The 288,358-nt window shown below is 36.4% G+C and overlaps 2 protein-coding genes and 1 long non-coding RNA gene across 4 annotated transcripts; 2 read left to right on the top strand and 1 right to left on the bottom strand.

Moving 5' to 3' along the window:
• The first annotated feature begins 99,413 nt into the window (after positions 1-99,413).
• On the top strand, positions 99,414-138,975 carry LOC137398049 (general transcription factor II-I repeat domain-containing protein 2A-like). Its single transcript, XM_068084149.1, has 10 exons — positions 99,414-99,510; positions 108,440-108,536; positions 121,059-121,134; positions 125,622-125,793; positions 127,855-128,738; positions 128,851-128,969; positions 131,053-131,233; positions 134,624-134,764; positions 138,151-138,291; positions 138,966-138,975. The coding sequence occupies exons 2-10, from the start codon at positions 108,470-108,472 to the stop codon at positions 138,973-138,975; spliced, it is 1,791 nt and encodes a 596-aa protein (XP_067940250.1). The 5' UTR covers positions 99,414-99,510; positions 108,440-108,469.
• A 2,749-nt stretch (positions 138,976-141,724) lies between these two features.
• LOC137398582 (putative adenylate cyclase regulatory protein) lies at positions 141,725-274,174 on the top strand. 2 transcript variants are annotated; one of them, XM_068084744.1, is made up of 14 exons: positions 141,725-141,826; positions 145,213-145,353; positions 153,085-153,225; positions 156,614-156,754; positions 160,143-160,283; positions 163,673-163,813; positions 167,567-167,707; positions 173,754-173,894; positions 179,164-179,304; positions 183,868-184,008; positions 187,220-187,360; positions 239,714-239,854; positions 257,687-257,829; positions 273,802-274,172. In XM_068084744.1, exons 1-14 carry the CDS (start codon positions 141,735-141,737, stop codon positions 273,810-273,812), a joined length of 1,797 nt encoding a protein of 598 aa, XP_067940845.1. In that variant the 5' UTR covers positions 141,725-141,734; the 3' UTR covers positions 273,813-274,172. The 2 variants fall into 2 exon arrangements, with proteins under 2 accessions (XP_067940845.1, XP_067940846.1); XM_068084745.1 differs by lacking the exon at positions 160,143-160,283 and having other exon boundaries at positions 273,802-274,174.
• Positions 195,668-212,916, bottom strand: LOC137398583 (uncharacterized). The gene is made up of 6 exons (XR_010978970.1): positions 212,777-212,916; positions 211,308-211,364; positions 209,497-209,553; positions 207,331-207,463; positions 201,394-201,507; positions 195,668-195,802 (listed from the first exon to the last, which is right to left on the bottom strand). It is a non-coding gene; the product is annotated as an uncharacterized lncRNA (long non-coding RNA).
• Positions 274,175-288,358: the final 14,184 nt, after the last annotated feature.

Raw genomic sequence — 288,358 nt, 5'->3', positions numbered from 1 at the left:
TAGTAATAGCTGATGCACTAGTGCCATGCTAGTAATAGCTGATGCACTAGTGCCATGCTAGTAATAGCTCATGCACTAGTACCATGATAGTAATAGCTGATGCACTAGTGCCAAGATAGTAATAGCTGATGCACTAGTACCATGCTAGTAATAGATGATGCACTAGTGCCATGCTAGTAATAGCTGATGCACTAGTGCCATGCTAGTAATAGCTGATGCACTAGTGTCATGCTAGTAATAGCTGATGCATTAGTGTCATGCTAGTAATAGCTGATGCACCAGTGCCATGCTAGTAATAGCTGATGCACTAGTGCCATGCTAGTAATAGCTGATGCACTAGCACCATGATAGTAATAGCTGATGCACTAGTGCCATGCTAGTAATAGCTGATGCACTAGTGCCATCCTAGTAATAGCTGATGCACTAGTACCATGATATTAATAGCTGATGCACTAGTACCATGCTAGTAATAGCTGATGCACTAGTGCCATGCTAGTAATAGCTGATGCACTAGTGTCATGCTAGTAATAGCTGATGCATTAGTGTCATGCTAGTAATAGCTGATGCACTAGTGCCATGCTAGTAATAGCTGATGCACTAGTGCCATGCTAGTAATAGCTGATGCACTAGCACCATGATAGTAATAGCTGATGCACTAGTGCCATGCTAGTAATAGCTGATGCACTAGTGCCATGCTAGTAATAGCTGATGCACTAGTGCCATGATAGTAATAGCTGATGCACTAGTACCATGCTAGTAATAGTTGATGTACTAGTGCCATGCAAGTAATAGCTGATGCACTAGCACCATGATAGTAATAGCTGATGCACTAGTGCCATGCTAGTAATAGCTCATGCACTAGTACCATGATAGTAATAGCTGATGCACTAGTGCCAAGATAGTAATAGCTGATGCACTAGTACCATGCTAGTAATAGATGATGCACTAGTGCCATGCTAGTAATAGCTGATGCACTAGTGCCATGCTAGTAATAGCTGATGCACTAGCACCATGATAGTAATAGCTGATGCACTAGTGCCATGCTAGTAATAGCTCATGCACTAGTACCATGATAGTAATAGCTGATGCACTAGTGCCAAGATAGTAATAGCTGATGCACTAGTACCATGCTAGTAATAGCTGATGCACTAGTGCCATGCTAGTAATAGCTGATGCACTAGTACCATGCTAGTGATAGCTGATGCACTAGTGCCATGATAATAACAGCTGATGCACTAGTACCATGCTTGTAATAGTTGATGTACTAGTGCCATGCTAGTAATAGTTGATGCACTAGTACCATGCTAGTAATAGCTGATGCACTAGTGTCATGCTAGTAATAGCTGATGCACTAGTGCCATGCTAGTAACAGCTGATGCACTAGTACCATGCTAGTAATAGCTGATGCACTAGTGCCATGCTAGTAATAGCTGATGCACTAGTGCCATGCTAGTAATAGCTGATGCACTAGTACCATGCTAGTAATAGCTGATCCACTAATGCCATGCTAGTAATAGCTGATGCACTAGTGCCATGCTAGTAATAGCTGATGCACTAGTGCCATGCTAGTAATAGCTGATGCACTAGTGCCATGCTAGTAATAGCTGATGCACTAGTACCATGCTAGTAATAGCTGATGCACTAGTGCCGAGCTAGTAATAGCTGATGTACTAGTGCCGAGCTAGTAATAGCTGATGCACAAGTGCCATGCTAGTAATAGCTGATGCACTAGTGCCATGCTAGTAATAGCTGATGCACTAGTGCCATGATAGTAATAGTTGATGAACTAGTGCCATGTTAGTAATAGCTGATGCACTAGTACCATGATAGTAATAGCTGATGCACTAATGCCATGCTAGTAATAGCTGATGCACTAGCGCCATGGTATTAATAGCTTATGCACTAGTTCCATGCTAGTAATAGCTGATGCATTAGTGCCATGTTAGTAATAGCTGATGCACTAGTGCCATGCTAGTAATAGCTGATACACTAGTGCCATGCTAGTAATAGCTGATTCACTAGTGCCATGCTAGTAATGGCTGATGCACTAGTGCCATGTTAGTAATAGCTGATGCACTAGTGCCATGTTAGTAATAGCTGATGCACTAGTGCCATGTTAGTAATAGCTGATGCACTAGTGCCATGTTAGTAATAGCTGATGCACTAGTACCATGCTAGTAATAGTTGATGCACTAGTGTCATGCTAGTAATAGCTGATGCACTAGTGTCATGCTAGTAATAGCTGATGCATTAGTGTCATGCTAGTAATAGCTGATGCACTAGTGCCATGCTAGTAATAGCTGATGCACTAGTGCCATGCTAGTAATAGCTGATGCACTAGCACCATGATAGTAATAGCTGATGCACTAGTGCCATGCTAGTAATAGCTGATGCACTAGTGCCAGGCTAGTAATAGCTGATGCACTAGTGCCATGATAGTAATAGCTGATGCACTAGTACCATGCTAGTAATAGATGAGGCACTAGTGCCATGCTAGTAATAGCTGATGCACTAGTGCCAAGATAGTAATAGCTGATGCACTAGTACCATGCTAGTAATAGATGATTCACTAGTGCCATGCTAGTAATAGCTGATGCACTAGTGCCATGCTAGTAATAGCTGATGCACTAGTACCATGCTAGTATTAGCTGATGCACTAGTGCCATGTTAGTAATAGCTGATGCACTAGTACCATGCTAGTAATAGTTGATGCACTAGTGTCATGCTAGTAATAGCTGATGCACTAGTGTCATGCTAGTAATAGCTGATGCATTAGTGTCATGCTAGTAATAGCTGATGCACTAGTGCCATGCTAGTAATAGCTGATGCACTAGTGCCATGCTAGTAATAGCTGATGCACTAGCACCATGATAGTAATAGCTGATGCACTAGTGCCATGTTAGTAATAGCTGATGCACTAGTACCATGATAGTAATAGCTGATGCACTAGTACCATGCTAGTAATAGCTGATGCACTAGTACCATGCTAGTAATAGCTGATGCACTAGTGCCATGCTAGTAACAGCTGATGCACTAGTACCATGCTAGTAATAGTTGATGTACTAGTGCCAAGCTAGTAATAGTTGATGCACTAGTACCATGCTAGTAATAGCTGATGCACTAGTGCCATGCTAGTAATAGCTGATGCACTAGTGCCATGTTAGTAATAGCTGATGCACTAGTACCATGATATTAATGGCTGATGCACTAGTACCATGCTAGTAATAGCTGATGCACTAGTACCATGCTAGTAATAGCTGATGCACTAGTGCCATGCTAGTAATAGCTGATGCACTAGTGCCATGTTAGTAATAGCTGATGCACTAGTACCATGATAGCAATAGCTGATGCACTAGTACCATGCTAGTAATAGCTGATGCACTAGTACCATGCTAGTAATAGCTGATGCACTAGTGCCATGCTAGTAATAGCTGATGCACTAGTACCATGCTAGTAATAGTTGATGTACTAGTGCCAAGCTAGTAATAGTTGATGCACTAGTACCATGCTAGTAATAGCTGATGCACTAGTGCCATGCTAGTAATAGCTGATGCACTAGTGCCATGTTAGTAATAGCTGATGCACTAGTACCATGATAGTAATAGCTGATGCACTAGTACCATGCTAGTAATAGCTGATGCACTAGTACCATGCTAGTAATAGCTGATGCACTAAGGCCATGCTAGTAATAGCTGATGCACTAGTGCCATGCTAGTAATAGCTGATGCACTAGTGCCATGATAGTAATCGCTGATGCACTAGTGCCATGTTAGTAATAGCTGATGCACTAGTACCATGCTAGTAACAGCTGATGCACTAGTACCATGCTAGTAATAGCTGATGCACTAGTGCCATGCTAGTAATAGCTGATGCACTAGTGCCATGCTAGTAATAGCTGATGCACTAGTGCCATGATAGTAATAGTTGATGAACTAGTGCCATGTTAGTAATAGCTGATGCACTAGTACCATGCTAGTAATAGCTGATGCACTAGTGCCATGCTAGTAATAGCTGATGCACTAGTGCCATGCTAGTAATAGCTGATGCACTAGTGCCATGATAGTAACAGTTGATGAACTAGTGCCATGTTAGTAATAGCTGATGCACTAGTACCATGATAGTAATAGCTGATGCACTAATGCCATGCTAATAATAGCTGATGCACTAGTACCATGCTAGTAATAGCTGATGCACTAGTGCCATGATAATAACAGCTGATGCACTAGTACCATGCTTGTAACAGTTGATGTACTAGTGCCATGCTAGTAATAGTTGATGCACTAGTGTCATGCTAGTAATAGCTGATGCACTAGTGTCATGCTAGTAATAGCTGATGCATTAGTGTCATGCTAGTAATAGCTGATGCACTAGTGCCATGCTAGTAATAGCTGATGCACTAGTGCCATGCTAGTAATAGCTGATGCACTAGCACCATGATATTAATCGCTGATGCACTAGTGCCATGTTAGTAATAGTTGATGCACTAGTGTCATGCTAGTAATAGCTGATGCACTAGTGTCATGCTAGTAATAGCTGATGCATTAGTGTCATGCTAGTAATAGCTGATGCACTAGTGCCATGCTAGTAATAGCTGATGCACTAGTGCCATGCTAGTAATAGCTCATGCACTAGTACCATGATAGTAATAGCTGATGCACTAGTGCCAAGATAGTAATCGCTGATGCACTAGTACCATGCTAGTAATAGATGATGCACTAGTGCCATGCTAGTAATAGCTGATGCACTAGTGCCATGCTAGTAATAGCTGATGCACTAGTGTCATGCTAGTAATAGCTGATGCATTAGTGTCATGCTAGTAATAGCTGATGCACTAGTGCCATGCTAGTAATAGCTGATGCACTAGTGCCATGCTAGTAATAGCTGATGCACTAGCACCATGATAGTAATAGCTGATGCACTAGTGCCATGCTAGTAATAGCTGATGCACTAGTGCCATCCTAGTAATAGCTGATGCACTAGTACCATGATATTAATAGCTGATGCACTAGTACCATGCTAGTAATAGCTGATGCACTAGTGCCATGCTAGTAATAGCTGATGCACTAGTGTCATGCTAGTAATAGCTGATGCATTAGTGTCATGCTAGTAATAGCTGATGCACTAGTGCCATGCTAGTAATAGCTGATGCACTAGTGCCATGCTAGTAATAGCTGATGCACTAGCACCATGATAGTAATAGCTGATGCACTAGTGCCATGCTAGTAATAGCTGATGCACTAGTGCCATGCTAGTAATAGCTGATGCACTAGTGCCATGATAGTAATAGCTGATGCACTAGTACCATGCTAGTAATAGTTGATGTACTAGTGCCATGCAAGTAATAGCTGATGCACTAGCACCATGATAGTAATAGCTGATGCACTAGTGCCATGCTAGTAATAGCTCATGCACTAGTACCATGATAGTAATAGCTGATGCACTAGTGCCAAGATAGTAATAGCTGATGCACTAGTACCATGCTAGTAATAGATGATGCACTAGTGCCATGCTAGTAATAGCTGATGCACTAGTGCCATGCTAGTAATAGCTGATGCACTAGCACCATGATAGTAATAGCTGATGCACTAGTGCCATGCTAGTAATAGCTCATGCACTAGTACCATGATAGTAACAGCTGATGCACTAGTGCCAAGATAGTAATAGCTGATGCACTAGTACCATGCTAGTAATAGATGATGCACTAGTGCCATGCTAGTAATAGCTGATGCACTAGTGCCATGCTAGTAATAGCTGATGCACTAGTGTCATGCTAGTAATAGCTGATGCATTAGTGTCATGCTAGTAATAGCTGATGCACTAGTGCCATGCTAGTAATAGCTGATGCACTAGTGCCATGCTAGTAATAGCTGATGCACTAGCACCATGATAGTAACAGCTGATGCACTAGTGCCATGCTAGTAATAGCTGATGCACTAGTGCCATGCTAGTAATAGCTGATGCACTAGTGCCATGATAGTAATAGCTGATGCACTAGTACCATGCTAGTAATAGATGATGCACTAGTACCATGCTAGTAATAGCTGATGCACTAGTGCCATGCTAGTAATAGCTGATGCACTAGTGCCATGCTAGTAATAGCTGATGCACTAGTACCATGCTAGTAATAGCTGATGCACTAGTGCCATGCTAGTAATAGCTGATGCACTAGTACCATGCTAGTAATAGATGATGCACTAGTACCATGCTAGTAATCGCTGATGCACTAGTACCATGTTAGTAATCGCTGATGCACTAGTACCATGATAGTAATAGCTGTTGCACTAGTACCATGCTAGTAATAGCTGATGCACTAGTGCCATGATAATAACAGCTGATGCACTAGTACCATGCTTGTAATAGTTGATGTACTAGTGCCATGCAAGTAATAGCTGATGCACTAGTACCATGCTAGTAATAGCTGATGCACTAGTGCCAAGATAGTAATAGCTGATGCGCTAGTACCATGCTAGTAATAGATGATGCACTAGTGCCATGCTAGTAATAGCTGATGCACTAGTGCCATGCTAGTAATAGCTGATGCACTAGTACCATGCTAGTAATAGCTGATGCACTAGTACCATGCTAGTAATAGCTGATGCACTAGTGCCATGTTAGTAATAGCTGATGCACTAGTACCATGCTAGTAACAGCTGATGCACTAGTGCCATGCTAGTGATAGCTGATGCACTAGTGTCATGCTAGTAATAGCTGATGCACTAGCGCCATGCTAGTAATAGCTGATTAACTAGTACCATGCTAGTAATAGCTGATGCACTAGTACCATGCTAGTAATAGCTGATGCACTAGTACCATGCTAGTAATAGCTGATGCACTAGTGCCATGCTAGTAATAGCTGATGCACTAGTGCCGTGATAGTAATAGCTGAAGCACTGGTACCATGTTAGTAATAGCTGATTCACTAGTGCCATGCTAGTAATAGCTGAGGCACTAATACCATGCTAGTAATAGTTGATGTACTAGTGCCAAGCTAGTAATAGTTGATGCACTAGTACCATGCTGGTAATAGCTGACGCACTAGTGCCATGCTAGTAATAGCTGATGCACTAGTGCCATGTTAGTAATAGCTGATGCACTAGTACCATGATAGTAATAGCTGATGCACTAGTACCATGCTAGTAATAGCTGATGCACTAGTACCATGCTAGTAATAGCTGATGCACTAGTGCCATGCTAGTAACAGCTGATGCACTAGTACCATGCTAGTAATAGTTGATGTACTAGTGCCAAGCTAGTAATAGTTGATGCACTAGTACCATGCTAGTAATAGCTGATGCACTAGTGCCATGCTAGTAATAGCTGATGCACTAGTGCCATGTTAGTAATAGCTGATGCACTAGTTGCATGATATTAATAGCTGATGCACTAGTACCATGCTAGTAATAGCTGATGCACTAGTACCATGCTAGTAATAGCTGATGCACTAGTGCCATGCTAGTAATAGCTGATGCACTAGTGCCATGTTAGTAATAGCTGATGCACTAGTACCATGATAGCAATAGCTGATGCACTAGTACCATGCTAGTAATAGCTGATGCACTAGTACCATGCTAGTAATAGCTGATGCACTAGTGCCATGCTAGTAATAGCTGATGCACTAGTACCATGCTAGTAATAGTTGATGTACTAGTGCCAAGCTAGTAATAGTTGATGCACTAGTACCATGCTAGTAATAGCTGATGCACTAGTGCCATGCTAGTAATAGCTGATGCACTAGTGCCATGTTAGTAATAGCTGATGCACTAGTACCATGATAGTAATAGCTGATGCACTAGTACCATGCTAGTAATAGCTGATGCACTAGTACCATGCTAGTAATAGCTGATGCACTAAGGCCATGCTAGTAATAGCTGATGCACTAGTGCCATGCTAGTAATAGCTGATGCACCAGTGCCATGATAGTAATCGCTGATGCACTAGTGCCATGTTAGTAATAGCTGATGCACTAGTACCATGCTAGTAACAGCTGATGCACTAGTACCATGCTAGTAATAGCTGATGCACTAGTGCCATGCTAGTAATAGCTGATGCACTAGTGCCATGCTAGTAATAGCTGATGCACTAGTGCCATGATAGTAATAGTTGATGAACTAGTGCCATGTTAGTAATAGCTGATGCACTAGTACCATGCTAGTAATAGCTGATGCACTAGTGCCATGCTAGTAATAGCTGATGCACTAGTGCCATGCTAGTAATAGCTGATGCACTAGTGCCATGATAGTAATTGTTGATGAACTAGTGCCATGTTAGTAATAGCTGATGCACTAGTACCATGATAGTAATAGCTGATGCACTAATGCCATGCTACTAATAGCTGATGCACTAGTACCATGCTAGTAATAGCTGATGCACTAGTGCCATGATAATAACAGCTGATGCACTAGTACCATGCTTGTAACAGTTGATGTACTAGTGCCATGCTAGTAATAGTTGATGCACTAGTGTCATGCTAGTAATAGCTGATGCACTAGTGTCATGCTAGTAATAGCTGATGCATTAGTGTCATGCTAGTAATAGCTGATGCACTAGTGCCATGCTAGTAATAGCTGATGCACTAGTGCCATGCTAGTAATAGCTGATGCACTAGCACCATGATAGTAATCGCTGATGCACTAGTGCCATGTTAGTAATAGTTGATGCACTAGTGTCATGCTAGTAATAGCTGATGCACTAGTGTCATGCTAGTAATAGCTGATGCATTAGTGTCATGCTAGTAATAGCTGATGCACTAGTGCCATGCTAGTAATAGCTGATGCACTAGTGCCATGCTAGTAATAGCTGATGCACTAGCACCATGATAGTAATAGCTGATGCACTAGTGCCATGCTAGTAATAGCTGATGCACTAGTGCCATGCTAGTAATAGCTGATGCACTAGTGCCATGATAGTAATAGCTGATGCACTAGTACCATGCTAGTAATAGATGATGCACTAGTACCATGCTAGTAATAGCTGATGCACTAGTGCCATGCTAGTAATAGCTGATGCACTAGTGCCATGCTAGTAATAGCTGATGCACTAGTACCATGCTAGTAATAGCTGATGCACTAGTGCCATGCTAGTAATAGCTGATGCACTAGTGCCATGATAGTAATAGCTGATGCACTAGTACCATGCTAGTGATAGCTGATGCACTAGTGCCATGATAATAACAGCTGATGCACTAGTACCATGCTTGTAATAGTTGATGTACTAGTGCCATGCTAGTAATAGTTGATGCACTAGTACCATGCTAGTAATAGCTGATGCACTAGTGTCATGCTAGTAATAGCTGATGCACTAGTGCCATGCTAGTAACAGCTGATGCACTAGTACCATGCTAGTAATAGCTGATGCACTAGTGCCATGCTAGTAATAGCTGATGCACTAGTGCCATGCTAGTAATAGCTGATGCACTAGTACCATGCTAGTAATAGCTGATCCACTAATGCCATGCTAGTAATAGCTGATGCACTAGTGCCATGCTAGTAATAGCTGATGCACTAGTGCCATGCTAGTAATAGCTGATGCACTAGTACCATGCTAGTAATAGCTGATGCACTAGTGCCGAGCTAGTAATAGCTGATGTACTAGTGCCGAGCTAGTAATAGCTGATGCACTAGTGCCATGCTAGTAATAGCTGATGCACTAGTGCCATGCTAGTAATAGCTGATGCACTAGTGCCATGATAGTAATAGTTGATGAACTAGTGCCATGTTAGTAATAGCTGATGCACTAGTACCATGATAGTAATAGCTGATGCACTAATGCCATGCTAGTAATAGCTGATGCACTAGCGCCATGGTATTAATAGCTTATGCACTAGTTCCATGCTAGTAATAGCTGATGCATTAGTGCCATGTTAGTAATAGCTGATGCACTAGTGCCATGCTAGTAATAGCTGATACACTAGTGCCATGCTAGTAATAGCTGATTCACTAGTGCCATGCTAGTAATGGCTGATGCACTAGTGCCATGTTAGTAATAGCTGATGCACTAGTGCCATGTTAGTAATAGCTGATGCACTAGTGCCATGTTAGTAATAGCTGATGCACTAGTGCCATGTTAGTAATAGCTGATGCACTAGTACCATGCTAGTAATAGTTGATGCACTAGTGTCATGCTAGTAATAGCTGATGCACTAGTGTCATGCTAGTAATAGCTGATGCATTAGTGTCATGCTAGTAATAGCTGATGCACTAGTGCCATGCTAGTAATAGCTGATGCACTAGTGCCATGCTAGTAATAGCTGATGCACTAGCACCATGATAGTAATAGCTGATGCACTAGTGCCATGCTAGTAATAGCTGATGCACTAGTGCCAGGCTAGTAATAGCTGATGCACTAGTGCCATGATAGTAATAGCTGATGCACTAGTACCATGCTAGTAATAGATGAGGCACTAGTGCCATGCTAGTAATAGCTGATGCACTAGTGCCAAGATAGTAATAGCTGATGCACTAGTACCATGCTAGTAATAGATGATTCACTAGTGCCATGCTAGTAATAGCTGATGCACTAGTGCCATGCTAGTAATAGCTGATGCACTAGTACCATGCTAGTAATAGCTGATGCACTAGTGCCATGTTAGTAATAGCTGATGCACTAGTACCATGCTAGTAATAGTTGATGCACTAGTGTCATGCTAGTAATAGCTGATGCACTAGTGTCATGCTAGTAATAGCTGATGCATTAGTGTCATGCTAGTAATAGCTGATGCACTAGTGCCATGCTAGTAATAGCTGATGCACTAGTGCCATGCTAGTAATAGCTGATGCACTAGCACCATGATAGTAATAGCTGATGCACTAGTGCCATGTTAGTAATAGCTGATGCACTAGTACCATGATAGTAATAGCTGATGCACTAGTACCATGCTAGTAATAGCTGATGCACTAGTACCATGCTAGTAATAGCTGATGCACTAGTGCCATGCTAGTAACAGCTGATGCACTAGTACCATGCTAGTAATAGTTGATGTACTAGTGCCAAGCTAGTAATAGTTGATACACTAGTACCATGCTAGTAATAGCTGATGCACTAGTGCCATGCTAGTAATAGCTGATGCACTAGTGCCATGTTAGTAATAGCTGATGCACTAGTACCATGATATTAATGGCTGATGCACTAGTACCATGCTAGTAATAGCTGATGCACTAGTACCATGCTAGTAATAGCTGATGCACTAGTGCCATGCTAGTAATAGCTGATGCACTAGTGCCATGTTAGTAATAGCTGATGCACTAGTACCATGATAGCAATAGCTGATGCACTAGTACCATGCTAGTAATAGCTGATGCACTAGTACCATGCTAGTAATAGCTGATGCACTAGTGCCATGCTAGTAATAGCTGATGCACTAGTACCATGCTAGTAATAGTTGATGTACTAGTGCCAAGCTAGTAATAGTTGATGCACTAGTACCATGCTAGTAATAGCTGATGCACTAGTGCCATGCTAGTAATAGCTGATGCACTAGTGCCATGTTAGTAATAGCTGATGCACTAGTACCATGATAGTAATAGCTGATGCACTAGTACCATGCTAGTAATAGCTGATGCACTAGTACCATGCTAGTAATAGCTGATGCACTAAGGCCATGCTAGTAATAGCTGATGCACTAGTGCCATGCTAGTAATAGCTGATGCACTAGTGCCATGATAGTAATCGCTGATGCACTAGTGCCATGTTAGTAATAGCTGATGCACTAGTACCATGCTAGTAACAGCTGATGCACTAGTACCATGCTAGTAATAGCTGATGCACTAGTGCCATGCTAGTAATAGCTGATGCACTAGTGCCATGCTAGTAATAGCTGATGCACTAGTGCCATGATAGTAATAGTTGATGAACTAGTGCCATGTTAGTAATAGCTGATGCACTAGTACCATGCTAGTAATAGCTGATGCACTAGTGCCATGCTAGTAATAGCTGATGCACTAGTGCCATGCTAGTAATAGCTGATGCACTAGTGCCATGATAGTAACAGTTGATGAACTAGTGCCATGTTAGTAATAGCTGATGCACTAGTACCATGATAGTAATAGCTGATGCACTAATGCCATGCTAATAATAGCTGATGCACTAGTACCATGCTAGTAATAGCTGATGCACTAGTGCCATGATAATAACAGCTGATGCACTAGTACCATGCTTGTAACAGTTGATGTACTAGTGCCATGCTAGTAATAGTTGATGCACTAGTGTCATGCTAGTAATAGCTGATGCACTAGTGTCATGCTAGTAATAGCTGATGCATTAGTGTCATGCTAGTAATAGCTGATGCACTAGTGCCATGCTAGTAATAGCTGATGCACTAGTGCCATGCTAGTAATAGCTGATGCACTAGCACCATGATATTAATCGCTGATGCACTAGTGCCATGTTAGTAATAGTTGATGCACTAGTGTCATGCTAGTAATAGCTGATGCACTAGTGTCATGCTAGTAATAGCTGATGCATTAGTGTCATGCTAGTAATAGCTGATGCACTAGTGCCATGCTAGTAATAGCTGATGCACTAGTACCATGGTAGTAATAGCTGATGCACTAGTGCCATGATAGTAATAGCTGATGCACTAGTACCATGCTAGTAATAGATGATGCACTAGTACCATGCTAGTAATAGCTGATGCACTAGTGCCATGATATTAATCGCTGATGCACTAGTGCCATGTTAGTAATAGTTGATGCACTAGTGTCATGCTAGTAATAGCTGATGCACTAGTGTCATGCTAGTAATAGCTGATGCATTAGTGTCATGCTAGTAATAGCTGATGCACTAGTGCCATGCTAGTAATAGCTGATGCACTAGTACCATGGTAGTAATAGCTGATGCACTAGTACCATGTTATTAATAGCTGATGCACTAGTGCCATGCTAGTAATAGCTGATGCACTAGCACCATGATAGTAATAGCTGATGCACTAGTGCCATGCTAGTAATAGCTGATGCACTAGTGCCATGCTAGTAATAGCTGATGCACTAGTACCATGCTAGTAATTGCTGATGCACTAGTACCATGCTAGTAATAGCTGATGCACTACTGCCATGCTAGTAATTGCTGATGCACTAGTGCCATGCTAGTAATAGCTGATGCACTAGTACCATGCTAGTAATAGCTGATGCACTAGTGCCATGCTAGTAATAGCTGATGCACTAGTGCCATGCTAGTAATAGCTGATGCACTAGTGTCATGCTAGTAATAGCTGATGCATTAGTGTCATGCTAGTAATAGCTGATGCACTAGTGCCATGCTAGTAATAGCTGATGCACTAGTGCCATGCTAGTAATAGCTGATGCACTAGCACCATGATAGTAATAGCTGATGCACTAGTGCCATGCTAGTAATAGCTGATGCACTAGTGCCATGCTAGTAATAGCTGATGCACTAGTGCCATGATAGTAATAGCTGATGCACTAGTACCATGCTAGTAATAGATGATGCACTAGTACCATGCTAGTAATAGCTGATGCACTATTGCCATGCTAGTAATAGCTGATGCACTAGTGCCGTGCTAGTAATAGCTGATGCACTAGTACCATGCTAGTAATAGCTGATGCACTAGTGCCATGCTAGTAATAGCTGATGCACTAGTGCCATGATAGTAATAGCTGATGCACTAGTACCATGCTGGTAATAGCTGATGCACTAGTGCCATGCTAGTAATAGCTGATGAACTAGTGCCATGATAGTAATAGCTGATGCACTAGTACCATGCTGGTAATAGCTGATGCACTAGTGCCATGCTAGTAATAGCTGATGCACTAGTGCCATGATAGTAATAGTTGATGAACTAGTGCCATGTTAGTAATAGCTGATGCACTAGTACCATGATAGTAATAGCTGATGCACTAATGCCATGCTAGTAATAGCTGATGCACTAGCGCCATGGTATTAATAGCTTATGCACTAGTTCCATGCTAGTAATAGCTGATGCATTAGTGCCATGCTGGCAATAGCTGATGCATTAGTGCCATGCTAGTAATAGCTGATGCACTAGTGCCGAGCTAGTAATAGCTGATGCACTAGTGCCGAGCTAGTAATAGCTGATGCACTAGTTCCATGCTAGTAATAGCTGATGCACTAGTACCATGCTAGTAATAGCTGATGCATTAGTGCCATGCTAGTAATAGCTGATGCATTAGTACCATGCCAGTAATAGCTGATGCATTAGTACCATGCCAGTAATAGCTGATGCACTAGTGCTATGCTAGTAATAGCTGATGCACTAGTGCCATGATAGTACTAGTTGATGAACTAGTGCCATGTTAGTAATAGCTGATGCACTAGTACCATGCTAGTAATAGCTGATGCACTAGTGCCATGTTAGTAATAGCTGATGCACTAGTACCATGCTAGTAATAGCTGATGCACTAGTGCCATGTTAGTAATAGCTGATGCACTAGTACCATGCTAGTAATAGCTGATGCACTAGTGCCATGATAGTAATAGCTGATCCACTAGTGCCGTGATAGTAATAGCTGATGCACTGGTGTCATGTTAGTAATAGCTGATGCACTAGTGTCATGTTAGTAATAGCTGATGCACTAGTACCATGCTAGTGATAGCTGATGCACTAGTGCCATGATATTAATAGCTGATGCACTAGTGTCATGCTAGTAATAGCTGATACACTAGTGCCATGCTAGTAATAGCTGATGCACTAGTGCCATGTTAGTAATAGCTGATGCACTAGTACCATGCTAGTAATAGCTGATGCACTAGTGCCATGCTAGTAATAGCTGATGCACTAGTACCATGCAAGTAACAGCTGATGCACTAGTGTCATGCTAGTAATAGCTGATGCACTAGTGCCATGCTAGTAATAGTTGATGCACTAGTGCCGTGATAGTAATAGCTGATGCACTTGTACCGTGTTAGTAATAGCTGATGCACTAGTGCCATGTTAGTAATAGCTGATGCACTAGTGCCATGTTAGTAATAGCTGATGCACTAGTGCCATGCTAGTAATAGCTGATGCACTAGTGCCATGCTAGTGATAGCTGATGAACTAGTGCCATGTTAGTAATAGCTTATGAACTAGTGCCATGCTAGTAATAGCTGATGCACTAGTGCCGTGATATTAATAGCTGATGCACTAGTGTCATGCTAGTAATAGCTGATGCACTAATGTCATGCTAGTAATAGCTGATGCACTAGTGTCATGCTAGTAATAGCTGATGCACTAGTGCCGTGATAGTAATAGCTGATGCACTAGTACCATGTTAGTAATAGCTGATGCACTAGTGCCATGTTAGTAATAGCTGATGCACTAGTGCCATGCTAATAATAGCTGATGCACTAGTACCATGATAGTCATAGCTGATTCACTAGTACCATGTTAGTAATAGCTGATGCAATAGAGCTACGCTAGTAATAGCTTATGCACTAGTGCCATGCTAGTAATAGCTGATGCTTTAGTGCCATGCTAGTAATAGCTGATGAACTAGTACCATGCTAGTAATAGCTGATGCACTAGTACCATGCTAGTAATAGCTGATGCACTAGTGCCATGCTAGTAATAGCTGATGCACTAGTGCCGAGCTAGTAATAGCTGATGCACTAGTACCATGCTAGTAATAGCTGATGCACTAGTCCCATGATATTAATAGCTGATGCACTAGTGTCATGCTAGTAATAGATGATGCACTAGTACCATGATAGTAATAGCTGATGCAATAGAGCTACGCTAGTAATAGCTTATGCACTAGTGCCATGCTAGTAATAGCTGATGCTTTAGTGCCATGCTAGTAATAGCTGATGAACTAGTACCATGCTAGTAATAGCTGATGCTTTAGTGCCATGCTAGTAATAGCTGATGAACTAGTACCATGCTAGTAATAGCTGATGCACTAGTACCATGCTAGTAATAGCTGATGCACTAGTGCCATGCTAGTAATAGCTGATGCACTAGTGTCATGCTAGTAATAGCTGATGCACTAGTGTCATGCTAGTAATAGCTGATGCATTAGTGTCATGCTAGTAATAGCTGATGCACTAGTGCCATGCTAGTAATAGCTGATGCACTAGTGCCATGCTAGTAATAGCTGATGCACTAGCACCATGCTAGTAATAGCTGATGCACTAGTACCATGCTAGTAATAGCTGATGCACTAGTACCATGCTAGTAATAGCTGATGCACTAGTGCCGTGATAGTAATAGCTGATGCACTGGTACCATGTTAGTAATAGCTGATGCACTAGTGCCATGCTAGTAATAGCTGAGGCACTAGTGCTATGCTGGTAATAGCTGATGCACTAGTACCATGCTAGTAATAGCTGATGCACTAGTACCATGCTAGTTATAGCTGATGCACTAGTACCATGCTAGTAATAGCTGATGCACTAGTACCATGCTAGTTATAGCTGATGCACTAATACCATGCTAGTAATAGTTGATGTACTAGTGCCAAGCTAGTAATAGTTGATGCACTAGTACCATGCTGGTAATAGCTGACGCACTAGTGCCATGCTAGTAATAGCTGATGCACTAGTGCCATGTTAGTAATAGCTGATGCACTAGTACCATGATAGTAATAGCTGATGCACTAGTACCATGCTAGTAATAGCTGATGCACTAGTACCATGCTAGTAATAGCTGATGCACTAGTGCCATGCTAGTAACAGCTGATGCACTAGTACCATGCTAGTAATAGTTGATGTACTAGTGCCAAGCTAGTAATAGTTGATGCACTAGTACCATGCTAGTAATAGCTGATGCACTAGTGCCATGCTAGTAATAGCTGATGCACTAGTGCCATGTTAGTAATAGCTGATGCACTAGTTGCATGATATTAATAGCTGATGCACTAGTACCATGCTAGTAATAGCTGATGCACTAGTACCATGCTAGTAATAGCTGATGCACTAGTGCCATGCTAGTAATAGCTGATGCACTAGTGCCATGTTAGTAATAGCTGATGCACTAGTACCATGATAGCAATAGCTGATGCACTAGTACCATGCTAGTAATAGCTGATGCACTAGTACCATGCTAGTAATAGCTGATGCACTAGTGCCATGCTAGTAATAGCTGATGCACTAGTACCATGCTAGTAATAGTTGATGTACTAGTGCCAAGCTAGTAATAGTTGATGCACTAGTACCATGCTAGTAATAGCTGATGCACTAGTGCCATGCTAGTAATAGCTGATGCACTAGTGCCATGTTAGTAATAGCTGATGCACTAGTACCATGATAGTAATAGCTGATGCACTAGTACCATGCTAGTAATAGCTGATGCACTAGTACCATGCTAGTAATAGCTGATGCACTAAGGCCATGCTAGTAATAGCTGATGCACTAGTGCCATGCTAGTAATAGCTGATGCACTAGTGCCATGATAGTAATCGCTGATGCACTAGTGCCATGTTAGTAATAGCTGATGCACTAGTACCATGCTAGTAACAGCTGATGCACTAGTACCATGCTAGTAATAGCTGATGCACTAGTGCCATGCTAGTAATAGCTGATGCACTAGTGCCATGCTAGTAATAGCTGATGCACTAGTGCCATGATAGTAATAGTTGATGAACTAGTGCCATGTTAGTAATAGCTGATGCACTAGTACCATGCTAGTAATAGCTGATGCACTAGTGCCATGCTAGTAATAGCTGATGCACTAGTGCCATGCTAGTAATAGCTGATGCACTAGTGCCATGATAGTAATTGTTGATGAACTAGTGCCATGTTAGTAATAGCTGATGCACTAGTACCATGATAGTAATAGCTGATGCACTAATGCCATGCTACTAATAGCTGATGCACTAGTACCATGCTAGTAATAGCTGATGCACTAGTGCCATGATAATAACAGCTGATGCACTAGTACCATGCTTGTAACAGTTGATGTACTAGTGCCATGCTAGTAATAGTTGATGCACTAGTGTCATGCTAGTAATAGCTGATGCACTAGTGTCATGCTAGTAATAGCTGATGCATTAGTGTCATGCTAGTAATAGCTGATGCACTAGTGCCATGCTAGTAATAGCTGATGCACTAGTGCCATGCTAGTAATAGCTGATGCACTAGCACCATGATAGTAATCGCTGATGCACTAGTGCCATGTTAGTAATAGTTGATGCACTAGTGTCATGCTAGTAATAGCTGATGCACTAGTGTCATGCTAGTAATAGCTGATGCATTAGTGTCATGCTAGTAATAGCTGATGCACTAGTGCCATGCTAGTAATAGCTGATGCACTAGTGCCATGCTAGTAATAGCTGATGCACTAGCACCATGATAGTAATAGCTGATGCACTAGTGCCATGCTAGTAATAGCTGATGCACTAGTGCCATGCTAGTAATAGCTGATGCACTAGTGCCATGATAGTAATAGCTGATGCACTAGTACCATGCTAGTAATAGATGATGCACTAGTACCATGCTAGTAATAGCTGATGCACTAGTGCCATGCTAGTAATAGCTGATGCACTAGTGCCATGCTAGTAATAGCTGATGCACTAGTACCATGCTAGTAATAGCTGATGCACTAGTGCCATGCTAGTAATAGCTGATGCACTAGTGCCATGATAGTAATAGCTGATGCACTAGTACCATGCTAGTGATAGCTGATGCACTAGTGCCATGATAATAACAGCTGATGCACTAGTACCATGCTTGTAATAGTTGATGTACTAGTGCCATGCTAGTAATAGTTGATGCACTAGTACCATGCTAGTAATAGCTGATGCACTAGTGTCATGCTAGTAATAGCTGATGCACTAGTGCCATGCTAGTAACAGCTGATGCACTAGTACCATGCTAGTAATAGCTGATGCACTAGTGCCATGCTAGTAATAGCTGATGCACTAGTGCCATGCTAGTAATAGCTGATGCACTAGTACCATGCTAGTAATAGCTGATCCACTAATGCCATGCTAGTAATAGCTGATGCACTAGTGCCATGCTAGTAATAGCTGATGCACTAGTGCCATGCTAGTAATAGCTGATGCACTAGTGCCATGCTAGTAATAGCTGATGCACTAGTACCATGCTAGTAATAGCTGATGCACTAGTGCCGAGCTAGTAATAGCTGATGTACTAGTGCCGAGCTAGTAATAGCTGATGCACTAGTGCCATGCTAGTAATAGCTGATGCACTAGTGCCATGCTAGTAATAGCTGATGCACTAGTGCCATGATAGTAATAGTTGATGAACTAGTGCCATGTTAGTAATAGCTGATGCACTAGTACCATGATAGTAATAGCTGATGCACTAATGCCATGCTAGTAATAGCTGATGCACTAGCGCCATGGTATTAATAGCTTATGCACTAGTTCCATGCTAGTAATAGCTGATGCATTAGTGCCATGTTAGTAATAGCTGATGCACTAGTGCCATGCTAGTAATAGCTGATACACTAGTGCCATGCTAGTAATAGCTGATTCACTAGTGCCATGCTAGTAATGGCTGATGCACTAGTGCCATGTTAGTAATAGCTGATGCACTAGTGCCATGTTAGTAATAGCTGATGCACTAGTGCCATGTTAGTAATAGCTGATGCACTAGTGCCATGTTAGTAATAGCTGATGCACTAGTACCATGCTAGTAATAGTTGATGCACTAGTGTCATGCTAGTAATAGCTGATGCACTAGTGTCATGCTAGTAATAGCTGATGCATTAGTGTCATGCTAGTAATAGCTGATGCACTAGTGCCATGCTAGTAATAGCTGATGCACTAGTGCCATGCTAGTAATAGCTGATGCACAAGCACCATGATAGTAATAGCTGATGCACTAGTGCCATGCTAGTAATAGCTGATGCACTAGTGCCAGGCTAGTAATAGCTGATGCACTAGTGCCATGATAGTAATAGCTGATGCACTAGTACCATGCTAGTAATAGATGAGGCACTAGTGCCATGCTAGTAATAGCTGATGCACTAGTGCCAAGATAGTAATAGCTGATGCACTAGTACCATGCTAGTAATAGATGATTCACTAGTGCCATGCTAGTAATAGCTGATGCACTAGTGCCATGCTAGTAATAGCTGATGCACTAGTACCATGCTAGTAATAGCTGATGCACTAGTGCCATGTTAGTAATAGCTGATGCACTAGTACCATGCTAGTAATAGTTGATGCACTAGTGTCATGCTAGTAATAGCTGATGCACTAGTGTCATGCTAGTAATAGCTGATGCATTAGTGTCATGCTAGTAATAGCTGATGCACTAGTGCCATGCTAGTAATAGCTGATGCACTAGTGCCATGCTAGTAATAGCTGATGCACTAGCACCATGATAGTAATAGCTGATGCACTAGTGCCATGTTAGTAATAGCTGATGCACTAGTACCATGATAGTAATAGCTGATGCACTAGTACCATGCTAGTAATAGCTGATGCACTAGTACCATGCTAGTAATAGCTGATGCACTAGTGCCATGCTAGTAACAGCTGATGCACTAGTACCATGCTAGTAATAGTTGATGTACTAGTGCCAAGCTAGTAATAGTTGATGCACTAGTACCATGCTAGTAATAGCTGATGCACTAGTGCCATGCTAGTAATAGCTGATGCACTAGTGCCATGTTAGTAACAGCTGATGCACTAGTACCATGCTAGTAATAGCTGATGCACTAGTGCCATGCTAGTAATAGCTGATGCACTAGTGCCATGCTAGTAATAGCTGATGCACTAGTACCATGCTAGTAATAGCTGATCCACTAATGCCATGCTAGTAATAGCTGATGCACTAGTGCCATGCTAGTAATAGCTGATGCACTAGTGCCATGCTAGTAATAGCTGATGCACTAGTGCCATGCTAGTAATAGCTGATGCACTAGTACCATGCTAGTAATAGCTGATGCACTAGTGCCGAGCTAGTAATAGCTGATGTACTAGTGCCGAGCTAGTAATAGCTGATGCACTAGTGCCATGCTAGTAATAGCTGATGCACTAGTGCCATGCTAGTAATAGCTGATGCTTTAGTGCCATGCTAGTAATAGCTGATGAACTAGTACCATGCTAGTAATAGCTGATGCACTAGTACCATGCTAGTAATAGCTGATGCACTAGTGCCATGCTAGTAATAGCTGATGCACTAGTGCCGAGCTAGTAATAGCTGATGCACTAGTACCATGCTAGTAATAGCTGATGCACTAGTCCCATGATATTAATAGCTGATGCACTAGTGTCATGCTAGTAATAGATGATGCACTAGTACCATGATAGTAATAGCTGATGCAATAGAGCTACGCTAGTAATAGCTTATGCACTAGTGCCATGCTAGTAATAGCTGATGCTTTAGTGCCATGCTAGTAATAGCTGATGAACTAGTACCATGCTAGTAATAGCTGATGCTTTAGTGCCATGCTAGTAATAGCTGATGAACTAGTACCATGCTAGTAATAGCTGATGCACTAGTACCATGCTAGTAATAGCTGATGCACTAGTGCCATGCTAGTAATAGCTGATGCACTAGTGTCATGCTAGTAATAGCTGATGCACTAGTGTCATGCTAGTAATAGCTGATGCATTAGTGTCATGCTAGTAATAGCTGATGCACTAGTGCCATGCTAGTAATAGCTGATGCACTAGTGCCATGCTAGTAATAGCTGATGCACTAGCACCATGCTAGTAATAGCTGATGCACTAGTACCATGCTAGTAATAGCTGATGCACTAGTACCATGCTAGTAATAGCTGATGCACTAGTGCCGTGATAGTAATAGCTGATGCACTGGTACCATGTTAGTAATAGCTGATGCACTAGTGCCATGCTAGTAATAGCTGAGGCACTAGTGCTATGCTGGTAATAGCTGATGCACTAGTACCATGCTAGTAATAGCTGATGCACTAGTACCATGCTAGTTATAGCTGATGCACTAGTACCATGCTAGTAATAGCTGATGCACTAGTACCATGCTAGTTATAGCTGATGCACTAATACCATGCTAGTAATAGTTGATGTACTAGTGCCAAGCTAGTAATAGTTGATGCACTAGTACCATGCTGGTAATAGCTGACGCACTAGTGCCATGCTAGTAATAGCTGATGCACTAGTGCCATGTTAGTAATAGCTGATGCACTAGTACCATGATAGTAATAGCTGATGCACTAGTACCATGCTAGTAATAGCTGATGCACTAGTACCATGCTAGTAATAGCTGATGCACTAGTGCCATGCTAGTAACAGCTGATGCACTAGTACCATGCTAGTAATAGTTGATGTACTAGTGCCAAGCTAGTAATAGTTGATGCACTAGTACCATGCTAGTAATAGCTGATGCACTAGTGCCATGCTAGTAATAGCTGATGCACTAGTGCCATGTTAGTAATAGCTGATGCACTAGTTGCATGATATTAATAGCTGATGCACTAGTACCATGCTAGTAATAGCTGATGCACTAGTACCATGCTAGTAATAGCTGATGCACTAGTGCCATGCTAGTAATAGCTGATGCACTAGTGCCATGTTAGTAATAGCTGATGCACTAGTACCATGATAGCAATAGCTGATGCACTAGTACCATGCTAGTAATAGCTGATGCACTAGTACCATGCTAGTAATAGCTGATGCACTAGTGCCATGCTAGTAATAGCTGATGCACTAGTACCATGCTAGTAATAGTTGATGTACTAGTGCCAAGCTAGTAATAGTTGATGCACTAGTACCATGCTAGTAATAGCTGATGCACTAGTGCCATGCTAGTAATAGCTGATGCACTAGTGCCATGTTAGTAATAGCTGATGCACTAGTACCATGATAGTAATAGCTGATGCACTAGTACCATGCTAGTAATAGCTGATGCACTAGTACCATGCTAGTAATAGCTGATGCACTAAGGCCATGCTAGTAATAGCTGATGCACTAGTGCCATGCTAGTAATAGCTGATGCACTAGTGCCATGATAGTAATCGCTGATGCACTAGTGCCATGTTAGTAATAGCTGATGCACTAGTACCATGCTAGTAACAGCTGATGCACTAGTACCATGCTAGTAATAGCTGATGCACTAGTGCCATGCTAGTAATAGCTGATGCACTAGTGCCATGCTAGTAATAGCTGATGCACTAGTGCCATGATAGTAATAGTTGATGAACTAGTGCCATGTTAGTAATAGCTGATGCACTAGTACCATGCTAGTAATAGCTGATGCACTAGTGCCATGCTAGTAATAGCTGATGCACTAGTGCCATGCTAGTAATAGCTGATGCACTAGTGCCATGATAGTAATTGTTGATGAACTAGTGCCATGTTAGTAATAGCTGATGCACTAGTACCATGATAGTAATAGCTGATGCACTAATGCCATGCTACTAATAGCTGATGCACTAGTACCATGCTAGTAATAGCTGATGCACTAGTGCCATGATAATAACAGCTGATGCACTAGTACCATGCTTGTAACAGTTGATGTACTAGTGCCATGCTAGTAATAGTTGATGCACTAGTGTCATGCTAGTAATAGCTGATGCACTAGTGTCATGCTAGTAATAGCTGATGCATTAGTGTCATGCTAGTAATAGCTGATGCACTAGTGCCATGCTAGTAATAGCTGATGCACTAGTGCCATGCTAGTAATAGCTGATGCACTAGCACCATGATAGTAATCGCTGATGCACTAGTGCCATGTTAGTAATAGTTGATGCACTAGTGTCATGCTAGTAATAGCTGATGCACTAGTGTCATGCTAGTAATAGCTGATGCATTAGTGTCATGCTAGTAATAGCTGATGCACTAGTGCCATGCTAGTAATAGCTGATGCACTAGTGCCATGCTAGTAATAGCTGATGCACTAGCACCATGATAGTAATAGCTGATGCACTAGTGCCATGCTAGTAATAGCTGATGCACTAGTGCCATGCTAGTAATAGCTGATGCACTAGTGCCATGATAGTAATAGCTGATGCACTAGTACCATGCTAGTAATAGATGATGCACTAGTACCATGCTAGTAATAGCTGATGCACTAGTGCCATGCTAGTAATAGCTGATGCACTAGTGCCATGCTAGTAATAGCTGATGCACTAGTACCATGCTAGTAATAGCTGATGCACTAGTGCCATGCTAGTAATAGCTGATGCACTAGTGCCATGATAGTAATAGCTGATGCACTAGTACCATGCTAGTGATAGCTGATGCACTAGTGCCATGATAATAACAGCTGATGCACTAGTACCATGCTTGTAATAGTTGATGTACTAGTGCCATGCTAGTAATAGTTGATGCACTAGTACCATGCTAGTAATAGCTGATGCACTAGTGTCATGCTAGTAATAGCTGATGCACTAGTGCCATGCTAGTAACAGCTGATGCACTAGTACCATGCTAGTAATAGCTGATGCACTAGTGCCATGCTAGTAATAGCTGATGCACTAGTGCCATGCTAGTAATAGCTGATGCACTAGTACCATGCTAGTAATAGCTGATCCACTAATGCCATGCTAGTAATAGCTGATGCACTAGTGCCATGCTAGTAATAGCTGATGCACTAGTGCCATGCTAGTAATAGCTGATGCACTAGTGCCATGCTAGTAATAGCTGATGCACTAGTACCATGCTAGTAATAGCTGATGCACTAGTGCCGAGCTAGTAATAGCTGATGTACTAGTGCCGAGCTAGTAATAGCTGATGCACTAGTGCCATGCTAGTAATAGCTGATGCACTAGTGCCATGCTAGTAATAGCTGATGCACTAGTGCCATGATAGTAATAGTTGATGAACTAGTGCCATGTTAGTAATAGCTGATGCACTAGTACCATGATAGTAATAGCTGATGCACTAATGCCATGCTAGTAATAGCTGATGCACTAGCGCCATGGTATTAATAGCTTATGCACTAGTTCCATGCTAGTAATAGCTGATGCATTAGTGCCATGTTAGTAATAGCTGATGCACTAGTGCCATGCTAGTAATAGCTGATACACTAGTGCCATGCTAGTAATAGCTGATTCACTAGTGCCATGCTAGTAATGGCTGATGCACTAGTGCCATGTTAGTAATAGCTGATGCACTAGTGCCATGTTAGTAATAGCTGATGCACTAGTGCCATGTTAGTAATAGCTGATGCACTAGTGCCATGTTAGTAATAGCTGATGCACTAGTACCATGCTAGTAATAGTTGATGCACTAGTGTCATGCTAGTAATAGCTGATGCACTAGTGTCATGCTAGTAATAGCTGATGCATTAGTGTCATGCTAGTAATAGCTGATGCACTAGTGCCATGCTAGTAATAGCTGATGCACTAGTGCCATGCTAGTAATAGCTGATGCACTATCACCATGATAGTAATAGCTGATGCACTAGTGCCATGCTAGTAATAGCTGATGCACTAGTGCCAGGCTAGTAATAGCTGATGCACTAGTGCCATGATAGTAATAGCTGATGCACTAGTACCATGCTAGTAATAGATGAGGCACTAGTGCCATGCTAGTAATAGCTGATGCACTAGTGCCAAGATAGTAATAGCTGATGCACTAGTACCATGCTAGTAATAGATGATTCACTAGTGCCATGCTAGTAATAGCTGATGCACTAGTGCCATGCTAGTAATAGCTGATGCACTAGTACCATGCTAGTAATAGCTGATGCACTAGTGCCATGTTAGTAATAGCTGATGCACTAGTACCATGCTAGTAATAGTTGATGCACTAGTGTCATGCTAGTAATAGCTGATGCACTAGTGTCATGCTAGTAATAGCTGATGCATTAGTGTCATGCTAGTAATAGCTGATGCACTAGTGCCATGCTAGTAATAGCTGATGCACTAGTGCCATGCTAGTAATAGCTGATGCACTAGCACCATGATAGTAATAGCTGATGCACTAGTGCCATGTTAGTAATAGCTGATGCACTAGTACCATGATAGTAATAGCTGATGCACTAGTACCATGCTAGTAATAGCTGATGCACTAGTACCATGCTAGTAATAGCTGATGCACTAGTGCCATGCTAGTAACAGCTGATGCACTAGTACCATGCTAGTAATAGTTGATGTACTAGTGCCAAGCTAGTAATAGTTGATGCACTAGTACCATGCTAGTAATAGCTGATGCACTAGTGCCATGCTAGTAATAGCTGATGCACTAGTGCCATGTTAGTAACAGCTGATGCACTAGTACCATGCTAGTAATATTCTGATGCACTAGTGCCATGCTAGTAATAGCTGATGCACTAGTGCCATGCTAGTAATAGCTGATGCACTAGTACCATGCTAGTAATAGCTGATCCACTAATGCCATGCTAGTAATAGCTGATGCACTAGTGCCATGCTAGTAATAGCTGATGCACTAGTGCCATGCTAGTAATAGCTGATGCACTAGTGCCATGCTAGTAATAGCTGATGCACTAGTACCATGCTAGTAATAGCTGATGCACTAGTGCCGAGCTAGTAATAGCTGATGTACTAGTGCCGAGCTAGTAATAGCTGATGCACTAGTGCCATGCTAGTAATAGCTGATGCACTAGTGCCATGCTAGTAATAGCTGATGCACTAGTGCCATGATAGTAATAGTTGATGAACTAGTGCCATGTTAGTAATAGCTGATGCACTAGTACCATGATAGTAATAGCTGATGCACTAATGCCATGCTAGTAATAGCTGATGCACTAGCGCCATGGTATTAATAGCTTATGCACTAGTTCCATGCTAGTAATAGCTGATGCATTAGTGCCATGTTAGTAATAGCTGATGCACTAGTGCCATGCTAGTAATAGCTGATACACTAGTGCCATGCTAGTAATAGCTGATTCACTAGTGCCATGCTAGTAATGGCTGATGCACTAGTGCCATGTTAGTAATAGCTGATGCACTAGTGCCATGTTAGTAATAGCTGATGCACTAGTGCCATGTTAGTAATAGCTGATGCACTAGTGCCATGTTAGTAATAGCTGATGCACTAGTACCATGCTAGTAATAGTTGATGCACTAGTGTCATGCTAGTAATAGCTGATGCACTAGTGTCATGCTAGTAATAGCTGATGCATTAGTGTCATGCTAGTAATAGCTGATGCACTAGTGCCATGCTAGTAATAGCTGATGCACTAGTGCCATGCTAGTAATAGCTGATGCACTAGCACCATGATAGTAATAGCTGATGCACTAGTGCCATGCTAGTAATAGCTGATGCACTAGTGCCATGCTAGTAATAGCTGATGCACTAGTGCCATGATAGTAATAGCTGATGCACTAGTACCATGCTAGTAATAGATGAGGCACTAGTGCCATGCTAGTAATAGCTGATGCACTAGTGCCAAGATAGTAATAGCTGATGCACTAGTACCATGCTAGTAATAGATGATTCACTAGTGCCATGCTAGTAATAGCTGATGCACTAGTGCCATGCTAGTAATAGCTGATGCACTAGTACCATGCTAGTAATAGCTGATGCACTAGTGCCATGTTAGTAATAGCTGATGCACTAGTACCATGCTAGTAATAGTTGATGCACTAGTGTCATGCTAGTAATAGCTGATGCACTAGTGTCATGCTAGTAATAGCTGATGCATTAGTGTCATGCTAGTAATAGCTGATGCACTAGTGCCATGCTAGTAATAGCTGATGCACTAGTGCCATGCTAGTAATAGCTGATGCACTAGCACCATGATAGTAATAGCTGATGCACTAGTGCCATGTTAGTAATAGCTGATGCACTAGTACCATGATAGTAATAGCTGATGCACTAGTACCATGCTAGTAATAGCTGATGCACTAGTACCATGCTAGTAATAGCTGATGCACTAGTGCCATGCTAGTAACAGCTGATGCACTAGTACCATGCTAGTAATAGTTGATGTACTAGTGCCAAGCTAGTAATAGTTGATGCACTAGTACCATGCTAGTAATAGCTGATGCACTAGTGCCATGCTAGTAATAGCTGATGCACTAGTGCCATGTTAGTAATAGCTGATGCACTAGTACCATGATATTAATGGCTGATGCACTAGTACCATGCTAGTAATAGCTGATGCACTAGTACCATGCTAGTAATAGCTGATGCACTAGTGCCATGCTAGTAATAGCTGATGCACTAGTGCCATGTTAGTAATAGCTGATGCACTAGTACCATGATAGCAATAGCTGATGCACTAGTACCATGCTAGTAATAGCTGATGCACTAGTACCATGCTAGTAATAGCTGATGCACTAGTGCCATGCTAGTAATAGCTGATGCACTAGTACCATGCTAGTAATAGTTGATGTACTAGTGCCAAGCTAGTAATAGTTGATGCACTAGTACCATGCTAGTAATAGCTGATGCACTAGTGCCATGCTAGTAATAGCTGATGCACTAGTGCCATGTTAGTAATAGCTGATGCACTAGTACCATGATAGTAATAGCTGATGCACTAGTACCATGCTAGTAATAGCTGATGCACTAGTACCATGCTAGTAATAGCTGATGCACTAAGGCCATGCTAGTAATAGCTGATGCACTAGTGCCATGCTAGTAATAGCTGATGCACTAGTGACATGATAGTAATCGCTGATGCACTAGTGCCATGTTAGTAATAGCTGATGCACTAGTACCATGCTAGTAACAGCTGATGCACTAGTACCATGCTAGTAATAGCTGATGCACTAGTGCCATGCTAGTAATAGCTGATGCACTAGTGCCATGCTAGTAATAGCTGATGCACTAGTGCCATGATAGTAATAGTTGATGAACTAGTGCCATGTTAGTAATAGCTGATGCACTAGTACCATGCTAGTAATAGCTGATGCACTAGTGCCATGCTAGTAATAGCTGATGCACTAGTGCCATGCTAGTAATAGCTGATGCACTAGTGCCATGATAGTAACAGTTGATGAACTAGTGCCATGTTAGTAATAGCTGATGCACTAGTACCATGATAGTAATAGCTGATGCACTAATGCCATGCTAATAATAGCTGATGCACTAGTACCATGCTAGTAATAGCTGATGCACTAGTGCCATGATAATAACAGCTGATGCACTAGTACCATGCTTGTAACAGTTGATGTACTAGTGCCATGCTAGTAATAGTTGATGCACTAGTGTCATGCTAGTAATAGCTGATGCACTAGTGTCATGCTAGTAATAGCTGATGCATTAGTGTCATGCTAGTAATAGCTGATGCACTAGTGCCATGCTAGTAATAGCTGATGCACTAGTGCCATGCTAGTAATAGCTGATGCACTAGCACCATGATATTAATCGCTGATGCACTAGTGCCATGTTAGTAATAGTTGATGCACTAGTGTCATGCTAGTAATAGCTGATGCACTAGTGTCATGCTAGTAATAGCTGATGCATTAGTGTCATGCTAGTAATAGCTGATGCACTAGTGCCATGCTAGTAATAGCTGATGCACTAGTGCCATGCTAGTAATAGCTGATGCACTAGCACCATGATAGTAATAGCTGATGCACTAGTGCCATGCTAGTAATAGCTGATGCACTAGTGCCATGCTAGTAATAGCTGATGCACTAGTACCATGCTAGTAATAGCTGATGCACTAGTACCATGCTAGTAATAGCTGATGCACTACTGCCATGCTAGTAATAGCTGATGCACTAGTGCCATGCTAGTAATAGCTGATGCACTAGTACCATGCTAGTAATAGCTGATGCACTAGTGCCATGCTAGTAATAGCTGATGCACTAGTGCCATGCTAGTAATAGCTGATGCACTAGTGTCATGCTAGTAATAGCTGATGCATTAGTGTCATGCTAGTAATAGCTGATGCACTAGTGCCATGCTAGTAATAGCTGATGCACTAGTGCCATGCTAGTAATAGCTGATGCACTAGCACCATGATAGTAATAGCTGATGCACTAGTGCCATGCTAGTAATAGCTGATGCACTAGTGCCATGCTAGTAATAGCTGATGCACTAGTGCCATGATAGTAATAGCTGATGCACTAGTACCATGCTAGTAATAGATGATGCACTAGTACCATGCTAGTAATAGCTGATGCACTAGTGCCATGCTAGTAATAGCTGATGCACTAGTGCCGTGCTAGTAATAGCTGATGCACTAGTACCATGCTAGTAATAGCTGATGCACTAGCGCCATGCTAGTAATAGCTGATGCACTAGTGCCATGATAGTAATAGCTGATGCACTAGTACCATGCTAGTAATAGCTGATGCACTAGTGCCATGATAGTAATAGTTGATGAACTAGTGCCATGTTAGTAATAGCTGATGCACTAGTACCATGATAGTAATAGCTGATGCACTAATGCCATGCTAGTAATAGCTGATGCACTAGCGCCATGGTATTAATAGCTTATGCACTAGTTCCATGCTAGTAATAGCTGATGCATTAGTGCTATGCTAGCAATAGCTGATGCATTAGTGCCATGCTAGTAATAGCTGATGCACTAGTGCCGAGCTAGTAATAGCTGATGCACTAGTGCCGAGCTAGTAATAGCTGATGCACTAGTTCCATGCTAGTAATAGCTGATGCACTAGTACCATGCTAGTAATAGCTGATGCATTAGTGCCATGCTAGTAATAGCTGATGCATTAGTACCATGCCAGTAATAGCTGATGCATTAGTACCATGCCAGTAATAGCTGATGCACTAGTGCTATGCTAGTAATAGCTGATGCACTAGTGCCATGATAGTAATAGTTGATGAACTAGTGCCATGTTAGTAATAGCTGATGCACTAGTACCATGCTAGTAATAGCTGATGCACTAGTGCCATGTTAGTAATAGCTGATGCACTAGTACCATGCTAGTAATAGCTGATGCACTAGTGCCATGTTAGTAATAGCTGATGCACTAATACCATGCTAGTAATAGCTGATGCACTAGTGCCATGATAGTAATAGCTGATCCACTAGTGCCGTGATAGTAATAGCTGATGCACTGGTGTCATGTTAGTAATAGCTGATGCACTAGTGTCATGTTAGTAATAGCTGATGCACTAGTACCATGCTAGTGATAGCTGATGCACTAGTGCCATGATATTAATAGCTGATGCACTAGTGTCATGCTAGTAATAGCTGATACACTAGTGCCATGCTAGTAATAGCTGATGCACTAGTGCCATGTTAGTAATAGCTGATGCACTAGTACCATGCTAGTAATAGCTGATGCACTAGTGCCATGCTAGTAATAGCTGATGCACTAGTACCATGCAAGTAACAGCTGATGCACTAGTGTCATGCTAGTAATAGCTGATGCACTAGTGCCATGCTAGTAATAGTTGATGCACTAGTGCCGTGATAGTAATAGCTGATGCACTTGTACCGTGTTAGTAATAGCTGATGCACTAGTGCCATGTTAGTAATAGCTGATGCACTAGTGCCATGTTAGTAATAGCTGATGCACTAGTGCCATGCTAGTAATAGCTGATGCACTAGTGCCATGCTAGTGATAGCTGATGAACTAGTGCCATGTTAGTAATAGCTTATGAACTAGTGCCATGCTAGTAATAGCTGATGCACTAGTGCCGTGATATTAATAGCTGATGCACTAGTGTCATGCTAGTAATAGCTGATGCACTAATGTCATGCTAGTAATAGCTGATGCACTAGTGTCATGCTAGTAATAGCTGATGCACTAGTGCCGTGATAGTAATAGCTGATGCACTAGTACCATGTTAGTAATAGCTGATGCACTAGTGCCATGTTAGTAATAGCTGATGCACTAGTGCCATGCTAATAATAGCTGATGCACTAGTACCATGATAGTCATAGCTGATTCACTAGTACCATGTTAGTAATAGCTGATGCAATAGAGCTACGCTAGTAATAGCTTATGCACTAGTGCCATGCTAGTAATAGCTGATGCTTTAGTGCCATGCTAGTAATAGCTGATGAACTAGTACCATGCTAGTAATAGCTGATGCACTAGTACCATGCTAGTAATAGCTGATGCACTAGTGCCATGCTAGTAATAGCTGATGCACTAGTGCCGAGCTAGTAATAGCTGATGCACTAGTACCATGCTAGTAATAGCTGATGCACTAGTCCCATGATATTAATAGCTGATGCACTAGTGTCATGCTAGTAATAGATTATGCACTAGTACCATGATAGTAATAGCTGATGCACTAGTACCATGTTAGTAATAGCTGATGCACTAGTACCATGCTAGTAATAGCTGATCCACTAGTACCATGCTAGTAATAGCTGATGCACTAGTACCATGCTAGTAATAGCTGATGCACTAGTGCCGTGATAGTAATAGCTAATGCACTGGTACCATGTTAGTAATAGCTGATGCACTAGTGCCATGTTAGTAATAGCTGATGCACTAGTGCCATGTTAGTAATAGCTGATGCACTAGTGCCATGCTAGTAATAGCTGATGAACTAGTGCCATGTTAGTAATAGCTGATGCACTAGTGCCATGCTAGTAATAGCTGATGCACTAGTGCCATGATATTAATAGTTGATGCACTAGTGCCATGCTAGTAAAAGCTGATGCACTAGTACCATGCTAGTAATAGCTGATGCACTGGTACAATGCTAGTAATAGCTGATGCACTAGTGCCGAGCTAGTAATAGCTGATGCACTAGTACCATGCCAGTAATAGTTGATGCACTAGTACCATGTTAGTAATAGCTGATGCACTAGTGCCATGCTATTAATAGCTGATGCACTAGTACCATGCTAGTAATAGCTGATGCACTAGTACCATGCTAGTAATAGCTGCCACACTAGTGCCATGTTAGTAATAGCTGATTCACTAGTGCCATGCTAGTAATAGCTGATGCACTAGTGCCATGCTAGTAAAAGCTGATGCACTAGTACCAAGCTAGTAATAGTTGATGCACTAGTACCATGCTAGTAATAGCTGATGCACTAGTGCCATGCTAGTAATAGCTGATGCACTAGTGCCATGCTAGTAATAGCTGATGCACTAGTACCATGCTAGTAATAGTTGATGCACTAGTACCATGTTAGTAATAGCTGATACACCAGTGCCATGTTAGTAATAGCTGATGCACTAGTGCCATGTTAGTAATAGCTGATGCACTAGTACCATGCTAGTAATAGCTGATGCACTAGTGCCATGATATTAATAGCTGATGCACTAGTGCCATGCTCGTAATAGCTGATGCACTAGTGCCATGCTAGTAATAGCTGATGCACTAGTACCATGCTAGTAATAGTTGATGCACTAGTACCATGTTAGTAATAGCTGATACACTAGTGCCATGCTAGTAATAGCTGATTCACTAGTGCCATGCTAGTAATAGCTGATGCACTAGTGCCATGTTAGTAATAGCTGATGCACTAGTGCCATGTTAGTAATAGCTGATGCACTAGTGCCATGTTAGTAATAGCAGATGCACTAGTGCCATGTTAGTAATAGCTGATGCACTAGTACCATGCTAGTAATAGTTGATGCACTAGTGTCATGCTAGTAATAGCTGATGCACTAGTGTCATGCTAGTAAGAGCTGATGCATTAGTGTCATGCTAGTAATAGCTGATGCACTAGTGCCATGCTAGTAATAGCTGATGCACTAGTGCCATGCTAGTAATAGCTGATGCACTAGCACCATGATAGTAATAGCTGATGCACTAGTGCCATGCTAGTAATAGCTGATGCACTAGTGCCATGCTAGTAATAGCTGATGCACTAGTGCCATGATAGTAATAGCTGATGCACTAGTACCATGCTAGTAATAGATGATGCACTAGTGCCATGCTAGTAATAGCTGATGCACTAGTGCCAAGATAGTAATAGCTGATGCACTAGTACCATGCTAGTAATAGATGATTCACTAGTGCCATGCTAGTAATAGCTGATGCACTAGTGCCATGCTAGTAATAGCTGATGCACTAGTACCATGCTAGTAATAGCTGATGCACTAGTGCCATGTTAGTAATAGCTGATGCACTGGTACCATGCTAGTAATAGTTTATGCACTAGTGTCATGCTAGTAATAGCTGATGCACTAGTGTCATGCTAGTAATAGCTGATGCATTAGTGTCATGCTAGTAATAGCTGATGCACTAGTGCTATGCTAGTAATAGCTGATGCACTAGTGCCATGCTAGTAATAGCTGATGCACTAGCACCATGATAGTAATAGCTGATGCACTAGTGCCATGTTAGTAATAGCTGATGCACTAGTACCATGATAGTAATAGCTGATGCACTAGTACCATGCTAGTAATAGCTGATGCACTAGTACCATGCTAGTAATAGCTGATGCACTAGTGCCATGCTAGTAACAGCTGATGCACTAGTACCATGCTAGTAATAGTTGATGTACTAGTGCCAAGCTAGTAATAGTTGATGCACTAGTACCATGCTAGTAATAGCTGATGCACTAGTGCCATGCTAGTAATAGCTGATGCACTAGTGCCATGTTAGTAATAGCTGATGCACTAGTACCATGATATTAATAGCTGATGCACTAGTACCATGCTAGTAATAGCTGATGCACTAGTACCATGCTAGTAATAGCTGATGCACTAGTGCCATGCTAGTAATAGCTGATGCACTAGTGCCATGTTAGTAATAGCTGATGCACTAGTACCATGATAGCAATAGCTGATGCACTAGTACCATGCTAGTAATAGCTGATGCACTAGTACCATGCTAGTAATAGCTGATGCACTAGTGCCATGCTAGTAATAGCTGATGCACTAGTACCATGCTAGTAATAGTTGATGTACTAGTGCCAAGCTAGTAATAGTTGATGCACTAGTACCATGCTAGTAATAGCTGATGCACTAGTGCCATGCTAGTAATAGCTGATGCACTAGTGCCATGCTAGTAATAGCTGATGTACTAGCGCCATGATAGTAATAGTTGATGAACTAGTGCCATGTTAGTAATAGCTGATGCACTAGTACCATGATAGTAATAGCTGATGCACTAATGCCATGCTAGTAATAGCTGATGCACTAGCGCCATGGTATTAATAGCTTATGCACTAGTTCCATGCTAGTAATAGCTGATGCATTAGTGCCATGTTAGTAATAGCTGATGCACTAGTGCCATGCTAGTAATAGCTGATACACTAGTGCCATGCTAGTAATAGCTGATTCACTAGTGCCATGCTAGTAATGGCTGATGCACTAGTGCCATGTTAGTAATAGCTGATGCACTAGTGCCATGTTAGTAATAGCTGATGCACTAGTGCCATGTTAGTAATAGCTGATGCACTAGTGCCATGTTAGTAATAGCTGATGCACTAGTACCATGCTAGTAATAGTTGATGCACTAGTGTCATGCTAGTAATAGCTGATGCACTAGTGTCATGCTAGTAATAGCTGATGCATTAGTGTCATGCTAGTAATAGCTGATGCACTAGTGCCATGCTAGTAATAGCTGATGCACTAGTGCCATGCTAGTAATAGCTGATGCACTAGCACCATGATAGTAATAGCTGATGCACTAGTGCCATGCTAGTAATAGCTGATGCACTAGTGCCAGGCTAGTAATAGCTGATGCACTAGTGCCATGATAGTAATAGCTGATGCACTAGTACCATGCTAGTAATAGATGAGGCACTAGTGCCATGCTAGTAATAGCTGATGCACTAGTGCCAAGATAGTAATAGCTGATGCACTAGTACCATGCTAGTAATAGATGATTCACTAGTGCCATGCTAGTAATAGCTGATGCACTAGTGCCATGCTAGTAATAGCTGATGCACTAGTACCATGCTAGTAATAGCTGATGCACTAGTGCCATGTTAGTAATAGCTGATGCACTAGTACCATGCTAGTAATAGTTGATGCACTAGTGTCATGCTAGTAATAGCTGATGCACTAGTGTCATGCTAGTAATAGCTGATGCATTAGTGTCATGCTAGTAATAGCTGATGCACTAGTGCCATGCTAGTAATAGCTGATGCACTAGTGCCATGCTAGTAATAGCTGATGCACTAGCACCATGATAGTAATAGCTGATGCACTAGTGCCATGTTAGTAATAGCTGATGCACTAGTACCATGATAGTAATAGCTGATGCACTAGTACCATGCTAGTAATAGCTGATGCACTAGTACCATGCTAGTAATAGCTGATGCACTAGTGCCATGCTAGTAACAGCTGATGCACTAGTACCATGCTAGTAATAGTTGATGTACTAGTGCCAAGCTAGTAATAGTTGATGCACTAGTACCATGCTAGTAATAGCTGATGCACTAGTGCCATGCTAGTAATAGCTGATGCACTAGTGCCATGTTAGTAATAGCTGATGCACTAGTACCATGATATTAATAGCTGATGCACTAGTACCATGCTAGTAATAGCTGATGCACTAGTACCATGCTAGTAATAGCTGATGCACTAGTGCCATGCTAGTAATAGCTGATGCACTAGTGCCATGTTAGTAATAGCTGATGCACTAGTACCATGATAGCAATAGCTGATGCACTAGTACCATGCTAGTAATAGCTGATGCACTAGTACCATGCTAGTAATAGCTGATGCACTAGTGCCATGCTAGTAATAGCTGATGCACTAGTACCATGCTAGTAATAGTTGATGTACTAGTGCCAAGCTAGTAATAGTTGATGCACTAGTACCATGCTAGTAATAGCTGATGCACTAGTGCCATGCTAGTAATAGCTGATGCACTAGTGCCATGTTAGTAATAGCTGATGCACTAGTACCATGATAGTAATAGCTGATGCACTAGTACCATGCTAGTAATAGCTGATGCACTAGTACCATGCTAGTAATAGCTGATGCACTAAGGCCATGCTAGTAATAGCTGATGCACTAGTGCCATGCTAGTAATAGCTGATGCACTAGTGCCATGATAGTAATCGCTGATGCACTAGTGCCATGTTAGTAATAGCTGATGCACTAGTACCATGCTAGTAACAGCTGATGCACTAGTACCATGCTAGTAATAGCTGATGCACTAGTGCCATGCTAGTAATAGCTGATGCACTAGTGCCATGCTAGTAATAGCTGATGCACTAGTGCCATGATAGTAATAGTTGATGAACTAGTGCCATGTTAGTAATAGCTGATGCACTAGTACCATGCTAGTAATAGCTGATGCACTAGTGCCATGCTAGTAATAGCTGATGCACTAGTGCCATGCTAGTAATAGCTGATGCACTAGTGCCATGATAGTAACAGTTGATGAACTAGTGCCATGTTAGTAATAGCTGATGCACTAGTACCATGATAGTAATAGCTGATGCACTAATGCCATGCTAATAATAGCTGATGCACTAGTACCATGCTAGTAATAGCTGATGCACTAGTGCCATGATAATAACAGCTGATGCACTAGTACCATGCTTGTAACAGTTGATGTACTAGTGCCATGCTAGTAATAGTTGATGCACTAGTGTCATGCTAGTAATAGCTGATGCACTAGTGTCATGCTAGTAATAGCTGATGCATTAGTGTCATGCTAGTAATAGCTGATGCACTAGTGCCATGCTAGTAATAGCTGATGCACTAGTGCCATGCTAGTAATAGCTGATGCACTAGCACCATGATATTAATCGCTGATGCACTAGTGCCATGTTAGTAATAGTTGATGCACTAGTGTCATGCTAGTAATAGCTGATGCACTAGTGTCATGCTAGTAATAGCTGATGCATTAGTGTCATGCTAGTAATAGCTGATGCACTAGTGCCATGCTAGTAATAGCTGATGCACTAGTGCCATGCTAGTAATAGCTGATGCACTAGCACCATGATAGTAATAGCTGATGCACTAGTGCCATGCTAGTAATAGCTGATGCACTAGTGCCATGCTAGTAATAGCTGATGCACTAGTACCATGCTAGTAATAGCTGATGCACTAGTACCATGCTAGTAATAGCTGATGCACTAGTGCCATGCTAGTAATAGCTGATGCACTAGTGCCATGCTAGTAATAGCTGATGCACTAGTACCATGCTAGTAATAGCTGATGCACTAGTGCCATGCTAGTAATAGCTGATGCACTAGTGCCATGCTAGTAATAGCTGATGCACTAGTGTCATGCTAGTAATAGCTGATGCATTAGTGTCATGCTAGTAATAGCTGATGCACTAGTGCCATGCTAGTAATAGCTGATGCACTAGTGCCATGCTAGTAATAGCTGATGCACTAGCACCATGATAGTAATAGCTGATGCACTAGTGCCATGCTAGTAATAGCTGATGCACTAGTGCCATGCTAGTAATAGCTGATGCACTAGTGCCATGATAGTAATAGCTGATGCACTAGTACCATGCTAGTAATAGATGATGCACTAGTACCATGCTAGTAATAGCTGATGCACTAGTGCCATGCTAGTAATAGCTGATGCACTAGTGCCGTGCTAGTAATAGCTGATGCACTAGTACCATGCTAGTAATAGCTGATGCACTAGTGCCATGCTAGTAATAGCTGATGCACTAGTGCCATGATAGTAATAGCTGATGCACTAGTACCATGCTAGTAATAGCTGATGCACTAGTGCCATGATAGTAATAGTTGATGAACTAGTGCCATGTTAGTAATAGCTGATGCACTAGTACCATGATAGTAATAGCTGATGCACTAATGCCATGCTAGTAATAGCTGATGCACTAGCGCCATGGTATTAATAGCTTATGCACTAGTTCCATGCTAGTAATAGCTGATGCATTAGTGCCATGCTAGTAATAGCTGATGCATTAGTGCCATGCTAGTAATAGCTGATGCACTAGTGCCGAGCTAGTAATAGCTGATGCACTAGTGCCGAGCTAGTAATAGCTGATGCACTAGTTCCATGCTAGTAATAGCTGATGCACTAGTACCATGCTAGTAATAGCTGATGCATTAGTGCCATGCTAGTAATAGCTGATGCATTAGTACCATGCCAGTAATAGCTGATGCATTAGTACCATGCCAGTAATAGCTGATGCACTAGTGCTATGCTAGTAATAGCTGATGCACTAGTGCCATGATAGTAATAGTTGATGAACTAGTGCCATGTTAGTAATAGCTGATGCACTAGTACCATGCTAGTAATAGCTGATGCACTAGTGCCATGTTAGTAATAGCTGATGCACTAGTACCATGCTAGTAATAGCTGATGCACTAGTGCCATGTTAGTAATAGCTGATGCACTAGTACCATGCTAGTAATAGCTGATGCACTAGTGCCATGATAGTAATAGCTGATCCACTAGTGCCGTGATAGTAATAGCTGATGCACTGGTGTCATGTTAGTAATAGCTGATGCACTAGTGTCATGTTAGTAATAGCTGATGCACTAGTGTCATGCTAGTAATAGCTGATACACTAGTGCCATGCTAGTAATAGCTGATGCACTAGTGCCATGTTAGTAATAGCTGATGCACTAGTACCATGATATTAATAGCTGATGCACTAGTGTCATGCTAGTAATAGCTGATACACTAGTGCCATGCTAGTAATAGCTGATGCACTAGTGCCATGTTAGTAATAGCTGATGCACTAGTACCATGCTAGTAATAGCTGATGCACTAGTGCCATGCTAGTAATAGCTGATGCACTAGAACCATGCAAGTAACAGCTGATGCACTAGTGTCATGCTAGTAATAGCTGATGCACTAGTGCCATGCTAGTAATAGTTGATGCACTAGTGCCGTGATAGTAATAGCTGATGCACTAGTACCGTGTTAGTAATAGCTGATGCACTAGTGCCATGTTAGTAATAGCTGATGCACTAGTGCCATGTTAGTAATAGCTGATGCACTAGTGCCATGCTAGTAATAGCTGATGCACTAGTGCCATGCTAGTGATAGCTGATGAACTAGTGCCATGTTAGTAATAGCTTATGAACTAGTGCCATGCTAGTAATAGCTGATGCACTAGTGCCGTGATATTAATAGCTGATGCACTAGTGTCATGCTAGTAATAGCTGATGCACTAGTGTCATGCTAGTAATAGCTGATACACTAGTGCCATGCTAGTAATAGCTGATGCACTAGTGCCATGTTAGTAATAGCTGATGCACTAGTACCATGCTAGTAATAGCTGATGCACTAGTGCCATGCTAGTAATAGCTGATGCACTAGAACCATGCAAGTAACAGCTGATGCACTAGTGTCATGCTAGTAATAGCTGATGCACTAGTGCCATGCTAGTAATAGTTGATGCACTAGTGCCGTGATAGTAATAGCTGATGCACTAGTACCGTGTTAGTAATAGCTGATGCACTAGTGCCATGTTAGTAATAGCTGATGCACTAGTGCCATGTTAGTAATAGCTGATGCACTAGTGCCATGCTAGTAATAGCTGATGCACTAGTGCCATGCTAGTGATAGCTGATGAACTAGTGCCATGTTAGTAATAGCTTATGAACTAGTGCCATGCTAGTAATAGCTGATGCACTAGTGCCGTGATATTAATAGCTGATGCACTAGTGTCATGCTAGTAATAGCTGATGCACTAATGTCATGCTAGTAATAGCTGATGCACTAGTGTCATGCTAGTAATAGCTGATGCACTAGTGCCGTGATAGTAATAGCTGATGCACTAGTACCATGTTAGTAATAGCTGATGCACTAGTGCCATGTTAGTAATAGCTGATGCACTAGTGCCATGCTAATAATAGCTGATGCACTAGTACCATGATAGTCATAGCTGATTCACTAGTACCATGTTAGTAATAGCTGATGCAATAGAGCTACGCTAGTAATAGCTGATGCACTAGTGCCATGCTAGTAATAGCTGATGCTTTAGTGCCATGCTAGTAATAGCTGATGCACTAGTGCCATGCTAGTAATAGCTGATGCACTAGTGCCGAGCTAGTAATAGCTGATGCACTAGTACCATGCTAGTAATAGCTGATGCACTAGTCCCATGATATTAATAGCTGATGCACTAGTGTCATGCTAGTAATAGATGATGCACTAGTACCATGATAGTAATAGCTGATGCACTAGTACCATGTTAGTAATAGCTGATGCACTAGTACCATGCTAGTAATAGCTGATCCACTAGTACCATGCTAGTAATAGCTGATGCACTAGTACCATGCTAGTAATAGCTGATGCACTAGTGCCGTGATAGTAATAGCTAATGCACTGGTACCATGTTAGTAATAGCTGATGCACTAGTGCCATGTTAGTAATAGCTGATGCACTAGTGCCATGTTAGTAATAGCTGATGCACTAGTGCCATGCTAGTAATAGCTGATGAACTAGTGCCATGTTAGTAATAGCTGATGCACTAGTGCCATGCTAGTAATAGCTGATGCACTAGTACCATGTTAATAGTAGCTGATGCACTAGTGCCATGCTAGTAATAGCTGATGCACTAGTGCCATGATATTAATAGTTGATGCACTAGTGCCATGCTAGTAAAAGCTGATGCACTAGTACCATGCTAGTAATAGCTGATGCACTGGTACAATGCTAGTAATAGCTGATGCACTAGTGCCGAGCTAGTAATAGCTGATGCACTAGTACCATGCCAGTAATAGTTGATGCACTAGTACCATGTTAGTAATAGCTGATGCACTAGTGCCATGCTATTAATAGCTGATGCACTAGTACCATGCTAGTAATAGCTGATGCACTAGTACCATGCTAGTAATAGCTGATACACTAGTGCCATGTTAGTAATAGCTGATTCACTAGTGCCATGCTAGTAATAGCTGATGCACTAGTGCCATGCTAGTAAAAGCTGATGCACTAGTACCAAGCTAGTAATAGTTGATGCACTAGTACCATGCTAGTAATAGCTGATGCACTAGTGCCATGCTAGTAATAGCTGATGCACTAGTGCCATGCTAGTAATAGCTGATGCACTAGTACCATGCTAGTAATAGTTGATGCACTAGTACCATGTTAGTAATAGCTGATACACCAGTGCCATGTTAGTAATAGCTGATGCACTAGTGCCATGTTAGTAATAGCTGATGCACTAGTACCATGCTAGTAATAGCTGATGCACTAGTGCCATGATATTAATAGCTAATGCACTAGTGCCATGCTCGTAGTAGCTGATGCACTAGTGCCATGCTAGTAATAGCTGATGCACTAGTACCATGCTAGTAATAGTTGATGCACTAGTACCATGTTAGTAATAGCTGATACACTAGTGCCATGCTAGTAATAGCTGATTCACTAGTGCCATGCTAGTAATAGCTGATGCACTAGTGCCATGTTAGTAATAGCTGATGCACTAGTGCCATGTTAGTAATAGCTGATGCACTAGTGCCATGTTAGTAATAGCTGATGCACTAGTGCCATGTTAGTAATAGCTGATGCACTAGTACCATGCTAGTAATAGTTGATGCACTAGTGTCATGCTAGTAATAGCTGATGCACTAGTGTCATGCTAGTAATAGCTGATGCATTAGTGTCATGCTAGTAATAGCTGATGCACTAGTGCCATGCTAGTAATAGCTGATGCACTAGTGCCATGCTAGTAATAGCTGATGCACTAGCACCATGATAGTAATAGCTGATGCACTAGTGCCATGCTAGTAATAGCTGATGCACTAGTGCCATGCTAGTAATAGCTGATGCACTAGTGCCATGATAGTAATAGCTGATGCACTAGTACCATGCTAGTAATAGATGATGCACTAGTGCCATGCTAGTAATAGCTGATGCACTAGTGCCAAGATAGTAATAGCTGATGCACTAGTACCATGCTAGTAATAGATGAATCACTAGTGCCATGCTAGTAATAGCTGATGCACTAGTGCCATGCTAGTAATAGCTGATGCACTAGTACCATGCTAGTAATAGCTGATGCACTAGTGCCATGTTAGTAATAGCTGATGCACTGGTACCATGCTAGTAATAGTTTATGCACTAGTGTCATGCTAGTAATAGCTGATGCACTAGTGTCATGCTAGTAATAGCTGATGCATTAGTGTCATGCTAGTAATAGCTGATGCACTAGTGCCATGCTAGTAATAGCTGATGCACTAGTGCCATGCTAGTAATAGCTGATGCACTAGCACCATGATAGTAATAGCTGATGCACTAGTGCCATGTTAGTAATAGCTGATGCACTAGTACCATGATAGTAATAGCTGATGCACTAGTACCATGCTAGTAATAGCTGATGCACTAGTACCATGCTAGTAATAGCTGATGCACTAGTGCCATGCTAGTAACAGCTGATGCACTAGTACCATGCTAGTAATAGTTGATGTACTAGTGCCAAGCTAGTAATAGTTGATGCACTAGTACCATGCTAGTAATAGCTGATGCACTAGTGCCATGCTAGTAATAGCTGATGCACTAGTGCCATGTTAGTAATAGCTGATGCACTAGTACCATGCTAGTAATAGCTGATGCACTAGTGTCATGTTAGTAATAGCTGATGCACTAGTACCATGCTAGTGATAGCTGATGCACTAGTGCCATGATATTAATAGCTGATGCACTAGTGTCATGCTAGTAATAGCTGATACACTAGTGCCATGCTAGTAATAGCTGATGCACTAGTGCCATGTTAGTAATAGCTGATGCACTAGTACCATGCTAGTAATAGCTGATGCACTAGTGCCATGCTAGTAATAGCTGATGCACTAGTACCATGCAAGTAACAGCTGATGCACTAGTGTCATGCTAGTAATAGCTGATGCACTAGTGCCATGCTAGTAATAGTTGATGCACTAGTGCCGTGATAGTAATAGCTGATGCACTAGTACCGTGTTAGTAATAGCTGATGCACTAGTGCCATGTTAGTAATAGCTGATGCACTAGTGCCATGTTAGTAATAGCTGATGCACTAGTGCCATGCTAGTAATAGCTGATGCACTAGTGCCATGCTAGTGATGGCTGATGAACTAGTGCCATGTTAGTAATAGCTTATGAACTAGTGCCATGCTAGTAATAGCTGATGCACTAGTGCCGTGATATTAATAGCTGATGCACTAGTGTCATGCTAGTAATAGCTGATGCACTAATGTCATGCTAGTAATAGCTGATGCACTAGTGTCATGCTAGTAATAGCTGATGCACTAGTGCCGTGATAGTAATAGCTGATGCACTAGTACCATGTTAGTAATAGCTGATGCACTAGTGCCATGTTAGTAATAGCTGATGCACTAGTGCCATGCTAATAATAGCTGATGCACTAGTACCATGATAGTCATAGCTGATTCACTAGTACCATGTTAGTAATAGCTGATGCAATAGAGCTACGCTAGTAATAGCTGATGCACTAGTGCCATGCTAGTAATAGCTGATGCTTTAGTGCCATGCTAGTAATAGCTGATGAACTAGTACCATGCTAGTAATAGCTGATGCACTAGTACCATGCTAGTAATAGCTGATGCACTAGTGCCATGCTAGTAATAGCTGATGCACTAGTGCCGAGCTAGTAATAGCTGATGCACTAGTACCATGCTAGTAATAGCTGATGCACTAGTCCCATGATATTAATAGCTGATGCACTAGTGTCATGTTAGTAATAGCTGATGCACTAGTGCCATGCTAGTAATAGCTGATGCACTAGTACCATGCTAGTAATAGATGATGCACTAGTACCATGATAGTAATAGCTGATGCACTAGTGCCGAGCTAGTAATAGCTGATGAACTAGTACCATGCTAGTAATAGCTGATGCACTAGTACCATGCTAGTAATAGCTGATGCACTAGTGCCATGCTAGTAATAGCTGATGCACTAGTGCCGAGCTAGTAATAGCTGATGCACTAGTACCATGCTAGTAATAGCTGATGCACTAGTCCCATGATATTAATAGCTGATGCACTAGTGTCATGTTAGTAATAGCTGATGCACTAGTGCCATGCTAGTAATAGCTGATGCACTAGTGCCATGCTAGTAATAGCTGATGCACTAGTACCATGCTAGTAATAGCTGATGCACTAGTACCATGCTAGTAATAGCTGATGCACTAGTGCCATGCTAGTAATAGCTGATGCACTAGTGCCATGCTAGTAATAGCTGATGCACTAGTACCATGCTAGTAATAGCTGATGCACTAGTGCCATGCTAGTAATAGCTGATGCACTAGTGCCATGCTAGTAATAGCTGATGCACTAGTGTCATGCTAGTAATAGCTGATGCATTAGTGTCATGCTAGTAATAGCTGATGCACTAGTGCCATGCTAGTAATAGCTGATGCACTAGTGCCATGCTAGTAATAGCTGATGCACTAGCACCATGATAGTAATAGCTGATGCACTAGTGCCATGCTAGTAATAGCTGATGCACTAGTGCCATGCTAGTAATAGCTGATGCACTAGTGCCATGATAGTAATAGCTGATGCACTAGTACCATGCTAGTAATAGATGATGCACTAGTACCATGCTAGTAATAGCTGATGCACTAGTGCCATGCTAGTAATAGCTGATGCACTAGTGCCGTGCTAGTAATAGCTGATGCACTAGTACCATGCTAGTAATAGCTGATGCACTAGTGCCATGCTAGTAATAGCTGATGCACTAGTGCCATGATAGTAATAGCTGATGCACTAGTACCATGCTAGTAATAGCTGATGCACTAGTGCCATGATAGTAATAGTTGATGAACTAGTGCCATGTTAGTAATAGCTGATGCACTAGTACCATGATAGTAATAGCTGATGCACTAATGCCATGCTAGTAATAGCTGATGCACTAGCGCCATGGTATTAATAGCTTATGCACTAGTTCCATGCTAGTAATAGCTGATGCATTAGTGCCATGCTAGTAATAGCTGATGCATTAGTGCCATGCTAGTAATAGCTGATGCACTAGTGCCGAGCTAGTAATAGCTGATGCACTAGTGCCGAGCTAGTAATAGCTGATGCACTAGTTCCATGCTAGTAATAGCTGATGCACTAGTACCATGCTAGTAATAGCTGATGCATTAGTGCCATGCTAGTAATAGCTGATGCATTAGTACCATGCCAGTAATAGCTGATGCATTAGTACCATGCCAGTAATAGCTGATGCACTAGTGCTATGCTAGTAATAGCTGATGCACTAGTGCCATGATAGTAATAGTTGATGAACTAGTGCCATGTTAGTAATAGCTGATGCACTAGTACCATGCTAGTAATAGCTGATGCACTAGTGCCATGTTAGTAATAGCTGATGCACTAGTACCATGCTAGTAATAGCTGATGCACTAGTGCCATGTTAGTAATAGCTGATGCACTAGTACCATGCTAGTAATAGCTGATGCACTAGTGCCATGATAGTAATAGCTGATCCACTAGTGCCGTGATAGTAATAGCTGATGCACTGGTGTCATGTTAGTAATAGCTGATGCACTAGTGTCATGTTAGTAATAGCTGATGCACTAGTACCATGCTAGTGATAGCTGATGCACTTGTGCCATGATATTAATAGCTGATGCACTAGTGTCATGCTAGTAATAGCTGATACACTAGTGCCATGCTAGTAATAGCTGATGCACTAGTGCCATGTTAGTAATAGCTGATGCACTAGTACCATGCTAGTAATAGCTGATGCACTAGTGCCATGCTAGTAATAGCTGATGCACTAGAACCATGCAAGTAACAGCTGATGCACTAGTGTCATGCTAGTAATAGCTGATGCACTAGTGCCATGCTAGTAATAGTTGATGCACTAGTGCCGTGATAGTAATAGCTGATGCACTAGTACCGTGTTAGTAATAGCTGATGCACTAGTGCCATGTTAGTAATAGCTGATGCACTAGTGCCATGTTAGTAATAGCTGATGCACTAGTGCCATGCTAGTAATAGCTGATGCACTAGTGCCATGCTAGTGATAGCTGATGAACTAGTGCCATGTTAGTAATAGCTTATGAACTAGTGCCATGCTAGTAATAGCTGATGCACTAGTGCCGTGATATTAATAGCTGATGCACTAGTGTCATGCTAGTAATAGCTGATGCACTAATGTCATGCTAGTAATAGCTGATGCACTAGTGTCATGCTAGTAATAGCTGATGCACTAGTGCCGTGATAGTAATAGCTGATGCACTAGTACCATGTTAGTAATAGCTGATGCACTAGTGCCATGTTAGTAATAGCTGATGCACTAGTGCCATGCTAATATCAGCTGATGCACTAGTACCATGATAGTCATAGCTGATTCACTAGTACCATGTTAGTAATAGCTGATGCAATAGAGCTACGCTAGTAATAGCTGATGCACTAGTGCCATGCTAGTAATAGCTGATGCTTTAGTGCCATGCTAGTAATAGCTGATGCACTAGTGCCATGCTAGTAATAGCTGATGCACTAGTGCCGAGCTAGTAATAGCTGATGCACTAGTACCATGCTAGTAATAGCTGATGCACTAGTCCCATGATATTAATAGCTGATGCACTAGTGTCATGCTAGTAATAGATGATGCACTAGTACCATGATAGTAATAGCTGATGCACTAGTACCATGTTAGTAATAGCTGATGCACTAGTACCATGCTAGTAATAGCTGATCCACTAGTACCATGCTAGTAATAGCTGATGCACTAGTACCATGCTAGTAATAGCTGATGCACTAGTGCCGTGATAGTAATAGCTAATGCACTGGTACCATGTTAGTAATAGCTGATGCACTAGTGCCATGTTAGTAATAGCTGATGCACTAGTGCCATGTTAGTAATAGCTGATGCACTAGTGCCATGCTAGTAATAGCTGATGAACTAGTGCCATGTTAGTAATAGCTGATGCACTAGTGCCATGCTAGTAATAGCTGATGCACTAGTACCATGTTAATAGTAGCTGATGCACTAGTGCCATGCTAGTAATAGCTGATGCACTAGTGCCATGATATTAATAGTTGATGCACTAGTGCCATGCTAGTAAAAGCTGATGCACTAGTACCATGCTAGTAATAGCTGATGCACTGGTACAATGCTAGTAATAGCTGATGCACTAGTGCCGAGCTAGTAATAGCTGATGCACTAGTACCATGCCAGTAATAGTTGATGCACTAGTACCATGTTAGTAATAGCTGATGCACTAGTGCCATGCTATTAATAGCTGATGCACTAGTACCATGCTAGTAATAGCTGATGCACTAGTACCATGCTAGTAATAGCTGATACACTAGTGCCATGTTAGTAATAGCTGATTCACTAGTGCCATGCTAGTAATAGCTGATGCACTAGTGCCATGCTAGTAAAAGCTGATGCACTAGTACCAAGCTAGTAATAGTTGATGCACTAGTACCATGCTAGTAATAGCTGATGCACTAGTGCCATGCTAGTAATAGCTGATGCACTAGTGCCATGCTAGTAATAGCTGATGCACTAGTACCATGCTAGTAATAGTTGATGCACTAGTACCATGTTAGTAATAGCTGATACACCAGTGCCATGTTAGTAATAGCTGATGCACTAGTGCCATGTTAGTAATAGCTGATGCACTAGTACCATGCTAGTAATAGCTGATGCACTAGTGCCATGATATTAATAGCTGATGCACTAGTGCCATGCTCGTAATAGCTGATGCACTAGTGCCATGCTAGTAATAGCTGATGCACTAGTACCATGCTAGTAATAGTTGATGCACTAGTACCATGTTAGTAATAGCTGATACACTAGTGCCATGCTAGTAATAGCTGATTCACTAGTGCCATGCTAGTAATAGCTGATGCACTAGTGCCATGTTAGTAATAGCTGATGCACTAGTGCCATGTTAGTAATAGCTGATGCACTAGTGCCATGTTAGTAATAGCTGATGCACTAGTGCCATGTTAGTAATAGCTGATGCACTAGTACCATGCTAGTAATAGTTGATGCACTAGTGTCATGCTAGTAATAGCTGATGCACTAGTGTCATGCTAGTAATAGCTGATGCATTAGTGTCATGCTAGTAATAGCTGATGCACTAGTGCCATGCTAGTAATAGCTGATGCACTAGTGCCATGCTAGTAATAGCTGATGCACTAGCACCATGATAGTAATAGCTGATGCACTAGTGCCATGCTAGTAATAGCTGATGCACTAGTGCCATGCTAGTAATAGCTGATGCACTAGTGCCATGATAGTAATAGCTGATGCACTAGTACCATGCTAGTAATAGATGATGCACTAGTGCCATGCTAGTAATAGCTGATGCACTAGTGCCAAGATAGTAATAGCTGATGCACTAGTACCATGCTAGTAATAGATGATTCACTAGTGCCATGCTAGTAATAGCTGATGCACTAGTGCCATGCTAGTAATAGCTGATGCACTAGTACCATGCTAGTAATAGCTGATGCACTAGTGCCATGTTAGTAATAGCTGATGCACTGGTACCATGCTAGTAATAGTTTATGCACTAGTGTCATGCTAGTAATAGCTGATGCACTAGTGTCATGCTAGTAATAGCTGATGCATTAGTGTCATGCTAGTAATAGCTGATGCACTAGTGCCATGCTAGTAATAGCTGATGCACTAGTGCCATGCTAGTAATAGCTGATGCACTAGCACCATGATAGTAATAGCTGATGCACTAGTGCCATGTTAGTAATAGCTGATGCACTAGTACCATGATAGTAATAGCTGATGCACTAGTACCATGCTAGTAATAGCTGATGCACTAGTACCATGCTAGTAATAGCTGATGCACTAGTGCCATGCTAGTAACAGCTGATGCACTAGTACCATGCTAGTAATAGTTGATGTACTAGTGCCAAGCTAGTAATAGTTGATGCACTAGTACCATGCTAGTAATAGCTGATGCACTAGTGCCATGCTAGTAATAGCTGATGCACTAGTGCCATGTTAGTAATAGCTGATGCACTAGTACCATGCTAGTAATAGCTGATGCACTAGTGTCATGTTAGTAATAGCTGATGCACTAGTACCATGCTAGTGATAGTTGATGCACTAGTGCCATGATATTAATAGCTGATGCACTAGTGTCATGCTAGTAATAGCTGATACACTAGTGCCATGCTAGTAATAGCTGATGCACTAGTGCCATGTTAGTAATAGCTGATGCACTAGTACCATGCTAGTAATAGCTGATGCACTAGTGCCATGCTAGTAATAGCTGATGCACTAGTACCATGCAAGTAACAGCTGATGCACTAGTGTCATGCTAGTAATAGCTGATGCACTAGTGCCATGCTAGTAATAGTTGATGCACTAGTGCCGTGATAGTAATAGCTGATGCACTAGTACCGTGTTAGTAATAGCTGATGCACTAGTGCCATGTTAGTAATAGCTGATGCACTAGTGCCATGTTAGTAATAGCTGATGCACTAGTGCCATGCTAGTAATAGCTGATGCACTAGTGCCATGCTAGTGATAGCTGATGAACTAGTGCCATGTTAGTAATAGTTTATGAACTAGTGCCATGCTAGTAATAGCTGATGCACTAGTGCCGTGATATTAATAGCTGATGCACTAGTGTCATGCTAGTAATAGCTGATGCACTAATGTCATGCTAGTAATAGCTGATGCACTAGTGTCATGCTAGTAATAGCTGATGCACTAGTGCCGTGATAGTAATAGCTGATGCACTAGTACCATGTTAGTAATAGCTGATGCACTAGTGCCATGTTAGTAATAGCTGATGCACTAGTGCCATGCTAATAATAGCTGATGCACTAGTACCATGATAGTAATAGCTGATTCACTAGTACCATGTTAGTAATAGCTGATGCAATAGAGCTACGCTAGTAATAGCTGATGCACTAGTGCCATGCTAGTAATAGCTGATGCTTTAGTGCCATGCTAGTAATAGCTGATGAACTAGTACCATGCTAGTAATAGCTGATGCACTAGTACCATGCTAGTAATAGCTGATGCACTAGTGCCATGCTAGTAATAGCTGATGCACTAGTGCCGAGCTAGTAATAGCTGATGCACTAGTACCATGCTAGTAATAGCTGATGCACTAGTCCCATGATATTAATAGCTGATGCACTAGTGTCATGTTAGTAATAGCTGATGCACTAGTGCCATGCTAGTAATAGCTGATGCACTAGTACCATGCTAGTAATAGATGATGCACTAGTACCATGATAGTAATAGCTGATGCACTAGTGCCGAGCTAGTAATAGCTGATGCACTAGTACCATGCTAGTAATAGCTGATGCACTAGTCCCATGTTAGTAATAGCTGATGCACTAGTGCCATGTTAGTAATAGCTGATGCACTAGTGCCATGCTAGTAATAGCTGATGCACTAGTACCATGCTAGTAATAGATGATGCACTAGTACCATGATAGTAATAGCTGATGCACTAGTACCATGTTAGTAATAGCTGATGCACTAGTACCATGCTAGTAATAGCTGATCCACTAGTACCATGCTAGTAATAGCTGATGCACTAGTACCATGCTAGTAATAGCTGATGTACTAGTGCCGTGATAGTAATAGCTAATGCACTGGTACCATGTTAGTAATAGCTGATGCACTAGTGCCATGTTAGTAATAGCTGATGCACTAGTGCCATGTTAGTAATAGCTGATGCACTAGTGCCATGCTAGTAATAGCTGATGAACTAGTGCCATGTTAGTAATAGCTGATGCACTAGTGCCATGCTAGTAATAGCTGATGCACTAGTACCATGTTAATAGTAGCTGATGCACTAGTGCCATGCTAGTAATAGCTGATGCACTAGTGCCATGATATTAATAGTTGATGCACTAGTGCCATGCTAGTAAAAGCTGATGCACTAGTACCATGCTAGTAATAGCTGATGCACTGGTACAATGCTAGTAATAGCTGATGCACTAGTGCCGAGCTAGTAATAGCTGATGCACTAGTACCATGCCAGTAATAGTTGATGCACTAGTACCATGTTAGTAATAGCTGATGCACTAGTGCCATGCTATTAATAGCTGATGCACTAGTACCATGCTAGTAATAGCTGATGCACTAGTACCATGCTAGTAATAGCTGATACACTAGTGCCATGTTAGTAATAGCTGATTCACTAGTGCCATGCTAGTAATAGCTGATGCACTAGTGCCATGCTAGTAAAAGCTGATGCACTAGTACCAAGCTAGTAATAGTTGATGCACTAGTACCATGCTAGTAATAGCTGATGCACTAGTGCCATGCTAGTAATAGCTGATGCACTAGTGCCATGCTAGTAATAGCTGATGCACTAGTACCATGCTAGTAATAGTTGATGCACTAGTACCATGTTAGTAATAGCTGATACACCAGTGCCATGTTAGTAATAGCTGATGCACTAGTGCCATGTTAGTAATAGCTGATGCACTAGTACCATGCTAGTAATAGCTGATGCACTAGTGCCATGATATTAATAGCTGATGCACTAGTGCCATGCTCGTAATAGCTGATGCACTAGTGCCATGCTAGTAATAGCTGATGCACTAGTACCATGCTAGTAATAGTTGATGCACTAGTACCATGTTAGTAATAGCTGATACACTAGTGCCATGCTAGTAATAGCTGATTCACTAGTGCCATGCTAGTAATAGCTGATGCACTAGTGCCATGTTAGTAATAGCTGATGCACTAGTGCCATGTTAGTAATAGCTGATGCACTAGTGCCATGTTAGTAATAGCTGATGCACTAGTGCCATGTTAGTAATAGCTGATGCACTAGTACCATGCTAGTAATAGTTGATGCACTAGTGTCATGCTAGTAATAGCTGATGCACTAGTGTCATGCTAGTAATAGCTGATGCATTAGTGTCATGCTAGTAATAGCTGATGCACTAGTGCCATGCTAGTAATAGCTGATGCACTAGTGCCATGCTAGTAATAGCTGATGCACTAGCACCATGATAGTAATAGCTGATGCACTAGTGCCATGCTAGTAATAGCTGATGCACTAGTGCCATGCTAGTAATAGCTGATGCACTAGTGCCATGATAGTAATAGCTGATGCACTAGTACCATGCTAGTAATAGATGATGCACTAGTGCCATGCTAGTAATAGCTGATGCACTAGTGCCAAGATAGCAATAGCTGATGCACTAGTACCATGCTAGTAATAGATGATTCACTAGTGCCATGCTAGTAATAGCTGATGCACTAGTGCCATGCTAGTAATAGCTGATGCACCAGTACCATGCTAGTAATAGCTGATGCACTAGTGCCATGTTAGTAATAGCTGATGCACTGGTACCATGCTAGTAATAGTTTATGCACTAGTGTCATGCTAGTAATAGCTGATGCACTAGTGTCATGCTAGTAATAGCTGATGCATTAGTGTCATGCTAGTAATAGCTGATGCACTAGTGCCATGCTAGTAATAGCTGATGCACTAGTGCCATGCTAGTAATAGCTGATGCACTAGCACCATGATAGTAATAGCTGATGCACTAGTGCCATGTTAGTAATAGCTGATGCACTAGTACCATGATAGTAATAGCTGATGCACTAGTACCATGCTAGTAATAGCTGATGCACTAGTACCATGCTAGTAATAGCTGATGCACTAGTGCCATGCTAGTAACAGCTGATGCACTAGTACCATGCTAGTAATAGTTGATGTACTAGTGCCAAGCTAGTAATAGTTGATGCACTAGTACCATGCTAGTAATAGCTGATGCACTAGTGCCATGCTAGTAATAGCTGATGCACTAGTGCCATGTTAGTAATAGCTGATGCACTAGTACCATGATATTAATAGCTGATGCACTAGTACCATGCTAGTAATAGCTGATGCACTAGTACCATGCTAGTAATAGCTGATGCACTAGTGCCATGCTAGTAATAGCTGATGCACTAGTGCCATGTTAGTAATAGCTGATGCACTAGTACCATGATAGCAATAGCTGATGCACTAGTACCATGCTAGTAATAGCTGATGCACTAGTACCATGCTAGTAATAGCTGATGCACTAGTGCCATGCTAGTAATAGCTGATGCACTAGTACCATGCTAGTAATAGTTGATGTTCTAGTGCCAAGCTAGTAATAGTTGATGCACTAGTACCATGCTAGTAATAGCTGATGCACTAGTGCCATGCTAGTAATAGCTGATGCACTAGTGCCATGTTAGTAATAGCTGATGCACTAGTACCATGATAGTAATAGATGATGCACTAGTACCATGCTAGTAATAGCTGATGCACTAGTACCATGCTAGTAATAGCTGATGCACTAAGGCCATGCTAGTAATAGCTGATGCACTAGTGCCATGCTAGTAATAGCTGATGCACTAGTGCCATGATAGTAATCGCTGATGCACTAGTGCCATGTTAGTAATAGCTGATGCACTAGTACCATGCTAGTAACAGCTGATGCACTAGTACCATGCTAGTAATAGCTGATGCACTAGTGCCATGCTAGTAATAGCTGATGCACTAGTGCCATGCTAGTAATAGCTGATGCACTAGTGCCATGATAGTAATAGTTGATGAACTAGTGCCATGTTAGTAATAGCTGATGCACTAGTACCATGCTAGTAATAGCTGATGCACTAGTGCCATGCTAGTAATAGCTGATGCACTAGTACCATGCTAGTAATAGCTGATGCACTAGTGCCATGCTAGTAATAGCTGATGCACTAGTGCCATGCTAGTAATAGCTGATGCACTAGTGCCATGATAGTAATAGTTGATGAACTAGTGCCATGTTAGTAATAGCTGATGCACTAGTACCATGCTAGTAATAGCTGATGCACTAGTGCCATGCTAGTAATAGCTGATGCACTAGTGCCATGCTAGTAATAGCTGATGCACTAGTGCCATGATAGTAATAGTTGATGAACGAGTGCCATGTTAGTAATAGCTGATGCACTAGTACCATGATAGTAATAGCTGATGCACTAATGCCATGCTACTAATAGCTGATGCACTAGTACCATGCTAGTAATAGCTGATGCACTAGTGCCATGATAATAACAGCTGATGCACTAGTACCATGCTTGTAACAGTTGATGTACTAGTGCCATGCTAGTAATAGTTGATGCACTAGTGTCATGCTAGTAATAGCTGATGCACTAGTGTCATGCTAGTAATAGCTGATGCATTAGTGTCATGCTAGTAATAGCTGATGCACTAGTGCCATGCTAGTAATAGCTGATGCACTAGTGCCATGCTAGTAATAGCTGATGCACTAGCACCATGATAGTAATCGCTGATGCACTAGTGCCATGTTAGTAATAGTTGATGCACTAGTGTCATGCTAGTAATAGCTGATGCACTAGTGTCATGCTAGTAATAGCTGATGCATTAGTGTCATGCTAGTAATAGCTGATGCACTAGTGCGATGCTAGTAATAGCTGATGCACTAGTGCCATGCTAGTAATAGCTGATGCACTAGTACCATGATAGTAATAGCTGATGCACTAGTGCCATGCTAGTAATAGCTGATGCACTAGTGCCATGCTAGTAATTGCTGATGCACTAGTGCCATGATAGTAATAGCTGATGCACTAGTACCATGCTAGTAATAGATGATGCACTAGTACCATGCTAGTAATAGCTGATGCACTAGTGCCATGCTAGTAATAGCTGATGCACTAGTGCCGAGCTAGTAATAGCTGATGCACTAGTACCATGCTAGTAATAGTTGATGCACTAGTACCATGTTAGTAATAGCTGATGCGCTAATGCCATGCTAGTAATAGCTGATGCATTAGTGCCATGCTAGTAATAGCTGATGCATTAGTGCCATGCTAGTAATAGCTGATGCACTAGTGCCGAGCTAGTAATAGCTGATGCACTAGTGCCGAGCTAGTAATAGCTGATGCACTAGTTCCATGCTAGTAATAGCTGATGCACTAGAACCATGCTAGTAATAGCTGATGCATTAGTGCCATGCTAGTAATAGCTGATGCATTAGTACCATGCCAGTAATAGCTGATGCATTAGTACCATGCCAGTAATAGCTGATGCACTAGTGCTATGCTAGTAATAGCTGATGCACTAGTGCCATGATAGTAATAGTTGATGAACTAGTGCCATGTTAGTAATAGCTGATGCACTAGTACCATGCTAGTAATAGCTGATGCACTAGTGCCATGATATTAATAGCTGATGCACTAGTGTCATGCTAGTAATAGATGATGCACTAGTACCATGATAGTAATAGCTGATGCACTAGTACCATGTTAGTAATAGCTGATGCACTAGTACCATGCTAGTAATAGCTGATCCACTAGTACCATGCTAGTAATAGCTGGTGCACTAGTACCATGCTAGTAATAGCTGATGCACTAGTGCCATGCGAGTAATAGCTGATGCACTGGTACCATGTTAGTAATAGCTGATGCACTAGTGCCATGTTAGTAATAGCTGATGCACTAGTGCCATGTTAGTAATAGCTGATGCACTAGTGCCATGCTAGTAATAGCTGATGAACTAGTGCCATGTTAGTAATAGCTGATGCACTAGTGCCATGCTAGTAATAGCTGATGCACTAGTACCATGTTAATAGTAGCTGATGCACTAGTGCCATGCTAGTAATAGCTGATGCACTAGTGCCATGATATTAATAGTTGATGCACTAGTGCCATGCTAGTAAAAGCTGATGCACTAGTACCATGCTAGTAATAGCTGATGCACTGGTACAATGCTAGTAATAGCTGATGCACTAGTGCTGAGCTAGTAATAGCTGATGCACTAGTACCATGCCAGTAATAGTTGATGCACTAGTACCATGTTAGTAATAGCTGATGCACTAGTGCCATGCTATTAATAGCTGATGCACTAGTACCATGCTAGTAATAGCTGATGCACTAGTACCATGCTAGTAATAGCTGATACACTAGTGCCATGTTAGTAATAGCTGATTCACTAGTGTCATGCTAGTAATAGCTGATGCACTAGTGCCATGCTAGTAAAAGCTGATGCACTAGTACCAAGCTAGTAATAATTGAGGCACTAGTACCATGCTAGTAATAGCTGATGCACTAGTGCCATGCTAGTAATAGCTGATGCACTAGTGCCATGCTAGTAATAGCTGATGCACTAGTACCATGCTAGTAATAGTTGATGCACTAGTACCATGTTAGTAATAGCAGATACACCAGTGCCATGTTAGTAATAGCTGATGCACTAGTGCCATGTTAGTAATAGCTGATGCACTAGTACCATGCTAGTAATAGCTGATGCACTAGTGCCATGATATTAATAGCTGATGCACTAGTGCCATGCTCGTAATAGCTGATGCACTAGTACCATGCTAGTAATAGCTGATGCACTAGTACCATGCTAGTAATAGTTGATGCACTAGTACCATGTTAGTAATAGCTGATACACTAGTGCCATGCTAGTAATAGCTGATTCACTAGTGCCATGCTAGTAATAGCTGATGCACTAGTGCCATGTTAGTAATAGCTGATGCACCAGTGCCATGTTAGTAATAGCTGATGCACTAGTGCCATGTTAGTAATAGCTGATGCACTAGTGCCATGTTAGTAATAGCTGATGCACTAGTACCATGCTAGTAATAGTTGATGCACTAGTGTCATGCTAGTAATAGCTGATGCACTAGTGTCATGCTAGTAATAGCTGATGCATTAGTGTCATGCTAGTAATAGCTGATGCACTAGTGCCATGCTAGTAATAGCTGATGCACTAGTGCCATGCTAGTAATAGCTGATGCACTAGCACCATGATAGTAATAGCTGATGCACTAGTGCCATGCTAGTAATAGCTGATGCACTAGTGCCATGCTAGTAATAGCTGATGCACTAGTGCCATGATAGTAATAGCTGATGCACTAGTACCATGCTAGTAATAGATGATGCACTAGTGCCATGCTAGTAATAGCTGATGCACTAGTGCCAAGATAGTAATAGCTGATGCACTAGTACCACGCTAGTAATAGATGATTCACTAGTGCCATGCTAGTAATAGCTGATGCACTAGTGCCATGCTAGTAATAGCTGATGCACTAGTACCATGCTAGTAATAGCTGATGCACTAGTACCATGCTAGTAATAGCTGATGCACTAGTGCCATGTTAGTAATAGCTGATGCACTAGTACCATGCTAGTAACAGCAGATGCACTAGTGCCATGCTAGTGATAGCTGATGCACTAGTGTCATGCTAGTAATAGCTGATGCACTAGCGCCATGCTAGTAATAGCTGATGAACTAGTACCATGCTAGTAATAGCTGATGCACTAGTACCATGCTAGTAATAGCTGATGCACTAGTACCATGCTAGTAATAGCTGATGCACTAGTACCATGCTAGTAATAGCTGATGCACTAGTGCCGTGATAGTAATAGCTGATGCACTGGTACCATGTTAGTAATAGCTGATGCACTAGTGCCATGATAGTAATAGCTGATGCACTAGCGCCATGCTAGTAATAGCTGATGAACTAGTACCATGCTAGTAATAGCTGATGCACTAGTGCCATGATAGTAATAACTGATGCACTAGTACCATGCTAGTAATAGCTGATGCACTAGTGCCATGCTAGTAAAAGCTGATGCACTAGTGCCATGCTAGTAATAGCTGAGGCACTAGTGCTATGCTGGTAATAGCTGATGCACTAGTACCATGCTAGTAATAGCTGATGCACTAGTACCATGCTAGTTATAGCTGATGCACTAGTACCATGCTAGTAATAGCTGATGCACTAGTACCATGCTAGTTATAGCTGATGCACTAGTACCATGCTAGTAATAGTTGATGTACTAGTGCCAAGCTAGTAATAGTTGATGCACTAGTACCATGCTAGTAATAGCTGATGCACTAGTGCCATGCTAGTATTAGCTGATGCACTAGTGCCATGTTAGTAATAGCTGATGCACTAGTACCATGATAGTAATAGCTGATGCACTAGTACCATGCTAGTAATAGCTGATGCACTAGTACCATGCTAGTAATAGCTGATGCACTAGTGCCATGCTAGTAACAGCTGATGCACTAGTACCATGCTAGTAATAGTTGATGTACTAGTGCCAAGCTAGTAATAGTTGATTCACTAGTACCATGCTAGTAATAGCTGATGCACTAGTGCCATGCTAGTAATAGCTGATGCACTAGTGCCATGTTAGTAATAGCTGATGCACTAGTACCATGATAGTAATAGCTGATGCACTAGTACCATGGTAGTAATAGCTGATGCACTAGTACCATGCTAGTAATAGCTGATGCACTAGTGCCATGCTAGTAATAGCTGATGCACTAGTGCCATGTTAGTAATAGCTGATGCACTAGTACTATGATAGCAATAGCTGATGCACTAGTACCATGCTAGTAATAGCTGATGCACTAGTACCATGCTAGTAATAGCTGATGCACTAGTGCCATGCTAGTAATAGCTGATGCACTAGTACCATGCTAGTAATAGTTGATGTACTAGTGCCAAGCTAGTAATAGTTGATGCACTAGTACCATGCTAGTAATAGCTGATGCACTAGTGCCATGCTAGTAATAGCTGATGCACTAGTGCCATGTTAGTAATAGCTGATGCACTAGTACCATGCTAGTAATAGCTGATGCACTAGTACCATGCTAGTTATAGCTGATGCACTAGTACCATGCTAGTAATAGCTGATGCACTAGTGCCATGCTAGTAATAGCTGATGAACTAGTACCATGCTAGTAATAGCTGATGCACTAGTGCCATGATAGTAATAACTGATGCACTAGTACCATGCTAGTAATAGCTGATGCACTAGTGCCATGCTAGTAAAAGCTGATGCACTAGTGCCATGCTAGTAATAGCTGAGGCACTAGTGCTATGCTGGTAATAGCTGATGCACTAGTACCATGCTAGTAATAGCTGATGCACTAGTACCATGCTAGTTATAGCTGATGCACTAGTACCATGCTAGTAATAGCTGATGCACTAGTACCATGCTAGTTATAGCTGATGCACTAGTACCATGCTAGTAATAGCTGATGCACTAGTACCATGCTAGTAATAGCTGATGCACTAGTGCCATGTTAGTAATAGCTGATGCACTAGTGCCATGCTAGTAATAGCTGATGCACTAGCACCATGATAGTAATAGCTGATGCACTAGTGCCATGCTAGTAATAGCTCATGCACTAGTGCCATGCTAGTAATAGCTGATGCACTAGTGCCATGATAGTAATAGCTGATGCACTAGTACCATGCTAGTAACAGATGATGCACTAGTACCATGCTAGTAATAGCTGATGCACTAGTGCCATGCTAGTAATAGCTGATGCACTAGTGCCATGCTAGTAATAGCTGATGCACTAGTACCATGCTAGTAATAGCTGATGCACTAGTGCCATGCTAGTAATAGCTGATGCACTAGTGCCATGATAGTAATAGCTGATGCACTAGTACCATGCTAGTAATAGCTGATGCACTAGTGCCATTATAATAACAGCTGATGCACTAGTACCATGCTTGTAATAGTTGATGTACTAGTGCCATGCTAGTAATAGTTGATGCACTAGTACCATGCTAGTAATAGCTGATGCACTAGTGCCATGCTAGTAATAGCTGATGCACTAGTGCCATGCTAGTAACAGCTGATGCACTAGTACCATGCTAGTAATAGCTGATGCACTAGTGCCATGCTAGTAATAGCTGATGCACTAGTGCCATGCTAGTAATAGCTGATGCACTAGTACCATGCTAGTAATAGCTGATCCACTAATGCCATGCTAGTAATAGCTGATGCACTAGTGTCATGCTAGTAATAGCTGATGCACTAGTGCCATGCTAGTAATAGCTGATGCACTAGAGCCATGCTAGTAATAGCTGATGCACTAGTACCATGCTAGTAATAGCTGATGCACTAGTGCCGAACTAGTAATAGCTGATGCACTAGTGCCGAGCTAGTAATAGCTGATGCACTAGTGCCATGCTAGTAATAGCTGATGCACTAGTGCCATGCTAGTAATAGCTGATGCACTAGTGCCATGATAGTAATAGTTGATGAACTAGTGCCATGTTAGTAATAGCTGATGCACTAGTACCATGATAGTAATAGCTGATGCACCAATGCCATGCTAGTAATAGCTGATGCACTAGCGCCATGGTATTAATAGCTTATGCACTAGTTCCATGCTAGTAATAGCTGATGCATTAGTGCCATGCTAGTAATAGCTGATGCATTAGTGCCATGCTACTAATAGCTGATGCACTAGTGTCGAGCTAGTAATAGCTGATGCACTAGTGCCGAGCTAGTAATAGCTGATGCACTAGTTCCATGCTAGTAATAGCTGATGCACTAGTACCATGCTAGTAATAGCTGATGCATTAGTGCCATGCTAGTAATAGCTGATGCATTAGTACCATGCCAATAATAGCTGATGCATTAGTACCATGCCAGTAATAGCTGATGCACTAGTGCTATGCTAGTAATAGCTGATGCACTAGTGCCATGATAGTAATAGTTGATGAACTAGTGCCATGTTAGTAATAGCTGATGCACTAGTACCATGCTAGTAATAGCTGATGCACTAGTGCCATGTTAGTAATAGCGGATGCACTAGTACCATGCTAGTAATAGCTGATGCACTAGTGCCATGTTAGTAATAGCTGATGCACTAGTACCATGCTAGTAATAGCTGATGCACTAGTGCCATGATAGTACTAGCTGATCCACTAGTGCCGTGATAGTAATAGCTGATGCACTGGTGTCATGTTAGTAATAGCTGATGCACTAGTGTCATGTTAGTAATAGCTGATGCACTAGTACCATGCTAGTGATAGCTGATGCACTAGTGCCATGATATTAATAGCTGATGCACTAGTGTCATGCTAGTAATAGCTGATACACTAGTGCCATGCTAGCAATAGCTGATGCACTAGTGCCATGTTAGTAATAGCTGATGCACTAGTACCATGCTAGTAATAGCTGATGCACTAGTGCCATGCTAGTAATAGCTGATGCACTAGTACCATGCTAGTAACAGCTGATGCACTAGTGTCATTCTAGTAATAGCTGATGCACTAGTGTCATGCTAGTAATAGCTGATGCATTAGTGTCATGCCAGTAATAGCTGATGCACTAGTGCCATGCTAGTAATAGCTGATGCACTAGTGCCATGCTAGTAATAGCTGATGCACTAGCACCATGATAGTAATAGCTGATGCACTAGTGCCATGTTAGTAATAGCTGATGCACTAGTACCATGATAGTAATAGCTGATGCACTAGTACCATGCTAGTAATAGCTGATGCACTAGTACCATGCTAGTAATAGCTGATGCACTAGTGCCATGCTAGTAACAGCTGATGCACTAGTACCATGCTAGTAATAGTTGATGTACTAGTGCCAAGCTAGTAATAGTTGATGCACTAGTACCATGCTAGTAATAGCTGATGCACTAGTGCCATGCTAGTAATAGCTGATGCACTAGTGCCATGTTAGTAATAGCTGATGCACTAGTACCATGATATTATTAGCTGATGCACTAGTACCATGCTAGTAATAGCTGATGCACTAGTACCATGCTAGTAATAGCTGATGCACTAGTGCCATGCTAGTAATAGCTGATGCACTAGTGCCATGTTAGTAATAGCTGATGCACTAGTACCATGATAGCAATAGCTGATGCACTAGTACCATGCTAGTAATAGCTGATGCACTAGTACCATGCTAGTAATAGCTGATGCACTAGTGCCATGCTAGTAATAGCTGATGCACTAGTACCATGCTAGTAATAGTTGATGTACTAGTGCCAAGCTAGTAATAGTTGATGCACTAGTACCATGCTAGTAATAGCTGATGCACTAGTGCCATGCTAGTAATAGCTGATGCACTAGTGCCATGTTAGTAATAGCTGATGCACTAGTACCATGATAGTAATAGATGATGCACTAGTACCATGCTAGTAATAGCTGATGCACTAGTACCATGCTAGTAATAGCTGATGCACTAAGGCCATGCTAGTAATAGCTGATGCACTAGTGCCATGCTAGTAATAGCTGATGCACTAGTGCCATGATAGTAATCGCTGATGCACTAGTGCCATGTTAGTAATAGCTGATGCACTAGTACCATGCTAGTAACAGCTGATGCACTAGTACCATGCTAGTAATAGCTGATGCACTAGTGCCATGCTAGTAATAGCTGATGCACTAGTGCCATGCTAGTAATAGCTGATGCACTAGTGCCATGATAGTAATAGTTGATGAACTAGTGCCATGTTAGTAATAGCTGATGCACTAGTACCATGCTAGTAATAGCTGATGCACTAGTGCCATGCTAGTAATAGCTGATGCACTAGTGCCATGCTAGTAATAGCTGATGCACTAGTGCCATGATAGTAATAGTTGATGAACTAGTGCCATGTTAGTAATAGCTGATGCACTAGTACCATGATAGTAATAGCTGATGCACTAATGCCATGCTACTAATAGCTGATGCACTAGTACCATGCTAGTAATAGCTGATGCACTAGTGCCATGATAATAACAGCTGATGCACTAGTACCATGCTTGTAACAGTTGATGTACTAGTGCCATGCTAGTAATAGTTGATGCACTAGTGTCATGCTAGTAATAGCTGATGCACTAGTGTCATGCTAGTAATAGCTGATGCATTAGTGTCATGCTAGTAATAGCTGATGCACTAGTGCCATGCTAGTAATAGCTGATGCACTAGTGCCATGCTAGTAATAGCTGATGCACTAGCACCATGATAGTAATCGCTGATGCACTAGTGCCATGTTAGTAATAGTTGATGCACTAGTGTCATGCTAGTAATAGCTGATGCACTAGTGTCATGCTAGTAATAGCTGATGCATTAGTGTCATGCTAGTAATAGCTGATGCACTAGTGCGATGCTAGTAATAGCTGATGCACTAGTGCCATGCTAGTAATAGCTGATGCACTAGCACCATGATAGTAATAGCTGATGCACTAGTGCCATGCTAGTAATAGCTGATGCACTAGTGCCATGCTAGTAATAGCTGATGCACTAGTGCCATGATAGTAATAGCTGATGCACTAGTACCATGCTAGTAATAGATGATGCACTAGTACCATGCTAGTAATAGCTGATGCACTAGTGACATGCTAGTAGTAGCTGATGCACTAGTGCCGAGCTAGTAATAGCTGATGCACTAGTACCATGCTAGTAATAGTTGATGCACTAGTACCATGTTAGTAATAGCTGATGCGCTAATGCCATGCTAGTAATAGCTGATGCATTAGTGCCATGCTAGTAATAGCTGATGCATTAGTGCCATGCTAGTAATAGCTGATGCACTAGTGCCATGCTAGTAATAGCTGATGCACTAGTGCCATGCTAGTAATAGCTGATGCACTAGTGCCATGATAGTAATAGTTGATGAACTAGTGCCATGTTAGTAATAGCTGATGCACTAGTACCATGATAGTAATAGCTGATGCACTAATGCCATGCTACTAATAGCTGATGCACTAGTACCATGCTAGTAATAGCTGATGCACTAAGGCCATGCTAGTAATAGCTGATGCACTAGTGCCATGCTAGTAATAGCTGATGCACTAGTGCCATGATAGTAATCGCTGATGCACTAGTGCCATGTTAGTAATAGCTGATGCACTAGTACCATGCTAGTAACAGCTGATGCACTAGTACCATGCTAGTAATAGCTGATGCACTAGTGCCATGCTAGTAATAGCTGATGCACTAGTGCCATGCTAGTAATAGCTGATGCACTAGTGCCATGATAGTAATAGTTGATGAACTAGTGCCATGTTAGTAATAGCTGATGCACTAGTACCATGCTAGTAATAGCTGATGCACTAGTGCCATGCTAGTAATAGCTGATGCACTAGTGCCATGCTAGTAATAGCTGATGCACTAGTGCCATGATAGTAATAGTTGATGAACTAGTGCCATGTTAGTAATAGCTGATGCACTAGTACCATGATAGTAATAGCTGATGCACTAATGCCATGCTACTAATAGCTGATGCACTAGTACCATGCTAGTAATAGCTGATGCACTAGTGCCATGATAATAACAGCTGATGCACTAGTACCATGCTTGTAACAGTTGATGTACTAGTGCCATGCTAGTAATAGTTGATGCACTAGTGTCATGCTAGTAATAGCTGATGCACTAGTGTCATGCTAGTAATAGCTGATGCATTAGTGTCATGCTAGTAATAGCTGATGCACTAGTGCCATGCTAGTAATAGCTGATGCACTAGTGCCATGCTAGTAATAGCTGATGCACTAGCACCATGATAGTAATCGCTGATGCACTAGTGCCATGTTAGTAATAGTTGATGCACTAGTGTCATGCTAGTAATAGCTGATGCACTAGTGTCATGCTAGTAATAGCTGATGCATTAGTGTCATGCTAGTAATAGCTGATGCACTAGTGCGATGCTAGTAATAGCTGATGCACTAGTGCCATGCTAGTAATAGCTGATGCACTAGCACCATGATAGTAATAGCTGATGCACTAGTGCCATGCTAGTAATAGCTGATGCACTAGTGCCATGCTAGTAATAGCTGATGCACTAGTGCCATGATAGTAATAGCTGATGCACTAGTACCATGCTAGTAATAGATGATGCACTAGTACCATGCTAGTAATAGCTGATGCACTAGTGCCATGCTAGTAGTAGCTGATGCACTAGTGCCGAGCTAGTAATAGCTGATGCACTAGTACCATGCTAGTAATAGTTGATGCACTAGTACCATGTTAGTAATAGCTGATGCGCTAATGCCATGCTAGTAATAGCTGATGCATTAGTGCCATGCTAGTAATAGCTGATGCATTAGTGCCATGCTAGTAATAGCTGATGCACTAGTGCCGAGCTAGTAATAGCTGATGCACTAGTGCCGAGCTAGTAATGGCTGATGCACTAGTTCCATGCTAGTAATAGCTGATGCACTAGTACCATGCTAGTAATAGCTGATGCATTAGTGCCATGCTAGTAATAGCTGATGCATTAGTACCATGCCAGTAATAGCTGATGCATTAGTACCATGCCAGTAATAGCTGATGCACTAGTGCTATGCTAGTAATAGCTGATGCACTAGTGCCATGATAGTAATAGTTGATGAACTAGTGCCATGTTAGTAATAGCTGATGCACTAGTACCATGCTAGTAATAGCTGATGCACTAGTGCCATGATATTAATAGCTGATGCACTAGTGTCATGCTAGTAATAGATGATGCACTAGTACCATGATAGTAATAGCTGATGCACTAGTACCATGTTAGTAATAGCTGATGCACTAGTACCATGCTAGTAATAGCTGATCCACTAGTACCATGCTAGTAATAGCTGGTGCACTAGTACCATGCTAGTAATAGCTGATGCACTAGTGCCATGCGAGTAATAGCTGATGCACTGGTACCATGTTAGTAATAGCTGATGCACTAGTGCCATGTTAGTAATAGCTGATGCACTAGTGCCATTTTAGTAATAGCTGATGCACTAGTGCCATGCTAGTAATAGCTGATGAACTAGTGCCATGTTAGTAATAGCTGATGCACTAGTGCCATGCTAGTAATAGCTGATGCACTAGTACCATGTTAATAGTAGCTGATGCACTAGTGCCATGCTAGTAATAGCTGATGCACTAGTGCCATGATATTAATAGTTGATGCACTAGTGCCATGCTAGTAAAAGCTGATGCACTAGTACCATGCTAGTAATAGCTGATGCACTGGTACAATGCTAGTAATAGCTGATGCACTAGTGCCGAGCTAGTAATAGCTGATGCACTAGTACCATGCCAGTAATAGTTGATGCACTAGTACCATGTTAGTAATAGCTGATGCACTAGTGCCATGCTATTAATAGCTGATGCACTAGTACCATGCTAGTAATAGCTGATGCACTAGTACCATGCTAGTAATAGCTGATACACTAGTGCCATGTTAGTAATAGCTGATTCACTAGTGTCATGCTAGTAATAGCTGATGCACTAGTGCCATGCTAGTAAAAGCTGATGCACTAGTACCAAGCTAGTAATAATTGAGGCACTAGTACCATGCTAGTAATAGCTGATGCACTAGTGCCATGCTAGTAATAGCTGATGCACTAGTGCCATGCTAGTAATAGCTGATGCACTAGTACCATGCTAGTAATAGTTGATGCACTAGTACCATGTTAGTAATAGCAGATACACCAGTGCCATGTTAGTAATAGCTGATGCACTAGTGCCATGTTAGTAATAGCTGATGCACTAGTACCATGCTAGTAATAGCTGATGCACTAGTGCCATGATATTAATAGCTGATGCACTAGTGCCATGCTCGTAATAGCTGATGCACTAGTGCCATGCTAGTAATAGCTGATGCACCAGTACCATGCTAGTAATAGTTGATGCACTAGTACCATGTTAGTAATAGCTGATACACTAGTGCCATGCTAGTAATAGCTGATTCACTAGTGCCATGCTAGTAATAGCTAATGCACTAGTGCCATGTTAGTAATAGCTGATGCACTAGTGCCATGTTAGTAATAGCTGATGCACTAGTGCCATGTTAGTAATAGCTGATGCACTAGTGCCATGTTAGTAATAGCTGATGCACTAGTACCATGCTAGTAATAGTTGATGCACTAGTGTCATGCTAGTAATAGCTGATGCACTAGTGTCATGCTAGTAATAGCTGATGCATTAGTGTCATGCTAGTAATAGCTGATGCACTAGTGCCATGCTAGTAATAGCTGATGCACTAGTGCCATGCTAGTAATAGCTGATGCACTAGCACCATGATAGTAATAGCTGATGCACTAGTGCCATGCTAGTAATAGCTGATGCACTAGTGCCATGCTAGTAATAGCTGATGCACTAGTGCCATGATAGTAATAGCTGATGCACTAGTACCATGCTAGTAATAGATGATGCACTAGTGCCATGCTAGTAATAGCTGATGCACTAGTGCCAAGATAGTAATAGCTGATGCACTAGTACCATGCTAGTAATAGATGATTCACTAGTGCCATGCTAGTAATAGCTGATGCACTAGTGCCATGCTAGTAATAGCTGATGCACTAGTACCATGCTAGTAATAGCTGATGCACTAGTACCATGCTAGTAATAGCTGATGCACTAGTGCCATGTTAGTAATAGCTGATGCACTAGTACCATGCTAGTAACAGCTGATGCACTAGTGCCATGCTAGTGATAGCTGATGCACTAGTGTCATGCTAGTAATAGCTGATGCAATAGCGCCATGCTAGTAATAGCTGATGAACTAGTACCATGCTAGTAATAGCTGATGCACTAGTACCATGCTAGTAATAGCTGATGCACTAGTGCCAAGATAGTAATAGCTGATGCACTAGTACCATGCTAGTAATAGATGATTCACTAGTGCCATGCTAGTAATAGCTGATGCACTAGTGCCATGCTAGTAATAGCTGATGCACTAGTACCATGCTAGTAATAGCTGATGCACTAGTACCATGCTAGTAATAGCTGATGCACTAGTGCCATGTTAGTAATAGCTGATGCACTAGTACCATGCTAGTAACAGCTGATGCACTAGTGCCATGCTAGTGATAGCTGATGCACTAGTGTCATGCTAGTAATAGCTGATGCAATAGCGCCATGCTAGTAATAGCTGATGAACTAGTACCATGCTAGTAATAGCTGATGCACTAGTACCATGCTAGTAATAGCTGATGCACTAGTACCATGCTAGTAATAGCTGATGCACTAGTACCATGCTAGTAATAGCTGATGCACTAGTGCCGTGATAGTAATAGCTGATGCACTGGTACCATGTTAGTAATAGCTGATGCACTAGTGCCATGATAGTAATAGCTGATGCACTAGCGCCATGCTAGTAATAGCTGATGAACTAGTACCATGCTAGTAATAGCTGATGCACTAGTGCCATGATAGTAATAACTGATGCACTAGTACCATGCTAGTAATAGCTGATGCACTAGTGCCATGCTAGTAAAAGCTGATGCACTAGTGCCATGCTAGTAATAGCTGAGGCACTAGTGCTATGCTGGTAATAGCTGATGCACTAGTACCATGCTAGTAATAGCTGATGCACTAGTACCATGCTAGTTATAGCTGATGCACTAGTACCATGCTAGTAATAGCTGATGCACTAGTACCATGCTAGTTATAGCTGATGCACTAGTACCATGCTAGTAATAGTTGATGTACTAGTGCCAAGCTAGTAATAGTTGATGCACTAGTACCATGCTAGTAATAGCTGATGCACTAGTGCCATGCTAGTATTAGCTGATGCACTAGTGCCATGTTAGTAATAGCTGATGCACTAGTACCATGATAGTAATAGCTGATGCACTAGTACCATGCTAGTAATAGCTGATGCACTAGTACCATGCTAGTAATAGCTGATGCACTAGTGCCATGCTAGTAACAGCTGATGCACTAGTACCATGCTAGTAATAGTTGATGTACTAGTGCCAAGCTAGTAATAGTTGATGCACTAGTACCATGCTAGTAATAGCTGATGCACTAGTGCCATGCTAGTAATAGCTGATGCACTAGTGCCATGTTAGTAATAGCTGATGCACTAGTACCATGATAGTAATAGCTGATGCACTAGTACCATGGTAGTAATAGCTGATGCACTAGTACCATGCTAGTAATAGCTGATGCACTAGTGCCATGCTAGTAATAGCTGATGCACTAGTGCCATGTTAGTAATAGCTGATGCACTAGTACTATGATAGCAATAGCTGATGCACTAGTACCATGCTAGTAATAGCTGATGCACTAGTACCATGCTAGTAATAGCTGATGCACTAGTGCCATGCTAGTAATAGCTGATGCACTAGTACCATGCTAGTAATAGTTGATGTACTAGTGCCAAGCTAGTAATAGTTGATGCACTAGTACCATGCTAGTAATAGCTGATGCACTAGTGCCATGCTAGTAATAGCTGATGCACTAGTGCCATGTTAGTAATAGCTGATGCACTAGTACCATGCTAGTAATAGCTGATGCACTAGTACCATGCTAGTAATAGCTGATGCACTAGTGCCATGTTAGTAATAGCTGATGCACTAGTGCCATGCTAGTAATAGCTGATGCACTAGCACCATGATAGTAATAGCTGATGCACTAGTGCCATGCTAGTAATAGCTGATGCACTAGTGCCATGCTAGTAATAGCTGATGCATTAGTGCCATGATAGTAATAGCTGATGCACTAGTACCATGCTAGTAACAGATGATGCACTAGTACCATGCTAGTAATAGCTGATGCACTAGTGCCATGCTAGTAATAGCTGATGCACTAGTGCCATGCTAGTAATAGCTGATGCACTAGTACCATGCTAGTAATAGCTGATGCACTAGTGCCATGCTAGTAATAGCTGATGCACTAGTGCCATGATAGTAATAGCTGATGCACTAGTACCATGCTAGTAATAGCTGATGCACTAGTGCCATGATAATAACAGCTGATGCACTAGTACCATGCTTGTAATAGTTGATGTACTAGTGCCATGCTAGCAATAGTTGATGCACTAGTACCATGCTAGTAATAGCTGATGCACTAGTGCCATGCTAGTAATAGCTGATGCACTAGTGCCATGCTAGTAACAGCTGATGCACTAGTACCATGCTAGTAATAGCTGATGCACTAGTGCCATGCTAGTAATAGCTGATGCACTAGTGCCATGCTAGTAATAGCTGATGCGCTAGTACCATGCTAGTAATAGCTGATCCACTAATGCCATGCTAGTAATAGCTGATGCACTAGTGTCATGCTAGTAATAGCTGATGCACTAGTGCCATGCTAGTAATAGCTGATGCACTAGAGCCATGCTAGTATTAGCTGATGCACTATTACCATGCTAGTAATAGCTGATGTACTAGTGCCGAACTAGTAATAGCTGATGCACTTGTGCCGAGCTAGTAATAGCTGATGCACTAGTGCCATGCTAGTAATAGCTGATGCACTAGTGCCATGCTAGTAATAGCTGATGCACTAGTGCCATGATAGTAATAGTTGATGAACTAGTGCCATGTTAGTAATAGCTGATGCACTAGTACCATGATAGTAATAGCTGATGCACTAATGCCATGCTAGTAATAGCTGATGCACTAGCGCCATGGTATTAATAGCTTATGCACTAGTTCCATGCTAGTAATAGCTGATGCATTAGTGCCATGCTAGTAATAGCTGATGCATTAGTGCCATGCTACTAATAGCTGATGCACTAGTGCCGAGCTAGTAATAGCTGATGCACTAGTGCCGAGCTAGTAATAGCTGATGCACTAGTTCCATGCTAGTAATAGCTGATGCACTAGTACCATGCTAGTAATAGCTGATGCATTAGTGCCATGCTAGTAATAGCTGATGCATTAGTACCATGCCAATAATAGCTGATGCATTAGTACCATGCCAGTAATAGCTGATGCACTAGTGCTATGCTAGTAATAGCTGATGCACTAGTGCCATGATAGTAATAGTTGATGAACTAGTGCCATGTTAGTAATAGCTGATGCACTAGTACCATGCTAGTAATAGCTGATGCACTAGTGCCATGTTAGTAATAGCGGATGCACTAGTACCATGCTAGTAATAGCTGATGCACTAGTGCCATGTTAGTAATAGCTGATGCACTAGTACCATGCTAGTAATAGCTGATGCACTAGTGCCATGATAGTACTAGCTGACCCACTAGTGCCGTGATAGTAATAGCTGATGCACTGGTGTCATGTTAGTAATAGCTGATGCACTAGTGTCATGTTAGTAATAGCTGATGCACTAGTACCATGCTAGTGATAGCTGATGCACTAGTGCCATGATATTAATAGCAGATGCACTAGTGTCATGCTAGTAATAGCTGATACACTAGTGCCATGCTAGTAATAGCTGATGCACTAGTGCCATGTTAGTAATAGCTGATGCACTAGTACCATGCTAGTAATAGCTGATGCACTAGTGCCATGCTAGTAATAGCTGATGCACTAGTACCATGCTAGTAACAGCTGATGCACTAGTGTCATTCTAGTATTAGCTGATGCACTAGTGCCATGCTAGTAATAGTTGATGCACTAGTGCCGTGATAGTAATAGCTGATGCACTAGTACCGTGTTAGTAATAGCTGATGCACTAGTGCCATGTTAGTAATAGCTGATGCACTAGTGCCATGTTAGTAATAGCTGATGCACTAGTGCCATGCTAGTAATAGCTGATGCACTAGTGCCATGCTAGTGATAGCTGATGAACTAGTGCCATGTTAGTAATAGCATATGAACTAGTGCCATGCTAGTAATAGCTGATGCACTAGTGCCGTGATATTAATAGCTGATGCACTAGTGTCATGCTAGTAATAGCTGATGCACTAATGTCATGCTAGTAATAGCTGATGCACTAGTGTCATGCTAGTAATAGCTGATGCACTAGTGCCGTGATAGTAATAGCTGATGCACTAGTACCATGTTAGTAATAGCTGATGCACTAGTGCCATGTTAGTAATAGCTGATGCACTAGTGCCATGCTAATAATAGCTGATGCACTAGTACCATGATAGTCATAGCTGATTCACTAGTACCATGTTAGTAATAGCTGATGCAATAGAGCTACGCTAAGAATAGCTGATGCACTAGTACCATGCTAGTAATAGCTGATGCACTAGTGCCATGCTAGTAATAGCTGATGAACTAGTACCATGCTAGTAATAGCTGATGCACTAGTACCATGCTAGTAATAGCTGATGCACTAGTGCCATGCTAGTAATAGCTGATGCACTAGTACCATGCTAGTAATAGCTGATGCATTAGTGCCATGCTAGTAATAGCTGATGCACTAGTGCCGAGCTAGTAATAGCTGATGCACTAGTACCATGCTAGTAATAGCTGATGCACTAGTGCCATGATATTAATAGCTGATGCACTAGTGTCATGCTAGTAATAGATGATGCACTAGTACCATGATAGTAATAGCTGATGCACTAGTACCATGTTAGTAATAGCTGATGCACTAGTACCATGCTAGTAATAGCTGATCCACTAGTACCATGCTAGTAATAGCTGATGCACTAGTACCATGCTAGTAATAGCTGATGCACTAGTGCCGTGATAGTAATAGCTGATGCACTGGTACCATGTTAGTAATAGCTGATGCACTAGTACCATGTTAATAGTAGCTGATGCACTAGTGCCATGCTAGTAGTAGCTGATGCACTAGTGCCATGATATTAATAGTTGATGCACTAGTGCCATGCTAGTAAAATCTGATGCACTAGTACCATGCTAGTAATAGCTGATGCACTGGTACAATGCTAGTAATAGCTGATGCACTAGTGCCGAGCTAGTAATAGCTGATGCACTAGTACCATGCCAGTAATAGTTGATGCACTAGTACCATGTTAGTAATAGCTGATGCACTAGTGCCATGCTATTAATAGCTGATGCACTAGTACCATGCTAGTAATAGCTGATGCACTAGTACCATGCTAGTAATAGCTGATACACTAGTGCCATGTTAGTAATAGCTGATTCACTAGTGCCATGCTAGTAATAGCTGATGCACTAGTGCCATGCTAGTAAAAGCTGATGCACAAGTACCAAGCTAGTAATAGTTGATGCACTAGTACCATGCTAGTAATAGCTGATGCACTAGTGCCATGCTAGTAATAGCTGATGCACTAGTGCCATGCTAGTAATAGCTGATGCACTAGTACCATGCTAGTAATAGTTGATGCACTAGTACCATGTTAGTAATAGCTGATACACCAGTGCCATGTTAGTAATAGCTGATGCACTAGTGCCATGTTAGTAATAGCTGATGCACTAGTACCATGCTAGTAATAGCTGATGCACTAGAGCCATGATATTAATAGCTGATGCACTAGTGCCATGCTCGTAATAGCTGATGCACTAGTGCCATGCTAGTAATAGCTGATGCACTAGTACCATGCTAGTAATAGTTGATGCACTAGTACCATCTTAGTAATAGCTGATACACTAGTGCCATGCTAGTAATAGCTGATTCACTAGTGCCATGCTAGTAATAGCTGATGCACTAGTGTCATGTTAGTAATAGCTGATGCACTAGTGCCATGTTAGTAATAGCTGATGCACTAGTGCCATGTTAGTAATAGCTGATGCACTAGTGCCATGTTAGTAATAGCTGATGCACTAGTACCATGCTAGTAATAGTTGATGCACTAGTGTCATGCTAGTAATAGCTGATGCACTAGTGTCATGCTAGTAATAGCTGATGCATTAGTGTCATGCTAGTAATAGCTGATGCACTAGTGCCATGCTAGTAATAGCTGATGCACTAGTGCCATACTAGTAATAGCTGATGCACTAGCACCATGATAGTAATAGCTGATGCACTAGTGCCATGCTAGTAATAGCTGATGCACTAGTGCCATGATAGTAATAGCTGATGCACTAGTACCATGCTAGTAATAGATGATGCACTAGTGCCATGCTAGTAATAGCTGATGCACTAGTGCCATGATAGTAATAGCTGATGCACTAGTACCATGCTAGTAATAGATGATGCACTAGTGCCATGCTAGTAATAGCCGATGCACTAGTGCCATGCTAGTAATAGCTGATGCACTAGTACCATGCTAGTAATAGCTGATGCACTAGTACCATGCTAGTAATAGCTGATGCACTAGTGCCATGTTAGTAATAGCTGATGCACTAGTACCATGCTAGTAATAGCTGATGCACTAGTGCCATGCTAGTAATAGCTGATGCACTAGTGCCATGCTAGTAACAGCTGATGCACTAGTACCATGCTAGTAATAGCTGATGCACTAGTGCCACGCTAGTAATAGCTGATGCACTAGTGCCATGCTAGTAATAGCTGATGCACTAGTACCATGCTAGTAATAGCTGATCCACTAATGCCATGCTAGTAATAGCTGATGCCCTAGTGCCATGCTAGTAATAGCTGATGCACTAGTGCCATGCTAGTAATAGCTGATGCACTAGTGCCATGCTAGTAATAGCTGATGCACTAGTACCATGCTAGTAATAGCTGATGCACTAGTGCCGAGCTAGTATTAGCTGATGCACTAGTGCCGAGCTAGTAATAGCTGATGCACTAGTGCCATGCTAGTAATAGCTGATGCACTAGTGCCATGCTAGTAATAGCTGATGCACTAGTGCAATGATAGTAATAGTTGATGAACTAGTGCCATGTTAGTAATAGTTGATGCACTAGCGCCATGGTATTAATAGCTTATGCACTAGTTCCATGCTAGTAATAGCTGATGCATTAGTGCCATGCTAGTAATAGCTGATGCACTAGTGCCGAGCTAGTAATAGCTGATGCACTAGTGCCGAGCTAGTAATAGCTGATGCACTAGTTCCATGCTAGTAATAGCTGCTGCACTAGTACCATGCTAGTAATAGCTGATGCATTAGTGCCATGCTAGTAATAGCTGATGCATTAGTGCCATGCTAGTAATAGCTGATGCACTAGTGCCGAGCTAGTAATAGCTGATGCACTAGTGCCGAGCTAGTAATAGCTGATGCACTAGTTCCATGCTAGTAATAGCTGATGCACTAGTACCATGCTAGTAATAGCTGATGCATTAGTGCCATGCTAGTAATAGCTGATGCATTAGTACCATGCCAGTAATAGCTGATGCATTAGTACCATGCCAGTAATAGCTGATGCACTAGTGCTATGCTAGTAATAGCTGATGCACTAGTGCCATGATAGTAATAGTTGATGAACTAGTGCCATGTTAGTAATAGCTGATGCACTAGTACCATGCTAGTAATAGCTGATGCACTAGTGCCATGTTAGTAATAGCTGATGCACTAGTACCATGCTAGTAATAGCTGATGCACTAGTGCCATGTTAGTAATAGCTGATGCACTAGTACCATGCTAGTAATAGCTGATGCACTAGTGCCATGATAGTAATAGCTGATCCACTAGTGCCGTGATAGTAATAGCTGATGCACTGGTGTCATGTTAGTAATAGCTGATGCACTAGTGTCATGTTAGTAATAGCTGATGCACTAGTACCATGCTAGTGATAGCTGATGCACTAGTGCCATGATATTAATAGCTGATGCACTAGTGTCATGCTAGTAATAGCTGATACACTAGTGCCATGCTAGTAATAGCTGATGCACTAGTGCCATGTTAGTACTAGCTGATGCACTAGTACCATGCTAGTAATAGCTGATGCACTAGTGCCATGCTAGTAATAGCTGATGCACTAGTACCATGCTAGTAACAGCTGATGCACTAGTGTCATGCTAGTAATAGCTGATGCACTAGTGCCATGCTAGTAATAGTTGATGCACTAGTGCCGTGATAGTAATAGCTGATGCACTAGTACCGTGTTAGTAATAGCTGATGCACTAGTGCCATGTTAGTAATAGCTGATGCACTAGTGCCATGTTAGTAATAGCTGATGCACTAGTGCCATGCTAGTAATAGCTGATGCACTAGTGCCATGCTAGTGATAGCTGATGCACTAGTACCATGCTAGTAATAGCTGATGCACTAGTGCCATGATATTAATAGCTGATGCACTAGTGTCATGCTAGTAATAGATGATGCACTAGTACCATGATAGTAATAGCTGATGCACTAGTACCATGTTAGTAATAGCTGATGCACTAGTACCATGCTAGTAATAGCTGATCCACTAGTACCATGCTAGTAATAGCTGATGCACTAGTACCATGCTAGTAATAGCTGATGCACTAGTGCCGTGATAGTAATAGCTGATGCACTGGTACCATGTTAGTAATAGCTGATGCACTAGTGCCATGTTAGTAATAGCTGATGCACTAGTGCCATGTTAGTAATAGCTGATGCACTAGTGCCATGCTAGTAATAGCTGATGAACTAGTGCCATGTTAGTAATAGCTGATGCACTAGTGCCATGCTAGTAATAGCTGATGCACTAGTACCATGTTAATAGTAGCCGATGCACTAGTGCCATGCTAGTAGTAGCTGATGCACTAGTGCCATGATATTAATAGTTGATGCACTAGTGCCATGCTAGTAAAAGCTGATGCACTAGTACCATGCTAGTAATAGCTGATGCACTGGTACAATGCTAGTAATAGCTGATGCACTAGTGCCGAGCTAGTAATAGCTGATGCACCAGTACCATGCCAGTAATAGTTGATGCACTAGTACCATGTTAGTAATAGCTGATGCACTAGTGCCATGCTATTAATAGCTGATGCACTAGTACCATGCTAGTAATAGCTGATGCACTAGTATCATGCTAGTAATAGCTGATACACTAGTGCCATGTTAGTAATAGCTGATTCACTAGTGCCATGCTAGTAATAGCTGATGCACTAGTGCCATGCTAGTAAAAGCTGATGCACTAGTACCAAGCTAGTAATAGTTGATGCACTAGTACCATGCTAGTAATAGCTGATGCACTAGTGCCATGTTAGTAATAGCTGATGCACTAGTGCCATGCTAGTAATAGCTGATGCACTAGTACCATGCTAGTAATAGTTGATGCACTAGTACCATGTTAGTAATAACTGATACACCAGTGCCATGTTAGTAATAGCTGATGCACTAGTGCCATGTTAGTAATAGCTGATGCACTAGTACCATGCTAGTAATAGCTGATGCACTAGTACCATGCTAGTAATAGTTGATGCACTAGTACCATGTTAGTAATAGCTGATACACTAGTGCCATGCTAGTAATAGCTGATTCACTAGTGCCATGCTAGTAATAGCTGATGCACTAGTGCCATGCTCGTAATAGCTGATGCACTAGTGCCATGCTAGTAATAGCTGATGCACTAGTACCATGCTAGTAATAGTTGATGCACTAGTACCATGTTAGTAATAGCTGATACACTAGTGCCATGCTAGTAATAGCTGATTCACTAGTGCCATGCTAGTAATAGCTGATGCACTAGTGCCATGTTAGTAATAGCTGATGCACTAGTGCCATGTTAGTAATAGCTGATGCACTAGTGCCATGTTAGTAATAGCTGATGCACTAGTGCCATGTTAGTAATAGCTGATGCACTAGTACCATGCTAGTAATAGTTGATGCACTAGTACCATGCTAGTAATAGCTGATGCACTAGTGCCATGCTAGTAATAGCTGATGCATTAGTGTCATGCTAGTAATAGCTGATGCACTAGTGTCATGCTAGTAATAGCTGATGCATTAGTGTCATGCTAGTAATAGCTGATGCACTAGTGCCATGCTAGTAATAGCTGATGCACTAGTGCCATGCTAGTAATAGCTGATGCACTAGCACCATGATAGTAATAGCTGATGCACTAGTGCCATGCTAGTAATAGCTGATGCACTAGTGCCATGCTAGTAATAGCTGATGCACTAGTGCCATGATAGTAATAGCTGATGCACTAGTACCATGCTAGTAATAGATGATGCACTAGTGCCATGCTAGTAATAGCTGATGCACTAGTGCCAAGATAGTAATAGCTGATGCACTAGTACCATGCTAGTAATAGATGATGCACTAGTGCCATGCTAGTAATAGCTGATGCACTAGTGCCAAGATAGTAATAGCTGATGCACTAGTGCCAAGATAGTAATAGCTGATGCATTAGTGTCATGCTAGTAATAGCTGATGCACTAGAGCCATGCTAGTAATAGCTGATGCACTAGTGCCATGCTAGTAATAGCTGATGCACTAGCACCATGATAGTAATAGCTGATGCACTAGTGCCATGCTAGTAATAGCTGATGCACTAGTGCCATGCTAGTAATAGCTGATGCACTAGTACCATGCTAGTAATAGCTGATGCACTAGTGCCATGTTAGTAATAGCTGATGCACTAGTACCATGCTAGTAACAGCTGATGCACTTGTGCCATGCTAGTGATAGCTGATGCACTAGTGTCATGCTAGTAATAGCTGATGCACTAGCGCCATGCTAGTAATAGCTGATGAACTAGTACCATGCTAGTAATAGCTGATGCACTAGTACCATGCTAGTAATAGCTGATGCACTAGTACCATGCTAGTAATAGCTGATGCACTAGTACCATGCTAGTAATAGCTGATGCACTAGTGCCGTGATAGTAATAGCTGATGCCCTGGTACCATGTTAGTAATAGCTGATGCACTAGTGCCATGATAGTAATAGCTGATGCACTAGCGCCATGCTAGTAATAGCTGATGAACTAGTACCATGCTAGTAATAGCTGATGCACTAGTGCCATGATAGTAATAACTGATGCACTAGTACCATGCTAGTAATAGCTGATGCACTAGTGCCATGCTAGTAAAAGCTGATGCACTAGTGCCATGCTAGTAATAGCTGAGGCACTAGTGCTATGCTGGTAATAGCTGTTGCACTAGGACCATGCTAGTAATAGCTGATGCACTAGTACCATGCTAGTTATAGCTGATGCACTAGTACCATGCTAGTAATAGCTGATGCACTAGTGCCATGCTAGTAATAGCTGATGCACTAGTGCCATGTTAGTAATAGCTGATGCACTAGTACCATGATAGTAATAGCTGATGCACTAGAACCATGCTAGTAATAGCTGATGCACTAGTACCATGCTAGTAATAGCTGATGCACTAGTGCCATGCTAGTAACAGCTGATGCACTAGTACCATGCTAGTAATAGTTGACGTACTAGTGCCAAGCTAGTAATAGTTGATGCACTAGTACCATGCTAGTAATAGCTGATGCACTAGTGCCATGCTAGTAATAAGTGATGCACTAGTGCCATGTTAGTAATAGCTGATGCACTAGTGCCGTGCTAGTAATAGCTGATGCACTAGTGCCATGTTAGTAATAGCTGATGCACTAGTACCATGATAGCAATAGCTGATGCACTAGTACCATGCTAGTAATAGCTGATGCACTAGTACCATGCTAGTAATAGCTGATGCACTAGTGCCATGTTAGTAATAGCTGATGCACTAGTACCATGATAGCAATAGCTGATGCACTAGTACCATGCTAGTAATAGCTGATGCACTAGTGCCATGCTAGTAATAGCTGATGCACTAGTGCCATGTTAGTAATAGCTGATGCACCAGTACCATGATAGTAATAGCTGATGCACTAGTACCATGCTAGTAATAGCTGATGCAATAGTACCATGCTAGTAATAGCTGATGCACTAGTGCCATGCTAGTAATAGCTGATGCACTAGTGCCATGCTAGTAATAGCTGATGCACTAGTGCCATGATAGTAATCGCTGATGCACTAGTGCCATGTTAGTAATAGCTGATGCACTAGTACCATGCTAGTAACAGCTGATGCACTAGTACCATGCTAGTAATAGCTGATTCACTAGTGCCATGCTAGTAATAGCTGATGCACTAGTGCCATGCTAGTAATAGCTGATGCACTAGTGCCTTGATAGTAATAGTTGATGAACTAGTGCCATGTTAGTAATAGCTGATGCACTAGTACCATGCTAGTAATAGCTGATGCACTAGTGCCATGCTAGTAATAGCTGATGCACTAGTGCCATGCTAGTAATAGCTGATGCACTAGTGCCATGATAGTAATAGTTGATGAACTAGTGCCATGTTAGTAATAGCTGATGCACTAGTACCATGATAGTAATAGCTGATGCACTAATGCCATGCTACTAATAGCTGATGCACTAGTACCATGCAAGTAATAGCTGATGCACTAGTGCCATGATAATAACAGCTGATGCACTAGTACCATGCTTGTAACAGTTGATGTACTAGTGCCATGCTAGTAATAGTTGATGCACTAGTGTCATGCTAGTAATAGCTGATGCACTAGTGTCATGCTAGTAATAGCTGATGCATTAGTGTCATGCTAGTAATAGCTGATGAACTAGTGCCATGCTAGTAATAGCTGATGCACTAGTGCCATGCTAGTAATAGCTGATGCACTACCACCATGATAGTAATCGCTGATGCACTAGTTCCATGTTAGTAATAGTTGATGCACTAGTGTCATGCTAGTAATAGCTGATGCACTAGTGTCATGCTAGTAATAGCTGATGCATTAGTGTCATGCTAGTAATAGCTGATGCACTAGTGCCATGCTAGTAATAGCTGATGCACTAGCACCATGATAGTAATAGCTGATGCACTAGTGCCATGCTAGTAATAGCTGATGCACTAGTGCCATGCTAGTAATAGCTGATGCACTAGTGCCATGATAGTAATAGCTGATGCACTAGTACCATGCTAGTAATAGATGATGCACTAGTACCATGCTAGTAATAGCTGATGCACTAGTGCCATGCTAGTAATAGCTGATGCACTAGTACCATGCTAGTAATAGCTGATGCACTAGTACCATGCTAGTAATAGCTGATGCACTAGTGCCATGCTAGTAATAGCTGATGCACTAGTGCCATGATAGTAATAGCTGATGCACTAGTACCATGCTAGTAATAGCTGATGCACTAGTGCCATGATAATTACAGCTGATGCACTAGTACCATGCTTGTAATAGTTGATGTACTAGTGCCATGCTAGTAATAGTTGATGCACTAGTACCATGCTAGTAATAGCTGATGCGCTAGTGCCATGCTAGTAATAGCTGATGCACTAGTGCCATGCTAGTAACAGCTGATGCACTAGTACCATGCTAGTAATAGCTGATGCACTAGTGCCATGCTAGTAATAGCTGATGCACTAGTGCCATGCTAGTAATAGCTGATGCACTAGTACCATGCTAGTAATAGCTGATCCACTAATGCCATGCTAGTAATAGCTGATGCACTAGTGCCATGCTAGTAATAGCTGATGCACTAGTGCCATGCTAGTAATAGCTGATGCACTAGTGCCATGCTAGTAATAGCTGATGCACTAGTACCATGCTAGTAATAGCTGATGCACTAGTGCCGAGCTAGTATTAGCTGATGCACTAGTGCCGAGCTAGTAATAGCTGATGCACTAGTGCCATGCTAGTAATAGCTGATGCACTAGTGCCATGATAGTAATAGTTGATGAACTAGTGCCATGTTAGTAATAGTTGATGCACTAGCGCCATGGTATTAATAGCTTATGCACTAGTTCCATGCTAGTAATAGCTGATGCATTAGTGCCATGCTAGTAATAGCTGATGCATTAGTGCCATGCTAGTAATAGCTGATGCACTAGTGCCGAGCTAGTAATAGCTGATGCACTAGTGCCGAGCTAGTAATAGCTGATGCACTAGTTCCATGCTAGTAATAGCTGATGCACTAGTACCATGCTAGTAATAGCTGATGCACTAGTGCCATGTTAGTAATAGGTGATGCACTAGTACCATGCTAGTAATAGCTGATGCACTAGTGCCATGTTAGTAATAGCTGATGCACTAGTAACATGCTAGTAATAGCTGATGCACTAGTGCCATGATAGTAATAGCTGATCCACTAGTGCCGTGATAGTAATAGCTGATGCACTGGTGTCATGTTAGTAATAGCTGATGCACTAGTGTCATGTTAGTAATAGCTGATGCACTAGTACCATGCTAGTGATAGCTGATGCACTAGTGCCATGATATTAATAGCTGATGCACTAGTGTCATGCTAGTAATAGCTGATACACTAGTGCCATGCTAGTAATAGCTGATCCACTAGTGCCATGTTAGTAATAGCTGATGCATTAGTGCCATGCTAGTAATAGCTGATGCATTAGTACCATGCCAATAATAGCTGATGCATTAGTACCATGCCAGTAATAGCTGATGCACTAGTGCCGTGATAGTAATAGCTGATGCACTGGTACCATGTTAGTAATAGCTGATGCACTAGTACCATGTTAATAGTAGCTGATGCACTAGCGCCATGCTAGTAGTAGCTGATGCACTAGTGCCATGATATTAATAGTTGATGCACTAGTGCCATGCTAGTAAAATCTGATGCACTAGTACCATGCTAGTAATAGCTGATGCACTGGTACAATGCTAGTAATAGCTGATGCACTAGTGCCGAGCTAGTAATAGCTGATGCACTAGTACCATGCCAGTAATAGTTGATGCACTAGTACCATGTTAGTAATAGCTGATGCACTAGTGCCATGCTATTAATAGCTGATGCACTAGTACCATGCTAGTAATAGCTGATGCACTAGTACCATGCTAGTAATAGCTGATACACTAGTGCCATGTTAGTAATAGCTGATTCACTAGTGCCATGCTAGTAATAGCTGATGCACCAGTGCCATGCTAGTAAAAGCTGATGCACAAGTACCAAGCTAGTAATAGTTGATGCACTAGTACCATGCTAGTAATAGCTGATGCACTAGTGCCATGCTAGTAATAGCTGATGCACTAGTGCCATGCTAGTAATAGCTGATGCACTAGTACCATGCTAGTAATAGTTGATGCACTAGTACCATGTTAGTAATAGCTGATACACCAGTGCCATGTTAGTAATAGCTGATGCACTAGTGCCATGTTAGTAATAGCTGATGCACTAGTACCATGCTAGTAATAGCTGATGCACTAGAGCCATGATATTAATAGCTGATGCACTAGTGCCATGCTCGTAATAGCTGATGCACTAGTGCCATGCTAGTAATAGCTGATGCACTAGTACCATGCTAGTAATAGTTGATGCACTAGTACCATGTTAGTAATAGCTGATACACTAGTGCCATGCTAGTAATGGCTGATTCACTAGTGCCATGCTAGTAATAGCTGATGCACTAGTGCCATGTTAGTAATAGCTGATGCACTAGTGCCATGTTAGTAATAGCTGATGCACTAGTGCCATGTTAGTAATAGCTGATGCACTAGTGCCATGTTAGTAATAGCTGATGCACTAGTACCATGCTAGTAATAGTTGATACACTAGTGTCATGCTAGTAATAGCTGATGCACTAGTGTCATGCTAGTAATAGCTGATGCATTAGTGTCATGCTAGTAATAGCTGATGCACTAGTGCCATGCTAGTAATAGCTGATGCACTAGTGCCATACTAGTAATAGCTGATGCACTAGCACCATGATAGTAATAGCTGATGCACTAGTGCCATGCTAGTAATAGCTGATGCACTAGTTCCATGCTAGTAATAGCTGATGCACTAGTGCCATGATAGTAATAGCTGATGCACTAGTACCATGCTAGTAATAGATGATGCACTAGTGCCATGCTAGTAATAGCTGATGCACTAGTGCCAAGATAGTAATAGCTGATGCACTAGTACCATGCTAGTAATAGATGATGCACTAGTGCCATGCTAGTAATAGCTGATGCACTAGTGCCATGCTAGTAATAGCTGATGCACTAGTACCATGCTAGTAATAGCTGATGCACTAGTACCATGCTAGTAATAGCTGATGCACTAGTGCCAAGTTAGTAATAGCTGATGCACTAGTACCATGCTAGTAATAGCTGATGCACTAGTGTCATGCTAGTAAGAGCTGATGCACTAGTGCCATGCTAGTAACAGCTGATGCACTAGTACCATGCTAGTAATAGCTGATGCACTAGTGCCATGCTAGTAATAGCTGATGCACTAGTGCCATGCTAGTAATAGCTGATGCACTAGTACCATGCTAGTAATAGCTGATCCACTAATGCCATGCTAGTAATAGCTGATGCCCTAGTGCCATGCTAGTAATAGCTGATGCACTAGTGCCATGCTAGTAATAGCTGATGCACTAGTGCCATGCTAGTAATAGCTGATGCACTAGTACCATGCTAGTAATAGCTGATGCACTAGTGCCGAGCTAGTATTAGCTGATGCACTAGTGCCGAGCTAGTAATAGCTGATGCACTAGTGCCATGCTAGTAATAGCTGATGCACTAGTGCCATGCTAGTAATAGCTGATGCACTAGTGCAATGATAGTAATAGTTGATGAACTAGTGCCATGTTAGTAAAAGTTGATGCACTAGCGCCATGGTATTAATAGCTTATGCACTAGTTCCATGCTAGTAATAGCTGATGCATTAGTGCCATGCTATTAATAGCTGATGCACTAGTGCCGAGCTAGTAATAGCTGATGCACTAGTGCCGAGCTAGTAATAGCTGATGCACTAGTTCCATGCTAGTAATAGCTGATGCACTAGTACCATGCTTTTAATAGCTGATGCATTAGTGCCATGCTAGTAATAGCTGATGCATTAGTGCCATGCTAGTAATAGCTGATGCACTAGTGCCGAGCTAGTAATAGCTGATGCACTAGTGCCGAGCTAGTAATAGCTGATGCACTAGTTCCATGCTAGTAATAGCTGATGCACTAGTACCATGCTAGTAATAGCTGATGCATTAGTGCCATGCTAGTAATAGCTGATGCATTAGTACCATGCCAGTAATAGCTGATGCATTAGTACCATGCCAGTAATAGCTGATGCACTAGTGCTATGCTAGTAATAGCTGATGCACTAGTGCCATGATAGTAATAGTTGATGAACTAGTGCCATGTTAGTAATAGCTGATGCACTAGTACCATGCTAGTAATAGCTGATGCACTAGTGCCATGTTAGTAATAGCTGATGCACTAGTACCATGCTAGTAATAGCTGATGCACTAGTGCCATGTTAGTAATAGCTGATGCACTAGTACCATGCTAGTAATAGCTGATGCACTAGTGCCATGATAGTAATAGCTGATCCACTAGTGCCGTGATAGTAATAGCTGATGCACTGGTGTCATGTTAGTAATAGCTGATGCACTAGTGTCATGTTAGTAATAGCTGATGCACTAGTACCATGCTAGTGATAGCTGATGCACTAGTGCCATGATATTAATAGCTGATGCACTAGTGTCATGCTAGTAATAGCTGATACACTAGTGCCATGCTAGTAATAGCTGATGCACTAGTGCCATGTTAGTAATAGCTGATGCACTAGTACCATGCTAGTAATAGCTGATGCACTAGTACCATGCTAGTAATAGCTGATGCACTAGTACCATGCTAGTAACAGCTGATGCACTAGTGTCATGCTAGTAATAGCTGATGCACTAGTGCCATGCTAGTAATAGTTGATGCACTAGTGCCGTGATAGTAATAGCTGATGCACTAGTACCGTGTTAGTAATAGCTGATGCACTAGTGCCATGTTAGTAATAGCTGATGCACTAGTGCCATGTTAGTAATAGCTGATGCACTAGTGCCATGCTAGTAATAGCTGATGCACTAGTGCCATGCTAGTGATAGCTGATGCACTAGTACCATGCTAGTAATAGCTGATGCACTAGTGCCATGATATTAATAGCTGATGCACTAGTGTCATGCTAGTAATAGATGATGCACTAGTACCATGATAGTAATAGCTGATGCACTAGTACCATGTTAGTAATAGCTGATGCACTAGTACCATGCTAGTAATAGCTGATCCACTAGTACCATGCTAGTAATAGCTGATGCACTAGTACCATGCTAGTAATAGCTGATGCACTAGTGCCGTGATAGTAATAGCTGATGCACTGGTACCATGTTAGTAATAGCTGATGCACTAGTGCCATGTTAGTAATAGCTGATGCACTAGTGCCATGTTAGTAATAGCTGATGCACTAGTGCCATGCTAGTAATAGCTGATGAACTAGTGCCATGTTAGTAATAGCTGATGCACTAGTGCCATGCTAGTAATAGCTGATGCACTAGTACCATGTTAATAGTAGCTGATGCACTAGTGCCATGCTAGTAGTAGCTGATGCACTAGTGCCATGATATTAATAGTTGATGCACTAGTGCCATGCTAGTAAAAGCTGATGCACTAGTACCATGCTAGTAATAGCTGATGCACTGGTACAATGCTAGTAATAGCTGATGCACTAGTGCCGAGCTAGTAATAGCTGATGCACTAGTACCATGCCAGTAATAGTTGATGCACTAGTACCATGTTAGTAATAGCTGATGCACTAGTGCCATGCTATTAATAGCTGATGCACTAGTACCATGCTAGTAATAGCTGATGCACTAGTATCATGCTAGTAATAGCTGATACACTAGTGCCATGTTAGTAATAGCTGATTCACTAGTGCCATGCTAGTAATAGCTGATGCACTAGTACCATGCTAGTAAAAGCTGATGCACTAGTACCAAGCTAGTAATAGTTGATGCACTAGTACCATGCTAGTAATAGCTGATGCACTAGTGCCATGCTAGTAATAGCTGATGCACTAGTGCCATGCTAGTAATAGCTGATGCACTAGTACCATGCTAGTAATAGTTGATGCACTAGTACCATATTAGTAATAACTGATACACCAGTGCCATGTTAGTAATAGCTGATGCACTAGTGCCATGTTAGTAATAGCTGATGCACTAGTACCATGCTAGTAATAGCTGATGCACTAGTACCATGCTAGTAATAGTTGATGCACTAGTACCATGTTAGTAATAGCTGATACACTAGTGCCATGCTAGTAATAGCTGATTCACTAGTGCCATGCTAGTAATAGCTGATGCACTAGTGCCATGCTCGTAATAGCTGATGCACTAGTGCCATGCTAGTAATAGCTGATGCACTAGTACCATGCTAGTAATAGTTGATGCACTAGTACCATGTTAGTAATAGCTGATACACTAGTGCCATGCTAGTAATAGCTGATTCACTAGTGCCATGCTAGTAATAGCTGATGCACTAGTGCCATGTTAGTAATAGCTGATGCACTAGTGCCATGTTAGTAATAGCTGATGCACTAGTGCCATGTTAGTAATAGCTGATGCACTAGTGCCATGTTAGTAATAGCTGATGCACTAGTACCATGCTAGTAATAGTTGATGCACTAGTGTCATGCTAGTAATAGCTGATGCACTAGTGTCATGCTAGTAATAGCTGATGCATTAGTGTCATGCTAGTAATAGCTGATGCACTAGTGCCATGCTAGTAATAGCTGATGCACTAGTACCATGCTAGTAATAGCTGATGCACTAGCACCATGATAGTAATAGCTGATGCACTAGTGCCATGCTAGTAATAGCTGATGCACTAGTGCCATGCTAGTAATAGCTGATGCACTAGTGCCATGATAGTAATAGCTGATGCACTAGTACCATGCTAGTAATAGATGATGCACTAGTGCCATGCTAGTAATAGCTGATGCACTAGTGCCAAGATAGTAATAGCTGATGCACTAGTACCATGCTAGTAATAGATGATGCACTAGTGCCATGCTAGTAATAGCTGATGCACTAGTGCCAAGATAGTAATAGCTGATGCACTAGTGCCAAGATAGTAATAGCTGATGCATTAGTGTCATGCTAGTAATAGCTGATGCACTAGTGCCATGCTAGTAATAGCTGATGCACTAGTGCCATGCTAGTAATAGCTGATGCACTAGCACCATGATAGTAATAGCTGATGCACTAGTGCCATGCTAGTAATAGCTGATGCACTAGTGCCATGCTAGTAATAGCTGATGCACTAGTACCATGCTAGTAATAGCTGATGCACTAGTGCCATGTTAGTAATAGCTGATGCACTAGTACCATGCTAGTAACAGCTGATGCACTAGTGCCATGCTAGTGATAGCTGATGCACTAGTGTCATGCTAGTAATAGCTGATGCACTAGCGCCATGCTAGTAATAGCTGATGAACTAGTACCATGCTAGTAATAGCTGATGCACTAGTACCATGCTAGTAATAGCTGATGCACTAGTACCATGCTAGTAATAGCTGATGCACTAGTACCATGCTAGTAATAGCTGATGCACTAGTACCATGCTAGTAATAGCTGATGCACTAGTGCCATGATAGTAATAGCTGATGCACTAGTACCATGCTAGTAATAGCTGATGCACTAGCGCCATGCTAGTAATAGCTGATGAACTAGTACCATGCTAGTAATAGCTGATGCACTAGTGCCATGATAGTAATAACTGATGCACTAGTACCATGCTAGTAATAGCTGATGCACTGGTGCCATGCTAGTAAAAGCTGATGCACTAGTGCCATGCTAGTAATAGCTGAGGCACTAGTGCTATGCTGGTAATAGCTGATGCACTAGGACCATGCTAGTAATAGCTGATGCATTAGTACCATGCTAGTTATAGCTGATGCACTAGTACCATGCTAGTAATAGCTGATGCACTAGTGCCATGCTAGTAATAGCTGATGCACTAGTACCATGTTAGTAATAGCTGATGCACTAGTACCATGATAGTAATAGCTGATGCACTAGTACCATGCTAGTAATAGCTGATGCACTAGTACCATGCTAGTAATAGCTGATGCACTAGTGCCATGCTAGTAATAGTTGATGCACTAGTACCATGCTAGTAATAGTTGACGTACTAGTGCCAAGCTAGTAATAGCTGATGCACTAGTACCATGCTAGTAATAGCTGATGCACTAGTGCCATGATAGTAATAGCTGATGCACTAGTACCATGCTAGTAATAGCTGATGCACTAGTGCCATGCTAGTAATAAGTGATGCACTAGTGCCATGTTAGTAATAGCTGATGCACTAGTACCATGCTAGTTATAGCTGATGCACTAGTACCATGCTAGTAATAGCTGATGCACTAGTGCCATGCTAGTAATAGCTGATGCACTAGTGCCATGTTAGTAATAGCTGATGCACTAGTACCATGATAGTAATAGCTGATGCACTAGTACCATGCTAGTAATAGCTGATGCACTAGTACCATGCTAGTAATAGCTGATGCACTAGTGCCATGCTAGTAACAGCTGATGCACTAGTACCATGCTAGTAATAGTTGACGTACTAGTGCCAAGCTAGTAATAGTTGATGCACTAGTACCATGCTAGTAATAGCTGATGCACTAGTACCATGCTAGTAATAGCTGATGCACTAGTGCCATGCTAGTAATAGCTGATGCACTAGTACCATGCTAGTAATAGTTGATGTACTAGTGCCAAGCTAGTAATAGTTGATGCACTAGTACCATGCTAGTAATAGCTGATGCACTAGTGCCATGCTAGTAATAGCTGATGCACTAGTGCCATGTTAGTAATAGCTGATGCACTAGTACCATGATAGTAATAGCTGATGCACTAGTACCATGCTAGTAATAGCTGATGCAATAGTACCATGCTAGTAATAGCTGATGCACTAGTGCCATGCTAGTAATAGCTGATGCACTAGTGCCATGCTAGTAATAGCTGATGCACTAGTGCCATGATAGTAATCGCTGATGCACTAGTGCCATGTTAGTAGTAGCTGATGCACTAGTACCATGCTAGTAACAGCTGATGCACTAGTACCATGCTAGTAATAGCTGATTCACTAGTGCCATGCTAGTAATAGCTGATGCACTAGTGCCATGCTAGTAATAGCTGATGCACTAGTGCCATGATAGTAATAGTTGATGAACTAGTGCCATGTTAGTAATAGCTGATGCACTAGTACCATGCTAGTAATAGCTGATGCACTAGTGCCATGCTAGTAATAGCTGATGCACTAGTGCCATGCTAGTAATAGCTGATGCACTAGTGCCATGGTAGTAATAGTTGATGAACTAGTGCCATGTTAGTAATAGCTGATGCACTAGTACCATGATAGTAATAGCTGATGCACTAATGCCATGCTACTAATAGCTGATGCACTAGTACCATGCAAGTAATAGCTGATGCACTAGTGCCATGATAATAACAGCTGATGCACTAGTACCATGCTTGTAACAGTTGATGTACTAGTGCCATGCTAGTAATAGTTGATGCACTAGTGTCATGCTAGTAATAGCTGATGCACTAGTGTCATGCTAGTAATAGCTGATGCATTAGTGTCATGCTAGTAATAGCTGATGCACTAGTGCCATGCTAGTAATAGCTGATGCACTAGTGCCATGCTAGTAATAGCTGATGCAATACCACCATGATAGTAATCGCTGATGCACTAGTTCCATGTTAGTAATAGTTGATGCACTAGTGTCATGCTAGTAATAGCTGATGCACTAGTGTCATGCTAGTAATAGCTGATGCATTAGTGTCATGCTAGTAATAGCTGATGCACTAGTGCCATGCTAGTAATAGCTGATGCACTAGTGCCATGCTAGTAATAGCTGATGCACTAGCACCATGATAGTAATAGCTGATGCACTAGTGCCATGCTAGTAATAGCTGATGCACTAGTGCCATGCTAGTAATAGCTGATGCACTAGTGCCATGATAGTAATAGCTGATGCACTAGTACCATGCTAGTAATAGATGATGCACTAGTACCATGCTAGTAATAGCTGATGCACTAGTGCCATGCTAGTAATAGCTGATGCACTAGTACCATGCTAGTAATAGCTGATGCACTAGTACCATGCTAGTAATAGCTGATGCACTAGTGCCATGCTAGTAATAGCTGATGCACTAGTGCCATGATAGTAATAGCTGATGCACTAGTACCATGCTAGTAATAGCTGATGCACTAGTGCCATGATAATAACAGCTGATGCACTAGTACCATGCTTGTAATAGTTGATGTACTAGTGCCATGCTAGTAATAGTTGATGCGCTAGTACCATGCTAGTAATAGCTGATGCGCTAGTGCCATGCTAGTAATAGCTGATGCACTAGTGCCATGCTAGTAACAGCTGATGCACTAGTACCATGCTAGTAATAGCTGATGCACTAGTGCCATGCTAGTAATAGCTGATGCACTAGTGCCATGCTAGTAATAGCTGATGCACTAGTACCATGCTAGTAATAGCTGATTCACTAATGCCATGCTAGTAATAGCTGATGCACTAGTGCCATGCTAGTAATAGCTGATGCACTAGTGCCATGCTAGTAATAGCCGATGCACTAGCGCCATGCTAGTAATAGCTGATGCACTAGTACCATGCTAGTAATAGCTGATGCACTAGTGCCGAGCTAGTATTAGCTGATGCACTAGTGCCGAGCTAGTAATAGCTGATGCACTAGTGCCATGCTAGTAATAGCTGATGCACTAGTGCCATGATAGTAATAGCTGATGCACTAGTACCATGCTAGTAATAGCTGATGCACTAGCGCCATGCTAGTAATAGCTGATGAACTAGTACCATGCTAGTAATAGCTGATGCACTAGTGCCATGATAGTAATAACTGATGCACTAGTACCATGCTAGTAATAGCTGATGCACTGGTGCCATGCTAGTAAAAGCTGATGCACTAGTGCCATGCTAGTAATAGCTGAGGCACTAGTGCTATGCTGGTAATAGCTGATGCACTAGGACCATGCTAGTAATAGCTGATGCATTAGTACCATGCTAGTTATAGCTGATGCACTAGTACCATGCTAGTAATAGCTGATGCACTAGTGCCATGCTAGTAATAGCTGATGCACTAGTACCATGTTAGTAATAGCTGATGCACTAGTACCATGATAGTAATAGCTGATGCACTAGTACCATGCTAGTAATAGCTGATGCACTAGTACCATGCTAGTAATAGCTGATGCACTAGTGCCATGCTAGTAATAGTTGATGCACTAGTACCATGCTAGTAATAGTTGACGTACTAGTGCCAAGCTAGTAATAGCTGATGCACTAGTACCATGCTAGTAATAGCTGATGCACTAGTGCCATGATAGTAATAGCTGATGCACTAGTACCATGCTAGTAATAGCTGATGCACTAGTGCCATGCTAGTAATAAGTGATGCACTAGTGCCATGTTAGTAATAGCTGATGCACTAGTACCATGCTAGTTATAGCTGATGCACTAGTACCATGCTAGTAATAGCTGATGCACTAGTGCCATGCTAGTAATAGCTGATGCACTAGTGCCATGTTAGTAATAGCTGATGCACTAGTACCATGATAGTAATAGCTGATGCACTAGTACCATGCTAGTAATAGCTGATGCACTAGTACCATGCTAGTAATAGCTGATGCACTAGTGCCATGCTAGTAACAGCTGATGCACTAGTACCATGCTAGTAATAGTTGACGTACTAGTGCCAAGCTAGTAATAGTTGATGCACTAGTACCATGCTAGTAATAGCTGATGCACTAGTACCATGCTAGTAATAGCTGATGCACTAGTGCCATGCTAGTAATAGCTGATGCACTAGTACCATGCTAGTAATAGTTGATGTACTAGTGCCAAGCTAGTAATAGTTGATGCACTAGTACCATGCTAGTAATAGCTGATGCACTAGTGCCATGCTAGTAATAGCTGATGCACTAGTGCCATGTTAGTAATAGCTGATGCACTAGTACCATGATAGTAATAGCTGATGCACTAGTACCATGCTAGTAATAGCTGATGCAATAGTACCATGCTAGTAATAGCTGATGCACTAGTGCCATGCTAGTAATAGCTGATGCACTAGTGCCATGCTAGTAATAGCTGATGCACTAGTGCCATGATAGTAATCGCTGATGCACTAGTGCCATGTTAGTAGTAGCTGATGCACTAGTACCATGCTAGTAACAGCTGATGCACTAGTACCATGCTAGTAATAGCTGATTCACTAGTGCCATGCTAGTAATAGCTGATGCACTAGTGCCATGCTAGTAATAGCTGATGCACTAGTGCCATGATAGTAATAGTTGATGAACTAGTGCCATGTTAGTAATAGCTGATGCACTAGTACCATGCTAGTAATAGCTGATGCACTAGTGCCATGCTAGTAATAGCTGATGCACTAGTGCCATGCTAGTAATAGCTGATGCACTAGTGCCATGGTAGTAATAGTTGATGAACTAGTGCCATGTTAGTAATAGCTGATGCACTAGTACCATGATAGTAATAGCTGATGCACTAATGCCATGCTACTAATAGCTGATGCACTAGTACCATGCAAGTAATAGCTGATGCACTAGTGCCATGATAATAACAGCTGATGCACTAGTACCATGCTTGTAACAGTTGATGTACTAGTGCCATGCTAGTAATAGTTGATGCACTAGTGTCATGCTAGTAATAGCTGATGCACTAGTGTCATGCTAGTAATAGCTGATGCATTAGTGTCATGCTAGTAATAGCTGATGCACTAGTGCCATGCTAGTAATAGCTGATGCACTAGTGCCATGCTAGTAATAGCTGATGCAATACCACCATGATAGTAATCGCTGATGCACTAGTTCCATGTTAGTAATAGTTGATGCACTAGTGTCATGCTAGTAATAGCTGATGCACTAGTGTCATGCTAGTAATAGCTGATGCATTAGTGTCATGCTAGTAATAGCTGATGCACTAGTGCCATGCTAGTAATAGCTGATGCACTAGTGCCATGCTAGTAATAGCTGATGCACTAGCACCATGATAGTAATAGCTGATGCACTAGTGCCATGCTAGTAATAGCTGATGCACTAGTGCCATGCTAGTAATAGCTGATGCACTAGTGCCATGATAGTAATAGCTGATGCACTAGTACCATGCTAGTAATAGATGATGCACTAGTACCATGCTAGTAATAGCTGATGCACTAGTGCCATGCTAGTAATAGCTGATGCACTAGTACCATGCTAGTAATAGCTGATGCACTAGTACCATGCTAGTAATAGCTGATGCACTAGTGCCATGCTAGTAATAGCTGATGCACTAGTGCCATGATAGTAATAGCTGATGCACTAGTACCATGCTAGTAATAGCTGATGCACTAGTGCCATGATAATAACAGCTGATGCACTAGTACCATGCTTGTAATAGTTGATGTACTAGTGCCATGCTAGTAATAGTTGATGCGCTAGTACCATGCTAGTAATAGCTGATGCGCTAGTGCCATGCTAGTAATAGCTGATGCACTAGTGCCATGCTAGTAACAGCTGATGCACTAGTACCATGCTAGTAATAGCTGATGCACTAGTGCCATGCTAGTAATAGCTGATGCACTAGTGCCATGCTAGTAATAGCTGATGCACTAGTACCATGCTAGTAATAGCTGATTCACTAATGCCATGCTAGTAATAGCTGATGCACTAGTGCCATGCTAGTAATAGCTGATGCACTAGTGCCATGCTAGTAATAGCCGATGCACTAGCGCCATGCTAGTAATAGCTGATGCACTAGTACCATGCTAGTAATAGCTGATGCACTAGTGCCGAGCTAGTATTAGCTGATGCACTAGTGCCGAGCTAGTAATAGCTGATGCACTAGTGCCATGCTAGTAATAGCTGATGCACTAGTGCCATGATAGTAATAGTTGATGAACTAGTGCCATGTTAGTAATAGTTGATGCACTAGCGCCATGGTATTAATAGCTTATGCACTAGTTCCATGCTAGTAATAGCTGATGCATTAGTGCCATGCTAGTAATAGCTGATGCATTAGTGCCATGCTAGTAATAGCTGATGCACTAGTGCCGAGCTAGTAATAGCTGATGCACTAGTGCCGAGCTAGTAATAGCTGATGCACTAGTTCCATGCTAGTAATAGCTGATGCACTAGTACCATGCTAGTAATAGCTGATGCATTAGTGCCATGCTAGTAATAGCTGATGCATTAGTACCATGCCAGTAATAGCTGATGCATTAGTACCATGCCAGTAATAGCTGATGCACTAGTGCTATGCTAGTAATAGCTGATGCACTAGTGCCATGATAGTAATAGTTGATGAACTAGTGCCATGTTAGTAATAGCTGATGCACTAGTACCATGCTAGTAATAGCTGATGCACTAGTGCCATGTTAGTAATAGCTGATGCACTAGTACCATGCTAGTAATAGCTGATGCACTAGTGCCATGTTAGTAATAGCTGATGCACTAGTACCATGCTAGTAATAGCTGATGCACTAGTGCCATGATAGTAATAGCTGATCCACTAGTGCCGTGATAGTAATAGCTGATGCACTGGTGTCATGTTAGTAATAGCTGATGCACTAGTGTCATGTTAGTAATAGCTGATGCACTAGTACCATGCTAGTGATAGCTGATGCACTAGTGCCATGATATTAATAGCTGATGCACTAGTGTCATGCTAGTAATAGCTGATACACTAGTGCCATGCTAGTAATAGCTGATGCACTAGTGCCATGTTAGTAATAGCTGATGCACTAGTACCATGCTAGTAATAGCTGATGCACTAGTGCCATGCTAGTAATAGCTGATGCACTAGTTCCATGCTAGTAACAGCTGATGCACTAGTGTCATGCTAGTAATAGCTGATGCACTAGTGCCATGCTAGTAATAGTTGATGCACTAGTGCCGTGATAGTAATAGCTGATGCACTAGTACCGTGTTAGTAATAGCTGATGCACTAGTGCCATGTTAGTAATAGCTGATGCACTAGTGCCATGTTAGTAATAGCTGATGCACTAGTGCCATGCTAGTAATAGCTGATGCACTAGTGCCATGCTAGTGATAGCTGATGAACTACTGCCATGTTAGTAATAGCTTATGAACTAGTGCCATGCTAGTAATAGCTGATGCACTAGTGCCGTGATATTAATAGCTGATGCACTAGTACCATGCTAGTAATAGCTGATGCACTAGTGCCATGCTAGTAATAGCTGATGCACTAGTACCATGCTAGTAATAGCTGATGCATTAGTGCCATGTTAGTAATAGCTGATGCACTAGTGCCGAGCTAGTAATAGCTGATGCACTAGTGCCATGCTAGTAATAGCTGATGCAATAGAGCTACGCTAGTAATAGCTGATGCACTAGTACCATGCTAGTAATAGCTGATGCACTAGTGCCATGCTAGTAATAGCTGATGAACTAGTACCATGCTAGTAATAGCTGATGCACTAGTACCATGCTAGTAATAGCTGATGCACTAGTGCCATGCTAGTAATAGCTGATGCACTAGTACCATGCTAGTAATAGCTGATGCATTAGTGCCATGTTAGTAATAGCTGATGCACTAGTGCCGAGCTAGTAATAGCTGATGCACTAGTACCATGCTAGTAATAGCTGATGCACTAGTGCCATGATATTAATAGCTGATGCACTAGTGTCATGCTAGTAATAGATGATGCACTAGTACCATGATAGTAATAGCTGATGCACTAGTACCATGTTAGTAATAGCTGATGCACTAGTACCATGCTAGTAATAGCTGATCCACTAGTACCATGCTAGTAATAGCTGATGCACTAGTACCATGCTAGTAATAGCTGATGCACTAGTGCCGTGATAGTAATAGCTGATGCACTGGTACCATGTTAGTAATAGCTGATGCACTAGTGCCATGTTAGTAATAGCTGATGCACTAGTGCCATGTTAGTAATAGCTGATGCACTAGTGCCATGCTAGTAATAGCTGATGAACTAGTGCCATGTTAGTAATAGCTGATGCACTAGTGCCATGCTAGTAATAGCTGATGCACTAGTATCATGTTAATAGTAGCTGATGCACTAGTGCCATGCTAGTAATAGCTGATGCACTAGTGCCATGATATTAATAGTTGATGCACTAGTGCCATGCTAGTAAATGCTGATGCACTAGTACCATGCTAGTAATAGCTGATGCACTGGTACAATGCTAGTAATAGCTGATGCACTAGTGCCGAGCTAGTAATAGCTGATGCACTAGTACCATGCCAGTAATAGTTGATGCACTAGTACCATGTTAGTAATAGCTGATGCACTAGTGCCATGCTATTAATAGCTGATGCACTAGTACCATGCTAGTAATAGCTGATGCACTAGTACCATGCTAGTAATAGCTGATACACTAGCGCCATGTTAGTAATAGCTGATTCACTAGTGCCATGCTAGTAATAGCTGATTCACTAGTGCCATGCTAGTAAAAGCTGATGCACTAGTACCAAGCTAGTAATAGTTGATGCACTAGTACCATGCTAGTAATAGCTGATGCACTAGTGCCATGCTAGTAATAGCTGATGCACTAGCGCCATGCTAGTAATAGCTGATGCACTAGTACCATGCTAGTAATAGTTGATGCACTAGTACCATGTTAGTAATAGCTGATACACCTGTGCCATGTTAGTAATAGCTGATGCACTAGTGCCATGTTAGTAATAGCTGATGCACTAGTACCATGCTAGTAATAGCTGATGCACTAGTGCCATGATATTAATAGCTGATGCACTAGTGCCATGCTCGTAATAGCTGATGCACTAATGCCATGCTAGTAATAGCTGATGCATTAGTACCATGCTAGTAATAGCTGATGCACTAGTGCCATGTTAGTAATAGCTGATGCACTAGTACCATGCTAGTAACAGCTGATGCACTAGTGCCATGCTAGTGATAGCTGATGCACTAGTGTCATGCTAGTAATAGCTGATGCACTAGCGCCATGCTAGTAATAGCTGATGAACTAGTACCATGCTGGTAATAGCTGATGCACTTGTGCCATGTTAGTAATAGCTGATGCACTAGTGCCATGCTAGTAATAGCTGATGCGCTAGTACCATGTTAGTAATAGCTGATGCACTAGTGCCATGCTAGTAATAGCTGATGCGCTAGTACCATGTTAGTAATAGCTGATGCACTAATGCCATGCTAGTAATAGCTGACGCACTAGTGCCATGTTAGTAATAGCTGATGCACTAGTTCCATGCTAGTAATAGATGATGCACTAGTACCATGCTAGTAGTAGCTGATGCACTAGTGTCATGCTAGTAATAGCTGATGCACTAGTGTCATGCTAGTAATAGCTGATGCCCTAGTACCATGCTAGTAATAGATGATGCACTAGTACCATGCTAGTAATAGCTGATACACTAGTGCCATGATAGTCATAGATGATGCACTAGTACCATGCTAGTAATAGCTGATACACTAGTGCCATGATAGTCATAGCTGATGCACTAGTGCCATGTTAGTAATAGTTGATGCACTGGTACCATGTTAGTGATAGCTGATGCACTAGTACGATGGTAGTAATAGCTGATGCACTAGTACGATGCTAGTAATAGCTGACGCACAAGTGCCATGCTAGTAATAGCTGATGTACTAGTACCAAGCTAGTAATAGCTGATGCACTGGTACCATGTTAGTGATAGCTGATGCACTAGTACGATGGTAGTAATAGCTGACGCACTAGTACGATGCTAGTAATAGCTGATGCACTAGTGCCATGCTAGTAATATTTGATGAACTAGTGCCACGCTAGTAATAGCTGATGCACTAGTGCCATGCTAGTAATAGCTGATGCACTAGTACAATGCTAGTAATAGCTGATGCACTAGTACCATGTTAGTAATAGCTGATGCACTAGTGCCACGCTAGTAATAGCTGATGCACTAGTGCCATGCTAGTAATAGCTGATACACTAGTGCCATTCTAGTAATAGCTGATACACTAGTGCCATGATAGTCATAGCTGATGCACTAGTGCCATGATAGTAATAGCTGATGCACTAGTGCCATGATAGTAATAGCTGATGCATTAGTGCCCTGCTAGTAAAAACTGATGCATTAGTACCATGTTAGGAATAGCTTATGCACTGCTGTCTTGCTAGTAATAGCTGTTGTGGCGTCGTACTTGAGGTCTGATAGGCAGCCGACCCTTGTGTTGGTGCTTTGCAATTACCATGGCAAATGATCAAGCTGGTCACCGTGAAAAGGATACTCGACTAGTAGGTTTGCATTATATTCAATACTGCGCTGAGAATATATGTTGTCTACAGCGTATTATAGTTTTGACTGGCTTTTTCATGAATAATCTTGACGTGCTCACAGAATAGTCTTTACTGTAGCCCGCACAACTTCGAAACTGTTTACTGACAATGTTGTTTTCATTTTATTCTTAGCATGACACCATTAAAACTTTAATAGCACTTTTCAACCATTTCAAAGTGTAGATTTATAAGAATAGATTACAAAAACAAAAAAGTGACAAAGTAAAACATTATAAACAAAACATACATATGAGTTTCCTCACCTCAGATCCCTACTAAAAACATGGCCCATCATTGCTGAGGCTCACTACTGGGCAGCAATTCACCATCTGCTAATAAAAACAGTGCTTCTAATATAATGAAGAACGCCAAACTTTAACCTACCACTGTTATTCAATTAGCCTATACTAAGTGCACCGTATTAACTGCTTATGGTGATAATTTCACTACAGCAAGCATCAGAAAGAACTGGTTGCACTGGTTACGCATCGGTGTTCTTTTTCTCAACAAACATTATGCTTTGTTAAACAAAATTCCTTTGTTCATTTATTGACTGATTATTGATTTTATTCTGTCTGCCACGCAAAAGCTTACTGCACAACACTTTTTGCGCTTCTTTAGTGGCAAACTGGACGCAGAAAGCTGATGTTAGTAATGTTGTCAAAGCTTTGAAAGATGGAACCTAGTGATCACATGGATGAAGCTTAGCCTTTCACTGGTGAGATTGTTGCTAATACTCTTACCGCCTTAATCTCTAATAGAAAGGCTATATTTACATGCAAATGAATTTATTGTGCTGAAAAAAAACATTGATAACTAGTGAACTAAGTATTTTGGAAGTAGAAAATCATTATTAGTAAAACTTTCGTTGTTTAACAGACAAGAATTGTTGGAGGTTTCCTAGTGGCTATTGTAATAAGTACATTTATCCTTGTATAGTGCACCAGCTAACTTGACACCAAGACCGCTTGTATTCGAATGACACAATAATAGGTATAACATAACGAATGGCGTAACGAATGGCGTAACCACTAGGTAGGAAACACAAAGACAGCAATCCATGAGACAGTAACTACTTGTACACAGAATAAGTAATAGTATTACATGCAGTAGCAAGAGTAAATGATATAGGCTTATAAAATGAAACATGCAAGCATAGGTTATTAAATATACATATATTACAGCTATTTATCATTCTAAAGCTCTTGAACATTCACTACATCTTTATTAATGACTGCTCACACATTGTGGCCGACTGTCTGATTGCATATTTGTATTATGAAACATTCAATATTTTCTGTTAATGGAAGTGTAACAACATGTTGCTTCTAGTTTACATCAGGATAAGAATGTAGTTGCTGTTCAATTCTGATATCTGATGTATGTAGCCTTAGTTCCTTTGCCAGCATAGCACAACTATGAAAGAGTTGATTGTCTATACGTTGTTTGAAAGACGAGCTGATTACACTGCTTATACTATAAGCTAATCTACACACTGTTTATCATGCAATGATTCAGAGCTACTACTAAAACATATTCTCTAATTTAGGTAACTATCATCTTGTGCATATGATTTTCAGAATGCAAATTATTAGCCATGTTAAAATTAAACTCGAACCGAAAAATGATTAACTAAAATACTTTCAGTTGTCAAGGAACAAGCTTACTAAAGTGGTTGCCTGTACAGATAAGTTGCCAAATTGAAAATAAACAATTGCAATAATTAAAACTCTATAATTCATAGGGTGAACACATTATATCTACTGAACCACCTAATTAAGTATAAGACCAAAATTACATATTAATTAGAAGTATAAAGGAAAAATTGATCCTATGTCAGTTATCAATGCCAAAGTTGTTACAGATTAATGACTAATTATATTAGAGTATTAAAAGTGTAACTGTTTCAATACATTTTTTTCTAATTATAATCTAAAATGAAAGTATTTTTAATAATATAAAGTATGGACAGTTCAAATACGTGTTTCACAAAGTTTCTGCCAAAATATCTGCAATTAACTTCAAAACCTACGCAAATTCACATGTTATGTGTTTGTTTTATCCTAAGCAGTAATTGCGCGGACTGTTAATTGACCCCTTGTTTGGCTAAGAATGCAGTGAGAAATATCTCATTACCTTTGCAACTTTCATTGCCAATCGTTATGCTTATATTTCTATAGGCAGTTGCAATGATTGTGCTGCATTGGCTAGCAGAAAAAATGTGGTAAATAATGAAAAATCAAACAACAGCAACCATGTTAGTTTGCATCAATACACATTATGACTGCAATCACCGCAGACCCCACTTTTCCTTAAATAAGTCTAGCATTGCATTCATGGGCGCCTAGCACCAGTAGAGCCCACCTTGGTCATTCACACCTGTTTTAAGTTTGTTGTTGGCGTAACAGTTTGTACGGAGCTTGCTGCAAGGATAAGGCTGGTTGCTCCATTTTGTCAAATTCTTTTAAAACACTGTCAGACATAGAAGGATATTGGTGTTAGTGTACCATTGCGCACCCAATTATTGAAGTAATAGTATATTTGAGTGAAAAATGTGTGGACTGGTTTCTTTTGTCTGGTTTTGGCTCAAAAGGCTGTGTCGCTTTGTGGTTTAAAATTTTTTAACGCATGGCATCCTGGGTAAGGAAACAGAAGTAGCTAGAAGTATGCCGCAGTTTTTGCTTTCCCATTCTTTTAACTTTTTGGTTTGTCAACTTTAGCTTTTTCATTGAGTTTCATAGTTATCTTAATAATAAAGAAAAGTAATGTTTATGGTATAATCAAAAAGACTCTTTCATACTCTTTACTAACCTATATATGGCTCAATGTTGGTACACCATTAATTTTTATCTGCCCTGACTACTCGCAGCTGGCTTGAAAGCATATGTCAATGATGCTTGAGTCCAACAATTACACTACAACCATACAACAATAAGGTAGATAACTATTGATAATATCAAGCAACAAAAAGATCAAGGACAGTGTGGGATGCAATGCAAATACTATTTCTGAGAATTGGAAATATTATATATTTATAAAAGCAAAAGGAAACAAAAAATTTCATAATTGTGTATGTACAATCTCACTAACACATTACCTAACACTATTAAAGTTTAAAATAAATATTTATAATAATTTATTTATTTATTTAATTTTATTTAGAAATATTTTATGTTGATATGAATACTACAGTCAATTTCCTTTAAAATAATCTTAATTTCAGAGAAGCGGTTACTTTGTGTACTATTCTTGTCATACCATCAATTAAAAACGATTGTTCTGAATAACTTTTAAAAAACATTTTGTCAAATGCCTACCGATTGCTTACAAATATATTTACAAATGCGGCAGATTGCATGAAATTAATGATAAAAACTGGTTTTTGATACTATCTCAACAGCTTTTAATATTATGCCTCCTTTCAGGTTTTCTAATTTTTTTAATTAGCAGAGACGCAAAGTGACATTAAATGGTTTGTTTAATGCTGGCCTAATTTTTGCTTCATGATGATAAAAAAATTTCAGCATATACAAGAGTATTCCTTGTATTTTGAGGTTGACAAATTATTCTATTGCCAAAAAATATAAATATAATTCATTTATCTCTTAATTGGTTGTTACTGATACCTATTCATTTACAACATTTGTTAGGACCATGTAATGTTATGTTATTTGTTAGGACCATTTAATGTTATGTTATTTGTTAGGACCACGTAATGTTACGTTATTTGTTAGGACCATGTAATGTTTGATAAATTAACTTGAGTAAAATGATAACAAAGGGCAGTTTGGTTAAAACTGCACATTTTTTAGATCAGATTCAAAATATTATTTACACATGTCACATGAAAAAATTGTATTCAAGCTTTTTACATCTGCATGGGCACCCCGCAGTATAGATTTTATATATAACCACCTGCTTATGTTAAACAATATGTTTTGAAGTGTTGATATGAATATGCTTTTCTTAAAGTTAATTATATATGTTTGCATTAGTACCTCTGATCATAGTGTTCTGCTTCATCTTCAGAACATTGAGAAAATAATTTTAACCCTTTCACAAGCAAATTGAATTTAACCTACGTTTTGCATTCCCCTTTGGGCAAACCGGCATTTGGCTATTGAGCGCGAGAAATTTGCCAACTTATGTCCAACTTGTTGTAGATTTCTAAATAAAGATGCATCAAAGGCTGACATAGGTCTCTAATAGTTAATATATGTTGCTTGCAAACCTGTGCTGCATCTTGTTAGCATAATTATTTGTATATTTATTATTATATAATTATTGCTTATTATTATTTACGATTATATTTTATTATTGTATTTATTTTTTATTACATTATGTATATTAATTATATTTATTTATTAGCATGTTTTATAAAATGAGTTATAAAGTTGTTAATGGTGCCAAAATGAAGTGAGTCATCTTATGAAGTACTGTTTGCTTGCTTGTGTTTTGACAATGGGTTCCCTTTGTTTATATTCTTACGACTGTTCAATCACTTCCATAGTTTCATGTCACCTCAACTCTAGTTATCTACAACTGAGATCGCCGATATTAGTGCCAAACAATTTTTAGCAAAGCAATACTTTGACGCTTTGCACTTCAGAATACACATTTCTCGCGATAATAAAGAGACACTGCAAATTGCAACCAAAGTATAAACTAAAACCGTGTACTTAAAACAGCCTAAAAATTCTAGCCTCAAAATATGTTGTAGCTCTGATTCTATCATAAAAACAAACAGTTTTCCACCTGCATCACAGTCTTGAGACTATGTCAGAAAACTATTATTAGCCTGATACAGTTACTAATTATTTTTATTATGATCCATTCAAAATTTTAACAAAAATAATCATAGAAACTCAATGTTGGAAAACAGACTTTGATATGAACAGATACAAAAAATGAATAAATTGCCAATGATGAAATCAAGAGATTATTAGTACGCTTATAAGAACGCTTTTCACTGATCACTTGCTATTATACATTTGTAAAAATAAAGAATGCCAAATAGCGGCGGTCAAATAGAAGTGGCCTTAAAATAGAAGTAACATTCAATTAAATAGCGAAGCTCTATTTTTGAAACATTCTCCCAAAGTGGTACTAAAATAGAAGTTGCGTCTAACTAAATGTAGTGTTCGAATGCAGGCTTTCATATACTTTAGGTTTATGAAACTGCTAAACTACAGACAAAATGAGGTTGGCCTGAGATTCTTAACTTTTTCACTACAGCAAGCCCATGTATCAGCTTGGGTTATCTTCTCTTTGTGGCCGGCAGCTGATACATCGGCTTTTAGACGGTTTGCTAGTTTTTTTTTAATAATTACTCAGCTTTCATTTCAGATAGTCCAATAAAGTTTATTCTCCATGAAAACAATCTGGTTGCTAATTATATAAACTGATCAGCAGGCCTCTCGCTAGCAGCTCAGTAATTATCAAACAGAAAGTTCACCGAGGAAAGATCACAGACAAAAAAGAATGCTGTGATTGTTTAAGCTGTAGGAGCTTTTAACATTCTTAGCGATTGGAACTTGAGTAACTTTATATCAAATGATTCTGACTCTTTTAGTGCATATATTTGATGTGAAAAACAGTAGTAGTAAACAAACATTATGGCAAAAGTCCAAATTTGACAATCAAAATTGCTTGCAAAATATCGTTGATAAAGTTTATAAAAGTTTTGTCTTTTCAATGAAGTTAATTTAAGGTTTTTATTTATCTCTCTTTTATTTCGTAACAAAATATCTTCTTCTCAACTACCTGTTTTTAAATTTAGTTGATATCGTCATTATTTCTGAAGTTATCACAATATCAGTGACGTTATGTCCTCATTTGTGGGAATAAAATCAAAAATTTGAACAGAACTGAAAATAAATTTGGTTGCGAAAAAGACAAAAAAAATTATTTAAAGAGTTCATAAATCCTTTGAAATTGTAAAAGTTCTGCTAATATAGAGGATACAACTATGAATGAATGTGTGAAATGTATAAATAATTTTCTGAAAACTGAAGTTCATCTTTATTGATCAGCTAATATTGGACTCAGCTTGTTTAAATGTAAATGAATAAGGTTTAATTGACTATTTTGGCCAGCTACAGTTACAAATTCTTTTTGGCACCAGTTCAGACAAAGATAGTCGTTTTAACACAATACATGACAAAGGGATTTCTTTTGTATCACTATTGCCTTGGCTTTCCAAACAATGAATCTTTGTGTGTATAGCCAGGACAGTAGACTAGGTTGAATAGTCCTGTTAATTTATTGATGAGCCCTAATGATTTTTTGGTATAAGATCTTTTGTATTATTTTACTTGCCAATAATTAATTTCCCATGTGGGTGCTTGTCTGGGAATAATGGAAACCGTTATTATTATTCCATAGTAACAATATGCACCAAACGAATGGGTTTGGGAAGCTTCATAGGCTATCGGATTCTTGAAGCCAGCGAGCTGAAAGCTTAAAATATTAATAGCTGGCTTTGCTTCAAGTTGCCTCATGGAATTTCGCATAACACAAAATTTATAGTTTTTAGATGGCACATTCATTTTTATCGTGCAATAACTGATGGTGATGTTGTATACCAACTTATATAGTACACCAGTGATGTAAATTAATATTGGAAAAATGTAAATCATTTTAGTTATATCGTATCACTAGCCAACATATTTTAGGAAAGATATGATTAAAGTGAGCGACATCACAAAATAGACAAAAAACTGCACTACAAAGTATATCAAACGATTCGTAAGAATACATCACAATATGTGTAGTGCCTCACAAAAAAACTTCTCAGAATTGGCAAGTAAAATATGTCGTGATTTGTTGACAACATTGTTTAGACCAACACTTAGCCCAACAGCGGTCTGAGTGCATCAGTTTTTATCGAGTTGTTGCAGTTACATAGGCAGATACACACTGCTCCACACTTGAAATCGTAAAATTGTTTTGGGGGCTTCATATAGAACAGTAATATCAAACATATGACTCTAGAATAAACCCGGCCTGTTATGTCAACTTATTTCAGTCTAAATCTTCAGTGCTACAAATAAGTGAGTCCTCTGATAAAACACCGTCAAACCTCTTTTTGTATGCAACATTTTTTAAATGCCACATCTACAGTAATCGGCTGTGATCACAGGAAAAAAGTTGGACAATACTGTGCCTCTCTTTATTTGAATGCCAACTCTATTTGAGTGCCACTTTAACATTGTTGATCTTTACAAACTAATATTAGCAAGTGATCGGCTGAAAAGTGCCTAAAAATAGTGTTAATAAAAATCAGTTACAAAATTAATGGTTAATTCATAGGTTGGTGGTCTAGTGGTTGCCACATTTCTGAGAAAATTAATTGTGACAAGCATCATAGTTACACTCTGATTCAAAGTCATCAAGGTGTAAACCTGACACATTTATTTAGATTCGGCTATGTTGTAGTTAACAATCTTACCTAAAGACTGAAGCGTTTTATTGAAAAGTGAATGTAATTTTGAAGAACACTGCATCATGATATAGTCACAACTTTTATGGTTTATCAAAGTCTGTTTTTTACTTCAAAGCTTAGTGGTTTCATCTTTAAAACTTTGAAAGTGACCCCTGCAAAATAATTAAAAGTGTTATCTAGCCGATATGTTTACTTAAAGTAGTCTCTTTTTTGACTAAGTATAATGCTTTGATGTATACATATATAAAAATCACTGCTTAAAAGTGCTGAAGCGGATGGCATTACTGTCGCTTGTGCCATAAAAGAGAGTAACATACTGGTAGCATTAGCATTGCCTTGCTAAATTTGGTTCTCAAAAATCGTGATAGGCAAGTCAAAAAATGCAAAGCCACCTTCTATTTGAATGTGACCTCTAATGAAATTTTACTACAGGAAAATGGTTTTTAAACACCATGGCAATCATATGAAAGTTTTATAATGAATATGTATCAAATGCACTTTTTGGCGGATAGCATAGAGTAAATTTGTAAAATTGCTCACACAGTAAGCTGTTTGCAAATTATTATTGTTACAAATTTTACTGCATTTTGCTTCATTTTACATGTATAATTTGACTAATTGATAAAATAAAATATACATACACCAACATGCACGCAAGTAGTCCTGTTGCAAACTAGGTAAAAGAACCTAACATCTACTTTGTAACTTGTTTAATCCCTGCTCAAAGTGTACCCACATATCGATAGATTCATAAATTGCAGTAAATAATTATTGGAATTTTACAAAGTTTAATAATCTGTGTCTTAACTGACCTGTTGCTGTGTTGCTGCTTCTAGGTATAACAATAGACAACAGTTCTGAGTTTCTTGACGTAAGCATTGTTAGATATTGAAAAATTTTAAAATGTTTTTGAAAATTTTGATGACAAAAACTTCAATTTTTTTGTTCCTTTCAATTGTTGCGTAAAAGACGCAAAGGGCAATTTTACCCTGAAACATGGGCAGTGAGTTGGGTACACTGATATAGTGTAAAATTTATGTTTTTAATTCAATGTAGACATCATACTGTTTAAAGCACTGTGATTACTGAATTCTTACTGGTTTGATTAATAGCAATGCTAAAAACTCTGTTAGTCACCTAAACTAGTACCTAAGCGGATAGATAATAGTGAAACTGCTGGTTACTTGATAAACTTTCACAGTTATATCTGGTATTTGACATTTATAGATAGCCTTGATTGATATTGCTAATGTCTCATCAACCAGTTCAAAATTTTGAAACATCTTCTGAATATGGACACATGACAATTGGAAATGAGCTAGAAAATTATGCGTGCAGTTGACTACTAATTTGAAGACATGCAGTGCTGCTATGGTTAGACATCTCCCAAGAGATGTACATGTTTAGGTACGATTGTTTTCAATAATATAACTGTAAGTACATTGGAACAGCTTTGACAGTTATATTTAGTTTGTATGGCTTTTGTACTGTGTTAGACTTCCCATTTTTGCTATAGCTACTATGTTTTGGCAAAGAAATCTATGATTGTGCCGATATTAAATTGTTGGGTTGTGGCTCAATCAGTAGGTTGCATCATGTCATTTAGTGTTTCTCTGCCATCAGCCTATGCAGTAAATATCTTCTCAGCATCTCATGTAACATTAAACTAGATGACCATAAACATAAAGGAGTTCTTCGTTCCGCAATCAAACAATCCTTCTTTGATAATCTTTTTAATGATTAAATTCATGTTCGAGAAAAATGAAGGAAAGATTGAAGTTATTATTTACTCATAATCAAAATGTGTGTAGTTGAAGAATAGGGTTGGTTCCAACTCACACTCACATTTTGTTTTATCACAAACATAAATTGCGTTGACTGTTAATAGAAAACTGCTGTGGCTATAAATTCAATGAGAAACATTGCACAATCTCTACAATTTTAATAGACAGTTAATCGGCTCATAGTTTTATGGGCAATTGCTATGATTGTGCTGTTATGGTTAGCATAACAATCATGATTCTTTATTGAAATATTTGTATTCTGTATCATTCTGTACTTAAAATGATTACAATCAAGGCTCACCCAATTTTATTCTTAAACATGTTTATCATTGCAATCAGGGATGCCTACGACCATCAAAATCCTCCTTGGTCTTTTACATCTGTATATCTATTACATGTATATCCTTTTGCGCTTTTAGTAGACTAAAACTAACAACCTGCTCGGAGGCATGGCTAGCAGAGTGCCTGATCCAGATTTCTCTGATGACTTGAAGGATGCTGGAGAGAACATAACAGGTAAGGTTTTTAATATATAAATTTTGTTTAATATTGAGTAACTGTAAGTTGAACATTATATAGAAGATAGTATATGACCGTATATACTTAGAAGGTCATACGTATATACGTATGAACTTTAGAAAAGAGGTGCTCTACTTCTACCAACATTTGCATTAGCTATATCAATGTAGCTTTAGCTCTACCATTTTCAAATGGCCATCTACCTTCCAGGTACGACATTTTTAAATTGTTATCAACAAAAATATTAAAAAGATGAGTAAGGCAATTAAACATGATACAAATAGTGTATGAAAAGTCATCCAATACCACATGGTTACTAATTCTAAAAGGACTTTGTCATTCTAATTATAACCAAATGTGGTTGTTGAGAAAAGGGAACCTAACTTTTTCAATTATTTAAACATTGTTTGGAATAATTTGATTAGGTGTGGGTTTAAAAGAACTCATCCTTCTACTAAAGACAAGCTCAATAGTCGGTCTTAAGTAGATGTATGAGTGCTATGTGACTAATTTTGATTCATTTAATCACTTGGTGCAAATTTAATACAGCATGACCAGCTTCCATCTTTTTTTTATTTCAGTCAATTAACGCTTCCAACAAACAAAGTGTGGTGACGAAAAATCAAGTATTATAGTGTAAATCTGTTTACTATATAATATTTTGATTAATTTTTTTCAAGTTGATATCACAAAATTTGGTAATGGTAGTTTATTAACATGTGACATTAAGGGTTAAACAAACAGAGACTGAGATGAAGTCAGTCATAGCTTATCAATTATTATATTCATTTTATTAGGAATAGAATAAGCTATCTTTACAAAGAACACCATATATCTATAGTTTATAATTATGGCATGAAGAAAAAATCAGGGATCCTAAAATAGTATGCAAGTTACTAAGGTTTCAGGCAAATAAACAATTTGAAAATTATGTGCTTATTTTGGTTAAATATTTTTTTAACCACTCGCGTAAACAGCAAAAATAACATTGAAAACTAAAACCAATAACTTGTGTGTTAGCAATGTAGACTAATTACAGCGGTGAATCAACGACTCACTGCTATTAACTCACTTTTATTGTTTGCTCCTGTTACTACAATTTTACCTATTCACTCCTTCAAACACAGACTTTTACAAATTGCTACTGCTAATGGATAAGACCATAATCGGGCAAAAACTCCATAAACACACCACGGAAACATTGTTTAAGATAATTCAGCCCAATAATTTGCGAAGTCATATAATGAAATAATTTTTCATATTGACAGAATGGTATTCTAGTTTATTGAGATTATCAAAGATAGATAGATAGGAATTATATAAATGAGTAAAGTTCAGTAAGGTATTTCCATGTACATGATACATAATCATAGCATATATACCAGATTTACTACAAACAAGTAGTATGGTACCAATACATTCAGGTGCTTCTTTTAATGCCAGTTCTAAGTGTTTTAAATAAATTTTCAGTAGTATTTTGTGAAGCAAAAGTTTATTTAGTTTATCTATTTGTTTTTACGAGTTGTCGAGGAAAAAAATTTCATCGATCAGGTTGGAGCTCATTAAATAACTAATATACTTTACATTGAATAGATCCCAGTGTTTTGATTGTAGTTAATAATTTTTTACTTATATAATAATTATATATAAAATATTTCATATAATTTGTATTAAAATAAATAGCTTATTTAAACAAAATCTCTCTTTCGTAACATTTACCTCAGACACCTTCAGTAGATATACCTAAAACATTGAAACCTGGTTGCATTACCGATATCATACATCAAAATAGTTGTCTTTAATATAATTTTTACTAATGTATTGTGTATTAATCAGTTCAAAGTGTATGAAAAAACACCAAAACAGTGCTATATCTTAAAAACATATAATGAAACTTGTGTTTGTCTGTCCTTCTTCTGGTCTGAACATTATAAAAAAGTATTCCACCTCACGATAAATATACATATATATATATATATATTTGAAAAATTTTTGCGAAAAAAGTAAACTTTTAGTATTTGCGTTACAAATTTGTTTCGCGCAAAGCACTCCTCAGACGCAATTGTACTAAAATGAAAAGCTTTACCGAATGTGCCAAAATATCAGAAATGGGCTCGCTGTGTTAATCATGTAATTTAGTGCTAAGTGTAACCGAGAAGATAACTCCGAGCATGTCTGCAATTAGAAGTCAATTCATTTCTTTTATTTAATGTGCCTAAGTGTGGTTTGCATATTATGAAGTACTTTTCAAATAAACATAATTTGCATCGTTTTGTTTTGTTTGTATATGGTTGTGCTTGAGCTAATATTTTCCATGTTATGTTGTATGTTGAGTTCTTTTCTTTCAACTTCCAAATGTGTTTGCTCAGTTCTGTGTGGTGTTGTTTGTTTTTGTGGTTAAATGAGGTTTTATGGTTGCTGTATCTAGTTTTAAATTCGGTTGAGCAAAGTCCTATGTAGGTCGCTACGTGGTTGTTTGTATTGTTGCTTACTGTTGCTTGATATATCACATTTTTGGCTATGCATTTTTGGCTCTGCATGAAAATGCAGAGTTATTGTTATGGATTTCCGGATTCAGCGAGTCAGTGAGATTCGATTCTGTGGCTTGCTGGCCGTGGACCCACAACTACTGGTTAGCTGCCCTGTCGCCGCAGTAGTCTGCTTTTGCCCTAAGGCTAGCTTTCTTAAGAAGTCTCGCAAAAGCTAGGACGGATTTGTTGTGTTAGGATTGAGGGACACTCTTGAATTGGCCGAGCTAGAAAACGTTTCTGTTTTGTTTGTGTCAAGACGTATATTTATTCACTCTTTTATTACATACCGTGTTTTGGAGATTTAATTGCTTTACGATATTTTGCTTGACTTTCATTTACGATATTTTGTAGTAACGGTAACCCTGGTAAGCTAACGTTTATATGATATCTCCATATGGTGCTTAATAATAATTTGACTTGTATTGATCTTGATCGTGGTGTTGTTCTTTGGTTATTGCTACTGAACCTTTAACGTAGGCTCGTAAGACAACCAGATTAAATAATCACTGGGAAAAGGACCCAAATTACTGAAGTGAGAATTGTCTGCTCCTAACCAGGGCGAATTCTATTTCATTGGTGGCAGCAGTGGGATTCCTTATTTCTCAGTGTTATAATCATTGTCTTTACAAAGTCGTTAGGTTATAACAGTAGCAATCATTTAATGGCTGAACGATTCTCGCCCCATTTAACTAATACTTTTGTTAGTCCAACCCAATCCAATGTTTATGCGAATAACCCTTTTGTTGATTTGAATCACCAGCCAAATTCATTCACTAACCCTTTTGTTGAGTATCCCATACCACAGGAAGTTTCTACTAATCCCTTTATCACTCATTCGACTGAGCCATTTGTTAACACTAGTGGTGTGAAGAGCAATGATTGGAATGATGGTGAACATTTAAGGCAGAGTAGTAATGATGCAGAGGTATTCATTGATAAAGCTTACCGTAAGTACTGTGTTCAAGGTAGGTCTTTTAGCAAGTCCGTGCCTCCTCCAGTTCCTCTTAGGATCCGGCCTTCTCGCTCTACTGCTATTCCTAGAACTTTGATAAATGATATGTCACCTATTCCATCCATCGATTTCAGCCCTTTAAACACAAAATCTCTTCACCTCAAATCTAACGCTCCAGCTTCTCAGGCTCCCCTTTGGAACACCGAAGAGGTAAGCTCTAAGCAGCTGTTAAAGGAACTGGTAGACCAATTCACTACAGCTGTCCAAGAATCACGGAATGCTAGCTCTATGACCTCTAAGGTTAAGCTACTGCCACCCCGATTCGATGGACATGGCGATGTACACCTGTTTATAAAGCAGTTTGTAGAGGTCGCTAAGCTGTGTGGATGGGATGACCAAGTTGCCCTTGTGCAGCTGCGGAGTAGCCTAGAAAGAAAAGCTTTGGATTGTGCCAGAGGAGATTCTCTCAAAGAGGTGTTTAGTAGGTTATTGGCGATGTTTGGTTTGACCCCTTTGCAGGCTCGAGAGAAGCTCCATAGTCTCGAGCGCAAACCCAGTGAAAGTTATCGTGCCTTTGGTGATCGTGTTGACCAGTTAAGTCAGTTGGCGTATGGTGGTCTTAGTCCTAAAGTAGAGAAGCAGCTGGCTCTCGAACATTTTGATCGTGCTATAGCTGACCAAACTCTCAGGCGGCACCTACTTGCAGTCAAGCCGGGAAAGTTAGAAGATGCCATACAAGCTGCTGAAGAGTATGATCGAGTTGGGCCTTCTATGATGATACTGAATCAGCCAAGAGTAGCACCCGTTGTAAAAGAACAGGATAGAATGCCTCAGCATTGCAGTTGGCCTAATGACACAGAGAAAGTGTTAGGTCGTTTAAGTACACAATTAGATTCTATATCCCGTCGTCTTGAAGCATTAGAAGGTCTTGCTATGCCTAAGCAGAGGAGTGGGAGAAACTGTTTTTACTGCCAAGAGCCGGGTCATTTTAAGCGTAGTTGTCCACTCCTGAAGGCAGAATCTGGCGTATCAGGAAAGGCTGATGGATCCGCTACCACTAACAAAATACAGGGAAACTAGAGACGTCCATTTCCTGGTCTACGGGAATAGGGGATGGACGTGATTTAAAGTCCCGAGAGTCTGAAGCTTCACTGCGTTGCAATGCTACTGATGACCCCATTCAAATTAATGTAGCTTCTTCCGTGTCATCTTTGTACTTGCCAGGTAAAGTGGAGCGCCTGTCTGTTTTATTTCTCATAGATAGTGGTTGTACTCTTAATTTGCTGGCTAAGAGGGTGTTTGAAAAGTTGTTGCCTGATTGTAAGCACAGGCTCGAGCCATTCCAACATCAGGTGGGAAAGCTGGCTGATGGATCAAGTTTGCAATTTCTCAGCCAACTTAACCTGACTGGCCGTTTACGATCTGAGTTTGTTGAGTTATCTTTTGTCATAGCAGATATTGATTCAGACGCAATATTAGGAATGCCTTTTCTGCAAAGCCAAGACTGCCATGTTCGATTTGCAGACTCTATCCTGTCCATCAATGGACGCCAGTTGCCTTGTACAGATCGGCACGGAATCGAGTTGGCTAGCAAGGTGCAGGTCATTCATAATGTTATCATACCCCCTTACACAGAACAACTAGTTCCATGCAAATTGTCGAACCCTATTAGTTCTGACATTGGGATGGTGGAAAGCTGCAGCACTGCTACGTCTTCGGAAATAGCATTGGCTGCGAGCATTCATTCAATAGATCGTGGAGGAAAAGTTTTGGCTAGGTGTGTAAATCCTTGTGGTTGGCCAATCTCACTGCGATCGGGTTCCCTCATTGGTCGCTGTAATAGTGTGGCGGGAGCGCAATTAGTGGAAGATGGCGAAGTTATTCACGTTCGCGAATGTGTTGCAGGCGTGCTACCTCATCGGGATGGTTTTGCGAGTTTACTGCCGGAGCACATAGAATCTTTGTACCAAGAGGCCACTGTTGCATGTTCTCAGCCTCACCAAAAGCAAGATATTCGAAAGTTGTTAGTCTCTTGCAGTGATGTTTTTTTCTACTGGAGATAATGATATGGGATTGACGAAATTAGTATCTCATTCAATACCAGTAAAAAGTGACACGAAACCTATTAAACAGGCACCACGTCGTTTAGGGACGGAGAAGGAGGCGGAGGTTGATAGGCAGATCCAAAAGCTGCAGCATCAGGGCTTGATAGAACCAGGACAAGGAGCTTGGAGCTCACCTGTGGTCTTAGTCAAGAAGAAAGATGGCAGCTGGAGGTTCTGCATCGACTACCGCCGCTTGAATGCTGTCACTGTACATGATGCACATCCGCTCCCAAGGATTGACGAAAGCCTGGAAGCACTTGCAGGTAGCCAGTACTTTACTACATTAGATTTGATGAGTGGGTACTGGCAGGTACCATTAGAGGAAGATGCGAGGGATAAGGCTGCATTTTGCACTCGTAATGGCTTGTGGAGGTGGAAGGTCCTGCCTTTCGGGTTGACGGCGGCACCTGCCACTTTTCAACGGTTGATGGAGCGAGTCCTACATGGGTTGCACTGGAAGTCACTACTCCTTTACCTAGACGACATTATCGTCATAGGGAACAGCTTTGATAATCATTATCAAAACCTGAAGGAAGTATTAAGTCGACTTCGAGCAGCTGGGCTGAAGCTGAAACCGGCCAAATGCCATCTTTTTCAAACCAAAGTTGCGTATTTGGGTCACGTGGTAAGCTGTGATGGTGTGGCGACAGATCCTGATAAAACTGCGGCAGTAGCTAACTGGCCTATCTCCCGGGATTTGTCAGAGCTACGAGCTTTTCTTGGGACTGTTGGCTACTATCGCCAGTACATACCAAGTTTTTCCAGCAAAGCCCGACCTTTGAATGTACTCACCTCCAAGCATGTCCAATTTAAATGGACTACGGAGTGTCAAGATGCTTTCCAATCCCTGAAGCATTCGCTCATGGTTTCACCTGTGTTAGGATACCCGGATCCTTGTCTCTCATACACTCTCGACACTGACGCGTCCCTCGATGGCGTAGGCGCGGTTCTGTCTCAGGTGCAAAATGGTCAAGAGAGGGTCATAAGCTACTATAGTCGAAGTTTGTCCATACCTGAACGGAACTATTGTGTAACAAGGCGTGAGTTATTGGCCGTTGTGAAAGCTGTGACACACTTTCGGCCTTACCTATATGGTAAATAATTCAGAATTAGGACTGACCATGCTTCATTGCTTTGGCTTTGTAGGAGGACCACTCCCTCTGCCCAAATTGCCAGATGGCTGGAAATCCTAAGTGAATTCAATTTTATCATAGAGTATCGGGCTGGAAGTAAACACGGAAATGCTGATGGACTGTCCAGGCAAACCTGTCACAACTGCAAACAGTGCGACAGAATCACACGCTTGAATGGAGGGCCTAGCATGGATACGTTATGTACTGAGATCAAACAGCAACAGTGTTATGGGGAACCGGTAACTTTTAAAATTACTGGTGAACGGCTGTACGCTTTTAATATAAAGTCGACTGGCAGTTCTGACTGCATATCTCCCTGCAGTTCTGTTAAGAATCATCTCGATGAGGTACCATCAGCTTTACCTGTTGACTTGATGCCTCCTGTTGACCAGGGACTATCTAACCAACCAGAAAAGCATGGTTGTGGCCATCAGGACTCTGCTGGAGGTGATGACCATGCGTCCACACTGGTGGAAAAACAGAAGTTGTCGGAGGATGTAGCAATAGTCTATGATGCTGTTCTCAATCAACAAGAGCTTGATCAATCGATTGTCAATTTGGGTAGTCCTGAGTTGAAGAAACTTAGCACGATGCTCTCCCTAATGAGAATAAGAGAGGACGGTGTATTAGTAATTCGACTCATTCATCGTAATAGACCACGGGAAACCATAGTTTGTCCAAAGGATATGAGACAGCAGGTTATGTGGTTTACCCACACCCTTGCTCATACAGGAGTTTGGAGATCTTTGCACCGGTTACGATTGACCTGGTACTGGCCAGGGATTACCGCTGATGTGAGACGAGTAGTGAAGAGTTGTGAAGTTTGCCAAATCGCAAAGACAGTTGGGCTCAATCCTTCCTCAAGCAATGGACCTCTTTGGGTAGGACGCCCTTGGCAAAAAGTGGCCGTCGACCTAGTTGGACCATTACCTTTAACTGCTAGAGGAAATAAATGGATTCTGGTACTCACCGATCACTTTAAGCGATGGCAAGATGCGTTACCCATACCAGATGCAACTGCCCCTATGGTAGCGGAAGTCCTTGATAGCAGGGTGTTTTGTTATTTTGGGTTACCGGAAGAGATTCACAGTGATCGTGGATCTCAATTCGAGGGTGACCTAATGACAGAACTGTGTGAGTTGTGGCTTGTCGCTAAAACACGTACAACCCCTTATCATCCGCAGTCCAATGGAGTAGTTGAGCGTGGTAATTGCACCTTGGGTGATGCCTTAAGAACCATGTTGTTGAGCTATGCGTATGACCAAAGTAGTTGGGATATCCTGCTCCCTCAGGTCATGAGAGCATTCCGTGCAACTCCTCAGACAAGCACTGAGGAGACTGCGAATTTCATGATGCTCGGCCGGGAATGCAGATTACCCGACCAACTGCTTTATGGTACTCATTCTCAACAACTATCAAAAAGGACTGAATATGCTTTAGAGCTAAAAACTCGCCTTGAGTCAGTCCACAGTCTTTTACGGCAGCACCAGCAGCTGCCAATAAGATCTGCGGATCGTCAGGAAGAGTCTAGGTTCAAGCCTGGTGACCTTGTTTTGATACAAAGTAAACGTAGGAGGAAGGGGTTAAATCCTAAACTCCAACCAAAATTTTAAGGGCCTTTCTCAGTCCAGAAGGTATTTGGGAATGGGACATGCAGGGTGAATCGACGCGGAACAGTTAATGCCTCTCGCTTGAAACTGTTTAGTCCGTGCTCCGCCTTAGCAGGTCAGCCTACCCTACCTTCTCAAGAGGCTGCAGTAGACAGAACGAGACCACGAGATCTAAGCTGTCCTGCTTCTCCTGGTGCAGATGCTTGGTCTGATGATGGTAGCTCATCTACTGGTGCCTCGTCGGACCGAAGTCGGCCACCTAGCACGTCTCTATTACCCAGTGGTAGGATGGGGCGTGTTCGCACGAGGCCTGCGAGGCTTCACGACTATGTCTTATTTTAAACTATTAGATGAATATTAACCTTATCCTTAACATTATTAAATGTAAAGGGATCTGAGGAATATCATCAGTTTAAGACATACTGCAGGTAGCTTCCTGTACCCCAATGTATATCATAGATAGTTTTGCAAACTATTACTATGATATGCATCACAAATTAGCTTATGGTACAAGTGAAATTTTTGTCTGTTTGTATATTGTATGTTGTTTCTTTTTGTGTGATAAATTTATTTAAGTCAGGCTATCACGATGAACATGGACATAACTGGAAACATTAAGCAGCATCTAGATGGGTTGGACAATCGAACTGTTGTTGGACTAAGCATGGCAACCAGTCCTCATCAGTCTATCAGTCAGGCAAAGCTGAGTGCGAGGAGACAATAGCTTGATGACTGCCTCATAAATGGTGTCGGACTTACATCTATCCAAGATTATGCTAATCTAGTATTTATTTTCGAGATGTCGTATGGAAGAGTGGATGCAAGGCTTACTGAGCTGTCAAATGCCAAAACCGAAGATTCCGAAAGCACTAGCGAATGCAATGAGGATGACCTAAAAAATGAAAGTATCGAGGATGATGACTCTTGTGAAAATGATTATGTATTGGCACACAAAAGGTCAGAGACTTTGAAGAAAAAAAAAAATTGGTGAAGTATCGTGGACGGTATCTCGGCGCCTACTACCTTCAAGGACACTGCTATTCATTTGAAATGAGCTCATCTGGAAGCCAATAATGCCTGGCTTAAAGAAACATTGTTTAAAGTGCATCAACATCTGTCCGACCTGGAGTGGTCTCAGGGTAGTGTGTCCACGACTAAGGCCACAATCGAGTCTCATTCAGACTGGCATCCGGAATCCTTTTCGATGTTCCATTTTGTTCTGCTATGCAACACCTAGAGACGGAGAATGTTATGGATTTCCGGATTCAGCGAGTCAGTGAGATTCGATTCTGTGGCTTGCTGGCCGTGGACCCACAACTACTGGTTAGCTGCCCTGTCGCCGCAGTAGTCTGCTTTTGCCCTAAGGCTAGCTTTCTTAAGAAGTCTCGCAAAAGCTTGGACGGATTTGTTGTGTTAGGATTGAGGGACACTCTTGAATTGGCCGAGCTAGAAAACGTTTCTGTTTTGTTTGTGTCAAGACGTATATTTATTCACTGTTTTATTACATACCGTGTTTCGAAGATTCAATTGCTTTACGATATTTTGCTTGACTTTCATTTACAATATTTTGTAGTAACGGTAACCCTGGTAAGCTAACGTTTATATGATATCTCTATATGGTGCTTAATAATAATTTGACTTGTATTGATCTTGATCGTGGTGTTGTTCTTTGGTTATTGCTACTGAACCTTTAACGTAGGCTCGTAAGACAACCAGATTAAATAATCACTGGGAAAAGGACCCCAATTACCGAAGTGAGAATTGTCTGCTCCTAACCAGGGCGAATTCCATTTCATTATCTTCTCGGTTAAACTTAGCACTAAATTACATGATTAACACAGCGAGCCCATTTCTGATATTTTGGCACATTCGGTAAAGCTTTTCATTTTAGTACAATTGCGTCTGAGGAGTGCTTCGCACGAAACAAATTTGTAACGCAAATACTAAAAGTTTACTTTTTTCGCAATTATTTTTCAAATATTTCATACTCCACTAATAATCTTTTGGGTTTTTAGTGTAGAGTTCTCTTTTTATATGCTTTTGCACTTGCTTTTAGTTGATATATATATATATATATATATATATTTTAGTTGACTTCAATATTTATATTGCATGTCTGTCTCAAAAGGAAGAACTTCCTTTGTAGGTATTGCACAAAGGACATTGTAATAATACATTGTATTAATACAGTCATACTTTGACTTACGAGCTTAATGTGTTCCAAGACAGCTCGTATGTCAATTTACTGGCATGTTAGTGCAATTAGTTTATTTATAGAACAACTAAATATATATTGATTGGTTTCCATTATCTAAAAAATGCAAATATAACGCTCAAAACAAGATATTGTAACAAAAAGAATATATTGGTTATTGTCCTATCTTACCACATTCTTTCAAAAAACAACAAATAAAAAATAATGCATCAAATGTGATTAATTAAAATGTAAAATTAAATACATACAATAGCAGCTAAAGCTAGCATTTGCCAGAGAGGGAGATATAAGTTATCCTTCATTACAACTTAATATAAGTTATCCTTCGTTGAATTTAATGAATTTGGATTTTATCAAAATTTTAAAAGACAAACTTAGAGGCAAACCTAAAAGCAAACTTTCATTTTCAATTTAATGTAGTTAAAATTTCTTCGGCGTTCATAGTTGGAAGTCATAATGATTAAATTGTTTGTGTTTTTTTTTCATATGAAACTTTGTTCTCCCACTAAAAGGTTTTAAGTTTTTCTTCAAAAAAATTGATTGCAAGATTGTATAAATAATTAGGAGCTGTTTTGGACTAACAGTAGTGGCCTTTTAACGATGTCTTAGTGTTTTGATGTATTTAAAAGAAAGTTCTTGCTTTTACGATAATAAATGTGCTGCTACACATTTGAGGCTGAAATTTTGGAACTATTATGTTTATAAACAGTTTCTCTTTATTTGTGCCAGAATACCTAATCAAAATGGCATCAATGAAAAATATGCTCTGCTAAAATGTTTGAATGGTAAGACGACTAGCTCAGCTGTGTAAAAAGGTGGTTTGAGGTCAGAAGACCTCATCAAAGGTGTTGAAAGGCCGGAAGAATGTGAATTGGTTCCAAACAAAGCAACAATCAAAACGCAACTGGCCTTGCAAAGTCCGTTAGTATTTTTGTTATCAAAATGTTAAATATTCGTTGCTGCATAACTTAAAATCAGTGTTTTTTTAGGTCATTTGTTTTTGAATATATGTTTTTACCATTTGATAGACTATACTTATTGTAAAAAATAGATATTTGTGGTTTTTTAACATATCATTTGATAGCTTAATTGTGGTCATCTGAACTCAGCCCACCATGAATTGATGCTCATGGCTCATGTTATATCACAAATAGAAAGTCAGTTTTGGCTGCGAACTGTAGCCAACATTGGTCAGTGCAATGAGCTTTTATGCAGCTTTTTAAAATATAGTTAGAGAAAATAAAGGATGTCTTCACATTTGAAATTAAATATAAAGCTTAAAAGCTTCAACAAAATACTAGCAGGCGGTGAGGGTGGTGGTAGGAGTGATGGTGTGTGTGAGTGTGTGACAGTCTGTGTATGTATGTCTGGGTACTTGTGTGTATGATGTATGTAAGTGTGTATGTTTGGTTGAATACCTGTGTGTGTATGTATGTGAATGTTTGGGTGTGTGTGGGTATAATATGTATGTATGTGCATGTGTGTATGTGTGCATATGTGTGTTTTGTATTGGTGTGTGCGTGTGTGGGTAAATGTATATGTGTATATTTATATGTGTTTGCATATAATTGTCTGTACGTATATTCGTGTATGCGTATGTACACATATTCGTTAACATATATAAATATGTGTACTGGTCCATTTGTAAAAGTATATTTGTAAAGGTAAACAAATTACTATCAAAAACTATTGTAGAGCTACAATCTTCTAAACTGAGATGTGATGAAAATGCGGTTTTATCATTTTTGTGGCAATAGTGTCACACAGTTTGCTTGAGTCCGCTGACTCTCTCAAAATATTTTTGACACTTGAATGAAGTTTTAATATAGTTTATGGACATAGGTGATCATGTTCTGTTACACTCAAATACTATAATTATCATATATTGTAAAACCAAACAGAATATATTTGGTTCACACCATCACAGTATATTCAGTTCAATAAGTTTGACATGACTAATTACTTTTTTAAAGATGATGGAGCTGAGCAGAAACCTGAGGAATACCTTAGGATATCAAGTGAGGCTGAGTTCAAACATAACAAGGAAAGGTAAATAATTGTCTGAAATATTTTCAATAGTATCTTCAAAATACAAATATGAGAACATTTTGATAAAAACCGTGTTTTTGAGCTAACTCACTGAAGGCTTGTCTGAAGGTGCAGATGGGTGGCTGTTGGATTCTTGTAAAGAGTTGAAGCCTGAAGTAGTGTAGATTGTAATGTACTTTATTCACTGACGGAAACACACAACTTGAACTGAAAATGTTGTGGGTATTTATATGGAACCAAAAATGGCTTTATAAATATTAGCTTAGTATATGGTAAAAATACAATAGAGCGCTATATGGCTATGTTGCTTTAGATGTAAAAAGAATTGTTATAAACAAAATGATTACTATAGCCATAAAATATTATCTCATAATTGTCACAATCCCTTACAGCTCAATAGCCATAACACCTTCTTCCAAACCATTGGTAAATCTATGTAGTCTGGCAGTCGGCTGGTCTTTTAGATCGTCGGGGTTTTCTGGTCAAAATTCTCCTCTTATTGGTATCCTGGGGTTTTTCCATGGTTGACGGTTATTGGTAACCTCTGAATGGCTTGGTGATACATGTGGCTCAGCCCTAGTAATATATTGTTGCTTTTCAACGTCTGCTGGCTCCAAACCTACCTCTCCGAGTCTCTCCATAGCGGGGTAGCAGCTGCTCAATGTGTCGCCTCCATGTTGGTCCTCAGGAAATCACCTTGACATTCACCCTTCGGGCTCCGAACACTTTGGTGACAATGGCTAGAACCCATCGAGGTTCTGTATCCCGTCGAGGCCTACAATAGAGAGCATAGCAAAGGCTGTCAATTGCGTAGGTGTAGTAAATCTTTGTGATAGTAATTTTAAGTTCAGCTTCCTCGTTCTTGTCAGTTTCCTTACTTTGTCGTCCTTGGGCCTGATTTGCCGGTAAGGGCAGAAGAACATCAATTTTGCAGCGTAATTGCCGTCCATTCTGTAGCTCAATCGGTGAATATCCTTCTGTCAATGGCGTACGCCAGTAATGCATGAGGAATTATGTTAGTGCGGGCTTGGGTGGTAACTCCGAGTTCTTCAGAGCTTAGTTTAATGTCTGCACTAGCCATTCTGTCGCCCCTTTTGTCACGGGGTGGTAAGGTGCTCCGGTTAGGTGGACTATTCCACAATCTCTGCACCATCTCTGGAACTCTTCTTATTTGAAGATGGTTGAAATTTCCAACACTATTGTGTGGAGATAGCAAAAATGTGCAAAGTCTTGTTCCAGTAGCTCTGTTGTTGTCTTAGTGGATGTTGATGTGGTTGGTTGAATGCATGGATATTTAGAATAAGCATCTACCACTACCAGCCAGTTTGATCCCAGAAAGTTGCTTGCGGGGTCGATATGCATACGACCCCATGGTTTTTCTGGTTGCATCCAAGGATGGTTAGAAGGCTTAGCTGGTTGGTTCTGATGTTCGGCGCGGGAGGTGCATTGCTTACATGCTTCCATGATGTCAGCCTGAATCCTCGGCCAATACACAACATATCGTGCCAGCTGCTTCATTCGTTGCATGCCAAAATGTCCTAGATGAAGTATCTGAAGAACTTGTGGTTGAAAGGTGAGCGGTATGACAACTTTCGATCCATATAATAGACAACCATTGAAAATGGAGAGGGATCCAGCATTCTTCTTGAAACATGGTTCCTTGTAATCCAAATGGTGAACTTGGTCTTCCGCTTTGGTGTTTGTTTCTTTGATTGCTTTAAGCCATCCTTCTCTGGTGTAGCAAATGATAGTAGACAGAATAGAATCTTTCAAAGTCTCTTTATGTAGCACTCCTGGATCTTTCGGTTTTAGTTGCTGACCAATTGTGCGTATCGTGCAGACTGTGTCCCTATCTTCCCCATCATCCTCCTCATCAAAATGGTGATCAGGTCCGACAAGGAGACGACTAAACGCATCTGCATTGTCGTGTTTGTTGGTCTTCCTGTATTCTATGTTGTATTCGTATTGACTAAGCTATAGAGCCCATCGAGCTAATCTGTTGGCCGCTAATGCTGGTGTTTCTTTAGTCGGCCCGAACAATGCTAACAATGGTCGATGATTGGTGACTAATATAAATTGTCTGTCATACAGACACTGGTGAAACTTTTACAGTGCAAGAACTACAGCAAGTGCTTCTTTCTGTATTTGTCCGTACTTCTTCTGCATGTTGCTCAGCATCTTTGATACATTGAAAATTAGTCGCTCTGAACCATCCGAATACCGATGGAAAAAAAAACAATGCCCACTCCTACTAATGAGGCATTGCAGAAAATTCCTATTTCTAGTGATGGATCGAAATGAGCTAGTAAAGTCTCTGAGCATAGCATCTCTTTGAGTTGTTAAAAACTGGCTTCTTCAGATCCCCATATCCAAGGCACATTTTTTTGAGTGAGTCGATGGAGTGGTTCTGTTACTGTTGACAAATTTGGCAGAAATTTGCTTTAGAACATCACATATCCAAGAAATGAGCTAAGTGATAAGAAATCTGTGGATTTGAGCATGACTTTGACTGCATACGCCTTTTCAACCTTGGCTATGCATTGGTGAGAACGTGGATATCTGAGGTAGTTGACTGCAGGTTTTGCAAATTCACACTTCTTCCTTCGACAGCGTAGGCCCTTCTCATCTAAGCGTTGCATTAGTTTTCTTAGGTTTCTTAAATGCTCCTACACTGTAGTTCCGCTGACTAGAATATTGTCCAGAAAGACTGCAACACCTTCTAATTCACTAGTGAGACTGCTCCATGATTTCCTGGAAATAGCCTGGTGCCAAACTTATTCCAAAATGAAGTCTATGCTGTAGAATAACTCCTATGTGCGTATTCATTACTAGGCGTGGTTGGCTCTCAGGAGCTAGTGAAATTTGGTTGTATGTATTATTTGAATCTATCTTTATGAATCCGTAACCGCCTTTTAGCTTCTGCATCAAGTCTCCTGGGAGTGGCATGGGTTGACGATGTGTTTCTAGTTGGCTGTTAATAGAAACTGAGTAGTCTCCATATATTCGCAGCTTTCTCTTTTGTTGACCTGGCAGTAAAGCTTTACTGATGGGCACTACTGGGATCCATAATTGTTGAGCTGCACTGGTTTCCAAATTCCTTGTTTGATTTCTGTTTTATATGCCTGAACTAGATCTGATTGCATGGGAAATGGGACTGATTGGGCTTTGCAGAAAACAGGTTTGGCGTCAGACTTGAATCTGACTTCCAATTCGAAGTTCTTGAGACATCCAAGCTCTAGTTGAAAATGGTTTAGAAAATCCTGGCAGAGTTGCTCACAGGCTTGTTGCAAATATCGGTCAAGTTGGAGATCCTTGATTATCATGTTGACTGGGATAACTTTGGTTGACGGTCTGAGTTTCATCTTATCATCGACCGATTACTGCAGCTTCTGTATAGCGTCGCGTCCAAAAAGGTTAAGATGTGGAATTTCAGTCACTATGAAGTTTAAAGTCTGAACATCCGCTTTTCATCAGGAACTGTTGCTAACATTTGTAATTGTCCCAATGCATGTATTGGATGCTTTGATGCTGATTCATATTGTGCTTCGGTAGGCTCCAGAATCGGTTTATCAAGCTTCTTCCAAACGTCTGTCATGATGAAGTTTTCACATGCTCCGGTATCCAGCTCCATAGTGAATTCTGTATAATTAATCTTCAACTGTTGCTGTAGTTGGGGTAGAGATGCAATTCTTTATACGCTCTTGGTTTTAGTTGTAATTGGATTATCTTGACAAGTTGAGTTAAAACTGCATTCTTATTTTTGGTTTGGCAGGCAGGTTCAATGTGACCAAGTTTTTTACAAAATTGCATTGGGAATTCTTGTGCGCACAAGTGTTAGCCAAGTGGTTCTTTCCACATCGATAACAGCTTGGAGGCAGTCGGTTTCTCTGGCTGGCGCTGGATGAAGAACCGCTACGCTTGTTGATAGTGGGTTTCTTCTCAGACTGAACTTTGTTAACACCTGTAGCCTTGCATCTATGTGCAGTCTCCTTAGCTACTTTAGCGGCATCCCATCCTTGTCGCCAATTTAGTCTGTTGTATTCTTGTAAATAATTGAAGCCTGAAGTAGTGTAGATTTTAATGTAGTTTATTCACTGACGGAAACACACAACTTGAACTGAATATGTTGTGGGTATTTATATGGAACCAAAAGTGGCTTTATAAATAATAGTTTAGTATATGGTAAAAATACAATAGAGCGCTTTATGGCTATCTTGCTTCAGATGTAAACAGATTTTTTATAAGCAAAATGATTACTATAGCCATAAATTATTATCTCTCAATTGTCACAATGCCTTATAGCTCAATAGTCATAACAGTGGCCATAAAAGCGTTCATTAAATCACACTTATAATAATAATTTGCATGGTTATTCTAAACGCAAGATACTTAGGAATTATGAGTATTATTTTAATCAATTAATATTACTATAAGCCAATATTGGGCATCGTAAGCTTTTGATCGCCAGACATGATTGTCTGCTACAGGTTCGCTTCACTGATAAACCTAAAGGAATTGGAAGTCAAGCACACCAAATTGGATAGTAGTGATGTTGAAGCCTTAGAAAGAATTACATCACTAAAGAAGCTTACACTGTGCAGATGTAAATTTCCGAAAATCAGGTTGGTCTACAGCAACGAAACAATAAGCAGTCTGTTGGTTGGTTTAAGCAAATGATCTGAGAACATGATATGAAAGTAGCCTTTTTATTGTTACTATTGGATAAAATATTAATTTTCTGCAAAATCAGAGCAGTTTGTTAGTTCAAACTGTGGAAATCAGAGTGGTGATTGTCAGTAAAGATTCATTTAGAATAAACACTTTATTTGTTGTTCCTTTCAACTTGTTAAGTATTAAACAAAGTATGGTAACCTGCACACCAATATAAAACTAAGTATTTTCTACCTTTTAGTATCATTCAGCATCAACTCATATTCAACCAAAACTTGGTGCCAGCTAGCAGCATTTCCAGAGTATGCAAAAACCCAACAAAAACTAGGTTTAAGTTTATCAACAAAATTGGCCAAAGTTCTGATAATTCTTTTGTCATTGAAAATTTGGATTCACTGGAGAAACTTAAAATGAGTTCATTTAGCTTCACTAAATCACTACTCAGGTAAGTTGAAACAACAACCTACCATAAATTACAAAAGCTATCATATCATCACTAAGCTGTTGTTTCTTTTATTAACTATATATGTCTCACGTTTTTATTTAGTTTTTAGAGGATTGTTTTTAACGCTTCAAGCCCTGGCCGTTTTTGTCAAAGTGTGTCAGTAAGCCTGGGTATTTGGTACAGCAATTTAAAGTTTTTAAAATTTTATCAAAAGTAACTAAATATGGTCATAATACAGTGATATTTAGTAAAACTCTTGTACAAATTCGGGCAACCTACAGCAAGTGTGGTAAAAAATGTACTTCACCATTATTCAGGCAAAAACTGTGAAAGTCCAAAATAATTAAAATTACACGTAAAGAGATTTACAGCAGTAGCAGGTCCATCAAGCACATGTTCATCATCATTTGAAGCACACCAATGAAAAATGACCTATTTGACACTTTTGTTGTTTTTGTCTAGAGGCTTTCAAAGTTGGAAAACCATTTCACAGACTGTTAATGTATTCTTACACTATAAAGTTTTTAAACATGTTCTCTTCAAATTTTTAAATAAAAATAGCTCACAAATAAGAATCAATGACATTTTATAGGTCCTAATATTTTAATAGTTTATCGTAATATTTTAGGTCCACTTAAAATAGCTGTATTTTGAAAACTTCTTGTTTTAGAGCTTTTTAACTGAGAGCAATAAACTCAGCACAGTCGAATTAGTCTAGGGGCCTTTTCTCTGTTTTGGTAGCACTGACTAGATCAGGGGCGCTAAACAGGCGGCCCTGGGGCCGGATGATTTTATGCGGCCCCCCAGAGACTACCAATTTAAAATTTGTATACTGAATTTTCTGCCCAAGTTCAGGCCCTAACTTAGCAGAAATGTAGGCCAATTGTAACCACACTTTCTGACCATGTTAACAGCTATGCTATGACTCTTGGAAATCCCCTTCCCTTGCATCACTTTTTTCTTCCTGTCTGATTTTACTGCACATGTGGGTAAAATCCCCAGTTTTTAGAGGATTTCCCTAATTGACCTGCTAACTGTTGGTTTATAAATTGGTTCATTCATTTAATCACAAACATGGCAAATAAAAGAAAGATAGACAAAGATGGCAGAGAATTTAATAACGATTGGAAATTAAGCTATTTTGTGAAACATCACTCTGTAAATCAGGCTGTCTGCGTAATTTGCAACCAAATTATAGCAGTTTTCAAATAATATAATATCCGACGACATTATACTACTCGCCATGCACAACAGTATGACCAGCACAGTGGCCGAGAGAGAGCAGAGAAGTATGAAACACTGTCAAAAAATCTCGCATCACAGCAGCGCTTGTTCACCCGCTACACTGAAATCAGTGAAAAGGCTACAAAGTGTAGTTTGGTGATAGCTAACAAAATTGGCCAGAGGCTGCTGCCATTTTAACATGGAGAGTTCGCAAAAGAGGTAAGTTTATCTCTATTTCATCAATATGCTGAATATTACCGGTTCTTGTTTGGGTACCATTTATATGTGTATTATATTTGCATGCATTTTATGTTTTATTTAAATTTTATCAGCATATTCGACAGTACATGAAATTATTGTTATTGACTATTGTATTGTAGGTACTGACAGCATTTGTGGAAGAGTTTTGCCCCGACAAGAAAGAAGCACTGGAGAGCATCTCTTTATCAAGACACACCGTAATTAGAAGGTATGAAACATTGAGTAAGGACATTGAGCGCAAACTCAAAGAGGTTGCAAGCAATTTTATTTACTTTAGCATTGCGCTTGATGAGAGTACAGATAATTCAGACATAGCACAACTTGCCATCATGGTCAGAGGTATTGATGATCAGTTAAGAATCACAGAGGATTTTCTCACAATGAGCAGCCTTCATGGTACCACAACTGGTCAAGACATATTCGACAACCTGCTCAAAGAACTTAAAGATTTCAATCTACCACTCGAGAAGTTATCAGGGATATGCACTGATGGTGCGCCGGCAATGACTGGAAAACACACAGGCTTAATTGGCTTGCTGTTGAAGTCCAGAGTGTGGAATGTCCCTCCTATCGTGTACCACTGCATCATTCACCAGAAAAATTTAGGAGCACAGCACCTTAAGATGGGACATGTCATGGAATTGGTTGTATCCACCGTAAATTACATAAGGGCTCGAGCTTTGAGCAACTGCCAGTTCAAAGAGATGCTGAAGGAGATTGAAGCAGAATTTCAAGACGTGACATATTATTGTAAAGTGAGATGGCTCAGTAGTGCAAAAACACTTTGTCGGTTTCTCAGTCTTTTAGATCCCATCGATATTTTCATGAGAGGCAAAGAACGTAACCATGAAGAATTCAAAAACGTGGCATGGATAAATGATCTTGCTTTCCTGGCAGACATTACTGAGCATATGGCGGATCTCAACCGCAAACTACAGGGAAAGCAACAGCACGTATCATCACTGTGGAGACATATAACAGCTTTCTGGTGTAAATTAAATCGGTGGGTCGGTCAACTTCAAAATGGAAACTGCACACATTTTGAAAATAGAAAATCATGTCAGTGCAGAGCCAAATGCAAAGCTCCTGACTAGCCTTGCTGCTGAACTTGGCAGAAGGTTTGCTCAATTTGATGGCACTTGCATGCATATCAACATCTTTGAAGACCGATTTTCAGTCGACACAGAAGAAGCACCTGCTCCTCTACAAATGGAACTGATTGATATTCAAGCTGGTAAAAGGCTGATCAAGCATCACAGCAGCTATGAACTTGTAGAATTTTACCGTGATTTTCTTCCAGAACAAAGATTTCCAGGCCTATACAAACATGCTTTACTCATGGGCAGTTTGTTTGGCTCGACTTATCTATGCGATCAGTTCTTCAGCCGTATGAAACATACCAAAAATAAATGCAGGACAACTATCACTGATGAACACTTGACCCAGCAACTAAGATTGGCTTCCTCAGCTACCCAGCCTGACATTGATAGAATAGTCAGAAAAAAGCAATGCCAAGTACCACACTGAAATATCTAATTACAGGTTTTAGTGTTTGTAACTGTCCATGAAATGTTCAATTTATGTACCTGTACATGTATATCTCATTTGCTTTAGTTTGTAAAATTTATTTTACTAACCTAAATAAAGTTTACTGTAAATAGCACTGTAAATCTTAATTAATCATTTCACGGAACTCTGTGTGCAAACAAGGAGTATTGCAACAATGACCTAACTTATGTAGATGTAATCTTGGCCCCTGCCTACAGATAATTTTTCATATTGGCCCTCACTATGAAAAGGTTGAGCACCCCTGGACTAGATGTATCGTTACGATGATGATGCTAAACGGTGTTGGAGTTATGATTTTTGTTAGTCTTCAGCTCAATTTCTAAAATCATTGTTTTACCAAAATACCTAGTCTTGTGGTTGTTTTCCTGCAACAAACTCACTCATTCCTGTCAGAAGATTAAAATGTTATATAACATTGGAATCAGCCGAAGGTTTTCTATCAGATGGTAGTTAAACCTGAAATCTTACAACAGTATCAAATGGGCCCTTTTCTCTCGATGTGCCTTAATTAGAGACTCAAAATATACTGGAAAACAATAGTTAATATCATAAAATTATTTATTGTTATCACCATCGTTTATTACCTACCAACAAAACAGCTCTATTGATTTCCTAACAATATTCCCTTAATTAAGATTTGTTATTATAACAAAAGAAGTACATAAAGTTATTAGAAAATTGTTACAAAAAGAAGTGACATTTCTGGTATAACATCCTTTGCAAGACTTAGTTTGATTGTTTTATGCTGTTACTTAGAAACAGGTTTTAAGACTTTTGACACACCCTGCACAATGCTGGAAACTCAGCATACTGGAAACTCAAAATGGGAAAAATATTTTTCATGCAGATTGTTGTGGTGCCATTTGACTTGGAAAGTAGTAAAACAGTGTTTTACATGGGATTAGCAGAAAATCCAGTAGTCTTACACAACAGTTTAAAACAATCAGTTAGTAGCTTTAAATCATCTACATGTATGTAATAATTAACCTAGGTGGTCAATGAAAATTTATACAGAACTTTTCCTGCACGCTTACAGTGGACGGTTATTTATCCGCGTTGATGTTTGTTTTTAGTGTTATGTTTGTTATTTTTTCAGTTTTTTAAAACTATCCACCTGAAAATTTTCAAATCCGAAAGCGTCAAAAATTTTTTCACGATTTTGTCAATGGGTTTTACAATTTCATGTCATATTTTGATAAACATAGTTTCAAATGAATTTAGGAAACACTTACATTCAACGAGCTAAAAAATCTGCTTTCACTATTAACCATTCAGTGTACATATTACCAACAAAACAAAAAAGTAATATCATAGTCATAAACACATAAATAATTAAGATCTAATAACATAACCAATAAAAAAACATTACAACATAAACCCTAAAATACTAATGAACTTTTTTTGGCCAAACCAGATTAGACTTTGTATCATATTTTTGTCATGACCTTTTATCTTGATTAACTTACTCTTGGGTTTATTCCTGTTTCAACAACCCTATTTTTTTTGCATGATCTACAGTTGTGCTTTTGTGTCTAATTAGCAAATAAAAAACATTTTTGTTACTTTATTGCTTCAGTTTTCGGCATTGAAATATCGATTTGCTTAATATAATGTAACTGTAGGCTGTCAATGTGGGATTACCTAAATTATTTGTGGTTAGACTGTTGACATGTAGAACTGAAGACGGAACACTCACATTATTATAGATATAATTTGTGTTAACAGGTAGCATTAATCATTAACTGTAGGATTTGAATTTATTGGATGGTGCTACACCTTCTCTTTTAGATTCGCTGCACTGCCGAACCTTAAAGAGCTGGACTTATCAAAATATAGCATGAGTTTTGATAATTCTTTGGTCATTGAAAATTCGGATTCACTGGAGAAATTTAAAATGAGCTCGTTCAACCTCACTGCATCACTACTCAGGTAAGTTGAAACAGCAACCTACCATAAATTACAAAAGCTATCATATCATCACTAAGCTGTTGTTTCTTTTATTAACTATATATATCTCAAGTTTTTATTTAGTTTTTAGAGGATTGTTTTTAACCTTTAAGGCCTGGCCATTTTTGTCAAAGTGTGTCAATAACCCTGGGTATTTGGTACAGCAATTTAAAGTTTTTAAAGTTTTATCAAAAGTAACTAAATGTGTTCATAATACCGTGATATTAATTTAGTAAAACACTAGTAAAAAGTCTGGCAACCTACAGCTAATGTGATAAAAAGTGTGCTTCACCATTAATCAGGCAAAAACTGTAAAAGTCCATGAGAATTAAAAAAACACGTAAAGACATTTACAGTAGTATCAGATCTATCGAGCACATATTCATCATCATTTGAAGCACATCAATGGAAAAGGACACATTTGACACTTTTGTTGTCTTTGTCTAGAGGCTTCCATAGTTGGAAAACCATTTCACCCACTGTTAATGTATTCTTACACTACAAGATTTTTTGGCATGTTCTCTAGAAATCTTCGGCATAAAAATAGCTCAAAAATAAAAATTAACGACATTTTATAGGTCCTAATATTTTAATAATTTATCGTAATATTTTAAGTCCACTTCACATAGCTGTATTTTAAGAACTACCTGTTTTAGAGCTTCTTAACTGAGAGCAATAAACTCAGCATAGTCTAATTGGTATAGGGGCCTTCATTCTGTTTTGCTAGCACTGGTTAGATGTATCGTTGCTATGATGATGCTAAACGGTGCAGGAGTTATGATTTTTGTTAGTCTTCAGCGCTCAATTTCTAAAATCATTGGTTTACCGAAAATCTTAGTCTTGTGGTTGTTTTCCTGCAACAAACTCACTCATAACTATCAGAAGAATAAAATGTTATATATCATTGGAACAGTGGATAGTTCTCTATCAGATGGTAGTTAAACCTGAAATCTTCCAACAGTATCAAATGGGCGCTTTTCCCTCGATGTGCCTCAATTAGAGACTCAAAATATACTGGAAAACAATAGTTAATATCATAAAATTATTTATTGTTATCACCATCGTTTATTACCTACCAACAAAACAGCTCTATTGATTTCCTAGCAATATTCCCTTAATTAAGACTTGTTATTATAACAAAGGAAGTAGATAAAGTTATTAGAAATTTGTTACAAATAGAAGTGACATTTCTGGTATAACATCCCGTGCAAGACTTAGTTTGATTGTTTTATGCTGTTACTTAGAAACAGCTTTTAGGACTTTTGACACACCCTGCACAATGCTGGAAACTCAGCCGTTAAGAGACAATTCCTAAATTTTTAAAATGCCAAATATTGAAACTACACATTATTAAATGTAAAACTCTTTTAAGTTCGATGTCTAATTATTTTGATTTCAAAGTTGATTTTAATCAAGATGGTCAAAAGTCAACAAATTACCTGTGAAAAATGCCTCAACAATATTCCCTCAAGTTTCTGATCTTGAAAGAGAAATTAATTCTTAAAATTCCAGCACAGTCAGTTTTTTTAAAAACTTTCGACTATAATGTTTCATGAAACCTAAAAAAAGTTAGAAGATGGTTATCACAAAGTTGGATATTTGCTTCTTATATATCAACAGGCATTTCTGGCTTTATAATCTTTATATCAGCATCAAAAACCAACTACACCTTTAATTGTATGACAATTGATGTTAGTAAACTTTACCATTAGTTAAAACTAGTTAAATACTCACATATTTTTGTAGATTTGGTGTCTGAAAAAAAGTTTTAGTTAGTTTTTTTAAGTATAATAGCTTGTGAAGTTATTAAGGTGATTAATTAATAACTAATACCTTGAAATCAAATAATTAGTGTTGCTTTTGTAAGTTTCAAGTTTTATTAGAACCAGAATGTGGTTGTCATTAAACTAGTGGTAAATAAAAAGTGATTAGGTGATAAAATGAATCTGTAATATTCTGTAAAACATTTTGATATTTCTAAAAGCCATTAGTAATGAATTTATTCTGTTGTATTGCAAAGCTGGAACACATTAATTTTCTCCCGAAAAAGCTACTAAAACAAAATTTATTTTATCATATGTACTAACGTTTCATAAGTTTTCAAACTTAGTTCAATTGTTTGGGAACAATGTGGTATTCACATGCTTGCATAGATATAATATTAGAAAAATATACCAAGTTCATTTCTCTGTACTTTTATCAACTACTGTAACTGTAATCAAGAATATCTTATTCCATTAGTTAGGTGTTTTCAGAAGCTTTTTTTAGAAAACTTGGTTGAACCTGCCACCAGCCTCAACGTATTTTATTACAGCAGCCATAAAATAGTCTATATTTATTACTTACACATCGAGTTACTACCAAAGGTGCGAAATGCATTTTTTGGTAATTAAAGCCTTTTACAGAATGGAAAAAATATTTTTCATGCAGATGGTTGTGGTGCCATTTGACTTGGAAAGTAGTAAAACAGTGTTTTATATGGAAATAGCAGAAATTCTAGTAGTCTTACACAACAATTTAAAACAATCAGTTAGTAGTTTTTAATCATCTACATGTATGTAATAATTAACCTAGGTGGTCAATGAAAATTTAAACATAATTTTTCCTGCACGCTTACAGTGGACGGTTATTTATCCGCGTTGATGTTTGCTTTTTGTTTTATGTTTGTTATTTTTTCAGTTTTTCAAAAATAACCACCTGAAAATTTTCAAATCCCGAAGCGTCAAAAATTTTATCTCGATTTTTTCAATGGGTTTGACAATTTCATGCCATATTTTGACAAACATAGTTTCAGATGAATTTAGGAAACACTTACATTCAACGAGCTCAAAAATCTGCTTTCACTATCAACCATTCAGTGTACATATTACCAACAAAACAAAAAAAGTAATATCATAATCATAAACACATAAATAATTAAGATCTAATAACATAACCAATAGAAAAACATTACAACATAAACTCTAAATTACTAATGAACTAATTTTGGCCAAACCATATAAGACTTTGTATCATATTTTTGTCATGACCTTTTATCTTGATTAACTTATTCCTGGGTTTATTCCTGTTTTAACAACCCTATTGTTTTTGCATGATCTACAGTTGTGCTTTTGTACCAAATTGGCAAATAAAAAACATTTTCGTTACTTTATTGCTTAAGTTTTTGGCATTGAAATATCGATTTGCTTAATATAATGTAACTGTAGGCTGTCAATGTGGGATTACCTAAATTATTTGTGGTTAGACTGTTGACATGTAGAACTGAAGATGGAACACTCACATTATTATAGATATAATTTGTGTTAACAGGTAGCATTAATCATTAACTGTAGGATTTGAATTTATTGGATGGTACTACACCTTTTCTTTTAGAATCGCTTCACTGCCGAACCTTAAAGAGCTGGACTTATATGGATGTCAGATGAGTTCTGATAATTCTTTTGTCATTGAAAATTTGGATTCACTGGAGATACTAAAAATGAGTTTGTTCAACCTCACTGGATCACTACTCAGGTAAGTTGAAACAGCAACCTACCATAAATTACAAAAGCTATCATATCATCACTAAGCTGTTTTTTTATTAACTATATATGTCTCAAGTTTTTATTTAGTTTTTAGAGGATTGTTTTAACCTTTATGGCCTGCCCAGTTTTATCAAAGTGTGTCAATAACCCTGGGTATTTGGTACAGCAATTTAAAGTTTTTAAAGTTTTATCAAAAGTAACTAAATGTGTTCATAATCCAGTGATATTCATTTAGTAAAACACTTGTAAAAAGTCTGGCAACCTACAACAAATGTGATAAAAAATGTGCTTCACCATTAATCAGGCAAAAACTGTAAAAGTCCATGAGAATTAAAAAAACACGTAAAGACATTTACAGTAGTAGCAGATCTATCGAGCACATATTCATCATCATTTGAAGCACACCAATGGAAAAGGACACATTTGACACTTTTGTTGTCTTTGTCTAGAGGCTTCCATAGTTGGAAAACCATTTCATTCACTGTTAATGTATTCTTACACTACAAGATTTTTTGGCATGTTCTCTAGAAAATTTTGGCATAAAAATAGCTCAAAAATAAAAATTAACGACATTTTATAGGTCCTAATATTTTAATAATTTATCGTAATATTTTAAGTCCACTTCACATAGCTGTATTTTAAGAACTACTTGTTTTAGAGCTTCTTAACTGAGAGCAATAAACTCAGCATAGTCTAATTGGTATAGGGGCCTTCATTCTATTTTGCTAGGACTGATTAGATGTATCGTTGCTATGATGATGCTAAACGGTGCAGGAGTTATGATTTTCGTTAGTCTTCAGCGCTCAATTTCTAAAATCATTGGTTTACCAAAATACCTAGTCTTGTAGTTGTTTTCCTGCAACAAACTCACTCATAACTATCAGAAGAATAAAATGTTATATATCATTGGAACAGTGGATAGTTCTCTATCAGATGGTAGTTAAACCTGAAATCTTCCAACAGTATCAAATGGGCGCTTTTCCCTCGATGTGCCTCAATTAGAGACTCAAAATATACTGGAAAACAATAGTTAATATCATAAAATTATTTATTGTTATCACCATCGTTTATCACCTACCAACAAAACAGCTCCATTGATTTCCTAGCAATATTCCCTTAATTAAGATTTGTTATTATAACAAAGGAAGTAGATAAAGTTATTAAAAAATTGTTACAAATAGAAGTGACATTTCTGGTATAACATCCTGTGCAAGACTTAGTTTGATTGTTTTATGCTGTTACTTAAAAACAGCTTTTAGGACATTTGACACACCCTGCACAATGCTGGAAACTCAGCCGTTAAGAGACAATTCCTAAAATTTTAAAATGTCAATTATTGAAACTACACATTATTAAATGTAAAAATCTTTTTTAAGTTCGATGTCTAATTATTTTGATTTCAAAGTTGATTTTAATCAAGATGGTCAAAAGTCAACTAATTACCTCTGAAAAAAGCCTCAACAATATTCCCTCAAGTTTCTGATCTCGAAAGAGAAATTAATTCTTAAAATTTCAGCGCAGTCATTTTTGTAAAAACTTTCGACTATAATGTTTCATGAAACCTAAAAAAAGTTAGAAGATGGTTATCACAAAGTTGGATATTTGCTTCTCATATATCAACAGGCATTTCTGGCTTCATAATCTTCATATCAGCATCAAAAACCAGCTACACCTTTAATTGTATGACAATTGATGCTCATAAACTTTACCATTAGTTAAAACTAGTTAAATAGTCACATATTTTTGTAGAGATAGTGTCTGAAAAAAAGTTTTAGTAAGTTTTTATAAGTATAATAGCTTGTGAAGTTATTATGGTGATTCATTAATAACTAATACCTTGAAATCAAATAATTATTGTTGCTTTTGTAAGTTTCAAGTTTTATTAGAACCAGAATGTGGTTGTCATTAAACTAGTAGTAAATAAAAAGTGATTAGGTGATAAAATGAATCTGTAATATTCTGTAAAACATTTTGATATTTCTAAAAGCCATTAGTAATGAATTTATTCTGTTGTATTGCAAAGCTGGAACACATTAATTTTCTCCTGAAAAAGCTACTAAAACAAAATTTACTTTATCATATGTACTAACGTTTCTTAAGTTTTTAAACTTAGTTCAAATGGTTGGAAACAATGTAGTATTCACATGCTTGCAAAGATATAATACTAGAAAAATATACCAAGTTCATTTCTCTGTACTTTTATCAACTACTGTAACTGTAATCAAAAATATCTTATTCCATTAGTTAGGTGTTTTCAGAAGCTTTTTTTTGGAAAACTTGGTTGAACTAGCCACCAGCCTCAACGTATTTTATTAGAGCAGCCATAAAATATTCTATATTTATTACTTACACATCGAGTTACTACCAAAGGTGCGAAATGCATTTTTTGGTATTTAAAGCCTTTTACAGAATGGAAAAATATTTTTCATGCAAATAGTTGTGGTGCCATTTGACTTGGAAAGTAGTAAAACAGTGTTTTATATGGAAATAGCAGAAATTCTAGTAGTCTTACACAAGAATTTAAAACAATCAGTTAGTAGTTTTAAATCATCTACATGTATGTAATAATTAACCTAGGTGATCAATGAAAATTTAAACAGAATTTTTCCTGCACGCTTACAGTGGACGGTTATTTATCCACGTTGATGTTTGTTTTTTGTTTTATGTTTGTTATTTTTTCAGTTTTTCAAAAATAACCACTTGAAAATTTTCAAATCCCAAAACGTCAAAAATATTCTCTCGATTTTTTCAATGGGTTTGACATATTCATGCCATATTTTGGTAAACATAGTTTCAGATGAATTTAGGAAACACTTACATTCAACGAGCTCAAAAATCTGCTTTCACTATTAACAATTCAGTGTACATATTACCAACAAAACAAAAAAAGTAATATATTAATCATAAACACATAAATAATTAAGATCTAATAACATAACCAATAGAAAAACATTACAACATAAACTCTAAATTACTAATGAACTTATTTTGGCCAAACCAGATTAGACTTTGTATCATATTTTTGTCATGACTTTTTATCTTGATTAATTTATTCCTGGGTTTATTCCTGTTTTAACAACCCTATTGTTTTTGCATGATCTACAGTTGTGCTTTTGTGCCAAATTGGCAAATAAAAAACATTTTCGTTACTTTATTGCTTCAGTTTTCGGCATTGAAATATCGATTTGCTTAATATATTGTAACTGTAGGCTGTCAATGTGGGATTACCTAAATTATTTGTGGTTAGACAGTTGACATGTAGAACTGAAGACGGAACACTCACATTATTATAGATATAATTTGTGTTAACAGGTAGCATTAATCATTAACTGTAGGATTTGAATTTATTGGATGGTACTACACCTTCTCTTTTAGAATCGCTTCACTGCCGAACCTTAAAGAGCTGGACTTATCAAAATATAACATGAGTTTTGATAATTCTTTGGTCATTGAAAATTTGAATTCACTGGAGATATTTAAAATGAGTTCGTCCAACCTCACTGGATCACTACTCAGGTAAGTTGAAACAGCAACCTACCATAAACTACAAAAGCTATCATATCATCACTAAGCTGTTGTTTCTTTTATTAACTATATATATCTCAAGTTTTTATTTAGTTTTTAGAGGATTGTTTTTAACCTTTAAGGCCTGGCCATTTTTGTCAAAGTGTGTCAATAACCCTGGGTATTTGGTACAGCAATTTAAAGTTTTTAAAGTTTTATCAAAAGTAACTAAATGTGTTCATAATACAGTGATATTAATTTAGTAAAACACTAGTAAAAAGTCTGGCAACCTACAGCTAATGTGATAAAAAGTGTGCTTCACCATTAATCAGGCAAAAACTGTAAAAGTCCATGAGAATTAAAAAAACACGTAAAGACATTTACAGTAGTAGCAGATCTATCGAGCACATATTCATCATCATTTGAAGAACACCAATGGAAAAGGACACATTTGACACTTTTGTTGTCTTTGTCTAGAGGCTTCCATAGTTGGAAAACCATTTCATTCACTGTTAATGTATTCTTACACTAGAATATTTTTTGGCATGTTCTCTAGAAAATTTTGGCATAAAAATAGCTCAAAAATAAAAATTAACGACATTTTATAGGTCCTAATATTTTAATAATTTATCGTAATATTTTAAGTCCACTTCACATAGCTGTATTTTAAGAACTACCTGTTTTAGAGCTTCTTAACTGAGAGCAATAAACTCAGCATAGTCTAATTGGTATAGGGGCCTTCATTCTGTTTTGCTAGCACTGGTTAGATGTATCGTTGCTATGATGATGCTAAACGGTGCAGGAGTTATGATTTTTGTTAGTCTTCAGCGCTCAATTTCTAAAATCATTGGTTTACCGAAAATCTTAGTCTTGTGGTTGTTTTCCTGCAACAAACTCACTCATAACTATCAGAAGAATAAAATGTTATATATCATTGGAACAGTGGATAGTTCTCTATCAGATGGTAGTTAAACCTGAAATCTTCCAACAGTATCAAATGGGCGCTTTTCCCTCGATGTGCCTCAATTAGAGACTCAAAATATACTGGAAAACAATAGTTAATATCATAAAATTATTTATTGTTATCACCATCGTTTATTACCTACCAAGAAAACAGCTCTATTGATTTCCTAGCAATATTCCCTTAATTAAGATTTGTTATTATAACAAAGGAAGTAGATAAATTTATTAGAAAATTTTTACAAATAGAAGTGACATTTCTGGTATAACATCCTGTGCAAGACTTAGTTTGATTGTTTTATGCTGTTACTTAAAAACAGCTTTTAGGACATTTGACACACCCTGCACAATGCTGGAAACTCAGCCGTTAAGAGACAATTCCTAAAATTTTAAAATGCCAATTATTGAAACTACACATTATTAAATGTAAAACTCTTTTAAGTTCGATGTCTAATTATTTTGATTTCAAAGTTGATTTTAATCAAGATGGTCAAAAGTCAACAAATTACCTCTGAAAAAAGCCTCAACAATATTCCCTCAAGTTTCTGATCTCGAAAGAGAAATTAATTCTTAAAATTCCAGCAGAGTCAGTTTTTGTAAAAACTTTCGACTATAATGTTTCATGAAACCTAAAAAAAGTTAGAAGATGGTTATCACCAAGTTGGATGTTTGCTTCTTATATATCAACAGGCATTTCTGACTTCATAATCTTCATATCAGCATCAAAAACCAGCTACACCTTAAATTGTATGACAATTGATGTTCATAAACTTTACCATTAGTTAAAACTAGTTAAATAGTCACATATTTTTGTAGAGATAGTGTCTGAAAAAAAGTTTTAGTCAGTTTTTATAAGTATAATAGCTTGTGAAGTTATTATGGTGATTCATTAATAATACTAATACCTTGAAATCAAATAATTATTGTTGCTTTTGTAAGTTTCAAGTTTTATTAGAACCAAAATGTGGTTGTCATTAAACTAGTGGTAAATAAAAAGTGATTAGGTGATAAAATGAATCTGTAATATTCTGTAAAACATTTTGATATTTCTAAAAGCCATTAGTAATGAATTTATTCTGTTGTATTGCAAAGCTGGAACACATTAATTTTCTCCTGAAAAAGCTACTAAAACAAAATTTACTTTATCATAATTTTTACTAACGTTTCTTAAGTTTTTAAACTTAGTTCAAATGGTTGGGAACAATGTGGTATTCACATGCTTGCAAAGATATAATACTAGAAAAATATACCAAGTTCATTTCTCTGTACTTTTATCAACTACTGTAACTGTAATCAAGAATATCTTATTCCATCAGTTAGGTGTTTTCAGAAGCTTTTTTTAGAAAACTTGGTTGAACCAGCCACCAGCCTCAACGTATTTTATTACAGCAGCCATAAAATAGTCTATATTTATTACTTACACATCGAGTTACTACCAAAGGTGCGAAATGCATTTTTTGGTAATTAAAGCCTTTTACAGAATAGAAAAATTTATTTCATGCAAATAGTTGTGGTGCCATTTGACTTGGAAAATAGTAAAACAGTGTTTTATATGGAAATAGCAGAAATTCTAGTAGTCTTACACAACAATTTAAAACAATCAGTTAGTAGTTTTAAATCATCTACATGTATGTAATAATTAACCTAGGGGATCAATGAAAATTTATACAGAATTTTTCCTGCACGCTTACAGTGGACGGTTATTTATCCACGTTGATGTTTGTTTTTTGTTTTATGTTTTTTATTTTTTCAGTTTTTCAAAAATATCTACCTGAAAATTTTCAAATCCCAAAGCGTCAAAAATATTCTCTCGATTTTTTCAATGGGTTTGACATATTCATGCCATATTTTGATAAACATAGTTTCAGATGAATTTAGGAAACACTTACATTCAAAGAGCTCAAAAATCTGCTTTCACTATTAACCATTCAGTGTACATATTACCAACAAAACAAAAAAAGTAATATCATAATCATAAACACATAAATAATTAAGATCTAATAACATAACCGATAGAAAAACATTACAACATAAACTCTAAATTACTATTGAACTTATTTTGGCCAAACCAGATTAGACTTTGTATCATATTTTTGTCATGACTTTTTATCTTGATTAATTTATTCCTGGGTTTATTCCTGTTTTAACAACCCTATTGTTTTTGCATGATCTACAGTTGTGCTTTTGTGTCTAATTGGCAAATAAAAAACATTTTTGTTACTTTATTGCTTCAGTTTTCGGCATTGAAATATCGATTTGCTTAATATAATGTAACTGTAGGCTGTCAATGTGGGATTACTTAAATTATTTGTGGTTAGACAGTTGACATGTAGAACTGAAGACGGAACACTCACATTATTATAGATATATTTTGTGTTAACAGGTAGCATTAATCATTAACTGTAGGATTTGAATTTATTGGATGGTACTACACCTTCTCTTTTAGATTCGCTTCACTGCCGAACCTTAAAGAGCTGGACTTATCTCAATGTCGCATGAGTTTTGATAATTCTTTGGTAATTGAAAATTTGGATTCACTGGAGATATTTAAAATGAGTTCGTTCAACCTCACTGGATCACTACTCAGGTAAGTTGAAACAGCAACCTACCATAAATTACAAAAGCTATCATATCATCACTAAGCTGTTTTTTTTATTAACTATATATGTCTCAAGTTTTTATTTAGTTTTTAGAGGATTGTTTTAACCTTCAAGGCCTGGCCAATTTGGTCAAAGTGTGTCAATAACCCTGGGTATTTGGTACAGCAACTTAAAGTTTTTAAAGTTTTATCAAAAGTAACTAAATGTGTTCATCATCCAGTGATATTCATTTAGTAAAACACTTGTAAAAAGTCTGGCAACCTACAACAAATGTGATAAAAAATGTGCTTCACCATTAATCAGGCAAAAACTGTAAAAGTCCATGAGAATTAAAAAAACACGTAAAGACATTTACAGTAGTAGCAGATCTATCGAGCACATATTCATCATCATTTGAAGAACACCAATGGAAAAGGACACATTTGACACTTTTGTTGTCTTTGTCTAGAGGCTTCCATAGTTGGAAAACCATTTCATTCACTGTTAATGTATTCTTACACTACAAGATTTTTTGGCATGTTCTCTAGAAAATTTTGGCATAAAAATAGCTCAAAAATAAAAATTAACGACATTTTATAGGTCCTAATATTTTAATAATTTATCGTAATATTTTAAGTCCACTTCACATAGCTGTATTTTAAGAACTACTTGTTTTAGAGCTTTTTAACTGAGAGCAATAAACTCAGCATAGTCTAATTGGTAAAGGGGCTTTCATTCTGTTTTGCTAGCACTGGTTAGATGTATCGTTGCTATGATGATGCTAAACGGTGCAGGAGTTATGATTTTTGTTAGTCTTCAGCGCTCAATTTCTAAAATCATTGGTTTACCGAAGCTCCTAGTCTTGTGGTTGTTTTCCTGCAACAAACTCACTCATAACTGTCAGAAGAATAAAATGTTATATATCAATGGAATTAGCGGAAAGTTCTCTATCAGATGGTAGTTAAACCTGAAATCTTCCAACAGTATCAAATGGGCCCTTTTCCCTCGATGTGCCTCAATTAGAGACTCAAAATATACTGGAAAACAATAGTTAATATCATAAAATTATTTATTGTTATCACCATCGTTTATTACCTACCAACAAAACAGCTCTATTGATTTCCTAGCAATATTCCCTTAATTAAGATTTGTTGTTATAACAAAGGAGGTAGATAAAGTTATTAGAAAATTGTTACAAAAAGAAGTGACATTTTTGGTATAACATCCTGTGCAAGACTTAGTTTGATTGTTTTATGCTGTTACTTAGAAACAGCTTTTAGGACTTTTGACACACCCTGCACAATGCTGGAAACTCAGCCGTTAAGAGACAATTCCTAAAATTTTAAAATGCCAATTATTGAAACTACACATTATTAAATGTAAAACTCTTTTAAGCTCGATGTCTAATTATTTTGATTTCAAAGTTGATTTTAATCAAGATGGTCAAAAAACAACAAGTTACCTGTGAAAAATGCCCCAACAATATTCCCTCAAATTTCTCATCTCGAAAAAGAACTTAATTCTTAAAATTCCAGCACAGTCAATTTTTGTAAAAACTTTCGACTATAATGTTTAATAAAACCTAAAAAAAGTTAGAAGATGGTTATCACAAAGTTGGATATTTGCTTCTCATATATCAACAGGCATTTCTGGCTTTATAATCTTCATATCAGCATCAAAAACCAACTACACTTTTAGTTGTATGACAATTGATGTTCATAAACTTTACCATTATTTAAAACTAGTTAAATAGTCACACATTTTTGTAGAGTTGGTGTCTGAAAAAAAGTTTTAGTCAGTTTTTATAGTTATAATAACTTTTGAAGTTATTAAGGTGATTCATTAATAACTAATACCTTGAAATCAAATAATTAGTGTTGCTTTTGTAAGTTTCAAGTTTTATTAGAACCAAAATGTGGTTGTCATTAAACTAGTGGTAAATAAAAAGTGATTAGGTGATAAAATGAATCTGTAATATTCTGTAAAACAATTTGATATTTCTAAAAGCCATTAGTAATGAATTTATTCTGTTGTATTGCAAAACTGGAACACATTAATTTTCTCCCAAAAAAGCTACTAAAAGAAAATTTACTTTATCATATGTACTAACGTTTCTTAAGTTTTCAAACTTAGTTCAAATGGTTGGGAACAATGTGGTATTCACATGCTTGCATAGATATAATATTAGAAAAATATACCAAGTTCATTTCACTGTACTTTTATCAACTACCGTAACCGTAATCAAGAATAGCTTATTCCATTAGTTAGGTGTTTTCAGAAGCTTTTTTTAGAAAACTTGGTTGAACCAGCCACCAGCCTCAACGTATTTTATTACAGCAGCCATAAAATAGTCTATATTTATTACTTACACATCGAGTTACTACCAAAGGTGCGAAATGCATTTTTTGGTAATTAAAGCCTTTTACAGAATGGAAAAATTTATTTCATGCAAATAGTTGTGGTGCCATTTGACTTGGAAAGTAGTAAAACAGTGTTTTATATGGAAATAGCAGAAATTCTAGTAGTCTTACACAAGAATTTAAAACAATCAGTTAGTAGTTTTAAATCATCTACATGTATGTAATAATTAACCTAGGTGATCAATGAAAATTTTTACAGAATTTTTCCTGCACGCTTACAGTGGACGGTTATTTATCCACGTTGATGTTTGTTTTTTGTTTTATGTTTTTTATTTTTTCTGTTTTTCAAAAATATCTACCTGAAAATTTTCAAATCCCAAAGCGTCAAAAATATTCTCTCGATTTTTTCAATGGGTTTGACATATTCATGCCATATTTTGATAAACATAGTTTCAGATGAATTTAGGAAACACTTACATTCAACGAGCTCAAAAATCTGCTTTCACTATTAACCATTCAGTTTACATATTACCAACAAAACAAAAAAAGTAATATCTTAATCATAAACACATAAATAATTAAGATCTAATAACATGACCAATAGAAAAACATTACAACATAAACTCTAAATTACTAATGAACTTATTTTGGCCAAACCAGATTAGACTTTGTATCATATTTTTGTCATGACTTTTTATCTTGATTAATTTATTCCTGGGTTTATTCCTGTTTTAACAACCCTATTGTTTTTGCATGATCTACAGTTGTGCTTTTGTGCCAAATTGGCAAATCAAAAACATTTTCGTTACTTTATTGCTTCAGTTTTTGGCAATGAAATATCGATTTGCTTAATATAATGTAACTGTAGGCTGTCAATGTGGGATTACCTAAATTATTTGTGGTTAGACTGTTGACATGTAGAACTGAAGACGGAACACTCACATTATTATAGATATAATTTGTGTTAACAGGTAGCATTAATCATTAACTGTAGGATTTGAATTTATTGGATGGTACTACACCTTCTCTCTTAGATTCGCTTCACTGCCGAACCTTAAAGAGCTGGACTTATCTCAATGTCGCATGAGTTCTGATAATTCTTTGGTCATTGAAAATTTGGATTCACTGGAGATATTTAAATTGATTTCGTTCAACCTCACTGGATCCCTACTCAAGTAAGTTGAAACAGCAACCTACCATAAATTACAAAAGCTATCATATCATCACTAAGCTGTTTTTTTTTATTAACTATATATGTCTCAAGTTTTTATTTAGTTTTTAGAGGATTGTTTTAACCTTCAAGGCCTGGCCATTTTTGTCAAAGTGTGTCAATAACCCTGGGTATTTGGTACAGCAATTTAAAGTTTTTAAAGTTTTATCAAAAGTAACTAAATGTGTTCATAATCCAGTGATATTCATTTAGTAAAACACTTGTAAAAAGTCTGGCAACCTACAACAAATGTGATAAAAAATGTGCTTCACCATTAATCAGGCAAAAACTGTAAAAGTCCATGAGAATTAAAAAAACACGTAAAGACATTTACAGTAGTAGCAGATCTATCGAGCACATATTCATCATCATTTGAAGCACACCAATGGAAAGGGACACATTTGACACTTTTGTTGTCTTTGTCTAGAGGCTTCCATAGTTGGAAAACCATTTCATTCACTGTTAATGTATTCTTACACTACAAGATTTTTTGGCATGTTCTCTAGAAAATTTTGGCATAAAAATAGCTCAAAAATAAAAATTAACGACATTTTATAGGTCCTAATATTTTAATAATTTATCGTAATATTTTAAGTCCACTTCACATAGCTGTATTTTAAGAACTACTTGTTTTAGAGCTTCTTAACTGAGAGCAATAAACTCAGCATAGTCTAATTGGTATAGGGGCCTTCATTCTGTTTTGCTAGCACTGGTTAGATGTATCGTTGCTATGATGATGCTAAAGGGTGCAGGAGTTATGATATTTGTTAGCCTTCAGCGCTCAATTTTTCAAATCATTGTTTTACTGAAACTCCTAGTCTTGTGGTTGTTTTCCTGCAACAAACTCACTCAAAACTGTCAGAAGAATAAAATGTTATATATCAATGGAATTAGCGGAAAGTTCTCTATCAGATGGTAGTTAAACCTGAAATCTTCCAACAGTATCAAAGGGGCCCTTTTCTGTCGATGTGCCTCAATTAGAGACTCAAAATATACTGGAAAACAATAGTTAATATCATAAAATTATTTATTGTTATCACCATCGTTTATTACCTACCAACAAAACAGCTCTATTGATTTCCTAACAATATTCCCTTAATTAAGATTTGTTATTATAACAAATGAGGTAGATAAAGTTATTAAAAAATTGTTAGAAATAGAAGTGACATTTCTGGTATAACATCCTGTGCAAGACTTAGTTTGATTGTTTTATGCTGTTACTTAGAAACAGCTTTTAGGACTTTTGACACACCCTGCACAATGCTGGAAACTCAGTCGTTAAGAGACAATTCCTAAAATTTTAAAATGCCAATTATTGAAACTACACATTATTAAATGTAAAACTCTTTTAAGTTCGATGTCTAATTATTTTGATTTCAAAGTTGATTTTAATCAAGATGGTCAAAAGTCAACAAATTACCTCTGAAAAATGCCTCAACAATATTCCCTCAAGTTTCTGATCTCGAAAGAGAAATTAATTCTTAAAATTCCAGCACAGTCAGTTTTTGTAAAAACTTTCGACCATAATGTTTCATGAAACCTAAAAAAAGTTAGAAGATGGTTATCACAAAGTTGGATATTTGCTTCTCATATATCAACAGGCATTTCTGGCTTCATAATCTTCATATCAGCATCAAAAACCAACTACACTTTTAGTTGTATGACAATTGATGTTCATAAACTTTACCATTCTTTAAAACTAGTTAAATAGTCACACATTTTTGTAGAGTTGGTGTCTGAAAAAAACTTTTAATCAGTTTTTATAGTTATAATAGCTTTTGAAGTTATTAAGGTGATTCATTAATATCTAATACCTTGAAATTAAATAATTAGTGTTGCTTTTGTAAGTTTCAAGTTTTATTAGAACCAAAATGTGTTTGTCATTAAACTAGTGGTAAATAAAAAGTGATTAGGTGATAAAATGAATCTGTAATACTCTGTAAAACAATTTGATATTTCTAAAAGCCATTAGTAATGAATTTATTCTGTTGTATTGCAAAACTGGAACACATTAATTTTCTCCCAAAAAAGCTACTAAAAGAAAATTTACTTTATCATATGTACTAACGTTTCTTAAGTTTTCAAACTTAGTTCAAATGGTTGGGAACAATGTGGTATTCACATGCTTGCATAGATATAATATTAGAAAAATATACCAAGTTCATTTCACTGTACTTTTATCAACTACCGTAACCGTAATCAAGAATAGCTTATTCCATTAGTTAGGTGTTTTCAGAAGCTTTTTTTAGAAAACTTGGTTGAACCAGCCACCAGCCTCAACGTATTTTATTACAGCAGCCATAAAATAGTCTATATTTATTACTTACACATCGAGTTACTACCAAAGGTGCGAATTGCCTTTTTTGGTAATTAAAGCCTTTTACAGAATGGAAAAATTTATTTCATGCAAATAGTTGTGGTGCCATTTGACTTGGAAAGTAGTAAAACAGTGTTTTATATGGAAATAGCAGAAATTCTAGTAGTCTTACACAAGAATTTAAAACAATCAGTTAGTAGTTTTAAATCATCTACATGTATGTAATAATTAACCTAGGTGATCAATGAAAATTTTTACAGAATTTTTCCTGCACGCTTACAGTGGACGGTTATTTATCCACGTTGATGTTTGTTTTTTGTTTTATGTTTTTTATTTTTTCAGTTTTTCAAAAATATCTACCTGAAAATTTTCAAATCCCAAAGCGTCAAAAATATTCTCTCGATTTTTTCAATGGGTTTGACATATTCATGCCATATTTTGATAAACATAGTTTCAGATGAATTTAGGAAACACTTACATTCAACGAGCTCAAAAATCTGCTTTCACTATTAACCATTCAGTGTACATATTACCAACAAAACAAAAAAAGTAATATCTTAATCATAAACACATAAATAATTAAGATCTAATTGTGATGCGGAGAACCGGATGTCCGGTTCGCGAGGACAAGGGGGGATAGCGGCATCTTAACTGCGAGCACGCGAGAGGTAGGACGCAAAAACCAGGTACGTTAGATGGTGTCAAGAGTGGAGACTACAAGGAAATTTCAGTAAGTCAGCGATAATAATCAAATTTTTAGGCAATAGCGAATAGTTGATGATTAGAGAGAGAATTTGCGAGGATAATAGTTGAGTTATAAGTTATAAGAAATTATAAGTTATACAATAGTGAAGGATTGAAGATAATAACTTGGAAAATGAGCGACAGACACAACAATAGTATTTTCGGGAAGGGGGTTAAGACACCCGAGCTGAGACTAGAAACAGGAGCCGAATTGGAAGGATGGAGGAGATTTATTAAGAGATTTGAGATAGCAATTGTGTCGGCAGGATTAAAAAGAAAGGAACACACCAGGGTGACAAGAAAAGTAGAATCAGAAGAATACGATTTAGAACAAAAAAAGGCAGCGTTTCTGTTGGACTGCATGGGAGAGAAGGGGTATGATATTTTTGAAACATGGGAGATAGAGGTCGACGCCATGCAATATGACGACATTAAAGAAAAATTTGACGATTATTTTTCTGAAAAGGAAAATATAGTAGCAACGAGACACAGATTATTTACTATGAAACAGGATAATTGTGAAGATTTATGCAGGTTTATAGAAAGAATAGAAAGGGCAGCAAAACAATGCAGGCTGGAGGAGTTAGAAAAAGATCTAATACTGCAGGTTTTGATAATGGGTATGAATGATGATAAAATGAGAAAAGAGTTGTTACTTAAGAAGAATATCACTCTAGAGAAGGCAAGAGCTAGGTGCAGTCAGTACGAGTCGGCCACAATAGCAGCGGGGATAATAACAACAAGGGAAAAAGAAACGATAGATCAAGTAATAGGAGAAGAAGAGGACGATGAGTTAATACAAAGGATAGGAGGTAGAGCTGACGGAGGAGCAAGAAACAAAGGTAATATCGGTACAGGGAGATCTGGAGTACAATGCTATACATGTGATAGTTTCGGACACATCTCAAAAGATTGCTTCAGGAATGAGGAACAGCAGAAGGGCTTCGAAAAGATTAAGGAGATCATTTCTACGGCACCAGTCTTGACTTTATTTGATAATAGTAGTAAACACCGGATAACAGCAGATGCCAGTAAACTTACATTGGGAGCAGCTTTGCTGCAGATGAATAGAGAAGGAAGATGGCAACCAGTAGCCTATGCCTCAAGAAAAATGAGTGAAGCAGAGCAAAAGTATGGACAAATAGAGAAGGAGGCACTGGCCGTAGCATGGGCATGTGACAAATTCGATTTCTACTTGGTGGGGAGAGACTTTGAAGTTGAGACTGATCATAAGCCACTGGTTCCGCTGCTGGGAAACAAAGATCTGTCAGACTTGTCATTAAGGATTCAAAGATTTAAGATGAGGATGATGAGATACAGATATAATCTTTTTCACACACCAGGAGACAAGATGTTTTTGGCTGACCTGTTATCAAGACCAGCATCAAAAAGAGACGAAATAAAATTACAAAGAGTGGAAAACCATGCTAGTAGGATAGTAGCAGCAATAGAGGATGTGCTAATAGAGAAAATTAAAGGGTACGCGGAAACGGATGAAACGTATCAGACAGTGATGAAAGGAATAGAAACAGGATGGAAATATGCAATATGCGGCGAGGCAAAAAGGTTGAAGGAAAAGAAGGATGAGCTCAGCGTGGTAAATGGAATGATTATGTGGAACGCCAGGGTTTACATACCTATTAATTTGAGAAAGGAAATAATGGAAAAACTCCATAGTGGACATCAGGGCCAGGTCAAGACGTACCGAAGGTGTCAAGATTCAGTGTGGTGGCCAGGGATTAGAAAAGAGATAATAGAGATGGTGGAACGCTGTGAGGTATGTATAAAAAATAGAAGGATGTCACATGAGCCGATGTGTAACACTCCATTACCAGAGAAACCTTGGCAAGAGATCGGAACAGACTTGTTCGAGTTCGAAGGAAGGCGCTACGTTATTTTCATGGACTACTACTCGAAATGGATAGAGGTAGTTCAGATGAATAACCAAACAGGAAGAGAATTGGCGTTGAAATTCGCAGGAATAATAGCAAGGTTGGGAGCCCCATTAAAAGTACGTAGCGATAACGGACCATGTTACAACTCACCCGAATGGAGGGAAATTTTAATAAGGTACAACATAATAGGAGAAACTAGTAGTCCTAGATATCCTGAAAGTAATGGCTTAGCGGAGAGAGCGGTAGGGATAATAAAAAGTTTGTGGAGGAAAGAAAAGGACAAGAACCTGGCCTTGCTAGCCTATAGAACTACCCCACTGGAAAGTGGAAATAGGCCAGATGAGTTAATGTATAATAGAAGAATTCGAAATGAGTTACCAGGACAGCACTTAGTCATACCCAATCTCGGACAGTTCAAAGAAAGAGATAGACACCTCAAAGAGAGACAGAAAAGCAATTTTGATAGGGTAAAGAGGCCAAAGAGATTGTCCGTATTAAAAGAAGGGGATAGAGTATGGGTGAAAATAAACCACGAAGATGAAGGGAGAGAGGCAACAGTTATTAAGGAGGCTTTAGAACCAAATAACTTCTGGGTGGCTATGAACGGAAGAAGAGTACGAAGGAATAGGAAACACCTGAGATTACTATTTGAAAAAGCTTCGCGCTACATGATAGAGTCTCAAGATAAGGAAGTAGTTAGTAATAGTAGGGAAGGGAATAGAAAGAAAACATGGGTAGGAGACAATAGTAATAGTAACCCAATAAGAAAGAGTACTAGAGATAGAATAAATAAACGTGACAATGATTTTGTTTATTCCAAATAACTTCTGTTGTAGACACTTGGAATATTACAACCAAAGTTGGATTCAATAGAAAGGGCTCAAAGTAAAAGAAAGGCTTGACAATAGAAAGTGAGGAGGTTAACAGCACGGAAAAAAAAGGGGTTTAATAGAAAGAGAAAGAGCAATAATAATAGAGAAAGTAATAATAGAGATGGAGGACTACACCGTAGTCGGGAACAGCATAGCTCATTACATCACACCACCAGTGGGGGTGAAAAAAATTGCCCTAGGAGGAGCCACCCTGGAGGAGCTGTTGTACAGGTGCGGAATCCCCGGAATAAAGATTGTCATTTCCGGAGTTCCCGACATCATGAGCCGAAGAGATGACGCCGTGGATGGGGACAAAGTTTCCAAGTACGAGCAGACCCTGAGAAGGGCATCCAATAGACCGGGAGTAATCCTCTGCTCCTTTTACCCCTCTACCAGGGTGCCAGCTGCACAGTACGGCATTATAGGTCGCCTAAATAGGCTCATATGCACCCTCAACTCCAACAAGAAGGAGGGCACGCCGAACTTGTGCACCCGCCTCTTCGGAAGAGGTCAGGATGGCCTGTTTTTTTTTCAACAGGGAACATTTGAAGGACGAAGTCCACCCTAACGATCACAGGGCGAGGGTGCTATCTGAGACTATGTGTAGATACATAGCGACCAGGAGAAGGAGTGCGAGGGACTTGAGGGAACGTCTGTATCGGCCTCTAAGGAGAGACACTAGGGCAGGGACAGAAAGAGGAAACGAGAGAAAGGAGATTAATAGGGAGAGGTTAAATAGAGAGGGAAGTTCGGAGGAAAGGAACGTCGAAGCTGCGAGGGAAACCCAAGAGAGAGAAGGTAGTCAACAGGAGGAAGAGAGCATATGGATGAGAAGAGAAAGAGAGGTGATAGAAAGAGCAAGACAAGATAGAGAACAAAAGAAAGCGGAAATAAGAACAAGGTTCGAAAGCGAAATGGCAGCAGTGGAAAGAGAATACGAAAGAGATGTGGTAAGAGCTAGAGAAGATAGGCAAATAGCTGAAAGAGCTATTGAAAGAGAAAGAGCCAGGGGGCAAGGCGCAGAAAGGGTTAACAGGGAGGAAAAGAAACAACAACAAATCAGAAGGATAGATAGAGAGACAAGGGAGAGAAAGTCACCAGTCAGGCAGCGGAGAGTTCGCTTTGCTGAACAACCGGAGATAAGAAATAGAGACATCCGGCTAGATGTCCCTACTCTTCGGGAGTATGTGAGGTAGAAGGAATGAATGGGAACAATAGTCAGGGCTTAAGGAAAAGGTAATAGTTTCAGAGAACAATAGAGCGGGTAATAGACAGGGCTAAAAACAAGAGATAAAGGGAAGAGAGAGAGGGAGATGTGATGCGGAGAACCGGATGTCCGGTTCGCGAGGAGAAGGGGGGATAGCGGCATCTTAACTGCGAGCACGCGAGAGGTAGGACGCAAAAACCAGGTACGTTAGACTAATAACATAACCAATAGAAAAACATTACAACATAAACTCTAAATTACTAATGAACTTATTTTGGCCAAACCAGATTAGACTTTGTATCATATTTTTGTCATGACTTTTCATCTTGATTAATTTATTCCTGGGTTTATTCCTGTTTTAACAACCCTATGGTTTTTGCATGATCTACAGTTGTGCTTTTGTGCCAAATTGGCAAATAAAAAACATTTTCGTTACTTTATTGCTTCAGTTTTTGGCATTGAAGTATCGATTTGCTTAATATAATGTAACTGTAGGCTGTCAATGTGGGATTACCTAAATTATTTGTGGTTAGACTGTTGACATGTAGAACTGAAGACGGAACACTCACATTATTATAAATATAATTTGTGTTAACAGGTAGCATTAATCATTAACTGTAGGATTTGAATTTATTGGATGGTACTACACCTTCTCTTTTAGATTCGCTTCACTGCCGAACCTTAAAGAGCTGGACTTATCTCAATGTCGCATGAGTTCTGATAATTCTTTGGTCATTGAAAATTTGGATTCACTGGAGATATTTAAATTGATTTCGTTCAACCTCACTGGATCACTACTCAGGTAAGTTGAAACAGCAACCTACCATAAATTACAAAAGCTATCATATCATCACTAAGCTGTTTTTTTTTTATTAACTATATATGTCTCAAGTTTTTATTTAGTTTTTAGAGGATTGTTTCAACCTTCAAGGCCTGGCCATTTTTGTCAAAGTGTGTCAATAACCCTGGGTATTTGGTACAGCAATTTAAAGTTTTTAAAGTTTTATCAAAAGTAACTAAATGTGTTCATAATCCAGTGATATTCATTTAGTAAAACACTTGTAAAAAGTCTGGCAACCTACAACAAATGTGATAAAAAATGTGCTTCACCATTAATCAGGCAAAAACTGTAAAAGTCCATGAGAATTAAAAAAACACGTAAAGACATTTACAGTAGTAGCAGATCTATCGAGCACATATTCATCATCATTTGAAGCACACCAATGGAAAAGGACACATTTGACTCTTTTGTTGTTTTTGTCTAGAGGCTTCCAAAGTTGGAAAACCATTTTACCCACTGTTAATGTATTCTTACACTACAAGATTTTTTGGCATGTTCTCTAGAAAATTTTGGCATAAAAATAGCTCAAAAATAAAAATTAACGACATTTTATAGGTCCTAATATTTTAATAATTTATCGTAATATTTTAAGTCCACTTTACATAGCTGTATTTTAAGAACTACTTGTTTTAGAGCTTCTTAACTGAGAGCAATAAACTCAGCATAGTCTAATTGGTATAGGGGCCTTCATTCTGTTTTGCTAGCACTGGTTAGATGTATCGTTGCTATGATGATGCTAAAGGGTGCAGGAGTTATGATATTTGTTAGCCTTCAGCGCTCAATTTTTCAAATCATTGTTTTACTGAAACTCCTAGTCTTGTGGTTGTTTTCCTGCAACAAACTCACTCAAAACTGTCAGAAGAATAAAATGTTATATATCAATGGAATTAGCGGAAAGTCCTCTATCAGATGGTAGTTAAACCTGAAATCTTCCAACAGTATCAAATGGGCGCTTTTCCCTCGATGTGCTTCAATTAGAGACTCAAAATATACTGGAAAACAATAGTTAATATCATAAAATTATTTATTGTTATCACCATCGTTTATCACCTACCAACAAAACAGCTCTATTGATTTCCTAGCAATATTCCCTTAATTAAGATTTGTTATTATAACAAAGGAAGTAGATAAAGTTATTAGAAAATTGTTACAAATAGAAGTGACATTTCTGGTATAACATCCTGTGCAAGACTTGGTTTGATTGTTTTATGCTGTTACTTAGAAACAGCTTTTAGGACTTTTGACACACCCTGCACAATGCTGGAAACTCAGCCATTATGAGACAATTCCTAAAATTTTAAAATGCCAATTATTGAAACTACACATTATTAAATGTAAAACTCTTTTAAGTTCGATGTCTAATTATTTTGATTTCAAAGTTGATTTTAATCAAGATGGTCAAAAGTCAACAAATTACCTCTGAAAAATGCCTCAACAATATTCCCTCAAGTTTCTGATCTCGAAAGAGAAATTAATTCTTAAAATTCCAGCACAGTCAGTTTTTGTAAAAACTTTCGACTATAATGTTTCATGAAACCTAAAAAAAGTTAGAAGATGGTTATCACAAAGTTGGATATTTGCTTCTCATATATAAACAGGCATTTCTGGCTTCAAAGTCTTCATATCAGCATCAAAAACCAGCTACACCTTTAATTGTATGACAATTGATGTTCATAAACTTTACCATTAGTTAAAACTAGTTAAATAGTCACATATTTTTGTAGAGATAGTGTCTGAAAAAAAGTTTTAGTCAGTTTTTATAAGTATAATAGCTTGTGAAGTTATTATGGTGATTCAATAATAACTAATACCTTGAAATCAAATAATTATTGTTGCTTTTGTAAGTTTCAAGTTTTATTAGAACCAGAATGTGGTTGTCATTAAACTAGTGGTAAATAAAAAGTGATTAAGTGATAAAATGAATCTGTTATATTCTGTAAAACATTTTGATATTTTTAAAAGCCATTAGTAATGAATTTATTCTGTTGTATAGCAAAGCTGGAACACATTAATTTTCTCCTGCAAAAGCTACTAAAACAAAATTTACTTTGTCATATGTACTAACGTTTCTTAAGTTTTTAAACTTAGTTCAAATGGTTGGAAACAATGTGGTATTCACATGCTTGCAAAGATATAATACTGGAAAAATATACCGAGTTCATTTTTCTGTACTTTTATCAACTACTGTAACTGTAATCAAGAATATCTTATTCCATTAGTTAGGTGTTTTCAGAAGCTTTTTTTAGAAAACTTGGTTGAACCAGCCACCAGCCTCAACGTATTTTATTACAGCAGCCATAAAATAGTCTATATTTATTACTTACACATCGAGTTACTACCAAAGGTGCGAAATGCATTTTTTGGTAATTAAAGCCTTTTACAGAATGGAAAAATTTATTTCATGCAAATAGTTGTGGTGCCATTTGACTTGGAAAGTAGTAAAACAGTGTTTTATATGGAAATAGCAGAAATTCCAGTAGTCTTACACAACAATTTAAAACAATCAGTTAGTAGTTTTAAATCATCTACATGTATGTAATAATTAACCTAGGTGATCAATGAAAATTTATACAGAATTTTTCCTGCACGCTTACAGTGGACGGTTATTTATCCACGTTGATGTTTGTTTTTTGTTTTATGTTTGTTATTTTTTCAGTTTTTCAAAAATATCTACCTGAAAATTTTCAAATCCCAAAGCGTCAAAAATATTCTCTCGATTTTTTCAATGGGTTTGACATATTCATGCCATATTTTGGTAAACATAGTTTCAGATGAATTTAGGAAACACTTACATTCAACGAGCTCAAAAGTCTGCTTTCACTATTAACCATTCAGTGTACATATTACCAACAAAACAAAAAAAGTAATATCATAATCATAAACACATAAATAATTAAGATCTAATAACATAACCAATAGAAAAACATTACAACATAAACTCTAAATTACTAATGAACTTATTTTGGCCAAACCATATAAGACTTTGTATCATATTTTTGTCATGACCTTTTATCTTGATTAACTTATTCCTGGGTTTATTCCTGTTTTAACAACCCTATTGTTTTTGCATGATCTACAGTTGTGCTTTTGTTCCAAATTGGCAAATAAAAAACATTTTTGTTACTTTATTGCTTAAGTTTTTGGCATTGAAATATCGATTTGCTTAATATAATGTAACTGTAGGCTGTCAATGTGGGATTACCTAAGTTATTTGTGGTTAGACTGTTGACATGTAGAACTGAAGACGGAACACTCACATTATTATAGATATAATTTGTGTTAACAGGTAGCATTAATCATTAACTGTAGGATTTGAATTTATTGGATGGTACTACACCTTCCCTTTTAGAATCGCTTCACTGCCAAACCTTAAAGAGCTGGACTTATCTCAATGTCGCATGAGTTCTGATTATTCTTTGGTAATTGAAAATTTGGATTCACTGGAGATATTTAAAATGAGTTCGTTCAACCTCACTGGATCACTACTCAGGTAAGTTGAAACAGCAACCTACCATAAATTACAAAAGCTATCATATCATCACTAAGCTGTTTTTTTTGTTAACTATATATGTCTCAAGTTTTTATTTAGTTTTTAGAGGATTGTTTTAACCTTCAAGGCCTGGCCATTTTGGTCAAAGTGTGTCAATATCCCTGGGTATTTGGTACAGCAACTTAAAGTTTTTAAAGTTTTATCAAAAGTAACTAAATGTGTTCATCATCCAGTGATATTCATTTAGTAAAACACTTGTAAAAAGTCTGGCAACCTACAACAAATGTGATAAAAAATGTGCTTCACCATTAATCAGGCAAAAACTGTAAAAGTCCATGAGAATTAAAAAAACACGTAAAGACATTTACAGTAGTAGCAGATCTATCGAGCACATATTCATCATCATTTGAAGCACATCAATGGAAAAGGACACATTTGACACTTTTGTTGTCTTTGTCTAGAGGCTTCCATAGTTGGAAAACCATTTCATTCACTGTTAATGTATTCTTACACTACAAGATTTTTTGGCATGTTCTCTAGAAAATTTCGGCATAAAAATAGCTCAAAAATAAAAATTAACGACATTTTATAGGTCCTAATATTTTAATAATTTATCGTAATATTTTAAGTCCACTTCACATAGCTGTATTTTAAGAACTACTTGTTTTAGAGCTTCTTAACTGAGAGCAATAAACTCAGCATAGTCTAATTGGTATAGGGGCCTTCATTCTGTTTTGCTAGCACTGGTTAGATGTATCGTTGCTATGATGATGCTAAACGGTGCAGGAGTTATGATTTTTGTTAGTCTTCATCGCTCAATTTCTAAAATCATTGGTTTACCGAAAATCTTAGTCTTGTGGTTGTTTTCCTGCAACAAACTCACTCATAACTGTCAGAAGAATAAAATGTTATATATCGATGGAATTAGCGGAAAGTTCTCTATCAGATGGTAGTTAAACCTGAAATCTTCCAACAGTATCAAATGGGCCCTTTTCCCTCGATGTGCCTCAATTAGAGACTCAAAATATACTGGAAAACAATAGTTAATATCATAAAATTATTTATTGTTATCACCATCGTTTATTACCTACCAAGAAAACAGCTCTATTGATTTCCTAACAATATTCCCTTAATTAAGATTTGTTATTATAACAAAGGAGGTAGATAAAGTTATTAAAAAATTGTTAGAAATAGAAGTGACATTTCTGGTATAACATCCTGTGCAAGACTTAGTTTGATTGTTTTATGCTGTTACTTAGAAACAGCTTTTAGGACTTTTGACACACCCTGCACAATGCTGGAAACTCAGCCGTTAAGAGACAATTCCTAAAATTTTAAAATGCCAATTATTGAAACTACACATTATTAAATGTAAAACTCTTTTAAGTTCGATGTCTAATTATTTTGATTTCAAAGTTGATTTTAATCAAGATGGTCAAAAGTCAACAAATTACCTGTGAAAAATGCCCCAACAATATTCCCTCAAGTTTCTGATCTCGAAAAAGAACTTAATTCTTAAAATTCCAGCACAGTCAGTTTTTGTAAAAACTTTCGACTATAATGTTTCATGAAACCTAAAAAAAGTTAGAAGATGGTTATCACAAAGTTGGATATTTGCTTCTCATATATCAACAGGCATTTCTGGCTTTATAATCTTCATATCAGCATCAAAAACCAACTACAGTTTTAGTTGTATGACAATTGATGTTCATAAACTTTACCATTCTTTAAAACTAGTTAAATAGTCACACATTTTTGTAGAGTTGGTGTCTGAAAAAAAACTTTTAGTCAGTTTTTATAGTTATAATAGCTTTTGAAGTTATTAAGGTGATTCATTAATAACTAATACCTTGAAATCAAATAATTAGTGTTGCTTTTGTAAGTTTCAAGTTTTATTAAAACCAGAATGTGGTTGTCATTAAACTAGTGGTAAATAAAAAGTGATTAGGTGATAAAATAAATCTGTAATACTCTGTAAAACAATTTGATATTTCTAAAAGCCATTAGTAATGAATTTATTCTGTTGTATTGCAAAACTGGAACACATTAATTTTCTCCCAAAAAAGCTACTTAAACAAAATTTACTTTATCATATGTACTAACGTTTCTTAAGTTTTTAAACTTAGTTCAAATGGTTGGGAACAATGTGGTATTCACATGCTTGCATAGATATAATATTAGAAAAATATACCAAGTTCATTTCTCTGTACTTTTATCAACTACCGTAACCGTAATCAAGAATAGCTTATTCCATTAGTTAGGTGTTTTCAGAAGCTTTTTTTTGGAAAACTTGGTTGAACCAGCCACCAGCCTCAACGTATTTTATTACAGCAGCCATAAAATAGTCTATATTTATTACTTACACATCGAGTTACTACCAAAAGTGCGAAATGCATTTTTTGGTAATTAAAGCCTTTTACTAAATGGAAAAATTTATTTCATGCAAATAGTTGTGGTGCCATTTGACTTGGAAAGTAGTAAAACAGTGTTTTATATGGAAATAGCAGAAATTCTAGTAGTCTTACACAAGAATTTAAAACAATCAGTTAGTAGTTTTAAATCATCTACATGTATGTAATAATTAACCTAGGTGATCAATGAAAATTTATACAGAATTTTTCCTGCACGCTTACAATGGACGGTTATTTATCCGCGTTGATGTTTGTTTTTTGTTTTATGTTTGTTATTTTTTCAGTTTTTCAAAAATATCTACCTGAAAATTTTCAAATCCCAAAGCGTCAAAAATTTTCTCTCGATTTTTTCAATGGGTTTGACATATTCATGCCATATTTTGATAAACATAGTTTCAGATGAATTTAGGAAACACTTACATTCAACGAGCTCAAAAATCTGCTTTCACTATTAACCATTCAGTGTACATATTACCAACAAAACAAAAAAAGTAATATCATAATCATAAACACATAAATAATTAAGATCTAATAACATAACCAATAGAAAAACATTACAACATAAACTCTAAATTACTAATGAACTAATTTTGGCCAAACCATATAAGACTTTGTATCATATTTTTGTCATGACCTTTTATCTTGATTAACTTATTCCTGGGTTTATTCCTGTTTTAACAACCCTATTGTTTTTGCATGATCTACAGTTGTGCTTTTGTGCCAAATTGGCAAATAAAAAACATTTTCGTTACTTTATTGCTTCAGTTTTTGGCATTGAAATATCGATTTGCTTAATATAATGTAACTGTAGGCTGTCAATGTGGGATTACCTAAATTATTTGTGGTTAGACTGTTGACATGTAGAACTGAAGATGGAACACTCACATTATTATAGATATAATTTGTGTTAACAGGTAGCATTAATCATTAACTGTAGGATTTGAATTTATTGGATGGTACTACACCTTCTCTTTTAGAATCGCTTCACTGCCGAACCTTAAAGAGCTGGACTTATCTCAATGTCGCATGAGTTCTGATAATGCTTTGGTCATTGAAAATTTTGATTCACTGGAGATATTTAAAATGAGTTTGTTCAACCTCACTGGATCACTACTCAAGTAAGTTGAAACAGCAACCTACCATAAATTACAAAAGCTATCATATCATCACTAAGCTGTTTTTTTTATTAACTATATATGTCTCAAGTTTTTATTTAGTTTTTAGAGGATTGTTTTAACCTTTATGGCTTGCCCAGTTTTGTCAAAGTGTGTCAATAACCCTGGGTATTTGGTACAGCAATTTAAAGTTTTTTAAAGTTTTATCAAAAGTAACTAAATGTGTTCATAATCCAGTGATATTCATTTAGTAAAACACTTGTAAAAAGTCTGGCAACCTACAACAAATGTGATAAAAAATGTGCTTCACCATTAATCAGGCAAAAACTGTAAAAGTCCATGAGAATTAAAAAAACACGTAAAGAGATTTACAGTAGTAGCAGATCTATCGAGCACATATTCATCATCATTTGAAGCACACCAATGGAAAAGGACACATTTGACACTTTTGTTGTCTTTGTCTAGAGGCTTCCATAGTTGGAAAACCATTTCACCCACTGTTAATGTATTCTTACACTACAATATTTTTTGGCATGTTCTCTAGAAAATTTTGGCATAAAAATAGCTCAAAAATAAAAATTAATGACATTTTATAGGTCCTAATATTTTAATAATTTATCGTAATATTTTAAGTCCACTTCAGATAGCTGTATTTTGATAACTACTTGTTTTAGAGCTTTTTAACTGAGAGCAATAAACTCAGCATAGTCTAATTGGTATAGGGGCTTTCATTCTGTTTTGCTAGCACTGGTTAGATGTATCGTTGCTATGATGATGCTAAAGGGTGCAGGAGTTATGATTTTTGTTAGTCTTCAGCGCTCAATTTCTAAAATCATTGGTTTACCGAAACTCCTAGTCTTGTGGTTGTTTTCCTGCAACAAACTCACTCATAACTGTCAGAAGAATAAAATGTTATATATCAATGGAATTAGCGGAAAGTTCTCTATCAGATGGTAGTTAAACCTGAAATTTTCCAACAGTATCAAATGGGCCCTTTTCCCTCGATGTGCCTCAATTAGAGACTCAAAATATACTGGAAAACAATAGTTAATATCATAAAATTATTTATTGTTATCACCATCGTTTATTACCTACCAACAAAACAGATCTATTGATTTCCTAGCAATATTCCCTTAATTAAGACTTGTTATTATAACAAAGGAGGTAGATAAAATTATTAAAAAATTGTTAGAAATAGAAGTGACATTTCTGGTATAACATCCTGTGCAAGACTTAGTTTGATTGTTTTATGCTGTTACTTAGAAACAGCTTTTAGGACTTTTGACACACCCTGCACAATGCTGGAAACTCAGCCGTTAAGAGACAATTCCTAAATTTTTAAAATGCCAATTACTGGAACTACACATTATTAAATGTAAAACCCTTTTAAGTTCGATGTCTAATTATTTTGATTTCAAAGTTGACTTTAATCAAGATGGTCAAAAGTCAACAAGTTACCTCTGAAAAATGCCCCAACAATATTCCCTCAAGTTTCTGATCTCGAAAAAGAACTTAATTCTTAAAATTCTAGCACAGACAGTTTTTGTAAAAACTTTCGACTATAATGTTTCATGAAACCTAAAAAAAGTTAGAAGATGGTTATCACAAAGTTGGATATTTGCTTTTCATATATCGACAGGCATTTCTGGCTTTATAATCTTCATATCAGCATCAAAAACCAACTACAGTTTTAGTTGTATGACAATTGATGTTCATAAACTTTACCATTCTTTAAAACTAGTTAAATAGTCACACATTTTTGTAGAGTTGGTGTCTGAAAAAAACTTTTGGTCAGTTTGTATAGTTATAATAGCTTTTGTAGTTATTAAGGTGATTCATTAATAACTAATACCTTGAAATCAAATAATTAGTGTTGCTTTTGTAAGTTTCAAGTTTTATTAGAACCAGAATGTGGTTGTCATGAAACTAGTGGTAAATAAAAAGTGATTAGGTGATAAAATGAATCTGTAATATTCTGTAAAACAATTTGATATTTCTAAAAGCCATTAGTAATGAATTTATTCTGTTGTATTGCAAAACTGGAACACATTAATTTTCTCCCAAAAAAGCTACTAAAACAAAATTTACTTTATCATATGTACTAACGTTTCTTAAGTTTTCAAACTTAGTTCAAAAGGTTGGGAACAATATGGTATTCACATGCTTGCATAGATATAATATTAGAAAAATATACCAAGTTCATTTCTCTATACTTTTATCAACTACCGTAACCGTAATCAAGAATATCTTATTCCATTAGTTAGGTGTTTTCAGAACCTTTTTTTTGGAAAACTTGGTTGAACCAGCCACCATCCTCAACATATTTTATTACAGCAGCCATAAAATAGTCTATATTTATTACTTACACATCGAGTTACTACCAAAGGTGCGAAATGCATTTTTTCTTAATTAAAGCCTTTTACAGAATGGGAAGAATATTTTTCATGCAGATGGTTGCTGTGCCATTTGACTTGGAAAGTAGTAAAACAGTGTTTTATTTGGAAATAGCAGAAATTCTAGTAGTCTTACACAACAATTTAAAACAATCAGTTAGTAGTTTTAAATCATCTACATGTATGTAATAATTAACCTAGTTGGTCAATGAAAATGTAAACAAAATTTTTCCTGCACGCTTACAGTGGACGGTTATTTATCCGCGTTGATGTTTGTTTTTTTGTTTTATGTTTGTAATTTTTTTAGTTTTTCAAAAATATCCACCTGAAAATTTTCAAATCCCGAAGCGTCAAAAGTTTTCTCACAATTTTTTCAATTAGTTTTACAATTTCATGTCATATGTTGATAAACATAGTTTCCAATGAATTTAGGAAACACTTACATTCAACGAGCTCAAAAATCTGCTTTCACTATTAACCATTCAGTGTACACATTACCAACAAAACAAAAAAGTAGTATCATAGTCATAAACACATAAATAATTAAGATGTAATAACATGACCAATAGAAAAACATTACAACATAAACTCTAAATTACTAATGAACTTATTTTGGCCAAACCAGATTAGACTTTGTATCATATTTTTGTCATGACTTTTTATCTTGATTAATTTATTCCTGGGTTTATTCCTGTTTTAACAACCCTATTGTTTTTGCATGATCTACAGTTGTGCTTTTGTGCCAAATTGGCAAATCAAAAACATTTTCGTTACTTTATTGCTTCAGTTTTTGGCATTGAAATATCGATTAGCTTAATATAATGTAACTGTAGGCTGTCAATGTGGGATTACTTAAATTATTTGTGGTTAGACAGTTGACATGTAGAACTGAAGACGGAACACTCACATTATTATAGATATATTTTGTGTTAACCGGTAGCATTAATCTTTAACTGTAGGATTTGAATTCTTTGGATGGTACTACACCTTGTCTTTCAGAATCGCTTCTCTGCCGAACCTTAAAGAGCTGGACTTATCTCAATGTAGCATGAGTTCTGATAGTTCTTTTGTCATTGAAAATTTGGATTCACTGGAGAAACTTAACATGAGTTCGTTCAACCTCACTGAATCCCTACTCAGGTAAGTTGAAACAACAACCTACCATAAATTACAAAGCTATCATATCATCACCAGGCTGATGTTTCTTTTATTAACTATATATGTCTCAAGTTTTTATTTAGTTTTTAGAGAATTGTTTTTAACCATTTGAGCCCCTGTCGCTATTGTCAAAGTGTGTCAGTAAACCTGGGTATTTGGTACAGCAATTTGTAAGCTGAAAAAACTTGCCACACCTGCTTTCTGCTTTACTCTGTCACTAGTCATGTAAGTTGAAACATGAACACCACTCAGTGGAACATACAATAGCTAATATAAACATAACTCGGAAGAAGTGTATCTCATTACTTCCATATGTCTCATGTTTCTGTTAAGTGATCAGAGGATTGATTTAAAATGTTTTAAATGTCAAATATTGAAACTACATATACTATAATCTATACCATTCCTAAGTTTTGTTGTTTAATTAAATTTGATTGCTAGGTTTAATTTTAATCTGTTACGCTAAGAGTCAACGCCCTATCTTGAAAAAAATGTTTCAATCATTTTTACTGAATGTGTGATGGCTGTGGATAAATAATTTTTCATTGTTTGGCTACACTCAGTCTATATTAAACTTGTGATAATAACATTGCGGGAAACCTCAAAGGTCAGATAATGGTTGTCATAAAGTTTAGATTTGTTTTTTTTATATAAAACAAGACTTTCTGGCAATATAATGATTATATCAGCATCTACACATGTAGGACCATTAAAACTTTCAATTGTATGTCAATCCAAGTTCACCACCTTTACTACTAGCTAAAACTGGTTAATCGGTAATGTGTTTTATAGTTAGTGTCTGAAAAATCTATTAATCTAATTTTTTATAATTATGATAGCTGGTGAAGTTATCAAGTCGATTTATTAAAAACTAATACCTTGAAGTCAAGTAATAAGCAATGTTTTTGTAAGTTTAAAGTTTTGTAAGAACCAGATTGTAGTTGTGATTAAATATTTAGTAATATTGTAATATTTTAAGTCCACTTCAGATAGCTGTATTTTAAGAACTACTTGTTTTAGAGCTTTTTAATTGAGAGCAATAAACTCAGCATAGTCTAATTGGTATAGGGGCTTTCATTCTGTTTTGCTAGCACTGGTTAGATGTATCGTTGCTATGATGATGCTAAAGGGTGCAGGAGTTATGATTTTTGTTAGTCTTCATCGCTCAATTTCTAAAATCATTGGTTTACCGAAACTCCTAGTCTTGTGGTTGTTTTCCTGCAACAAACTCACTCATAACTGTCAGAAGAATAAAATGTTATATATCAATGGAATTAGCGGAAAGTTCTTTATCAGATGGTAGTTAAACCTGAAATCTTCCAACAGTATCAAATGGGCCCTTTTCCCTCGATGTGCCTCAATTAGAGACTCAAAATATACTGGAAAACAATAGTTAATATCATAAAATTATTTATTGTTATCACCATCGTTTATTACCTACCAAGAAAACAGCTCTATTGATTTCCTAACAATATTCCCTTAATTAAGATTTGTTATTATAACAAAGGAAGTACATAAAGTTATTAGAAAATTGTTACAAAAAGAAGTGACATTTCTGGTATAACATCCTGTGCAAGACTTAGTTTGATTGTTTTATGCTGTTACTTAGAAACAGCTTTTAGGACTTTTGACACACCCTGCACAATGCTGGAAACTCAGCCGTTAAGAGACAATTCCTAAATTTTAAAATGCCAATTACTGAAACTACACATTATTAAATGTAAAACTCTTTTAAGTTCGATGTCTAATTATTTTGATTTCAAAGTTGACTTTAATCAAGATGGTCAAAAGTCAACAAATTACCTCTGAAAAATGCCCCAACAATATTCCCTCAAGTTTCTGATCTCGAAAAAGAACTTAATTCTTAAAATTCTAGCACAGTCAGTTTTTGTAAAAACTTTCGACTATAATGTTTCATGAAACCTAAAAAAAGTTAGAAGATGGTTATCACAAAGTTGGATATTTGCTTCTCATATATCAACAGGCATTTCTGGCTTTATAATCTTCATATCAGCATCAAAAACCAACTACACTTTTAGTTGTATGACAATCGATGTTCATAAACTTTACCATTATTTAAAACTAGTTAAATAGTCACACATTTTTGTAGAGTTGGTGTCTGAAAAAAACTTTTAGTCAGTTTTTATAGTTATAATAGCTTTTGAAGTTATTAAGGTGATTCATTAATAACTAATACCTTGAAATCAAATAATTAGCGTTGCTTTTGTAAGTTTCAAGTTTTATTAGAACCAGAATGTGGTTGTCATTAAACTAGTGGTAAATAAAAAGTGATTAGGTGATAAAATGAATCTGTAATATTCTGTAAAACAATTTGATATTTCTAAAAGCCATTAGTAATGAATTTATTTTGTTGTATTGCAAAACTGGAACACATTAATTTTCTCCCAAAAAAGCTACTAAAACAAAATTTACTTTATCATATGTACTAACGTTTCTTAAGTTTTCAAACTTTGATCAAAAGGTTGGGAACAATGTGGTATTCACATGCTTGCATAGATATAATATTAGAAAAATATACCAAGTTCATTTCTCTATACTTTTATCAACTACCGTAACCGTAATCAAGAATATCTTATTCCATTAGTTAGGTGTTTTCAGAACCTTTTTTTTGGAAAACTTGGTTGAACCAGCCACCATCCTCAACATATTTTATTACAGCAGCCATAAAATAGTCTATATTTATTACTTACACATCGAGTTACTACCAAAGGTGCGAAATGCATTTTTTCTTAATTAAAGCCTTTTACAGAATGGGAAGAATATTTTTCATGCAGATGGTTGCAGTGCCATTTGACTTGGAAAGTAGTAAAACAGTGTTTTATTTGGAAATAGCAGAAATTCCTGTAGTCTTACACAACAATTTAAAACAATCAGTTAGTAGTTTCAAATCATCTACATGTATGTAATAATTAACCTAGTTGGTCAATGAAAATGTAAACACAATTTTTCCTGCACGCTTACAGTGGACGGTTATTTATCCGCGTTGATGTTTGTTTTTGTTTTATGTTTGTAATTTTTTAAGTTTTTCAAAAATATCCACCTGAAAATTTTCAAATCCCGAAGCGTCAAAAGTTTTCTCACAATTTTTTCAATTGGTTTTACAATTTCATGTCATATGTTGATAAACATAGTTTCCAATGAATTTAGGAAACACTTACATTCAACGAGCTCAAAAATCTGCTTTCACTATTAACCATTCAGTGTACACATTACCAACAAAACAAAAAAGTAGTATCATAGTCATAAACACATAAATAATTAAGATCTAATAACATGACCAATAGAAAAGCATTACAACATAAACTCTAAATTACTAATGAACTTATTTTGGCCAAACCAGATCAGACTTTGTATCATATTTTTGTCATGACCTTTTATCTTGATTAACTTACTCTTGGGTTTATTCCTGTTTTAACAACCCTATTGTTTTTGCATGATCAACAGTTGTGCTTTTGTGTCTAATTAGCAAATCAAAAACATTTTCTTTACTTTATTGCTTCAGTTTTTGGAATTGAAATATTGATTAGCTTAATATAATGTAACTGTAGGCTGTCAATGTGGGATTACTTAAATTATTTGTGGTTAGACAGTTGACATGTAGAACTGAAGACGGAACACTCACATTATTATAGATATATTTTGTGTTAACAGGTAGCATTAATCTTTAACTGTAGGATTTGAATTCATTGGATGGTACTACACCTTCTCTTTCAGAATCGTTTCTCTGCCGAACCTTAAAGAGCTGGACTTATCTCAATGTAGCATGAGTTCTGATAAATCTTTTGTCATTGAAAATTTGGATTCACTGGAGAAACTTAACATGAGTTCGTTCAACCTCACTGAATCCCTACTCAGGTAAGTTGAAACAACAACCTACCATAAATTACAAAGCTATCATATCATCACCAGGCTGATGTTTCTTTTATTAACTATACATGTCTCATGTTTTTATTTAGTTTTTAGAGAATTGTTTTTAACCATTTGAGCCCCTGTCGCTATTGTCAAAGTGTGTCAGTAAACCTGGGTATTTGGTACAGCAATTTTGTATGCTGAAAAAACTTACCACACCTGCTTTCTGCTTTACTCTGTCACTAGTCATGTAAGTTGAAACATGAACACCACTCAGTAGAACATACAATAGCTAATATAAACATAACTCGGAAGAAGTGTATCTCATTACTTCCATATGTCTCATGTTTCTGTTAAGTGATCAGAGGATTGTTTTAAAATGTTTTAAATGTCAAATATTGAAACAACATATACTATAATCTATACCATTCCTAAGTTTTGTTGTTTTATTAAATTTGATTGCTAGGTTTAATTTTAATCTGTTACGCTAAGAGTCAACGCCCTATCTTGAAAAAAATGTTTCAATCATTTTTACTGAATGTGTGATGGCTGTGGATAAATAATTTTTCATTGTTTGGCTACACTCAGTCTATATTAAACTTATGATAATAACATTGTGGGAAACCTCAAAAGTCAGATAATGGTTGTCATAAAGTTTAGATTTGTTTTTTTTTATATAAAACAAGACTTTCTGGCAATATAATGATTATATCAGCATCTACACATGTAGGACCATTAAAACTTTCAATTGTATGTCAATCCAAGTTCACCACCTTTACTACTAGCTAAAACTGGTTAATCGGTAATGTGTTTTATAGTTAGTGTCTGAAAATTCTATTAATCTAATTTTTATAATTATGATAGCTGGTAAAGTTATCAAGTCGATTTATTAAAAAATAATACCTTGAAGTCAAGTAATAAGCATTGTTTTTGTAAGTTTAAAGTTTCGTAAGAACCAGATTGTAGTTGTGATTAAATATTTAGCAATTAAAAAAGTGGTTGAATGATTAAATAAATTTTCTAATACTCTGTGAAACAATAATATTTTCCTAAAAAGCCATACATAATTGATTTAATCTGTTGTGCTGCAGAGGTGGCCAACTAATTTTGCCTTGGAAAAGGTTAAGCAAAAAAATTTACTCTCTCAACTTTAATCAGGATTTAAGATTATGTTAGATGATTTCAGCTGTTAAAAATTTAAAAGTAAGAAAAACTTTTACATTGTCTATCAAATAGTTTATAAAACTTTGTTCTTATAGTCATAGACAATTCTATATTTACTTGTTAGCATGGACACGATAATAAACCTTATATCTAATCCATTTCTTTGCCCTTTCATTAAGATAATTCTCAGAAAAGTCGACTTATGTTGCATATTGTTCAGGAGTATTCATATGTTTTTTTTGTTATTTGATAGAAGCCGCACTAAATGTCAGTTTACTACAGCAGCCATGGAAGGATGTAGTTTTAATTTTTAACTACATATTGAGTGACTATCAAAAGTACTAAATGTTTTTTTATCGCAAAAAAAACTTTTTACAGAGCAGAAAATTTATTTCTCAAGCAGATATTTGCTGTTTCATTTGACTACGAAGTTGGTAAATTAGTTTTACATGAAAATTACATAAGTGTTACTATGCTAAAACTATAGTGTAATCAATAATTTACCCATTTTAAATCCACTACGTAATACCTATACTAGGAGATCATCAAAAGTGTAAACACAACTTACCCTATACGCTTATATAAAAATAATTTACCCAAGTTCATGTTTATCTATTTATTTTTATATTTGTCTTTTTGGTTTTTCAAAGATAAATACATGAAGATTTTCATGTATTTAAGCATCCAAACCTTTTTCACCATTTTTTCAAACTAATTTATAGTTTCAAGTCATATATTGCAAAAATCTAGCTATGACCAGCTCGACAAGGAATCTTTTTGTCCTCATAAAAAGGTAGTGTTGATATTTCAAACAAAACAAAAAATATATAAAAAAGTCGAAATTTGTCAGTCTTAAAAAATAATAAAATGAACAAAAAAACTTTCAACACAAACTTTGAATTACTAACAAATCCACTTTGTCTAAATTAGATTAATTTTCATCGTATATTTTTTCATGACTTTTTCCCTTGCAAAACTTACTCTTGTGTTTCTCTCAGTTTTAACTCGTATACAAACTTGTCAGATAAACGAGTATTCAGAGCAGAACGCAGCCGAGTTCAATAAATCAATTGTAGACGTAGTAAAACGGAAGTCGTATATGCAACTCCTGATTAACAGTAACACTAACTGTAGTAGTAATCACGCTAAACCATCAATTCGACCCAGAACTGCACGTAGTCATAGCAATTCATCATGCCGTAACGTTGGGAAATGTCATCCACCGAAACAGTGCCCAGCGAATGGTCGGTAATGTAACAATTGTGTTATACTTAATCACTATGCAAAACTGTGCAGGTCAGGTGCAAAGCAGCCAGGAACTGTAGATGAACTCACAGAATTGTATCATGAAGAGTTCCGCATCGAAACAGTATCACTGCCGTGTAACAATTGTGGAGATATACGAACTCATTTTACAGTCAATGACACCCTGCTAGAGGTTAAGATTGACACAGCTGCAAAGTAAATGTAATCTCGCTCGATCAAGTACGCCGTATAGGACTACACAATAAAATCGACCGATCACACTAGCACGCTACTAGGCATTGGAGGTGCTCAGACAGCAAAAGTAGAATCCGTAGCTGTACCACACTTTCAGGCAAAATTGCGATTTGAAGTAGTCAATAGCGACACCAGATGCCTACTAGTACTTAGTGATAGTTTACGATTAGGACTTGTAACACTTAGTCAGGAAGTATTCGAAGTAGAGCAAAAGCTGCAGGCTCTAGCTAAGCTACACTGACTAGAGGATCGCCATATTATCACCAAGGTAACCGAACCTACCGACTGGGTATTCACACTCGTAGTAACTGCCAAGAAGGACAGTACCGACGTATGTATCTGTATTGCCCGGGGTGACCTGAACAAGGCTATCAAACGACCTATCACCCACTTAAAACAATTGAACAGGTAGCAGCAAATATACCTGGAGCTAAGCACTTTACTGTAGTCGACCTGAAAGAAGCTTTCTACCATATACCACTAGAAGAAAGATCGTCATACCTTACCATGTTTGGTACACCGTTTGGCAGATACCGATATCTGCGTATGCCGATGGGACTCTGCTCGTCCTCAGACGTATATCAGCGCGCTATAGAACAGCTGCTGACCGACTATCCGTGCCAAATAATAATGGATGACATTCTTATAGCTGGTAAGACTGAGGATGAACACGACTCCAACGTCAGGAGAGTAATGAGACGACTGCAGGAGATAAACTTCAAACTCACGCCTAGTAAATGCAAGTATAGGATGACAGAAGTCCAATATGTAGGGCCTGTACTAACTGATCAGGAACTGAAACCTGACCCTGCTAAGGTCAAGGCAATCACAGACATGCCAAGCCCAACTAATGTAGAAGAACTACAGATATTCATGGGCATGGTCAAGTATCTTGCCAAGTTTATACCGCACCTGAGTGAGAAGACCACCGTACTAAATGACCTACTCCGTAAAGACACAGCTTGAACCTGGAAATCACAGGAGGGCACAAACGCTGAAAGCCATAAAAGACGAGATCGCTAACGCAACGACTCTTACCTACTACGACGTCAATAAGCTGGTGACACTTACCTGCGATGCCTCGCAATCTGGACTGGGGGCAGGCTGCCTTCAGGACAACAGAGTCGTCAGTTTTGCTTCTCGAGCTATGACAAATACCGAGAAATGCTAATCTCAGATAGAAAAGTACTGATGGCTGTAAGATTCGCCTGCAACCGATTCAGAGACTATGTGTTCAGAGACTTTACCGTAGAAACCGACCATCAGCCGCTCATATGAATATGAATAAGCCATTATCTGCAGCGCTTAGGAGACTTTGGAGTATGTTACTACAGCTGAAGCCGTATCGTCTGAACATTGTATACAAGAAAGGCAAGACACTATACCTCGCTGATACAATGTCTCGCGTCCATCTACCGGACAATGACTATAACGAACACATAGATTTTGATGTACTCGCCGTAACACCGATAATCGACCAGAAGTATCTCGAGCTACAGCAAGCCACAACCAGTAATCCCGTACTCAGTAAGAGAAATGAACTCATACAGGCTGGATGGCCCAGAAAGGAGGCCAGTGTAGCCTAAGATATCGAGCCGTATTTAGCATTTTGTGATGAACTCGCTGTTGAGAATGGTGTAGTCTACAGAGGTGAGCGTGTTATCATACTTCAATTGCCTAAAGATGACTATATCCAGCAGCTCCATCAAGGACATATTGGCATCAAAGCAACCAAGCGACGTGCCATCAATATACATGTAGTATGCTGGCCAGGCATGAGCGGTGACATCGACAAAGCACTAGCTCTCTGCAGTATATGCCAGACATCCAAAAATCACCAGCCGAGAGAACCATTACTATTGTATCCTGTACCGACGCGACCGTTGAGCATTGTAGCCACTGACATGTTCTACTGGAGATCGAATAAATATTTTGTGACTGTAGACTCATTCTCAGGCTGGTATGAAATTGGCACACTTTGCGACACCTCTGTGGCAACCGTGATTAAGAAACTAAAAGCCTATTTCGCAAGATTTGGTAGACCAGTGACTCTAATTTCAGATTGTGGTCAGCCGTACAGGTTAGAGGAGGTCAGAAACTTCATGCGAGCGTGGAATATCAAACACGTAAGATCTAGCCCCTACCACACATCCAGTTATTGACTGGCAGAAAAATCTGTTCAGACAGCCAAAAGCCTGATTGAGAAGACATTCAAAGAGGGTGGAGACATCTACATGGCTCTACTTAACCAACGAAGCACGCCGAGAAAGGATATGGGCTCGCCAGCTCTGAGAAACATATTCCGCCAAACTCGCACACCGATATCGACCGCCGAGACGCTCCTACAACCAACAATGATAGACTCTGAGGCAGTGCAACATAAGCTGTCACAAATGCGTGCTCGTCAGAAATCATATGCTGGTCACTCTGCTGTTACACTACCAACACTCACACCAGGTGATTCCGTGTGTATGCAGACCGACAAAGGCTTTTGTGACACCACCACCACCATTGTCGGAACAACCAACCCCCGATCGCATGTTGTGCAGCAAAACAGCAAAGCATACAGACCTAACCGTCGCTACCTGCTACACGTACCGACTCCTGATCTCGCTGATACCGTGGTTCGGCCACCACCTACTATGTCTACCACCTCAGATGACAAGACAGGTGAACCGCCAGCTCGCTTGACAACCGCCGACTCCTTCGCCGCAACTGACACTCCTGTGACAGTGACTAGATCAGGGCGTGCATTTGTTAGACCAGTTCGATTTGGCGACTAGGGGAAGGATGTAACATTCTATGTATGTTCTATGCATCCGTGCCTTCTAACTCAACTAATCACATGGCTCTCATTATAATATTATGTGTTAACTTCATCAGCTCTGTATAATATTAGGAGCTAGCATTATCAGCTTTGTATTATACTTTGTGTTAGCTTTATCAGCTTTGATCATAACTACGTGTCTTGTACTGAAACTTTCTCTTCTGGTCTAGAACTGTGAACAATAGACTCTGTTTCAATTCTCCAAAAAATATTCCTTTATTGAGCAACTTGTAACCAACATATTACAAATCCCTCTCCTTTTTGCTTAATCTACCCTGTTAATAATTTATCTCTGTGTCTCATTGGCAAATAGAACATAATTTTGTTACATGTACTTTATTGCTTCCGCTTTTGGCATTGCTTTTTCATATTACTTAATATAATGTATTTTTGGTTTTTATAATGTGATTACCTAAAGTATGTGTGATTAAGCTGTGACGTGTCAAACTGAAGATCGAACACTCACATTATCATAGAAATTGTTGTGTCAACATGCAGCATTAATCATTAACTGTAGGATTTGACTCCAATGGGTTGCCCTGTAGTGCTCTTCTCTTTCAGAATTGCTTCACTGCCCAACATTAAAGAGCTGGTTTTGGATGACTGTATCACACATTCCGCTGGTTCTGTTGTCATTGAAAATCTGGATTCGCTGGAAAAACTTCTCATACATTTTCTCGAAGTCACTAAGTCGACACTCAGGTAGATGGAAACATGAACACAGCTCACTCAGCTGATGTATCTTTTAATAATTATATATGTCAAAAACTTTTATTAAGTTGTGAGAGAATTTTATTTTAAGTTTCTCAAATTATTAATTTTGAAACCAAACATAGGTTAATGAATTAGGTTAATGGGTTAATGAAAACATAGGTTAATGAAAAGGGACACTCTTAACATTTGATGTCCTTTTAACTTTGATTGTTAAATTAAAAGTTAATCAGGTTGGCCAACAGTCAAAAACTCTTTTTTGCAGTTTTCCAATAAATTTTCAATCATGTTGCTGAAGGCTACAAAAATTATTTCTAAAAATTTCACTACTCTGTCTTTGTTAAAATTATGACAACAAAATTTCATAAAACCTCAGAACATATTATGAAAACAAGTAATTCTTGGATATCAATTGATGGTTACCTGAAGTATGGATGGTTAGATTTCGAACCCTTTGAACAAAGTAATGGAATACTTCTGCTATCATTTATCTATTTGTGTCAACATGTGGCAATCAACATAGAATGTGAGGTCTGACTCAATTGACAATGTGGTTGAATTATTTTCAATAGTTTTATTAAGATAATGCTAAATTGTTTCAGTCGCTTTACATAATTACTTCACTAACAACCCTTAACGTGTTCCATTGCAGTAAAATATCACCACATTATGTTCGTTGTATTACAAAGATAGAGACAATGGCTTGGATTATCATGATAGCATTATAACATTGCTGTTCTTTTAACTTTTGTTTTGAGTGGAACGCTCATGTTATTCCTAAGACGGGAATATAATGTCATTGTTAATTAAGAGCGGTCTACCCCTAATGAAAACACAAAGATAAGAGATAGGACAACTCTTACTTGTATCAATATTACTTCAAAATCCTTTTACGGGCTCAAAAAGCTGACATTTTAGATAATGGTCTACAAAAACTAAACATACACAAAAAGCATTGTGGCAAATAAGTATGCTATGATAATTTGTTATGAGCAGATGCAACGCAAGTGAACAACCATAGTAATTTTCAAGAGAAAGTTACAAAATAGTATGAAATAGTGATTGTCTGAAGTAAATAATTTTTTAGTCAGCAATATGATGTAGCACGGGTCTCAGTAGGGTAGTTACCCTACTCATAAGCTTCTGCCTCATATTTATGTGACTGCTGCCTGAGCTAAACACTCATCTTAGGGTTGCCATAATAGCTGATCTGACACTAAATCTGAATATTTCCGCATTTGCAGTGGAGTCACTAACTGAGATTACTGCTGATCTTTTTCATGCCATATCTCCCTCTTAGATAACCTTTCGATCTCCATCTTGCTTAGCTCAGACTACTGTGCCCTCCTGACTTTTATGCCTCACAATAACACACTCTCCACCGCACACTGCTTGCAGATATTTTACCTTGGCATTGATTCTGTAGTTTATCTGCATTCTATCTGTTAAAAGCGCATTATTTACTTTAAACTTCTCATTATTCCATAGCTTTAGCTTTGAGCTATCATATTAAACTGTCACAGTTGTCTTCAGCTTACATCCCATGAGTGACTCTGTGAAGGAGTATGCACCTTTAACTGTGGTGATGCCCAGTAGACACAGAGAGCAATATATGAATCTGTCTCCTTGCTGAGCAAATATTTTACTTTTGCAACTGCCGTCTCAGCTACACCGCTGCATCAAGCATACTCCAAACTACTTGTAATAAGAGTAAATGTATATGACTTTGCGAATTTCTGAAATTCATTTTACGAATACTGTGTTCTGTTGTCAGACACCATGCAAACTGGAATACCATGCCTGGAAAGTATAATTTTCATTTGGGATATGACATTGTTTGATGTGTTCTCTCAACCTATCAGAGCTATCTTCTAGTATCTTCTGTGGCAATCTGTCATTCTCAGGTAGTTGTTTATATTTGGCTGAAACATGTCACTGCCTAACATTTGCCAAGGGCGATCAGGTGAATCAGAAAGTGTTAGGGGTTCACATGTAATATTTGGCTCTCTACACACTTCACTACTAGCTGTACTACTCGCATTGTCTGAGTAATAAAAATTGATTTTTATTTAACCTATAATAAATTTTGTCATCCTAACTTTCAAACTACATATCATGAGAAAGGCTTTTGTGAAATTGAAATAAATTAGGAGAGAAAACAAAAACCAACGTAAAAGTTTTCAAACTTGGTCAAACAATGGTAACTTTCAAACTACATATCATGAGAAAGGCTTTTGTGAAATTGAAATAAATTAGGAGAGAAAACAAAAACCAACGTAAAAGTTTTGAAACTTGGTCAAACAATGGTAACTTTCAAACTTCATATCATGAAAAAATATTTTGTGAAAGTCTAAGAAAATAACAAAAAACAAAACAACCATGAAAAGTTTAAATGCAGTTGTGAAAGAATTAGCAAGCGATAGCGAAATTAAGTCGGTTTGGCTATGATTACAATATAAGATGATTTCGTAATGATACAACAATTAGGAGGAACTGAGAAAACACAATAGATTTTCTGAATTCAGTAATACTTCAATTTACAAGTGCTCCAACGTACAAGAAACTTGAGATACGAGCCAGCTTTTAAGCAAGTTTTAGCACGAACATACGAGCCATGTTTGAGATACGAGCACGTGAGTCAGTTGCCAAGTATGCCCGAGGTGTTTTATGAGAACAGCATCACTCTGTATTTTTCTACTGCTCAAGGTATACTTTTGTACCATGTTTTTTTGTACGATTTTCAGTGCAGAATTATGTGAATTAAAAGTACTCTGCGTTGACCAAAAGGTTGCCAGTAAAATTAAGGATAATGCAAAGAAAAAGCGAATGATAACAGTTGATATTAGATGGAATGTTATTGAAAAATATGCAGCAATATGACAGAAATACATCCATAATTATCAAACCGAAGGATTATATTCAGGGCATTTAGTTCGCAAAAGGACTGGCTGTAGTTTTGAAACGGCGCAGCGATCTTCACGACCGCTGATGGAGAGACTGTTTAGGCATTGGATAAACAATTGGCCGGTGACAGCGTAACTGAAACGATGCTATATAAAAAGGCCGATGCTATCTAGCAAAACTATAAAAATAGACATTCGGACAAGTTGGCTAGTGGTCGTGCATTAACCTTTTGTTACGACACCTGCGTTCGTCCTAATGGCACTTTGTTGAAAGGGTGACAAAGGCAAACGTCTTTAGATAGGAAATTTTTAAAACGGCCGGCTAGTCGTGAAAGCAAAACAGAGGAAAAATTAGCTAACCAGCGAGAAACTTCAAACTAGGAAGGCCGAAGAAATTTTAATTACGTTAAATTAAAAATGAAAGTTTGCTTTTAGGTTTGCTTCTACGTTTGTTTTTTAAGACATTGATAAAAATCAAATTTATCAAAGTCAACTGTTGTAATGAAGGATAACTTATATCTCCCTATCTTGCAAATGCTAGCACTCGCTGCTGTTGTATGTATTTAATTTTACATTTTAATTAATCACATTTCCTTGCATTAAATTTTAATTGTGCTTGTTGAAAGCATTTAGTAAATTAGGGCAATAACCAACATGTTCTTTCTTTTACATTATCTTGTTTTGAGTGTTTTATTTGCATTTTTTAAATATGGAAACCAATCATTATATATTTAATAGTTTTATATATAAATAAATTGCACCAACATGCGAGTAAATTAACATACGAGCTCAGTCTCGGAACGCATTAAACCTGTAAGTCAAAGTATGACTGTATGTTGAATTAATTACAACAATTTTTGCATGGAGGTTTATGAGCATATAAAAAGGTTACTGTTCCACCAAAAGCTATCTATCAAAACTTTGAACATGACGATACTGGTACCTCTCGACACTGGTACAAATTTAAAAATTGGTTATCAGACTGCCTTTGTCTGACTAAGTGGTAAGAGAATTTAGAGGCCATTCTTACTCCATATTATACAGATTTTTGACATATGAACATGTATATTAGTTATATTTACCTTTATTGCTTTTACCATAGACGGCAACCAAAAATTTTTTATTCTTATGCTTGACATTTAGTAATACCTAGATATTCCTTAGGTATATTCTCAAGCACCTGACTCCTCTAGGATAGGAGACCCACAAATCTCATTCCCAACTTCAGCAGCTTCTAGTTCATAGTCAGTAATCCTCTTCTTTCTAATTACCCACTAAGAATTGTGTCCATGGATAAAAGGTAAACTTGTCAGCAGTATTCAAGAGAGTGAATAACCTGTTTTAAACAATCGTCTTTCCTTTGTTCCAGTTTTAATTTCTCCATTTTGTCGCAGATATCATTCAAATGCACAATCTCCTGTATGTAGCTATACAATTTGAATATTTCACATTGCATCTAAAGTCAGCACCCTACAATATTATTTTGATGCCTTTAAACAACTTTTCCGACAGTCCTGCAACTTTTAGGTGGGTGAGAAAGACGTTTTTAGTGACTATTGGTAAAGAGAAATGGATTAAAATATTTTATAATTCTTTTGCGACCGGATGCGCATTGCTGCTAAGCTCTCAAATTGCCGAGGTAATTAGTAGCACAATTTGAAATTATTTGCTGTCAACAAATTGATTGCTGTCAACAAAATAGCTATAACTAATCAGCAAGTTGTCATAAAACTGTAAATAATCATGCTTTGGAAAGCTAAAAAAATTATTTTTCTACAAGCTGACATCTTCTGGTTGCAGTTAGTATATGAAGATCCTATAATCTGTTACGAGTGCTAGATTTACGAATTTTATACTTCAAAATGCTAAACTTGAATGGGTCTTTTAATTTTATAAATATATAGAAGAGTTGGATCAATCGCATCACACTGGCTAACATATTTGGTAGTTTGCCGAAAAGTTGTGTTTTGCTTAACATAGAAATTGAATTATAAAACTGTATTCGTTGAAAGCACCGGTCAGATGCTGACCTATAAAACAAATATAACTGGTTGTAATACAATATATTTAAAGTTCTTCGGATGTGTGTCTCTAATAACCTGTCAACTGTATAAAATAAAGAGACAAAACATTTAGAACATACAAAAATGATCATAACAAAAATTAGAAAATAAATAATGTTTTTATTGTTAACTAGTAAACCTGTACTAAGGTAAATAGTTAACTAACTACATTAATACATCTGTTGAAGCGATGCTCTGACGACAAATAAATTCAAATGAATTTTTGTAGCATCCTTATATTCTTGTCTTCCGGTACCAGCGACAATATCAATATTTACTTCACTATCACTACAGAATTGCTTCACTAACAACTCTAAAAGAATTAGATGTCATTGGCTGTAAACTGGATTGCGAGTTTTTCTTTGGCCTTGAAACGCTGGTGTTACTAGAGAAGTTGAGAATGGAGTCTTGTGAGGTGACAAAACTTCCACCCAGGTTAGTTGGTATAATATAACCATTGTGCAATGTATTGTGACCGAGTCAATCTGATTGAAACTTGTTTATATTTGAATACATTGCATTACTTCATAAATATTTGACTGTCTAGTTACAAATTCATTTTATGGCATCCAAAGTTATTGAGCGAATAATACAGGAAGCGTTTGAGAAGTTTCCAGCTTTCACATTGCCACAAAAATCTAAATTCTAATGGCTTCTTACTCACTTTAACACTTTTTGCACCATAATCGTCTGTATTGTACTAGGAGACTTGCACTAGCAAACCACAACTGTGACAATAGAGTAGGTTTTCCTTAGCGAAAGACAGTTAAAAAACAAAATATAGATTTTTTCAATCTGTGAATCAGCGAGTATTGCTTGGTTTGATTAATTAAAATAAAACCTGTAGTACTATTTCAACGCTAAAATTTGCACATTGTACGAAGTCGTACTAAGGGCTAAAATTTATTTTTTTTTTACCAAAAAAGTTTGTATTTTAAATGGCTATTTGTAAAAAGTTTTGCTTTGCTTCAACCATTTTTAAATGCTCGTATCAACTAATTCAGCATTGATGGAAAAAAAAAGCTAAGACAAAGTGAAAAATCTTAGAGAGAGCTTAAGTGAATGAAAATGACAGCAATCATCATAATGCAATTGGCCAATCAAGCGATGAAAATAGTTTTTGAACGCAATGGTTTTGTTGTCTGCATGTATCATATGTTTGGATCATCATTTTCATTATATTTTTGTAGATTATTATTACATAGCTTATCAATTTTCAGATCAATAGCATACCATGTGCCATCATCGTTGTCATGATGTAAACTCAGCTTTTGATAGATTGATACTCATTCATGTAACGTCTCTTCTATTACTAATAAAGACATTATTGAGCTGAAAAACTTAAAAAGACATATGAATTATCAGTGCATAAGGTTTTGAGCAACATTGTTAAATATAGTTGGCAAAAAAGTTATCAAACTTAAAATATTGAAGTAAGAGAGTGAACACTGTAAAAGCGGTGAACAAGTTATAAGGTCGACGTGGGTGATTTGCAAGCAATAAATAGCAACTGGTAGAAAGGTTTTTTAGAGCTTCAATACATCTTTATTTAGAGACCTACCATAAATTGGAAAAAAATAATGGCAGCCTTCTTGCATCAATGCGCAAGGGTAAAATTCAGCAACAAATTCGCTCGGTACAGTAAAAAGTTTCATGTTGGATTTATTTGGCAGTAAATGGGCAAATCACAGCTAACTAGCTTTACCACTCACCAATTTTATAGTAATACATTATGGGTGCATTCATTCTTTTAATTTCTACTTTTAGCCACTAATATATTTATATGGGAGAATGTAATTTATATCATTTGGCTTATTATTGAAACATCTGTCATTAAATGTTGTTTAGTCGAGTAAACTGCTGTAAATCAGGCAAAAGTGCAGTATGCCTGTATTTATTTGGTGTAATAATTACAAAATATGTTTGCTTGTAACTCTCAGCCAAAAAAATTATGCATGAAGATTCCAAGTGAACACAACAATTTTCTTCTCGCAACAATTGTATGAAACAGTGCCAGCAGTTGTCTTCAAGGTACCATCAACATGATTTACTTAGATTCAATTTAATAAGGCTAGTAAAGCTGTGGTAGCAAATCACAAAGGTTTCCAGCTTCAAATTACTGATTAATCTGAGAGAGTTGGTCATAAGTTTAAAATAACTATATTCTGATTTTCTTGTTGCCATAAACAAACTAATTTTCATTAAAAAAGTTCAACTTGCATTTTTTGTCACCTGACCAAACTTACCTTTGGGTCATTACCAATGTAAACTCAAAGCAACACTTTGCATGGTTACACTGATAGAATTTAGCAAAGTATATATAGTGTTTAAATAGTTGGTGTTTGAATCCTTTGAACACTATTCCATCGACTGGAGCATACTGGAACAGTTCATACCACTAGCCAATGGCTCTAAAACTGTACACTATGTCTACAAGAAAAAATTTATATTATTTACAGGCCACACCTTGGTTCATTGAACAAACGCACTGAACTCGTCAATGCCTGCAGACATGCTAGCAAGTTTCTACTGTCAAATATTAAAACCTAATGCTTCTATAAATCAATAATTTTTCAGCTATGAAGTTTTAGTAATTTTAATAGTTTTAGCTGTATATAAGTAGCCAAAACTCGGCCTAACACCTTATCTGAAGATTGCGCTTACCAAGCGTGAAGCTAATAGTAATAAACGGACTAATCTAAAGTTGTAGTCTGTTTTATTGATTTTAACTTGTTTTGATTTTATCATTGAGCACTCTGCTCGGGTCTTACACATTTACTTATGTATCTGTATATATATATATATATATATATATATATTTAAAAAAACATTAAGAGGTAGTAAACTTTTAGTAATTGTGCTACAAATTTATTTCATGCGATGCACTCATCAGATGCGGCTGAACTATATACATATATATACATATATATGTATATAGTTCATAGATAGCCAAACATGGATAACTCGCCCACGGATAGCTCGAACAAATGTTTAATTCGAATGGTTTCTTTGGTCCGTTCCTACGTAATAATAAATTGCTATAGATAACTCTAACTCAACACTGTTAATTCGAACTGTTTTTTGCCCAACGGATACCGAAACGGTTGTTACCGCTTTAGAAAATCACTTTTTTCAAAGTCATAGAGGTAAACCTCATCTTTTCGTAATTCCTAAGCGTCGTTATTACCACCAATGGCAAAATATTTCTGTCAACGACTTTTCTAAAGGTTTGGTGAAATTTGATTTATACTGCTATACGATGAGTTGCACGGGCTAGCCGGGTCACGCGCGCAAGGATTTTTGCCACGCACATACAAAACAAAAACAGCATGTTGTTTTGTATGTGCGTGGCAAAAATCCTTGAGTGCGTGACCCGGCTAGCCCGTGACGAATAGTTTTCCGACGCTGATTTCGTGTTCAATCAACGTCGGAATGTTGAATGTTTAAAACTTCTTAAAAATTGTGGTAATTAAACGTATACGTTGTCTTAGCTAAAAAAAACTATTCATCGTTTGACCTAAACACAAAATACGTGTGTACATTCAATAAGTATCCATTCAAAAAGCGTGAGTGATATACAATGTACCATAAAACCTCGTAAAATTTTTAATTGAACTGCCTCGGAGTGTTGCTCTTAACGAATCCCAGGTAAAGTAAAGTTATCTTTGCATAAACTTCAAGAAAAATCGACAAAATTGATCGTGGGTAAAACGCTCAAAAGAAAAATATGTCTTTTCTTTTGAGCATTTCAAAAACGATCAAGTTTTGCCAATGTCAATCTGAAAAACGTCCTGGCAATAACATCATCTAAAACAACAAACCAATCTCAAGTGATAGAAAAATCTCTGTACTTTTTGATAAAAACGTTTTAAATTTTACATTAGAAGCATTTAATTTGAAACAAGCCATTTGTGCTTTTTATTTATATTATAGTTTGTATATGTACATGTATCTACTAATAAATAAGTAAATACATAGACTTGTGACCGTGCTCTGATAACTTGATCGCTCTGATAATTCGAACACTTTTGCTCAGTCCCGTGAAGTTCGAGTTATCCATGTTTGACTGTATATACATATATACATACATATACATATTAGTCATTTCACAATGTCTTCTATAAAAGTACAATATAGACAAAAACAACAGCGAACCACTAAACAACATAACAATATGTATAAGTTAAAAGGACAACTGCAGAAACAAAACCAAATGCTCTTTTAAACAACTTTGCCAGCAAAAAAGTGTAGTGTACTAGGCAACAATTATTCGACTCAACAAACAAGGCACTGAAACCTATTTGAGGCTGTGTGAGACTGTTTTCAAGACCAGTCACCGCAACCATAAGACAAGCTTTAAAAACGGCAACAAAAACCACAACTCATTTTAGCAAACATATGTTTCGAACATACATATTTCTAAGTACGATTCACTCATTTAATAAGGTTTAAGTAAAGCTGCAAAGTTTCTCTACTCTTTGTTTTGACAATGTAATAACTGTGTTCAATATATTACACACATATGTATGTAATACAAACGTAATAAAATAGAGTTGACTCTTAAAAATATATTCTATATTGTCATATAGTTTAACTGTTTTTTACCGCATCATAAAGTAAGAATAATTCTATTTTGAGTTTGGTGGATTTAAGCCGAAGGGACAAAGTCCGTTAGACAAATTTAAGATGAACATAAAAAAGTTCTGTCTTTCTAGTTCACTACATGGGCTGTTACTTAAAATGTAGGCTTAGCAAATTTATATAAATATCAGTGTGTATGAAAACTATATTTAATATTGTAAGCACCAAGATCTACATGTAGAAAAAAGTTGGCATCGCTCAACTGTACAATTGGAGTTGATGTCAAGATAACTTATTACATTGCCAAGTTACACCAATAATATGTCTCCTATAATAATATTTACTGTACAATTGAACAAAAAATTTTAAATAGATCATTTTTTTGTAAGAAAATGTTGCTGTAGTTCTCTTTTGCAGACTTTCCTCATTAACCAAGCTGAGAGCCTTGAAACTGTCGAGGAATCCTTTAGAACCTGATAGTTGTGATGAAATAGTCAAGCTGGTTTCACTGGAGAACCTTGACTTGTCTCGCTGCCAGCTGACTGAATTACCGACCGGGTTAGTCTAAAACCTCTGCGTTGAAGCATACCTACAGTAAAACGTGCTTGGTCGCCTGGGCAATTCAAATCTCTTTGGAGAACAAAAACTTAAAATGAGTTTTCTTTGTATTCATAGTAAAAAACATTTAACAATTACATGCTAATGATTTCACATTTAGATTTAAACACCGTCACAGTTTAGTTTTCTCTCCAAAATTATTTTAACAAAGTTTTTCTTTTGCGATATCAATGTTAACAGTTACAAACATTTCAAAACGTCTTAAAACCTTCACAACGGTGTTATTATTTCCTGTAGTTTATTTGCTTTGAGCTAAAAACACTTCTGTCATGATACAAATATTAAAAGTTGAAATGGTGAATGTTGTATGTATAGATACATATATATACCACGTTTGTATATGTATGTATATACACCACATATATATATAGCCTATGCAACATTTACCTATATATCTATATATATATATATCTATATGTTGATACATAACAATATATATACAACTATATATATAGTAATATATATATATATATACATATATATATAAATACATATATATATATATATACAAAGTGTATATATATTTCCATGTATATATATATATATATATATATATATATATCCACCATGTATATATAATTGTGTATATTATTCATGTATAAATATATATATGTACATGTATATATTTACATGTTTACATATATTCTCAATGTACAAGGGTAAGTCAATAAGTAGTGGGAATTTTGTCATAACATTTTGTTACAATAATATATAGCTACATTTTCTTCACTTTTCAACATAATCTCTTTCTTTTGTTATGCACTTGCTCTACCTTCCTAGAAATTTTTTTAAATTTTTGCAGATTAAAGTTCTGGCTGCTAGGTTCTAAATTATTCACACATAGCTTCTATGACGACTGCTTCAGTAGGGAACTGCTTGCCTCTCATGTAATTCTTTTACCCTTTCACTGCCAAGCATGTACAAATTTGAGTATCTTCCAAGTGCCAGCCATTTTACCGAAAATTGCCGATATTGCTTCATGATATGTAAACAGTATTTTTTCAAATTCAATCTTTATCTAAATCATTGTTGTTAGATATTCCAATTTGACCACAGTTTAACCATCATTGCTATTCAAAAAACCAATGGATCTATACTTTGTGCAATGATAAAGCTGTGTGAAGCTACGATCGATGCAAAGCTAAAATGATCCTCCGTAATGTTCTTTACTCCTACAAAAAATTTACTTTCACCACTATCAGAGACAGTGCTGCTGCTTTAATTATCTGTATTATTACAAAAATCTAAATTTGAATTGGCTATAATGTCATCAACATAAGATCTTACCTGTTTTCTGACTCACATGCGGTAATTAATGAACTCATACAAAAAAGGTTTGTAATTAAATTAGAAGTTTTCAAACAAAAGTTTAAAACTGCTTTGTTAATTTAGGCTAATTTTATCGAAAAATCTTTGGACAACACTGTCAATTTCATAAAATTCTTAAAAATAGTGGGTTATGCTGTCATCAAATAATAAAGTTAGGTAACTACGCAATCGCTGAGAAAGTCACAATAATGCGTCTACTGCAGTGGTCCCACAAAAAACGCATTTATGCGTCTATGGCAGTGAAGTGGTTAATGTTCCAAAAGATGAAAATTGCTTGGTGCTACATCTGGACTATAAGATGGGTGTACTAACAGTTATCTGCCCAGTTCCTCAATTTTGGCCATTGCACGGGCAGCAGCATGTGGGCGGTCATTGTCCGGGTGGAACACGACATCTCTATTCTAGAGGTCTCTTCTTTTGTCCATATGTCTTGCTCCACCACAGCCAGGATCTCACAGTAGTTTTCAGAATTAACAGTGTTACCTTGGCTCTTAAAATTTACAGTCAATTGACCCTTTCTATCGTAGAATACTGTGAGCATTACTTTTCATGTCATCTTCTGAGATTCGAACTTCTTTACAAGAGAGGTTGTATTCTTCCACTCTATTGATTGTCATTTTGATTCCGGTTCGTAATGATACACCCAGGGTTCGTCGGTAGTTACAATCCTAGATGGGAAACCATCTCCTTCCAGTCTGAGTTATCTCATGCACTGTCTGGCAGCCATAACATGCTGCGCTTTGTTATCATCAGTCAGCATCTTTTGGTACCCAGTGTGCGCTGACTTTGTTGAAAGCTAGCTTCTTATGGGCAATATTGTGAGCAGTTCCATGTGAAATTTTCATGGTCTCCCCAACATCATCTACATGTATAGTGAGTCTTTTATCAGATTTAATCAGGGTCAGAAGTCTTGAGGTCTTCTGGGTCTGAAGTTGAAATATACACTGGTCTACCACTTCCTGACTCACCAGTAATGTCTTCTTACCCATTCTTGAATTCATTAACCCCCTCTATAGCAGCTTGTTTGTGACATGTAGCTTTCCCCATATTGTTGTTTCATTCTTCTGTGCTTGACTCTTGTTTTCACATTCTCACCTCTCAAAAATGTTATAACAGCTCTTTGCTCAATGAGTGAGCATGTTTTCAGCTTGGCGGCCATTTTGAATATAAATAATATCAAAAAGTTGAATCATTGAAATGATGAATTTTCATGGGAGTAGGTGATGACAACTCCCATTTATAAAAGTCTAAAAAATATTTCATTGCTAAATAAACTAGAACAGAAATTATAACAAAATTCCTACTACTTATTGATTGACCCTCATATATAAATGTGTATATACAAGTAGATGTACATATATTCTCCATGTATACATATACATGTTTATATATACATGTATATATTTATATTAACGCACCTATAATTCCAATGTATGTACAGTATATAAACTTATATATATATATATATATACTCCTTATGTAAATATGTAGAAACTTTTACATCTTATCCATGTATATACATGTATATATATATATATATATATATATATATATATATATATATATATATAAATGTATATATATATTATCTAAAGATATATATTCAATACGTATGCATTACATGGTTACATCAATATTTCGAGACACAGAGGGTAATAGCACTGATTGCTTTCATGAGTGACCCCCATCTTCATTGTTTATTGCTATTTGCTTAGAAACTATATGTTATGAAAAGTAGAGTAAGATATATTTATAGACCTTACTCTAAGCTGATTGATTAGTCTTAGCAGTAATAGGGTTGCCTATTACTGTTTTTTTTCAGATTTGATTCACTGACCAGTCTGAAAGAATTGAATATTAGCTGCAACAAACTGAATTCTGATGCACTTGTTGGTATGGATAAGCTGAAGTCACTGGAAAAGCTTGACTTGAGTTTTTGTGACCTTACGGAACTTCCATTCAGGTCTGTATCTGTATAAACACTGTAGAGCAACTTGGAAGGGTTTCCAGCAAAGGGATGTTTGCTTATTGATGGGTTTAGTTTTATTCTCATGAGATTCTACAAACAGTTTAATGAAGTTGTTAAATGTTTTCTCAACATACTAAATTTTTAGTATTTTATTATATAACATCTTTTCTGTCTAAATTGTAAAAAAAGTTAAAAAAGGCTAATCGGTTCATAATATTTTTAAAGTTTTGGGATGTTTTGTCAGGATACAAATGCGCCCAGCATAATAATCACATTATAGCCTTGTGAACGCTCATAGTAACACAGAATAATCTGTAATTCTATGGCTACATATTTTCAAGAACATATTAAATTGCTTTGACATTTTGCATACTTTATATATCTCAGTTTGTCTCTTTTCAATCATATTGTAATCATAATTACATACCATCAACTATTTTTTGGGCTTATTTTTCTGTCTATTTAACTTCTAACTAACTGCAATAACTTTTGATTTACAAAAACCTTTACCTTTTAATTGTGGATGTTATTTTTTCTTTAAGGCCTATTTGAAATGGCATATGTTAGTAACATCAGTTGCATATGACACCAAGTGGCCTACATAGGTACTTCAGTATTTCACTTCTAAACCACTTTGGTAAAAACACTATTATTAAGCTGGTATGCAGTAATCTAAACAATATTCATTACGAACCATTTAAAACCTGGCCGTTTTCGTCAATGTCAATCAACCGGGTCTACTTTTTCTAACAATAAGACTATTTGAACATAATATTAAACCTATTTATAAATGCTCATAATTCTATTATATTTGTACAACACAAAAAAAAGAAGCCAAGAAATGAACAAAATATGTCACCGAATGTCAATGGAAATTTGTTTCACAGTTCTTCAGCTAGAACTAAAAAAATATTATGTAATTTTAAAAAGTTCTACAATTTGTTTTCCATTGGCATCATTTTTCTTAAGCTCATGTTCATTAATGTTGTATGACTAGAAGTGACCGGCAATTTTATAGTAAGTGTAATTTAATTCTTTATTTGCTTCAAAATATTCTCTTGTATACCAACGAACGAATAAAACCAATTTTTTTCATGATAGCATTCCAGTAACTTAATATTTTATTGAAATAAGTAGATAACTATATTTGATGATCAAACGATTCCAAGTTGCAGTAATTATTTTGTAATATATTGTTCAAATTTTATTTTGAGCGGCCCAAACTATTACTTAAAAAAGCCCTTTGAAAAACAGCCATGTAGATGTCGGTATGGTGTACGTCAATGTTTCTGACAGACACTATGTAATGCCAAAATACTGGCCATCGAGGTTCCGACAGTTAAATCATAAAAATTTTAATACGATTAAAGTTGCTTAGATATATGTTTGCTGAGGTGAGTTGAACTATCAATGTTTATTGAACAATATATAAATTATATTTTTTACCAATTTACTAACCAAAAAGTTTTTTTAACCGTTCGTGTTATTGGTTAAATCCAACACATGTGAAATGTTAATAGTTTATATTTTATAGAATGTGACCAATAAAGTTTTACCAATCACAGTTATCTGAATCTAGGAAGTGATATTTTGATGTTGTGTTGTACTATTCCTTTAATTAAAAACATGCAACTATTTATAATAATATTATATCATACTTATGGTATTTTCTATCATAAGAGCTCATTCATCCGTCTGTCCAAATCCATTCAGACAGTGCTAGGTAAAAAAGATTGCCACAGTCAAAACTAGAGCTCGAGGCAGTAATTTCTTAAGCAAACCCACTTACACTGTACCGTTCAGTCATTTTGCCGCGTCATATCATAATTTTGCATATACTGCTAGCTCATGGAAATCTACTACATTGCTCCTGGATAAAAAGCATACTCGTTGAAAACTAACGACGCTGACAATAATCTGTGTTCATACATACCCTCATCAGTTTTATTATATTTAAAAGAGTGCAAAAACAGTTTATGTTATTGAAACCAATAGGGAGCAATTTACAATTACTGCTAAATAAATTATCTGCATAATTAATTTTGCCAATAAAGTATCTTACTTTTTTGTTGAAAATGATGAGTGAAATAACTTTAAATTAGTGCTGCTGTTCTGATAATCATAGTTGAATATAGGTTTAATATATATATATATATATATATATATATATAATATATATATTTGAATACAGGTTTAATGCTCACAATCAAATTATTTTGCTATGCCTGTGTTTCAGGTCCAATTATTATGGTAAAAATAGCTAGAATTGACAAAATTTCAATTTTGTTAATTTTTGCTATATTATGTAGTGAGGTAACCGCAGCCTGACCAATGCTTACGACGAACCTGCCATACCGTTGTTTCAACTTAACGATGTGAAAGCAAATGAGTGTTTTGTCACTGTCACACAATGTTTTTTTGCCAAACTGTATCCACAAAAAATGTTCTCGAAACTACTTTGACAGTCAGTGTGCTGAATGGCTCGGAATAACAAAGATGTTTATTGGATATTCACCAAAATCCCTGCCACAACATCTGAAAGGGATATTATGCTTGATCTTTATCAGTTCATCGCTATTTGTCTCTAAATTAAACTTTGGCAGTTGGTGTGATAAATACATCAAGGTAACAAAGATGTCGATTGGCTGTTTGCCGTCATACCTTTTGCTACACATGTAACAGACACAATGCTTGATCTTTGTCAGTTCAGCTTTCTTAGTTATAATGAAGTTTTGTAGAAGTTGTGGCAGTGAATGTGAAAACGACCCGCAGATAAAACTTTAGCCAAAGACAATGTTGAAGTTCAGTAAGATAAGTACTAAAACTTAGGTTTTAGCATATGTTTAGTAACCTTAATTCATTAAGGTTCAACATTTATAAAAATACTGTCTGGAAGTTAAAAGCTCACCATTATCTGTTATGTAGATAGTACATTGCAATAATGGTAGTTTTGCACATAACACATTTTAATGTTACCCCTTATTGCAGATCACAAACACTAAGTAAGCTGAATATATATATATATATATATATATATATATATATATGTATATATATATATATATAAATATATATATATGTATTTATATATAAATATATATATGTATATATATATGTATATATATATATATATAGTCAAATTAGATTGAATAGGAGGCCACTTTGGAAAATATATCCACGATATAGGGCTTTCGGATAATAGGAGGCTTCTGATAGGAGGCTTCGCTAGAAACATGCTTAAACAACTCTACTCGTCATGCTGATCGCATACGTATCTATTTTGCATTTTGCATAAATTTTGCCGGAGAGTTCAACATTTTGAAAAATTTTGCAGGTTAGGAGGCTCTGTAGTTTGAAATGGAGGACCTCCCATTAGCGTAAAATTTGAAAATTTTTATACAAAATTCTGAGTTGTCTTCTCTTTTGCAAGAGAAGTTATCTTCTCATTAAATTCAGGGCCTCCTATTATGTTTTTATATCTTGAATTAGATAGTCCTAGTTCCAAGCTCTACTTCTTTTCTTTTTATATAAATTTAGCTAACTATGATATTTAGTTTGGTTCTTTTTACTTGTAATGAACCTTTATTGCATCATTTAATTTTCTATCAATTGGTTAAAAAGGCGAACTAATCCCTGAAACCCCATTTCAGGGATTTTGTCAACAGAAACTAAGAAAACCGATTTGCAGGCACATCTGTGTGTGCTTTGATCTAAAGTTTATCATACATATTATTCATAAAATTGAAAACTTATGCTTTCCCTTAATAGCTTGTTAGTGGGCATGCATGGCAAAAACAAGCACTTTGTCCATTTAAAAAAAGTTGTAATAAGTTGCAATAAAAGCTAGGATGGTATTGACATCAAGTAATTGGTATTGAAACCATCCTAGTTGTCAAATAGAAAACTTTTAAAACGTATATTAATTAAAACAGTGCATACATTCATGCTGCCAAATATGCCTGGTAGAGTCAGAGACACCCAATTTTTAAAACATAAATGTCAAACATGGGAGATTTGCATACCTGTGGCCACATTTATTACTTATACAATTCGATTTAGTCAAGTCATTGCTACTGAGGCAAAACTGGGAAATATAGCATATATGGGGCCCTTTGGATTATAAAAGGTTTCAGATAAGAGCTTTCAATGAAACCATGCAGTAACATTGAACACACTGTGCAGATTTCATGCATGTATATCTAACTCGCATTTATCAACATTGGTCAGCATATTTCTTTAAAAAAAGCCCAAACTTACTCAAAAGGAAAAAAATTGACTCTTTAAGCAACCCCGTCAAGGAGTTGAGTTTACAGAAAAGGAAAGCTCAATATAAGTACGTCAAACAAATTGCTCAAGTGAGTGCAACGGTGACAAATAAAATATTAGTAAAACACAATGAGTTTGTATAAATCTAAAAGTCTTTAGTGCAAATGGAGCAACCTATCAAAAGCAGGCCAAACAGCTGTTACATTACCAAAAGATTAAAAATCAAAGCATTCACAAGAATACCATAAAACATTGATCAACAAAAGTGAAATATTTTATTTCTGTCAAATAAAGCTGTAGAGCTTCAAAACACTGAGCTCTATAATTGTCTTGCAAATTGTGTGACCATCTCCTGGCACCTCGAGTATAATGTGTGAAGTTGTGGTAGCTGTAACTAATGGCTCTGCACAACGTTTAAAATATGATTTTAGCTAGAGATCTTAGAAGCAATTCGCAAGAGAACTTTGCTGACTGTAGACACGCCCAGCTACAGAAAGAACTTTAAGGTTGGATGTCATTCCAGTCACTGGATGCCTTTTTGGAAATTGAACATCAACTTGTTGTTTGAAGGTTAGGCAATCTAGACCACTTTGCCTCTACTGGTAAATATGCTGCTCTACCTGCAAAGAAACCATTTATTAACCTGTTAGTATAGTTAAAAATTAGGAGAATGTTGAACACTACTCATTTTACAGACTTTCCCAAGATATCAAACCAGCTTTAAAACAATACTGACTAAAAAGTGTGCTCCATCATGTTGTTTTAGAACGCTTAGGAGATTGGCCAGAAACTTGAAGAGTAGGCTTTGGCAGCTAGCTATATTGGTGGCTGTACTAAATTTAGGTCACACAGAAGATGCTTTCCTACTGAAACTCTGCATAATTATGTTTGCCCTAAAGAGATTGCAGTTCTCACTATGTTGATGTTTTGCCTAAAAAAAAATTAACCTAGTAAGCCTTAAAAAATTATTGTTTCGATGTTGTTAACACAAGTTAACTCAATAAAAGTAAAAAACAACAAACATTATCATTAATGCTTTCTTTTAAGCTAAAGCTTTTTTGTCAAACTATTAGGTAAGAATGGTATCTTTTAAATATAAAATGTAATGAATAGTTGGGTTAAGAAAAGCTTTATTTTACAAACTAATAATTACAGAGTTTCCATTCCTCTTATTTCTAAGCAAAATGCACCAAAATCTACAACATTTTACACATTCAGCCTGTACTGTGATGAGAACCGTGTCTGTCCATATAAAGCCAGCGTTGGATAATGGAAAAATATTGCATCCCGCTGGATTTGAACTTGCAACATTTACCTTGCTAGAGTGACACTACAAAAACTATGCTAATTAACCTTGTAATAATTTGCAATATTTGAATGCATAATTATTGCAACTGATAATCTTTTACAGCACTCTACACTGCCAGGGTATTTGTTGGTACAAGCCAAGTTGATTCAAAACTTCTTAAGCTGAGTAAAATTCCTAACTGTCTACACGGTCAATTTTTTCCATGCACAGATTGACTATGAATTGTATAAAAGTCCCTTTTCATTCAGTTGGCCTTTAACACTGTAAGGTTTATGTGTATGATCATGCCTTTCACTGCAATGCATACGTGTACAAATTAAGCATAGGGTTACTGCCAGGTTACTCTGCAAAGCAGAGTTGTCCTCTCGTGCACTCCAAACAAATCCTAAATATTTAGGATTATACATTAATCATTAATTATATAGACATTATTGAAATTCTTTAAATAGTTTAGAAGTTTCTATTAAAACAGAGTTTCAGCTTTTGTTTACACCATTTAGTCTCTGCTTATATGATAAAGCTACTCTTTGCCATTAGCATGTCTGTGCAAATGCGCTCGTTTATAACAGTTCATCTTCGTAGACTATTTGAGATGACCAAAATAAATTCTAGCTCAGCAAAAAATTTAACTCTGATGCTCATATCAACTGATTTGACAATTAAAAAACATTCAGTTTTGAAGGTAGTAAACATGAATTTGGAGATCAAACAGAAGGTGAGGTGAATAAAAGCCACAAGAGACAGACTGCTACTTGTTGCGGCTAGCTAACAAAGTAAAATCAGTGTCTGTATGACTTATCATTTATCCATCGTCGGGAAGAGCTTGGGAGCAAGATAGATTTTGATGAGACTAGATATCATGACATTCAGCTTGGTATACAGACGGTCCCCAACCTACGAACGAGTTACGTTCCGAACAATTGTTTGTACAGTGAATTTGTTCGTAAGTTGCTTCAGTGCTATATTTTGTATTATAACTTATGCTTAAGGCCTACATGTATATAAGTATATTGCAGGTTTATATTAGTATGTTTAAGGCTTGTATAAGTAACCTGTAAATTGGTTTGTACTGAAAAAAACCTTTTAATAAAATGGAGAGAATACTGTGGTGGACGCCGGGCCATGACACAGCATTTCTTATTGATCGTATGTGTTGTCCTTTTTTATTGTATCATTGTTTCATTCGTTATGCTATTGTTATATCTGATATCATGGTATAACACTATCATTTATCGTCACTTTTATTGTTGTCATACCAACTCGCTAGCGGTCCTATTTATTCACCTTGTTAGCCGGTGTTCTCACCGTTTGCCGTTAGGACGGAACAGTTGATATTACTAAATATAATGGAGCGCTCTCATTTATTTGAGCAGAGCAGATAGATGTACGCTCCTCGAATAGTGAAATTACCTTCGCTAATAAAAAAGCTGAATGGGACTACACACACTCTCTTCTTTTTATTTATTAGTCTAGATCGTGCCAAGTAAAGGTCGGCAAACTCCTTTACAATACATACAGGAAAAATAAAAAAAGTTCTTTGCGCACTAGAGATACGTTCACGCACTTATGCACTGCAACGAACTGGGCAGAGGAAGGTGGATGCTGGGTGATGCTTCTATGTAGCGCCTCTTTCTGCCGCTAATAAGTCGGTAATACCGTCGGTATAATCGATGAATATACGCGCAGACCTGTTCGTATGTACCGTTGTTTGTAACTCGAATGTTCGTAAGTAGGAAACCGTCTGTATTAACACTCCAAAGCTTTCACTGATAGATCCCCTTCAAATATTTCTGATTTTTTGCGAGGCGAATCATTTTACATATTTTTGACAAAAATGACAATCTCTAATGACAAACTAGTTTAACAATGTATTGGTATCTATAATAGCGAACCCTATGCAGCTTATCATTGCTCAAGTTTGGCAAGAATGTTAGCGATATTTTTAAGGACAACTATGAAAATTTTGTTAATAATTTTGGGAACTTTCACCAACTTGACACTTTACCCTATATGGCATTACTTATGTTGGTCAAACAAAAGCTTTACATAAATTCTTTACATTGAGAGGAATTTGCGTTATAATAGGTATAGGCCTACATGTACATTATAGCAAAATTTGCTGTACAGCTATTCCAACCAGATAAAAATCTGACCTATGCCCATACTACAAAAAATTCATAATTTGAGTTAAAATACTTGGATTTAAGTTAGAATATGACCTAAAAGTCAATGAAAGGAACTTAAGTTTACTTTTCACATAGGAAACAAATAAATTATGCTTATGAAACAATGCAAGTGTTTTGGCCTTAAAGTTTGGCTTATTTATGTATAAACTTAAAAACATTACTTTTTATTTTGTGGGTTTTCACTGTCCACAAAAGACCCTGGTCCCCGTTTATCCCGAAAATTGAATGGTTACTGCAGAAAACAGCTATGACAGGCCGAACAGGATTTGGAACAAAAGGTACATTTCTCACAAACAGAGATTGTAAATGGTACAAAAATGCAAGTTAAGCAATACGAGTGTCATTCAGAGTTAAAAAAAAGCTATAGCTTGTTGCATACTATTAGATACATCGTCCAAATACATATTATTGAAATTTTCGGACTAGCACAAAATCTTTCATCTCAATATTTGTAAAATACATCTAAAAAAATATTGTTTTTCACCAAGGTTCATTCTATGTCACTCAATATTTTGGTGTTTTGACACCCTAATTTACCTTCACTAAGTTCCTTTGTCCGCTCTCCTCTGACCAGAAACCTCCCCAAATATGTAAGCTTTTGTAACCTTGAATCGCCAATTCTTTAGATAACTTGTCTAGCACCAGAGTCGGTGCAGAACATGTTATAGCAACACCCTGCAATTAGTAATAACAAAATAAAAATATCACATTTTTTGAATGAATGATTTTCCGATTTAAATTAAACTCTTTTCATAGCTAATCAATTGAAAGCTCATTGCTTGCTGCAAAAAAAGAAAAAACTGAGAAAGCAGAAGTGCATCTGATATTTTAGCTTATGACTCTCAATCCCAGCTTTGATATTTGTCACCATTGTGATTTGTAGGCAATAGAAGAACGCGAGTTAAGCAATGTAAAAACTTATTCATATCCTATTAAAAAAAAGGACTTCAAATATTGAAGTGGTATTTCAAAAGCAATTACTCATTCGTAAAATTCATAGTCAGTAGTCTGACCCTGATCTGGACTTGGCTTTTAGATATTATTGCAAAGTAAAGTTTAGAGCTGGTCACCATAGGTTTTAACTGTGAGTTTCAGTTCCTATCCCAGACACTATGCTTACATATAGTCTGTACATGTGCTATCGTCAGTGGACAGGCAACCAGAATGCAAGAACATGACAACTATAAACATGCAAGGGTGAATAGGAGCTGTATACACCAATGGTCCAATTTGTAAAACGGAAAAACTAGTAAATGACATTCAACTAAATTGTTGTTGATGACAGCTCTGCACAAGCTTCAGCTAAACATTCACAGATAATAATTACATAAGAAAATACACTAACTAAAAAGCAATAATACTTAGTCAATACTAAGAATGATTACGAAGTTTAAGAATATTAATCAAAATTACGTACAGTGGCACTCGCATACCATTGTTGCTTGAAAGGTATGTTTCCAAAAGAAAATCTTGTCATTTTTCTAAAAGATTACTAATGCTTAAAGGTTGACATGCAACAAAATTCACGCTACAGTTATTTGGTATCAAAAGATTCATATGTGTTACTCTGTTGTGTTGCATGTGCAATATATGTAGAAATGTGATAACATGCTCTTAAAAGCTCAAAAGCGAAAAGTTAATCGCCGCCATCACGAAATTGCCGAAGATTAGAATCCCGTTCCAAAAATGGGTCAAATGGAACGTAGCTCGACAAGATGGCTTCTGTTTACACTTTCATGCAACCTCATTCATTCAAATATTTTCACAATTACGCTTCACGCATTCAATGAAACGATGTCTATTGTCCTCAAGCATCTGTTTCCTCATCACTGTATTGATGTCACTTTGAGCACTGATATCTCAAAACCTACCGTTAAAAATGGTTTAATTTTTAACCTTAGCTCGAAGGAATGCATATCATCATCTGATAAGCATGACAAACCTGTTGGTCACCTGTGATAGTAAAAAAATGCTGCGAAAATTATGCGCGCTGTTTGGCACGAAGCATGGGTCACATGATCAGATTGCGACTAGACGATTAGATCAACCCAAAACAAAATTGTAAACTAGCGAGCATCTATATTTGGTAAGAGCTCTTTGGCGAAACCCAAAGTTTATGTCATAAACTAGTGCTACAAGAAGTTTTATATTGAGCCTTTTACGGAACTTACAATTCATGTGAGAGGATCACGTGTCAAAACAATAACCAAATCATTTTACTATGTCAGAGAAATGAATTGATTCCAATCTACGGCGGTTTCGGGATCGCGGAGATTACCTGTTTCTTTTTTAACTTTTAAGAGCTTGTAATCACAGTTCTCCATATTTTGCACCCACAACACAGCAGAGTAAGCCATGGTGAATCTTTTGATACCAAATAACCGTAATGAAATTTTGTTGCAAGTCAACCTTCAACAAGCAAAATGATAACAAGCTCCAGTACCATGCATTGACAACTTGGGCAGCTAAGTCGTACATGCAAATTAGATGAGTATTTTACGGTATTTTGGAAAGGCCAATAATTAACCAATATTTGAGTTTTCATCAAATTAAAGTAGGGTCAAGTGGGGTAAGTACACCATCGAAAAAGGGTAATTCAATTTCGCAGTCTTACTGCTTTGCTTTAACTAAACATTTGAGTATAATATTGGTCATTGTGAAACTCCAGAATGTTCTGAGCAAGAATATCAGCACAAAAAGACTGTTAATTAAATATCATTGCTTTATATGAAGCGCTAAAAAATGTGTGTCTAGGTGGTGCATTTACCCCATATACAGGGGTAAGCGCACCACCTAGCCTTCTTTGCCATTGTTATGCATTGGTTGATAAACAGAGGCAAATGCACCAAATTGCTGATATTGAAATTATATAAAATTCAATAGAGATGAAAAAAAAAGTTTTTTGAGCTTGTACCGCACCACTGAAATGTTGATCGTATTGAACATTAAAAATTTAAAAATTAGCAATTCTATACCATTGCAATTCAAGTGACCAGTTTTACTCAAGTGAACCACAAATTTGACATAGACTAACTCAAAAGTATACCAACAAAGACTATAGAGATTGGAGAACTTAAAATGAGATTGAACCGTCTCTTTTGATGGAGAACTACATGTTTGCTGGGTGGTGCACTTGCCCTGCCCTTGTTATATATTAAGGTGCACATAGGTTAATGTTAATGTGTACTACATAGGTGCACTTGCCCCTGTCTCTAAAATTATCAGGGGCAAGTGCACCACCCCATTTAAAATAATACAAAATTATTTGTTTGGATTAAAACAAGAAAAAAAGTATTCTATGGACAGACACCAGTTGCACTCAATAGTTAGCCAAAACAAATATCCACTAAAATGAAAGTTATAAAATTATCAGTGAACAGCTCTAAATTTAAAGCCAACTACTTAAATAGCGCATTTACGTTTTTGTTGCTCACTTCACAAAAAATTTGAAATCCAGAATGCAGGGACTATAGCTTCCTGTGGAGGATCATGGGTAATAGTCCTGCAACTCATAGACAGCTATGCAGGGATTGGCTGATAAAATATTAACAGCTGGTGCACTTTCCCCAATGGTGCACTTACCCCACTTGACTATACATTTAATGGGCCATTTTAGCAGCGCAAAGAAAGCACATTTCTGATGACCATTTGCACTAATTTAGGGCAGGTAGTAGGAGTGAAACAAATTGGTTCGACTTATTTTAGTCAAAAATGGATACAAGTATTAGCCAAATAAAAGTTTGTTACGGAAAGTTCTATCATAAGAACATAATTTGAAATAAATTATATAATAAACTTCTTGCAGTTGCTTCATTTTGTCCTGCAAACACATTAAAATCTGTAATAGAAAACAAGACACCTATACAAAATCAAAACTGGTAGTTAATTTTTGTTAGCGATGACATATTTTTTATTGTAGTTCTACAATAGCACTATAAGTTCCAAACAGTGCATTAACTATTAATATGTGTCATGATCAAAGAATTCATGGTAAGTCGGGATTACAAGATTTAGCAAACAAAATTTTGATTCTAGCCTAATTAAAGCAGATTATATGGTCAAAAAACTGAAGCACGTTTACCATTAGTGCAAAAACATAGATCCAAGAAAACTGGTATTAAAGTTTTAGAAACGAAAACCAATGTAAAGTTTTGTTTACATTTCAAAACGACATAGCAACCAATATCAAGATATTGTGATATTTATCTAGATTTCTGTACTTGGATCCAAAAAACTATGCTGAATTTAAAAATCTAAACAGATTTTAGCTGGTTATGAATATTATTAGTTTACATGTTAATTAATCTGATGAACATAATTACTCTCATTAGTACTATTGCTCGATAAAGTTGCTCAGTCTATAGATCTGAAGTTAGTAACCATTTATGGCTATATTGCTTCTGAAATTACTGGTCATCAGTAAGAAGATTTCATAAAACAAGTTTTTGCAAAGCAAAACTATGCTCAGGTTGTAAACGCATTCTTATTTGCTCAACATATGCAAATAATAGCTTTTTTCAATCAGGTATAGATGTAATAAGATAATTTACTAATTAATCAGTAATCAGAAACAATTTGTACAAAAGCTTGCTAAAGCCGCATCATGCAGCACTTGGCCATACAGAAACACATTGCCAAACGAGCTGTACTATTGGTAGTTTAAGAATTCACACTGAAACAGCTTCAACATAAAATTAAGACATAAGAAATCAGTGCGAAAACTGCTTCGTATTACATTTACTTCATGCCTTGTTGTAATTGAGCATCATACTGCGTGCACAATTAGGAAAAATGGCTGCAAGATCAAAATTTACCAAGTCTTTAATTTGTTAATGAAGCCGTGATAAAAAACAATTTAGACAATTTATGCAGAACTTAAATGCAACTGCATTTCATCAGCATTTTTATAAGCAGGCTTAGTGTAAAAAAAAAACAGAGTAAGAGCCATACTACAAGTTCATGAAGTTTTGAACAAATTGTTACTTTACCCTTCAATATGTTGTAAAATGCTAAGACAAGGTTAAAAAATTATTGACGCTGTTGGAAGAGAGAACGTTTCAAATGCCTCTAGATTTCATAAAAAAAACAGCTAAAAATGATGGCCATGGTTCTTGAGGACACGTTTATTTGTATGGAAGATTGGTAGATAGAACATTATTACACAAACAGACAATTCCAGAATTAAAGCGCAAACATTGTGGCCATGAAGGGTAAATAAAAATTGTTTCAAAGTAAAAGCCAAAAGGTTATTGTGCCTGGTAGTGGTAGCATCATTACCATATCATTTTTCTATTGAATAACGTAATACACTTTTTATTAGAATAGAACAGACATTGGTACATTAATTTGTCCTACATGTGATGGCTCTTATTAAAGACCTAATTTTCACCAATAAAAGGTGCCCTCAGATTAAGATGACCTTATTTATGAACCACACCGCCTATCAGAGTTTTTTAACATACACATTAATCAGCAGAAGGTTTTACGCCAAATGTTATCGACAAAAAATCTAAAAAGTGTGTTGCAGTATGAGCTTGGTCAGGTTCTCATCCTCTTTTGCTGATACAATAGGTAGCAATCAGTAGTCCATTTTCCAAAGGTTTATTTATTGCCCATTTCCAAAACCTTGGTAGCTGTAAAGGTCTAACACAGCTGTTTATTGCAATAATAAACTGTAAAAACAAAAATAATGATTCTTAAAAAACTTTGGTCGCTGTTGGCTGTTAACATGTTTTCTATTAGTTAGATGCAGGATGGCGATTGGTTTTTTCCTATTAGGTACACATATGACCGGCTAACTAATTGCCTACTCACTAATAAGAAATGTTTTGTACAAAGATTTTTTAGCGCGTTGCTCTTGGTTATAAGCGTACATTGTGCTGAGCTGCACTGCGCAGCCTGTTGTACGCACTCAGTTAATGGACTAGACCAAAATCTGATTGTGTTTTAGACTTTTTCCATTCGGAAAACCCAGGCTACACTCATTAAGAAATACATTTAATCTTTAAAAAATGGTTAATATTTTAATACTTTGATATTGTATTTGTACAATTTAAATATCAATTGTACATGCCTTTCCGTACATGGTTATTTTGCTTCATAACTATAGTTTTACTGTTTTTGCGGATTGTCAGTGCTATAGTATTTTAGTGTAGCCAACTACCCAATGAAATGACTGCAGTCTCCAGAGCTCACTTTAGTCATCAAAGCCCAATTTAATTATCAGAAGATTAGGACTACAAAAAGTAGAGGACACATCAACTTACCCTTCAGTTTTTCAAAACACTTGTAGGCCAATATGATTAGTTCTGTGAGAACATGATTAAAGAACAATAGTTCTGCGTGGTGAGCTCATCTTCGTTCTCCAGATTAAACAACTTCTACAAAAGAACAAAGATTTTAACATTGTATAAAAAAATAAGTTGATGAGGACTTTATGCACAGAGTCTCTGACCACCTTCAATTTGGTATTGGAAAAAATGTTGAAAGTGAGCTACCGTTAAACCTATATTTGAATGCACCTTGATTTGATTGGCACCGCTATTTGGGACCACATCAGGAGATTGCTTTGAAAATCGAGCGCCAACTTTTTAATGAACGCCAACTCTATTTGAGGAGGTAAGTTACCTTATCAGTATATGCATAGGTTTAGGTATATTCGCCTTTTGTGAAAATATAGCAAGGAGCTTTTAAGGTCCAAACACACTAGGCGATTTTATTGCAAGCGTCATGAGGGCGAAGATATCGCTGGTGCGTGCATAAACACACTTGAGCGATTTACTAGCAAATGATATAATGGGCACGCTCACAAACTGCCAATAAAAATCCGTATCATAGTTTTTTTGGAGTTGTTGATAAATTTAGGCCAGTCAAAATGTCGTCGTCTAGGCTACAACATAAACAACCTCCACATTTGTTATTAAACCTATCTCCCTTTCAGATAGTGTACACTGCCTACACTACAAGAAGACAAAAGAAAAACGATTCTTGTATTTTTAGCTGTATTTTTTTTACAATTTTTTATACATATTTTATTTTGTAGTGGTTTTTCATATTTAATATATTAAATATTTACCATTCTCAAAATGGTCAACCGGCGCAACGATTGACTCCGGATGTTGGTTTTCAACTCGGATTTTTTTTAATTTTGTTATGATGGACAGAACTGGGAGTGCTATTATTAAATTCATGAACATTTGAGTGTTCGTTCTGAAGATGTTTCGTAACAAAATAGAAAATTGGAGCTGATGTACGTTGTTGAATATCGGTAAGAAATAATTACCCGCCGTAAAATTACATTCTGGTAAGAACTAACCAATCGAAATGCATCTCGTTAGCAATAAAGTTGTGTAGAGAAATTCTAGCTTTATCGCTCTGCATGAACACGCTGAGTGAATTTTAACGCTGAGTGAATTTTAACGCAGATTAGCTCTAACGCAATATCGCTCTAAATATCGCCTAATTTGTTTTCACCTTAAGAGAATGCTTCAGCGATAACACTTGTTCTATTGAGTCAAATATGCTACAAAGCAAAAAATTACTCTGAATTTGTTGTCGGGGTTTTATAAAAACACCATTATCAGCTTTTTAAATGTCTTAACCGCCAGTACATCAGCAGTCATAATTAAACATTGTCCCAAAAAAAAGCGGCCTCAAACTGCCTAAAATATCGTACTAATCAAACATTCCATGTTAAAGAATAGAGAAAGCATAATATTATTATGCTTTATTAGTTATCTTGAGGTGTTGACTGATGTTCTAAAAAAGGAATCAAGGAGATTGACCCCCTAGAAGCTGAGATATAGACAGCCAAACACAGGTCTACCTAATAAAGAATCAGAGGAAAACCCTTCGAAAATCCCGAAAACTGTGACGTATAAAATCGACTTAATGGTCATGAGCCGGAGTTGCGCACCCTTACCGCCGTTATGTATAAGGATTGTTTTGGCTACGAGATGTGAAACGCTTCTCGCGATAGTAAATAATTTACATACTAGCTCTGGTTTCTCAGAAAAATCATCCAAACATTGTGTGGTAAAGGCATTTGCCCACAACCCCTCGCCATGATTTTTTAAAGCAGAAGAGCAGATTTTTACTATTGAGCTTCAAATTTTAACTCGATCTCCACGGATATGCTCCGAAGATCATCTGTTCAACGAACGGCACGTGTATAGTCTATATGCGATATCCGCGATTGCAGTTTGTTTAGAATAAGAAATAGGAATGGGACTTTTTGTTCCTTCATCATTTTTCTACTGTGTATCTACTGCAGCATTCAGTTGATTTTTATGATTATCGTCACTATTAACAGACTGGAAGTTCACTACAGCCATAATCTTAAAAAGACTAACTTGACCGTGCTGCTCTTGCTATAAGAAAAGAAAACGATAACTTTTGCTTTGATTTTTCTATTGATCTATTATCTTATCTATGATTATTTTTTATGATTTATATAATATTCATAATGCATATTATACAAAATAATAATATAACTGCGTATAGAATAAATGATGTAACTAATATAATTTGTAGAAAATTCCAAATGATAACCGAGATTGATGATTGATTATATTTATTAGCTATAGCTATAGTTAAAAAATCTGAACAACGCTAAAGATGAGTCTGGATATGGAAGCTAAGTAGGAGAACAACAAAACTGAGCTGAACTAGCAAGATAGCGAAATGTTGCGAAATAATAGATGCGTGTAATTATTTTATGCTAAAACTAATCTACACGTCAGAGGGACTGGTTCGGAATTCTAGGAGCGATGATTGTTAGGCCCAATTTGATTGTTCTATACTTCCAGGGATTAAACCAATTAAAACGCCGTGTTTGTTATAGGAGAGCGCATTAGTTGGTTTCACACAAGTCGATTTCATACGTCATATATTGATGATTACCAAAACACTTTTGTTTTTGGTAGACCTGTGTTTGGCTGGCTATATCTCAGCTTCTGGTTGGTCAATCTCCTTAATTCTTTTTTTAGAACATCAGTCAACACCTCAAGATGAATAATAAAGCATAATAATATTATGTTTTCTCTATTCTTTAAGTGGAAAGAAAATGGGATAAACTACAGCATTGAAATTAAAGCACTCTCCCACTCACTTCATGAACAGTTCTGTCAAAATCTTTACTAATAACTCAGCTTGCACTTTTATACCATTAAGTGCCAGAGTCACATCTAGAAGCAATAGGTCGGCTTTGCGCTAGAGGACAAGCAAGGCTAAAAGTGATAAAAATTAGATAATACACAATAAACTTTCAAGTTCAATTAGTGATGAGGGAGCAAAAGTATCCTACATGGGAGCTATTGCACACTTTAAACATGATATTTGTACCTCACAAACTCACATGGTTTTTTAGAGTAAAGTAGATGCTCCTATAACGTATACCTCCTATAGCATAAATTCTAGAAAAAGTCGGGCAATTTTGTGAAGTTTTTGCTTCGTACCGCGTAAAAATCTCCATATAACTTAAAGTGTATCATCGGGCGAGTTCTAAAGTTTGATTTGAGTGTTAGTCTGTCTCGCCACACCTGCGAGAAAAGAAAGCGACATACAGCGGTGTCAGAAAGTATTTGTCCACCTCAAACCTCACTGCCCATTTTAGGTAAATTTGTTGTAGTAGTCATGTAGAGGGATTGAACCCTGACAAACCATGCATCATTTAAAAGTAAATTAACATTAGATCTTGTTGACACCATCAGTAATAAAATTACGGTTAATCAGGGATCAATAATCATTTTTAGGCCAATCAATGTGAATCAGTGCTTATTAACTCATTTTCAAACGCAATATGACATTATTAATTTTCAAGTGGAATATTATCACAACAATAGAGATCATGTTGGACAGCATGTGCAGCAAAGGTTTACAGTTTTGCTTGTTAAAAGAGGAACAGCTAGAGATCCCAGAATTCATACCAGCGTCAACATCAACCATGGATAAGAAATGTGTCAACGACCTCATCATTTGCCTGCATACGATGGGCAATCTGAGCAATAGAAAAATAGCGAAGAAGCTTAGAGTATTTCAATCTAAAGAAAATTAAGTGGTAAAGAAATGAATGCAGCATCAAACCACCAAAGATCTACCATGATCAAGGCGTTTGAAAAAACCAGCTGTCCAACATGATTGCTGGTTTCAGATTATGAACACTCTAGCGCTCGTGAGGCTTGTTCACAGCATGCCTAAGGCTGCAGAATGGTTATAGTCTGCAAAGGCTACCAGATAAAATATTAAAATGCAAAACAACACCAATGGCTTTTTTTTGGGCCCATAACAGTACAAGACCGTTATTTTCAATTTAGAAAATAATTAAAGAAGAGATAATAACGAAATTTGCGATGACATATTTTCTGGTATGCAGTGTGAATTAGTAGGCAGCGGTTGATACAATAGAAGATATTTGGCAATTTTAAAATCTAGTTATTTCTATTTTTCAGCTCATTAGGATTGTTTTGATACAGGGTTTTATGTATGCAGTGCAAAATATTTCCAAATTATGATGAATTTATTGCAGTGCTACACTTATTTAAACAGGCAGACAAAGATTTTTTCCCAACACTGTACATAAAGCATTATACATATAATACATACAATTTCCATAACATTCTGACTCTTGTGATAATTTGTCTGAAGTGACAACGGAACAGAAAATAGGTACATATAGCAGTGAAATTGTTGATAAATACTTTAAGGCTATTGGTCGGTGCATCTGAATGTCACGAGTTGGAGTTGCAATCTTGAGCTCTTAAGAACGAATAGATGACGAAAAGGTACTATCGCTTTTTTATAGTGAAACTATTTTTTCTTAGTCAATTGTTGTAAGTCGCTGCCGCGTCAAACTATGCGCTCACCATCAAATTATTGTCAAATTACCACAATCATGGTCTATTAAACCAATGAGGTTGATCATGAAAAGTTGTCAATGAAAACCAATAATACAGTTAAGGCACCGCCAATACATTCAAAAGAATGTAAGTCGGATTCTCACATGAGTGAGTTTGGAAAGGTCCTGAAATGGTTTAGACAATTTACATGTATGTTAACATTCTTATAATGAAAAACCCTTATCATGTAAACGTTCCTAGAACTGATCATCTCATTTTAGCAGCGCCTACTGTACAGTCATGTCTGATATGAGAGCAAAATGCATTCTGGGACAAAAGCTCGCAAGTTAATTTTCTTAAAGTCCTATCTCAAAAATGTTTTTTATATAAATTAACTAAAGATAAATTATTGTGTTGCCATCATCTAAACAACTACCAATAAGAGATATTACAATGAAAAAATACATGATTTTATCTATTCATGCTCTATACCCATGCCCCCAAGGCTACAAATACCTATGTAAAGGTTATGGTCTGCATTAAAATGTAGCAGTATTATGCACAACATAATTTTGAGTAGTGGCAGTATGCAGCAGTCCATACAGTAGCATACCGTATGGAGTTCTTACCTTTCAGAGAATCATAGCACTAATGATTGTGAGAGAGAGACCTGATGCAACACGCTTGGTACGCTACACTTTTGTGGCATCGCATAAAAAAACTTAAAGTATAAATTTAATATAACTGAATTCAGCTTAATAAAAAATTCTTGAAAAAAATGTTCTGATCTTATATTAGAGCTAATTCTATTTTTTCTTCATTTTAATTTTTAAATCATCTCTTCCTGGCTGGAAACTTCTCGATTTGCTTATACTCTCATTTCCGGCCAAACTTTTTAAAACAAATCTGAAGCAGACCTGACGGGAAAACCAAGTGATGTAGTTTCCGTAACTGGCCTTTCGCATCTTTGGGCATTTAGTGATACATCAAAAACCACCTTGCAAGCTCGCATCTCTAATTTTCTAGAATTTTAAGGCGAAAGTGGGTAGTGAGATAGTGAACGGTACAGAATTTGTGTAAACATAAATTGCTTGAATTCTTAAATCTATTTGTTGGTTATTGTTATATATATATATATAACAATATATTTATTTTGAAGGTTTGGGGTAGACTGACACAATCTTCTGAAGAATCAATTGATTTCCTATAGCCGGTTTGGGTATTGACTCGTGTTCGCTTCAAATTCTGTATCATTTACGATTTTGCTACCCATGAAAGTTTATTATAAGTTATGACTAATGTGTTGAGAGTATATGGGAGGTCATTAAGTACAAAGCCCATCAAGTCAAGTAGTCAATGATGACTTACCAGCTGTTCAAAATTAGGTTGGGTACGTGTCTAATGACAGGGAAGAAGCGTTCAACTGACATTTATGATCTACTCATCGCCAAAATCTTCCGGAAGACAATGCAAGGAAGAGGACCTTGATGACCGCCCAGGCCTATATAGATGAAAGAACCGTGAGTCACCACCGGTTTGTATGTCAATGAACTTGATATAGAAATACATAAAGTGCTGGTCAAATGAAAAGCAATACACGAGATGTTATGGATGAATAGCTATGCAAATGGCTTTGTACTAACCCTTGGTATGAAATATTACCCAAGCCTGTGTCATTAGACAGCAACCACATTTGCTAGTTAAAGCTTTAATTTTCAAATAAATTAGACAATGCTATGTAAATACATGTAAGATAATATCATAGTTGTTAAATATAAATACAAACTTGTAAATATCCATGATACGAAACCGAGTTTTAACCCGTTGATCCTTGCTCGATCTAATCAATGCGTGTCAGTAAACCTAGACAATATGTCCAGCAATCCGAAGTTATTAATTTTTTACCAAATATATCTAAACGTGCTAACAATGCAATGATATTTGGTGAAACAGCAGTACAAAAAGTCGGACAACTTACAGCAGATGTCATCAAACAGAAAAAAACAGTATGTCACCATTATTCGGGCTAAAACTATAAAAGTTCGCACGATTTTAAACACTCATTAAACCTTTACAGATAATATTCATCCATAGCACGCTCATCATCTTTTCATGACTCAAAATATACTGGAAATTTATATTTGTTATCATAAAATTCCACATTTGTATCACAGTCATTTATGACCTACCAACGAATGAGTCATATTGATTGCTTCGCGATATCATTCTAATAAAATGTGTTATTATAATGAAATAAGTAGATAAAGATAAGTGAAAAATGTTAAAAATGGAAGTGAAATTTAGAATCTAACATCCTGCGCAAGAATTAATTTTATTAGTTTTTGCTGTTGCTTAAAAACATATTTTGTAAACAGAACCATATGGAAGCCTGTATTCCGCCATTAAGGTTTCTGCCACAGCCTACGCAATTCCGTAATACCAGCTGTGAGGGTTCAGAGGGCTAACATTGATGAGATACTGCATTATTTACTGTTTTGGTTAGTATTGTTCCTTATACCTAAATTGTAAAAACGAATGAAAAATAATTTTCTTTTGTTTCGCAGGTACAACTACAAAAACATTGACAACAAGCGTGATAATCTCAAATCAGAAGATTGGAGACTAAAATTATAAAAACACTACACCATTCTACGTCATTTTAATTGAACAAGTTGAACTGACTGAAACATGCTACATCTCCGGTGTTTTTTTTTGTAAAACCTAACCTAATACATGACACCAGCATAGTCAGTGTGATATTTAAATACAACTATAATTATTTCCCGAGTTGCATTAGTCCATAGCAAGCATAGTTGCTGAATATTGCACATATTTCAAGTGGAGTAAACCCAGCACTTATACATTCTGCTCAAAGAGTTCTTGTGCCAAATCTCAAACTCAGCAGTCAAAATTCTAGCCAACAAGATAAAAATACTCAAACTTTTAAATATCAAGATTTGAGAGAATATAATTCCCGAATTTCCAGTGAGTATAATACTACTTTTTACTAACAAAAGTCAACCAAAATACCATGAGAACAGTAATACACAGTGTGGGTAAGGTTAGTCGGCTAGGCTATTAAGAACTAGATGAAATCATATTTGTTATAGACAGGGTTTAGCTTTATAAGAGGGTCAGTATGGTGTAATCTCAAGAGTTCAAAAATTTCAAGTTAGAAACATTGGAAAACATTGAAATCAATCTTCAGAGGCTAAGCAAGACACTAAACCACAAAAATGTTCATTGTAATGTCATGACCAGAGCTATATTGATTGCTAATTATGATTTTTGTTATGTGGGCCTACAGAAAAAGCTATCTTAAATAGTACTCCACCCTTTCCTATTATAATTAGTTAAAACAATATGATTTTTAAATTTCTTGTTGGCATGAGTAACAGTAACAAAATAACAAGAAAAGAGGGCGTTCAGCTAAAGACTAAGACACAGTTGTTATCAAAATTATTAACCATATAATTAAACCCTGAAAATAAAATTGAAAAAGGAGTCGCACTGTTTTATCTTGTCAGTACATACCTGCAACCAAAAGCAAGTCAGGCATCATAGCATCATTACGAAACACGATTGCAGAATCTACAGAAAAAAAAGACAATTGATGGTGAGCATGCATTCATGTTGACCGAGATAAGTTAGACAGTACATCACAAGTTAGACAAAGACACACGAGTAACGCATGTAAACAAGTGCCAGCGAGGTGTTGACAGTGGCTGATGGGATTAGCCATTTCTCTGAACTAAACAATCACCAGCCATGCTATTACATAATGCCATACACTCAGCTATACACAAATGGATGTTTAAATAATGCTAGCTACTGGATTATGACCTTCAGTTCTTGAACTGGGTAATGTCTGGCTCTGAAAGCTAAAGCTTGCAAGATACAAAAGGTGTCCCACAGCACATTGGAGAACTATCAAGCAAATTTAGTCATTGATTTTGCTAATGCTGCACACAAATTTGTTGCTAACTAGCATATTAATGTGTATACAGAGAGCTTAATTATTTTGCATGTATCTGTATCATGGTTCAAAAGCTAAGCTTGCTGAAAAATTATTTAGTAATTCATATCTACCAAAGCATTATGAATTATAGCAACTCTCGACTACTGCCAATCGCTTGACATTTCTACAGTTTCTTCGGCTTTTATGACTACAGAGGTTTTCTTGGTTAGCGATTAGGTCATCTGGAGTGTTCTTGTCCCTGCATACACATATATCTTTTTTGATCACTCAAACCTTATCTCTATCTTTTCTTTGAGTACATAGAACAATTTTAGTATTGTTCAATATATATACTTAAATTGTAATTTTACAGGTGAAAATAACTTTTTATCATTTTGCAGGTAGAACTACAAAAACATTGGCGACAAGCGTCGGAATATCAAATAAGAAGAATGGAGACTAAAATTATAAAAACACTACACGACTCCATGTCATATTCAATTGTACTAGTAGAGCTGACTGAAACATGCTATATCTATGGTGTTTTATGTGTACAACCTAAATTATTACAAGACACCAGCTTAGTCATCATGATATTGAAATGCAATTATAATTATTTCCATAGTTGCATTAGTTCGTACCAAGCCTGGTTGTTGAATATCACACATCTTTCAGTCCCAGTAAACCCAGCATTAATCCATTCTGTTCAAATAATTCAAGCGCCAAATCTCACACGCAGCAGTCTAAATTCTAGCCAACAAGATAAAAATACTCAAACTTTCTAATTACAAGATTTGAGAGAAGATAACCCCATGAATTTTCAGTGAGTTTCACTGCTAGTGCCAAACCCTAATTTGTACTAACAAAAATCAGCCACAATACAATCAGGACAGTACTACACAGTGTGGGTAAGGTTAGTCGGCTAGGCTATTAAGAACTAGATGAAATCATATTTGTTATAGACAGGGTTAAGCTTTATAAGAGGGTCAGTATGGTGTAATCTCAAGAGTTCAAAACTTTCAAGTTAGAAACATTGGAAAACATTGAAATCAATCTTCAGAGGCTAAGCATGACACTAAACCACAAAAATGTTAATTTTAATGTCATGACCAGAGCTATATTGATTGCTAATTATGATTTTTGTAATGTGGGTCTACAGAAAAACGCTATCTTAAATAGTACTCCACCCTTTCCTATTATAATTAGTTAAAACAATATGATTTTTAAATTTCTTGTTGGCATGAGTAACAGTAACAAAATAACAAGAAAAGAGGGCGTTCAGCTAAAGACTAAGTCACAGTTGTTATCAAAATTATAGACCATATAATTAAACCCTGAAAATAAAATTGAAAAAAGAGTCACACTGTTTTATCTTGTCAGTACATACCTGCAACCAAAAGCAAGTCAGGCATCATAGCATCATTACGAAACACGATTGCAGAATCTACAGAAAAAAAGACAATTGATGGTGACCATGCATTCATGTTGACCAAGATAAGTTAGACAGTACATCACAAGTTAGACAAAGACACACGAGTAACGCATGTAAACAAGTGCCAGCGAGGTGTTAACAGTGGCTGATGGGATTAGCCATTTCTCTGAACTAAACAATCACCAGCCATGCTATTACATAATGCCATACACTCAGCTATACACAAATGGATGTTTAAATAATGCTAGCTACTGGATTATGACCTTCAGTTCTTGAACTGGGTAATGTCTGGCTCTGAAAGCTAAAGCTCACAAGAGACAAAAAGTGTCCTGCAGCACACTGGAAAACTATAAAGCAAATTTTAGCCATTGATTTTGCTAATGCTACACACAAATTTGTTGCTAACTAGCATATTAATGTGTATACAGAGAGCTTAATTATTTTGCATGTATCTGTATCATGGTTGATTAGCCAATCAAAAAAATGTTCAAAAGCTAAGCTTATGGCAAAATAGTCATTTTCTCTTAAGTAATATCTGCAACTGGGAATATTAATAATATCATTCAATAATATAAACATCCATGGTAAAAGATTTTTCTCATGTCATGCGTATCTAATATCCTTCACAAAGCCTTGTTAGCAAAGCTGATGCTACATGTAGTTCTAGCATTATACAATGTTGCTCATTTTACATCCATTTTTCGTCCTAAATTTCTATACTGAAAAATGAACTACTGCTAACTTTTGCCTTGCAATGGAAGCTTTGATAAGCATATGGTACGGAAATAATTTTTGTATGAATATTACAATATAAATTATATACCATTTCACTATTCAGTTCTTAAACATCCTTCTGTAAACCATATTATTGAAACAGTTGCTGTACATTTTTGAATCCCTTGAAATCTTTAAAAAGTTGAAAAACTTATCATTCGCGACCTTGAAGCTTTAATGTAAAGCATGCATCTAGCAACCAGTTAGCAAGACAACATTTTTCTGTAATCCATATCTACGGAAACATTACCAAGGATAGCGACTCTCAATTCTTACAAATCACTTGACATTTCTACAGTTATCTTCAGCTTTTAAAACTACATATGTTGTCTTGGCCTGCGCGGTCAGGTGGGTTTTTGTACCTGCATATTTTTTGCTCCCTACAACTTTATATCTAAGCAATCATAACATCCTTTCTCTTCTTTGATTTTCTGCTTTTCAGTTGTTTTATATGACTAACACATATATAAAGTCAGAATGACTGCGTTAAAAACATGAATATGAAATAAATGTTAGGCTACAATCATTCAGGCTTCTAATAAAAGTCCTAATTTTTTGTTACTTTGGATGAGTGACAACCATAAATTCTTTAGTTCAATGTAATCTCCAAAGTACATGGTAAGCCAGAGCTAAAGCATAAGCACACATACCTGCTACCTCCACTATCTGTCCTATTTCTTAAATAGAGTTTTAGCCTATCCTTGTTCGTCTAAATCAGAAACTAAAGCTAAAAGCCTGACTGTAACGAGATGGAATGGGTTAGATTTACAGCCTTACTTAGGCCTGGTTCGAACCAATATGGCATCTAAGACACGTGTGACAGAGTACCTGTTATGCAAGCGATTGCTCATGGACTACAAGCTCAGAGTGCGCGACTATTATGTCCTACAGAAAGAAATGTCGTCATTTGCGCAATTAAATTAATTTGATGCCCATACGCAGCTACACAATTTGTTTGCTTTCCTGCTGTTGGATACATAATGAGTCGAGATTACGCAGCTGTCCCCAGGTCTGAACCCGGCCTCACCTTAGCATGCGCAGACAAAGGAGTGCCACACTGATAATTTCAAAATAAGATAAACTTCACTACAGGATTTGTAAATTTTTGATGGTTTTAATTTATACGCTACCACGTGCACAATAATATATATATATATATATATACAATATATCATTATATTTTTAAAACAATAACTGCAAGAGACTTGCCAAATCATTAGTTCAAAAGGCAATGATGAAAGCGGGGATGAATTTGAGCACAAATTTAAAAAACAATATTTGCATAGTGCATAAAATGCTTTAGAAAAAAATTCATTTGAAGCATATAGGTGCCTTTTAATGCTTTTTAAATGCTTTCTGGAAGGCTCACCTATCTGGTATGTCTATGAAATTTATTTTAAGACTGCAGGGCTTTCTGCAATGCTTTAAAACAGTATACAGTTCACAAGCTATCGGCATGCTTAATCCATCATGGCTAACTGATTGTCAATGACAGTAGTTTAAAAACACTGCTACATTAGGCAGCAGTAAAAACTTTTGTTAAATCTTTTCTTTTTCAGTTTAATATATATAATATCTGAGTAAATACAAGATCTTTAAAATTTATTGAAAGCCTTTTACTAAAAGCATTGGAGTAAGTAAGAACGTCAAAGTTCAGAGTCACAGTTAAATGGCATTGCCTTAATTAGTGTGTCTCTATCAAAGCCGGGCACTGCTACACTTTTGCTGTGTCATTTGCTGTTAATTTCTCTCATCCTTTGTCCAGCTGGAGACACTCCATAGGTATTACGTAATTACTCTCGCATTGAGGGTCTGCTGCGCCAAATTGGACATTCACTGATCCCCATAGCTCGTTGCTCTGGCAGTGATTATTTCTAATCACAATTATTCTAAACATAGATGTTTGGATTCATCAAATTGAAAAACATTTAAAATCCCTAATTGGAAATTATGCAACTCCTATTAAAACATACATGATAATAATTGAAAACTACCTAATGATGGAACAATCTTCTGCCAACACAATCTGTTTGAACTATTATAGCAATAACAAGTAACAGTTATTAGCGGAGAACATTGGCTAAGAGAACATTTCAGGGGTTGATGTAGATCTGGCCATCCATAGGAGCTTATTTGAGAATTGAACAATGAACCACAGTTTGAATGCCTGGAGTTCTAATTGAACAGGCAACGGCTGTCTAAAAAGATAATGAAACTTATGAAAGGTTGGGAAGTTAAAAAGGAGCCTAGCTTAATCATTCTCCAAGTTTGTGATGACAGCTCACACCTAAAAAACAGAAGAACATTGTTTGGTTTAATCCAAACTTGTAAATACTAATGATTGGATCCGATAAGCGCCCCTAGCCCACATAGGTTGCTGTTTTTTAGGTTTGGCTAACAGCTGAAGCCAAATAAGTAACTAATGTATTATTATTGTACCAGAAAATTTGGCCAATATTTTATTATTAGGTTATATAACATCTATAATAGATGTTATATATATCTATTATAGATGTTATATAACTCAATTATAAGATATTGGCCAAATTTTATGGCAAAAATTTCATTAAGAGTTGAAAAACATGTTTTCTTGAGTTGTTTGTGATAGATAGCCAAGCTACTTAATTGCAACGCAAATAAATGGCATTTTGTGCATTTCAAAAGCATAGTAGCAAGAGCTAATGCTTTCACTTCTACATATACAGTTAGGTAGTTGGTATAATGAATCAATTCGGGAGTGGCTACCGGTTTCTGTCTAGATTGCGTAATAGCAAATGTGCTGAGGTTCTACCGTTCTGCTATGTCATACTGCTGAGCCCTATAGTTTGTTGTTGATCTGTATTTCATTTTCATAACAATAATTTTATGAACTTATAAATCTTGAATATTTGATATAAAAAAATTTCATAAAAGGCTTTTATAAATAGACTTGGAAACAATATTTCAGTTTGTTTTTATAACTTTTTTGTGCATTGATAAAGCGATGTAAAGTACAATCACTACAAAGCTAAAACAATCCTCCTCAATATTTCTTACTCTTACAAAAATATTACTTTCACTACCATCAGAGTCAGTGCTGCTATTTTTTGTCGGTTTAATGAAAAAAAATCTAAATCTGAATTGGCTATAATGTCATCAACAAAAGTAATTATCTGTTATCTAATGACGAAAAACATCATGAATACTTTAACAGATGATTGAATGTGAGCCAGTGCTAAAACTAATATTAATGACATATTTAATGACAGACTTAATCCTACTCTGCTTATGATAGGTAATCCAATTCACATGTATCTCGGAAGGTTCTAACATAAAACTTACACAATAATGTTGGTTTTTTCGGTTGGAAATGTCCAAACAAAAATTTAAAATTAGCTTGTGATTCAATGCTAATTTTATACAACAGATTTTGGACAACATTGTCAATACCATAAAAGTCCTAAATATTATTGGTTATGTTGTCAACGGATAATAAAATCAGGCTACTACGCAATTACTGGGAAGTTCGCGAAAATGCGCAGTCGACCATATATTTCACATAAATGACCATAAGGCAGTGAAAGCGTATACGACACTGTATATTGTTAGTCATATGTATATTTAGTGATCGAATCTTAGGAAAACCAGAAACATGAGTGTACCAGGACCTTTGAAATTGAAATTGGAAATTGAAATTCATTGAAAACTACCAACTAAAAATGTATAATGATAAAAATTAGATTTAAAAAAAACAAAACACCAAAGGTAATATCAATTAGCTACCTATAGGAAGTGCGACTTTGGCTTTTCCAATCGTTGAAAGAATATACAGTAGGCCTACATTACGAGCTCCTGCAGCATAAATAATCTTTTCCAGTGAAGTTTACAATATATTGATTGTACAATATAAGAACAGTAAAATACATGTGAATTGCACAACCCATTCAAAGACCTTTCCAAACTGACCTTTCGGGCATACAAAGAGGAAAAACTTGACGTAATTTTTTTTAAATATGTGGGGTGTACTGTAACTGCAGTAATATTAGGGTGCATTGACAACTTTTCTCTGTTTTTGATCAACCTCATTTGTTTTTTACCATTTTTCAGTACTTCCACAATAACTTGGGGAGCGTACATCTTTGACGTTCATTTACAACGATTTACTAATTTTTCTAAACAGCAATGTATAATCGGCAAAGGAAAACTAATAACAAATATTTTATGTCTACAAGGAAACAAAACAACAAAATATTTTACAAAAGCTGTTCTGCCTGCTCATCACCTATCTGTATTCAGAGGTCAAGGTTAGGAAAAAATAGAACTAGTGATGATACTCCCACTCGTTACATCCACATTGGTGGACTTACGCTGTAACACCTGCACCAATCAATCGCCTTTATAATTATGAACATTGCACAATTACCCTATTCTCTGTTTTGTCGGTACATCTGGCAATCTGTCACAACCAACTAGATTGCTACAAAAATTATATACATAATATGTATAATGCTATATTCACATAGTCTTCTCTCTTACATGTGAAGCAATCAATATAAACTAACGTTTAAATCAAAGTTGAGAACTTACTCGACTTAGCATGTAATATGGAATTTTTTTGGTAGTCGGCAGAAAAAACTTTACAGAAATGTATTTCGTCTAGACTTTAGTTCTAAGAGGTATAGGCCTACGTTATAGGAGCGTTTACTGTATATGGTAAGATATGGGGTTTACTATAAGATAAGCGTTTACTATATATGGTAAGAGTGATGGGAGTGATAAGAATGGCTTAGCCTTGTGGTTGGTCACTCTTGTTAGTAGACTTGCGGTCTGAATGTCATGAGTCCAATATACTGCAAAGCGATTTTCTCATTGCTAAAGCTTTATCGCTATAATTTGGTGAATGAATGACAGACAGACAAACATTGAGATTTGTGTATATATATATATCTATCTGGATTTAACCCTGCATTTATTTATTCTAGCTTGTTCAAACTGCCATTGTGTTATCTTAAAAATTTTAGCAGCAAGGCCAAACGGCTAACATAAATAATATACAAGCTAGGGCCCAGACAGTTCTATTTTCCTAACAGCTTTCTGTAAACTGCATCATCTGATTTGCTCTAAGGTCAGCATATAGCATGCATGCATATACCGTAACAAAAATAGGTTATTTTAATGTTTTATGTTTGAATGTACATGTTGGTTCTAGTAAGTGTTACAGAGCAGGCTTTATTATTCACATGTGTGTTCTACCACTCTTTAACTAGCTCTGCCTTACAAACCTGGCCCTTCAGGCTGAGAGCCACATAATGTGTATATAACGAGTATGTGATAATATTGCAAAATACTAGATAAGCAGCTGTAATAACATTGGCCTTGCTTTGACTGCAGCAGCCGTAAATAACATCTCTGTCACATCTAGAAATACTGTGACGATTAATCACTATGTTTCCATGGTGCGCAGTACTGCGAAGCAGCCCCCCTCCGAAGTCGGGAGGATTGTACGTTTCCATGCTGCGCAGTGGTTTTCAGAATTTCAGCAAATTAGACAGAGAAGAGAAATTGTATAAATCGAATCACCTGATGGAGAAATAGATTCGATCACGGATACCGAACGTCATAAACGGTCTTTTTATGATTCTGTCGTCATTATACTTTTATTTACAATACACATTCACAAGGTTTTACAAACCTTAACACACTTTTTACAAAGTATGTTAAGTATATTTTTAATAAGTATTTTCAAGTAATATATTATTTATACGTTAATTTAGGACTTGCCACCTATTTTTCGAAATGTGTTGGCATCGATAACAAAGTCCAAGAATGTAATCACCTCATCATCCTCGTGAATGCAGACCATAATTAAATTTAAGTGAAAGAAGATCAGAAGAATAAAAAAAACAAGATTAGCAGGACAACCTTTGTACTAGTTTATGGCCTTCGAAGAATCCCTATCCACGGCATGAGAGCTATGCGCAGCCACTGCACAGTCGCTGTTTCTTTGCTGCGAATTTGCACTGGCTTCGCACTGATCAGTGCGCAGTGATTTCAGTGGGAAGACGCCGTTTCCATGATTCGGAGATAGCGCAACTCCGAAGCACTGCGCACCATGGAAACATAGTGAATGTTAGTCTTGCTTCATAAATAGGTGTATTTATAGGCCCGCAGGATAAACCCGGCAATCAGCTGAAACTTGACCACTCCGACCCATATTTCTCAGTCCATTGGTCACCTGCACCTAAATTAGGCAGGGCTAAGAATAAAGGGAGTAACAGACAGAAATTCGTGCCTGTCCCAGCAACTATAGGCAATGAATTGGTACACCACAATTAGCTCTAAAGGTTAGCTCTGAGGTTGATTAGGTAACATTGTTTTATGGACTGGCTTGATGATCTGGCCAAATACAGAGCTGAATGCAAGCTGATGATACTAATTAATCTTGGCTTCACTCACATTTTCATTGCTACCCTAGGACACTTAAGTATTCGCGGCATCTAACTTTCGCGTTTTCGCGGAGTCATCATCACGCGAAAAATTCATTCGCGAAACTAAACTATCATAACGAACTAGCGAAAATTCGAAATTAAACAGCTATGTTCTACACAGGCCTGTATTCACTGGTTGCAAGTTGGGGGGCTAATGTTAGACGACTAGTTATGAACATCTGGGGTGTGGAGAAGGAGGGGGGGTGCTGTAAGCTCCCAACAGGTTTCTCTTATGTAGGGCCTCAGCCGGGCCTCTCACGTGAAGTTTTCAAAAATTTTATTGGCAAGTATCAACATTTTTCTATTTTTTGAGATTTGCTTTGTTTTAGCTGATGTGACTGACAAAACGTTTTAAAATTAAAACAGGCAAAACTTGTATGCAGTTAAAAAGCTCAGAAAGAAGACATATTTTTCTTTTAAGCGTTTTAACAAAGATCATTTTTGCCGATTTTATTTCAAGTTCATTAAGTAGGATATGGGCAAGCAGATGTTTGCTAAAACTTGATATTTTGCAAACCTTTATAAAAGTCGTTAACAAGAATATTTTGCCGCTGATGAAGATAATAATGACGCCTAAGAACTACTAAAAGTTGATGTTTGTATCTATGGCTTCGAATAAAGTGATATTCTACAGCGATAAAAACCTTTCTATAGCCGTTGGACTATGAAATTCCTAAAAAGTTGGGGCGTCTTAGCTGGCCAGCTGTCCAAGGGAATACGGCCCTGTAGTTCATTGATATCCACAACAAAATCGTGATATTAGAAATGCAGATAATTTTGTGTGTGATTGAGCTCATTGGGAAATTTCTAGTAAATTCGTTAATACACCGAATGAGCAGCATGGCAAAGCAAATTAAGATAACAAGTTTTTTTGGAAAAGCCAAGACAAACGAAGAAGATGATGATATCAGTTTAGTCACCGAATTTGTAACTGATGAGGATGAAAGTCTGGTAGGTGAAGTCATACAATTAAATAATACTTATTGTAGTGATGAATTTTACTGCCAACCAAAAACGATAACAACCCTCACCAGGTCCAACCATGTTATACAGTTCTGGTTGTGATGTTGGTTGTTATTTATTTTCTTTTTTATGAGACATGACCTGTATTTGATTTTGTTTAAATTTGAAATATTGTGAACTCAAAACGTGCCATGGCCATCGCTTGCTATAAATACTTGAGATCTAATATTGGTACCATATCGGTCACGACGGAAAGGACCGAGACGTCATTGATAGTCCAAGAAACAAATGGCAGCAAGCGATCACGTTGAATTATCGATTTCTGCCATACATTTATACCTGCGGGTTACAAATACAAACTAGTCGCAAATATAAAAACTTTTTTTACTAGAGGACCGGCCCTGAGGAATCTAATTTGTTTGTTCCACTGTATTTATTTTCACATCACTATATTTTCGCACTCATCAGAGCTGCGAAATTAAGTTGCAGCGAAATTTTACTCTGTGTGCTACTCACGAAACTAAATACTAGCGAAATATAAGTGTCCTAGGGTACATCATCCAATATGACTAATGTTGAAGTATAATCAAAATAACTATATTATAGCATTTGTAGACTCCTCCCCTCCTGATACATGGAGTTTTTAAAGAAGGTGCAAACCAACGGTGAAGGCCTCAACATCGCTTCAAAATCTTATAAATCGCACCGTCAAATACTTCAAAACCACTTCTGTCTCTTAAATAACCTATCTAAGAACTGTGGTAACTGAAGGCCAAAACTTCATGCTGGTTGCTTTCATGACACCAAGGCCAACCTTGCGGGTTCTCAAAAAGGGCACCTGGCTCCATAGATGTTAATTAATATTGAGGTCAAGCCTTTTTACTTGTGGCTGCTACTTGCCAACAGACAGCGTGTGTAATAAGAAAATTGTGATAATAATTGAATTTTTGCATCTAGTTGCATTTTTTCAACAATTCATCTCAACAACTATTAGACATGGTCATGATAAAAAACACTCTAAAATAATTTGAGTTATGACATACTAAACTTTGAAGTATAAAGAATTTATTGTATTATAAACATTTCCAAGTATTCCTAATATTTTTCAGATATATGGTAAAAGTGAGAATCTTTTTGTCCCCTTGTTAATATATGTTTGTGTGAATCCCTGTTGCTATCTTCGTTCAAATGTCATTCATGGACAAATTAAAAGTATGTTGGAAACTCATTAAATAAAAATGAGACTGTAAAAATCAACCATTTCAGTTAAGCACACATGTTTTGGCTTTATTTTAAAAAATTGGAGTTTTGCAAAAATATATTTGGCATATAATTTACCAAGTTTAACTAAAAAAACCTCATAGTCTCAGATTTTGATAATTTTTTTAATATGTTGTTGACCATATTGAAAAGCGCTTATATCCCAAATTTTGATATTCTAGGGTCATTGGTTCAGGTGCTAAGAAGATTTCAACATTGACCATTTGTAGCCCGAGTTTGAGGGCATAGCACATCTACATGTAGCTGAATTTAGACTCATATGATCTGAAGAATATACAAGTTAATTATCTAGATTTTTGTGTCTACACAAAGTTTCTATATTTACACAAACAAATATGTTTGAAATTTTTTAGATAAATAATGGGGGAGATAGATGACTTAAACCAAAAAGGAACGAAAATGCTATTTTAGCGACTATTCAAAAACAATTATCCCTCCTATCATATAATTTGCCTTTGTTTCTGTTATTATTTCTGAATTTTTCCATGCCTCAGCTATCCGAAACTAGTCTCATCTTCTCTGTAGATGTATCAGGTCAGCGTCTGGAAGCCATACAAAAATAAGGTCTTTGTCGAATTACTGCAAAAGGAAAGGTCAAGGTCAACCTGCGGTTTCAACAGTCGCACATTTTTCTCATGTTTTACACCAATTAGCATATGCAGATTTCATTAAAACTATCAAAAGTTTGTGTTTCAGCCTGTAAAATGCTGAAAATTGAGTTACAAATGCCCTCCAAACTCCTTTAAAACTTGCCTCAATCAAATGAGGTTATCCCCCCTTGTCAAGCTTTAACTTGGCTGATTATTAAAATATTATCCTATCAAGTTCAAATATGCCGTGTAATTTTGATTTGTGATTGTGGTAGTAATGAGCCTAAAATATTTTCTTAACTTACATTCCTCAATGTTATCAATTGTTGTAGCTTCAAATGCATATGCTTTGCCTGAGTTGGTGGTAGATGGCGGCGCCACAGCTAATAGAACATGCTCTTGTGGTACTCAGCAAATGTCATCTTGCTGTGGCCATGTGAAATTGTTTGTTGAGCCTTTGCATATGAATCTCACATTAACACAAACGTTCTCTCGATCATAGCCAATTGCCATCCTCATATACCATCGACCATCATATATACAGGCCAGATATTGTCCAGGTTGAGGTGTTAAGGTATTGCTGGTAACATGTGAGTCATCAGTCTTCCCAACTTTGTATTCTTGTAGCGTACATTTTTCATCAACCAGTGGTGAAAGTTTGCAAACTTCAATGGCTGTTCTACTGAGCGGCTTGAAACAGTGCTGGTTCTGAAAACCAATGACTCGTTGTGCTGCCTTGAACCTTGGTTTTTAATTCGCTGCTTGTTCTGCGACTTCTTCAGTGAGTACATAAAACACCTCCACCCCAGCAATGTTTTCTCTAGCATACTTGCACAGTGGTTTAGCACTGAGCAGTCTTTCTTTTCCTGACTTAACTAACTGCTTGGAGTGACGGGTGGCCAGTCTCTTGACCACCCCGCGAATCCCATCTCACGGACCTTTTTCATGTGAGATGGCAAAGAAGCTCCAAGATGCTGTAAGATTTAAATCAAGCTCAAGGTAACATAAGTTGGCAAAGTTCTTGTAATTCTTGTATTGGGCGCCAGATCCATCGCTGAAATAATTCACATGAGTCACTTGATGTAGGTTTTTTTAATGAATCTGATGAGCGTTCTCTGGAATGTATGTATACAATCTAAAATGCGTTATCCGGATTGTACGCTTTGGATTGTAATCTAAAAGTGCTGCAAAAATTGTTTGCGAAGTATTGGGTCACATAATCAGATTACGACTTGCCGATTAGACCAAACCAAAAGAAAACGGTAAAGTAGCAAGCATCTATATTTGATACGGTGTCTTCGGTAAAACCCGAAGTGTTTGTCATAAACCAGTTCTACGATAAGTTTTATATTGAGCTTTTTATTGGCCTTTCAATTCACATGAGAACATCACGTGACAAAACAATAACCAAATATCATGTCTACGTCCAAGAAATAAAGAGATTCGAATCTACGGCAGCTTTTCGTTTTTGAGCTTTTAAGAGCTTGTAATTACATTTTCACACATTTGGCACCTACACCACAACAGAGTAAGACATGGTGAATCTTTTGATACCAAATAACTGTAATGTGAATTTTGTTGCAGGTCAACCTTTAAGTCAGGAAAAGAAAGACTGCTCAGTACTGAGCAACTGTACAAGTATGCTAGGGAAAACATTGCTGGGGTGGAGGTGTTTTATGTACCCACTGATGAAGCCGCAGATTAAGCAGCGATTTTGGAACCAAGGTTCAAATCAACATAACGAGTCATTGGTTTGTAGGAAACAGCACTGATTCAAGCCACTCAGTAGGAAAGCCATTGAAGTTTGAAAACTTTCACCACTTGTTGAAAAAAATGTATGCTACAAAGATATAAAGTTGAGAAGACTGATGACTCACATGTTACCAGCAATACCTTAACACCTCAACCTGGACAATATCTGGCCTGTATATATGATGGTCGGTAGTATATGGGGATGGCAATTGGCTATGATCAAGAGAACAATGATGTTAATGTGAGATTCATGTGCAAAGGCTCAACAAACAATTTCACATGATCAAAGCGAGAAGACATCTGCTGGGTACCACAAGAGCGGTTTTTTATTGGCAGTGGTGCCACCACCTGCGACCAACTCAGGCAAAACATATGCATTTGAAGCTACAACAATTGATAACATTTAGGAATATATGTTAACAAAATAATTCAAGCTTCATTACTATCACAATCACAAACCAAAAGAAAACAGAAAATTTGATAATGAATGGATAATAATCAGCCAAGTTAAAGCTTGACAAGCGGGATCATCTCATTTAATTAAGGCGATTTAAAAAGGTGTTTGGAGGCTATTTGAAACTCAATTTTAAGCGGTTTACAGTATGAAACACAAACTTTAGAAAGTTTTAATAAAATCTGCATATGTGAATTGGTGTAAACATGAGAAAAATGTGTGACTTTGTTGAAACCACAAGTTGACCTGGACCTCTTCTATTGCAGTATTTCGACTAAGACGTTAATCTTGCAGGCTTATGGCTTCTATACGCAGACCCGATGCATCTACAGAGAAGACGAGACTAGTGTTGGATAGCTGAGGCTTGGGGAAATTCAGAAATAATAACAGAAACAAAGGCAAATTATATGTTAGGAGCAATAATTGTTTTTGAATAGTCGCTAAAAAAGCATTTTTGGTCATTTTCGGTCGAAGTTATCCCCCACATTATTCTTCTGAAAATTTTCATTCGTTTACTTGTGTAAATATACAAATTGTGTGTAAACACAAAAGAATCTATACCTCTCACTGGTATATTCTTGAATTTATAAGAGTCTAAAGTCAGCTAAATATGCTATGCCCTCAAACTCGGGCGAAAAATGGTTCAAGTTCCCCAAGTTTCATGATCGGATAACGACTAGATGATTAGACCAAGCCGAAACAAAACTGTAAAGTAGCGAGCATCTATATTTGATATGGGTTTCTCGATAAAACCCGAAGTGTTTGTCATAAACTAATGCTACGAGAACTTTTCTATTGAGCCTTGTATTGGCCTTCAATTTCACGTGAGAACATCAGTTGTCAAAACAATAACAAAAAATGCTGGACTAGCCTACGTCAGTAAAATAAATTGATTCCAACCGGCGGCGATTAATTGTTCGATTTAGAGCTTTTAAAAGCTTGCAATTACATTTACACATATTTCGCACCAACAACACAGCAGAGTAAGACATGGTCAATCTTTTGATACTATACACCTGTAATGTGAATTTATTTTGTGCAAGTCAACCTTTACAGCTTTTGATTAAAAGCTCTTAAATTAAAAATTAGATTAAAATTCTTGTTATATATGTTGGATGAAATGTGGTGTATTCTTGCATGTGTGACACAATAGTTATGATATAGTTAACTAAAAAATTCACAGACGTCTAAAACCATCACTTTTTGTGAGATTTACAATGTAGCTCTCTGTTTCAAAGTTCAATGTATTACACGAGCTAATTATATTTATCAAAGCGTTTTCATAAAAAGATTAAAATGTTGATATCATCGAAAATGTTGCAACTCTTACTCACTATTTATTGAGTAGGACGTACAACTAATATTGATGTCATTATTTGGCAATTACTTCCTATAAACCTTTTAAAACCAATATTTTGAAATTGTCCATTGCATAAAGTTTTAAAAATCGTTATATAATCGTTGTATTTTCCTTCTTTTGACTTTCTGCATGTTGTTTTATGTGATTTGGCTGCAGGGATGTTTCAAAATTAAAATTGAGAATTTTTGATTGCATTGATAAAGTTCAGAAGAAAATGTTTACTCCAAAAAGATGTCAATCATTGCACTTCCTGTTCTTCATCCAGTGATGTCATCGGCTATTGCAGCCAAGTTGCGGTGTTATGCATATTTATTGACGTACATATTATTTGTGTTTGCTTATGAGTGTTTAGATGCAAATTAGAATGTAAGCCTATCCTTAGATACACCGCTATAGCCAGTTTCAAATATTATAAAGATAGTTTGATTAGAATTAGTCCCACTGGTTTCCTTTAAATACTGTATGAACACGTGAGTATTCATTGATAACGTGATAGTATGTCTATTTTTGTAAACAACTAGCATGACTATGGATGTAAGTTTTGGAGAGGTCTGAGCACTTTTTTTTGTGTGAGCATTGTAACTGGAATTGAGTTTTGCTAATTTTAATCTTAAAACATCCTGTCTGTCAGAACACCAAAAACAACCAACAAAATTTCAAATGATGGAAAAACTTCAATACTTTTTGACCAACTATTTTTGAATTTGACAGGAAAAGAGGCCGTTAAGACATCGAAGCAAATGAACTATGTATTAAAATTGAGACTAAAATGTCACAAGCATCTTAATTACTGTTTAAACCGTATAATGATTGCTGACATTTCCAGAAGCACAGCAAGCGTTATATTAAAGTGTAACAGACAGCAAGAAGAACCACACGTTTTTAAAAAGCTTGTGAAAAATCATGGCAGCTTTGACTATCCATCATCAGTGACCTCTAAGCACAAGTTGTCTTATCCTGCATATATGCACAGCTACAAGCAAGGTGCCTGGATTATTGTATTGGTAGTTCATTAGTACAGCCTTTTCATTAGCCTGTTCTCCATCAAATACAAACTCCAAGCAGTTCTACTTGTAAATGTATGAGAGTGTAAACTGATCAGTTCTTTTAAATATTTTTTACAAATGTTTGTTTGCATCTCCTTGCTGATTTTCTACGCATAGTACAAGATTGCTGGGACTGTTCTTGATCAGTGTGAAAACCTAATTTTCTCAGCTGTCGCTATCCTTGTGCTTTTCCTCTAGCTGTCTCTGGCAGTGATGTTTCATGAACAGGCTGAATTCTAAAAACTTTACCTCGGGAAATTATCAAAGCAGCAATTTATTTGTAAAAAATAATTTTTTCGTTGCAACTTTTCAATATTTACCCAGTATGAAACCTTACCTATTACGCAACGTTTTTCCCAAACCTTTAACCATGGCTTAGAGCAGAAGGAGGCCCAGAATTCTTATTACAGAAAAACTGGTACCCTGTCAGTCTGGCAAGCTGAATTTGTAAAATTATTACACATAGGCTATGGGCCGAGCAGGCAAAACAGTTCTAGAAATGATGTTCCTTTGGCACCCCATTTTGGTGGCATTTTCTGCAATGATTTAGACTATTTTTGGTATGGAGAGCTCAAAACTGAAGTTGCCGCAGCTGCCATTCCCACTTCTATGATAAATTTGATAAAAAGAATATATTAGGATTTATCTCCCCTGTAAATTAAATTATTTCCATAGAAGCGTCAGATTTGCAACTTTTTATCATAATTATTTTGCTGTAATTTAGGATGTCATTGGTGAAGTCGAAATTTATCTTCTATTTATTTTCGAACATTCCATATCGTACTATTGTTACACCCACATGTAAACTATATACATGTATATATGAATATGTACATACATGTATGTAAATAATTGTATGGTTTAATAGCTTTATTTTACAAAAACTATTCAAAACACTATAATTATGTTTTATAACCTGACACAGATTAGTTATGTTTTATTACCTGACACAGATGAATAATAGAAAATAATAAGATACAAGATAAGTGCATTCACTGTTTGAGCTTTGACATGATTTGTGTAGCTCACATACATGAATTTCAAAAATTTAACTTAATAAACATTGACTAGTCACTGTCTAGAAAGCTGGAAAACACTTTTAAAGAGCCTGAATGGTCTGTTTCAAATAGTGTACGCTTCAAGTTGTCTGCAATCGCTACTAGATTCACAGAACATATGCCATCAGAGACAAATAACAGCAAAATTGAGCTTGTTATGAGAAAACACTGTGAGGTGAGTGAGTATTTCAGAAGTCGACCTTCAGCAGGTAATGAAAGGACTCTGAGAATCATTTAAGTTTCAAAGCGACTTTATTCTCTCTGTGAAACCTACACACGCAGACTCTATGGCCAAGGAGATAGCACCCAGGAAAATGGTACAGACTTCAACTGACTAACAGACCGACTGTTTTTGTCTAGGTCTAAACCAGTCAGTCCCTCCCTTCAATCGCTGAAAACCATGTGCATTGTGTCAATTATGTAGCAGCTATACATACATGTATATGGAAAGGGTCAACAACACAACTTGCCAAAGCACAATTTCCTTCTTTACATCGGTGGATACTGAGTAAGGAAAATGATGAGTATGCAGTAAAGTGTCATACCAGAATATTCGCCCCACCTGAAATTCTACAAGCTGTTCTATGGGAGTGTCAAAATCCAGGTTCCGAGGGAACTGATGTGCTAGTATCATGGCAGAGCTGCCTTACACAGAGCTTACACATGCATGCACTGAAACAAAACTGTAGCAGGAGTAGAAGAAGATGCCGATAGTGAAGAAAATGATTAAGAACTAAACATATTGAACAAATAGTTAGGATATGCGATATTTTGAAATATCCCAGCTCGTTTTGTAAGACTGCTGATATTAGCTGTTAATAATACCACTAATAATAATGCTAATAATAATCACCAATTATTATATTCTATGATTCATCAGTTTCAGGTTATAAAACATAATTAAAGAGGTTTTGAATTTTTTGTGTAAAATAAAGCTAATAAACCATACAACTATACACACATTTACATTGGCATATACGTATATAGATGTATATAGTTTACATGTGGTTGTAACAATCGTAAGATATAGAAAGTTAGAAAGTAGATAGAAGATGAATTTTGACTTCACCAATGACATCCTAAATTTCAGCAAAATAAATATTATAAAAAGTTGCAAATCTGATGGTTCTATGGAAAGAATCTTATTTACAGGGGTGATAAATCCTAAAATAAAATTTTATCAAATTTCTTTCAGAATTGGGAATGACAGCTGTGGCAACTGTTCAGTTTTGAATTATCCATACCAAAATTATTCTGAATCACTGCAGAAATTGCCACTGAAAGGGGGTGCCAACGAAGATGCAAGAATAAACTGCCTTGGCCCACTGCCCAACATAGCTGCAAGGTTGTTAAGCTGAGCCGTTTTTAGTGTTAGTTGTTAGTGTGCACAGCTGTTCAGCCAAAGATTTGAGTTCAACTTCCCATGCAATGTTTTTCCTAACCTCTATATCTAGCTTTAGTCATATGGACAGACACTGCTATTATTTATATTATTAGTGTCATTCTAAAAACTGTCTTCACAACCGGGTGGCTGGTAGGAGGTGAGCCAAGGCCTTAGCCTGATGATTTTGACTTTAACGAGTCATTTTACTGAATAGTCGTCCTTAAAATCTGACCAGCTCCTAGCAGCACTGTTTTCTGAGTTGTTTAAAAGACTGTTGAGCACTGACCTCAATGAGATATGACACAAGCTGGCTGAATAATGTATCAATCACTCCAATCACTACATACATTATATTACTTTCGGTTGAAAATTCTACAGCCTTCGATGCTCAAATCTTGCACTTTGTACATCTCCTTTATATATTTCCTTCTTCTTTTTACTCTGGCATCACATATGATGGTTATACAACTAATCTGACAATCTGTTGTTTATTTTTTGATCAGTACTAAACCTTTCACTTTGTCATTCTCAGACACTGTCTCTACCCTATGGTTATACTATTATGCTGTGTGTGGTATGTTATGCTTCTTACATATACTCCAGTAATCTGCTGAGGCCACTTGATCAAGTCAGAGGTTGTATTCAGTTTGTACAATCTTTGAGCATTTGTTTACAATATGGCTGTTTCACCCTTTGTCTTACACAACCTGCACTTAGTTACCATTCCTGTAATTGGTTTGCAGTGCTTAGTCTTGCGCTGCTGTTATTAGACACCCTGCCTCTTTCTTAAGGCCTCTTTTTGTCATCCACTTTTGTGTCCCCTACTGTCTGATTGCTTGTTTTCATTTGTTATAGTTCATTCATCAGTCTTGGTGTTCATTATCTAGCATAGCACCTTCTAGTTTTTTTTTCTAAAATTTATCTTACATGTCTTATTCATTGTTAGTTATCAGTTTATTTAAAATATGTATATGTATGTAATATGTATTTTTTCAGACTGCGGCTTTCATACTTTGCAATTATCATTGTATTGTTATTACTAGTACCCATGGCAGTCCGCTGAACTTTGAGGGATGGTCATGCGTGTTGATAAAGTGCAGAGAATAATTACATCCACAATTATTCTACCCTTAAAGAAGACAGCTCATTATTGCATGTGTTAGGGTAGTCGACTCTTAAGCTGTATGCCACCAGTAGCCAAACCAATAAAAATAGTTTTTTTAATCTCTGCCCCTAGCTTCAGAGGCACAGACAAAATTGTTGCGTACTATAGAAATTATTGACTACTGTCTGCTCTGTTTGATGTTTGCCTATTAAAACCGGTAAAAAAGGAAAGCCTGAACCTGTTCTTCATTAGATGAAGTAATTCGCTTAACCACTCTCCGCTTGGCGAGGTAGCATTTTATTGACAAACAGCAACGCTTTATTCAATACAAATATACAAATATAAAGTGCTAGTAGAAGCAAAAAAATGTTCTTTGTAACTATTGATGCATTGTTGTAATGATAGCCAATGAACTAAGATAAAATAACTGAATTTTTGCTGCCTTCATCAGAAAACTAGCTGCAAGCGATTCTTACAGTATGTTTGTAATAATGTAGCCAGAACAGTGTAAGCTTTTTAATTAGTGGCTTGCCTAATGGCCTGTTCATGGTTTTCCAAACACTTGTTATGAAGTCAATTAACACTTTGATGCCGTATAGGCCGTGGGCCAAGACAGTTTATCTTGTGTTTCTATTGGCACCGTTTTTCAGTGGAAATTTCTGCAGTGATTTAGACTAATTATTGTATGGATAATTCAAAGCTGAAGAAGTGCCGTAGCTGTCATTTCCACTTCTATGAGAGATCTGGCAAAAATGACATTTTAGGATTTATCTCCCCTGTAAATACGATTTCCTCCATAGAAGCATCAAATTTGCTAATTTTATCTAAATTATCTTGCAGTGATTTAGAATACCAGGGGAGAAGTCAAAATTAACATTCTATCTATTGTTGAACATTCCATATCCTACGATTGTTACGTGCGCACTAAAACTATATACATGTACATATGTATATGTACATGGATATATAACTGTATAGTTTAATAGCGTCATTTTACAATACGAAATAAAACATTATAAGAATATTTTGTTTTATAAACTGACACTGATGAATCATAGAAAATAATAAAAACACATTGTGAATACTTTGTATGTGTTTGAATAATAATGTCTCTACTTTTGTAGAATATATCTTTTAAATTTATTTGGTATTATATCGTTTTTGTAATTAAGTATCAATATGTTGTTGATTTCTTAACATTAATATCAAGAGATGATTTTTTTAGCGTAGTTCTGCATGATCATACTATGTTTGCATAAATTTGTTGCTGTTTGCTATTAATTTTTAGCTCTGTTGTGAAGTAATAAAATACAAACTATTTTAATTGGTTTTAATGCATTTACAACTTTTTGGATAAAAATGTTAGGTAAACCAGCTGTTTTAGTACCTACCATTCAGTCCCTTCTTGCCATGACAATAACCAGTCAGCCAACATCCACATTTACTAACTATATTTGTTGTACAATAAATAAAATGCTATGAGTTTTTTATATTGCGGAAAAGTAGCCAATTTACACATAAGTTCAAAAGATAGACCACAATCATCGAAATCAAACCATCAGTTTTAAAGGTTTATATTCAAAAAATAACTTCTTGCTAATTCAATTCATAATTGGTTTGTTTATTATTCACATCACATAACACTTTGATTTCATGCCTGATAAAAACCTGCCTATAAAAGCTCAGCTGGCAGCCATCAGTTGTGCATTTTATTGCAAAATTTGGGGTAAGGAGACTTAACTCTTAAGTGTGTACAAATTTTACCTATGAATTCATTAATTTTGGACACATATCCTTGAAGAGACAACTCCAAGTTCAAAACTACCTCTAACAAATTTAAAAATATATCCTCGATAGGAGGCAAAAATGTTCCGCCTCCTATTATCAATTTGCTATACACATTTTAGATAATTTTTATATATACGAAGGCCTCATATTAGGGAGCCTCCCATCCTACATATTTTGAGTATATATATATATATACATATATATATATATGTATATATATATACATATATATATATATTTATATATAAATACATATATATATATTTATATATATATATATATACATATATATATATAAATATATATATTATGTTGGTAATAATGTATATTGATATATAATGTTGCTTGCCCAAATACCAACAACAATCAACTCAGGTGAGATGCACAAAAGTCCGCTATTGGGAACAGCTAAGATCGTGAGGCGAGTGCTCAAACTCCCACGTATCTGGTAGGAGACCCGAGTTAGAGCAAAATTAACCACCCATATGGGGTATCCGGGGTGAGGAAACAATTTTTTTGTTTAAATTTATATATACGTATGCATCTACATGTATATATAAATATATATATAAATGTATGTACATATATAGTGTATATTTATACATATATATACATGTATATATATTTATATAAATGCATATGTAAATAAAATTATGCATATATATATATATATATATATTTACATATATATATATATACATATATATATATATATGTATATATATATAAATATAATTGTGGTATATATGTGTATCTATACATACAACATTCACCATTTCAACTTTTAATATTTGTATCATGAGAGAAGTGTTATATATGTATACATTATATATACAGTATATATATAGTATATACATATGTATATATATGCTATATAAATACTATGTATACTATATACATGTATATACTAGTTGTACTACACGGCATTGTTCGAGTAACCAAATTATTTTATTATTTTTGGACATACATTATTTTCACACTACCTGAGAGGTAGACAAATAGTGAATTACCCATTTTTTAAGGTGGTGTGTTCCCCAGTAGGCATATAAACCACCAAAAATGTATACATTTCTCATGGTAGTTTTATGAATCTTCATATGCAGCACATACATGTATATGCTACCTAGATGTAGTCTAAGTGATCGGAAATCACTCAAGCGTATTTGACTTTTTATCTAACACGCTTCAAAGTCAACCTTCCTCAAATCGTGTTATATTGCTGTATTAATCTTTCCCCTTCACTATTACCTTTTTCCTTCATAGGTAGGACTTTCTTTTGTTTGTTTTTCTATCCGTTAGAGCAAAAAAATGTTTGCAAAAAGATAGTGGTGAAATTAGATTTAAAATATGTTGAAACAAAAATTCAAAATAAACGTAAAAAAAGTTTTAAAATTTTCGTACAAACAAAATCAACCTCTTTAAATAAAAATGATTGGATTAGTTATTCTATGTCAAAGAAATAATGTTAAATTCATGAATGAAATGAAATTAAGGTGGCGGGTTTCCCAGTAGGCATATAAACCACCGAACCGGTATACAATATTTAATATCTCAAGAATTTTACTGTTGGAGTTTATTACATTACATGTCAATGGGAATGTAAGGTCTCTAAAAACTTTATGAGCAAGGTAGTTTGTGCCAATCCAAAGAATTTACAGAAAAAAAGACATCAGTAAAGGTGTTTAAATGTAAAATAAGTAGCAAGCAATAGTTAAGTGTAGTCTGTTCTACCACAATGATTGCAAAAAAAATCAATTGATAGAAATATGATATACAAAATGACAAACCAAAATATTATGAATAATAACAATGAAAGGATACTGTTGCTGAGGAAAATATTCTTGAAAATTTGCCGAGCATACTGCTAGTGGATCATTGAAGCGGCTGAGGGTAAAAAATGTTCTTTGCTTGCGCGAATGGCGAAAGAATGTGTTAGCCATTTTTACTGCCTGCTGGGGATAGCGCAACATACAACTACTCTTGTCAAAAACAAAGTTTTAGGAAGTGAATGCCGACAGTTTTTAGTGTTTGACTCTAGGATTTGTAGATATAGTCAAAGTAAATGGAAGTCTAACAGGAAACTGACTATGTTTAAATTGACATGGCACATTATTAATGGCTATACATTTTCGATGATCACTCTTGTTCTATTACAAAGTTTAGGTAAATCCAAATTTTGAAGAAGCATAACTGGGCCAGCAACACATAGTTAAAGATTATGAGGAGGCATACTGGCAGCTAGGCTGTAAAATGTTTAAGAATTCCGTAGGATAATTGACAGAGTCATTCTCTTCAACAACACAGTCTATGCTAAGGAATGAAGTCATAGTCCTAGGAATTTTTTCAAAAAGTAGTTTACTGATGTGGTCACCGGTGCCATTTTTAGGTGCCAGAATTACCCTTTTTTCAGCAATTGGTGCTGAAAACAGTTTTTGTGCAATTTAAGATACACTTTTTTGTAGTAAACTGTTTTCTGTGTCTACAATAAATTCGCAATTTCAGCAAGAGAGATTAGCCCATTGTTAACTGGTAGCTTTCCATCATCGATATTTACAAGTTTTGCAGAAACCCATCCCCTTGTCATGAAAACTCCTTCCCCCACTGTCTGTCATCTTCTAGTAATCCTCATTTGAGACATGCCTTCTTAAATGTTGAGCAAACAATTCGGTCAAAAGTTTGAAGCTGTTAAAAAAAGTACATGTAGGTCCCGTAACTTTGTGTAGTAAAATGTGCCAGGGAAAACACTCTACGTTTGTTGAATGAACTGTATCTACTCTTCTCAGCGCCTCTGATTCATTTATGTAAAGCCAGTTCTCAACTACTTTTCCTTGTTTCTTAGATTGCTATTTTTTCTGTGCTGTCCATGTGTAGGAAGTAGGCATTTGATGATATAGTAGAGTTCGAGCAAACTCATTGTTTGGCATGCTTTAAAAATTTTTGTTAAAATTGTACTTGGTGTATCCTGTGGTCATTGTTCGATGTTTTGTTCATTGAAATATACTCGCTATCCGTTTTCCAGATGTACACCGAAGCAATCTAAAATTCCCCAAACAGCTTCATTGCTGGAAATATGTCTACCAATTTAACAGTAGTAACTTCATTCTTGTTATTTTCTATAACAAAAGCTTCTTGATCACGTCCTTTGTAAATGTATTTGCTAATGCATTTTATGGATTTAATCAAATCACAATATTCCACATTGAGATGGGTGTTGAAAATCTTCGATCGAAGATGGCAGAATAGCACAATGCATCTGTTGTCAATTTCTACTTCTGTGCCACCATTTTGCAATAATTGAATTATTGCAAAATTTCCTCCCATCACTAGCATTTGTCTTCTATACTGTGGATATCCATCATCAGCAGTCAGAGTGTCATGAGTTAGTGCTCACGGATATTTTTTAGTGCATTTTCCGTCTTTCATACAAGCAGAAAGGCGATTAAGGTTGCCACATGGTTCGTGGATCATTTGCTTGGTAACGATGATGTTTGGAGTTTGGTCCTTTTTTTATCTGGAAGTTCTGCAAATATTATTGAGTTGACCTAAAATGAGCGTATTTTTTTTTACCGGCCATTAAAGAAGATACCAATGAGGCAGACCCCATTTTACCATTCAATTGAATACAGGAACCATTGAGCATTGCCAAAAAATTTTTCCTTGAGTTTGAAAGTTGAGCAGTAGTTTCAATTTTAGCCCAAACACTCTATCTACAATGTTATATCTGTCATGAGCTGTGTGTCATCTAGGAGAGCTTCTTTCATATTCGTCCAATTTAGATTGCACATTAATGTTATAAATATATCTGGCCTTTCATGTTGTCTGACATAGGTCATAGCATATTGGACAAACTCATGCATGTGTCGACGGCAACCAGTAAAGGAAGAAGGAAGAATGACCAATTGGTCAATGTTCTGTGCATCATCGTTTAGCGTGACGTCTCTTAGGTGAATGTAACTGTCAGCTCTAATTCTTCTTTGGTTATGTATAATATAAAGTAAGGCAATTTTTCGCTTTCAATTTTTGTGTACATGTCTGCCAGAAATTGATGGTGCAGGTGTCTGCATCTGAGTAAGTGGTTGGATCCTGTGTTTCTTATCATTATTCTCAAAGCACAAAAATCCATGGCAGAAAATGTCTTCTTTTGTGCTTCATTACCTGTGTTTGAGTCCACCTGCTTAATTGTAAGGTGATATCTACCTTTTTTTTGGCATTATATGATTGTGTACTGTAGCGCATCATAGGATATACATGTGTATGCGTTTCAGGAACTCTTGTAAGTCCTGATTGTTGATTGTGCAACACGATAGCTCTCTTATCAAAGTTCTGTCATACAATAACAATCGCTGGTTCATCTTATTTTGGTGCAATTTATATTTATTTATGTTCTCCAACTGGCCAACTATCTGCACTAATTACAATTTTCAAACTGTCATCTTTTAGATTTTCCATGAATGTTTTAAATTTCTGAACATAGTTGTTGTAGCGGCAAAAAAGGTTTTTCAAATTATGGAAAATGTCACGCCTACCACCTAAGACATTTGCACGTCTTTGATTGACTTTGTCATCAGAGTTGCCTATGAAGGAAACTTGCAAAAACTTGTCGATTTTGTTTTCACTTGACAAGAACGATCCATGCAAATGATTAATCTGTCCTTGCACATAGAAGTTGGGCACAAAACCCTGCTTGCAAAAATATCTTGAATCTCGAAAATATATCATCTGAAAACAATTATTATATTTTCAAATGTTAGATTCAAAGTGCCGAGAATATGTATTACATTCAATCATTAAACTTTGCAATAGTTCATGGGGTGCAGTGTTGACTGGAATTTTTAATTTTTCATTAGCTCAACACACTCCTGGAGTTTTATTCTTCCACTTGAGTGCTTGACAATTGTGTCAAATTTCATTAAGATTTCTTATTAAACAAAAAAAATCACTCTCATCATTAAAGGAGCAGTCATTCAACAATGCTGCATTAAGTTTTTCTCGGCAAGATGTACATCTTCTTTCAGGATTCATCTCTCAATTACACCCTTGTCTTTGAGCCCAATGTTTGTCATTCTCTAACGATTTTACAGTAGAAATCTTCTCTCGATCACACGTTTGTCTCTGTGCACATTGTTCGTCCATCTCCAAATGTTTTACAGTTTCAATCCGCTCTCAATCATACGCTTATCTTTTTGCACATGGTTCGTCAGTCTCCAAAGATCTTACAGTAGCAGTTCTCTGTCAATCATATGCTTGTCTTTGTGCATGTTTTTCTTCAGTATGTGATGTTCTTCTTTTTCTAGCCTTTGATATAAGTACATCTCTTTGCTGTTCAGTTTCCAAAACTTTAGCAGCTGCTTTCCTCAGCCTGTCTTTCTAAGTATTTCTTCTCTTTCCTGTGATGTCTCGCTGCAGGTTACTTTAGTTGGAACCATTAGACAATGTGTAACTTATGAGAATACATGTAATGAACAGATTATTAAAAATGTAAAGAAGGTGATGGAAAAATGTAAATCTATTCTTCTCAAAATACATATACGTAAATATAACATATTGAGAAATAACTGATACAATGAACTGTATAACAGCTGTAAAACAACTGATAATACTTGAATAACTTACACAATAAATCATGGAGTAAATCTTACAAATAATCTAACAGATAAACTTACAGTACTCCTACAAATATTTGCTGCGAAATGTAAAATTAATTAATAATTGATAATATTATTATTAAAGATTGAAAAGTGACTAAGAAATAATAACTGTGTATGAAAATGAATAATTTTAAAACTTAAAATATTATACTCAAACTATGTTTAAACAAAGACAGGGTAGAATAATAAAAATCATAAAAAAACTTTAAAAATTATATTTTAATCTTCAAAAGTTATAATTCTCCAAATATATATCTAAATTTAAAAATGTGTGTGTAAATATAAGATAAGAAAGAATAAATGATACTAGTAATGTTACACCATAAAGCTCACAGAAAATCTTACAGTAATTTCACAAATGTTTGTTCTAAAATGGAAAATTAATTACAAATTACTAATATTAATAATAAAGATTGGAACTTGACTAAATAACAATAGCGGTGTTTAAAAACAAATAATGTTAAAACTTCAAACAGGAGACTCAAATTACGTTTCAATGAATGCAAGGTGAAATAATAACAATAATGAAACAAACTTTAAAAACTAATATTATGAAATTAAAAGGTTATAAAAAGTTTAATAATGTAGTAGAACGTAAATCTATATATATACATTTAATTCTCAAAATACATAAATGTGTGCAAATATAAGATAGCAAGGTATAACTGATACTTGTAATGTTACAAGATAAATCTTACAGTCAATCTTACGAATAATCTAATAAAGAATATTACAGTAATCTTTCAAATGTTTGTTGTAAAATGGAAAATTGAATACAAATTACTAATTGGTTAGGTTTAGAAAAAAAGATGTGTGAGTTAGTACGCAAAGCGAGCACTAATAGGAAATTTTGTGATTTTCGTGTGCTTTTGTAAAATTTGTCTTATCTCTCTGTTGAGAAAAGAAAATTGTGCTTGTTAATATACTATATTGCTATTAAAATGAAGGTTTAATATCAAATAACAAGATATTTGTCCAAACCAAGATGTTTTAAATTAGGCTAAAAGAAATGAAGTAAAATTTGTTTAAAACAAATAACGATTCAGCTCGTATTTAATAATTGTAGAAAGCAAGGTACCAAATGCGAACGTAAAAAACCTATTTTTTAAATTCTCGTTTAGAAAAAAGAGTTTCATGAGCAGCTCGAATAATTTAGTAACTAAATTTAGATGTAAAACAAATAGCAGGTATGTAAGGTTCAAAATGCTGACAGAACAGATATAGTCTGGTAACGTACATAATCAGTACAAAAATCATCAAATTTATAGTTTGAGATAAGTTATCAGCTGTAAAAGAAAAAAGAAGAAGAAATATCGAGTTGCATATACATAGGCTCCAAAATATTTCTGAACAGTATCATCATAATTCATGAACGCAAAGCTAAAATAAATAGCACATGTGTATCCGTTAAGTTTGTTGTGAGTTCAAATTCAATTTTAATGGCAAGGTTTTAATAGCCCTTTTTAGCAAGGCTAATTTTTAATTTGCACGCGCGTGGCGTATCCGTTATATGAAAACATTTATAAAACACATAGGATTACTAGGGCGTTATATTTCAGTGGTAGAGCATCCGGATAAACCCTTGTCGATGACAAAATCGTCGCGGGTTCAAATCCATCAGATTGCGGAAAATCAAGTTTTTAAGATATATAGCCGAAAAACCGACAGATATACGATAAACGACATTTGAAGACACATGGACATACTTTCAGAAATAGCTATATAGATTTATATAAATATGTAAATCTATACTGTATGTATATATACATGTAAATATACATACTAAGCATTTCAGAATGTTTATTATGAAAAACAACATAGACAAAAACAACAGCAAACCACTAAACAACAATTTGATATGTAAAACTAAAAAGTACAACTGCATAAAGCAAAACCAAATGCCCTTTTCAACAAAGTTTCCAGGAAAAAAGGTAGTGTACTAGGCAAAGATAATTAGACTCAACAAACAAACCACTGAAACTTATTTGAGGCTGTGTGAGACTGTCTTCAAGACCAGACTTCACAACCATAAAGCAAGCTTTAAAAACAGCAACAAAAAACCCAACTCAACTTTGCAAACATGTTTCTCATACATACTTCTCAGTTTGATTCACACATTTGACTGCACAACGATTTAAGTAGAGCTGCACAGTTTATCTACTCTTTGTTTTGACAACTTAATAACAGTGTTTATTATATTACACACAAACTTATATGATACCAAATGTAATAAAATAGAATTAACTCTTAAAAGAAATACCCATTATTTTCATATAGTTTAACTGTATACTGTATACTTAACTGCATCATAAAGTAACAATAAACTTAATCTGAACCTATGTTCATGAGCAGGAGTGAACAAGTCTGGTAGACATATTTTAGATGCACATCAAAAATATCTGTCTTGCTAGTTCACTACAAACGCTGTTGCTTTGAATGTAAGGCTTAGCTAATTTATATAAATATCAGTGTTTATGCAAACTATACTTAATATGGTAAGCACCAAGATCTTGTAAAACATTAGCATCGCTCAACTGTGCAATTGGAGATGAAACCAATGATAAATAATTACATTGCCAAGTTACACCAATAATATTCCTCCTATAATACTTTTTACTGTACAATTTAACATATTTTTTAAATAGGTTGATTTTTGGAGTAGAAATATACTGCTGTAACTCTCTGTTGCAGACTTTCGTCATTGACCAAGTTGACCGCCTTAAAACTATCGAGGAATCCTTTAGAACCTGATAGTTGCAATGACATAGTCAAGCTGGTGTCACTTAAGAACCTGGACTTGTCTTGCTGCCAGCTGACTAAATTACCAACCGGGTTAGTTTATAAAACCTTTGCATTGAAGCATACCTTCAGTAAAACGTGCTTGGTTGCCTGGGCTATTCAAATTTATTTAGAGAATCAAAACTAAAAATTGGTTTTCATTGTAATCGTAGCAAGAAAACCATACTTAGCCATTACTGACAAATAATTTCAAATTTAGATTTAAACACCTTTACAATTTGGTTTTTCTCCAAATTATTTTCAACAAAATACTTCTCGTATGATATCAACTATAAAAGTTACAAATGTTTCAAAAAGTTGTAATACCTTAACAGTAGTTTTATTGCTCCTTGTAATTTATTTGAATTGGGCAAAAAACCCATCTCATGATAAAAAAGTTAGAATGGTAAATGTTGTATGTATATATACATATGTATACACCACATTTATATATATATATATATATATATATATATATATATATAGAACTATATTTCCCAACTAGGAGGCTTCTATCAATATATAATCCATGTTAGGAGGCTCTGAAAAATTAGGAGGCATCCAGGGAGCCTCCTAATTCTAGCAGTGTTTATAGTGCTTAACAACCCTATAGAAGTATTTTAAACATGATTCCCATAATTGCCTTATATATCTATATTCATATATATGGAAAAGAGTAGACAACTCCAACAAAAATGTGTAATTTTCTATCAATAAATTACAAACTCTAGGAGGCTCTTATATATGGAACTAGGAGGCATATATCAATTTTAAAATATTCTTACTTTTAAGTGTTTTGGTATCGTTTCAGTTAATAGCACAATCTATTTAAAAACATATTGCAATAAGCTTATGACTAATCATCAGCCAATACAAGGAATTAGCAGCTATGTCGGATACAGTCAGTTTTGCTAATATTCATGATAGCTTTATTAGATTTGGGAAATAAAGTTGTATACTAACAAACTACAATACATTACAATTTATTTACTGACCCTCTTTATGGTTTTCAAGACTGCCATTTAAGCACTCCCTTTTTTTGCACGGTTTCTTATTGATCTGCTCTTTTTTGTGAAAATTCACAATAATTGCACATTATGGTTTCCACTGATGTTTAAGCATGGCTGTAGTAAAAGTTTAAATAAGTCTATAATCAGTACAATTCATATTTTTGCTGTCGTTGCATCCAGCCACAAAATAAATCTTTTTTTGAAACTTTTCATCTGAATACAATACCTGAGAGATGGTTTTTTAGTCGAAGAATTGATTTTTTAAATTTATTGAAATAAAGTGGCAAAAGTATAACCACAGTATATAACAGCTAGCGAGATGTGGCTGTTATAATGTTGCTGTGGCTGTTAGGACTATTAGTTCTTCACCCATGTAGTCTACTTGAGCTTGGTAGCAGCGGAATAACTACATGTAAGGGAGCACGTCACATTTGGTAAGTTGCTCATGTTATTTTAGTCAATTTACAGTTTATTTATTTGAAACATACAGTTGTAGAAAAGCAGTATAAATTTTATTTAATAAAGAAATAGGACTAGCGTGAAAAAAGTATGTTTCAATTATTATAATTTTTAAGGAATGTAGCATAGAACACGTTTGATATATATTTTTTTACACCTGTTTATGTCATCCAACTGCTGATATTGTTCTGCATAGAAAAGTCAAGAAAGTTCAGCATTATAATACCATAAAGGAGAATATCAAAACTTTTTGTAAAATCCTAATTTTGGACTTTATTATTGTTACACGAATGTTCGGTTTTGTAACATCAACACAGACACGCCAGCTGACAATTAATAGTTATTTTAGTGAATCAGTTAATTCTCTAACATTAATCTATTTTCAGTTATTAATATAATAATTTTTGATGTTTTTTTTATAATGATAAGTAAAGTTATTAATGTGGTTCTACCAACAGTCAAAACTGTTGATAGAATATCATGATCATTATGTAATTGTATTATTGTTATTATGAATAGTGAGAGTTTGCGTATTTCAGTTATGATTTTGTAAGTAATAGTAGTACATGCATAGGCATAAGCAAGTAAGTGGTGTATATGCGGCCTTTGAATTTTAAAACTTTTAGTATTTAGTTTGAATCTTGTGTAGTAATTGTGTAGTAATTAAGAGCTTAGCTGTTTTGTAGAGCTTCAGTAGTAGGAGGCAGACATTCAAGTTTGCCAAAAAACCTAACCAGTGAACTAAAATGTGTATTTTGCATTCATTTTGGTTTGTATATCTGTTTATGCTATTTGAATTATCTATTCATTTTTTTAGAAACTTGGTAAGCATTAATGCCAGTATATTCATCAGATGGCAGAGAGTATTAGACAAAGTTGGATGTTCTTTTCTAGAAAAGGTATGTTGCTAATTACACGTTGGTTTGCATAAAAAATATGTCAAAATAATCAAGGTTTCATCTACCGAATTTTATAATATTTTTTAACATGTACATAAGTATAGATTACAAACTATAAAACATTATATCAGTAAGGTTGCATTTTGAAATGTAGTAATGTTTGATGTTTTGGCAAAGTTACTATGATAAGCAAAACTTTAAATTCACCAACACAAAATATACTGTACAAAGTTTTACTGCAACTAGCAAATGTATACCTGACGTAAGAATGTAACAGCATGCCCAAAATTAGTTTTTCTTTGTATAGTTGCAAATAATCAATGACGCTTCATAATCAAATTAATCAATTAGTTATAGATAACTGCTGGATGAAAAGCATTGATGGCCCTCACCAAAGACTGATTTGCAGACATAAAATTAAAGGTATGCGATATTGCAATAAGTTGCTGTCAACTAGCACATTATACATGCGAGCCAAAAATTAGTGTGATAATTTGATATAGCCATAGCTTCAGTAAGAAAAGTTGTCAATTTTTACAGGCATTGTATTATTTCAAACGCTTACATAAACCATTATGCCACTTTTGTGTTCTATTCATCTATTATTGGCAGATTACATAATATAAATAGCGCAAACCAATCAAAGGAATGTAGCATAGCAAAGAGATTTAGTATTGCTCTTCTTAGTCTTTACGAGTCATGGTTGCAATTGCTGAGCACTTGCATAATTATATAAAATGAATAGTTTTCCATGGTTACTCATTACCACTTTTAGTTACTCAGTCAACACTGAGAGTAATTATCAGATTTGAGATTTCATGTTTAGAGGCAGGAGATTGACAAATATTTTGTTGGTTTTTACTCTTACCCTACCGTATGCGAATTTATGCTAAATCTATCAGCAACTGCCGTATGCACATTTTTGCGAATTTTCCAACAATTGCGTGGTCACCTAATTTTATTATCCGTTAAAAACATAACGGATGATTTTAAAACTTTGATGGTGTTGTCAGTGTGGTTCGAATATTTCTCTAATAGATTAGTCTAAGATAACCAAGCAGTTTCAAATTTTTTATTGAGAATTTCCAAAATAAAAATGGACATTTTTGTGTAAGTTTTGTTAAGTATCGCGCAAGTCAGAAAACATATAATTACTTACATGTATGTTGATGACACTATAGCCGGTTCAAATTCAGATTTTTGTGATTACACAGATAATTAAAGTAGCAGCAGTGACTCTGATGATAGTGAAAATAATAGTTTTTTAAGTGTAAGGGACATTGTAGAGCATCGTTTTAGCTTCGTAGTGATCGTAGCTTCACATAGCTTTAGCAATGCACAAAGTGAAGGTACATTGATTTTTGCATAGCACTATATGTTAACATTTTAGCAAAATAAAATATATTACAAAAAGTTTCTAGATAAACTTTGAAGTTGAAACAAAATTGTATACATGCTTCATGTACATATCATGAAGCTAAATTGGCAATTTTCGGTGAAATGGCTGGCGGTAGGCCGGTAGCTTAGTTTGTACATGGGTGGCAGTAAAAGGGTAAAGCTATAACAGAATTAGAGATACAAGTGTATGTATTTCCTTTTGAATGATTTAGTGAACTTTGATGATTCAAGACAATGAGTTTGGCGAATGATATATATGTAAAAGATGCTGCTGAAGTTGCGCAATTCAACTCATGGCTTTTAATTATTACCTCAAAATGTTGAAAGCACGCGATAGGAAGGGTCAGAACACTACTAAAACTCATAGTTACTCAAACCTGAAATACAGTAGGTTTTATACAAATTGCTATACAATAACAAAACTGCAAAACTATTGGTTAAAATATAAATAGCAATATATATTATTATTTTTGGCCTTCGGTATCGGGCAGCATGTATGCAGTTTGTTTGCTGATGTTAACAAAAGTTTTACTAATAAGCTACATAATTTGCTCAATTATTTGTGTCAACTTTAAAATTTAAAACAAATGTAGTGTTAGCACTTTTAGAATATACTACAAACAACGCAGGGGAACTTTTTATGGCATCTGACTTGAATTTAAAAGTTCTCTGAAAATGCAACTTGTATTTGCCCATTTTAATACTTTAAAATGTCAAAGGGAGCTCATAATGAAAGCAACTTTAATATAATTTCAAGATGCTCAAAGCGGTACGGATGTTATGTTGACAAACATTAAACGGTCACTCTGTACTATGGCTAGTAAGTATTTACATGTATTTAGATTTTGCATTGATGCTTTCTATTAGGTAGTGTAGGAAATCTATTTACATTAGCTAAATTACCAGCATGTGCAATACCCAGCTTTGTTTCCTATCCATCCCAAACATTTTGCCAATGCTTATAATAATTCAATGCTCTTTTCAAATCTGATTTCTGAACCAAAGGTAGTTTTAGCAGTATAAGAACATATACTTCTCTTCCTATGGGTCTACTCACTTTTCTGTAGCAGCAAAGGCCATTGTTTTTAAAAGGTCTGTAAGAATTGTATTACTTATTTTGATTTCCATTGGTGCTCGTAGCAAATATAATTTCAGTACAATTTGCATCAATAAAGTTATTATTACTTGTTTGTAAAGTATTTGGAGCGAAACAATATTTTATGTGTACAGCAAACATTTTTGCTGCAAGCTTACCAAAACAAAATAAAATGTTTATTTTTATGTTACATTTTAATTAAACATCATGTTCTATTCAGTTATTGCTGTCAGTACTATGCAGTTATTGCTGTCAATGTTCTTTGTGCATTCTTGGCACACTTTTATGTTAAACTTCCAATGCATTAAACACTTTAGAAATAAAGTGTCCAAACAAGGATGCATAACATGAGATTTGTCACTGGCTTGTTTTGACCTACATCTAGCACTCTTTAGCCAAAGGTGTCTAGCTTTACTAAAAAATTTGGTAGTGAAATTGTACATAAATTCATTGTCTGCATACACGTCAATCATGATGCCTATGCTCTTATTATGTGTGTTCTACTATTGCCTGCTTAGCTAATTCACTTTCTACTTCTCACTAGCCTCAGCCTCCGAATGAAAGCTATTGTTGTTATTCCTATTCTTTGTAACTTTATAATGAAGGAGGTTGTGGTTGGGCAGCTCATTTGCTTTTCACTCTATTAGAAGTATTGCAGCACAAGTATAACTGCAGTAATAAAATCTTCACAGAATTGCATAATGTGGTCTTATTCTCCAAGGTCTTCTCACTAGCAGAAATGACCTATGTACTTATGCAATTGTGGTTTGCGCTTAAAGTGACTCATTCTCCTAATGTGGCATGGCTTGCTATCTTCTTGCATGCTAGTCAATCGATTAAATAGATTGTAAGAAACAAGCCAACCTCTCACTCCTACACAACCTAAAGACTTATCACATAAGTTCAACCTTCTAGCGAGATTGTAGCGGCTAAACATTTTGCTTTTTTCACGCGTCTAGCCATTTAGGGTTTTGCAGCAGCAGAAGAACAGACTAATCATGTCACAATTGGTATATTTGTTTGTCACAATTGTTTTATATTACTTTTGCCAATTTTGTTATTAAATTAATTGTACCATATTATGGTGAAAAGGCATCATGAAAAAGTATTTTACTTCGCCTCAATACCAATGCAAAAGGTTAGACCGGTAGTGGCCATTTTTGACCTGTAGGGCAAGCCACTTTAAATACTATTTCAAAGCAACTTACTCATGTCATCAAATTGCGACGGCAAACAACAATGCATAGGTTTTCGCAGCTAATTTGGATTTTGATTTTACTGCCTTAATTGCAAGATCGTAATATTGTCAAGTTAAAAAGGTCAAGAAACCCCAATTTTATAATGCTAAAAGAATGAAAGTATTACTAATTTTCATAAAATAATAACTTTGTAATTATACACGAGGGTAGCTTTGTGAGATTAACTGACACACATTAAAATTGTTATGGTAACATATAGCACAGTAGCCAGCAATTGATAAATATCTGTGACTCTGTCGATGCTCCTAACTTTTGTAACTTTTTAAAAAGCATTAAAATAATTATGGATGCTTTTTATTCTGATTAGTAGTGTTAGCTGATTGATAGCACCAAACAGGCAGAATTATTAGTAGCCTATACTTTACTGCCCTGAGCAAGCAAAACGCTGTATCTTGATATTTGTAAATTGTTCAGCACAAGCACAAACGCGTTTTGGTCGAGCCTGGCATCAGTATTAGCAGTATTTTAGTTGTTTTTTTATTTATTATGGTGAGATATCCAACAATCTTTACCGAATTTTTTTTTCGTGAAACTTTAAAATCAAAGGAGTTATTTCACTTAGGGCATTTTGTTTGCTTAAATTGACAATTTACTAAGCTGGCACTAGGCAATCAAAAAGCCCTATCACTGCAGATAGGGTCTTTTGATTGCATAATTGGACTGGTTTCTCATTGTTAGTTTGCTACAAGACCATTTGCCATGACTGGATTATCAAAGGATTACAAGTTTACATTCTGATATTAACCCGCAATTAGTCAACAAAATGATATATGTTGCAATTCCTATTACTCATCCAGTCAACACATGGATTAAAGCCCTGTAATAGCCATATTTAGCTCAAAAGTTAAGAGATGATCAAAGATCTAGGTATCCTTCAAACCTGATGTCATGAAATGAAAGGAGTAAGTAAAATAGTAGTTTAAAAAAGATCGAACGCTTTTATTGAAAATAATTTAAAGCAAACAACTGAGTGCAATAATGTCAGTATTTTAAAAAAGCAAAACCTTCCAATGGACATGTAATTAAAACAAATTTTTCATCAAATCTCTGAGTCGGATCTTTAAATCGAGACTTTTGTCCCTTAGATATCGTCCTGTCATAATAAATATATTATGATAAAAAGTATAGCAATAAGATGAGCACTTAGAAGTGCACTAGCTTGTATGAGCTGCCTTAAAACAACCAAATATATATGCTTCAGTTTCGCTTCCCTTTGTTTATATACTCTTTGATTACATAATGCTGCTCATAATGTCCAACTTTGTGTATGTTCAGGCCAATCAAAACCCTGTATCTGCAGATAGAGAGCTTTGATTGCCACTTTATGTGTGGTAAATGTGGATAGGGCATTTTGCACATTGTGAAAAGTGCTATTTCTGGTGGTCTCAGATATATGAAATTTCGAGACATGTTAGATCTCAACCTAAATTACATTGAAGCACAAAAAAGTGAATTTTGAAAAACTTTTCAGATAGGGCGTTTTGCTTGCTTAGAGCAGTATAAAGTTATGATAATGTATTATTTTCATTGTAATTAACAAGATGATGCATTTTAGTCGTAATTTGATACGGATTTAAACTAGAGGCTGAGTCATAAGTAAGTGACTGGAGTAAATGAAATCCTTTAAATTGTTGAAGCTTTAAAATCTATGTTTCAATTTTGTAGAAGAATATCGCAAGAGATAAAATATTACTGCTTCATAGAATTTTAGTAATGGGAGGTAGGGACACGGATTTGCTGACAAACCTAAAAACATCAGGCATTTTTTGCATCAATTTTTAATCTGCATAACATCTGTTTGGGCTATTAAAATTGTTTTGCTTATTTTGGTAGAAACCTGGTCACCGCATCCAAGCACTATATCCACCAGATGGAAAATGGTACGAAGCACAGCTGGACGCTTTCTTGAAGGGGGTATGTTGCTGATTAACGGTTAATTTCCACAAGAGCGTGCCACATTAATAAAAGTTTTATTTCAAAAAATTTATAAGAAATAATATTACTATAAAATCTATGTTTGAATGCCATGGCACTGCATTTTTTAACCCTTCCAATTATAGTGGCAAAAATTGTCGATTGTGCTTCATAATATATGTTCAATCTTTATTAGCATCAACTCTATCTAAAACCTTTTTGTTATAGATTTTATTTTTCCAACACGTTAAAAAATAGTACTATTCAAAAAACTTAATGCATTCCTACTTCGTGCATTGCTAATGCTATGTGAAGCTACGATCCCTTCGAATCTCGAAAACCAATGCTCTACCATGTTCCTTACTCTTACGAAACTATTACTTTGACCACCATTGGAGTCACTATTGGAGCTGCTACTTTAATTATATGTGTAATCACTGAAATCTTAATCCGTCAGTCATCAACAATTATCAATAATGTTATCAACATAAGTAATTATCTGTTTTCAATTCTGGATGTACTTGCGAAAGCTATAATAGCACTAAATATTTCGAAAATCAGAAAGAACAAATGTTTCTTTTTATGTTGAAAAGTCCTAAACAAAAATTTAAAATTGCTTCGTGAGTTTAGGGTAATTTTACAGGGAAACTTTTGGACAACACTGTCAATACCATTAAAAGTCTTAAAGACTGTTAGTTATGTTGTCAACGAATAATAAAATTAAGTTACTACGCAATTGCCAGGAAATTCGCAACATGCACATATGCCGGTCGTCCATTGATTTCGCCTAAATGCGCATGCAGCGGTGAAAGGGTTAATAAAATATTATGTAATCTCTAATTGAATCCCCATTCATTTAAACGCTCCTCTACTAGACCTGTACTATAATACATGACGATTAAAGATAGAACGCCACCGTTCAAGTGAACGTTACTTCTTTTGAAAAAAACACATAAAAACTATATAACACACAAACTAAGCTGTAATCCAGTGTTAACATATACACTGGGCGTTGAGCTTGCAAAATGCCATCGTTAACTGCTTATTCTAATGCTGTAGCATGTGCAAGAAATTTTAGCCTCAAATAGTAGTACAGAATTCATCATATTTGCTAAACCGTTTTTTCATATATTCCGAACTATCAAGGCCGCTTAAACAATAAAATTATTATCAGCCTGATAGAGTTATTAATTATTTCCACGGTGCTGCTTTCAAAGCTTTAACGAAAACACTGTAAAGCTTAGAAGTTAGAAAACTCGCTTCAATACGCATTGACAAAAGTATTAATTGCTATTGTTGCAACTGAGTCATTGTTAGTAAAAATTTGTCAACATTTTTCTATCCATCCTGTCCAAAATCGGATCTTAAGATCAAAGAATGTTGAAGTCGCAGTCAGCTGGAAGTGGTTGTCAATTAAAGGGTGACACTCTAGTTTTCAACACATCTAGAGTAGCACTCAAATGAACATGGCCTTCAAATTAAGATTCTACCTTATGTCAATTTAGCTGTATTTCAGAATTTTATAATATTGGAGTTTTGGGTCAAGGTTAAAATAGCAAGCATAACTTTGCAAATATCGACGCAAAAAGATTTTAGTTTTAAATAAGGCTCTGCTTTCATATATTTGCAAATCACTAATGCATGAATTTAAAAAAAGAACCCAAGGGTATATTTCTCTTTGTGTAGTAGCATCTAATCAAAAATGCATTGATTTTAAATAAGTGCATAGTGACATACATGGATTATCAACACCGAAGAGTGATTTTCAGACATCAGATTAAATGTGGGTGATGCTATGATAAGTGGCTTTAAACTAACACAATGTACTAGGGAAACAAGCGTGATTATTTTGCTGTAGCTCAAATGCAGTAGAAAAAATAAAGGTGTCTAACTTTTCAAGTATTTCAGTCAAATTCGTTGCCTACATAAATGCTGACACTAGTCTTTGTGTTCTGCTGCTGTCAGGTTACAAAACATAGCTCTCCTAGTCAGAGGCATTTAGGTATCTAGAGCAATCTAGGCATTAGTGGTTTCAATGAACACCTGAACAATGCATGTTTAACCACAGTGGTTGACCCCATAGGTCAAGTATTAGCCTAATTAATGACTCAATAAATAGCTACCCAGTCAGGTCACACTAAGCTTAGCAGCAATCGTTCTGAACACTGGCCATTGAGACTGCTCAATGAATGTTAATCCTGATCATTTCTCTAATAGTTTGAAGCAAATAGAAATCCAAACTGCTCTATCGCATGCACACAAGTGGCACACCATTTAGTTTCATAATTAGCTACTAAAGTAGTATATAGAAGTGGTCATCAAAGTACCTTCTACAGTATATGTGTGTTTTGAATAACAATACATTGGTTAAGTATTATATTACTAAATGAGAAATGACACTAACGAGCATTAATGTCCTTATTGTTCACTTGTATCTGAGAAACCGTCAATTCTGTTTTGACTTGCCGCACATAAACCGGCTTATTTAACTTTTGAATGGAGCTGAGCAATGATATGTGATTCATCAAAGCCATAGCTTATCAGATTTTTATAAATGATAATTCACATTATTTACTATTTCAGTCAGCAGAAAACGGTAAAGTGCAGAGGAAATATCAGAATTTGACAAGCACTGGACTGAAAAATCAGGCAAACTGCCAACAAGATCAGTGTTGGATGCTATACACTCAACGCTGCCTAACAGAAGTGTTATAGTGATTCGGGCTCGAGCCAACAACTTGCTAAAGAGAAAAAATGCCAGCTGAATTTTTTATGTTGTTGAACCTTCTTATTATCATTGCGTTGTATTTGTCAATAAATGTGCTCTTTTTGAAGACTAAAAGAGACCAACTCCGCAGTAATGCACTTGTATAGTTATTTTGTATCAAGCAGTCTTAGCTATTATTTTATGTACAGAAAATGTGCATAAAACAATGACTATGATAGATAATACAATACCGACAATAGATATAATCTGTTGTACTGCACTGTACACTATGATGTACTATTCAAGAAACAAGCTCTAAGATAAATTATAATAATTCTTTTAAAGAAAAACCAAATATAAGGAAATATGCCGCAGCAGCCAGTCTACTGACAACTTACTGTCAAACCGACAAGCCCAAAAAATTACTTAGAACGCTGTGCTTGACTAAAAACAATCAGAAATTCACTACACAATGAGAAATATATCTTTTTGGGTCATTTTCCAAATTTAAGTGAATGTGTCTGAGTAGAATGTTCTATCAATTTCTTGACAGTTCAGGGCATTATTATTACTGGTAAAATGTGAATAATAGCACTCAGTATTACTATTGATCAACAAAACCACCCAAAGTCAAGAGATCTAAAGTTAGAAAAAATTTGGTACTGTGCTGGGTCCAGCCCGACTGATCATTGCTAACAATAAATTGCAGTAAGAAAGAAGTTTTGAAAAGCGAAAATGCCCTCAAGATAGAATGTTATTGTATTTTTATTGGCTCTCTATGTGACATTAAGTTTTTCCCTGGGTTCTACATAGGCACAATGGGCTTGTTGGGAATCTACCCAATTTATGGTGCTGTGGTATTGCGCAGGTTTTGCAACCTGACACTCCATTCCCGTGTGGGGAAATGTTTTTACTTAACGTTCTAAGAGTGACTTAAGATGAATAGAAAGACATTGCTGTTATTGTATGTTAGATTGAGTAACTAAGTATGTTGTGCAAGTAATTCATATTATTACTGTAGATAATATGCACAGCAAGCAAAGATGTGTGTGTTTCATTTTAGCAATCACAGTAACTGAGTTGCGTCAATGCATTGTTACCAACTAAGTTTTTTAAGTTTTTGTATGCAGTGCAGCAGCGATATGTGACTGAATAAGAAACTATAACATAGACCATATTTATAAATATTGAGTTACATTATTCGTTTATTTTAGTGAGCAGAAAGTTATGCAGCCTAAAAGAAAATTGAGAGTTCAAAAAGCCATGATCGAAAGATTGAGGCAAACTACCAAAAAGGCCAGAGCTGTATACTGTTAAAAGAAATTGGTGTTTGAAAATTATAATGATGACTTATGCCCGAGCCCACAACTTACTCAAGAAGCTGCAAAATTAAACTGGCAGCAGAGTCTTCTTGTTGTTGAGGCTTTTGTAATATCGCATTAAACTTGACGTCTGAATAAATTTACTCCGTTTGGTGACTAAGCAACGACCATTCTATGGTACTTGACTAGTTGAAATTTTTTAGTATCAAGCATGGTGGCTGTTGTTGTTTTAAATACAAATTTATTGATTCCTATGTTAAAGTTTAACATACTATACAATATGTAAGTTCTAACAACAATTATTGTTGTTTTATACAGATTGTTGTTTTATTGTACAGATTATAGCAGACTCTTAGTTGATCTATAAGTGATAGCAACATCCCAAATTATGTGTAAGCCCTGGCACCTCTGCATTGATATGTAAGTTATAGCAACCTCCTAAATGATATATAAATAACAGCAGCTTCCTAATTACTATATAATTCATTGCAGCCTCCTAACAGATATATAAATAGTAGCTACCAACTATATGAAATTCAAATTATAGTAAACTCTTTTGTGATCTATAAGTCATAGCAACATCCTAAATTCTATGTAACCCATAGCAACCACTGCAATGATATGTAAGTTATAGCAACCTCCTAAATGATATATAAATAGCAGCAGCCACCTAGTTAATATATTATTCATAGCAGTCTCCTAACTGATATATAAATAGTACTGTAGCTACCAACTAGATGATATTCAAATTATAGCAAACTCTCAGGCGATCTATAAGTGATAGCAGCATCCTAAATTATATGTAACCCATAGCAGCCTCTGCAATAATATGTAAGTTATAGAAACCTTTTAAATGATATATAAATAGCAGCAGCCTCCTAATTAATATATAACTCATTGCAGCCTCCTAACTGATATATAAATAGTAGCTACCAACTATATGAAATTCAAATTATAGTAAACTCTTACGTGATCTATAAGTCATAGCAGCATCCTAAATTCAATGTAACTCATAGCAACCTCTGCAATGATATGTAAGTTATAGCAACCTCCTAAATGATGTAAAAATAGCAGCAGCCTCCTGATTTATATATAATTCATTGCAGCCTACTAAATGATATAAAAATACTAGCTATCAACTATGGGAAATACAAATTATAGCAAGGTCTTAGGTGATCTATAAGTGATAGCAACATCCTAAATTATATGTAACCCATAGCAGCCTCTGCAATGATATGTAAGTTATAGAAACCTCTTAAATGATATATAAATAGCAGCAGCCTCCTAATTAATATATAATTCATTGCAGCCTCCTAACTGATATATAAATAGTAGCTACCAACTATATGAAATTCAAATTATAGTAAACTCTTATGTGATCAATAAGTCATAGCAGCATCCTAAATTCTATGTAACTAATAGCAACCTCTGCAATGATATGTAAGTTATAGCAACCTCCTAGATGATGTAAAAATAGCAGCAGCCTCCTAATTTATATATAATTCATTGCAGCCTACTAAATGATATATAAATATTAGCTATCAACTATGGGAAATACAAATTATAGCAAGGTCTTAGGTGATCTATAAGTGATAGCAACATCCTAAATTATATGTAATCCATAGCAGCCTCTGCAATGATATGTAAGTTATAGAAACCTCTTAAATGATATATAAATAGCAGCAGCCTCCTAATTAATATATAATTCATTGCAGCCTCCTAACTCATATATAAATAGTAGCTACCAACTATATGAAATTCAAATTATAGTAAACTCTTATGTGATCAATAAGTCATAGCAGCACCCTAAATTCTATGTAACTAATAGCAACCTCTGCAATGATATGTAAGTTATAGCAACCTCCTAGATGATGTAAAAATAGCAGCAGCCTCCTAATTTATATATAATTCATTGCAGCCTACTAAATGATATATAAATATTAGCTATCAACTATGGGAAATACAAATTATAGCAAGGTTTTAGGTGATCTATAAGTGATAGCAACATCCTAAATTATATGTAACCCATAGCAGCCTCTGCAATGATATGTAAGTTATAGAAACCTCTTAAATGATATATAAATATCAGCAGCCTCCTAATTAATATTTAATTCATTGCAGCCTCCTAACTGATATATAAATAGTAGCTACCAACTATATTAAATTCAAATTATGGTAAACTATTATGTGATCTATAAGTCATAGCAGCATCCTAAATTCTATGTAACTAATAGCAACCTCTGCAATGATATGTAAGTTATAGCAACCTCCTAAATGATTTAAAAATAGCAGCAGCCTGCTAATTAATATATAATTCATAGCAGCCTTCTAACTGATATATAGATAATAGCTATCAACTATGGAAAATTCAAATTATAGCAAGGTCTTAGGTGATCTATAAGTGATTGCAACATCCTAAATTATATGTAACCCATAGCAGCCTCTGCAATGATATGAAATTTATAGCAACCTCCTAATTGATATATGAATAGCAGCAGCCTCCTAATTAATATATAATTCATAGCAGCTTCCTAACTGATATATAAATAGTACTGTAGCTACCAACTATATGAAATTCAAATTATAGCAGACTCTTAGTTGATCTATAAGTGATAGCAACATCCCAAATTATGTGTAACACATGGCACCTCTGCAATGATATGTGAGTTATAGCAACCTCCTAAATGATATATAAATAGCACCAGCTTTCTAAGTAATATATAATTCATTGCAGCCTTTTAACTGATATATAGATAATAGCTATCAACTATGGAAAATTCAAATTATAGCAAGGTCTTAGGTGTTCTATAAGTGATAGCAACATCCCAAATTATATGTAACACATGGCACCTCTGCAATGATATGTGAGTTATAGCAACCTCCTAAATGATATATAAATAGCACCAGCTTTCTAAGTAATATATAATTCATTGCAGCCTCCTAACTGATATATAAATAATAGCTATCAACTATGGAAAATTCAAATTATAGCAAGGTCTTAGGTGATCTATAAGTGACAGCATCATCCTAAGTTATATGTAACTCATAGCAGCCTCTGCAATGATTTGTAAGTTATAGCAACCTCCTAAATGATATATAAATAGCAGCAGCCTCCTAATTAATAGATAATTCATAGTAGTCTTCTAACTGATATATAAATAATAGCTATCAACTATGGAAAATTCAAATTATAGCAAGGTCTTAGGTGTTCTATAAGTGATAGCATCATCCTAAATTATATGTAACTCATAGCAGCCTCTGCAATGATATGTAAGTTATAGCAACCTCCTAAATGATTTATAAATATCAGCAGCCTCCTAATTAATATATAGTCCATAGCAGCCTCCTAACTGATATATAAATAATAGCTATGCACTATGGAAAATTCAAATTATAGCAAGGTCTTAGGTGATCTATGAGTGACATCATCATCCTAAATTATATCTAACTCATAGCAGCCTCTGCAATGATATGTAAGTTATAGCAACCTCCTAAATGATATATAAATATCAGCAGCTTCCTAATTAATATATAATCCATAGCAGCCTCCTAACTGATATATAAATAATAGCTATCAACTATGGAAAATTCAAATAATAGCAAGGTCGTATGTGATCTATAAGTGATAGCAACATCCTAAATTATATGTAACTCATAGCCGCCTCTGCAGTGATATGTAAGTTATAGCAACCTCCTAAATGATATATAAATATTAGCAGCCTCCTAATTAATATATAATCGATAGCAGCCTCCTAACTGATATATAAATAATAGCTATCAACTATGAAAAATTCAAATTATAGCAAGGTCTTTGGTGATCTATAAGTGATAGCAACATGCTAAACTATATGTAACTCATAGCAGCCTCTGCAATGATATGTAAGTTATAGCAACCTCCAAAACAATTTATAAATAGCAGCAGCCTCCTAAATAATATATAACTTATAGCAGCCTTCTCACTGATATATAGATAAGTGCTACCAACTATGTGAAATTCAAATTATAGCATTTCCTCAAGTGATCTATAAGTTATAGCAACATACTTTATTATATGTAAATCAGAGCAGCCTCTCAAACAAACAAGTTATAGCAAACTCCTAAATGATATAGATTACGGCATCTTACTAAAGGGTAGGTAAGCTGTGCCATGCTATATAATGTTTCCATTGTGACTATTACATAAGTTACAATGGTAACATTCTAATTTATGTGTAAGTTGTAGCAATCTGCTAACTGGTAATCATTATTTTTGCTTACTCATTGAGGTATGAATTATTTTACCTTCAAATTGATATGTAATTTACCACAACCATCTAGACATTCTCCAAATTTTGACAGATTTTCGAGAATGCATATGTACAAAGTATGATAAGGCGATGAATATATATTGTATGATACCATATTCTCCTAAAATTTCCATAAAAATATATAATAATTAGGAGGTGAATAAATATATATATATCTACAATGTAGATAAATTAGACCATATAGGAGGCTTACCCATATATATTTGCGTTAACTCCTAATCCTTTATATTCCGAAACCTCCTAACTGGTATATATTTATTCAACTCCTAACTCTGAAATATGGGTATATATACATATATATATATTTATGCATATGTATATATATATATGTATATACATACACATATATATATAAATATATATATATATATATATATATTTATGCAAACCAATATAGTAAACAACGCAATAATAACTTGCCTGTAATATTTAACACTTTCTGTTATAATCATCAGTTTTGCTCATGCACAACCTATACCAGAGTACTTGCTGTGATGGTAGGTAATACGAGTTTTTAAACTGTACCACATAAAATTGTCTGTTTTCAATTTCAGTATGGGAAATTTCTTGTAATTAATAACACGGTCAACACATACTTATCTTTCTTCTTTTTTTAACTATTTATGATTGATCTTCAACTGCAATGCTTCAACTTAGTTTCAACGCCGAAAAATGCCATTCAAATGGCTTCTGCCAAAAAACTAAAATTGATCTTACAAACACAATATTGTCTAGATATAGCCCATAGTCATTTACTTCAAACTGTTTGATACATGAAAATATTTTTTGTCAACAGCTGTCTGAATTTATTATCTACAACAAAAAATATTTTTGCTGCGAGTAGTCTGCTTCAAATGAAAATTGAGGCAAAAAGTAATCTCGACCGATTTTGTTTATCCTAGCTGTATTTCAGTAAACAAAAGAGTTTTATAATTTGCTGTGTATTGCTTGTGAAGTTTTGAGCTTTTTCTAAATATTTATCACATGTTTTGGTTAGTTCGCAACGTAGTTTAGCCAATTGACCATGTGAACATTTCATATGCCTGAGTCACTCAGTATTTTATTGCTATTGGATCTATCCACACATTACTATGGAACTGACAAAAATCGGCAACAACGTTGAAAAACAATATCATGTTAACTTCTTCATATTGTATATAACTTTAACATAAATAAAAAAAATCATATTAGGTGGCCTAACATTTATTTTATGATATTTGGCTAAATGATCAAATTATTTTTAAATGTTACTGTAGGCAGTCATCAGGAAATAAGAAAAACTTAAAAGCAACAAGCTGTTGTTCTAGAAAATAAAAAAAAATTCTAGTTGGCTTCCGTAACGATTACAAAATCTAATGATTGCGAGAGGGCTAGTTGAATGTGTAGCAAAATTGATGATACTGTTTTATAGATTAAACAAACTTACATTAGCGGTTAAAGAAGATAGTCTCAATCAACTACTGAGGTTATGCAAAACAAGACTATATTAAGTGTGCATGAATTGTTTACTTATAGTTTAGAAAAACTGACAAATCTCCAAAAGCTGTGCCTCGATGGAAACAACTTTGAAGTGTATCCTTCAGTGCTCAGAAGATTGCCAGAACATATTCACATTGACATCGGCAAGTCTGAATCTCCAGAGAAACACATTGCAAGAGGTAATTCTTAGCTTACTGATCAAACACTTTTAGCAACTGCATTAAAAAAAGTTTCACACATTGTAAATGATCTATATAATTGCTGTGCAGTATGCCGTAATTTTGCAGTGTGCTATACTTTTTAAAACAACATAGACACTTACCACAAGTGATTCGTGCCCTTACTGCAAATTGTTTGCTGTCATGTACTGTCCATTAACTTTCTTAATGCATTACCTGAAACCTTACAAATCATGCATCCTTCAAATCTGTATTTTTAAAGATTGAACTTGACTGCAATGTACATTGATATGAATCTGATAGTGTGGATAACCTGACCTTTTTAGCTTTCCATGTTTCTGTGCTACAATCTTACTGCTACTGCACATTGTCCAATGTGTTCACTACAAAATAGGTTGTTTGTAAGATGAAATGGAAACCAGATTACATATACTGCTTAAGCTTTGACTTCTTTCATCAATTACGGTCAATTAATCTAACAACTCATGTTTGGTCTAACCAGAACGATTGTTATGTTATTATTTATTGTCAGAGACACTGGCTGCCCTCCTGGTCTGCAAAACACATTCTATGTGATAAAATAGGCTCAAATACTTTACTATGAAACCCGTGTGTAGCAAGTTACTCATATCAACTCCAACTTACCAACATAAATTGTGTCAATAGTTCATTAATGTATTTTGGTAATAGTTTGCTTAAAGTTGCAAGGTTTCTATTTAATCTGCCTTCAGGGATTGATATCATAGTCTCAAACTTTCAAAAAAAATCATTTTGGGGAGAAAAAAGATTTCTAAACTGTTACCTAATTGTATTTCTGTAGTGAAATCTTTTAACATTTTCTCAAATATTTTAGATATTATAATATTTCAGATGTTTATAATACTTTCATCTCACATTAAAAAACGAAAGTCGGCACTTTAGTCACTCTGGAAATATGAGAACATTTTGCTTAAGCATTTGACCTTGCCATATAAAAACAGATATGGATCAATGATGCTACTCTTTAATTGATTGCTACTGCTATTTAAGAATCATTTGAGATTTATTGATTTTAATGGACAAATAATAGAACACGATCAGTAGAAAAGTGTCTACAAAATGATCCAAAAATTTACTAAAACAGTTTTATTTATTATAAAAATGCCTATACTAGTATATTATAAGTATTTTAGGAATTACAATAATACTAATAAGATTACATCAACAACAATTAAATAGGTCATTGCTGTTGTCCCTACCATAGTTTATTGACAGCGGACCTAAAAAGAGCCATTGTTGCAATACTCTCAACTACACTCTGATTCAAAGTCACTAAGGTCTGAATTCAGTTTGTTGTTTGTCAATGACGTGGTGTAAACCTTTGTCTTAAAAACTTCGAAGCGATTTGAATAATGATAAGATTAAACTAATCATGAACACCATATGAAGTGAGAGCAGCTGTTGACATAGATTATGAAATACAGCACCACCCTATAGTTTATATGTTACCTCTTATGAAGCCTTTCTACAAAGGAAAAGTTTAAAGGTTCAAAGTTGTAAAAATTCAACAGAGGTTTCACAGTAGCCTTTGTATTTCAAATTAATTGTTTCTTGTGAAAAGTTGTCTGCTGATTTAAAAATAAACTTTAGGCTAAACCCTTTTGAGAGAAAATCCAGCTTTTACAGCAAAATCATTGATTGTATGTCAGCAAAAAACTTTTGGTAATAATTAATTATTTCAGAACGAGCCAAAAATTATCCAGTGAGTCAGTTATATACATGTATGCTGCATTTATCCGAGAGCTTATTCTAAACTTAAAAATATTCAAGTATTAAATATCAGTTCTTATTTGTGATCATTTTTAGTTGCCAATGGACAGTTACGATTGCGCTAAATATCGCAACCCCATCAAGTGATGAATGTGGGATTGAACCCCTTGATTAAAGAAGATTTTACAGAGCTGTTTACTAACTCCTAGTCTGCATGTCTGTATGCTAAGATAATAGAGGCAATATGAATGATTGAATGAGATGTCTCATATTTGCTACTTGACTTTCCTTATTCACTTTTATTAACAGCTCGGCAATTAGCAAGCTTACAAAAAATGATTTGAGAATGTTTAATAAGGACCATGTCTAGAGCAAACTCTAATAAGCTTTATCGGTTACTTCAGAAAATTATTACACTTTTTTAAACAAGCAAGGAAATAAAATTATTATTTTACTACTTGAAGTTCGTGAAACTGAAGCTTATTTATTAAATAACTGGTATTGGGAGAAATCAATAAAGATTCACTGAAGCTGTTAGTGCCATAAAAATGTTCCTAAATTTATTTAACATTTTGAAGCCTGGTCTTCCATGTCATTGTGTGTCAATATACCCGAGCCAGTTGTCAATCGATGGGAAATTTTGAAACATTTATTAAATAGACATAAATATGCCCAGAATTTACTGATATTTGGTAAAACACAGGTAAGAAAAGTCCAGCAACATACAATTATTGGAATTAAATAAAAGCTAATGGTATCACAGTTCTTAGGACTGAAAACAATAGAAATTTGTACAAATTGTACTAATTCTGAAAATCTTTTCAGTAACATCATATCCATCAAGCACGCGTTTATCATTGTTTGCTGACGCGAAATTATCAGTGAATTTATAGTTATTATCACATAATTCTTCATCTTCATCGCATATAAGGCAACGAGTTGTATTAAATTTTATCGTGGTAACGTCAAAGTAAAATTGTTATCATAACTTAGGACGCGGATAAAGATAGTTGTACATTATTAAAACCCTAAGGAAAATTTCTAGTCTCATGCCCCAGACAAAACTTGCCTGTGTTGTTATGTCTAATGCCTTGAACACACATTTTCAAATCTGTCATAAAGCCTAACTACCAGTCTTTTAAAGTTATTAACTCAGTCTGAGCTATGGTGAAAATTGCTTCATGTGAATTTATCTCAAGAATAATACCTAAAACAAAACCTAACTTACCTATCATAAATCCTTGTGTTTATGCCACGATCTAAATTTTGAAGGCTGTTTTTGAGTTTCAAGCATACGGGGTACCTCAAAATGTAAATGAGTTGGGCTTGCAATTTTTTTTCATTTAACATATTTTCTGAAACCCAGCCACGTGAGTTGATCAGTCAACTGGCGAAAAATATGACAATCAATCAGTCAGTGTAAGATGATTGTTGCATTTTAAATATTGCCTGCTTTCTAATCTAGGCTACAATTACAATAAAAAAATTTTGAAAGATTGTGGTGTAAAATAGCAAAAGTGTCGTTTCCAGAGTTGTTCTCTTGAGATGGAACAAATAAAAATTACATGCATTGAGTAGAGTCGAAATATTAGTTTTTATTTTTAAAAAATTGCTTTTAAAAAACAATAGATAATGGCAAAAAACATTAAGCGTGACTTACTGTTTTTAATAATACTCATCTTTAACCATTTTTATTTTTTCATTATTTTTATTTTAGAGCCTATTCAGGCGATGACTGTTTAGAAGTTCAGCTAGCAAAATAAAAGTTCAATGAAATGGGTATGTATATGTAGAGTGTAAAGCAAAATTGTGAATAAAAATATTGTAGTACACACGCACATTCTAGGACACACACACATATATATAAATATACTAGCTGCATTACCTGTGTTCGGGAACATATTTACATAAAGCAATAGTTTTATTGAGAGTTGTCATTTTACTGTAAAACAACTCCAAATATGCAAATTACTGAAATTTTTGTGCTGGTCTGACTCATACACATATGCAGTTGTACATGTCAATAATGTTGGAAAGACCAATCAAATATGCAATGGGTCTTGCAGCTAAACTACAATGCATCAGTCTCAAACCAATCAAATCAGAATTGTCCTAATTTTGTACACAAATAATGAAATTGATAATGATAATGAAATTGACATTGCTAGGCAAACTGAAGTTCTTTAAACTACAAGCTGTCAGTTGTAGTTGTAGTCGTAGTTGTAGTCAAACTGTAGCTGCAATGAAAAGTTTTACATATTTTAAGAAATTCTAGAAAATATTTTGCTATTGCACTGCTTAGCTATCACCAGCATTTATTGAATTGAGACTTCTACAAGCTTGAAACACTAATCATGACTCACCAGTTCTTCATTTATAGCCTGTGTTTTGACATGGTATATACAAACTGTGCAGCAGTAATGCAGTCGTGTTGATAAAATTTAATATCAATAAAGTCTACTATATAAACTACATATATGGCCTCTTGCCTTTTCAACGGAAGGCATTACATGTGGAGCATTTTGTTACATCCGTCCCATAGAAAAATTTGGCCCTATCCTGTGTTGCCGGACTGTAGTCCAGTGCAAAGTTTTATGTCCATACGCGGCGCCTGGTAGCAGCTGCTGTAGTTAGTGCATCTCGCTGTTGACGCCGTTTCATCTGCTCAGAAAATTCAGCTCGCCGAGCAGCTGTGGTAGCGAGAGCATCATGTTCTTGCCGCCGCTGCATCTGCTCGGAGGTTTCTGCACGTCTGGCCGAAGTAGCGGCTGCTTGGAGCTGTTTGAGTCGCTGCTGGGTTGGTTCAGTAGTCTCTGCGCTTCTAGCAGCTGCAGTAGCAGTTCCGCTTTGTTGTGGACGTAGCTGTGTTTTCTCTGCAGTTTCTGCTCATCTAGCTGCTGCTTTGCGAATTCGGTCTCTTTCTCTACGGGAATCAATCTGCTCCTGTGTTTGGGCAGTAGGCTTTTTGGAAGGCGTTGCACTGCTTCAAACATTTCTAAAATTGAATGAGATGGTGTGCTTTTTTGTGATATACACAGCTCGCTTTCTTTTCACCGTCGCCTATCGCAACGCTTGGAGTGCCCATGCAAGTTCTGTAGTAGCTGTAGCTCTGTAGTACTCGTAGCTGGAACATAAGTAAAAGTAACTCAGCTCCGGAAGGAAATGAACATATTTACTATCACAAACAGTGGCAAATCCAACGTTTTTAACCCTTTCACCGAAGAGACTCACTTATGCGTTTTCTATGGTCGACTGCCGTAGGCGCATATTTGTGACTTTTCCAGCAATTGTTGGCAACTGAATTTTATTGTTCGTTGATAACATAACCAACGATCTTTAAGACTTTTATAGTAGTGACAGTGTTGTCCAGAGAATTCTCCATAAAGTTAGCCTAAAGAAATATTTTGAAATCTTCGTTTGAGAATCTCAAACTTAAAAACTAAAAATTTGTGTGCGAGTTCATTAAATGCCTCGAGTTACAAAACAAATAACTACTTAATGTTGATGAAATTATAGCTGATTCAGATTTTTGTGATTACACAGATAATTAAAATGCACAAAGTACAGACACAACAAATTTTTTGTATAGCAGTGCTTGTTAACATGTTGGCAAAATGGAATATATAACCTAAACAAACATTCTAGTTCGAATTTGAAATTGAAAAAATAATGTATACATGATAAGCAATATCGGCAAATGGCTGACAGTAGGCCGATAGCAAACTGTGTACACGGACGCAATTGAAAGGGTTATGTAGTGGAAGTGTGGCAATTCATAGACGATACAACATTGATTCAAAAACACTTCCCTTTTTTATTTAAAAATTCTGTAGGAGAAGACTGCGTTTTCCAGTGACCGCAAGAAACCGGCGTTCCCGTGACCATTTCGGCAGACGTTGGCAGTAAAAATTAATCGCATCTAAATTACTATGCATTAATTTCTTTTTATTTATTGATAAGTACATTTGTATAACTGTATAGGCTGCCAAACCCAGGACGGTTCTTTTTAACACGACAGCAAATTTTCTGTTCCAAACGCAACAGTGTCGTTGGGCGCCAGAAGAGGCGCGTGCTAACTGGATATGACGTGTTTTTGTGTGAAATCGATGAATAGGTTATGTATAGAGGGGTGTATTAACTGTCGATTCCCGTTAATGCACCCTAGATATCCAGTAGCGGGTAATAGTCCAAAAAGTACGTTACTCTATAAGGCGGACACACAATCACACACATTTGCACACGCACACGCACGCGCACACACACACACACAACGGTTGCCGTTTATATAGTAGATATATGTATAAATATGTTTGTGAGTTGAACATTAAAAATGTATGTCTAGTTATACAAGTAGCTGAAAAAATTCTGAATGAATATCTCACACCTTGCTGTATTGTAACTTCATGTTTATAATCAATCGTCTAACCACAAGTCTACAAAGTCTTTTACGGGTCTATGGCTCATACTATATAAAGTATGCGTACTGCAAGCCATTTTATCAAAAAATGCCGATTTTGCTTCATGATATGCATCCAAGTCTTTGAATTTCAATCTTTAATTAGAGCGTTTTGTTATATATTTTATTTTGCCAAGATGCTAACAAACACTGCTAAACAAAAGGTTTTCTTGAACAAGAATTTCTCTCGAAATTTAAGTTAGACAATTTCTGTACTGATTATATATGCTATTACGAGACATACATTGCTCGCCATCTCAGCTCAGCATTATCTTTAATGGTAAAACGAATTTTCAAACCAATAAATGCTAAAATTTGGATATAATTCTGGAGTTTACTAAAATATATACATGTACTATAACTTCCCTTTAGTATGTGTTTAGTAAGCTAAATTCAATTAAGTTAGTTTCAGTGTTTATGTTACACATTGATCTCAAAAGGAAAAACACTTTGTGAACCTTTTTGCACATAGTACATTGTAAAGTTAAATCTTTTTGCAGATCATAGCCGATAAATGCACTAAAGTTATTGCAGATGACTATGTTTTTAAAGCTAACATATTGTTTTGTTACTAAATTTAATGATGATGAATTTGATGGTTTTTACCAAGTGTTTGCATTTTTTAGTTACTATGGGGTTCTATACCACTCTATACAATAACTTCGCCTTTTGAGGCCGCCACTGAAACAAATTAAAATCATTTAAATGTATTTCAAAACATTTTTCATTGCAATCGTTAAAAAAATATTTATATTTAGCCGTTGACTGTTCATGGTTTCACATTCACATTTAAACGCGTTTAGGCTTTCATTAATCCCTCTAATATGTCCACAATAACCCTTCTTTCCTTATTCAAAATTTAATAGTTACAGTTGCTTGAAAAACTTAGAAAACTCATACACTTGTTTTATTTGTTTTTCCCATTTTTACTGAACTGCGTAAAAAGCTCTCTCATGGTTTGAAGGTTAATAGTTAGAAAAGTGAATGGTGTATAATTGTATTAACAAAAATGAATTTTCTGTCAATAGACTCTTTTACTACTGAGACAACGCCAGGTATTATTCTAGTGTGTATATACATGTAAATGCATAAATATATTAATATATATATATATTTTACAAATTCGGTATGAAGTCATCATCGTCGTGTGTCTGGATTCCGGTTATAGATGTTAAAATCTTGATATTAAAACTCCTGGTTTGGATGGATTTGAACTCACAACGACTTCATTAACAATTTTTTTTATCTGGGTGCTTTACCACTGAGCTAGAATGCCATAGTGATCAGATATGTTTCATATAACAGATACACCATGCACGTGCTAATTATTTTTGCCTTAGGCATTTAACCACAGGTTTTGAGATCTTTTCATTGCGGAACTCGAACATAAATTCAGTTATCGGCCAAACCGAAGCATGCACATTGGAATTACCAAAGCTTCAGAAACAGCATGAAAACATTTGTTAACAAATAGAGAAGCATTTTACGCTTCCTGGTTTATTTACAAAAAAGGGAGGAACCATCTGGGGCGACGTCTCCTCTGCTGAAAAGTTTTTCTAGGAAGCAGTTGCCTTCCAGTCGAGTTACTCTAAATTGTTTTGGTGAAGGATTCTTTTTAAAGATGTGAAGTAAGCGTGCCGTTGCTGTTTATATTTTCTCTTTTCTACAATTTTTGATGTAACTGATCTGTTGCATTTTTTTCTGTTTCATTATTAATTTACGCAATTTTTTGTGTTGTATCTTAACCTTTAATGTCTTTGATGTTTTAACAGTCAAACATACGACAAGTTCACTTTTTTTTCTTTTTCTGTCATCATAAATATAAAAGCTTTAACTAAAATTAAACAAGATTTATATCTAACAGTTTTTATTTATAGTATACAGCACAGCTTACTGTGCACATTGTTGAAATAATACTTTACCAAAGTTGTTTTCTCGCCTCGGAACAGATTAAAGTTTACATAATTTCATTTTAATGGAAAAATCAGTTTTGGATCTCAAGGAACTCGATTTCGAACAACCTTCTGGAATGGAATATGTTTGAGAACCAAGGTTTCATGGTACGTTATTAAAAGTTGTACGTTGTTTAAGGTTTTGAAGTTCAAATTTACAACAGTTTGAAAACTTTTACAGTTGTTTTAGTTATTTTGAATTTAGTTGTTATGCACAAAACTGTTTCCTCATTATATTAAATTTTATATTTGCAGTGGTTTGAAAACCTTTACAGTATTTTTATTTACTTTTTATTTATTAGCCCTGCACCAAAAAATTCTCTCATGATATGTTATTTGAAAGTAAAATGGCAAAAGTTGTTATTTGTTAAATGCAAATCAGTTTTCTGTTTGAAAACTTTTTTATAAACCTGGGCAACGCAGTCTAGCACAAATAGTATGTATACATGCAAATATGTACATATATATATATATATATTCTTATATATAAATATATATATATATATAATAGATAATAAAAGTGCAGTGTAAAAGTTGATAAAAACGGTATAACTTAGAGTTTCATGCTAAAAAAATGTTAAAATATTTCGCATTCATCAGACACTAATGGTAATTTGTGTCTTGCCGATCTTATAAAATAATAGAGTACAATCAAATAAAATTACAAATTATAAAAATTATAAGTTGTTTGATTGCTTTGATCAGTTTAAGCGTGTGTGTTTATCTGTTTGGCATAGGTATATTCTTGGTGGAACATTCAAACCTTTTCGACTCATAATGGACTAAGAGATAAAGTGCTCGACTAAAATAAGCATATGACAATTAGAATCGTATCCCGTTGTCCATAAAAGTGCTCGAAGTTACTGTGCTGATCTATGAAAGAGATAATAAAAGAGCAGGGTAAAATTTTACAAAAACTTTATTATTCAACGCTTCATGCACAGGCATTCGTCAGATACAGAAAAAATAAAACATAGTAACTGAAGTACTTTACATAAAATGTTTTCATTCTTCTGTATCTGACGGTGCATATTATATACATATATATCTATATATCTATATATATATATATATATATATGTAGATTTAGAACGAAAATTACCATCCCTAGCCGTTTACCGGGATGAGTAAAGAATTTATATATATTGTGAAGAAAAACTTTAAATATAAATATATATAACTATATATTGTTTTCTCACCTCAGTTAATCAATATGGGTGGTGATTTCTGACAATCAAACATATTTGTCACAGAAGTGTAGAACTCTTATTTTTAACTAACTATTAGACCACACAGAGTGAGCCTGCTTGCTATAGCAGGGAATAACGGTAATTAGGAACAGGCATTTAATGTAATTCACTCTCTCTGACAGCCTTGCATAAAGTCATCACATGAAAAAACCATGCTGCAAAACCGCAGTAACAATTACATGGATGTTTTTTATCGCTTGGTATTATTTATAAATGAATATGTACATATCCTTAGGATCTTTATTTGGTACAATATACGATAACGGTGAATATTAGGGCAGTACAACGTTCATACAATGCAGTTGGAACGCACATACAACACACTTGCAACCGCACAAACATTGTGGATACAACGCCGACCCAAACAATTAACAACGAATGCGCCACAACGTAACACTGTTAACATGTTAATATAATTTAAAATATTATGTGTGTGGGGGCCCACATAGACCCACATATAGACCCACACATAGACCCACACATAGACCCGCACATAGGCCCACACATAGACCCACACATAAACTCACACAGACCCACACATAGACCCACACATAGAACCACACATAGACCCATGCATAGACCCAAACATCGACCCACACATAGACCCACACATAGACACATACATGGACACACCTACATAGACACACATAGACACACACACATAGACACACATACACATAGACACACACACATAGACACACACACATAGACAATGTCAGTCATAGACAATGTCAACCCTATTGGAACAATATGTCCCCAATTTGATGGGAAAATTATTCTCACAGGTGTGTATGATATTTTAACCATTGATTTGGGAACATTTATTATTTTATTTGAGTTCACACACAGTCATCATCATTCCTAATACCATTGCTGCAAGATGTTCCAAATTTAATGTCAAAATATCAACCCGAAAGAATTGCTACTTAAGTGGTTTCCTGAGCACATTGACCAATTACAACAAAATAACTCAGTCAGTCATAGAATATGTCAACACCATCACAACAAAATGTCCCCAATTCGATGGTAAAATTATTCTCACAGGTGTGTATGATATTTTAACCATTGATTTGGGAACATTTATTATTTTATTTGAGTTCACACACAGTCATCATCATTCTTAATACTATCGCTGCAAGATTTTCCAAATTCAATGCCAAAATATCACCCTGATGAATATGCTTCTTAAGAAGTTTCCCGAGCACATTGACCAATTATAACAAAAGAGATAAAATCAGTCATAAAATATTTCAACACTATGGGAACAATATGTCCTCAATTTGATGGTAAAATTATTCTCACAGCTGTGTATGATATTTTAACCATTAATTTGGAGACATAGAACAATTATTATATGTGAGCTCACAGTCACGAACAATCTAAAAACCGTTGCTGTAAGATTGCCGTTATTTGACCGCCAAATATCTCAGACATGTTTACGCTATTTTAAACATTTGTATGGTCGCATTAACCAATTAATATAAAATAATGTGCAGTTTTTAGCCATGTAAAAGCCATTATGCCAAAATGTCTCAATTTGATGACAGAACTAATATCACATGTGCATATGACATTACAAATTATTGTAAGTTCACTTACAGTCACTAATCATTTAGTGGCTTTCAAAGCATCTGGGCTGTGGTAAAATTTCTCTAATTTGTTGGCACAATTATCAAAGCGAGTTTATGTTATATTTGAACGATTAGCTTAAAAAATTGATCAATTATTGTGAGTCCACACTTACAATGTCATACACACTTGCGTGTGTATGCCATTTAACCCATTAGTTTGGGATTTTTACCAATTCTTGTACGTATAATAATAGGTGTATTTATATATATTTATTTTTCTTTAAAATATTAACATGATCGAAATTATTGAGCCTATAATTGGCACACGTACACAAGACAATAACACTAATGCAATACAAATATAATATATCCTGTGTACAGTAAAAGACAAGTAAGTAGGTATTTGCCAGATTATCGGCAGGATCTGGGAGACATAATACAACCTATGACTTCAAACACATTCCACTTGCTATGCCTGTTTGGCTTTTAATTCATCTTGAAGTTTTTTAAATTAGAACAAAATAGACAGTAACTATTAAATTCATTAAATATTTAATTAAATTTTAAGCCTAACGTTTCAACGTGAAACCTTGGACAATATTTTACTACGTCAGTATAGTTTATGATAATAGTAATCTTTTTGAGCAACATCAAATGGTGTGAAATATTTTGAAAAGATGATTCTTCCTGATCGTTAACTGTTTTCACTTTATTTTTTTGATTCAAGACATATGTCATAACTCTTTGGCAACTGTGAAGTAATTTGACGCACTGTGAGAGCTATTTAGATAGGTAAATATGTAGGCCTACGCATCTACTTAGAAAAATGGGCATAGTGGAAACCGTGTAATCTAAAATTAAAGTGAGCATAACTATCATTAACGCAAAAAAGTTATAATATTTGCTGTTTAAGGGTAACCTGGTGATGTTGCAATTAAAGTTTAAAATCTTGTGCCTAGGTAGATTTTCGACAAATTATTTGCAGTGTCTGTGAGATTTACAAGCTACCATTTCATTAACAACATGTCTCACTCACTGAATATGCTTGGTTCTTAGCTAACCATAAAGCCACGGGCAGAATAGTATATTATAGAACGGCGTAGACAGGAAATGATAAGTTCATTTAATATTTGTAAAGTGTATATGCTATTGAGCACAAACTTTATAAGAGTTTATGATTTTTTTGTCTTAGATTTAGTGTACAAGCAGAAAATGTTATAATCTTTTCATTGTGCATGAGCAGGGCTGAATTTTACTAATTGCAGTATTAAATAAGTTTCTTTGTTCACTAAGTTTAATTGTTGCTTCTTCAATATTACATAACCATAAGCAGAACATGACATGCTCAATGTATGACAGGCAAAGTGTCAGCAATGATAAACTCGTTGCCTCAGAAAAATCTCAAACAGCGCCAAAAGTTTATCAATGTTGCAAAACTTTTTCGAAGCAATTATTAATAAAAATGAGTGGCTATGAGTTACGCAAAGTTAAGTGAGATGAGTTTTCCAATCATTTAAACTAGAGGTCACTTTCCAGCAAAAAAGTCAATGGCCAGCTATAGAGTAATTCTCAAAAAAATGTTTAGTTCAAATTAGCGATCACAATAGAACAATACGTACATGTAATTTATTGCACTGTTGCTATTGATATCTAAAATTATTTTGGTACAATGCAATTTCTAAAAATACTTGTGTAGTGTTTAAACAAATTTGGAAATTGACAAAACAGAAATTTTGGCTCGTGAGCTTCCTTGAGTAAAAGACCAAAAGTAATAACTTGGTCAGCAGTAATAAAAAACAGTTAACAAGGATTTGCTGGCAATATGCATATATAAGTATACATGTATATATTTGCATGTATATATCAACATAATTACATTTGCATGCATTCATGAGCATATTGACATATATATTTATACTAGCTGAATGCTTGGCGTTGGCTGGGTAATAAAAAAGTCCTGCCACATAATTTTTTTGAACACATAACAACAGTTACTATTACATCTGTCAAACTTCATATTATAAGAAAATTGTTCAGTGCAATAAAATACAGAAAAAAGTAAAATATTTTTAAACATTTTCAACAACTGTATCTTTCAAAGTTCATATCACAAAAAAATATTTGGTGGGATGAAAAAAAATTTAAAAGCAATAAAGGCGTTTCAGTGTAAATGTGAAATAATTAGCAAGTATTGAATAAATAAAGTATGTTTGGTGCCATTACAAAAAATTATTTAATGATGATATAATTGATACAAACTAAGAAAACAAAATAAAAATCATGAATATGAAAATTAATAGTACCAATTATTGCCTAGAAGCGTGTGTATAAATAGGTTACTGTTGCCGCAAAAGCTATCCATCAAAACTTAGAACATGAGACTGGTTTTTCTCCTTGCTGGTACAAATTGGAAAATGACACAATGGAATGTTTTTACGTGGTACTATGTCTGTCCGAAAGGAGAGAGAATAGAGAGGCAGCTCATACTTCAAATATTACAAATATCCACTTAAAAAGTATTTACCTGCTACATATTTAGTGATTGATCCTTCGAAACAACTAGAAGTAGGAGTGTAACGACATGTTTGAATTTGAAACGGATCCCTTTAAATTTAAAACTAGAAAAATAAGTACGGTAAAAAGTTAGCTATTATAAAACTTTAAAAAAACCAACACTGCATGTGATACAATAGACTCTTGTCATATGATTCTAACTTGTTTTCTTGTTGGCATTGTAAGATAGAATTGCTGTATAGAGTGGTCTAGAAATCCATAGTTATTGTCCAATGCAAACATTCTCTGGTAAAAACTATCAAAAACTCTTATGAGAATTGCATATAGCGAGTTACAGAGTAATGTTTTATCTTTGCTAGCTATTGTTACTTATATCAACTCTTTTGTATCTAGTCGTTACAATCAGCCAGAAAATTTAGCTTTACAATGCACTAAGTTCATTGCGTATTGAAGGGAGTTCTTACCCTTGAGACGTATTAATAACATATACGCTGATGTTAAGCAAAATAAATTTAGCTTAGTAACATGTATATAAAAATAGTTGTATGTAGATGTATTTTACTAAACATAACTTTAAACTTTGTCATCAGCGAAAATTTGATCACCTTCCTGTTCATGGTTTCGTTCTCACTATAACGCAATATAGCTGAACTAAGATAGAGAGCAGCCTCTTATCTTGTTCAGTCGTTGTTAGAGAGACTTTGGTGAACTGCCCATTGGCAGCTTGTTTTTTTCAATGTAATCTGCCCGTGGACTGACAAATTATAATTTCATGAACTTCTTTGTTTGTGCCGTAGGATCGAAAAAAATCAGAGAAATATTTTTTTGTTCTCGAATGACAAGAACAAAATTCATCCTGTCCCACTTTTTTAAGGCAAAAACATTTTAATAACAGGGGCTTCAGAACTCATGGCTGCAATGTCTTAATTAATAACTTAGCGTGTGCATTCATGAATTTGAGATATATCATTAGAGAAATGGGTGTGATAAGATCAACCAAACCCTATGATTGAGCACACTTGTTAGTAGATTTGTGATTTGAATCTGGCGAGTTCAAATCCACTATAAAAGTATTTTTTGTGGCTAAAACTGTATTGTTATAACTGGACAGAAGAACGACAGGTGACTGAAAGATGATCGACTAACATTAAGATTTATGTATATGATTAAATTGTATTAATATAAATTTACATGTATACATTCAAACATGTATTTATTTATATAAAACAGAGCTTGTTGTATTTTGCCTTAAATTAGTTTTTCAACCATTCTACCACTTAATTATTATTTTTACTTAAAAATTATTAATATTTGCGTGTCATAAAAACTGTACCTCAGTGATAGTTATGTGACAAGTTAAAAAAAGATTCCTGCAAGCACAAGTCTCCTGGCAACCGCAATCCATTTTGTTAATCCCGTTGTAAAGAATTGATGAATTATCATTATATTTGATGGGCAGAGTAGACCTTTAAAATGTTGAATAATCTGGGTATTAAATCGGTACCCGTATTTATGTGAAGTCGAATAATCTAGAATGTTCTGAACTTTAGGCACTCGCAAGCAAATCACAAACAACCTAATTGTAAAAAGAGCAGTTATCTATCAGGCAGTATTACGATAATTTCTGATAACAATTACTATTAAATGCCATATGAAAAATAATTTCAAAACTCTTTAAATTTCTCAAACCTAATATTTAAAAATGGTGTATGTAAGTTGTTTGAGCTTTTGAACCAGAAGGTCTTTGATAATGATTTTAATGTTAAATTAATTAGCATCATGTACACATCTGCAGCTGCTGCTGATGTATGAAAACAAAAATATAAATGCATTGCAGAGTAAGCAATATACTTGTATACTTTTTGCAGTCTGTTTCTTCACTAATGTGAGTAATGAGGTAGCCATTTTTTGTGTCAGACTTGTTAATATTACAATAGCCTCATTTTAATTTTTAATCATTATCTTAGCCTTCAAGATTCAAATTCATTTAAAAAAAATTATCAATCGAACTAGCGGTGCAAGTTGATGGGTTTAACAAAAAATTTCAAGGATCTAAAATTTTTGAAGCCCTGGTTGCTATAATGAGGCTGACACAGCCCATCCTATCAAAGAACAATCTTCAATATAAAAGTTATTGCAAAGTGAAGCTCAGATCAGCATGAGATTTTATTGATCTAATGCTGCCGGGTTGATTGTTTGTTTTTCTTCAAGTACAGTCACCAAAAGCTAATTAATTAACTTCTCACTATTCTGTAACATTTGTATGAAGCCTATTGAAAGCACACTCGGTGTGCTTGTCATACTCGGTCATACCCACATTCTGTATGGCACCACCTGGTGGATTGTAGTATGCAACGAGTTAGTTGTTCATCGGTGTATCATTGGCCATCAATGGTTTTTTACATTGACATTTATAACAATTACTTACATTAATTCATAACACAAAATGTAACTATTTTTCTGATTTTGTGCTGTTGTAGAACAGAAGTAAGAAGAAGTATGTGCTAATTCAGCTGATAGAGAAGTGATTGATTTTGAGGGATAAGTAAAAGAGTAAAAGACCGCTGCTCCTGGAAACTCTGAACATTTTTATGACGAGTGCTGATAACCTCTCACTCAATGGAGGCCTGTAGTAGTATTGGTACAGCATTATGTTATCTTTGATATAGCTGTTCCATAAAAATATATAATATATGCTATCTATACATCTACATGCATGTATTATTTAGTTACCCATGCTTAATTTTGGTGTTTTAAAATTATTAGTTTCTAGCTGTTTTTCCTAACTACATGTGCTATAAATGTGGTGGATACAAGTGATGAATGCGAGTGATATTTTTTATTGAATTTGTTTGTAATAAAATACTGAGTGTGTGATCAAATTTACTCAATATTTAATGAAAAGTCTCAAAAAAGCACTGCACTCACACCATTTTATATTTCAAATGACATTCACAGGTCAATTAATTATACCCTCCAAGTAAAGTTCATCAGTTTATTTGCGTATCTCGTTTACCTGAAAAGTGATTTTGTCAAGTTCCTTAAAAAGAAAAGCTTTAAACCAAACAAAAAAATGTTTTTTTTTCAGCAACGAAAACATAAATTTGCAAATTTTGCAAAATTTTTACAAATTTGTAAAGAAACACAGTTTGCCTATTGTGGATAACTACAGATAACGTCTTGGAAGTCGCGGATGCCAATTTTAAGGTACAGAAGGTTGTGATTATAAAAATAGGTAAATAATTCTGCAAAGCTATAAACTTTTTAGATACATGTTGTGTTCCTGTATAAACTCACAAAGTGTTGCTATAAATGTTTAGCTCATATACTGAATTAATGTCTGAAACAACTTATCTGGTTAAAGTAGACAGAGCAGCCAAACAATAACAAAGAGAAACATCAATTCATAACTATGGATAAATTTGATAAAAGTTCAACTCCAATAAAATTAATTTTTAGTTAAAATAAGGGTTCTTCACATTTACCAAAGTTTGATCTAAAAGGACTCAAAGTGCCAACTCTCTGAAGGTTACAAGTTCTTGGTTATACTGTTAGCCCCAGCAACTTAAAAGCTTGATCATAGGGTCAACACTCTGCAGGTTACAAGTGATTGGTTAAAGTGTTAGCCCTGGTAACTTAAAACAGTGTTCATAGAGCCAACATTCTGCAGGTTACAAGCTCTTGGTTATACTGTTAGCCCTAGCAACTTATAGAGCCAAAATTATACAGATTACAAGTTCTTGGTCATAATTCTAGCCCCAACAACTTATAAGAGTGATCATAGAGCCAACCTTCTGTAGGTTACAAGTTTTTTGTTAAACTGTTGGCCTCAGCAACTTATACAACTTTTTACTACTGCACCTGAATTTTTTATCCAAGTGCAGTTTTTATGGCTAACACCTAATTGTGGCATAAACTAGCAGAAGTAGTGAATTAATGCTTATCTCAAGTAAAAATAATCTATTATTCAAAATATAGATAGAGAGCAGACAACTTTCCAAAATATTTATTTTCTCATGTCAGAGGTTTTTCTTTGCCTGTGCTAGCAAGTTTTCATTGTTTGTTACTTATTTCTAATGCTTAATTTGAAAATCCAACAAGCCTTACATGTTTCTACGTATTGCCTTAATAATAACTGTGCCTTTTTGTAAGATCAGTATCATTGAATAGCACAGCTTGTGCTTTTTTAACCCTGGTTAATTTTGATTTTTTTCATCATTCTCTCTTATTATGAAGTCATGAAAGTTTGTGATCGGACATTTTAACATAATAATAAATACTAATAAATTTTGCTGTACAACTATACAATTGAAATAAAACTCAAATCAAATTTTAGAAAAATATTTTTTCACTTGGCGAACTATTTTTAAAACCGGCTGATAAACAAAAATGCTTCTTACCTGCAATCCAAAACTCAATTAACTATAATTACACATTGATGAACAATTTTCACAGTTTTACGAATGGTGGCTCTTTGATTGCAACTGCCCTTCTAAGGTCTATTTTAAAAAGAAAGCTACTTAATTGGCTCACAAAAAAACCTAACTATGGCCATCATTATTTGGTAATGACCAGCACACTAAACCTGTGCTGCCAGCAGTGAAAATATTTTCCAAAATATTTGCAAAACATGCACCCTTATTCACTTTTTATCAGTACTTGCAGCATAACATTTGAACACAGTTTACTATCATGTATTTGCAAAGGTTTAGCCAATACAAATGACTTTTGTGTTTTAACCTATGAATGTAGCACCTCACGGCTATTATATGGCTAATTAATTTGATTTGCCAACATGACTGTAACAAGTTAAGCAGATACTTGAACTACAGCGGCTTTGGTTTCGGTGGTCGGTGTGCTGGCATGCAAATTATAGCTCAGTAGTTTGAATCATACAAGGAGCATTGGTGGTGTAAAGAAGCCCATCCAGCGACGACTGCTCCTGTTCTAGTGGACAAGATAGTGGCGCAGTAGAAAATTCTAGCAATCCGCTTTTTGAAGATTGAGAGTTTTTCTTCTCTGAGTAATAGAAAAGGAAAAATAGAAATGGTTTGAGGCCAGTTCGCTTCTCGGCATTCACAGTGATACTACTATTGGGTGTCAGAGAAACTTTTACTGTAGGTCGATTCTAGATGATAATTAGAATCCTTATTATATAATCCCTCTTTAGTTCTCCCATTGGAGATAAAATAATTCAGAGCATTTCATCACACTACCGTGTGGGTATATTCTAACAACGATTGCTAAAGAACGGTTGCTTTTACAGCAATGAGATTATTTTGTTTACCTCCTTATTATTCATTATGTAACTGATCATGAATAATACAGATTTCTGTGGTACTGGTGCCGACCAGTTTCTAGTATCATCTCTTTTAGTATAGAAAGTATAGTATCGTTCATGCGAACCTCGAAAAAATCATTATGAACTGAGCAGTATATTATGGTATTGTTGTTGATACAAAATGTAGCAAAAAAAAAAAAATTGATTGGTTATCTTTACTGAGTTAGTGGAAAAAGGTTACAAGGCATAAATTGAAGTGACCGCGACTCGTAAACAAGCTTATTTCAACAATCTTTGTTTTGAGGAGTACCTCAGTGGTCACCGTTGAATCATTGAAACTGTAGAGATGAAAATTGTTGAGAGATGTCAAATGTTAATCTATTTAAAGCATGGAAACTCAGTAAATATATTTTTACCAGAATACGCAGCGGCGACTCCACAAATAGGAAATGCAAAATAATGAAGTGCTTGATTTTCCTGGAAAGGTAAGTTTTTATATTTCAGCTAACTTGTATCATAGCTTTACGCTATATCGGTCAGGAAGATGTGCTCAGTTGACTTTGTCACGATTTATGTTATGTTCATATATGGATGAACAAGATTAGAATTAAGATGATAATTTTTTAGAAATTTTTCTTATGAAAAATTTACCTAAAAAGCTAGAAATAATTGTTATTCCACTTCTTTTCAGAGAAAAATTATGTTATTTGTAAAGATAGGCAATGTCAACAATCATCTGTTTCTAAGCTTATGTATATATGGTTTGAAATCTGTATTGATTTTCGATAAATGTTAAACCTGCACTATGATGCATTTTACATAAAATTGTTACTAGGGCTTTAATTGGTTAAATTATTTGTAACTAAAAACTTGTGAATCTTCAATAGTCTGTATACTTGTGAGAGAACCATTTTATAGATTTTAGGGTTTAGCCACTTTTGTTTATTTTACATACAATTTTTCCTAAACAGATGATGAATAACAACAACCTACATCGTATGTTAATTTATTACAACAAGAAAAACTTTAGATTGCACTATTAACATTCTTGTGTTATGACTGATATCTATGAGTTTCAACAATGCATAAGACACTGCCTTTGTTCTGCTGCTGTTGACTGTTTTTGGGGCTTGCACAACCTTACCTGGGCTACAGCGCACCTATGGCTCCATCATCATTATCTCGTGCTCAGGTTTAGTAAATTTTTGCTGTACATTTTTCATTTTCTCACTAATTTGTAATTAACCTGATATATTTACTAATATGCAGTTTATTTTTCTGTATTGTTTCTGTTGATTTTAATAAATACACACACACACACACACACGCACGCACACGCACACACACACGCTCGCATACACACACACACTTAAAGTTGAAATTAACGGCAATGTTAAAAACATTTTTTTGTTTGGGCAATAAATGTTCGGCATTTAAAAACGAATTATGACAAATGAATGAGCAGACCATGAATGAATGAATGAACAAAAAAATGCATGAATTAATGAATGAAAAGTGGATTAATGACTTAATGCATGAATGGATGCAAGTATGGCAAAGACGGAGGAAATTTTACTTTATTGCTTTTATTGCTTGCTTCATTTTCGGTTGTGGATTTTTTGTACATAGTTATTCAAATCGATGCAGATTTGCATAGTGACACAGCTGTTGTATATATTTTTAACGGTTGTTACTACTTGTATAATTAGCGCTGTAGTAGGTGCCAGATGTTATCACTGAAATATTATATGATGTCTTTGTTTGCAAAAGGAACTAGATAATAATGAACCTTTTTGTAGAAACCTTGATTTCCAGAAGCTGAATATATTGCCATGATAAATGCGAGTAGTCCCTGGGCCTGAAAGTTGTCAACTGAATGTCTGAAATAATTAAATCTAAAAGACTCATTGACAAAGTACTATAGCTCTTATTCTCATATTGGAGATTTAGTAGAGTAGCTTTTTGCCCTAGTACAACAAACCATAAGCATACAATAAGCCATAATTTCTTTTGTTGCTTCAGCATCAATGAATAATAAAAAAATTGTAGATGTGTGACAAAACAGGGTCAAAACTCAATACTGGGCTTTTTAGTCAATTACTATTGTGACTTAATCTTTATTTAAAAAGTGAAATCACAACAACACTACCTATCATGCATCTGAGGTAATATGCGACACTCAAGAATTAGACAAAGGCTTACTAATCTAAGCATGATGCAACTCATCTAAGTACAATGAGAAGTATTTTGAATATATGATGGTTTAGATCAACTGTAGACTACTGGTTACTAAACGTTGTTCAAGTCAAGCAAAGAGTGTAGTAATGTTCATGTTACTCCATAAAAAAAGATGTTGCAGCTTCTGTCAAAAGCCTGGGGTTGGTTGCACCAAAGGTTCCTACAAAGTTTGTATTGATTGGGATGAGTCTGGCACAAAAGGTAAAGCAACTCCTTACTCTAACAACAACTATGATTGGAGCAAATATTATATGCTTAGATTGTACTTTCTACAAGTTTAGGAGAAATACATGATGATAGTTTTTGCCTTGGTTAAAGTATAGAATAACAAAGTCGGAAAGGTTTAATTGAAAATGAATAAACGATCATGTTCAAAACCAATGGTCTCAAAGCTTTGATTATTTAATGGTTTTATGTTCACATTTATATTGCAGTTCTTGAATTGAAAGCAGGAATACTTTTATTATACTAAAGGCGTTAGAACAGTAAATAGAATGGGACATTACAAAGTATTATTCTGAAGATACTAATGACTAAGCAAGGATAGATAACTCCAAAACACAACATACAAAGCCATGTATAATTCAAATTCCAAAACTATTATTGACAGTACTCCCCCTTAGTTGTAAAAATTTATTCAGATAATACAAATTACTAGAGTCGTAAGATAATGGCAACTAACCTACCTAACCTGCTAAATGTTTCGCAACCTATGCTACACCTACAATGTCTCTGAGTTTCCCGAATTTATCACGACGTAGTGGTTTTTAGAAAATGTCAGCCACCGTATAATCGGTGTAACAATATTTGGTTCGAACATGGTTGTCCCTGATTTCCTAGCGTATTTAGTGATACTTAATATCTATGTGTTTTAGTGTTTCCATGTATCAGACTTGTTTGCCTAGTTTATATCAGACAGATTGTCAATGTTGAGTTTGGTTTATTGCATTGGTGTGATGTCGGTGCACAGGTAAATTTGGCATAGCCATGCGGCTTCTTTATTTACTTCATGAGCTGCAATGCAGTCGGCCTATGCTATTGATAAGGTAACTACACTTCGCTGTTTGCTGATCCAACTAATGGGCCCACCACAATGCATGAATAGTACACCTGAAGCAGAGCGATGACTTTCATTTTCTCCCCAACTAGTATCAGAGTAGGCGATCGACAGTTGATCTGCTTTATTGTAATATAGACCAAGATATGGTGTTGCCTTGAGGTAACACATAACCTTTTTCATGGCTGTAAGGTGTGTGTCAGTAGGTACAGTGTGAAATTTAGACAACACTCTCACCACATACTGCATGTCTGTCCTGGTGGAAGTGGCAGCATAGAGAAGACTACCAATTATGGATTGATACAGAGCTTGGTCTACAAATTTAATTCTATCGTTCCCCACTAGCTTGACGTCTGCAACCATGGGGGTAGCAGCAGTTTTGCAGTCTGCCATGTTGTAATTGTGCAGAATTTGTTGAATGTATTGTCTTTTGTGCAGTTTCAGAGAACTCAGAGTAAATTCCATTTAAGTGCCCAAACAGAATTGAAGCATTTCCAAGTCCTTCATCTAGAATCGAGTGCTAAGGGACTACTTAATAGCATCTAGTACTGATTGATTGTCAAAGATTAGAAGTAGGTCATCCACATACACTGGATATTACCTGGATATTATCATGCTGGGGTATATGCACACATTAATTTGTGCTTGATAGGGTAAAGCCTATGAATTGGAGGAATCGATCCAACATTTGTTTTCAGCATTGTGAAGCTTGTTTGAGTCTGTATAGTGATTGTTGCAACTTAAACACAAGGTTTCATTTGCCAGGAAGGACCAATCCTTCAGGTTGTTTCATATAAATTTCCTCTGTAAGATCAATGTTGAAAAAGGCCTTAATAATGTCCATTTGATGAACAATCATGTCATGGCTTACTCCATAAAAGAGCAGGGAACAAAGAGGTGATTGCCTAACAACTGGAGCCAAAGTTTCATCGTAGTCTACTCTTTGCTGCCGAGCGAAACCCTTCGACGAGTCTAGCTTTGTATTTTGCAATATTGCCATCAGTATCATACTTTGCTTTAAAGACTCACTTGCAACCAATGGCTTGTCAGTTTGGTGGTAACTCTACCAGCGTCTATGTTTTATGCTCCATTTGAGCCTGATAGCTTCTCTGGGCTGATTTTAACCCTTCATCAGACTGAGAGGTAGACTGGGTTTCCTTGAAAAATTTTGATTTAATTAGTTATGTTACATAGTTGGTGGCATGCCCTTCCCCTGTGTCATCATGTATACCATACCTCTTGGGCATGGAAGAACTGTGATCTGCTGATTTGAAATCAACTTGATCGCTGGAGTTATGAGCTACCACAACTGTTGAAGGCCCTATTTTGATTAATCATAAACAAAAACATTTTGCACAACAACCTTATGGCTTACGATGTCATATAAGCAATATGCTTTGAATCTGATGCTGTACCTGACATGGATCATCATTTCAGCCACATCTTCCAGGTTTTGCCTCAAATAATCCGGAACATGGGCGTAAGCGATGCAGCCAAAAGTGCAAAAAAAGTTTGAATTTGGTGTATCACCACACCACTTATGTATGGAGTTATGCAATCCCTGTGAGCACTGCTTGCAACTCGTTTGCGTACATATACGGGTGTACTAATGGGTTCAACCCCAAATGACTTAGGCAGCAATAATTCAATGAACATCATTCAAACAGCTTCACATACGATTCATTTGAATGGTTCTGCTACGCCATTTTGTTGGTGCTAGTAGCGAGTTGTCTATTGATGCTGAATACTATGAGAACAAATGTGTTATTCAATCTGTTCAGATACATATTCATCACCCACGCCAGTACGTAACTTTACGATTGTTTTGCCGGTTTGATTTGTAACAAAAGCTTCCTAGCCCTGAAAACTAAAACAACATCAGATTCATCTCGATTGAACTACACATGTAACAACCTACTGTAATCATCTATAAAAGTGACAAATAATTACTGTCACCAATTGACTGATTCTGCGTAGGGCCGCAAACATTACCATGTACAAGCTCTAATACATTCTTAAAATGGATACAACCGGTAGATTTGAATGGTTTGTACGCTATTTTGCCCTTGATATATAGCTCGCATTGACCTAACGACGTGTTGGATAGATTGTTACCAATTACTAATGATTCTCGGTTACTTTGATTGATATTTGACTAATTTAAATGAGCTAGAGGTTGATGCCATAGGGTGCTAGAAGATGCCAGGCTTGCACGATGATTGGATGATTCAAGATCTATATAGTATGGTTTACAACATGTGTGCCCTTAGCATGTTGCAAGAATCATCTTGCCTATTTTATGTTATGAGAGAAAGGTTAAGCTCCGAATTCATATCTAGGTGAATTAGCTAACTTCTGCTGGCTCCACAGCTGATCGCATTTCAAAGATCCATCTCTATGACTAATCAGCTATAATCTTTAGCGTCTAGCAACCAACAAGTCGTACTGAGCTTTTTTGCTGATTTGGTCTTCTTTAAGCTTGGACTTGTAGGGTTGGCTAAAATATATCAAGGCTCGGCCACGAGATATTTGAGCCTCGAAAAACTTTCAGATGGGTAAATGTTAGATTTGGGTAGACCATTCAGATAGACAACGCTACTCAAACAAAAAATCATGCCCATATGAGTCATGAGTTGATCACAATCTTCAAGTATGAAAACTGTGACTGTAAACTAAAAGATATTGGCCTAAGGAAACGGATACTTCAGAAATATTGTTGTTGCCAACACCGGCATAAACATTTATGAAGTGAAAATATTAATTGGTTCATTACTAACAGTAATTTCTTACTGTTAACCTAAAAAAAGCTGGTTTGGCTACCTATAATACTTACCCTAGACTTCATCAGTATCAGAATTGTTAATAACCTGCAATTACTGCAGGCCAATTGCCAGATGTTGCAGGTAACAGTCAGATCAAATCAGATATCAAAAACAATTATTGTTTTTGATATCTGATCTGATCTGAATATCGGGATAATTTAAATTTAAATTTGACAAAACTGATTGCGGTTAGAATGCTCATAAATAAAATATGTGTGAAATGGCGTCACCAGTGGCTATCTTTGCTGCAGTTGATATCGGCTGTTGTACTAAAGTTGCCCTGCTACCCGTTTATGTTCTGCTTATCTCTTGCAAATAATAGACATGTTAATTACACTGTTGCTTAACCTGAGCTTTTGAACTGTGATCAACTTTTGTTAGATTTTGTTGCATCTCAGCTGTCAGTTCACCTCAAACATCAGACATAATCACAAATGGTAAGAAAGTATTAATACTCTCTCATATAAGCTACCAAATTTTCTTCAAGATCATTGTTAATAATGTGTCATGGATTATGACTAATTGTAAAATAGTTTGCAAAGTTAAACTTTAAGTAATATTATGTTATTTAAAAAAAGGTAAATGTTTTCCAGAGTTTAAGATGAAGTAAGTTTGTCACAACAAATTGATTGGGTTTAGGGGCTTGACAATTTACTAAAACCATTCATTCTTATGACAAGCTAAAAGCTAAATTGCCTTCAAAAAGTTTCGTTTGTAAAAAATGGGCAAAAATGTTATATTATTTACTGTAAAAAATAACAATTTTTGATCATTCATGCGCAGTGAATAATGACAAAACATTTGTGTTGTTCTCAAAAAAGGAGAGCAATTAAAATATGGAACAGAAATATAGCAATAAAAATACAATATAACTATAAAAATATAATAAAAACTACATGTTTTTTATCGAAATCAGTACTACCATCTCCAAATTTTAATATTGAGAGAGTTTATTATTGAGTTCATACGATGAAAAACGAATGTGCCTTAGTATGGGAAAAACAAAGTAGCAGCGTGTTTCATAGGTTTATCAAAAAATATTTTATACATAAAATAATTGTGCTGTAATATAAAAGTCGTGTAGATTCAAGCATAAGTTTACAATGCAAAAAAATTACTAAGTTAAATGGTCTGACTTATACATACCTAACTCTGATTGCGCTCAAACGAAATTACACTTTTTTCACTAAATCCTAACAACTAAAACTTTATTTATGCTAGTCGTGCGGCAGGTAGTTTCTTATTGTCAGTATTTTGTCTTTTATTCTATCAACGTTCCACAAAAACTTTAAGCTGCTCTCAGTCAGATGAGATGAAATTACTAATATTACTTGCCGAATAACTGTTACAGCTAATTATAAATAATTACTGTCACTAGCACGATTTCTCAATAAACAATCATTAAAAGTTTATTTATCCACAATTGAATAAACCTCAATATCTTAACTGGTCTATCATGACTGGTCAGCGTAAAAAAACAAATTGCAATAAAGTAAGTTATGCCAAAGTGAAACTAAGTTTAGTATAGACTGTAAAAACGCTTTTCATGACTCAACAAAGACAGATGATTGTTTCCGTTTTTTAAATACAGCTGTGATAGGCTAATTCAGCAACTACCCACTAATCAGAAACATATAAAGCCTGCAAAGGCTGGCAGTGTAAAGCCAGTGTAAAAGGTAATGCTACAAGAGCTGTACCAAGCAGCTAACAACTCTGTGTAAACATAATTTTGATCTGCACTTCAAGAGCTGCTGGATTAATTAATTATTTCATGCAACATCTTGTAATGTTAGGTGGGTACAACCATAGAGTTATCTCCCCCTAGAGTGATAACTACACGAGCGTTTCCGGTGCCAACAAGGAGCATTTAGGCCACGCCTCTTTTTTGTGCTAGTCAGTCGTAGTGATTGACTAGATCAATAACATCAGCCATGAGAAGGGTTAAACAAGGATCATGAATTTCCAGTTGAGATAGTAATTAATGCTCATATTAAAGAAATGATGATTATAGTTTATTACTCTAATATATGCTTATTATTTAAAGCAAGTCAATACCTACCAGGGATTGCTAAACATATTATGGAAATGTTTACTTTTTCATTTCCATAAACCAATGATATACAGCCCAATGGGGGCTGTATATCATTGCATAAACATAAATATTTCCATAATTTTAGGGAAATGGATATAGAAATTTTATTTTACAAGTATGGAAATGGAAAGAAAATGGAAATAATATGGAAATGAATTATGGAAATGCTATGGAAATGAAAATAATATGGAAATAATATGGAAATGAATTATGGAAATGGAATTAATATGGAAATGAATTATGGAACTTTTATGGAAATGGAAATAATATGGACATGAAGTAGGGAAATGGAATTAATATGGAAATGAATTATGGAAATGGATATAATATGGAAATGGAAATACTATGGAAATGAAGTAGGGAAATGGAATTAATATGGAAATGAATTAGGGAAATGGATATAATATGGAAATGGAAATAATATGGAAATGAATTATGGAAATGGAATTAATATGGAAATGAATTATGGAAATGGAAATAATATGGAAATGGAAATAATATGGAAATGAATTATGAAAATGGAAATTGTGACATACACGTAATCCCTGATACCTACATGACTTGCCAAGGCACTGAATAGATAGTGAGTGAAAGTGAAGGTAATGCAAGCAGTTACTCATAGATAACATACATAGTCATACTGGGGTTGTATGACATTGGTGTGATGGGAAGCTAATCAACTGCCATCAACTATGAGCTGTACTACCCGGTGTTGCCCGAGTAATAAAAAAGTATTTGGAAAGAAAATTTATTTTTATATAACATTTGCTATTCTAACTTTTAAACTTCATATTATGAGAAAATATTTTTAAGCAGTTTAAATGAATTAAGAGGAAAAAGAAACAACTCTAAAGGTTTGCAAGCTTTTTCAAACAACTACAACTTTTAAATTTCATATCATGAAAGAAGTTTTTTGTTGAAATGAATTAGGAAGAAAAATGAAACTGTAAATGTGTTTAAATGTAAAATAATTAGCAAGTAATGGCTAAATATAATCTGTTTAGCTGTGATTACAATGAAAAATTATTTAATAAATAAGGTAATAACAAAGTATATTTTATTTTTATATAATTATAGTTAGTAGAATTAAGTATAATTTATTTTTATTTAACATATAACAACATTTACCACTTTAACTTTCAAACTACATATTATGAAAAGTGTTTTGTGTAATTGAAATAAATGAACAGAAGAGAGAAAATAAAAACAACGGTAAATGTTTTCAAGCTTTTTCAAACAACTGCAACTTTTAAACTTCATATCATGAAAGAAGTTTTTTGTTAAAATGAATTAAGAAAAATGAAACTGCAAATGTGTTTAAATGTAAAATAATTAGCAAGTAATGCTAAATACAATCTGTTTAGCTATGATTACATGTACAATGAAAAATTATTGTAATCATAGCTAATTTTTATTAATTTATTTAATAATAATTTAATTTAATTTTAATTTAATAATTAATAAATAGAGTAATTCACAACTACTTTTTTATTACTTTATTTAATAAATAAAGTAATAAAAAGTCTATTTTATTTTTAAATAATTATAATTTAGTATAATTAAGTATAATTTATTTTTATCTAACATATAACAACATTTGCCACTCTAACTTTCAAACTTTTTGCTTGCTTACATCAAGCAAAGATGTCCACTAACTAGTGGACATCTTTGCTTCAAGCTAGTTTATGTATTTGATTGATATGTATTGAAATCTAATATTACATGCAAGGGCTGTTTGTGAACTGAGGTGACAATGAATCACTCTATCACCATACAATGTCAATACTTTCAGTTGATGGCAGTCGATTAGCTTCCCATCACACCAATGTAATACAACCCCAGTATGACTATCTATCTTATCTATGAGACTATGAATAACCAATGATATACAGCCCCTCATGTATGGGGGCTGTATATCATTGGAGTAACTGATTGCATTAACTCACTTACTTAACACCATCTATTCAGTGCCTTTCCAATGCATGTAGGTATTGAATTGCTTTAAATAATAAGCATATATTAGAGTAATAAACTATAATCATCATTTCTTTAATATGAGCAATAATTACTGTCTTAACTAGAAATTCATGATCATTCTCATGGCTGACGCTATTGTTCTGTCGATCACTACGATTGACTAGCACAAAAAAGGGGCGTGGCCTAAACGCTCCTTGTTGGCACCGGAAACGCTCGTGTTGTTGAATGCACAGTTATCACTCTAGGGGGAGATAACTCTATGGGTACAACTAGTTACAGTTTTCATTGTCAGCTTGTATGCAGAATATTTTTGCATAAACTTTGTAATTTTTGTGAAGTTTTTTCTAGGGTCGGCTTGAATGCAAGAGAGACTTATAGGCAAAAAGTTACGCAAAGTATATTTATGTGTAAAGACAATTACGAAAAATTAATGTATTTTTCATGTGTTTACTGCAAAGTGACCAAATATTTACGGAGTAATGAGATATTTCAGCCTGTGCCTATGCAAAGACAACATATCTATTACACAACCTAATCATATTGCAGCGTTCTTTCCACTAGCAACCAGCCACAGCCTTGAATATTTTTTCTATAAATAAATAATATACAGAAGCTACACAAAAGGGCAATTTCAACTTTGAAAATTTTATTTTTTTGCTGTTGAGAACCATGTTTTGTTGCTAGTTTAAGTGCATATCCTGTTTGGTCCTATGCAAAACAATTTCAGATAAACAGAAATTAAAAAATTTGACGAGTTTTGCTTAGAGTGTATGATTTTTTAGAGATAATATCGCCCAGCACCATCACTTACAAACCATAAATTAAATATAATTCAGGAAAGCATGAATTAATGAATCACAATGACTTAATTATTTATGCAACATTTTGTTGCGATAGGTGGGACCACTAGTTACAGTTTTCATTTTTAGTTTGCACGCAGATTTTTTTTTGCCAAAACTTTGTAATTTTAGTGAAGTTTTCTTGCAGGGCCGGCTTGTAAGAAAAAGAGACTTATAGGCAAAAAGTTACACAAAGTATATTTATATTTTGGTAATGTTTGACAAAAACTAACATGCAACTTTTGTTTGTAATGGTATGTTGGTTGGTATTTGGTATTAAATATGAATGCATACAAATATGTTTGCAAGTTATTAATTTTAGGATGTTCAATTTGTACACAAATCTTTATTGAAACAGTTTTTTTCTGTCATATACTCTATTTCATATTAAACTCTGTGATGCAAAATTTTGTTTCTATTGTTAATCTCATTGCTGGTATTTTTATTTCAACCACATAAATACTTCTCCATGTTATATGTAAAAACACTTATGAAAAATTAATGTATTTTTCATAAGTGTTTTTCGTTCATGTGTTCACTGCAAGGTAACCAGATCTTTACAGAGTAATAAGATATTTCAGTCTGTGTTTATGCTAAGACAATTTTAACAATTCTATAACACAATTTTATCATATTGCAGCAATATTTAAATTAGCAACAAGCTACAACCTTAAATATCTTTTCTATAAATATCTAATATGCATGAGCTACACAAAAACCAATTGCAACTT

The sequence above is a fragment of the Watersipora subatra genome, chromosome 6, assembly GCF_963576615.1.
Source record: "Watersipora subatra chromosome 6, tzWatSuba1.1, whole genome shotgun sequence".
In the NCBI taxonomy this organism is placed as follows: domain Eukaryota; kingdom Metazoa; phylum Bryozoa; class Gymnolaemata; order Cheilostomatida; family Watersiporidae; genus Watersipora; species Watersipora subatra.
Note: the sequence above shows the minus strand (reverse complement) of the source record. Positions and strands in the feature narration are given on the sequence as shown.

Excerpts from the sequence above, each read along its gene's own strand:
- LOC137398049 (XM_068084149.1), top strand. The coding sequence starts at position 108,470 with ATGGCTAGCAGAGTGCCTGATCCAGATTTCTCTGATGACTTGAAGGAT. Across the intron at positions 121,135-125,621 it reads TTCAAACATAACAAGGAAAG|GTTCGCTTCACTGATAAACC; the intron begins GTAAATAATTGT and ends TGTCTGCTACAG. Across the intron at positions 134,765-138,150 it reads CTCACTGGATCACTACTCAG|AATCGCTTCACTGCCGAACC; the intron begins GTAAGTTGAAAC and ends CTTCTCTTTTAG.
- LOC137398582 (XM_068084744.1), top strand. The coding sequence starts at position 141,735 with ATGAGTTTTGATAATTCTTTGGTAATTGAAAATTTGGATTCACTGGAG. Across the intron at positions 173,895-179,163 it reads GTCACTAAGTCGACACTCAG|AATTGCTTCACTAACAACTC; the intron begins GTAGATGGAAAC and ends CTATCACTACAG. Across the intron at positions 187,361-239,713 it reads CTTACGGAACTTCCATTCAG|ACTTTCGTCATTGACCAAGT; the intron begins GTCTGTATCTGT and ends TCTCTGTTGCAG.